General features: G+C 36.8%; 17 protein-coding genes, 1 long non-coding RNA gene and 1 other non-coding gene across 31 annotated transcripts; 14 read left to right on the top strand and 5 right to left on the bottom strand.

The window, feature by feature from the left end:
* The first annotated feature begins 19,026 nt into the window (after positions 1–19,026).
* On the top strand, positions 19,027–33,613 carry LOC133819730 (protein transport protein SEC24 C). 2 transcript variants are annotated; one of them, XM_062253043.1, is made up of 25 exons: positions 19,027–19,182; positions 19,527–20,474; positions 21,517–21,747; positions 21,869–21,943; positions 22,061–22,159; positions 22,454–22,565; positions 22,735–22,862; positions 23,828–23,947; positions 24,925–25,005; positions 26,029–26,106; positions 26,238–26,330; positions 27,213–27,267; positions 27,793–27,869; positions 28,785–28,856; positions 29,005–29,088; positions 29,971–30,090; positions 30,195–30,263; positions 30,439–30,516; positions 30,634–30,772; positions 31,067–31,231; positions 31,544–31,689; positions 31,797–31,976; positions 32,420–32,508; positions 32,621–32,652; positions 33,021–33,613. In XM_062253043.1, exons 2-25 carry the CDS (start codon positions 19,623–19,625, stop codon positions 33,131–33,133), a joined length of 3,288 nt encoding a protein of 1,095 aa, XP_062109027.1. In that variant the 5' UTR covers positions 19,027–19,182; positions 19,527–19,622; the 3' UTR covers positions 33,134–33,613. The 2 variants fall into 2 exon arrangements, with proteins under 2 accessions (XP_062109027.1, XP_062109028.1); XM_062253044.1 differs by having other exon boundaries at positions 19,044–19,177.
* Positions 33,614–51,565: 17,952 nt separating this feature from the next.
* LOC133819729 (PHD finger protein ING1) lies at positions 51,566–54,771 on the top strand. Its single transcript, XM_062253042.1, has 7 exons — positions 51,566–51,829; positions 52,366–52,437; positions 52,827–53,014; positions 53,676–53,739; positions 53,901–54,000; positions 54,206–54,365; positions 54,453–54,771. The coding sequence occupies exons 1-7, from the start codon at positions 51,802–51,804 to the stop codon at positions 54,561–54,563; spliced, it is 723 nt and encodes a 240-aa protein (XP_062109026.1). The 5' UTR covers positions 51,566–51,801; the 3' UTR covers positions 54,564–54,771.
* A 3,884-nt stretch (positions 54,772–58,655) lies between these two features.
* Positions 58,656–63,100, bottom strand: LOC133819728 (chaperonin CPN60-2, mitochondrial). The gene is made up of 18 exons (XM_062253041.1): positions 62,917–63,100; positions 62,552–62,576; positions 62,322–62,453; positions 62,055–62,214; positions 61,747–61,922; positions 61,566–61,661; positions 61,130–61,234; positions 60,907–60,993; positions 60,696–60,785; positions 60,511–60,591; positions 60,340–60,408; positions 60,103–60,180; positions 59,902–59,997; positions 59,692–59,791; positions 59,504–59,607; positions 59,301–59,406; positions 59,134–59,212; positions 58,656–59,035 (listed from the first exon to the last, which is right to left on the bottom strand). The coding sequence occupies exons 1-18, from the start codon at positions 62,952–62,954 to the stop codon at positions 58,918–58,920; spliced, it is 1,740 nt and encodes a 579-aa protein (XP_062109025.1). The 5' UTR covers positions 62,955–63,100; the 3' UTR covers positions 58,656–58,917.
* Positions 63,101–122,933: 59,833 nt separating this feature from the next.
* On the top strand, positions 122,934–135,858 carry LOC133819727 (uncharacterized). Of its 3 annotated transcripts, none has more exons than XR_009886438.1 (4): positions 122,934–123,061; positions 128,752–133,544; positions 134,379–134,442; positions 135,603–135,858. It is a non-coding gene; the product is annotated as an uncharacterized LOC133819727 (long non-coding RNA). The 3 variants fall into 3 exon arrangements; XR_009886437.1 differs by having other exon boundaries at positions 123,047–123,061; positions 128,752–130,283; positions 132,100–133,544; positions 134,379–135,847; XR_009886436.1 differs by having other exon boundaries at positions 122,935–123,061; positions 134,379–135,853.
* Positions 135,859–160,255: 24,397 nt separating this feature from the next.
* LOC133819726 (NADH dehydrogenase [ubiquinone] 1 alpha subcomplex subunit 13-B) lies at positions 160,256–163,307 on the top strand. The gene is made up of 3 exons (XM_062253040.1): positions 160,256–160,615; positions 162,674–162,745; positions 162,852–163,307. The coding sequence occupies exons 1-3, from the start codon at positions 160,401–160,403 to the stop codon at positions 162,994–162,996; spliced, it is 432 nt and encodes a 143-aa protein (XP_062109024.1). The 5' UTR covers positions 160,256–160,400; the 3' UTR covers positions 162,997–163,307.
* Positions 163,308–163,492: 185 nt separating this feature from the next.
* Positions 163,493–168,556, bottom strand: LOC133819724 (uncharacterized). 5 transcript variants are annotated; one of them, XM_062253039.1, is made up of 6 exons: positions 167,998–168,556; positions 167,772–167,804; positions 165,462–165,543; positions 164,584–164,688; positions 164,156–164,212; positions 163,493–164,031 (listed from the first exon to the last, which is right to left on the bottom strand). In XM_062253039.1, exons 3-6 carry the CDS (start codon positions 165,513–165,515, stop codon positions 163,702–163,704), a joined length of 546 nt encoding a protein of 181 aa, XP_062109023.1. In that variant the 5' UTR covers positions 165,516–165,543; positions 167,772–167,804; positions 167,998–168,556; the 3' UTR covers positions 163,493–163,701. The 5 variants fall into 5 exon arrangements, with proteins under 5 accessions (XP_062109023.1, XP_062109022.1, XP_062109021.1 ...); XM_062253038.1 differs by having other exon boundaries at positions 165,462–165,538; XM_062253037.1 differs by lacking the exon at positions 167,772–167,804 and having other exon boundaries at positions 165,462–165,538; positions 167,998–168,554.
* Positions 168,557–169,754: 1,198 nt separating this feature from the next.
* LOC133815653 (probable glutathione S-transferase) lies at positions 169,755–171,053 on the top strand. The gene is made up of 2 exons (XM_062248466.1): positions 169,755–170,075; positions 170,676–171,053. The coding sequence occupies exons 1-2, from the start codon at positions 169,755–169,757 to the stop codon at positions 171,051–171,053; spliced, it is 699 nt and encodes a 232-aa protein (XP_062104450.1).
* A 4,281-nt stretch (positions 171,054–175,334) lies between these two features.
* Positions 175,335–177,779, bottom strand: LOC133816776 (uncharacterized). Its single transcript, XM_062249094.1, has 3 exons — positions 176,815–177,779; positions 175,644–176,155; positions 175,335–175,559 (listed from the first exon to the last, which is right to left on the bottom strand). Exons 1-3 carry the CDS (start codon positions 177,697–177,699, stop codon positions 175,418–175,420), a joined length of 1,539 nt encoding a protein of 512 aa, XP_062105078.1. The 5' UTR covers positions 177,700–177,779; the 3' UTR covers positions 175,335–175,417.
* Positions 177,780–192,206: 14,427 nt separating this feature from the next.
* LOC133819723 (probable glutathione S-transferase) lies at positions 192,207–193,854 on the top strand. Its single transcript, XM_062253034.1, has 2 exons — positions 192,207–192,556; positions 193,241–193,854. Exons 1-2 carry the CDS (start codon positions 192,239–192,241, stop codon positions 193,616–193,618), a joined length of 696 nt encoding a protein of 231 aa, XP_062109018.1. The 5' UTR covers positions 192,207–192,238; the 3' UTR covers positions 193,619–193,854.
* Positions 193,855–194,975: 1,121 nt separating this feature from the next.
* LOC133819722 (probable glutathione S-transferase) lies at positions 194,976–196,563 on the top strand. The gene is made up of 2 exons (XM_062253033.1): positions 194,976–195,302; positions 196,051–196,563. Exons 1-2 carry the CDS (start codon positions 194,991–194,993, stop codon positions 196,408–196,410), a joined length of 672 nt encoding a protein of 223 aa, XP_062109017.1. The 5' UTR covers positions 194,976–194,990; the 3' UTR covers positions 196,411–196,563.
* An 8,419-nt stretch (positions 196,564–204,982) lies between these two features.
* LOC133819721 (glutathione transferase GST 23-like) lies at positions 204,983–206,575 on the top strand. Its single transcript, XM_062253031.1, has 2 exons — positions 204,983–205,344; positions 205,897–206,575. Exons 1-2 carry the CDS (start codon positions 205,033–205,035, stop codon positions 206,254–206,256), a joined length of 672 nt encoding a protein of 223 aa, XP_062109015.1. The 5' UTR covers positions 204,983–205,032; the 3' UTR covers positions 206,257–206,575.
* Positions 206,576–212,680: 6,105 nt separating this feature from the next.
* On the top strand, positions 212,681–219,015 carry LOC133819720 (glutathione transferase GST 23-like). The gene is made up of 2 exons (XM_062253030.1): positions 212,681–213,024; positions 218,353–219,015. Exons 1-2 carry the CDS (start codon positions 212,713–212,715, stop codon positions 218,710–218,712), a joined length of 672 nt encoding a protein of 223 aa, XP_062109014.1. The 5' UTR covers positions 212,681–212,712; the 3' UTR covers positions 218,713–219,015.
* A 3,760-nt stretch (positions 219,016–222,775) lies between these two features.
* On the top strand, positions 222,776–224,879 carry LOC133819715 (peptide-N4-(N-acetyl-beta-glucosaminyl)asparagine amidase A-like). The gene has a single exon (XM_062253020.1). The coding sequence runs from the start codon at positions 222,871–222,873 to the stop codon at positions 224,707–224,709; it is 1,839 nt and encodes a 612-aa protein (XP_062109004.1). The 5' UTR covers positions 222,776–222,870; the 3' UTR covers positions 224,710–224,879.
* Positions 224,880–224,905: 26 nt separating this feature from the next.
* On the top strand, positions 224,906–225,024 carry LOC133820043 (5S ribosomal RNA). The gene has a single exon (XR_009886477.1). It is a non-coding gene; the product is annotated as a 5S ribosomal RNA (ribosomal RNA).
* Positions 225,025–225,363: 339 nt separating this feature from the next.
* LOC133819714 (peptide-N4-(N-acetyl-beta-glucosaminyl)asparagine amidase A-like) lies at positions 225,364–227,621 on the bottom strand. The gene has a single exon (XM_062253019.1). The coding sequence runs from the start codon at positions 227,574–227,576 to the stop codon at positions 225,690–225,692; it is 1,887 nt and encodes a 628-aa protein (XP_062109003.1). The 5' UTR covers positions 227,577–227,621; the 3' UTR covers positions 225,364–225,689.
* A 1,169-nt stretch (positions 227,622–228,790) lies between these two features.
* Positions 228,791–230,426, top strand: LOC133819713 (glutathione transferase GST 23-like). The gene is made up of 2 exons (XM_062253018.1): positions 228,791–229,269; positions 229,799–230,426. Exons 1-2 carry the CDS (start codon positions 228,958–228,960, stop codon positions 230,156–230,158), a joined length of 672 nt encoding a protein of 223 aa, XP_062109002.1. The 5' UTR covers positions 228,791–228,957; the 3' UTR covers positions 230,159–230,426.
* A 6,116-nt stretch (positions 230,427–236,542) lies between these two features.
* On the top strand, positions 236,543–238,095 carry LOC133819719 (probable glutathione S-transferase). The gene is made up of 2 exons (XM_062253029.1): positions 236,543–236,993; positions 237,448–238,095. The coding sequence occupies exons 1-2, from the start codon at positions 236,682–236,684 to the stop codon at positions 237,802–237,804; spliced, it is 669 nt and encodes a 222-aa protein (XP_062109013.1). The 5' UTR covers positions 236,543–236,681; the 3' UTR covers positions 237,805–238,095.
* A 10,352-nt stretch (positions 238,096–248,447) lies between these two features.
* Positions 248,448–249,922, top strand: LOC133819718 (glutathione transferase GST 23-like). Its single transcript, XM_062253027.1, has 2 exons — positions 248,448–248,841; positions 249,303–249,922. The coding sequence occupies exons 1-2, from the start codon at positions 248,530–248,532 to the stop codon at positions 249,660–249,662; spliced, it is 672 nt and encodes a 223-aa protein (XP_062109011.1). The 5' UTR covers positions 248,448–248,529; the 3' UTR covers positions 249,663–249,922.
* A 458-nt stretch (positions 249,923–250,380) lies between these two features.
* On the bottom strand, positions 250,381–254,455 carry LOC133819716 (uncharacterized). 6 transcript variants are annotated; one of them, XM_062253025.1, is made up of 13 exons: positions 254,305–254,429; positions 254,126–254,189; positions 253,353–253,417; positions 253,135–253,233; positions 252,451–252,608; positions 252,250–252,350; positions 252,027–252,110; positions 251,854–251,934; positions 251,625–251,764; positions 251,414–251,525; positions 251,238–251,307; positions 250,834–250,896; positions 250,381–250,733 (listed from the first exon to the last, which is right to left on the bottom strand). In XM_062253025.1, the coding sequence occupies exons 6-13, from the start codon at positions 252,309–252,311 to the stop codon at positions 250,656–250,658; spliced, it is 690 nt and encodes a 229-aa protein (XP_062109009.1). In that variant the 5' UTR covers positions 252,312–252,350; positions 252,451–252,608; positions 253,135–253,233; positions 253,353–253,417; positions 254,126–254,189; positions 254,305–254,429; the 3' UTR covers positions 250,381–250,655. The 6 variants fall into 6 exon arrangements, with proteins under 6 accessions (XP_062109009.1, XP_062109006.1, XP_062109005.1 ...); XM_062253022.1 differs by lacking the exon at positions 254,126–254,189 and having other exon boundaries at positions 252,250–252,314; positions 254,305–254,455; XM_062253021.1 differs by lacking the exon at positions 254,126–254,189 and having other exon boundaries at positions 254,305–254,454.
* Positions 254,456–288,358: the final 33,903 nt, after the last annotated feature.

The raw sequence follows: 288,358 nt of genomic DNA, 5'->3' as shown, positions 1-288,358 counted from the left end.
GTCGTTGCTGGCAATCCCTTACTCGCCAAAAACCCCGAGCCCGGAGTCGCTGTTTGCTCGGAATCAACGTCTGATTCGCGAGTATGATCTCGCGTGCGAACAGGAGGAGATTCGAGCTCATTATCGCCGCCAAATTGACGAGGTTATAGAGAGGAAAAGGAGGACCCTACGGGAGGCTCTTTATCCTTAACCTGATCCTGGACCCAGGCCGATTCCCCTTGACCCTAAATTAAAAGTGACCGTTGCTTATAGCCCGGGAGAGCTCCAATTCTCGCTCATGGGGGAGCCTTCTACCTCGCAACCAAGGAGGGAGTTCTTCGAAGCCGAGCACTACTGGAGCTCGATTACATCACTAGGCCAGATAACTGATATCCTGGCTTTTCATGGTCTTAGGCTGTCAAGCACCCTAAGGTGTCGAGCTCCTACTCCCAGTGAGCGAAGCTGCCGCGCCCCGGGAGATGGAAATCCCAAGCTGAGATATGCTGCCTAGAGCCAAGAGCATATGAAGGCAGGAGCGTTACTGCCTTTGAAGTCATTTTTCAAGGACTTCATAGACTTTGTTTGTAACGCCCTGGCTACCCCAGAACAGTTACGGTGAACGGTGGACCGGAAATTTGACTCATTGCCTGAGTCCTTTGATCAAAAACGTGCTCTAAGTATGATTAACAGGTTAAGGTACAAAACCAATAAAAAGGAAATGGAGATTTTATTACAAACTGCTCTGCAGAGCTAAACAAAACATTTACAAGAGGTTCTCAGTACAAAATGGTCACTAGTGTTTGAAATTTACAATCCCGCCGACCTAAGCGGCAAAAATAGGGTAAACCCCCTAGTTCCTCTGAGAACGCCTTGGCCGTGGTGGTCAAGCGGCCGCATATGTACACAATACCACATCAGCTCTCCACTCAAGGCTAGGTGAGCTTTTCTTTCCCTTTACCTGCACCACATAGCACCCATGAACCAAAGCCCAGCAAGAAAACATAACATTTCTCATAAACATTATCAAATGATTATCATTATAATCATACTGAACATAAAGCTTTCAAACAAGCAAATGAACATCACATGATTTTAGCGGGAGAGTGGCTGTTGAGTAAGCCACTAGCCTCCAAGCTCTCTTTTCTAGCGGGAGAGTGGCTGCTAGGTAAGCCACTAGCCTTCAGGCTCTGTTTGCTCATCGACCCTCAGGGTCGGTCAGGCATTAATGCTCCTTGAGTCATTCAATGCTAAAGGTCGATTAGATCTAATCCCTGATGGCTTGCGTGATTCACGCTAAGGCCGTTCTGACAAGTAAGTCAGCGCTTCCTGACCTGTGTCCAGTAACACTGCCGAGCCTGACAAGTAAGTCACAGCCTCACAGCTGATACTAACACTTTTGTCGATTCTGTATTCAATCCATGTCCATATTTATACAATCAACATGCCTCACAAATATCCATGCATGTCACACTTTGGGTGCAGTTTTCTTACCTTTGATTCGAGCTAGAATGAGCAAAAGAACAACCTCTGAGAACAGTTTAGCTTTTAGTCCTTTAGCGGTTACCTAATCACAACACATTTGGGATACCATTAATAATCAAGATAATCAAGGGTCTCAAACCATTATCTAACCTCCAAGAGATCAATCCAAGCTAATCCAAGTAGCAAGGACACTCCCAAGGCCTAAAACTAGGTTTCCGGGGTCAAAACGAGCAAACGGGGCGAAAACAGGGCAAGGGCTGCGGCCCTAGCACCTTGGGCCGCGACCCCCAGGGTTCCCAGAGGCTAGGGCCGCGGCGCCCTTCATCAAGGGCCGCGGCGCCCAGCAGGCACAAAGCCTCCACCTGCTTCTTCAAAGAAGGGCCGCGGCGCCTCAAGAACAGGGCCGCGGCACTCCACCCTGGGCCATTCCCAACCGCGTTTCTAACACTCCAAAGCCTCCAAAATCATCCCTAAACATTCCCCAATCATCAAGACAAAGTTCCCAAGTTTCCCCATGCATCAAAACCCTCAAAACCCAAGGCTCGAACGAACCGAAAACTCAACAATTCACAAAATCAATTCAAAGCTTAGAAACTCGGAAAAACTCAAAACTTAAACTTCGATTACCTTCAATTGGGTTGTTTTCCGTCGAATCCTTCGATTAAGAAGCTTCTAATCTTCCCTAGGATCGCTATGCCTCGATCCTCACTCGATTCCGACTCCTAGAACTCAAGATTTCGTCAAAAAGGCTCAAACGGTAAAACGAACTTTGAAAAGGGAGAACGGAAGGTTTTCTATCGTATGTTCTATCTGATAAGCTACTTCAACCTTAAGTAACCTCAAATAAAACCTAATGCTCGGGGTCCCGAAAACACCCCCGGGGACATTATAGTCAAAACCTCCAAAATTTCACCCTGATCTCAAATATTCCCAATTTATCATCAAATGAACATTTCTATTACCCCAAAATTGACCCCATTATGGTAAAACCGCTAATCCACTAAAAATAATCGTCTCATGTTGCTTAGCTCGAATATATCTCTATAATAATGGAATCTCATTCACAAATCACATCATGCACCCAAATACACAAATTACCCTCAACGGGCCAAATTATCATCATACCCCTGTAATTGTAAATATGGACTCATATGCATGCATTTGACATCATATCATAATATAATCAACATATACATGCATTTAATCGATTAATAACATAATTAAGCAAGTATGGCCCTCCCGGCCTACTATTCATGCCGCTAAACTCATCGGAGAATTCGGGGTATTACATTGTTGGGCTGGCTCCATTCCAGCTCAACACCAATTCTTATAGGGTTCTGTCTGCCCTGAGGACGCTATACCACGAGCTGAAGTGGGAAGGACCTTCTCCAAAAGAGATTTTATACCTCTTCTGTCTGAAAAGCAACCCCTCCCGAGCTCAGGGAGGAGACGACTTTTACTATCTTTCGAGCTACCCCAAAGAGAAAAAGGTGTTTGAGGACCTTCCTAATCATCCGCCTGACTTCAAAAAAGCCTTCTTCTGGACAGATGGCTTGTCCCCATCTCGATGCTACTCATTCAGACGGATTCGTAAGTACTCCAACCTTCTTTACCTCTGTGCTCGGGCTTTTATTTGTAGGTTCGTACTTAGTTGCAATGTGTCTTATTTTCCAGCCAATTTTCACCGCCCTATACCCGACGACGCCATGAAGGAGCATAAAGAGACTCTGCTCCAACTCCCTTACGGCCGGAGGTCTCTTTCGTACCTCTTACATGAGAGTAAGCTCTGAGCTTGCGGGCTTTTGGGAGATGGCCAGTCCACCTCAGACTGGTCCAATAACAAGTATGATCATTGGGAGCAGGTGCCTTTGCCCACAGGCATCCTCCCTCCGAGGAGAGAGGTGAGGCCTCCACCTCCAACTCGCCGAAGGAGTCCGCCATCGGGGAATAAGGCTAACGATGAAGCCTCGAGCTCAGACTCGAATGAAGAAGGTAAAGTCATCCTTAGCTCGAGAATGTGGTCCCCCACCTATTAAAACATAAACCCGATAGGTTAGTTTTATGCCCGGATGATAGAGACCACTTCTACATATGGACTTGGGTAGACGACCGAGTTCATAGGTTTGATAGTTGGCTTGGGAAGTATGACACCATGTACAATCTAAACGAGGTGTGGGATAGGATAGTCGTCCAATATGGGACCAATGATTACAGGGACCTTTCGAGGTTGACGTCCACCTATAGGGAAGGTACTCCCCCCGCCTCTTCTGAAGATGGGGGAATTTCATGGTCCCCGAGCTCGAGCTCAGGGGAGAGTTCCAGTTAGGTTTCTTCTATCACTACTTTGTATATCTATGCAATACTGAATCACCTTATATACTATTCCCTCTTTTTGTTATGATTCACATTGTGGCGTGACTGTGCAGGCAAGATGGACTCCGACCTCGACAACATCATCGAGAGTGGCAGCGCCAAAAGGAGCAAGCGTCCCAGGGCGGGGTCGCGAAAGGCTGACCGGCCCACCAAGGTCCCCAGGAGGTCCGAGAAAACTCCTCCCCCGGCTCCGCCTGTTACAAGCTCCGTCGCGGCGACGACTTCATGGCTAGGTGCTTCCACCGTGGCGCTGACTTCGCAGGTCGATGCATCCACCGTGGCGCCGACTTCACAGGTCGGTGTCTCCACTATGGCCGAGCCCCAACTTCCTGTAGTGGTCCAGCCATCACTTGGTCCACCTCCCAGAAAGCCTTCTGCTTCTCGAGCTCAGAAGCTGTCAGTTTCTACTCACGTCGAGGAGTATGTAATTGACAACGCGGCTGGATCCCATGGGTCTATGCTGTGTTCAGATGTCATGTCCCGAGTCGGCCAGAGCTTCAGCAGTCTCGAAGCTCCTCAATGGCAATACTTGAACAATGCTCGAGATTGCACTGCCCTCTATGAGAAGAGTATCGAGCTTGCTGCCGCGGTAGGTTTTCTTCTACTTTTCAGTTATATTTACACAGTCCTGGCGTTAATGGCGATTTTTTCTTTTCAGTCTCTTGCCTTTACTGCCCAGCTCAACTATAGGTTGAATAACGAGATCCACTCGAGCAAGTCTTATGCTCAGGAGGCAAAGGATCTTCAACTCAAGGCGAGTGACGACCTGAAGGCAGCAAATGAAAAGCTCAAGGCAGGAGCCGAGGAGCTTAAGGCCAAAGCGTCCGAGCTTGAGAAGCTGAATACTAGGCTCGCGGAGCTCGAGAAAGAAAATGCCAGGCTCGTGGAGCATGAGAAGGAGAATGCTCGGCTCCAAGAGGCTAACAAAAAGCTTGAAGAAGATCAGGCCGCTACCTTTGACATAATTGAGGGCGAGAAGGCTCGTCTCCTTGCTGAGTATAAGGAGAAGAAGGACCAGGCGGTTGATTCGGCCATGTACAGAATGTGGGCCAACAACGAAGACCTGGATACCAGCTTCTTAGGTCCTCATGAGGCGAAGCTTCTGGATAAGTGGAATGCTCGGCTCGAGGCGGAAGAGGCTGCTCGGGAGGCCGCCTCGGAAAGTGCTCAGGAGGATACATGCTATTCGTCCTGAGGGGTCCAGTGCTACGGATGCTGAAAAGGCCAAGGAGACTCCTCCTTCTTGAATCTGATCTCGGGGAAATCTTATCTCGGGGCTGCGTCCCCTTATTTTTGTAATTGTTTTAATTTATGCCCGTAGGGCTGATACAATTTTTTATATTAATACATATGCTTTACATTTCTTGGTTCGAAATATTTTGCATATTTTATATTAATGAATCGTTTATGTTTATTTATTCATACAAACATAGTTTGGATTTAGGCTCGAAACTCAACGCATTCGTGGGTCGTTTACTCGAATTATCCGCTTCCGATCTCGTTATTTATCAAGGTCGGATATTACTTTAACCATGAACCCAAAAGTATTTGTATGGCACGTAATGTGAATGGTTTAGTTATATCTTATTGCTTAGTTACTTTTTCCTGTCCTCGGTTATTTCTCCGAGGTTATGAGTTTGAAACTATTTTTCTTTAAGATATTCCAGCCTCGATCTCGACTTATCTCGAAGTAGGTTTAAGTTCCCACTTCTCGTCGGTTAGTTTTAGCTGGTTTGCTCCAAACCTATTAAGTTCGAGTTTGGTATGTAATTCACTTACATTTTTAACCTAGTTCGCACATTTGGTTATATCCAAACATTTTGATCTTTTGATAATTCGGTTACGTCCAAACTATCTAAGCTCGCGCATCTGGTTATATCCAGGCACTTGTATGTTTTTGATGATTCAGTTACGTCCAAACTATCTAAGCTCGCGCATTTGGTTGTATCCAAACACTTGTATGTATTTCGTGTATGTTATTTTATTTTTTAAGCTGATGGTATATATACCAATGATGTATTTTTCTTTAAGATATTCCAGCCTCGATCTCGACTTATCTCGAAGTAGGTTTAAGTTCCCACTTCTCGTCGATTAGTTTTGGTTGGTTTGCTCCAAACCTATTAAGTTCGAGTTTGGTATGTAATTCACTTACATTTTTAACCTAGTTCGCACATTTGGTTATATCCAAACATTTTGATCTTTTGATAATTCGGTTACGTCCAAACTATCTAAGCTCGCGCATTTAGTTATATCCAGGCACTTGTATGTTTTTGATGATTCGGTTACGTCCAAACTATCTAAGCTCGCGCATTTGGTTGTATCCAAACACTTGTATGTATTTCATGTATGTTATTTTATTTTTTAAGCTGATGGTATACATACCAATGATGCCCCCTTAATATCCTATGAGTTTGACCATAGGTTATTAAATTAAGAGAGATTGCAAAAAAAAAAAAAAAAAAGACATAACATATTGAACGAAATAGATCTTTATTTGATGGAACTTAAAAGCAGACAAATTAATACAGATAGAAAATCATGGTTACAAGCAACACTTTTCCTATACTATTGGTAGTAAGGTCTTAGGTGTTCGCCATTCCATGCTCGCGGTACTAGGCTCCCAGCCAATCTCGCTAGCTTGTAAACATCGGGCCGGATGATTGACTCTATTTGGTATGGTTCTTCCCAATTCGGCCCGAGCACACCAGCTGCTGGATCTCTTGTTGCCAAAAATACGCGTCTCAACACCAGATCTCCCACACCGAACTTTCGATCTCGAACCTGCTTGTTGAAATACCTGGTAGCTCGTTGCTGGTAGGCAGCGTTCCTCAGCTGAGCTTCATTTCTCTTTTCTTCAATCAGGTCTAAGGTTTCTTCGAGCTGAGAGTGGTTTGAGTTTTGGTCGTAAATATGAGTTTGGATTGTTGGAATGTCGACCTCAATAGGCAACATTGCCTCGCAACCGTACGCTAAAGAGAATGGGGTATGCCCCGTCGATGTTCGAGCTGTGGTCCTATATCCCTGTAATGACCCGAATTTGCTAATCGGGCTTAGGGCCTTGATTAGTGTGCCTGGAGGGCAATAAATGATTTATTATGCTTTAATGTGTTAATGGGTGAATTAATGTGGATATATGATAGTGATGCATGTGTTAATGAGTTAAACGTGCATGTGGGCCCCGTCTGGATATTAGGGGCATGAATGTGATATATGTTATATATATGTGAAATGTCTGTGCAACACGATCTGAGACAGTCCTGGGGAGCGGTTAGCCAGAGAGTCACAACGGGGTTGAGATTCTGACTCGGGGCGAGTCGAGGGGTAATTTGGGTACTAGGTGTTATGGGATTATTGGGGCATGAAAATAAATATTTGGAGATATATTTGAGGATAGAATGTCTAGGCGGGAATATTGGGGAATTTTACCATTTTGCCCTCAGGGACATTTTGGTACCCCGAGCCTTGAGGTAACCCTTTAGACTTAAGTTAAATAAAACAAAAAGAGGAATTATTTAGAAACTCTAGGAACCGACTTATACTTCTCTTCTCAGCCAAAGATAGCTTTATTTCCTCCCTTCTCATTCACTCTCTAAGATAAACACAAGGAAAATAATGGGAATCGACTTGAAGGTCTAAGGAGTTCAGCTGGGTTTTAGGAAGCTAGGAGCTTGGGGGAATTAAGGTTCACCTTCAGGGGTTTAACTCAGCAAGAGGTAAGCTTTTTCATGGTAGTTATGCTTAAGTTTCAGCTGTGTTTTCAAGCTTTGCATGTGGGTAGAATTTAACTTGTTCTTGGGGTTCTAGTTGGATTTTTGTAGTAGACTTTGATGGATTTTGATGTTGTTACTGAGTTATTATTGAGCTGGAGTATAAGTGTTTAATATCTAGGTTAGATAGGTGAGTTTTGGTAAGGATTGGCTTGAAGAAAAGGTAGGAAATTGATGAGAATTCTGGGTTCGGTGAGGAGCGCCGCGGCCCGTGTGCGCGCACGGCCATGGGAGGCCGAGAAGGTTCATGCGTGCCGCGGTGCCTGGTGGGCGCGCCGTGGCTTGTATGGGGGTCAGTGTGGTGCTAGCCTCTGTTTTGAGGCTAGCCGCGGCTCTTGAGGGTGGGGCTGCGGCCCCTTGTGCCAGTTTGAGTTTTAAGGGTATTTTAGGCTTGGGAATTCAATGGTTAAGGCTCGGGATGGATTATATCACCCGGATTGATAGAATTCAAGGACCCAGAGGTTAGGGTTATGGCTCTAAGTTATTTGTTGGATTAGAATTTGATGGATGGACATTGTTAATGTGTTGTGACTAGGGTCTCGGCGAGGCTCAAGTTGGAGGACTGTGCTTGGGGCATCGGTGCTCAGAAAGCTCGGAACTCAAGTAAGAGAACCCTTGTTCCCATAGAGCTTATGTGCAGGGCTGAGCCCAATGTGTTTGAATGAACTGATATGCAGGGCTGAGCCCAGTGTGATTGAATGGATTAATATGCAGGGCCAAGCCCAATATGTTAAAACTGCGAGGCGTAGCCCTTTATCTGATTATGCTAGAATTCTATACTTGCTTGTTATGCTATGTATATTTTGACGTGAATGGTTGGCTTGAGCCGGGAACGGTGTAGACCGAGAACGGCGTTGGGCACGATGAGTGCAAGGCCGAGAACGGCAAGGGGCCAGGAGCAGTGCTAAGCACGTGGAGTGCGAGTTGCCAGGGCGAGTCCCCAGAAGGATACCTGGGATATCCTCACGGCATGGTCCGCGAACCCAGGGCTTGGTAAATGCCTGGGATGGCTAGGCCGTACGTGTTTAGCCATTGGTGGCGTGTTTATATGTTTGATGTATGTGTTGCATATGTTATCTGTTTGTGGGTTCTCTTGCTGGGCTTCGGCTCACAGATGCTCTGTGGTGCAGGTAAAGTGTACAGAGGTGATCAACCAACCATGAGTATAACAGGCGTGAGGTGGCGTGTACATGTTTGGCCAGCCTGGCCGCCACGGCCAAAGGATTTTGGGAGATGCTTGTAAATAAACTCTGATTTTGTCGTCTAGTCGACTTGGTTTAACTAATATGTTGTAAACATTTCTAAACTGTATTTTGGGATCCCAAGTGTAAACCTTTTATGATTCTCTATGGAAATTAATATTTCTAAGGTTTTTCCTCTATTTATAGCTTAATTACACTGTTTGATCTAAAACCTCGATTAGCGAGATGTGAACACGTTTTTAAACTCACTTAGTAATGGCTCTAAGGAAGTAGGGCGTTACAATCCCCATAGGACTTGGGGCAACTCTTCGGGCCATCGTCCCTTTGCTTCTTCCAACTTTTTCTTTAGTGAACTCTTGAGAGTTTTGTTTACAGCCTCGACCTGGCCATTCACCTGTGGATGAGCTACTGATGAAAAACTCTTTATTATTCCGTTCTTCTCACAAAAGTTGGTAAACAAGTCGCAATCGAACTGGGTTCCGTTGTCGGATACAATCTTCCTCGGCATCCCATATCGGCATACAATGTTTTTTACCATGAAGTCAAGGATCTTTTTGGAAGTTATTGTTGCCAATGGTTCAGCCTTCGTCCACTTCGTGAAGTAATCCACCGCGACTACGACATATTTTACTCCGCCCTTGCCAATTGGGAGAGAGCCGATGAGATCGATTCCCCATACCGCGAATGGCCATGGGGAAGTCAACATGGTCAGATCGGATGGTGGAGCTCAGAGAATCGTGCCGAATCTCTGGCACTTGTCGCATTTCTTCACGTACTCGAAAGAATCCATTTTAATGGTAGGCCTGAAGTATCCTTGGCGTATGATCTTCTTGGATAAGCTATGCCCCCTAGTGTGATCTCCGCAGAACCCTTCATGAATTTCTTCAATGATCTTCTTAGCTTTGGGTGGAGTTACATATCGAAGTAATGGCATGGAATACCCTCTTCTGTATAGTTTTCCGTCCAAAATGGTGTAACGGGGAAGTTGATACATTAACTTTCAAGCTTGGTTCCGATCTTTTGGAAGGACTCCGGTCTCAAGGTATTCGACTATCGGGGTCATCCAGGTAGGCTCGGATTCAATCATACACACATCTTCCTCCTCTGGCTCGTTGATGCTGGGTGCCGAGAGGTGTTCTATGGGCACAACGTTCAGTTCTTCATTTTCGGCGGAGGTGGCGAGTCGAGCCAAGGCATCAGCATTTGAGTTCCGTTCTCGGGGAACCTGTTCGATCGCATAAAATTCGAAACACTCCAATGCGGATTTTGCCTTCTCCAAATAAGCTGCCATTTTCGTGCCACGAGCCTGGTATTCTCCCAGGATTTGATTAACCACGAGCTGGGAGTCGCTGTAGCAATGTATTGCTTTAGCTTTGAGCTCCTTGGATATACGAAGCCCTGCCAGTAAAGCCTCGTACTCGGCCTCATTGTTCGACGCTTTGAAGTTAAATCTTAAGGCATAATGAAATCTGCTCCCTGCAGGGGTAATCAAAATGACTCCTGCCCCCGATCCATTTTCGTTGGATGAACCATCGACGTAAAGTTTCCACAGCTCGTGGGCCGGGGTTATAACTTCATCGTTGGTCATGCTAGTACATTCTACTATAAAGTCTGCCAATGCCTGTGCCCTAATGGTCGTCCTCAGGTGGTAGGTGATCTCGAATTTCCCGAGCTCAACCACCCATTTAAGAAGTCGACCTGAAGCCTCTGGTTTAGACAAGACTTGCCTAAGTGGTTAATCAGTCAACACATGGATGGGATGCGCCTAAAAGTAAGGGCGGAGTTTACGAGATGAATGAATTAAACTAAGCGCCAGCTTCTCCTCAGGGGGTATCTTGACTCTGCCCCCAGTAACCTTTTACTGATGTAGTAAACGGGTCTTTGTACTTTCTCTTCTTCTCGTACGAGTACCGCACTTATCGCGTGTTCGGTGGTGGAGAGGTATAGGTACAGTACTTCTCCCGTTTCAGGTTTTGATAAGATGGGGGGTTCGGCGAGGTGCTTTTTAAGCTCCTGAAATGCCAGCTCGCATTCCTCTGTCCATTCAAACTTCTTACCTCCTCTCAAAAGGTTGAAAAACGGGAGACAACGGTTCGTAGATTTTGAAATGAACCTACTTAGGACCGCCATCCCACCGGTCAAACTTTGGACATCCTTGTGTCTTCGAGGTGAGGGCATGTCAATCAGGGCCTGGATCTTGTCAGGGTTGGCTTCTATTCCACGAGCGTTCACAATAAAGCCAAAAATTTCCCTGAAGATACTCCGAAAGTGCACTTTTGAGGATTCAGTTTCATGTTATACTTTCGGAGCACGCCAAAGCACTCTTCGAGGTCATCAACATGGTTATTGTTAAGCTGAGACTTGACAAGCATGTCGTCAACATAAACTTCCATGTTGTTGCCTATCTGTTCTGAAAACATCATGTTCACGAGCCGCTGATATGTGGCCCCAGCATTTTTGAGCCCGAATGGCATGACATTATAGCAATATAGCCCCTTATCCGTTATGAAGCTAGTGTGTTCCTTTCAGGCAAGCTTTGTTGAGGTATGAATAGTCAATACAAGTTCGCCACGTCCCATTGGGCTTTGGGACCAACACCGGATTGGCTACCCAATCAGGGTAAAAGGCATCCCTAATGAATCGGTTTGCCTTTAACCTGTCAACCTCCTCCTTCAGTGCTTTCTTTCTGTCATCGTCCAGCTGTCTTCGCTTTTGTTGCTTCAGAGGGAAGCTTTTGTCTATATTTAGCGCGTGGCTTGCTATATTTGGACTTATTCCCACCATATCCGAATGTGACCATGCGAAGACATCCTGGTTCTTCTTTAAAAAGCAAATTAGTTTCTATTTTGTCTCATCCTGGAGGTGTTTTCCAACCTTCACCTTTTTCGAGGGATCGGTTTCCTCGAGCTGAATTTCTTCGAGCTCTTCTAAGAGTTCGAGGTCAGCTTTCTCCTCCACCCTTGGATCGATCTCTTCATCAATTTCTAAGACCGTCCCATCTTTACTTTGAATAATGACGAGTGCCTGCGCGCTCGTCTGTTTCTTTCCTCTCAAGGAAATGCTGTAGCATTCCCTCCCAGCTAATTGATCTCCCTTTAATGTTCCGATGCCGCTAGGGGTCGAGAACTTAAGGGCCAAATGCCTTACTGATGAGACTGCCCCCAGCCCAACCAGGGCGGGTCTCCCGAGCAGCACATTGTAGGTTGAAGGTAGATCCACTACCACGAACTCCATCATCTTGGTTGCCGAGACTGGGTAGTCTCCCAAGGTTACGGGGAGCTCAATGGATCCCATGCAGGCGGTCCCTTCTCCTGAAAAGCCGTATAAAGTAGTTGCACACGCTTTCAGGTCGCGAAGGGAGAGTCCCATCTTCTCAAGGGTTGCTTTATAGAGAATGTTAACTGAGCTCCCATTGTCTATGAGAACTTTATGGACCCTTTTATTTGCCAGCTGGAGAGTGATGACCAGTGGATCATGGTGAGGAAACTGGACATAGGACGCGTCTTCCTCAGTGAAGGTTATTGGTTGGGATTCAATCCTCTGACTTTTTGGGGCTCTAGGTTTGGGTTCATAGGGAGACCCGTCCCTAGTCTTCAGCTCGTTAACGTATCTCTTTTGGGCATTTCTGCCCATTCCTGCGGGATGAGGCCCTCCCAAGATGGTTATTACATCTTCTCCATCTATCGGAGGGGGCCTATCCTCTTCCCGAGCTCGAGAATTATTGTTTTGCGTGGGTTGCGGCGTGTCACGGGCTGACATTTTGACAGCGGAAATGCCCGTGCGGCACCTTGACTCCTCTGAGCCAAGGCAGCCTTCCAACCATTCGAATAACAATGGGCACATTTTTCACGCGACCGTGTGCCTCTGCACACTTCCGTCTCTCGAATAACTCTCGCTGAGTCATGCTCTCAAGCATCTATGAGTGCAATCATGCATCAAGGCTATCTAGCCAAGACACTCACACTGTCCATAGGTTCTCACTATGGCAAGGCAAATCCCAACACCGATGCTCACCTAGACATTCGCAAGTCAAGGTAGCATGTGTGGCTAAGAGCCAACACCAAGCTGACGTGCCAACACCTCCCATCATGTCCCATTCGATACTATCCGATTAGTTCACGTCATAGACCAAGGACTCCCATACGTCCATGGTCCAATCCTCAAGGCACCATACCATCGTGCATGTTGGCAGGCCCTCGAGACTGGCTGCCAGACTAGTAGCACACACTGGACCTCTGTCCTACTCAAGCATAGTGCACCCTCCAATGCTTGCATGCTAACAAGTCCCACGAATGACTTCCCGTGCCATCTCGTGTCAAGATTCGTGGCCATGGCGAACCACGACATCTCTCGAAGGTTTGGGCCACGTTCCATGCAAGCGGCATCCCGGCAAGCCAAAGGAACCGTACCCTTAAACCTCTGACAGCACACTTCGACGCACTACCGGGGCGGCCCGGTAATGTCTATGAGTACTCCTACTCATGGAGACCTATGAGTCCCCTCGTGGTCCTCATATGCCCGCCCTACTAGTCCTACCAACTAGTAGTAGCTCACTTGACGCACCTGCGCCAGGGGGTGGTGGAGAGCTGACACCAGATGCTCCCCCTACAAAGAGCATTCTGAGCTTTTAGCCTTCTACCAGGAACATATATGATTTTTTCTTGGGAGACATATTTGGCTTCCAGCTCGCCAATTCTTCGAATCTCCCAAATCCGATCATACCATTGCGTTCACTGACCCTTCAATATGGAACCTACCAAGTCCCGTCTATTTCCGGGCAATATTGAAGATATTTATGAAAATGCCACTGCCGTACAAACTAGGCATCAGCATGCTCACCAGCCTGCACCCTTGCGTGCGCATCTGACCGAGCGCCATCCTAGCTTGTAACATGCCATCAAGGCCGGCATGTTACACGGCGCGGCTGCTTTCTGGCTCGCGGTCGCCTGATTAGTACTCTGGTTCTTGACATATTGTCTGAAGTAGCCTCTTGAGATCAATCCTTCGATCTCGTCTTTCAGCTGTCGACATTCATCGGTAGTATGCCCGGTGTTTCTGTGAAATCGGCAATACTTGCTGGAGTCCCTCTTGGACTTTTGATTTCTCATCGGGTCCGGACACCTAAAACAGACCTGGTTTTCATTGGCCGGGTATATGTTCTCCCGAGACTCGTTGTGCTCGGTGTACACTTTGTACACGGAGAAATATCTCTCCCCTTTCTTTTTCTTTCCTCCTTCGGCCTTGGGGTTACTCCCTTCGTTCTTTTTTCTTTTGGTAGGGTTTTCCGCAGCAGGCGTTGAGGCTGGTGGATCCACAGAGGTTGGGGCCGAGTTTATGTTTATCATTGTAGTTGCAGGCTGGGAAGTCATATTAAGTGTCGACCTTGCTTCCTCTACATTGACAAACCTCTGTGCCCGCTTGTTAAACTCGGTTATGGACCTCACAGGTTTTCTTTGCATGTCGTCCCAAAGAGCATTCCCTGGCATGACTCCAGCTTGGACAGCCATTAGGTGACCGCTGTCATCCACGTTCTGAGCTCGAGCTACTTCCAAGTTGAACCTCGTAAGGTAACTTTTCAAAGTTTCTCCTGGCTGCTGCCGAACATTAGTTAGGGTTGACGCCTCAGGCCTAACCCCCGTCATGGTTCTAAACTGCTTCTTGAAGTCTCTAGACAGCTGCTCCCATGAAGTTATTGAGTGTCTTTTATATTTTTCGAACCAGCTTTTGGCTGGTCCTGTTAAAGATGCTGGAAATAACATGCATCAGAGCTCGTAACCCACGTTGCTTACTCTCATTATGGTGTTGAACGAACTCAAATGACTGCATGGGTCGGACTTCCCCTCAAATGTTGGGACGTGAGGGATCCGAAATCCTTGGGGAAATGGAGTGTTCGAAATATGGGGAGCAAACGGTTCAAGCTCCTCGTCAGAATCTTCATATCGATCCCGACCTTGCTCGCTTTTCAAAAGCCTAAAGGCTTTTTCCAACTATTCAATTCTTTCCTGGACCGGGTCCGCGAGGGGTACCGTCTGGAATCGGTTGTCGCTGATCACAATTCCAGGCTCGCGCCTCCGTAGGGGGTCCTGACGCCTATTCAAGCGATCCCTCAGGTCCGGGTTTATCGGGTTATCGTTACCCCGACTTTGATTCAGGTGTTCTCGCAGGTCAGAGTGATTCCTGCGGCTTCCAGTATTCTTATGACCTCGATCATGCTTGCTGACCGATCTGGTATCCCTAGAGTCGTCACTAGTAAAACTTGTCGCATATTTATTTCGAGATGGATCTTTTCCGTGTCGCCTCGTTTCCGCCGTGCGAGACCGAGATGTTTGACTTCTTTCTGATGGGGCACCTCTCCGCTCCTGGAAAGCCTCCCCGTTTCCTTGTCTCCTCCCCGCACGCCTCTCGTCCTGATCTCGAACTGGTTGAGCATTCCTGCGGGGGGTGAAGGATATCTTATAGGTGACGGAGGGAACCGTATGGGTGACGGTGGCTGCCACCCATTCCGAGGCCTGGATGGTCCGGAGTTTTCCCGAGACGGGTTGGTTGCATTCGGTGCGTTCCCAGGGACTTGAGTTCGAGCCTCTACAGGGGCTCGGTTGTTCTCAGTTCCCGCAGGTACTTCCAATGGGTGGATTAACCGGGGCCCTAGCCCGAGTACTTCTCTGGGGCCTAGGGGGAGCGGTTGGCTCTGCTGGTGCTAGAGGTTGTGCCGGGGCCCTAGCCCGAGTACTTCCTGTGGCAGCATTCTTCCGTGGACACCCACGGGGCCTGCGAGGAGGAATGTGCACGTCCCTTGGAGGAAGGGCTTGGTTTTCACGCGGAGGCGGGGGCTGAGCCACCTGCGCCTCTGCGGCTATCCTTGCCAACTCCTCATTCCGCTTATTGGCCTCTGCCAACTGCTGTTTCAGTTGCCGATTCTCAAGTTCCACAATGGGAACATACCGCTCAGGATTGTAATACATATCCTCATCTCGTGGCGGAGCGGGTGGTCTGCGAGAATCGGAGGATCCGCTTCTTTCCTCAACATCTGGGTTTTCCATCGGCTGTTTCCCAGGACGTCTTGGGTAATTCTCTTCAGGAGTATTCTGATTATTAGTGGCCATGATTTATTCAGGGACTGAATGCTTAAGGCTCTCAATGAAAGCACAAAACTGTTGATGCCGTTTTTCGTCAACAGTGAAAGAAGAGCACGAAAACAATAATCAGTAATGGCCAATAAAAATACGACAATACAAACGAGATTTTTACGTGGTTCAGCAGTTAAATCTGCCTAGTCCACGAGTCTTTGTTATTAAACTCGAGATGGTCTCTGAAAATTCTCCAAGGATGAATTCTCCAGAGTTTTCCCTCAAGATCACAAAAAATTTGTCCTTTACAATGGTGCATGACCTCTCTATTTATAGAGAAGATTTCATAATACTATCCCACATAATTCAGGAAGTTATTTTGTATATGCAAATAAATTAAATGGCATTAAAGGCATGTAATCCGATATACAAGGAAACGTTCCCTGAAGATCAGGGGGCGTATAACTGAACAAATAATATCCCTTGATTATAGGGGTTCTATAGTAATAAATGTAGACCGCGTCTCTTATTGATGATTCACTAGGATATTCAAAGTTATTATCCTATATCACCAAGCCCCCATTCACCCAGGTTTCTTATTGACTTTCGAGCTAGAGCATCTTCCCAAGGCTATATGACTTCGAGCTCATACGCGCGTTAGGCTCGGAGCCCTGATACGAGGCCATCCCGAGAACATATGTGCTTCGGGGTCTATCTTTCGAGCTTGTGAGGATTTCGAGGCTATCATCTTCGAAGTCGTCTCTGCTCCGCAGGCTCGATGCTTAGATTTCAGACATATTCCAGACTTTACGAGTTCATTCATTATGAATCCATCTTTCGAGGTCACAATTCTCATGGCTCGAAATCTGGGTGTAACACTAGACGGTGGTCGTATTAGTGCAGATGACTAGATCTTGGATAGGAGGAAGATAGATAAGTTTTGAGAGGATTGAGAAATTTTAGCGTTATGTTTAATCTTAAATAATCTAGTTTTATTATTTATTTAAGTTTTAATTTAATTTATTTTTTAAGTTTTTTATTTATTTTGTGTTTTTATTTTATTATAATAAGTTTGATGAATCAGATCAAGCCACACATGCACGTCGTTAATTCTACTACCAACGACTGCACTAATATAGTGACAAAATGTCTTAGACCATCTCCAATAGGAGAAGTAAATATTGTGCTATCTTTGGTACAAAAATCAATATGTGGTATATTTGACACAATTTTTAGCACTATGCTCCAATGGACAATTACAAATGCTGATGCAAAAATTAATATTTCATTAATGCTCATTTGATATTTATTGAAAATACACAAAAAGTAATAATTTTCCTATATATATTTAATTTTTTTTTATATTTTATTGTTGATAGTTAGAGATAATAATAAATAATAAGGTAAAAAGTCTAGCATTTAATGAAGATTATTAAAAATAGGCTTATTTGCGTCCCATGTCCTTAAACTATACATGTTTTGGGAAATTGGTCCCTCAACTTTTTTTTTTAGCAAATTGGTCCTCAAACTTTGATTTTCTTGGCATTGTTAGTCCCCCACTGTCAAGTTAGTGTTTTTCTGTTAGTTTAGGGACCAATTCACAACAACAAAAAAGTTTGGGGACCAACTTGCCAAAATAAGTCATGACCTAATTTTTTACATGACATATTTCGTTGTAGTTACGGTAACCCTCTAGTATCTTTTCTGAAAATTCTAGATAAATTAGTGTGATAAAAACATGGTTGATTTTTTCTTTATTTTTTTGCTCTTACGGTGGTTTGGAATATCAGGTTATCTATTTTCGACATTCTAAATTATTTATAATTTCCCAAAAAGAACAAGGAGGGTTTCTGTAAGTATATCGAACACCGTCATGTAAAAAAATTTGGGTCCTGACTTATCCAATTTTTGTTGTACTGGTATGACACACTCCTGTTTCACATATGTGATAAGCCATGACCCAATTTTTTTACATGATGAGTTTTGTTGTAATCACAACAACCCTCTATATGTTTTTTTTTTTTTAAATTCTTGATAATTTAGTATGCTAAAATTAGGATTGATTTTTTTTTTTGCTTGTGTGGTGGTTCGAAGTATTAGGAACTTTGATTTTGATACACTAAATTATTCATAATTTTTCCAAAAACATCCAAGAGAGTTGTCATATGTACAACGAACACCATCTTGTAAAAATATTTGATCATAATTTATCTATGTGTGGATCATAATTTATCTATGTGTAAAAACTATAATGTGCCATAGTGATAGGATTATAAGTTTTTTGTTGTACCGCTATGGCACGCTTCAGTTTCACTTTCACACACTTGGATAAGTCATGACTTGATTTTTTAAATGACAATGTTTGATGGACATTTTCAGGAAATTATGGATAATTTGGTATGCCGAAACAGAGTGCGTGATATTCCGAATTGTCACATGAGCAAAAAATAAAATAAAAAATCAACCATGTTTTTCAATGCAATAAATTATCTAGAATTTCCCAAAAACGTATAGGAGGGTTGCCGTAATTACAACGAATACTGTCATGTAAAAAAATTGGGTCATGAATTATTTTAGCAAGTTGGTCCCTAAAATTTTTTGTTGCAAATTAGTCTCTAAACTAAGAGAAAAATGGTGACTTAACGGTGGGGGACTAATGGTGCCAATAAAATCAAAGTTTGAGGACCAATTTGCCAAAAAAAATTGAGGGACAAATTTGCCAAAACGTGTATAATTTAAGGAGCTGCGCCACAAATAAGCCTTAAAAATAATAATAATGACACAAAAATAAATAAAAAAAGTAACATTTATAGTGATAGAAAATATGAATCATATTATATTAAGTGCCAAATTTGACATAAATTTGGTACACCAATGGAGATTTTCTTGTTATCATAAAAAACAAAAAATTGAGTATTAAAATGCTACCATTTAAAATATTTGGTATTGTCACTGAAAAAAAAAATGTAGAAACGACATGTCGTTCTTGTTGGAAGTTACTGAACGGCTCCCGGTCAGCCTCTGCCGGTGAGGTGACGTAAAAACACTACGTGGCAATGTGTAATTGGCTGTTCGCTGTCACCGATAAACAATTCTTTCACCTAAAGATCAGACAGAGAAAAAGTATGAGAAAAAAATATTAAAATTCATTTATATATAAATAATAATTACAAAATAAAAATAAAAAAGCTCCTCCGTAGTGTGGTCGTATTTTCGGCTCGTCATTTCAGTGGGTATTTTCGTTGTCACGACTCGCGCGAACGAGGAAGAGGAAGCTATCAGCGCGACCAGGCGATCCACCATTTTTGTCTGGTTCATCTTCAACTCTTTCTGTCTTTAATCTAAACTCATAATTCAGTTTTCAATGAAAATCTTTATAGATCTCTTTATAATGTTAAAGTATTCTTATGCAATTTGATCACCGAGTTAGTGTTTGTGCGATAATGCACGAATCTATGCAGTTTTGATTGGGATTTGAGGTTGAGTGAGAAGGAGGAATATGAGTGATCTTGCTTGATATGAATTTTTTTTTTTTGGATTTGGATAAAATTATTACTTTGCGAATTTATGGAATCAATGCTCAATTTTCTGAAATTGATTTATTTATGGTGATTTTCGTTTGTGTTTCTGAAATGGATTCGTTTTGTTTTGTTTAGTTCGCTGTCGTGTGATTGGATCGTGGATTGTTGAAATTGGAGTTTTGGTATATAGAAGGAGACAAAGGGGATCTGGGTGTTTTATTTGATTGATCAATGGCAGCTAATGTGCCTCCTCCAGGGGCACCTAGGCCCGGCTACAATAGCATGCCGCCACCACCTAATTACATTCCTAATGCCCAAAGAGCTCCCGATTCCCTGGCCGATAATTTGCAGAATATGAATCTCAACCGCCCACCTTCTATGCTCAATTCTGGCCCTAGACCATCCCCATTTGGCCAGCCACCACCTTTTTCTTCGCCAGCCACTTCTCAGGGCATGCCTGGTGCACCACCGCCTTTTTCTCGCCCTGGACCTCCTCCAGGTGCACTTGGAAGACCTTCAATGCCACCATCAGGACTCCCACAAGCCATGTTACAGTCTGGTGGGGCGCCTGCAAGACCTACTGGGCCACCTGTAGGTCAACCTTCACCATTTGCATCAAGACCACCTCCCAGTTCGTTGCCCTCTTCGATGGGTAGTTATGGTGCACCTGGTTCTGGGCCATTTCCTTCTGGTCCAGTAGCACCACAGTCATTCCCACCAGGTGCTCAGCCCACTCCCGGTTCTTCACCATTTGCTACTGGTCAGTTTGCGCAGCCATCTAGAGCACCTGGTGGCTTGATGAGCAATGGTCCACCAAGCTTTGGTCAAGGTGCCATGCCAGGTGGTCCCCGATATCCGCCAATTGGAAATGCTCCACAACCACCTCTCGGGCCTCCACAGACAATGGGAGCTGTGCCCCCTCGGGCTTCAACTATGAGCAATGATTTTGGTGGTATGGCAGCCAGTGGTCTACCAGCTCCTCCCATGCAACCATCTTCACCATATTCAGGTGTAGCTCAGGGCACACTACCACCAGCAGGATCACCTTTTGGCTCACCGACATGGCCAATGCAACCTGGACAGGTATGCAGTGTGTTTCTTTGTTTTACATTGTATTGCTGCTGAAATACTGCCTTAGTATGCATCACATTATTGTTTACATGACTTACCTGGGAAAGATATTATTTTCTTTTAAGAATTTTTTTGGCATGTGTACTCAATGATGCAAAAACAAAGAAAATGGCTTTGCTCTATGTCATTTTCTTCCTTGTTTATTTTAATCTGTAGACCTTCTTTATTTGCATTGAGTTCCACTTGTTTGAATTTTGTTTTGCTAGGGTTTGGAATATGTCGATAGGACATACCATTTGGTTAACACTGCCTTCTTTTCAATACATCCAATTGTTCCATGCTACATCTATCTAATGATGGTAGTAGTAAAATTATAGATACAAATTAAAGACATGCATTCTAGAGTAGTTTGTTTATGCAGCACTAAAGACAAAGTATGCACACAAAATCACTATGCAGAGCTTTTGACAATTATTATGCATCTTTAATATTAATGTATCTTAATGATTACTTACTTACACATGCTCCTCACAAATAGTTTCAATGCATAAAAGGAAAAAGATTCATATATTTGTAAAGCATCCAAAATATGTCAGATGGTTTACCTCCCAAAATTAAAAGAAAGATAATATATTCCAGTTCCAGAGAGTGGGTTCTTTATGTACTTTTGGTTTTTATGTTTTTAGGAATGATAGAGATTTTTAAGGAAATTTAAATGACAATGCTGAAGGCACGTTTGCAGCTTTGGCTATTGAATGGTCCAATAGGATTGTTATCCTGTCTACTCTTTCTTTCTGATTTCATAGTGAAAAAGGTTTTATCAAATACATAAGTATTATATATGATGTTCTACAGTCCACTGCATGCATGTGTTCATGATAAGTCATATAAACAAGTTGTCATTTTGTTATTATTTAGAAAAGTATTTAATTGTGCCTATTCCATGATGAAATAATATATACTAATAATTGTGGAGGAAGATATGTTGGATGCAACCTTCAAAGCTCATCACGTTTCTCTGAGTTATTTTGTCTCATATCTTTTATTTCTTCAGTTGGCACCTCCACCAGTTCCTGGTTCTGCCCAGCCGCCCAGAATGTATGGAATGCCACCACAACCACTTCCAAATCAATCCATGACTACGATACAATCTGCAATCGGTCAAACAGGAGCTCCTGTTGCTGGGTCAACTAAAATTGACCCTAATCAAATTCCAAGGCCCTTACCAAGCTCTTCAATTATCCATCATGTAACTCGTCAAGGCAATCAGGCCAATTGTCCACCGGTGATTACTAATTCATGAGCTTTACAATATTACTTTTGTTTTTTGAAATCTGGTATCTAGTTGTATGCAATCTTTCTTATTGCTATTTGTGCTCTTCTGATTGCTTTTAATTTTCTTAAAGCCTGCTACAAGTGATTACGTTGTTAATGACACTGGAAATTGTAGTCCACGTTACATGAGGTGCACCATCAATCAGGTTAGATTTTGATTTGTATTGTATTGAAGTTAGTTTTGCCAGTCTCAATGTTCAACCTTGACTGGTTCATTTATTCATTTACTTTTTTGTAATTCTTGTTTTCCAAAAAATTGACAGATTCCATGCACTGCTGACCTTTTGACAACGTCAGGGATGCCTTTAGCTTTGCTGGTCCAACCTCTCGCGCTTCCTCATCCATCAGAGGAGCCGATACATGTAAAACTTTTGCCTTTGAAGTGTTTTACTAGTTACTATTGCAGATACAACAATTTGTAATATATTATCAGTTTCTTATTTGAAGAAAATTGATTTGTTAATTAACTATCGATCATCGTGGAACCTGTATGGAATTAAAAGCTGAGTGCAACACTAGCATCGAGAGACTTTCTTTTTGGTTTGGAACTATATAATCTGACCTGTAATTGATATTACAGCCCCATTGTCCAACATAAAATTGATACAATTGAATTTTGACTAAACTGTAAATGTGCTGATTATGTTGTGTTATAGGTTGTGGATTTTGGTGAAAGTGGTCCTGTTCGATGTTCTCGTTGCAAAGGCTACATAAATCCTTTCATGAAATTTATTGATCAGGGAAAGCAATTCATCTGTAACTTGTGTGGTTAGTATTAGTGTATTTTCATTTTTTTTTTCAAATAACATATGTAGCCTGTAATGTGACACTAAAGGCATTATTTCTTCACCTTTATTTTGTGCAATGGGAGGAACATGGTATTAATATATTCATATGGCTAGTCTCTAATCAACATTCACCCCATTGCCTGTTGCAGGATTTACTGATGAGACTCCTCGCGACTACCACTGTAATCTTGGGCCAGATGGTAGGCGTCGAGATGCAGATGAAAGACCTGAGCTATGTAGAGGAACAGTTGAATTTGTTGCTACAAAAGAGTACATGGTTAGTGATATACAAAATCTTACAAAACTCAATAGTTTTTTTTCCCTCTCACTACATCTAGTGTAGATTTTATGCTAAATATCAATCAAATGCTTGTTTTCTTTATGTAATCTTTGTTTCTTTCTCCTCAATCTGATTTATGCTTCGTACAAAAGATTGTTTGGCTAATTAATTAATACAAGAGCAAATAAATATGTTTTTATATATTTTTTAAATTTGAAAAGAAACGAGAATATTAATAGTAATCATAAAAATACCTTATGGAAGAGAAAATAACGGAAAGATCACCCAACTGCAAGAAAGAGAAATATATCAAAAACTAAACCAGTAATACAAAACATAATAAATATCCTGACTATATAGCCATTCCCTATTCCTCAATAGATTGAGAGGTCAGGCTCTCCATTTTTTAATTTTGAGACTGTGACTTTGTCCTAACCAACTTCAAACCTTTTATCATCTTAGATTTGACTGCCCTTTCTATCAATCTATTCAATCTGTCCACTACTAGAGAATAAAAATAATGAGAACAGCAATCACTTATTACTCCTATGATGTCTATAGTTTTCCACAACATCATTGGCAACCAGTGCCACATCTAACTTCTTACTGCCAGCAACAGATGCCCCCTGATTCTCCAAAATCATATTACCTTAACATGCCCGCAATCTTATGGAAAGTACTCATACATACTTTTTATAAACCTATCAAAAGACTAATATGGACAGAAATCTCTACGACAAGTCTCCAACTTTTTAGCTGTAAGATATATGTTTGTCAATCCATTTGTAAAATTGCTGTCATAAAATTGTTTAGCTACTTCAGTGCTTTTCATCAATGAAGCTTTATTGAATTTCAATTAAATTTTGAAGTAAAGACTTTTTGCAAAAGGCTCATACTTGGTCTTACCAATAGCTGTAATTTCTGAGTGACTACATTTTAAGCTGTGATTTATTTGATTCTAGGTGCGTGATCCCATGCCAGCTGTATACTTTTTCCTCGTTGATGTATCCATGAATGCAATACAAACTGGTGCAACTGCTGCAGCTTGCAGTGCAATTAATCAAGTCATTTCTGATCTCCCTGTAAGTTTTTTATTTTTTTGTTTTTGTATGACAAATTTAGAGCTTTTAATTATGCTGCTTAGGAAGTGTGTGAGCTTTGGGGTTCATTGATTTTCCATGTCTAAGTGTTTGTAACCCGTAAACATAGGAAACTGTGTAAAGGTCAACAGTTTCTTTTGTTGGGACAAATACTGTTTCATCAACCATTTCGCTAATTTGTATTTAGGCAATGTATTTCTATCATGACTAAATAATTTTACTTGATTTATACTATTTGCTTTGTTTTTACGTTTATTGACTCTTTATATGGAAATTTGTTTCTCTGTAATTATTGAACCATGAAACCTACTTCTCTAACATTTTAATATTTTTGAAGGAAATTACCATTTTGGTTTTAGAAAATTTCAATGATCTGTCCTACAAAACTTACCAAAATTAACTCTTTACTTGATTTTGGTAAAAAACAAATTTCAATTAGATAAGTTTTCCTTGTTTTATTACAATTACACCTTTTTTATAATTTTTATAATTATTTCACTTTTAGCCAAATAAAAGATGTATCCTAAATTAATTAAAATTAGATTAATTGTATTAACATAAGGGTAAGAGAGTCTTATTAACAAAAGTGACCAAAATCAAGTGCAAGGTTAATTTTCTTATGTTTTGTAAAATAGAAGGTTATTGTTAGAATTTTTGAAAATAGAAGGTGAAGTCTGGTATTTCGCTAAAACGTTGGGAGTTTAAAATAGTATTTTTTTTTTCTTTTATAAATGTAGTTCATATTTTGTATTGACTAGCTTGCAGTTGTGAATAGAATCGTAAATGAATTCTCCTTGTTTATAATTACATATGCTTCAAGGCTTGTCATATTTTTAACAACTTTTTGTTTACCCTTGGTCTTTTATTGGGATAATTTTCACTGTGTTTCTATAAAGAGAAACAAGTGAAAAGAAAAATATGTTTTATTTACTGAGATCTTGGTGCTTTCATTGGTGCAGGAAGGTCCTCGGACAATTGTGGGAATTGCAACCTTTGACTCAACAATCCATTTTTACAATTTGAAACGTGCATTACAGCAGGTCAAATTTAAGTCATATTTATCTTGTCTCATCATATGATTTCAGTTAGTAAAGTGGAGAATTATCTTTACATTTCCTGCTATATTAAAAAAATTCTTAGATTTTGTATAAACTATATACAACATTCTTGAGATGGATTGGGATAATGTGTTCACAAAGTAGAATCCATCTGAGTGTGATTTGTCTGAACTTTGGGATGTTGCAGTCTTCTGCAATTAGGATTTATGATTAATACCATATTAAGGTGAAGGGCCGCACAAGAATAAATTATCTAGTGCTGAAATTGTATTCGGATAAAGTTTATACATGCATAGTCTCTTGGACCTGCTTTGCGAACTTGTACTTGATTGTGTTTTAGTGATTACTTTATGAGCTTGAAGATGAGAAAGATTGGTCTGATACACTGTATCATTGTAGAAAAGTATAGTTGTGTTGCTACTACAGCTAAATCTTACTGGAAGAGAGCATTCTACATTTTTGAATTTATCCTTTAGAAGGGACGGGTGGAAAGACATTATCTAAGTTGCATACAAATATTTATGAAGTTGGTAGCAAAGATGAGTCATCAGCATTGTGAGATGGATATTGGGAAGAAAAGAACAATTACTAGATTTGCTTGAAGAATATAGCATGCTAGAAAATATATTAATTTAGGATCTTGGAGTAAAATATGATTTCTATTGTATCTGTACTTCAATGACACTCAGTAGGCAGTTTAAACTGGAGTTTCATATAATTCAAATTCAACGAGTTCTTCATTAAATTCAAATTCAACGAGTTGCTAAAGAACAAAGTTCGTCTTGCAATGACTTTGCACACAGGGCACAGGATCTCTGCCTCTAATTTTTATAATTTCAGTTGTGGATGTACGGAATTTCCTTTTAATTGCTATTATAGAACAATATTTTGTATAATTACTTATATGTTTCTCTATTTATGTAGTTAGTTTAGTTGGGTATTCTCGACCTATAATTTTCTCAACAGTTATTTACATTGATTCTGACATCCAATAATTTTTTACAGCCACTAATGCTAATAGTTCCTGATGTACAAGATGTCTATACTCCCTTACAGACAGATGTTCTCGTTCCTCTATCCGAGGTTAATATCCAAGGCTATTGTTTTCTGGACATTTTTTTCTTCGTTAATTTTGTACTATACTATAATGTTGTGTTTGAGGCAATATTTAATTGCCAATAATAGTTGATCTTTTGTTTTCTTTGTTGATATAGTGCCGTCAGCATTTAGAGTTATTGCTGGAAAGCATTCCAACCATGTTTCAGAATAGTAAAACTGCTGAATCAGCGTTTGGCGCTGCAATTAAGGTTTGCCATTTTTATTAAGACAGTTTACGGTCCTTGGTGTTTTAATTATGTTGTTACAACTGGAAACACATCACTAGTTTTTTGGGCTGACAACATTTTCTTACTTGATACATTTTTTGAGTTGATGTCATTGGTTTGGGGAATTTATTTGTTCCCTTTGCTTTCTAAGATTCTAATATCATTAGCAATATTAGCGTTTTATTTATTTATTTAAAAAGAGGCCAAAATTTGGCTCTCTTGTACAATCTCAAACATAACTGGGGGAATGAAGAAGCTTATCTCAACTTCAATAAATTGTTCCAGTATGTCCTTGTCAAAATAAAAAAGGACAAAAAGAAGGACAAAATCGATCCATGATGTTATTTGCATAACTGTAGTAAATTGTAAATATTTGAAAGTTCTGGTTTAGTATATTTGAATGCCCACTAATAATCAATTGAAAATGAAGGTGATGTAACATTTTGATGAATGCTTTCAAGTTGTGCAACAGATTTTTTTTTACTTAAATTTGACATATTATTTTCTTAAAGAGTTATTGTTTTAGGAGGGGTAGGCAAAGTTGGAATCAACTTTGACTTTTCAGTGCTGGTGTTTTCTATAAAATTGATGCAGTTAGACTTGGTTGTATCATTGGGGAAATATTAACACATGCATTTGCTCATTTGACTTGAAAACAACACAGATCTTAGGTGTCTTATGTTACAAACAGTATTTTCTGGTTTAATTTAAAATATTTAACCAAATTGAGACTAATTATGTGAGTTACTTTGTGCTAGCTACAAGAATCTGGAATACTGCATGCTTCACGTGATGATATAACATCAATTAATATTTGTATATCAAAACATGCATTTTAATATTACTTCTGCTCACTGTTTTTAGGCTGCCTTCCTAGCTATGAAGAGTACTGGAGGGAAACTTATGGTATTTCAGTCAGGCAAGTTTAGAAAATGAATACATGTTTGTATTTAAATGTGTACGCATGTATAATTGAACTGTTTTTACATAAATTGTTTCTGTTGGTAGATACCACCAATTATGTTAAGTCTTTTTAGGTCTTGATGATTAGAAGTAGAGAATGTGAGACACTGACTTTCAGGCGGATCTCTGCATGGTGAAGATGCACCATTTTTTAACGTAGTTATATTTTGTATTTCTAAATACATGAAAACTGTACTTTTTTCTACAATTCATTATATATTGTGTAAGTTGCAGAATTTTTTTGTACGAAGTGCTTGCCAATGTAGGTGCAAAAAGGATTTTGTTACTTTCATGAATGCAATTTCAGAAACAATTGTATGGATTAAGTCTTGTATTAGCTTTAGCAGTATCCGTGAAATTTATTTGAGAAACCAATTTCATATATGAATCCCTAGTTGGGCTTAGCATCTATCTTTTTCTCTCATAGGGAATTTTGGTTCTCTCATAGCATGCATGATATTGATGATTTATTTATTTACAGTTTTGCCATCAACTGGCATTGGAGCTCTTTCTGCCAGAGAAGCTGAAGGAAGAGCTAATGTATCTGCGGGAGAGAAGGTATGAAAATAATGTCTGTTTGCACCTTCCATCCGACTGTTTCCAGACAATGTAAATGATATTATTTTGTTTTGCTGCTCCTGCAACTTGTTTTCTTTGGGGGTAATGTATATAATTTTCTTAAATTGGTGGAGTTGAACATCTCTATTGGGCTGTCTCAGTGAAGTTTTCCAACTTTTAAGAAAATCTAATTGACCCTGAACTTCATGACATTTTCCCTAGATCCTCTTTCTGCATATTAGGAATTTGATGGAAGTTGTTGGGAGAATTCGATGGTTTTATTGATTTAACTGGGATGCCTGTTGCATTAGTAGTAGTATTTAAGATAATCAACATTTTTTTTTTGTTGACGTATGCTAATAGGAAAAAAAATAAAAGAATCCTCATAGGACTGGTTCATTTGTACATATTTCCAATTTGATACACCTATATGCTCCCTAAGAGAATGAGATGGTGATAATTGTAATATATTCGGGCACCACATTGACATATCTAATACTTGGGTGCTAAATTTTATCATTTGGTTTGCTTGGGGTTTGAGCAATTTTCTTTCTATGTTTAAATTACAAAATTGCCATTTTCTAATTTGGTTACTAATTGGACGTGAAATTTTAATAGAGTGTAGATGCATTAAACTGCAACATCCAAAAAATGTGCCAAATATAGCATTCACAAACTCCTAGTATTGATAGCAAATTGATTGCAGCAGTACTAAAAGCAATAATAATTACAAGAAGAAGAATGGGAGATTGAATAAAAGTTTCTAGGAATGAAAATGTCAATGTTAATCAATAAGTCAAGCATAAGAATCTATTGCTCTGTAGAGTTTCTATAAAGTAATGCTATTACTTTTCTTTTTTAATCATAACTTTCTCTTTCTCTTTAGATTATGATTCTCATTTAACATCTTTGCAGGAGGCCCATAAATTACTCCAGCCAGTTGACAAAACTTTTAAGACGATGGCTATTGAATTTGCCGAGTATCAGGTAAACTTCCAGTAAATTCATTTCACTTAATAATTTAGATATGACTTGGTTCTACCTGCAATTGCTGGTGGAGATGTTTTGCGCTCACAGCACTATACCTGATGAGTGTAATTTAGTATGGTAACTTATCCATCATGACATGTTTCAGGTTTGCGTGGATATATTTGTCACTACCCACACATATGTGGATATTGCGTCTATTTCTGTCATCCCGAGAACAACCGGAGGGCAGGTACTAGAGAATGCTGTTGTTCATCTATGGCGTTTTTGTTCTATAGTCCACATAATAAGGAAGCTTTCCCTCCATTTGCCAATTCTCTCTTTTTTTTTAATGCTAATGAAGCATCACTTTTGTTGCATATCTGAATTTGTCCGGGGTTTTATGAAATCCTCACTTATGTTGCATATCTTAATTTGTTTAGGGTTCTATGAAAGCATCACTTTTGGCTGATTATTCTTTGTTCTTTTTAACTTGATAACTATGTCACTTAACACTGGTTTAATTAATATTCTTAGTTCTTTTATCTTGATAACGGTTTGTCATAACTTATGTAAAAATTATATCAACTCTTCTCTTTAAGCATGTTTGTATAGTTTTTCGTGCTGACAGTCTTAAAATACCAAACATGCTTGGATTCACTCATATGTTCAGGGTTTCACACACTTGTTCTTTAAGGGACTTTCTAAGGTGCAGGATTCCTTTTTTTATCATTTCTTTCTTCTGGAATTAATTATGACTATCTGATGCAATAAGTTGCATGCTTTTATATTGCTCCTTTAAAGTGTGTTAATTTGGTAGTTTGATATTTTTCTTTCTACATCCCTTAACTTTGTGTTTACAATCTATATGTAAAATTTATTAGTAAATTAAAGAAATCTGACCTTGAATTAATGATATATTATGCATTTAGAAGTACAGGTACATAAACTCCAGTATTTCTTCTCTTGAAATTGTTTATATTGTGGTTTTAAGTTTGTGTACATTGTTTTATTTTTGAAGTTTAATGAGTGTTATTGTTAATATGCACTCTTTTATTTCTTCGTTTATCAATAGTACAAGTAGTGGTGATTTATTTTTATTTTTTTTGAATTTACGCTGGTTTCCATCTTTCAGGTTTATTATTATTACCCGTTCTCAGTCGTATCTGATCCTGCAAAGATCTACAATGATCTTAGATGGAATATTACAAGGCCCCAAGGTTTTGAGGCAGTGATGCGTGTTAGATGCAGCCAGGTAGTCTAACGTAGCAGTGAAAATTTGTTGATTTAAATTTTTTTTTTCTCAATATGTTGATAAGATCAAATAACAAATATGACTTTTTTTTCTCTCATGTATAGGGCATTCAAGTTCAAGAGTACTCTGGTAACTTCTGCAAACGGATCCCAACGGATGTTGATCTACCTGGGGTTTGTATATCTTGTTCAATCAATTTTTAAGTTTTATTTTTCTAATTTTAGTACCTCTGTTTCATTGCGTTCTCTTACTATCCTCTTGCATTACTGCTTCATTTTCACTTGGTTTGTTGTGCTCTGTATACTGTTTGGTGGAAATATATATTTTTTATCTTCCTTTATTTTGCAGATTGACTGTGACAAAAGTATTTTGGTGACCTTAAAACACGATGATAAACTACAGGATGGGTCAGAATGTGCTTTTCAGGTAAAAGCTAATGTGTACTCTATTGCAGGTTTTCAATCTGTACTATCTATTTTTCTCCCATCTGAAGCAAATTATTTTGTGCTAAGAAGCGGAATGATCCTTCTATTTATTGTGCAGTGTGCCCTTCTTTACACAACTATATATGGTCAACGGAGAATTCGAGTTACAACCTTGTCACTGCCATGCACAAATATGCTAAGCTATTTGTTTCGTGCAGCTGACTTGGACACTCAATTCACATGTTTCTTGAAGCAAGGTATGTGATTTTATTTTGAATATCTTGTGTCCTTGTTTCTTACCTTCCTGGTTTTAGCCACCTTTTTAATGTGATATTATTTTTCAATTCTAAGTCATTTTTCTCATCTACTTTGTGTAATAGGAAATCCTCATTTAAACATGAAATTATAAATGGACAATTGTATTTTTTACGGGCCTCATCATGGTCAATGTCAGTTACAATGCAGAATTTAGGAGATATTTGTAAACTATTTTTTAAAAGTTTCATTTGTAAGAAACATTACAATTAATGTGTTTTTCCTGTCCTCTGTAGCGGCAAATGAAATTTCTTTCAATCCACTCTCACGCGTTCGGGAACAAGTGACAAATCTTTGCATCAATAGTCTGCTTGCATACCGTAAATTCTGTGCTACACCATCATCATCTGGCCAGCTTATTCTTCCAGAGGCACTGAAGCTTCTGCCTTTGTACACCCTTGGTATGCTCCCTTTTGCTGCATGAGTATATAGTACTTTTCATGCTCTGGTTAAGCTGTTTTTCAAAGTTAATAAGATGTTCCTTTAGAACCAACAACATCCCACCCACACACAGAAAGTAGTATTAAATAGCTAAGGTATTTGATTTCATTACTTTATATTTTCTGATATCCAATGATCCATCTGCGTGTTTAAGGAATTACTTTTTGGGCAACAGTGGATACCATCATAGTTCTTGTCTATTATTCTGAAGTTGCACGTGGATTCACATAATTTCCATTTAGCTTTACATTGGTGGATATTTTTTTTCGCAGCATTAATCAAAAGTATTGGTTTGCGGAATGATGGGAGGATGGATGACCGCTCCTATTGGATCAATTATGTGTCCTCCATCTCTACTCCTCTGGCAATTCCACTAGTATACCCAAGGATGATAGCTATTCATGATCTTGATTTGAAGGTATGAATAATGTCTTGTAACTTTTTCCTTTTTATTCTTTTAGTGTGGGTTATTGCACATAATATATAAATATGCTATATTTACGTTATACTATTTTCTGCTAACAGGAGAATGATGATTCTGTTCTTCCTCCATTTGTTGCACTTTCTAGTGAACATATTAATGACAATGGAATCTATCTTCTTGAGAATGGTCAAGATTGTTTAATTTACATTGGTAACACAGCAGACCCAGCATTATTGAAACAACTTTTTGGTATTTCTTCTGTTGATGAAGTCCCCACTCAGGTAGAGATGGTTTAAATATTATTTTTATACACTCTTATAAATTGAAGGGTGAAGGGATTTGAACATCTTACCTTAAATTTGGATTTCTTTTCCGATTTGATTTACACTATTGGGGCCCAATAGACCTATTTTATGATGTCTATACAATTCAATTTGTCAGAACTGACACGACAACTAATTAATATCTATTTTCCCTTTAAATCTGAATCCCGAGTTGGGTGCTAGATCCTTTTATTTATTCCTCTTGAAAACTATTATTAATAGAAAAACATTACATCAAGAGGACAAGTACAATATCTGTACTTTTTACCTGATGGATTTACAATATAATTTGTTGAAATTATTGTGAATTAATCTTTCTGTAGTACTTTGTGACAAGTGAATTATTGCTCTCTGCTATTAAACTTGGGAGTTTGTGTAACCTGTAAATTTTTGTTGTGTAGTTTGTGTTGCAGCAGTATGACAATCCACTATCAAAGAGGCTGAACGAAGTGGTGAATGAAATACGGCGCCAAAGATGTTCCTACCTACGGTATGACTGGCAGATCTATATAGTTTGATTTCTAGGAATATTTCACTTTTGACATTGTAATGGGTCCTTTCTTACCATATTATCTTCTTAATCTTGTCTCATTTATTTGCAGCTTGAGATTGTGCAAGAAAGGAGATCCATCAGGTCAGTACTTTCTAATCATAAAAAGTTTATTAAGTAAACATTAGCAATAGATGATATCTTATTGTATGAATCCCACTTCCCAAATTTTCTGTGAATTCTTGAAGATCTAATATGGTTCTCGCATTTCATTACATTAGAGTTTCTGACCGCCAATTATTGTATAAATATAACCTTCTTCGGGTCAAGTGATATCTTATTCATCGATTCATCAAAATCCTTCTATTGGATTATATGGAAGTAACCTAGACCGTGGTGGCATGCTAATATTTTTGGAAAGATAATATAAACACACTAAAAGAGCTGTGTTCTGTAACTGTTATGGATTTCTGATAATGATTGTGCAATACTGTGCAAATTTGTGGTTGCAGGAATGTTGTTCTTTTCTTATATTGTAGAGGACCAACAACATCCAACCGGCCCGTCCTATGTCGACTTCCTAGTACATGTTCATCGGCAAATCCAAATAAAAATGACTTCGTGAATGCACATGCTTTTCCAAGTTAAGTTAACAAGTTTTGATAAACTTCCAGCTAGGGCACTCGTTGAATTGAAATCAAGGAAGAGGTTGATACTTGATAGTGGAGCAATCTGGGGTCGCCCCCATCCATTTTTTTCTTTTTATGTTTCAAGTATAGTGAACAAAATTTTGCTATTAGAGAGGCTTGTCACTGTAGCTGACATAGTAAAAATAAATCTTAATTTATAATCATCTATTGTGTTGTGTATGTAGATTGTTGTTTCTTGCCCCTCTTCTGCTTTATAGCTTTTATCCATTACTAGTTTTTCTATGTGAGAACTGAGAGCACCCAAACAAAAAAAGCACAATTTGTATCGATTGGTTTGGTGGGTTCTCTTCTGATAAACTTAGGGTGTGGTAGTGGTGGTTCAAAGAATAAGTATACATCTAATTTTGTGACATTTTTCTTTTTTATCATAATTTGCAAGTACCTGTGTTCTGCTATTTTGTTTTAATGAAATATTTGGGCTGGGTCTTCTTATTTTGGGTTGGGAGAAAAATATTGTGTTAAATCTGGCTGTTTGCATTTTATTGATGCTTGTGGTAATAAAACCCTTTTGATAATGTTTTTTTTTTCTTTTCTTTTCAGTACATACATGTGTGTACTATCTATAAAGTTAAATTTTTCAAAAAAAAAATTAACATTTTAATCATACAATATTAAAATAATTATTTGATTAAATTCTGATTATATTATGATATATACAATATGTTTTCATCATTTGAAATGGCTTTATTTTTTTTGTTGATGTTATCAATAAAAGTAATTTTTGGATAACTTTTTATAAAATGACCTTAAAGATAGGTTGTCAAGAATTTTCAACAAGCAATCAAATTTTTTAACAATATGTTGAGTATGTCCAGAGTGTTATTTTGCAAAAAATACCAAAATAGACATCTAATGATAACCAATAATTTATGAATAAATTAAATTAATATACACATGTATGTATGTATAGAAAGATTGAGTTAATTAATTTCTCACAAGTAATAAAAACTAGTAGACCAAATCAAATATCAATTACTACAAATAAATTAAACTTTAAGTATGCAAATTTGCAAAAGAAAAACGTAGAAAGTAGAAGCAAAAAGTTCTGAATAAATAAGAACCTTTTATTTTTCTCTTTTGATATATACAATATGGGCCTTTCTAAAGTCCATCAGTTGTATTTGAAGGTTTTAGTTCTTCATCTAATGTGAGTTGTTAGATTATTGGCGAACGGTAAGATTGAGGCTAATATTGACAATGTGTTAAAATACAGGTATACCCTTTCGTACCCCTTAGTAAATGGCTACCTGTTGCTTACTCTTTGTTCATTACGTGGACAAACATGTGGAGACCATGCCGCAGGCCCTACTCCAGTCACTGTCACTTGATCAATTTATTTGACACGACAAACTTAAAAATTAAAAAATAAAATAATGGAAAGCACACTCACCCACTTGGGATTACAGTAGAATGTTTTGCTTTTGTTATATAAACTATTTTCTTAAAACAAATGTAGGTGGGCCCATACATTGTATGCGGACAAGTTTCATAATGATTAATTTACTCCATTTTCATGTTAATATGTAAATAGCCAAAGGAAAGTCATCATGGAAAACCTTGTATAAAGGGTTACGTGTTTCAGCGTCTAAGATGCTACATAATAAAAGTAGCTTGCGAAAAGAACAAATCGCAAGTCGTACGTAACAAATTAGTGCATAAACATAAATTATGATCTTCCTGTAATAACGTAACACATATCTTTCTGCATAAATGGTGTACTAAGTGGTTGATTAATAATATTTGAATACCAACTACGTCTTCGCACAAGTTACCACATTTCTAGTTTTACTTGATGATCTTATTTGTCATTTATATAAATATATACATAAATTCTATGGTTCTCCTCACCCCATCACATAATCAACCACTTTCTTCACTTGTGTCTTCATTTTCTATTTATGATGGAGTACACACCCTCTGGAAAGAAGTATGTGTTTGGCTGCCCACACTTTGCTGAACTACGGCTTGAGCAAATGAAGTACATCAACTATCTCATAGAAGAGAACTTGAGGTTGGCTACCGACCAGAATGCATTAGAGACCATGTACAATGCTTCAACCTATGACTTCTCTTTTCTTACCTCGTAGCTGGCTTCCATGAAAATGACTTACGAAGAGTTCATGAAGAAGACAAAACTGATGCAAATGGAGTGGACCAAAGACATGGACGATTTGCGCAGTGCATATATGAACTTGTACACCCTCCATGTCCAAAGGGAAAAGCCACCAAATTAGTAGTTTGTTAAATGTTGTTACATATAATATTATGGTCGTAGTAGTGTCCTATGTAATCTTTACGGTTAGCTTCCCTTCCCTGAACATGTGTCAAAACTCTTTTTTTTTTTTGGGTTGTCTATCACCTTTGAAACCATTGCGCACGGTTAAATTTGAAGGGTCTGTTTATGTAAGCAGTCCTCATGTAATGTCTCCGTTCCAAATTATGCAAGTCATGTATGCAACAAGTCTCTGGTTTTTTTGATGGTCAATTACTAAAAAAAATTATATTTAAGAAAACTATTCTTATATATCATATAGCATACCAATATTCAAGTATGTGCCCAATTACATTGCTGCCCTCACTTCTGTAATTTGTTATGGCCTGATAAGGCTAGAGACACCCTCTTCTCCCCTCTCAATTATTTGGACAACCCGCCATTTATCCCTTAACAAAGTAAACATTAAAAACTTGTGAACACATATGCACGTACAATTACAGTCGTCATTGTTAACAATTACTTGTGAGATATCATTTCAATCTCTCTCTCAACTATACCCAGAAAACTCCCATTTCTTGATAACCAAAAATGAGGTTCAAAACTTGCACTAACCGCCGATCTCTAATGACGCCCGAAAAGGCTGACGACCACTCATCGCCTGGAGAAACAATTGCTCAAACTTCAAACGTGAAGAAATATCAAAGGCGAGGGAAACAACTACTGGATGGACAAAGTCGTGAGGGCCACCATGCCAAAGAATCTCATTCGGAGAGTACACCATGGAGGAAACCAGGTGATCTAAACATCTCGTCAAAATTAATGATAACTTTATTCTAATTACTTTGAATAATACAGTAGAATAACAACCTATTTAAACTTTAAGGAAAGCTATTGTTTGATTATAATTTTTTCATGATCAAGGGTCGATTGGCAAGAAAAATGATGATGAAGGTCCTTCTGTGCGACAGAACAAAAATATTGATGAACCAATCTCATTATCGGACTCCGAGTCTGACTCCGACTCCGACATATCCAAATCGGAGATGTACATGGGACGTAACACCTTCCGGAATGTGGCTCTTAGCATCTTGTTCAATCTTCGAACTGATGTGGAAGAAATTAAGAACAAAGGATGTTGTTATTGTCGTAAAGTTGAGGAAGAAGTTTATCCATCTCCCCCGTCCCAAGTAAAAAAAAAGGAAGGAATGTATGGGTTGGGCTTATTTTGTGTGTCCTGCAGTCTCCAAATAGTATGGTTATGTAATTTTCTTATTTTGTTTTTTAGAGTAGGAGAAGTGTCTAGTTCACTACTACTTGTGATCATGTATTACCTTAAACCTTCATTTTGGATAATATGTATTTCATTAGTATCCTATTTTCTGCTATTCATGCATTGTCTTACATGGTTAAAGTATTTGGTTGTACATAATTTTTTCTTATAAAATAAGTAAGCTGTAATATAATGTTAATTGAATTTATAATATTTGCATAGGCAATCACTGCGACCATAATAGTGTTCATCTAAATTAGGCTATAATAGTGTTCCACCATTGAAACACTTAATAAACACATTGATATAATAATACTTCATAAGTATCAATGTTTGTTACGTTCGACTATAATAGTGTTCCACAAATTGAATTATCAATTACTTATTAGCGTCCAATCCATTACATAGCCAATCTCGTAAATAACCACAACTTCTTACCAAAATTATTTTAATATCCTCACCTATACAATAAAATGCACATTCAATTACTTTAATGCCTTTATTTTTCACTGCCACCTACTCACACATTTTTCGCCTGGTTAACATCACTAGCTACTATAGGTGAAAAATAATATTTGACGCTTGCAAAATTAGTGGGACCCACAAGTGGACTAAGTCCTCTGATTTTCCTTCAAAATAATTTTTTTAAGAATAAAACCAACATGATAGGTGAATATAAGAAAAACATACAATATTTTCCAGACTTTCACAAATCAAAACCACAAAAATATAAAAGAATATATTTTTGACCGGTAATGAACAAACTAAAACAAGAGAGTTACCTATGTCTAGATTTCTTCAAAAAATTATATAAAAATGAATAATTTAATCTATGCAGTCTCACTGCATTTTCTAATTTTTTTTCTTTACAACATTAAACATGTTTGATTTTCTGTTTTTTGTTTTTTGTTTTCAAAATTGTGTTTTCAGAAATGATAACCTGTACGCCCTGATTTTCCCACGGGCTGATTAGCAAGCTGAGCTGCGGCCTAATCATGATTATCTCGTGTTTCCCCCCAAGACCGGAGCTTCCGTCATAAGGTCATACCTCCTTAGCTCGAGGCAACCCAAGGGTTCGCCAAGAGTGTCTAAAACTTGAGCCTGGACTCTGAAGGCCGAAGGTCGAGTTAAGTATCCAGCTCGTGGTACGGGCAGAGTATGGAGGCTATGACCCTTTATAAAGTCAACACACGCAAGGTAAACGTGCATATATCAGACATCACGTGTTTGATATGCCCCTGACTTCTCGGACACGCAGCAGGAACGTGCGTGTTCAGACACCCATGACTGGGTTGGGCCGTGCGACCCACTATCTCCTTACCTATTGATTTGACCACACTTATGTGTCAGGTTTAGGAATTAATCATGAAATGTCACAGAGTTGACATGATAGGTAAGAAGGTCACGGGATGACTTTCTTACCAACTCCCAGGTGCCTTCTCCTATAAAAATGGGGACCCTGGGAGTTGATAGGGGTTGGATGATCTCTTGTAAGAAATATCCTGTAATCATATACCCAGAATATAGCAATAATATCGACTAGTGGAGTAGAAGGATTTTAACCTTCGAACCACTTAAAAAACGTGGCTCGAGTAGCCATTTCATTTTCCTAAGATCATATATCTGTTTCGGTTCAACCTTAGCACTAATCCCCTTTCTCTTCTTTTCTTAATTTCCTGTTGGCGAAGAACCGCGTCAACAGTTTGGTGCTTTCATTGAGAGCAAGTCCGATTAGTGCTGTTGCAAACATCCAACTATGGTGACTACTCGGTCCAGGCATGGTAACGAGACAGAACAACATGATGGGCAGGAGGCTCATCATACTACCATCCCTGGTGAACAAGTTCCTGAAACCTAACAGCGGCCAGGAAAGCAGCCGGCGGGCCAAGATGATACTGGTAGTTCGGCGCCCCGGCCGCCTAATCCGAACCCATGTTATTATACTGCGGTGGAGATGGAGAACGCTCAGCTAAGGAGCCAGTTAGCAACAGCTAGTCAGCAAATCCAGGATGTGCTGGCCCGACTACCCCCTTTCACAACCGGCATTAACGTCGGAGAGAGGCAAGGCAAGGCTCCTAAGTCTCGCCGGGGTAACCGGTCCAGGCATAGCCTGTAATATCCAACATTTTCATTATACATTTTTTATATTATAAATCAGAGTTTTAATACATAAAATGGACAAGTTTACAAATTTAAGAAATAGTAATGGAAAAATAGTGTTTAAAATATCATTTTATGTTTTAATGAGATTAAAGAGAGAGAAACTTGAGTAGTCAAGTATTGGACCCAAATGTCATATAATTTTAATTGGGGATTTTTATAAAATTAAGAAAGTTTTGCTAAAGGGCTTATTTGAAAAGAATTTTAGTATTTTGGGTCCAAGTGTAATTAAAAAAAAAAAAAGGCTTCAGCCTTTCTTTTTACCCGAGCCCCTCTCTCTCTCTCTCCTCAGAAACTCTCTCTCTCTCTCTCTCTCTCTCTCTCTCTCTCTCTCTCTCTCTCTCTTTCTCTCTCTCTGCGTGCTACTGTTGCCGACGACGCAGGAGTACTTGCCGGCCACCACTTTTAGCCTCGCGCCGGACCGTTGGATTCAGAGGCCTCCGAACTATCGTCCTACGCGGGAATCTAGAGCTCACTCGCCGATTAAACGCCTCAACCACTCGATTTAAGTTCGGCCACCCCGCGACTTCAAAGTTGCGATTCGGCCACCTCGGGCATCCGTTTGCCGATCCGTCACCACCATCGTGCTCCTCGTGTTGTGGGCTTCAAAACCCAATAACTTGTTCCTACATCTACCATAGTTGGGTGGTGGGTCCACCACGAGCCACCGCGATCCACCATAGACCGACGGTCGAAACTTAGTGTTCGAGGTTCCGAAGTACGTTTTGAGTTTCAGAAAATCACCGTTTGACTTGTTGTGGAACCCGATCATTGTGGTATAATTTCTTTGACATATATTGTGATTTAATTGTGATTGATTAGAGTAATTGTTATTATGTGTATTTATAGTATATAATTATATATTATTGATATATGTAATATTTTCTGTAATTTACTGGCTGTCTGGAATTATATGTATTTTTTATACAGGTTTTGATTTTGGGATTGTCCACTTTATAGCCGTTGTGCTGTCCAATTTTCTAGAAAATATTAGATATTAAATAAAGTATAAAAATACATATTTAATTGATTTTATATTAATATGAAAATTTTTATGATTAAGTAATTTGAATTATTATTGTTATTATTTTGTTAAGTAAATCAAGAATATAGTTTCATATATATATATATATATATGAAAAGTGTGATTTATAGTAAACCTATTATTTAACGATTATTCTTATATATTAATATTTTGTTAATATTTGAATATCAAAATAATATCAGTATTAGTTTCTTACAGTTATTGATATTTGTAAGACCAGTAAATTTTGGATAAAGTATATTTATTATATCATTGGAATTGATATTATGACTAATTAATAATAATATAAATATTTATATTTATATTATTATCATTATATCGATTATTACAACTTTATGTTAAAAATATGATTTCTTTTATAAAATGACTATTTGAATATATACATTCATATATGTATTGTTATTGAAGTATTTTTTTGTTATTAATATTGAAGTAAGTTTATTTATAGACGATAATTATTATTCTTGTTATTATTATCATAAGAGTACATTATCTTATGAGCAAGGTTTAAAGCATGGTTTTATATGAAGAGTTATTTGTATTACGTTGATAATAATTATTATTATCATTCATATAGTTTATGGTATTGTTAATATACACTATCAATAGTGTATATTTACGATTTTGATAGAATTTAATAAATGATGTGCCTTGAATAGGATTTGTATGGATTTGATTGATTGACTCTTGCTGAGCAATTTTAAAATAAGCTAAGGACCTAAGGTAAGTAAATCTCACATTTTGTGCTTAAGTGTAAGATGCAGGACTACATTGATTGTGTACATCTGATGAGTTAAGTATGGTATGATGATGATGCATATGATAAGTATGTGAATAATGGTTATATGAACACCATAAGGGTGTTGTGTGATATGTAATTGATGAATTTCGTGATATGTGAAAGATGTCTTACTTGGTTAAGAATGATATGAATTATGTGCAAGTATGTGTTCTTATGTTGATGGATATGTGGATTACTTTATGTTCATGATTTGTTATATGTTATGATATATGAAGCGTTTAAGTTTTTAGGCTGGAAACCTTAGACCTGAGTCATAGCTCTACGTTAAGGTATAACAACGCCACCAACCCAAAGCTTCATGTATTATGACTAAAGATGTTTTGAGTTATATGAGATGTGATACAATGCCTTGATTGAATACCATCAACATGAATCATGAACATGAACATTGGCATTTCAGCATCAGCATGTATGCATGGCATGTACAGTTATGTGATACATTATTATGTGATATAAGACCATGCATATGAATATGAGAAAAGTTATGAAATGCCTTGAAAAGTCTTATGTAAAATTTAACATTTTAATGACACAAGACTTAAGCAAAGTGATAATAATATGTTTAAAAAGGGTGCCACTGTTTTGATGAAGCAATTAAGTAAGTTCAGCAAAGAAGATGGAGGTCTATAAGACTAATAGTGGCTGCCCACTAGTATGGGCTAGGTCAGAGTTGACCATTCAGACATGCTTGCCATGTTCCCGTCTTTCTCCTCCATATGTGTAATAAGTATGGCAGCTATGGTGACGATGAAATGAGTGTTATGATGAGCCTAGCTGAGATGATGGCTAGCCGGAGGAGAACCCATGGGATTCTATATGATATGTGTAACAATCCCTGCAGGCATTGGCCGAATCAAACAGTGTGCACAAGTGATTTGGGGCCCATAAAAATGTGAAACTAAAAGAAAGAGCATAAAAATAAAGTTTGAAAGTGCATGAGCAATAAATGAAATGCATAAGTATATAAGTCAGCATATTAGTATATGTGCACTACAAACTCACGACATTCATGTGTATGTGTATGCATGAGATTTGCTTACTGAGCGTTAGCTCATTATGTTATTTCCCAACATTTTTCCAGGTGTGGCTTTAGTTGTTGAGCAACTAGTGGAGCACGGACTCAGTAGCAATGCAATAATGGTTTAGAGTTTTCATATGGCTGCCTTAAATTTAAAGTATTCATACGTGTAATAATTTCTTCTAATAAGTTTATATAAAAGTTTTAAATTTTTCTGTATTTCTTCGTATCATTTTATTTAATTCTTTTGGTCAAGTGCCTTACATACTCGTAAACCCTAGAATTACGAGTATGTGGCAGACGTACCCTACCTTATGGACGTTATATAGCCGTTCGGATAGACTTCCAGCAGCCAACTCCACCCCTTCATTACACCATCGGGAGGCAGACTTCAGAGGAAGGCCCAGAGCCGAACAACAACAATACAGCCGTTCAGTCAGAACGTCGACTCCTAGCTCCCAACCATCCTCGAGCGCGCCCAGGAGAGCTCGAGGAAATTCCCGAAGGAGATCCGGGGAGGGCTCACAGCATCAGCCCGTCCCCAACGACCGTCCTGCGCCCCATCCAGGTCGCCAGGCGCGGGAACAGCGGGTTGGCACGGCCGAAAGGCCCCCACCGAATTTAATCTGATCTGACGGAACCAGGATCGCCTCTCCAATCAGACATCCTCCCTTTCCGATCAGATATCCGTCTCCTCCTCAGCCCGTCCGAGATATCCCAGCCTATGGGAGTAATAGGAGAAACCCGCAATCAGCTGAACCTTCCCGGCGTAGAAGGGGCCAAGGGAAAGAGCGGATCATCACCACCGAGGGCGGACTCCAGGCCTGTCTAGTGGGAGCCACGGGACCGACGGTCGCCGAAGTGATCTTTCAGGAGGAGACCTGCGTCAGCGTTTGGGTTCGGCACAAAGTCACCAAACCACCCAGGGAGGCGACCTTCGAGATCGCCTTAACTCTCATAGGGGAGAACCGGCAGGAGGAGATAGCCACGCTCGCTCAAGGGGGGCCCTGTCCGAAGTACGTAACGGAGGGAATGTCTCAAATAACCTATCTCAAGATAGGAGGGGCAATAACCCACCAAATATGTACAATGGGACCGGAGCTGTTGACCAGCCCCGGAATAACCACGGACATCAAGACCAAACCCTCAAGCGCCTGACTCAGATGGAGGAGCTGATGAGGAAACTCCTGTCAGAAAAAGAGAAAGATGAATATGATTCAGGGGACGAAATGGAACTCTTCGCCCCTAGCATAGCAGCAACGGCGTACCCATCTTGTTTTCGTATGCCACACTTGTCAAAATTCAACGGGGACGGAGACCCCTCGGACCATCTGGGGATGTTCAACACCTTAATGATGGCCCACAACATCGGCCCCGAGCTGAGATGTCTAATCTTCCCTTCCACCCTGACTGGGCCTGCCAGGCAGTGGTTCAAGCAAAGTAAAAGACAGTCAATCAGCTCCTGGAAGACTTTCTCAGCAGACTTCAAAAGGGCATTCCGAGCGTCTCAGGCCGCCCGTGTTCAGGCCGACTCCCTGGCTAACGTAAGGCAGCAGCCCGGCGAGACTCTAAAGGCCTACTTGAGCAGATTTGCGAACGTCGCTGCTCATGCCAGAGACGCGGATGATAGCTCCAAGCTCATGGCCATGAGAACTGGAATACTCGTCGGAGGAGATCTCTGGAAGGATATACAAAGGAAGGGAGTCAGCTCGGATAACGAATTCCTTAACAGGGCCCAAGAGTGGATAAACTTGGAGGAAGCCGAAACCGAAGCTGCGGGAACCAGCCAGGTCCCCGAATAGCCCGCTGGAGTAGGGACGGAGGTCGTGGCAGCGACCCAAAACGTCACACAGAACAACCAGCCCGGTGGAGGCAAAAGAAAGGGTAATGGTGAGGGCAGCCAGCACGGCCAAAAGAAGAATAAGTCTGTGGACAAAGTCAAGCCCATCTTCGCGACTTATACGGAGCTCACCCAGTCTATGGAGAATATCTTCCTAGCCAACTCTACTCGCCTTCCCTGGAAGAGGCCCGAGCCGTTGAAGCACCAAAAGGGGAAGAGAGACACCTCCAAGTTTTGCCGCTTTCACAACGATGTTGGCCATAACATCGACGATTGTAGGCATTTAAAGGATGAGATCGAGACTCTCATCCGAGCCGGTCCTTTGGCTCAATATGTGCGAAACAGGGTTCCAGCCGCTCGACCTGCTCCAGAAGTACCGGCTAGTCAGCCCAGGTCTCGGATCGATCAGGACGTCCCCCCTCCCTTAGTTGGAGGAGAGATATCCACCATATCTGGGGGGCCGCATGTGGCTGGTACGAGCAGGGGTGCCCAGAAGAGGTACGTGAACGAACTTAAGGAACACAATAGAGAAGAGTTCGTTCCGGAGCAGCGCCTGCCAAAGCAGCAGCGATTGGAGAAGCAGCCGATCATTTTTACAGAAGATGATGCGGACCGTGTCCAGTTCCCGCACAATGACCCCCTGGTCGTGGCAGTTCAACTCGCCAATCGGAGGGTTAGGAGGGTGTTGATCGACAATGGAAGTTCGGTGAACCTCTTATTCCGATCCACCTTAGAAAAAATGGGTTTGACCGTCGCTGAGCTGAAGGCGACCTCCATGATGCTGTACGGTTTTTCGGGAGAAGGATCCGCAGCAATAGGGACGATCGAGCTGGTGATCACCCTGGGGGAAGGATCTCGGACAGTCTCCAAGCTCCTCGAGTTCGTGGTCATTGACTGCTCTGCTGGGTACAACGCAATTTTAGGACGACCTACACTCATGGCTTTCGAGGCCGTCACGTCCATTCGCCACCTCGCGATGAAGTTCCCCACTTCGACGGGAATCTGCACTATCCATGGCGATCAGCTCGCTGCAAGGGAATGCTACAGCATTTCCATGAAGGGAAAATCTAAACCCGGGCAGCTGGCAATGGCCATTCAAGGTGGAGAGGAATCTTAGGGACCCTCAGTGGAATCTGAGATTGAAAAACCTCAAAGCGCCAAGGGCGAAGATGACGTCTTAAGTGAGGATATTGACCCTCGGATAGGCGAGGACAGATCCGAGATCCAAGCAATTGAGGAGCTCGAGGTGGTGAACATTGATCCGCAGAATCCATCACGTACGGTCAGGCTCGGGAAAACCCTCTGTAGCAAGAGGAAGGCGGAGCTGACCAAGTTTCTGCGGGACAGCCTGGACGTGTTTGCTTGGTCCCATGAAGACATGGTGGGGATTATCCCTAGTGTCATCATGCATACGCTTCATCTAGATAAAAGCGTTCCCACCAAGTCCCAGAAGCAAAGGCGTTTAGGAACGTCTCGAGCTGAAGCCCTAGAGGAAGAGGTGGCCCGGCTCAAAAAATGCAGCTTTATCCGTGAAGCCAAGTTTCCAATATGGGTTGCCAACCCCGTGCTGGTGCCAAAGCCTAATGGGAAATGGCGGACCTGCATCGACTTCTCCGACCTGAATAAAGCTTGCCCTAAGAATTGCTTTCCATTGCCCAGGATCGATCAGTTGGTAGATGCCACGGCAGGGCACGAGCTCATGTCCTTTATGGACGCGTACTCAGGCTATAATCAGATTGTGATGAATCCGGCAAACCAGGAACACACTAGCTTCATGACCCCGAAAAACTTCTACTGTTACAAGGTCATGCCTTTTGGTCTGAAGAACGCCGGAGCTACCTACCAAAGACTGGTAAATAGAATGTTCGCAAATCAGATCGGAAAAAACATGGAAGTGTACGTTGATGACATGCTAGTCAAGTCAAAGACTGCAGATAACCATGTTTCCGACCTGAAAGAATGTTTTAAGATATTACGGGAATATGGTATGAGGCTCAATCCACAGAAATGCACTTTTGGGGTCGCGTTGAGGAAATTCCTGGGGTTCATAGTCAATACCCGAGGAATCGAGGCAAACCTCGACAAGATCAGATCACTGCTTCAACTTCCTTCGCCCAGGTCGCGAAAAGATGTCCAAGGTCTGACCGGAAGGGGAGCAGCCCTCAACCGGTTTATTTCAAAGTCCACCGATAAGTGTTTTCCCTTCTACAACCTGCTCCGAGGAAACAAGAAGTTTGAATGGACAGTAGAATGCGAAAGCGCGTTCCTCGACCTGAAGGCACATCTTGCCGAGCTGCCCGTACTGTCCAAGCCCAAAGCAGGAGAGCCTCTTTTTCTCTACATGGCAGTCACCGAGGACGCAACAAGTGCCGTTCTGGTACGAGAAGAGGACCAGGTTCAGAAGCCAGTCTACTACATTAGCAAAAGACTTCTCGGAGCTGAGTCCCGATACCCATTGATGGAGAAATTTTCGTTCTGCCTCATCACGGCCTCTCGAAAGCTCAGGCCATACTTCCAGTCCCACTCGATTCACGTCATGACCGATCAACCTTTAAGGCAGGTTTTGCAAAAACCTGAAGCATCGGGACGTTTGTTAAAGTGGGCCATCGAGCTTAGTCAGTTCGAGATTCTATACACTCCGCGAACTGCTATAAAAAGTCAGGCCCTGGCCGATTTTATGGCAGAATGCGCAGGATTCCAGGAGAATCCCGCAGAGAACTCACCCCAAATCAGCTCGCCTCTGGCTTCGTGGAGGATCTTTGTAGATGGTTCATCCAACGAGAACGGCTTCGGAGCTAGAATCATCTTGATATCCCCCGAGGGACATAGATTCCACTCGGCACTGAGATTCGGGTTCAAGGCCTCCAACAATGAGGCCGAATACGAAGCATTACTGGCTGGGCTGAGGATAGCCCGGGAATTGAAGGCGGGCTCCATACAGTGCTTCAGTGACTCCCAGCTCGTGGTAAACCAGGTTCTGGGCGAATATCAAGCACGGGGACCCAAGATGGCCGCTTACCTGGCAAAGGTAAAGGCTGAGCTGTCTGCATTTGAGCGAGGCTCGATCGAACAGATACCTCGAGAGCAGAATGCTAACGCAGATGCTCTTGCCAAGCTCGCCACCTCCGGAGAGACGGAGACCTTGGGGTTGGTACCAATAGAATTCTTGGAGAAACCAAGTATAGAAGGAGACAGGACAGAGGACGGGATAATCGATGCCAGGACAACCTGGATGACGCCCATCCTTGAATATCTCGTCGAGGGCAAGCTGCCTGAAGGACGTAACGACGCACGGCGAGTCCTGTATCAAGCTCCGAGATATACGATAGTCGATGGTGTGTTGTACCGACGCGGGCACTCCCTACCCCTCCTCCGGTGTGTTCTTCCAGATGAGGCAAAGGCCATCCTGCAAGAGGTGCACGAGGGTTTTTGCGGAGACCACGTTGGGGGGCAAAGCCTGGCCTTAAGAGTCCTTAGGCAGGGATATTATTGGCCAACTCTGTCCAAGGACTCGATCTCATACGTGATGAAATGCGACAAGTGCCAGCGGTTCTCTGCAGTTGCCCGAGCTCCTCCGGTCGAGCTGAAGATGATCTCATCCCAATGGCCGTTCGCAGTTTGGGGAATCGATTTGGTGGGCGCCCTCCCTACTGGAAAAGGCGGGGTCCGTTACGCCGTGGTAGCCATCGACTATTTCACGAAGTGGGCTGAGGCAGAACCTCTGGCAATGATAACGTCCAAAAAGGTGCTTGACTTCGTGGTTAAAAGCATTATCTGTCGATTCGGCCTGCCCAAGAAAATTGTCTCCGATAATGGTACTCAGTTCGACAGCGACCTGTTCACCGAGTTCTGTGAAAGATACGAAATTGTCAAAAGTTTCTCCTCCGTGGCGTATCCTCAGGCGAATGGCCAGGTCGAAGCTGTCAACAAGACTCTAAAGGCAAGCCTCAAGAAGAGATTAGACGAGGCAAAGGGAGTCTGGACAGAACAGCTCCCCCAGGTCTTATGGGCATACCGGACCTCGCATCGGACTCCTATGGGTCATACTCCTTTTTCCCTAACCTTTGGGAGTGAGGCAGTCCTCCCCGTGGAGGTTAAAGTGCTTTCGCATAGGGTCCAGTCTTACGACCAGGACCGCAACCACGAGCTCCTGTGTAATTCCCTTGACCTGGTTGACGAAAGGCGAGAAGATTCGCAACTCCAGCTCGCCCATTATCAGCAGAAAATCACTCGCTACTTCAACACCAAAGTCAAAAAGCGCCTTTAGCATTGGTGACTTGGTCCTAAGGAGAGTTTTCCTGGCCGGGAAAGATCCCAAAGATGGAGTCATGGGACCAAACTGGGAAGGACCGTACCAGGTCATCGAAATCATCAAGGAAGGAACTTATAAGTTAGCTCGGCTTGATGGAGGGGTAGTCCCGCGGACTTGGAACGCCGTCCATTTAAAGAAATATTATCAATGATTCACTTGTAAGGCCTGGAAGGCCATGTTTTGTGTATGAATGAGAATCAACTTTTTGTACGTATTTGCAAGTGTAATCTAAAGTAACCACGAAAGACCCTTTCCTAGTTACTTGGGGGGGCATATGGTACCTGGATATAACCAGGTCTCCTTAATGACTTAGAAGTTGGTTCATATCAATTGACCGCTGTTTTTCTTAAAAAACGCGAGATATTGACAAGGATTAACGATAACTAAGTCCTATAATGGATATAACCAAGTCATAAAACTTAGAAGTTGATTTAAATCTATTGCTCATTGTTCTTCTTAAAGAGCTCGAGATATGGATAAAAGTTAACGCAAACTAAGTTTTCAAATTAAGTTCTTGGTTTTAACCGGGTCATAAAACTTAGAAGTTGATTTAAATCTATTGCTCGTTGTTCTTCTTAAAGAGCTCGAGATATGGATAAAAGTTAACGCGAACTAAGTTTTCAAATTAAGTTCTTGGTTTTAACCGGGTCATAAAACTTAGAAGTTGATTTAAATCTATTGCTCGTTGTTCTTCTTAAAGAGCTCGAGATATAGATAAAAGTTAACGCGAACTAAGTTTTCAAATTAAGTTCCTGGTTTTAACCGGATCATAAAACTTAGAAGTTGATTTAAATCTATTGATCGTTGTTCTTCCTAAAGAGCTCGAGATATGGATGACAGTTAATGCGAACTAAGTTTCAAAAAAAATTTGTAACCAAAGTGCGCAAAGGCAAGAAGATCAATTAAAAGCTTAAAACCAAATTGTCTCGAGGTGGAAGCACCTCATGCAAAGGTTACACAAAAATCATAAAAAATAGTGAAGGGCACAAGAGAGGAAAAGGCGACCTAAGCATGTGGAAAAAAAAATTGTTATTTACACGAGCTGACCACGCGGTTCAATGAACACGCGCCTGTGCTCCCAACATATCCCTGATTACTCGGAATTCGTGTGTCAGGAGGGTCAGGTTAAAATTTTTCCTTGGAGGGAAAGTTCTAATAGGCATGAAAGGGCAAAACCGCCTGTGAAGCGTATCCCCTAAGCTACCCGGTTTTGCCCCCAAAATATGTCAAGATTCCTACCCAGAAACTGTCCCTAGAAAAGGCATCCTGCAAACCATACTCTTGAGTGATTTCCTACGGCAAAAATACCCTAACCTAAAAGGCTTTCACCCTTCATTCCCACAAAAACCAGTAAATCCATGCATGTGACTATAGTAAATATTTACCTAAGCTACAGTGAAAAATATTTTCAAAACACGCATGGTCAGGGAACTTACAGGATATTTGATTGGAGGGTGGATGAAGGTGTCGCCTAGGTGGGGGCTTCGCCGGAATACTTGTCCAAAGCTTTGGAGGAGTCCTCATGCCTGAGCTTCTTGGATGCTGAAAATGGCGGTCACAAAGAAGAGGGTTTCCTTTTTTTGTCTTTCTTCTGAGATGAGGAGAGAAGAAGAAGAGAGTTTCTGAGAAATTTCGAGTAAAAGGGTGGCCCATGCATAGGGTGGCCACCCCTTTTATATATACGCGAAAGGTCACGTTAGAAGGGCCGTTGGATGGCCCTGATGTGGGATCCAAGGCCCTCCACTCGAAATATGAAACGACGGCTGGGCGTAGGCTAGGCCATTAAATGCGGTTCTCGGAAGATGTACCGTCGCCAACCACGATGTTCCACGTATTAGATGCCTGCGTAAAGAGTGGAAGGTGAAGAGTTCGTGGGGAAGCCTAAAAGCCCCTACTGTGGCCTTATCCGACGTCGTGTGCCACGAGCAGGTGCTTGGGGGGCAGATGTACGCCCTGATTTTCCCACGGGCTGATTAGCAAGCTGAGCTGCGGCCTAATCATGATTATCTCGTGTTTCCCCCCAAGACCGGAGCTTCCGTCATAAGGTCATACCTCCTTAGCTCGAGGCAACCCAAGGGTTCGCCAAGAGTGTCTAAAACTTGAGCTTGGACTCTGAAGGCCGAAGGTCGAGTTAAGTATCCAGCTCGTGGTACGGGCAGAGTATGGAGGCTATGACCCTTTATAAAGTCAACACACGCAAGGTAAACGTGCATATATCAGACATCACGTGTTTGATATGCCCCTGACTTCTCGGACATGCAGCAGGAACGTGCGTGTTCAGACACCCACGACTGGGTTGGGCCGTGCGGCCCACTATCTCCTTACCTATTGATTTGACCACACTTATGTGTCAGATTTAGGAATTAATCATGAAATGTCACAAAGTTGACATGATAGGTAAGAAGGTCACGGGATGACCTTCTTACCAACTCCCAGGTGCATTTTCCTATAAAAATGGGGACCCTGGGAGTTGATAGGGATTGGATGATCTCTTGTAAGAAATATCCTGTAATCATATACCCAGAATATAGCAATAATATCGACTAGTGGAGTAGAATGATTTTAACCTTCGAACCACTTAAAAAACGTGTCTCGAGTAGCCATTTCATTTTCCTAAGATCATATATCTGTTTCGGTTCAACCTTAGCACTAATCCCCTTTCTCTTCTTTTCTTAATTTCCTGTTGGCGAAGAACCGCGTCAACATAACAGAAAATAGTTTTTGTAATTTAAAAAAAAAACAACAGGTGTTTAGTTAATGTTTTATAAAAATAATTTTTTAGTTTTATTTTTATAAAAAAAGTCTTAAATAAAAAATTAATAAATATATTTACAAAGAGAAAAATCTTTTAAAAGTTTGTAATAAATAATGAGATAAAATAATGTGAAAGAAAAAGTGATGGAAAATAAAGAGAGAGAAAGTAAGGAGAGAAATTTTGAGAAAGAAAAATTGAGAAGAGAGAAATTGATGCAAGAAAAAAAAATGGGAGAGAGAAAATGACAAGATAGAAAAAAAGAGGAGAGAGAAAATGAGAATATAAGAAATTATGAGAGAGAAAATAATAAGATAATAACGGATAAAAGAGAAAATAAGGAGATAAAAAGTGATGAGAGACAAAGTGATGTTAAAAAAAGTGATAAGAGAAAAAATGATGAGATATATTAATGAAAGAGAAAGTGATGTGAGATAATAATAATAATTAAAAAGATTATGTGAGAAAAAAATTAAAAAAAAAAAAAAAGAGCAACTAAAAATATTATTTTTTTGTTATCAAAATTTTGTTTTTAAAAATTGTTTTATGGAAACAATGACAAACACCATACTTGTTTGCACAAAATAATTTTTAGGTTTTAAAAATAAAAAATAATTTTTTAGTTAAAGAGTCAAACAACTAAGAATGATTCTAATTATTCCATATTAAATTCTCATTTATTTTTATATTAATTTAGTATGATTCTAATTATAGTGTAGTAAACATGATATTATTCTATCAACTCACTTATCTAAAATAATAATGCATGACACGTGTCCCCATTAACTTTTTAATTATAATTTGTAATCAATCTAAAAGTCCACAATTAACTAATTAAAAATTATTAATAAAAGTAAAATTTTAGATAATTAATTTTATGTGGTGTTGTTGCCTTATTTACAATTCAAGTTCCAAACAAGTGAGTCCCTTTCCAAAAAAAAAAACAAACAAACAAGCGAGTATGAGAATAAGAATAGAGAGAATGAGATCCTTATTTAAAGTCAAGGAAAAGCATGTGACCTGCACGTGATTGTTTGTCCCTGCAAAATATTTCACCGGAGAACACATCTCTTCCTCGCCGGAAACCCTAACCCTAACCCTAACAAAATTCCCCTCCCTCCAATCCCTAACGTAGCTCTCAATTTTGCTGGCTTCTACGCTGGACCCAAATGTCTTTCATGGAGGAGTTTCAAGCCAGTATGCTCCTCTTTCTTTTCATTTTCTTGGAACCCTAATTCCCATTTTCAAGAAAGTAACTGTATTTTTCATTTGGGGTTAATTTATTCGGAAATTAAACTCGCAGTACGACCATTTATGTACATATAGTCACTTTCTTTGATGCAAGAAGATGAATTTATTTTCCATTTGGGTTAATTTAACGGGGAATTGCATTCATATTACTGCAACTTACACATATTTTCACTTTGATGGTATAAAGATAGCATTTTTTTTTTCTGTTTTCTTTCTGGTAACTTCTGAGTTTTTCTATGAGTCTATGAAACATACTAATTATACTCTGTATATGTCAAATTGTTTGCTGACTTTATCATTTTTGTTATTCTTTTTTTTTTTTTTTGCTTTAGCTTAGTAAATTGGGAGAAAATAAGGACTGAGTTAGAGCAGTCAGTAATAATTGTTGATTAATTTTGCTTGTTATTTAATGTAATTGCTCTGATGAACCTTATGTGTTGATATTAAACATTCTTATTCTTTTTGTTTGTGCTTTTATGCAGACTTGGAGGCACTGCCTAATATTTTACAAAAGAAGTATGCGTTACTACGGGATCTAGATAAAAGTTTACAAGGTATGCCTTGAATATCACCATTAAGTGTTGTAATGAGTAGGGAAACTTAGACAAAATTTGTCTAAGTTCAAGATACTTTTTTGAGTCACATGTATTGACATAAAGGAGTGATTCATTTGAACTTTGAACAAAACTAGTATACCATGAAAGAGAAAGTGATCTTTTATTTGATTGAGAGTGTATGCATCACCAAATATAATCATCATTAGCTTCGCATATGTGAGAAATTAGAATCTGGATTTTACTGTAATATATTTACAACAACATTTTGATATTTGATTCTATTTATTATGTGAAGTTGACAGATTTGTTAGTTTTGAGCATATGTATTCTCAGATTGTTCTCTTTTGCTTTGGCCAATAAAACTTACTTCTTATGTTGTTGAGCAGATATCCAAAGACAAAATGAGCAACGCTGTGAACAAGAGATAGATAGTTTTAAACGAGGGGTTAGGTCGGGAAATATTACGCCCGATACTTCAGTTGCTAGATTCTCGGATGAGACACTTGATGAGCAAAAGCACAGCATCAGGATTGCAGATGAGAAAGTGGCCTTGGCTGAGCAGGCTTATGAATTGGTACGAAATTTCCATCCTTAAATCTGTAGTGGTTTATTTATTCGTATGGCTCTTTCCTCTTGAGTGAGATCCCAGGAAGCAATGCCCTTTTAGACTATATTACAGCACAGTTGTAGGAACATATCTGTTTACAGATGTTTTTAGGCAAGTAGTACTTTTTAAAACATCTGAAGGGTGGTTTCCAGTATGTATCACTCGAATCTTGAAGATATATGCTGATTGGTTTTCATTTCAAAAAACAATAATTTTTAAATATTACTTTGAAATTTTATGATTTGAAAATGTTTGGAAACTAATGTTATTTGTTTTCAAAATTTTCATTGGTTGGTTGTTTTGTATATAAAATAGAGAGAACATAGAGAAAACAACAAAATATTATTCTCAACCTCTACGAAGGATTGAGCGAGTGTTTTCAACAAAATGAGTTTTAACATTTTCCAAAATATATAACCAATTAAGTTTTTTAGTGGGTCCCGCCTGTTTAATGAATTTGGATTTCAAGTTACTGTGTTGATGTTTGCTTCAACTTTATGCATATAATCTTCTAAACATAGATGATAATTCTTATCACAAGGAATGGAAGAAACTCTGGAATCTTATTTATATTATTGGTGTTTTTCTTTACCTTTTCTGACTCTGCCTATGCATAACTGTGCTTCAGGTTGATACTCACATACGGCAGCTGGATCAGATTTTGAAAAAACTTGATGAAGATATTCGACGTGGTATTTAATTTGTTTTTTCTTGAAATTCTTTTAAGCTTGGCAATACATCCAATTGATCAAATTAATTTATGCTAAGTTCTCCTATTTATTTGTGGATACTTGAGTATCTACCTTCATTGTCTAATATATATGTACTTTTTTTATTGAAATGGATATGACAGAAAAAGAAAGTGCTCTTGCTAGTGGCTCCCCTGCTGCAAGTTTGGATGGTGGCAGAAAATCTGGAAAGGGTGGTGAAGGTGGTAGAGGAGGTCGCAAAAAGTATAGATCTTTTCTCGATCATAGATTTTCTTTTTCTTTTTCTTTTTCACTTCCCAGATTTTAGATTTAGACTGTTATTCTTTTTAATGTTTATCTCATGGAGTGGAAAAATTACTCTAAATATATGCATTAGAAGGAATTAGGTTTGCCAAATTCTTGATAAGTTTAAATTTTAAGAGCCTGATTAGAATTTTTTTCTCTGCAGAACACGCCAGTCAACCACAGCTGCATCAACAGAGGCAGCTACAGCACTGTCAAATCTTACTGGTATGGATCTAGATATACCGGTGGATCCAAATGAACCGACGTACTGTTCGTGTAAACAAGTTAGCTATGGGGAGATGGTTGCATGTGATAACCCAAGTGTATGCAATGCTTCCTATTGCCATGTAATTTATTTTATATTTGTATGTGCAATTCACCATCTGACAAAACATTGTTCCACTTGACAGTGCAGTATAGAATGGTTCCATTTTGGCTGTGTTGGTTTGAAAGAACAACCGAAAGGAAAATGGTATTGTCCGGACTGCTCTACATTGAAAAGCCGTCGAAAAGGCAGATAAATGCCTGCTAAATTGTTCGGACTGTGCTAAATTGCAGTTTACCATCAATAAGATAAGTTGGCCTTTTGCTTTTTCTTTGCCCTGTTCTTTTCTTTGTTAGGCAATCTTGTGTAAATACTATGCTCTTATGCTTTGTGTGAGCAAATTGTATAAGATGTACCATTTGGTCTGATAGAAATAGTAAAAGAAGGTTCAGATATTGGATGAAGCCGGTTGCACTAATCAGCATTGCAAGAAGTCAAGTTTCTGAAATTATAGTTGTAATGATAATTAAAACGGTTTATACTTTTTTGGACCCTGTGTTTTGTTCCATTACCTGTTTGGACCCTGTTTTGTAAAATGGTTAAAATAGAACCCTAAACTCAATTTTGATGAAGAAAAAATTGAATATAACAACACAGTTTTTAAGCAGAATGAATTTATTTTTGTTCTGAATTGTTAGTTTGGTAAATTATTTGTGATTTTAGTTGAGAAAATATTGACCAAAATCGGGTTTAGGGTTCTATTTTAACTATTTTACAAAACATAGGGTTCAAAAAATAATTTGTTAAAACACAGGGTCCAAACAGTTAATGAGACAAAATATAGGGTCCAAAAAAGTATAAATTCTTATTTTGCATTTGATTTTGAAATCTACAAAGGTGTAAGAGAAGTTTGAGAGCTGTTAATAGGGGATCTTGTTTCATGGGTGGAAGTGGAACTGTTAACTCTCCTTGGATCCCTTGGTTTGGTATTAGATTTTTGACAAAATATAATCACTCTAGTTAGGCCCCACATATCAGTATGTATAATATTTAAATAGAGTCTATATTCTTTATTTTGTTAAATATTATGTTTTATTGAGTTTTTTTTTCTTCCAAAATATTCTTGAGATAAAAGATAATAATTTAATTACTTTACTAAAAAATTCATTTTAATGATATTTCTATTCCCAATTTAATATATAATATAAAAAATTATCTACTTGAAAATAATGTAGAGTTTTTTTTCATCGGTATAATTTATTATTAGTTTGAGACTTTATTTTAAAATATATAATATCAAAATTATAATATTTGTATAATACAAATTAATATAATTAAAACAGTTTAAAATATTGATTTGACAAAAAATATTAAAGTGATTTGACAGATTTGACAAAAAAAAAAAACATGTTGGTACAAAATTGCATCTATATAGGGAGAAAAAAAAAACATCCGTATACATTGTATAGTTGGGAGTAGCACCATAATTTTGTAATTTTTTTAATTTGCTGCATAAAACAATTTTTTTTTTTTTTAAATTACGATGTAACATGTAATTTTTCCTAGTATAAAAGTCCATACATGAAGAGTATTAAAGTAGGCCTAAACAGTCGCGTCTAAAAGCCCAATTTGAGTTGGGGAATGAAATGTTAAAGATTGAAAGAATGGATGAAGTTTGGTTATATTGAAGGTTTGTTTATATATATATAATATAAATTAATTTAAAAAATACCTTAAAAAAGACTTATTAACACCTGTACCATGCTACGTCATAATGGTACTAGAATTAAAAAAAAAAAAAAAGGAAATCTCGCTTCCCAAATTTTTTTGTGTTTTTTTAAGTTGTATAATTTGGTTGCTTACTATACCAATTGGTTAATTTTTATAAAAAAAAATTATTTTTATATCATATTATTTCAAATAACTTTTGGTTACCTTCAAACTTATTTGTGCACATCTTAATATACCAATTAATTATATTTATGTTATATTATGGTATCTTATTATTTAAAATACATTTTGGTAACCTTCAAGTTTATTTCAGATACATTTTAGTTACCTCTAAAACTTATTTGTAAACATCTTAATACACCAATTAGTTATTTTTAGGTTATATTATAGTATCTTATTATTTAAGATACATTTTTGTAACATTCAATCTTATTTAAAAAACTAATGAGTTATCATATAGCAAAATTAGTATAGTTAATGTTTTTTTTTTTTTTTTTTTTTTTTTTGCAATGTATTTGATTTTATGATGTTAAAGATATCATCTGGTTTCTTATAAGTTTATTTAGAAACCTATCAAAATTAAACTGTAAAATAGGCTAATTTAGAATACTATATGATAAATTTTTAATATGAAATAACAAAATACTTTTTAATAATGCATGAAGTTGGTTGGTTTATTGATTTTTGTTAAAATTTAAAGTTTGGTTACTTTTTTGTTTAACCAAATATAAAAGAAACTAAAATGTTACTTTTAATTTCGGTCATCTTCTCTGGTGACGACAAAAAAACATATGTTTCTCACATATCAAAATGACCATCTTGAGCCTAAACGACCGGTAGTGTGGCCAGAAAAAGCTTCTAAAGTCGTGGAATACCCAAAAACGTGCTAAAAAATCTAGAACATATAGGCGGAGTGGATGGCTGGGTTGTGTTCCTCTCGAAGAACTCGTTCTAACGATACCACCCCTGAGCCTCGGGGTGGCCGGAGTTGGTCGAAAAATACAATCAAGGTCGAACCTCCGGCAATTTCGACAATTGTGTGTGGTTTTCTCCGACGTAGGATGGCAGCGAGCTTTGGAACATGAGATCATCGAGAAATTATCTTCCTTCCCATATGGCACATGTAGCAGTAGGGTGGCTTGAATATGACGACTTATTTTGATAGTTTGAAGAGAGAATTTTCAGAGTTATTAAAAAATGGTAGAGGATAACGTTATTTTTGTAAATAAAATTATGTACGTCATTTTTTAAATTAAAATAATAAAAAATAAATTTCTATCAATATGTAAATTTTCTTATATTGAACTGATGAACAATATTGAAGAAGTCGAGATAAGAAGATTGATAGCAACCTTATTAAAAAGTTTGACCTCGTCACCCATAGTTTGAACTCCATCCAACTAAATGTGACAAAATTATACTGCCAAACAAGTGAAGAAGTATCATAATAATGGAAGATATGGTTTCATCATTTCCTATATGCTAGTAAGATAAAGAGCAGTGATAAGTGCACTCAAAATTTGTACAAAAATATTACACACACAGTGACGTATTATTTAAAACAGTAAATTTTAATTTTAATAAATATGATTAGTTGAGTCATATTGCCCCATTTAAATTATAATTTTATCTTTTTAATACAAATATTTTAAAAAATATATAATATAATAATTTATATAACAAATATATTTCTTAATGGTATAAGTTCATTTATTATTATTATTATTTTATAGGGTAAATACTCATTTAGTACTTTGTGTTTTATTGAAATACATACTTAGTACCTTACGTTTTCAATAATACTCATCTGGTACTCTATAATTTGAAATTATATATATTTAGTACCCTTAAATTAAAAATATGTAAAATTATAGTTGAAGCTAGATGTGGAGTTGTACAATTGTATGTAAAAGTATATTTAAAATGTACTCAAATCTGCTGTCAAATTTAGTGTCCTAATATGGTGTCTCTAAACAATCATGCACTTGTAATCTCAGTTATATAATTATCTTTAATTTTTTTTAGGCAAATGTCAAAGATAATTTATGTGGAGAAGCTCCTTTGAATTTGTTTACGAGGGGAAGCTTTTTTTTAATTTATTTTTAATTTTAACTGTTGTGAATGAAATTAATAAAAAAACTGTATAAATATAAATATATATATAATTATGAGGAGAATAAAAGAAACTAAAAATCTCATTATTGTTATGTAAAAATTTTAATATGATTTTTTCAAAAAAATAATAATAATAATAGGATTAACGCTATAGTTTGTTCTTTAAATTAAAGATAATTATATAACTAAAATTACAAGTATCAATGCATGATTGTTTAGACACCGGACCAAATTTGCGGCAGATTTGAGTCCAACTAAAATACATCATCAATTGGAGGCCTCCTTTCCCTATTTTCAGCTAATTTTTTCAATTTGATGTAGTGTTCCTCACCCATTGGGTCTGCTTTAGTGGGCATATAATTCTAGTAGATAACTATAATGCCTTTAAAGATTGAGAACCATGTTTTCTTAGACACCAAATAAAAAAAAAAGGAAATGAAGTATGATAGCAAATGATTTGAAAATAAGGATCAGCTTTCAACTGCCATTTGGGCAGAGGAAGAAAGAAAAAAAAAAGTTTATTTCGAAAAAGAATAGTTCAATGATATACGCACACGCCCATTCTTCCTCCGATGACATTAGTGAGTTACAGAACTACCTAGATGAAGCTTTTTCTCGCCCTATGATTACATGGATGCCTCTCAAACCGGTACAATATCAAGAAAATTTAATAAAACCTCTTATCTCTGCTTCCCAAGATTTCATGAAAAATCAAAATGAGTTCAAGTATGTTGAACATGCGTATCGTCAGGGGGCTGGACTCCTCAGAAATCCATGCCGCCCATGCCTCCCATGCCACCGCCGCCCATTGCAGGACCGTCCTTGTCATCCTTGGGAAGTTCTACCACAACAGCTTCTGTTGTTGTCATCAGAGATGACACACTGCATGGAAATGAACCAAACATGAGTAAGTCAAATGGACAAACACCAAAAGCTGAAAGTAACCGAGTTGCACAGCCAATAAAAGTTGATGTAATTACCTTGCGGCATCAACCAAGGCTGTCCTAATTACTTTTAGGGGGTCTATGATTCCGGATTTAACCATATCTACATATTCACCTGTTTGACCAATAGATAAAAATGTATTAGAAGAAAAATACAGCAAGGGTAAAAGGGTAAAAAGTTAACTGTGAATGAATGTACTGACCTTTGGCTGCATCATATCCAAGATCAGGGTCATTTTGCTCCAAAAGCTTACCAACAACAACAGCTCCCTCAACTCCCGCATTAGAAGCAATTGTGTACACGGGTGTCTGCAAATAACACATTTTAGATTAAATCAGATTCAATACAATCAAAACAGGTACCACATTTAACTTGACAACAACTTGAAAGCCATGGTTGACTTACCCTTAGAGCATTCTGAATGATCTGAACACCAATCTTCTGATCGAAGTTGGCAGTTGGAAGTTTGTCCAACTCTTTCGATGCATAAAGGAGAGCAACACCTCCACCTGTTAAAAAGAAACGTTATAATATAATAACAATAGTCTATGACCAACTCTGAAAGTCCATGAAAAAGTAGTAAGATAAGTCACCTGGTACGATGCCTTCTTCCACTGCTGCTTTTGTGGCATTTAGAGCATCAGTCACTCTATCCTTCTTCTCACCGACTTCTGCTTCACTAGCTCCTCCAATCTGCAAAGAAAGTAAAATTTCCCGTTGTGTTATCATCAGGCTATGTCATATGATGCCATGAATATGTTGCCAGAAATAAGATTCTAGGAATCTAAGATTCGTTAGTCAACCTTCAAGACGGCAACACCACCAGAAAGCTTGGCTAATCTCTCCTGTAACTTCTCTCTGTCATAATCGGAAGTACTCAACTCAATTCCTGACCTTATCTGTTATAGACAAGGGGAACATAGTTCAATCGATGAATAAAAAAGCAATCATCATATCAGCAGATCAACATTAAAAATATATATATATGAAAAAGCAAAACAAACCTGTTCACATCTTTCCTCAATAGATTTCTTGTCACCGGCACCATCAAGAATAACAGTGTCATCCTTTGAAATTGTCACCTGAGACAACAACCATCATTAGACAAGGAAATCTTCAAAGACATGAACCATCTATAAAAAGGAAAAAATTTAAATGACGGTTCTTAACTAAAAAGAAAATTAATAAAAAAGAACCATGCAGAGAATTTAACTAATATACTTCCAAGGATATAAATTCACCTTTTTGCAAGTACCGAGCATATCCAAATCAACCTTTTCCAAATTTAGACCAAGCTCTTCAGTAATGACCTAAAATAACACAAGAGATGATAAAGCTAATCAGTCAACATGCAAAACACAGAAGGGCATCACCAAAGATAATACGGTAACAAGAATAAAAGATAAGCTCACATCTCCTCCTGTGAGAACAGCAAGATCCTGCAGCCCAGATTTTCGGTTTTCACCAAAACCAGGGGCTTTCACAGCACAGACCTACAAGCATGAAAATGATGACATTATGTATGCAGTAAAAAAAATGAATTACTAAATGCATACACAACTCAAAACGGGAAAAATTAAACAGGTTCTAGGAGAACCTTAATTCCAGCACGAATCTTATTTAAAATAAGAGTCGCTAGGGCATCACTTTCCACATCTTCTGCCACAATCAGCAAGGGCCTTTGCTTCTGAAAAATAAAAGTACAAACAGTATTCTGTTTTCTTAGAATCAATCATACCCTGACCTGAGTCTGAGCTAAATAAATGAACCAAAATGAAAGCAATATAATAGACTAGACAACATCACACCTTCAATGCCAACTCCAAGACCTTGACCACAGCATTAATGCTAGAGATTTTCTTCTCGTGAATGAGAATCAGAGGATCTTCCAATTCCTGCCAAAGTATAGAACCAATTCTACATGAGGATAATCAGACCAAAAACAAAGAAGCATAACATACAGGGTGACTCTAGCAACAGTCTTCTATACTGCACTGACAATTGGCTCACACTGAGATAATAACCACTTACACATTTTTGGTTTTTCTGGTTTGTTATGAAATAAGGAGATATGTAGCCCCGGTCTAACTTCATTCCTTCAACAACTTCTAATTCATTGTACAAAGTTTTTCCGTCCTGCACAAAATTAAGCAAAGTTTTGGTTGAATAAATGAACTAAAACACACTTCCTATATAACCCATACATGATTAGGCACAAAAGATTTCCATACGGTGGAAATTAAAGGAGAAATGGCTCGATATAATTAAACAAATCATGGATGTGTACCTACCTTTAAGTGATGACAATGAAAATTACAAAATGGGAAGTCCTTACGAACACAAACAGCCTAAGGACCCCAAACTAAAAATACCAAGATTACACATAATAAAACACAACTAGCAAGTTGAAAGCTTCAAAAATATAGAAGTTATACCATTATAGAAAAGGATATAGAAACGAACTTACCTGAATTGTGATAACTCCCTCTTTGCCGACCTTCTCCATTGCCTTTGCAATCAATTCACCAATTTCTCTCTCTCCATTTGCAGATATTGTCCCAACCTGTGAAACTTAAGTTATTATTACGAGACCCTAAATACTCCAATTGAGCAAAAGTTAAGTAAACATATTAGTTTAGAAAACAAACCTGTGCTATCTCTTCAGAAGTGCTGATCATTCGTGCTCTGCTCTTCAAGTTTGTCACGACAGCATCAACTGCCATGGTAATACCACGTCTTAGGTCCATGGCATTCATTCCAGCAGCAACTGACTTGCATCCTTCCGTAAAAATTGCACGGGTAAGAACTGTAGCACAAGTAGTCCCTGCAAAAAAAAAAAAAAAAAATCTCAGTGATTGCACAAACACAGACAGTCAAGACTTTCTCAAAAATGACATTAAGTTCATTGCGATCAGATGTAGCTGATTTATTACCAACGACAAGTTCTGAGGCTTACCATCACCAGCAACATCGTTTGTGGCATTTGCAACCTGTTTCACCAGGCTGGCACCAATATTCTTGATCTTATCCTTGAACTCAATACTCTTAGCGACTGTTACACCATCTTTGGTCACTTTAGGAGCACCAAAGCTTTGTTCAATCACCACAGTACGCCCCTTTTACAACCAATTAATTTGACATGAATGAGAATAAACGTAAAAGAACCCGTGAAAAAGAAGAGGACTAAGCAAAAATAGCACAAAAAATTGGATAGATCAAAAACCTTAGGACCCATGGTCACTTTAACTGCTTCAGCAAGATCTTCAACACCCTTAAGCATCAGGGCTCGAGCTTCCACACCAAATCTAATCTCCTTAGCCGCATAGTTTCTGGTCCAAGCCAACCTACTGCCAACCTGATCGGACAAAAATTCGAAAAATACAAATGATCAAAAAAGAGATGCATTTTCAGCTATAAGTCTATAAACCCATTAACAAAAGAATCGTCTCTCACCTGCTGGCTTGCATTTCTTGCGATCCTGCAAAACCCAAGAAAGAAAAAACCATGTTTTTTTAGTAAAACCATTCAACTATGTATTACCAATGAAGCTATAGAAAAAAGAACAAATTTATATACATATATATCCCATTCATTGAGTAGTTAACTCCAGTAGACTTACTGGGTTTAAATCACAGACCTTTATCATTTACATAAACTCCATTTCAGAAATTAAGGAACTAATGATCGAAATACCAACAAAATTTTACAGTCGTTGTAAATTGTTTTCATTGCCACATTTTCTCCATAACCAAACAGAACAATCAGTAGAAACGAAAACCCAGTGAAATCAAATTGTAAGAGAATGTATAGGAACCTACCTAGCTTTGTTAGCGAGGCTTGCAGCGTAGCGGTACATCTTGGAAAATTGCAGAGAGAGTAACGGAGACCAACAGAGAGTCGAGAAGAGTGGTAGAGAGGAGAATACTAGAATGAAGACGAGAAAGAAAAGAGGAGAAGGGTTTTTTTTTCTAGAGGAAGGAGAAGACTCTAGAACCAGCCCCTTCTAGGGTTTAGGGTTTTGTAAATAATATGTACTTTTTTTTTCTTTTCTAAAATATTAATATTGTATTTTTTTTGTCAAAGATGTGGTTTTATGAATAATGTGATGTACTTTTTTCCCCTTTTCTTTATGAATAATGTGATGTATTTTTTTTCCTTTTCCAAAATATTAATATTGTATTTTTTGTCCAAAAAAATTGTTAATATTGTATTTTTTTTGACCAAAAAAAATGTTAATATTGTATTTAATTAATGACTATTATCCCATTATTCTTAATTTAGGTTGTGTTTGGTAAAAAAAAAAATTTTGAATTTTTTAAACACAAAAATGGAAATATTATTTTTATTTTTGTTTATTTATTTTTTAAAAATAAAAATATGTTTGTTAACTATTTTTGTTTTTTGTTTTTAAAACAAAAAAATAATAAATGTGTTTGATAACTTTTATTTTTTGTTTAACAATCAAAATGAGATGTTGATTTGAAGAAGAGAAAAAAAACGAAAAGTAGAAAACGGTTTTAAAAAAAATTGAAAGTGAAAATTTTTTATTTTCAAAATTTAATGAATTTTAGTTAAATTTTTAAAAAATAACAAATAAATATAGAGGTACCAAACATTATTTTATGTTTAATTTTCATATTTTTTATTAATTAAATAAAAAAAACTATTTCCTTAGATTTCAATATACTTTTTTTCAATTCCTTTATCTCTTTTTTGGAATTGTTAAAGGTTAGAAAATTAGGACAACTTTGTAAGCAGGGAAAGATTGAATAAAATATGAGAGATAAAAATAAGATTGAATAAAAAAAATAAATATATATTTCTCTTTCTTTGTTGGGTAAGAATGGAGTTACATGTACCTCTCAACAAAATTTCAAGAAATTTTGAATGGTTTATATATTGAAGTCAGGATTTAAACCACATCTTGCACACACGTATAAATATCGCAGCAAGCATATGTACAACATGTTATTTGAATCTTGATTTCAGCATCCAAATTGTTTATAATTTTCCTAAATGTTGACTAGATTTTTTGTCAACTACCAAATTGAGAGAAAAGCTTGAGAAAGAACACACCAGATTTTATGTGGTTTAGGTTAATAGTTAACCCTAGTCCACGCGTCATTTGTAATGAAGATGAAAAACTTACAAAACTCAAGTTCTTTTGGTATTCATGCAGCGTTTTTGCTCACTCTAAAAGTTAGAATCCATTTACAAGTAATGTCCTAGCCCTATAAATAGGCGGCTAGGAGGATTAAGTTCATTAATTGGAGCTGATTACCATTATTCATCTCTTAATGAGGTTAGTTCTTACATAAATGAGAATTTATTGTATTTAATAGGCTGGTGGGTCCAAACGTATCTCAAAGGGGCCAATACAATGAGGTTCGACCCATTACTTTATTGGAAAAGTGTCCTTGACATCCTTTTTGCCACTTGTACGGAACTGACAGCACGATCTCTGTGGCCATTGGATGTCAGACAGCTGTTTGTGGTCCAGAGCACCTCTCTGGCTGACACTTGGCAATTATTCTTCTCCTTCGAATGAGGTTTTGTAACACTTGGGTGAACTGGTCACGGCTTGAGGGGCTTTTAGAGAGTTACTTCCAGATTAGTTTCTCAGGAGGTAATGACCTTTGATGATGTACTCCTCCCATGGTGATGATGATGACGGATTATAGACTTAAGCTCTCGTGGAGCCTTAAACTAGGGGTGTGCACGGTGTGGTTTGGGCGGTTTGAACACTTTTTAATACACCACGCCACAAGTGCGGTGTAGTAGCTAGAACACACCATGCGGTGTGATTTGGTTGCACCAAACTGACCAAACCAAACCATTTTTTGCGGTGTGGTTTGGGTGGTTTTCTACGGTGTAAGTGTGTTAAAAAATATGTCATAACAAATTTTAAAATTAAAAAAAAATACTAAATCCTTAGTTTAAAACAAATCATTAATAACTTTTAAACATCATCACAAGTTATCAATTAAGTTAAAAAAAAAAAAAAAAATACAAGTCTCCCATGAACTTCTTTTCAAAACCCTCATGGAACTTAAGTTCAAAACATCACAAGTTATAATAAACTTCTTTTCATTCCACTCAACTAACATCATGGAAGAAACCCTCTTGCTTCACTTCACCTAATCAAGGGAATCAACTTCATATTTGTAAGTATACGGTGCGGTGCGGTGCAAACCAAAATTTCACACCGCCAAACCGCGCACCGCGCGGTTTAGCTAAGATACAAGCCATACTGAACCATTATACTTTTGACACCGCGGTTTGCGGTGTAGTGTGGTGCGGTCGGTCATCGCAGTTTATCGGTTTAGATGCTCACCCCTACCTTAAACAACCTCTTAATTTATGTCACGTGTCGAATGGGAAAAACACGGACCACACTAAAAATTTGTCAGAAGCCCCCTGTAATTATATTATACAATATTAAAAACACTTAAAATACTGATTGGTGGGGAAAAAATAAGAGTTCCTATAAAAGTGTTTGTTGGGGTTTTATGCCCTAATTAAAACTCAAATTCTTTGTAATCTCATTTTATTATCAATAAAAGAATAGAAATCATTTTTTGACTTGGTCAATCACTTTGCTCACATGTTTTATTTTCATGATTATTTGTTTAATATAAACTTCTATTAAATACCGAGCATATAGCTAATCTTATTTATCATGACGTAATCACAGTGGAATATAAATATGATTATATGTTCAAAATAAGTTAGTCCTAAGATTAGTCAGTGCACCGGATTTACACTGACTTGCCAATCTACGATATGATCTACTTACACATTACAGTGTTATGTTCTTTCCAGAACATTAGCAAAGTAGATAAGATCAGATGTATTTGTTACATCGGACAGGACCGATATTGACAGTTGATAAGATAAGTAAACATACCGTTATTATCTATTCTATTCATATCATATAGTTTACCATAGGTCAATTCAATCTCAATTCTGAGTGGTTAGTATTCTAACTGATTGTATTATTTGAGTTCTTTGACTTGTTCGTTACCAGCTTACCCTACGGACTAGCCCATACTTACATCTTGGGAATTTGGTAGTATAATTAAGTGGGAGTGTTATTCATAGATATGAACATCTATAGCTTCTAATGAAGAAGTGAAACGTTAGTTTGGTTCAAGGTGATAAATGATAGAGATCTCATTTCAGTAATTAAATTAGTTTACTGAAATATCATTTACAAGGAACTAAGTGTTTTAAGGATAAAATACAATGAGGGGTAAAACTGTTGGAAAAAGCTTATACAAGATCTTTATTTATTTTCATGTATATCTAATATTAAACAAATTAATACGAGATAGCCTAAAACATGTTTCTAAAATTGAATTCAAAGAGAAACAAAAATAGAATACTTACAGTATACGCAGCGGAATTAAGAGTCCTTCCTTCAGTTTCTCTAACTCTTGTATCCTTTCTGTCGCAGAGTATTATCAAGAAACTGAACCGATCTTCTATTTTCTTCACGATCTTCCAATGTATCCTTAGAACCACCTAGACTAGTGTGGGCAATTCTCAACACATGAGACAGATATAGAGAGAAGAAGAGAAAATAACAAAGAGGTTTAGAAAAGGACTTGTGTTTAGAGAGAATATAAAACTATCAGAAAATCTGACTTATGACTTATCTGTCGTCTCTTAAATATTCTCTCTAAGCACTCCTTTTATAGACTCAATTAGGCCATTTAATTTAATCAAAAAATCAATAAAATAATAGCTATTTTGAAGCTCTAGGTCGAAATTATCATGGGCTATAGGCCCGTGAAATTTCCCATTTGATTATAAGCCCATTGGACTTAAAATCAAGGCCTCTATTATTTTCTATTGATTTAATTTATTAAATAATTATTTAAATCCTTTATCAAATTAATTATTTATAATTTGAACCTTGATTTAAACTTATTTATTAATTTAGATACCAATTTATCTTAATTAATAAATCTGCCATAATTTCTCTTTTCTTCTCAAAATTACACAACTCTGTGAAACTATCCAAAATTGACCTGGTCAACTTTGATAATTCTAATTGATGATTAAATCAATTAATTGAGACTATCTAGATGATTTTACCCAAGGTACAATGGGGACCATGGGCCTATGAAATCAAGCTCCAATAAGTTTTCATAAATCTAACAAATAAATTTACTAACTTATTAATTCCTCGTGACTCCACTATAGACTTGGAATTGCACTCTTGAATTCATAGAACGCTCTATAATAAATATAGATATGCTATTAATTATCCATTGTTACAACCATAATTGTCACTCAATCCTCTATAGACGGTCTACAATGAGACAGGACTAAAATACCGTTTTACCCCTCATTGTATTTTATCCTTAAAACACTTAGTTCATTGTAAATGATATTTCAGTAAACTAATTTAATTACTGAAATGAGATCTCTATCATTTAACACCTTGAACCAAACTAAAAGGAAACCATCGTTTCACTTCTTCATCAGAAGCTATAGATGTTCATATCTATGATTAACACTCCCACTCAATTATACTACCAAATTCCCAAGATGTAAGTATGGGTTAGTCCGTAGGGTAAGCTAGTAACGAACAAGTCAAAGAACTCAAATAATACAATCAGTTTGAATACTAACCACTCAGAATTGAGATTGAATTGACCTATGGTCAACTATATGATATGACTAGAATAGATAATAACTGTATGTTTACTTATCTTATCAACTGTCAATATCAGTCCTGTCCGATGTAACAAATACATCCGATCTTATCTACTTTGCTAATGTTCTGGAAAGAACATAACACTGTAATGTGTAAGTAGATCATATCGTAGATTGGCAAGTCAGTGTAAATCCGGTGCACTGACTAATCTTAGGACTAACTTATTTTTGAACATATAATCATATTTATATTCCACTGTGATTACGTCACTATAAATAAGATTAGCTATATGCTCGGTATTTAATAGAAGTTTATATTAAATAAATAATCATGAAAATAAAACATGTGAGCAAAGTGATTGACCAAGTCAAAAAATGATTTCTATTCTTTTATTGATAATAAAATGATATTACAAAGAATTTGAGTTTTAATTAGGGCATAAAACCCCAACAAAAACGATATTTTAGTCCTATCTCATTGTAGACCGTCTATAGAGGATTGAGTGACAATTATGGTTGTAACAATGGATAATTAATAGCGTATCTATATTTGTTATAGAGTGTTCTATGAATTCAATAGTGCAATTCCAAGTCTATAGTGGAGTCACGATGAATTAATAAGTTAGTAAATTTATTTGTTAAATTTATGATAACTTATTGGAGCTTGATTTCATAGGCCCATGGTCCTCATTGTACCTTGGATAAAATCATCTAGATAGTCTCAATTAATTGATTTAGTTATCAATTAGAATTATCAAAGTTGACCAGGTTAATTTTGGATAGTTTCATAGAGTTGTGTAATTTTGAGAAGAAAAAAGAATTTATGGCAGATTTATTAATTAAGATAAATTGATATCTAAATTAATAAATAAATTTAAATCAAGGTTCAAATTATAAATAATTAATTTGATAAAAGATTTAAATAATTATTTAATTAATTAAATCAATAGAAAATAATACAAGCATTAATTTTAAGTCCAATGAGCTTATAATCAAATGAGAAATTTCACGGGCCTATAGCCCATGATAATTTCGACCTAGGGCTTCAAAATGACTGTTATTTTATTGATTTTTTAATTAAATTTAATGGTATAATTTATTATATAAAATGAGTGCTTAGAGATAAGTCAAAAAAAAAATTTGAGAAGTCTCAAGTCAGATTTTCTGATAGTTTTAGATTATCTCTAAACACAAGTCCTTTTCTAAGCCACTTTGTTATTTTCTCTTCTTCTCTCTATATCTATCTCATGTGTTGAGAATTTCCCACACTAGTCTAGGTGGTTCTAAGGATACATTGGAAGATTGTGAAGAAAATAGAAGATCGGTTTAGTTTCTTGATAATACTCTGCGACAGAAATGATACAAGCGTTAGAGAAACTGAAGGAATGACTCTTAATTCCGCTGCATATACTGTAAGTATTATATTCTTTGTTTCTCTTTGAATTCAATTTTAGAAACATGTTTTAGGCTATCTCGTATTAATTTGTTTAATATCAGATATACATGAAAATAAATGAAGATCATGTATAAGCTAATCCAACAATTGGTATCAGAGCCTTTGGTAATATTTATTTTCATGCATGAACATGTTTAAAATTGGATTATTTGATATGTTTGAATAATTGGATGGTTTTCATGTTTTTATGAACATATTGATTTTATGTGAATTTTAGCAATTTTTATGTTATTTTGTTGTTTTTTCTATGCTATTAATTTTTATATATGCTTTATTTTGTGTAAAACATGGTAAAAATTAATTAGAAAATGGTTTTGGTTTGAAAAATTGCTCAAAAGATTTTTTTTGGAAAAATTTGGCCTGGCTCCCATGCGCGCGCGCGCACCACCCGCGCGCGCCCACGCACACCAGCACGATGAACAGTACCAGCGAATAGTACCTTGAGTACTATTCATCCAAATTTTTTTATTTTTTTTTCAACAAATTAATAATAAAATTTGTAAAAATAAATTATTTATAATCAAAACAAAAAAATATATCTTTTTTATTTTATCATTTAATTTTTTTTTAAAAATAAGATATTTTTGTTAGTTGAAATTTAAATAATTAGATATTTTCTACAAACATTCAAATTCAAATTTAAAAATATACTAACAACTTAATTTTAAATATTTTAATATATTAAAATATTAGAATTATGATATCAGATATTTAAGATATTTTCATTTAAATTCTTGATATTTTTATTAAATCTTTATTTGAAAATATAAATATCTTTTTATTCTATAGTTTTTAATATTTAAATTATTTGAAATTTGAACATTGTTAGTTATATATTTTTATGGATATTTGAATTTGTTTAACTATTTGAGATATTTTAGGATTGTTATAACTATTTGTATTTTATTATTTTTAAATGGTTACAATATTAGATAATAGTTATAACAACACAATATATTTTTGGAAAATAGTTTAGATATTGATTTTAAAATTTAAAATTGGTTAAATTTTGAAAAATATCATGTTTTTCAGCCAATTAATAAAATATTTTTTTTAATAAATGAGATTTAAATTAACTTTGGTTAATTGTTGATAAATCCTATTTAAATTAAATTAATATATATTTTTTCAAATTAACCTAAAACCAAGTTAATTGTTGATAAATTTCATTTAAATTGACTTATTTTTTGTAAAAATTTAATTAATTTGAATTTTTTTTGATAAATTCTAGATAATTAATTGTGGTATTTTTGCAAATGAAATAAATTGTGGTATTTTTGCATAAATTCATAGAATTGCTCATATAGTAACATGATTAGGCCCATCCAATTATAGCATGTCTGTTTGCGCTATATGTGGTATTTTTGCAATTGGGCTTAGATGTATATAGTGGCCCATATGTTTGTTAGATATATGGTATTTTGCCAAATAAAATATTCATAAAATGATAGGTTTTATTTGAGCCCATCAGAAAATGTAAAGTTTAAATTCCTCTCTTGTGGGTGATTCCACTTGTGAAGGCCCATTTTCTTTGCATGACTATAGTGGGCCTAATCAATTAATAGCAATTAATAAAATGAAGATTTAAATTCCTGTCTTTTGGACCTTGTATGGAAGATAGGGAGCCTTTGTAGTGGGAACGATATACTGGACCCAGCCCTCCTCCATACAAGCCTAATTGTTAAGGCCCATTTATCTGAGTTGGACTTAATTGTATGGGTTCATTATATTAGTTAAACCTAAATATTGATTAGCAACAAATTAATTGAATTTGTTTCAATGTGACACTTTAGAATTAATAAGAAATTATAGGACTTTGGTTTTAAAATTTTTTAATCTGTTTAATATTTTTTTGGGAAACCATAGTCATTAATTTTCTAAAATATAAATAATAAAAATACTATTTTAATTTTATAATGAGCTTATTTTAAGGATTTTATTCGATCTCCACCGTTGGTTTAACATAGTCAATAGCTTAATGGGGCCTCGAGGCACTTTGATTCGTTCCCCTACGGAAGGTGTTCATTAGTTATTTTGACAAGATTAGATTTCGAAAGATAGATAACTATAGGTCAAATTCTACTAGACTCATCCCTACGATGACTACTAGGATTAAATCTATGATTATTGAAACCGTGGGTCTAGCTCATAAAATAAGAGATTTTGTTTTCTTATTTTGATCGAATAGTAGGTTGTTAATAGTGGTGCCCATTATTAAATGAGTTTACAACTCTATTTAACTAGTGGTATTTTTGACTCTCGCCAACCGAGACAAGGATATCATAGATTAGTTAAAAACCTAAAGAAATAGAGATATGATTGTTTTTGGTATTTTTTCTCATATCTTACATATTTTTGGTATATGTTGGGTTATTTCTTGAAATTTGTGTGAATATAAGTTTTATTGGGCAAATGTGATTGATTTCTATTTAATTGATAATTTGTAGTTTTAAGCTAAGTAGTGTCTGTGTCTACTCCTATCCTTTCTCAACTTTCGATGGAGAAACTCACTAGATAAAACTTCCTTAATTGGAAGCAGAATTTCAACATAGAGTTGATTAGTGACAACTCTGAATTCGTCATGATTGAGGAATCCTCAGAACGAGCACCGTGTCCGCATGTTCGTGATGGCACCGTAAATTCTCGGATGGCACCGTGTCTACACGTTCGTGCTCAACTCAACTAAAGTCTGACGCAGCTTATGAACTAGCTTCAGATTATTGAACCTATCATGGGTGGACCTAGTAAAGGAGGAGAAAATAAAACTACTGTTGTTGCTGCTGATCTAGCTAAGGCTGAAGCTAACCAAGCTTCGTCTTTGAAGGTTGAAAACAAGAGGAAAGGTGGACAAGACAACAACCCCAAGCCTGCAAAGGCTGCAAAGACGAGTGCACAACCACGTGCACAGACTCCTAAGGGGAAAAACATGAAGAAAAAAAAAAAGGTAAAGATAAATGTTTTCACTACAAAGAAAAGGGGCATTGGAAACAAGATTGCCCCAAGTTTCTAGCAGATAAAAACAAAGGTAATGAATATAGTTCATTTATCTTAGAAACATGTGTTTTAGAGAATGATAAACCCGTTTGGATTATTGATTCTGGATCTACTCTTTACAGCTTCTTGAATCGTGGGAGGAAATGAATGAAGTCGGCTCAAAGCTTAGAGTTGGGAACAGAACGTTCGTTGCGGTCCAAGCTAGAGGAAGAGCTCATCTGAAGTTCGGAAATAAATTTATAATTTTAAAAGATGTATTTTTTATTCCGGATTTTAGTAGAAATTTAATTTCAGTTTCCATGTTGCAATTAGAACGATTTGTTATGACTTTCACAAGTTTTAATATATCTATTTCTTTCACTGGATCACAATTGTGTATTGCATGTTTGGAAAACGGGCTTTATATTCTGCGGCCTAATGAACCCTTCTCTCTTAACAATGATTTATTCAAAGTTGCTAAACCTAGGACCAATAAACGTCAAAAGACCGATAACTATAATATGACATATTTATGGCACTTGAGACTAGGTCACATTGGCTATGATAGGATTCAAAGACTTACAAAGGACAGACCTTTGAGGGAACTCACCTTAGGTGAATTACCTGTCTGTGAATCTTGTCTAGAAGGCAAACTGACCAAGCGTCCATTCTCTGCAAAGGGTGATAGGGCCAAAGAACCACTTGGTCTTGTGCATTCAGATGTTTGTGGACCTTTGAATGTACAAGCGAGGGGTGGTTTTCGTCATTTTCATTGATGATTACTCTAGATACTCATGTCTTTACCTAATGCATAGGAAATCAGAAACATTTTCAAAGTTTCAAGAATTCCTAGTAATGGCTGAGAACCAATTAGGTAAAAGGTTAAAGATCTTGGGATCTGATAGGGGTGGAGAATAATTGGATATGCAGTTCCAAGATCATTTAACTGAACTTGGGATTTTATCACAACTTACTGCCCCAGGTACTCCGCAACAAAATGGTGTAGCGGAACATCGAAACAAAACTTTATTGGAAATGGTTAGATGCATGCTTAGTTACTCAACTCTACCAACTTTGTTCTGGGGACATACAAGTGAAACCTCAAATGACATTCTCATTGTCGTGCCGTCAAAATCAATCCCCAAAACACCTTTAGATGCTGGAATGGTCGTGTGTTGGACCCAAAACAGGATGTTTTAATAATTAAGCTCGCAAGTGCACGAATCGTTTCGAAATATAATGTTCATGTAAGTATGAGGTCGAACCCATGGGAGTTGACTAACATCAAAAGAAACTATTTCAAACAAAGCAAGAATATTCTAACCTAGTTCCAAATATTTGATGAGATTTTGTTTTAGAAAAATAAAACAAGTAATAAAAAAAAATTAATGATTAAATAGAAAAATGGTTTTCAAATGAGATAAGTAAAATAAGATTATTAAGATGTTAGAATCCACAAAATGTAAGTTCAATAGTATTTATAAGTATATTGATTCCCAAGTTTTAATATAGTTGAAATAAATCACACTATATATTTTTTCAAAATATATTAATTCTATTCAAGCACAAGTTACTCTTTCAAAAAGATAGGATTTTTCTTCACTTATATAAGATATAATTTCTAAGCATTAGTTGTGTTACAACCTAATGAAACTACAAAAAAATCAAAGAGATTATGTTTAGGCAAAATATGATACTTATACTCTAAGAATTAGATGTGAACAATTTAATGAAAAACATTTAATCAAAGAGTATCATATTTTTGCATAATGAAGAACTAAGTGTAATATGCTTTAACAATCAATAGTAGATGAAAAATGCATATCATTGATAGAAAAATCCATAAACAATGTTACACAAATGGGAAATCAACATACACTAAAAAATACTATCTAGTTACATTTTGCTTCATCATCATCTTAATAACCTTTGAAAAAGATTAGAAGCTCATAACTAGATTGAAATAAAAATTACAAAATAACATACTTGACATGCTCTTCAAAAGATGAAAATGGTAGAGAGAAACTAGTGAAAAGAAGAGAGAAGAATGTGTAGAAGATATTGAAAAAAAGATGAAGAAGAAGAGCCCCCCAAATGGTCTTACAAGACTCTATTTATAGGCAAAATATGGATATTAAATTAATCAAATTAAAATAAATAAATTGATTAATTTAATTGTGTTGGGAAGTGGTAGGATAAATAGAGTAAGTGTAAGAGTATTGGAAAGATGAAATGTTTGGTTGGGTAAAAGATTAGTGAAAAGCTAGGGTAAAAAAATGAATTAGGAATGTTTATTTAGGTAAGAAAAATAGGGAAGAGTGAGTTGATATTTTAGTGAAAAATATTGGAACTAAAAATGTCACTTTTTGGACTTTTTGTGGCTGTGGCAGAGTGCAAATTGGGTCAGGCATTTGGGCCTTGCGGACTGGGCTGGCCCACGTTGGGGCTACTTTGATGCTGAAGGCTGGAACTTGGGCCTGATCGTGGGCTACGGCTGGGAGCAGCTGAGGAATTGATGGCTTGCTGAAATGGTTGAAGCTGGCGTTGGTGGCAAGTGCTGATTGCTGAGTTATTTGTTTATATGCATATATGCATATATGATGCAGTTGGGAGATGTGGAGTCAACGTGGGAGGCAGATGGAGAGAAGGAAACCTTGGGCCTTCGGCTGGGCTTGGCATTTGGGCCTGGGGAAGCTTGCTTCACAAAATTGTCATTTTCTTCATTTCTTTCTTGAAAATTGCCATAGTTCCTTCACCATAAAAAAAAAAATTAAATTAAATAACAATCAAATATTTTCAATTATAAATAAACCATATTAATTATTTGAAAATACTTAATTAAAACTTAATTTAATTTATCAATAAAGATCAACAAAATTGCACTTTTATTTTACTTCTAACTAAACTATATTAATTACACATAATTTAAACTTCAACATATTATAATAAAATATCTATAAAAATATATAAAAATCTAGAAAATTATAATAAGACTAATGAATGTAAAATTACTTAAAAACTTAATAAATCAATTAAGAACTCAAGAATTAAGCAACAATTAACACATAAAAAGTGGTAAAATAACTCTATTTTGTAGAGTTATCACACCCTCAAACTTAGAATTTTGCTAGTCCTCAAGCAAAAAAAAAAAAAAAATTAAAAACACATTTTTTTTTTATTTGGTGATATCAAAAATGTCCTCAAAGATTGTACATTGAAAATAATTTATAAAAAATATGAATAAAAATTAACCTTATGTAATTAATTCTATAGTCAATCTTGCTTTGAAAATATATTTTAAATTAGAAGTCCAAAACTATTTATCAAGTAATTATGTGAATTTTGGAAAAATTGTTGTAATAAACTATTTATTTCACATATTATGATGAATAATTATTTTTCAAAATTTCATTTTTTTTAAGCAAAATTGACCCAAGAATTAAACACAAAGCTTAAGAAAAATTCATATATTTTTTAAACTAAAATCGAACTCAATCAAGGGTATTATCATAGGAAAAACGGATATCACCAAAGGGGGTTTTTTTTTTTTAAATAATTTTTTTTAAATAGTTTTTGATGAAAATAAAATATAAAAGTACAAAACTCTATGTAAATAAATATTACTAGAAATATAATATTTTTTTTGTTTGTTTTGTTTTGTTTTTTTGTTTTTTAAAAGAAATTCTACCATTTTCAAACATATGAAAGAAGTAACCATATAAACCCACTACTCCCAAACTTAATTTATGCATTGTCCTCAATGTATCAAAATACAAATATAAATTGAAGCGTGAAAGAGTTTAGAGTTTAGAATGGTCGTACCTCATCATGGAGCATGTCAAGAGTGCAACAAAAAAGAAACAAAAATCAAAACAAGAAGTTAACCTAAAAACATAAATAAAACACACATTTACCAATAATTGATGAGAGCGGTCAAGGACCATGGTAAATAGGATCATCAAGAAGGGTTTCATCCACTTTAGCAAGTTTCAATTCTAAAAATGGTTTCAATTTTTGTCCATTCACTTTGAATACATTACCATTATTAGGATTTTCAATTTCAATGGCTCCATGTGGAAAAACAGTGCGAATAATGTATGGACCTACCCACCTAGAGCGTAACTTCCCCGGGAAGAGATGCAAACGAGAATTGTATAAAAGGACTTTTTGACCAGGAGAGAAATCTTTTCGCAAAATGTTTTTGTCATGGTAAATCTTCATTCGATCCTTATATTTTTTGGAATAATCATATGCATCATGCCTAAGCTCTTCTAACTCATTTAATTGAAGCTTTCTTCTCTCACCTGCTTTGTCTAATGAAAAATTCAATTGCTTAATTGCCCAATAGGCTCTATGTTCTAGCTCAACGGGTAAATGACATGCCTTTCCATACACAAGTCTATAGGGAGACATTCCAATGGGTGTTTTGTATGCAGTTCTATATGCCCATAATGCATCAACGAGTCTTAAGGACCAATATTTCCTAGATGGATTGACAGTTTTCTCTAAGATGTGCTTAATTTCCCTATTTGATATTTCGACTTGACCACTAGTTTGTGGGTGATAAGGTGTAGTGACTTTATGTGTAATACCATATTGTTTCATTAAATGCTCAAAAGATCTACTACAAAAGTGTGTACCGTTATCACTAATGATAGCACGTGGTGAGCCAAAACGGGAGAAAATATTTTCTTTCAAAAACTTAAGCACAACTTTATGGTCATTTGTGTGGCATGCAACAGCTTCAACCCATTTAGACACATAATCAACACCAACAAGAATGTACAAGTTACCAAAAGAGTTAGGAAAAGGACCCATAAAATCAATGCCCCAAACATCAAATATTTCAACAATAAGGATAGGATTCAAAGGCATCATGTTTCTTCTAGTTACACTTCCTAACATTTGACAACGCTCACAAGATTTGCAATAAACATAAGTGTCATGAAAAATAGTAGGCCAATAAAATCCACATTGTAAAATTTTCAGAGCAGTTTTCTTACCACTAAAATGTCCACCGCATGCATGATCATGACAAAAAGATATGATTTTATTTTGATCACAATTTGGAATGCATCTCCTTATTATTTGATCAGGGCAATATTTAAACAAACAAGGGTCATCCCACATGAAATTTTTCACTTCAGAATAAAATTTAGATTTGTCATGCTTAGACCAATGAGAAGGAATTTCACCAGTGACCAAATAATTCACAATGTCAGCATACCAAGGCAAAGAAGATATATGCATGAGTTGTTCATCAGGAAAAGTTTCAGTTATAGTGGTGGAGTCATTATTAGTCTCAACAACAATTCTAGACAAATGATCAGCAACAACATTTTCAAAACCTTTTTTATCTCGTATCTCTAAATCAAATTCTTGTAAAAGCAAGATCCAACGAATTAAGCGAGATTTAGCATCTTTTTTTGACAAGAGATATTTCAATGCAGCATGATCAGAATAGACAATTATTTTAGATCCTAACAAATAAGACCTAAATTTCTCCAATGCAAACACAACAGCAAGCAATTCTTTTTCAGTTGTAGAATAATTTAATTGAGCATCGTTCAAAGTTTTGCTAGCATAGTAGATTACATGAGGTAACTTGTTAATTCTTTGTCCTAGAACAGCACCGATAGCATAATCAGAAGCATCACACATTATTTCAAAAGGAATATTCCAATCAGGAGGGCGAATAATAGGTGCACTAGTCAAAAGGGATTTCAATCTTTCAAATGCAACATGACAATCATTATCAAAGACAAAAGCATTCTCTTTTCCTAGCAAATGACATAATGGGCGTGAAATTTTGCTAAAGTTTTTTATGAATCTTCTATAAAAACCGGCATGGCCTAAGAATGATCTAATTTCCTTTATTGTTTTAGGTGGGGGAAGTTTTGAAATAAGGTCAACTTTTGCTTTATCAACTTCTATTCCCTCAGATGAAATTACATGACCTAAAACAATTCCTTTTTTAACCATAAAATGAAATTTTTCCCAATTAAGAACTAAATTCTTTTCTTTGCAACGAATTAAAACAAGAGAAAGATGGTGCAAACAGTCATCAAAAGAATTTCCAAACACAGAAAAATCATCTATAAACACTTCAAGATTTCTTTCAACCATATCAGAAAATATTGCAATCATACATCTTTGAAAAGTGGCAGGAGCATTACAAAGACCAAAAGGCATGCGAAGATATGCAAAGGTTCCAAAAGGGCAAGTGAAGGTAGTCTTTTCTTGATATTCAGGGGCAATGGGGATTTGGTTATATCCCAAATAGCCATCAAGAAAACAATAATATGCATGGCCAGCTAAACGTTCAAGCATTTGATCAGTAAAGGGTAAAGGAAAGTGGTCTTTTCTAGTAACATTATTTAGCTTCCTATAGTCTATACACACTCTCCACCCCGTTTGTACTCGAGTAGGGATTAATTCATTTTTCTCATTTTCAATAACTGTGATCCCAGACTTTTTAGGCACTACTTGAACTGGACTAACCCATTGACTATCAGAAATAGGGTAAATGATACCTACATCTAACAGTTTAAGTACTTCTTCCCTAACGACCTCTTTCATATTTGGATTTAACCTTCTTTGACATTCCCGAGAGGTTTTAGCATTTTCTTCTAGATGGATTCTATGCATGCATATGGATGGGCTAATTCCCTTGATGTCTCCAATAGTCCAACCTATGGCTTCCTTATGTTTTCTAAGGACATCTAACAATTTATCTTCTTGTTCTTTATCTAAAGCAGATGCTATGATAACAGGCAAGGTTTCAGACTCTCCTAGAAAAGCATATTTTAAATTTTCTGGCAAAGGTTTAAGGTCTAACTTTGGAGACTCAGAAATTGATTGGACATGATCTAAGGGTGAAAATGGTTCAACTTTGGTTTCATTCAAGGGCATAGACTCTAACAAAGAATTCACTTCATCATTAAAATCATCAATATGCAAGTTCATACCAAAGTATTTTTCACAAAAATCAAGTAAGTCATTTCCATCATCTTCACACATACTCCCTATCATGTTAACTTCATGCACTTCCTCACACTCAACAGATTTAGCAACATTAAAAACATTTAATTCAACCGTCATGTTTCCAAAAGATAATTTCAATACACCATTACGACAGTTGATAATTGCATTAGATGTAGCTAAAAATGGTCTACCTAGAATGATGGGTATTTGAGCATGAGCATTTTCAACAAGTTGAGTGTCAAGAACAATAAAGTCCACAGGAAAATAGAATTTATCCACTTTAATTAAAACATCTTCTACAATACCTCTAGGGATTTTCACTGAACGATCGGCTAATTGAAGTGTTATAGAAGTTGGTTTTAATTCTCCTAGACCTAGTTGCTTATACACAGAATAAGGCAGTAAATTCACACTAGCTCCTAAATCAAGTAAAGCTTTGTTAATGAAATGATCGCCAATGATGTATGAAATTGTTGGACAACCGGGATCTTTATATTTCACAAGGCTTTTATATTGAATTATGGAGCTAACTTGTTCAGTTAAAAACACCTTTTTTGGAACATTTGTGTTTCTTTTAACAGTGCAAAGGTCTTTTAAGAATTTAGAATAGGCAGGAATTTGTTTAATGGCATCTAAGAACGGAATGTTGATGCTTACTTGTTTGAAAACTTCTAAGATGTCACTATATTGGTTGCCTTTCTTGAGTGGAATTAATCTTTGTGGAAAAGGAGTTTTTGGGATGGAAGGAAGGATTTGAGCATCATCTTTTGAAAGGTCATTTATGTTGGAACTTTGAGGTTGGCTTTGGTCTTTTTCAACTTGAGGTATGTAATCGGGTTTGACAATTTGTTTTCCGGACCTAAGAGTTGAAATAGACTTAGCTTCTTCTTTATGACTAGGGGCTCCTATTTCATATTGGCCTTTAGGATTTGGGATGGGTTGGCTAGGAAATCTTCCTTTTTCTCTCTCGGTTACAGCACTAGCAAGTTGACCCAATTGTGTCTCGAGTTTGGCAATGGATTGAGACTGATTTTGTAAGATTTGTTGGGTGGATTGCATGAATTGTTGTAAGGTGTCTTCTAAGGAAGGTTTTCTTTGTGGAGGGTAAGGTTGACTTGGTTGGGCATGATTTGGAATTGGCAGGTGGAATTGGTTTCCTTGATTCATTTGTGGTTGGTTTTGTCTCTAGGAAAAATTAGGGTGGTTTCTTCAATTTGGATTGTATGTGTTGGAAAATGGGCTATCAGAAGAAGGTTTTCCATATGAATGTAAAGCATTAGCCTCTTCAGAAAATGGTTCAATAAAAGAAGGACATGATTGAGCATTATGACATGAACTAGCACATGTGTGTAATTTTAAATTAAAAAATCTATAATCATATTAAAAATTAATGAATTAAACACCAAAAAATAGAATTAATAAATTAAACCATTTTTTATACATAAAAAAATAAAAACCATATTTAAAAACAATAAAATTACACACATGGCGCTGACATGGCCAAGACACATCAGCATGTAAAGAGCCATGTCAGCATTCTGTTAGCCACGTGTGTTGAAAGTTAATGGAAGTCCTTCTTTACATTACTGTGAATATTTCGGGGGGAATTTTTAACAGCCTGAAAAAATTAGGGGGCACGATACAGTAGTGGTAATAGTTCGGGGTGTAAAAATCCTAAAAAGCCTTTAATCTATTTTTGTTTGCATAAGCTTGTCTAAATGTTCACATGATGATTTGATGATAATTTTTGGTGTTTGCATGTTAAATATCTATTTTGAAAACAATTTTAATTTCTTAATTAATTACATAAGCTTTACTTTTATTTGTGATTTTCTTTGAACTATTTCCATTATGTAATTTTTGAGGTAAACATTTGACATCACTGTTTACCCAAAAATAGCTCCTGATGATGTGGCAAGAATTTCTTACACGTGGTTGGCACGTGGCAGTTCTGAAGTGAAGGGATGTTGTTTGCCTATCGACCAGATGATTATTGCTTCATCAGATATTGCGTTTAGATGCGACCAGTTTGGTCACATGCTTCTATTTACTTCCTTTGAGATACACAATATTGTAATAACACAATTTATTATATTTCTTTTTTATTGTCTTGATACGCTGATATTAAGGATAATTAAGGCCCATCGACCCATGTAACTTCCTTGAGCCTATAAATAAGAATGAGAAGGCTCAAGGAAGGGAATTTTGAATTCTTAGACTTTTAATCTTTGTATTTTGAGAGAAAAGCATAGTGTGATTATCCACCGAAAGTTGTAATTCTCCCAAGGCTTGTGAAACTCAAGAACCCTAGTTCTTTGATCACGACATTGAGATTCAATATCAATAAGAACACTAAGTGGAAGTAGTTTATTCCCACACAGTTGAGGCCAAACCACTATAAGTCACTTGTGTCACTTTCTTCCTGTTTGATTCTCTTCTTGATTTCTTTTTTGTTGTTTGTCATTATTTTGACTCCGTGTCGTTGGGTCAACAATCACCAATTTAAAAAAAAAATGTGTGTGTGCTTTTAATTTTTCTTTTGCTTGATGACTAGTAAAATATTAAGTTTGGGGGTGTGATAACTCTTCAAAATAGAGTTATTTTACTACTTTTTATGTGCTAATTGTTGATTAATTCTTGATTTTTAATTGATTTATTAAATTTTAAAGTAATTTTGAATTTATTGGGTTTATTTTGATTTTATATATTTTTGTGTGTTTTTATAGTTATTTTGTTGTAAAATATTGTAGTTAATTATTTGAATTATTGTTGTTTAATTTGAGGTAAAAAAATGTTGTATTATTGAACTTTAATGTTAAATATAAATTAAGTTATAATTAATATTTTCAAAGAATTAACTTGATTTATTTTATAGTGAAAATATTTTATTATGATTTATTTTATGTTTATTTTGTTAGGGAATTTGTTGTATTTTTGTGTTAGAAAAAATGAGAGAAAGCTAAAAAAGAAAGGAAAAAAAAGGTGGCATTTCCTTCACCCAGCCAGACCCATGGGCCCACCTGCCGAAGCCCACGACAGAGCTGCCTCCCAGGCCCAACCGCTTCATGCCAAGCCCAGCTGCACCCACAGGCCTGGCACTCCTTCGGCCCACACTTCCACCTGCTCCCTGCCTTCACCCAGCCCGCCTACCAGCTCAGCCTCCACCTCCTGGGTTGCCTGCTCCAACAGCCCACCAGGCCCATCACGCCATTCCCGCCTGCCACCCTTCGACCCAGCAGAAGCCAGCTGCACCCACGGGCCTGGTACTCCTTCGGCCCACACTTCCACTTGCCCTTTTCTCAGCCCAATGGCCTCCTAAGCTAACTGCCAACCCAGCAAACAAAAGAAGAAATGTGTCTTGAGCCCAACAATTGCATCTTGTCCCCTTTGCCCAAAAATGCCAACTTTTTACCCAAACTTCTCCACAAATTTTAACCCAAAACCATCATTACACCCTAAAATTTACCCATATTTTCCATATTATTATTAATTTAATTAATTTAATCAATTCAATTAATTTAAATTGATTATTTTAAAACTCTCATTTTGGCTATAAATAGGGAATTTTCAAGACCATTTGGGTGTGCTTATTTTAGGAGAGGTCATATCACAAAATTCCTACACGTGGAAGACCACTCCATTCTCTTCATCTTTTTCTTCTTTTTGGTCATTTTTTCTATGAGTTTTTAGAGGAAAAATTTGGAGGTTTCTCCTCCAAATTTTCCTATTTATGTTTGTAATTTTTTGGTTTGTAATTTCTATTCTAATTATAACTTTCTAATCTTTTTAAGATTATTAAGGTGATGATGAAACAATATGTAACTAAATGGTATTTATGTTGTATGTTGATTTCTCATTTTGTAAAGTTTATGGATTTTCTTCTTCAAATATTTTCTTTCATCTTAAATATCTTGTATTTTTTATTGTTAGAACATATTTACACTTTGTTATTCATTAGTGCAAAATCATAATATTCTTTTATTAAGGTGCACATTCCTCTGTATTGACCCTCTTCTTTCTCTGTATTGAGCTTCAGCAGAAACCCTCCTCTTTCTCTGTATTTAGCTTTAGCAAAAAAGCTTAATTCAATGTCGAAAATCTCTCTCATCCGCAACTTCGTCAAGCAACTGAAAATTTTTTGGAATGCTGCCCATCGTCGACAACGGCTCCCTAAGCCTCCTACTCCGCCCCAGCCCGAGCCCGTACCTTACCCTCCCCACTATCATTTGCTCAAAAAGCTCCAGGGACTCTACGAGAAGCAGGTTTTCCCGAAGACTGTTTTCCCTCCAGATTTGTCGGCAATGACTGCACAAGTACCAATGGGAAAATGTATGCTCTGTTATGAGGAAATTGAACTGGGACAGCTGATGGTGAAGTTTCCAGGTTGTGAGCATGTGTTGCCAAGCTCTGTATTTTGCCGAATGGGCAAAAAGCAATTAAGTACTAGTATATTTGAGGTATTACTTGTTAGGCAACTCTTTTTTTTGTGAATTTCAAATTAGTTATTAGATGTTAAATGGAAAAGAACAAATGCACCATAATCAGTATAGGAATGTGATACAATTCAAAGTATTTTGAATAGAAAGTTTACTCATATTCATAATGATAGATTTAAAAAGTATTTAAAAAAAATCCTTTGTTTTTTTCTTCATTTTGTTCAGCTTGTATCAAATAATAAATTCAAAAGTCGTCATTTTGTTCAGCTTGTATCAAATAATAGATTCAAAAGTGTTGAGCACCGAGTTCTGGCGACCCATGTTGGTCCTAGAATATCCATTGCAAGCTTCTTTTGCACATATGTAACTCCATCCTCTAAATCGTTTGGACCCATTGCTAACATTGAAATATACATTTAATTTAATTTGTAGAAATATATATTAATACTACAAAATAATTACCAAAAAATTATTATTATTTTATAAAAATAAACTTTAATTAAATAGATTAATATATATATTTCTTCCAAGTTCGTCATCCCCTACTCTCTCTCTTTGTTAACTCCTCTCTCTCTCTCTCTCTTTGTTAACTCCTCTCTCTCAGAATGAAAATATACTCGATTTCTTTTTGGGGAATCTTGCCCCTTACGGAAATAAACTTGTATATAAACCACCAACATTCCTCCCTCAAAAGAGCTTCCTCTTTCTTTGTATTTAGCTTCCTCTTTCTCTGTATTGAGCTTCAGCAGAATGTCAAAAATCTCTGCCATCCGCAGCTTCGTCAAGATACTGAAAAAAGTTTAGAATGCTGCCCGTCGACAACGGCTCCCTGAGCCTCCTACTCCGCCCAGCCCGTACCTCTCCCTCCCCCTCAGCCTCATCCTCACCCTCCCCATTATCATTTTCTCAGAAAGTTTTGGGGACTTTACGAGAAGCGGGTATTCCCAAAGAATATTTTTCTTCCAGATTTGTTGGCAATGACTGCACAAGTACTAGTGGGAAAATGTATGCTCTGTTATGAGGAAGTTGAACTGGGACAGCTGATGGTGAAGTTTTCAGGCTATGAGCACGTTTGCCATGCTTTGTGTTTTGCCGAATGGGCAAAAAGATGTCCTAGTTGCAGAGACCACCAAGAGCAGCTTGTTTGAGGGGAGGAGGAAGAGATATACATATATATATATATGAATACAAACCTGGTGTTATGTTTAGATCATTGTACTTCTGTATTTACTGATTTCTACTGAGCTATGTATTTTTTTTTTTTACTTTTTTATTTGATACAACTAAGGGAACAAGCAATTAAGCACTAGTATATTTGAGGTATTACTTTTAGGAAACTCTTTTTTTTTTGTGAATTTCAAATTAGTTATTAGATGTTAAATGGAAAAGAACAAATGCACCATAATCAGTACAGGAATGTGATACAATTCAAGGTATTTTGAATAGAAAGTTTACTCATATTCATAATGATAGATTTAAAAAGTATTTTGAATAAAAAGTATTTAAAAAAAAATCCTTTGTTTTTTTCTTCATTTCGTTCAGCTTGTATCAAATAATAGATTCAAAAGTGTTGAGCATCGAGTTCTGGCGACCCATATTAGTCCTAGAATATCTATTGCAAGCTTCTTTTGCACATATGTAACTCCAACCTCCAAATCGTTTGGACCCATTGCTAAATATGAAATATATATTTAATTTAATTTGTAGCAAAATATATATTAATACTACAAAATAATTACCAAAATATTATTATTATTTTATAAAAATAAACTTTAATAAAATAGATTAATATATATATCTTCCCAGTTCATCATCCCCTACTCTCTCTCTCTATCTCTTCTCCTCTCTCTCTCTCATAATGAAAATATACTCGATTTCTTTTTGGGGAATCATGCCCCTTACAGAAATAAACTTGTATATAAACCACCCACATTCCTCCCTCAAAAGAGCTTCATCTTTCTTTGTATTGAGCTTCATCTTTCTCTGCTTCCTTTTTCTCTGTATTGAGCTTCAGCAGAATGTCGAAAATCTCTCCCATCCGCAACTTCGTCAAGCTACTGAAAAAAGTTTGGAATGCTGCCTGTCAACAACGGCTCCCTGAGCCTCCTACTCCACCCAGCCCGTACTTCCCCCTCCCCATCCCCCTCAGCCTCAACCTCACCCTCTCCATTATCATTTTCTCAAAAAGCTTCGGGGACTCTACGAGAAGCAGGTTTTCCCGAAGAATGTTTTCCCTCCATATTTGTCGATAATGACTGCACAAGTACTAGTGGGAAAATGTATGCTCTGTTATGAGGAAGTTGAACTGGGACAGCTGATGGTGAAGTTTCCGGGCTGTGAGCACGTTTGCCATGCTTTGTGTTTTGCCGAATGGGCAAAAAAATGTCATAGTTGCAGAGACCACCAAGAGAAGTTCGTTTGAGGAGAGGAGGAAGAGATGTACAGGTATATATATATAAATATAAATAGGTTAGACCTATTGTTATGTTTAGATCATTGTACTTCTGTATTTACTGATTTCTACTGAGCCATGTATTTTTTTTAAGAAAAATTATTTGATACAACTAAGGGAACAAGCAATTAAGCACTAGTATATTTGAGGTATTACTTGCTAGGCAACTCTTTTTTTTGTGAATTTTAAATTAGTTATTAGATATTAAAAGGAAAAGAACAAATGCACTATAATCTGTACAGGAATGTGATACAATTCAAATTATTTTGAATAAAAAGTTTACTCATATTCATAATGATAGATTTAAAAAATATTTTGAATAAAAAGTATTTTAAAAAAAATCCTTTGTTTTTTCTTCATTTTGTTCAGCTTGTATCAAATAATAGAATGAAAAGTGTTAAGCACCAAGTTTTCGCGACCCTTGTTGGTCCTAAAATTTCCATTGCAAGCTTCTTTTGCACATATGTAACTCCAACCTCCAAATCGTTTGGACCCATTGCTAACATTGAAATATACATTTAATTTAATTTGTAGCAATATATATTAATACTACAAAATAATTATCAAAAAATTATTATTATTTTATAAAAATAAACTTTAATAAAATAGATTAATATATATATTTCCTCCCCATTCATCATCCTTTACTCTCTCTCTTTCTGTTTTCACCTCTCTCTCTCTCTCTCTCTCTCTTTCTCTCTCATAATGAAAATATACTCGATTTCTTTTTGGGGAATCTCTCCCCTTACAGAAATAAACTTGTATATAAATCACCCACATTCCTCCCTCAAAAGGGCTTCCTCTTTCTCCGTATTGAGCTTTAGCAGAATGTCAAACATCTCTCTCATCCGCAGCTTCATCAAGTTACTTAAAATATTTTGGAATGTTGCCCGTCGACAATGGATCCCTGAGCCTCCTACTCCGCCCCAGCCCGTACCTCCCCCTCCCCATTATCATTTTCTCAAAAAGCTCCGGGGACTCTACGAGAAGCAGGTTTTCCCGAAGAATGTTTTCCCTCCATATTTTTCGATAATGACTGCACAAGTACCAGTGGGAAACTGTATGCTCTGTTATGAGGAAGTTGAACTGGGACAGCTGATGGTGAAGTTTCCGGGCTGTGAGCACGTTTTCCATGCTTTGTGTTTTGCCGAATGGGCAAAAAGATGTCCTAGTTGCAGAGACCACCAAGAGGAGCTCGTTTAAGGAGAGGAGGAATAGATATACAGGTATATATATAAATATGAATATAAATAGGTTAGACCTGGTGTTATGTTTAGATCATTGTACTTCTGTATTTACTTATTTCTACTGAGCAATGTATTTTTTTTTTACTTTTTTATTTGATACAACTAAGGGAACAAGCAATTAAACACTAGTATATTTGAGGTATTACTTGTTGGGCAACTCTCTTTTTTTTGTTAATTTCAAATTAGTTATTATATGTTAAATGGAAAAGAACAAATGCGCCATAATCAGTACAGGAATGTGATACAATTCAAAGTATTTTGAATAGAAAGTTTACTCATATTCATAATGATAGATTTAAAAAGTATTTTAAGAAAAATTCTTTGTTTTTTTCTTCATTTTGTTCACATTGTATTAAATAATAGATTCAAAAGTGTTGAGCACCGAGTTCTAGCGACCCATGTTGGTCCTAGAATATCCATTGCAAGCTTCTTTTGCACATATGTAACTCCAACCTCCAATGTAATGCCCCAAATTTCCTAATAAGGATTAAGACCTTGATTAGGAGGTCGGGAGGGCCATAATTGATTTAATATGTTATAAAATGAATATATGCATGTTAATGTGAATTATATTATTATATGATGATAAATGCATGCATATGGGTGTATTTATAATGATAAGGGCATTATGGTAATTTGATCTATTGGGTGTGTATTGTAATTTGTGAATGAGATTTCATTATTATGGAGATATATTCAAGCTATGCAGCATGAGACGATCTTAGATTATGAGTTAGTGGTTTTATCATAACGGGGTCAAATTTGGGGTAATAGAAATGTTTATTTGGTGATAGATTGGGAATATTTGAGATCAGGGTGAAATTCTGGAAGTTTTGACTATAGTGTCCCCGGGGGGTGTTTTCGGGACCCCGAGCACTAGGTTTTATTTGAGGTTACTTAAGCTTGAAGTAGCTTGACAGATAAGAACGTACGTTAGAAGCTTCTCGTTCTCTCTCAAAATAGTCTGTTTTACCGTTCGAGCATTTTTGAGGAAATCTTGAGTTCTAGGAGTCGAAATCAAGCGAGGGTCGAGGCATAGCGATCCTAGGAAAGATTAGAAGCTTCTTAACCGAAGGATTTGACGAGAAACAACCCAATCAAAGGTAATCTAAGTTTTAAGTTTTTAAAGTTTTAAAGCTTAGAATTGAACTTTGTTAATTGTTGAGTTTTTTGGTTGGTTTGAGCTTTGGGTTTTGAGGGTTTTGGAGTATTAGGAAGCTTGGGAACTTTGATTTGATGATTGGGGAATGTTTTTGGAAGATTTGGAGTGTTTAAAACGCGTTTGGGAATGGCCCAGGGTTGGGGGCCGCGACCTTGTTCTTGAGCGCCGCGGCCCTTGTTCGAAGAAGCAGGTGTCAGGAAATTGGCCTTGCTGGGCGCCGCGGCTTGGGCCACAGCCCTAGCCTCAGAGAACCCTGGGGGCCGCGACCCAAGTTGCTAGGGCCGCAGCCCTTGCCCTGTTTTGACCCCGTTTGCTCGTTTTGACCCCGGGAACTTAGCTATGGGCCTCGAGAGTGTCCCTACTACTTGGATTAGTTTGGATTGATCTCTTGGGGGCTAGATATTGGTGTGGAACCTTTGATTATCATGTTGTTGATGGTGTTTCATATATGGTTATGATTTGGTGACCGCTAAGGGCTTAAAGGTTGATCGTTCTCAAGGATCGTTCTTATATTGGTACTAGCTCGAATCTGAGGTAAGAAAACTGCACCCTGTGTATATGAGACATGCATGGTTATCATTGAAGCATGTTGGTTGATTATTGAGTATGACATGCATGGTTATGATTGATGCATGATGGATGTTTAAATGTAAATGTTGATAGCATAATGAATGCTTGGCAATCTTGCCCATTTGCATATGACTATTGTTGAGGCATGCTGGATGATTAAGTGCGTTGCATGTAATGCACGAGAAACATGTGATTAGGGCATGCCATGAATGATGAATATGAGATTGGTCAGAGCTTGAGTCTCTGAGTTTGTGTATGATCATGACTATGCTAGAAACTGTTTAGTAAGCATGCTGAATGCCCTGTTCTTGGATAACTGGCATAAGATATATATTGATAGCATTGCTTACTTGTGTATGGTACTGACTAACTAGTCAGATCGACAAAAGTGTTAGTATTATCTGTGAAGCTGTGACTCACTAGTCAGGTTCGGCAGTGATACTGGACACAGGTCAGGTAGCGCTGACTTATTTGTCAGAACGGTCTTAGCGTGAATCACGCAAGCCAACAGAGATTAGATCTAATCGACTACTAGTATTGAATGACTCAAGGAGCATTAATGTCTGACCAACCCTGAGGGTCGATGAATGAAAAAAGAGCTTGGAGGCTAGTGGCTTACCTAACAGCCACTCTCCCGCTAGAAAAGAAAGCTTGGAGGCTGGTGGCTTACCTAACAGCCACTCTCCCGCTAAAAAAGAGAGCTCGGAGGCTAGTGGCTTACTTAACAGCCACTCTCCCGCTAGAATCATGTGATGTTCACCCATTGGTTTGAAAGCTTTATATTCAGTGTGATTATAATGATAATCATTTGATAATGTTTATGAAAAGTGTTATGTTTTCTTGCTGAGCTTCGGCTCACGGGTGCTATGTGGTGCAGGTAAAGGCAAGAGGAAGCTGGACCATCCTTGAGTTGAAGAGCTTAGGTGATGACGTGTACATATGCAGCTGCTCGACTGCCACGGCCGAGGTTTAAAGTGGAACTAGGGTTAAACCTTGTTTTGCCGCTTAGAACGGCTTGTAGTAAATATTTTCCTATAATAAACTCTTAAATTTATATTTTTGGGTTCCCAATGTATATATTAAACGTTCTAATGAAACGTTACATCATAACCAAAATGCTTAATCCCTAAACCGCTAATCATACTTAGATCATGTTTTGGCCAAATGACTCGATTATCGAGTTTAGCCCTGTTTACAAGGCACACCGTAATGGTCCCAGGAGTTGGGGCGTTACATCCAAATCGTTTGGACCCATTGCTAACATTGAAATATACATTTAATTTAACTTGTAGCATGTCACAGCCGCATTTATACAATGAAATCACATAATAATTTAAACATTGAAAATAAAATAATAAATATTGCCATTTTATTATAAACAATGCAATAGGGTACCCAGTTAAAAGGAAAATGTATTGTAGAATTTTTAATGCATAAAGTAATACAAAACGAAGCAACATTTATTAATATCTTATTTAAAATAATAAATGCAAAAAAAACACGAGTGCCCCTTTTGACCACCATCAGCTATATGATCCTCACTGATACACACATTGCTGCTTGGAATCAACTTGTACTCTAACATTCTACCTGGCTTTATCTGCATATATAAAACATAAGGAGTGAGCTTCTAAGCCCAGTAAGGAAATGCAAACAAATACATAGGCATAACAATCATATAACACATAGCAGAGAGTTTCTAAACAAGTTTTATATCATATTCATATTCCTGTTTAACATAGCCATACAAAATCATACATAACCTTACTAATATCATAGCTTAATCCAAACATGATTCTAGAAATACCAAGGATATCCCTTCATACATAATAACGAAACAGACAGTTTATGAGAGTAGAGATAACCGTAATAGGCAAACTAGAGCCACATTACCTCATGTAATAATTCCTCCTGTCCCTGTAACGTTAGCCATACATATTCCATACAAACATATCACACATGCATATTCTAACATAAATAACTACCTAATTTCCTTACCTCAAAGAAATCAAAAACTGGCGCAAGTGATTGCAAAGATCAACCCTCGTCTTAATGTGACCAAAATACCCACAATTATTCCTTGTTACTAATCTCTTGAACTCTAATGCAAAAATAGCACCATCAATAACTCTCTTGAAATATTTTTATAAATCACCAAAAATAACAAAATTGTACCTTGAATATTCTACTAAGCCAAATCTGAAGCACCAAAATGTCACTTACGTTCTCTTCATTTCTTATCACCTTGAAAGCTCATTTTATTATGAAAGCTCTATATATAAACCAAAGATGTATCAACCTTAGAAAAGTATCTATTTGAAATTCCCTAAAATATCTACCAACCTTGTTACTCTCGGCCAACAAAGAGAATCACCAATCAACTCTAACTATTTGACTATATAAATTTTAAATAACTTAAGTCTAAATACTTACCACCATTTAAGGAATACACGTATATCAATCCTTTAACCCAAATATCTCCTCAAACAGATTACTCTAAAAATCCTATAACATATATATAAATACTATCCCCATTATTTTCTTATTAAAATACTCACCTAATAAGTCTCTTGCTTTATCTCTTAAATACTAACTATATGACTACAACTTGATTTCCTACTTCCTTGTTATCCAAAACTTAAAAAAAACTAACATTCAAATCTTAGCCCACAAAAGTTGACCGAATCAAACATGCACTATCATACTCATCATCTTCATATAATCTAATATATAAAATAAAACAAGTTAATCTATTCAAAAAAATAAACACCACACACACGTGTGGCTACAATATACATTCTAGGCAATTATCACTATTATTAACAATCTATACACCCACCAAGAAAAATAATAAAAAAAATAAATAAACTATAGACTAAGATAAATACTAATTTATCTAATAAACTAACTTTATACAACTCTATGCAATCATCTTATTTTTCTAACATTACTCAAAATAATACCACAACTAAAAGTATTGCTACCGAAATTCCTGAACAGAACATAATCAAATAATAGACAAGTAATTAGTTAGCTAGGCTACTTGGGTTCTACATAATAAAATAAAAAAACTTGGTTATTACATAGCAATATATATTAATACTACAAAATAATTACCAAAAGATTAGTACTTTTTTTTATAAAAATAAACTTTAATAAAATAGATTAATATATATATATCTTCCCCGTTCATCATCCTTTACTCTCTCTCTCTCTTAGAATGAAAATATACTCGATTTCTTTTTGGGGAATCTTGCCCCTTACGGAAATAAACTTGTATATAAACCACCCACATTCCTTCCTCAAAAGAGCTTCCTCTTTCTCTGTATTTAGCTTCCTCTTTCTCTGTATTGAGCTTCAGCAGAATGTTGAAAATCTCTCCGATCCGCAGCTTCGTCAAGCTACTGAAAAAAGTTTGGAATGCTGCCTGTCGACAACGACTGCCTGAGTCTCCTACTCCACCCAGCCCCTACCTCCCCCTCCCCCTCCCCCTCCCCCTCAGCCTCACCCTCCCCATTATCATTTTCTCAAAAAGCTCCGAGGACTCTACGAGAAGCGGGTTTTCCCGAAGAATGTTTTCCCTCTAGATTTTTCGGCAATGACTGCACAAGTACCAGTGGGAAAATGTATGCTCTGTTATGAGGAAGTTGAACTGGGACAGTTGATGGTGAAGTTTCCGGGCTGTGAGCACGTTTTCCATGCTTTGTGTTTTGCTGAATGGGCAAAAAAATGTCCTAGTTGCAGAGACCACCAAGAGCAGCTCTTTTGAGGAGACGAGGAAGAGATATACAGGTATATATAAATATAAATATAAATAGGTTAGACCTGGTGTTATGTTTAGATCATTGTACTTCTGTATTTACTGATTTCTACTAAGCCATGTATTTTTTTTTTTTTACTTTTTTATTTGATACAGCTAAGGGAACAAGCAATTATGCACTAGTATATTTGAGGTATTACTTGCTGGGCAACTCTTTTTTTTTTGTGAATTTCAAATTAGTTATTAGATATTAAAAGGAAAAGAACAAATGCACCATAATCAGTACAGGAATGTGATACAATTCAAATTATTTTGAATAAAAAGTTTACTCATATTCATAATGATAGATTTAAAAAGTATTTTGAATAAAAAGTATTTTAAAAAAAATTCTTTGTTTTTTTCTTCATTTGAGAAAATGAAAAGTGTTGAGCACCGAGTTCTGGCGACCTATGTTGGTCCTAGAATATCCATTGCAAGCTTATTTTGCACATATGTAACTCCAACCTCCAAATCGTTTGGACCCATTACTAACATTGAAATATACATTTAATTTAATTTATAGCAATATATATTAATACTACAAAATAATTACCAAAAAATTATTATTTTATAAAAATAAACTTTAATAAAATAGATTAATATATATATTTCTTCCCCGTTCATCATCCCCTACTCTCTCTCTCCGTTTTCTCCTCTTTCTTTCTCTCTCATAATGAAAATATACTCGTTTTGTTTTTGGGGAATCTTGCCCCTTATGGAAATAAACTTGTATATAAACCACCCACATTCCTCCCTCAAAATAGCTTCCTCTTTCTTCGTATTGAGCTTCAGCAGAATGTTTAAAATCTCTCCCATCCGCAGCTTCGTCAAGCTACTGAAAAAACTTTGGAATGCTACCCGTCGACAACGAATCCCTTAGCCTCCTACTCCGCCCTAGCCCATACCTCCCCCTCCCCCTCAACCTCAGCCTCACCCTCCCCATTATCATTTTCTCAAATAGCTCCGAGGACTCTAAGATAAGCGGGTTTTCCCGAAGAATGTTTTCCTTCCAGATTTGTCGACAATGACTGCATAAGTACCAGTGGAAAAATGTTTGCTCTGTTATGAGGAAGTTGAGCTGAGACAGCTGATGGTGAAGTTTCTAGGCTGTGAGCATGTTTGTCATGCTTTGTGTTTTTCCGAATGGGAAAAAAGATATCCTAGTTGCAGAGACCGCCATGAGTAGCTCGTTTGAGGAAAGGAGGAAGAGATATACATGTAAATATATATAAATATAAATAGGTTAGACCTAGTGTTATGTTTAAATCATTGTACTTCTGTATTTACTTATTTCTACTGAGCCATGTAATTATTTTGTTTACTTTTTTGTTTGATACAACTAAGGGAACAAGCAATTAAGCACTAGTATATTTAAGGTATTACTTGGTGGGCAACTCCTTTTTTTTGTGAATTTCAAATTAGTTATTAGATATTAAAAGGAAAAGACCAAATGCACCATAAGCATTACATGAATGTGATACAATTCAAAGTATTTTGAATAGAAAGTTCACTCATATTCATTAAGATAGATTTAAAAGGTATTTTGAATAAAAAGTATTTTCCAAAAAAATCCTTTGTTTTTTTTCTTTATTTTAAAGGACATGTTAGTTTGAATTTGTGTCATTATACAAATATATTGTTAAAGATAGTCTAATTTGTTTTTACATTATTAAATTTTTTAAATATATTAATTTAATTTAATTCATTTATTTATTTATACTTCAAAACATTATAATGTAATATTAATAAATATAATTTTCTTACATTTATTTCATACACTAATAACTTACATGTATATTTATAGTTTAAATAAATTTATTTATTTTAAAATTATTATAATGTGACATGATAAGTTGGTTCACATAGTAGCGACCTACCATGTCCCCAAGGTAGGACATGGTAGGTCGGTCCACATGGAACTGACCTACCATGACAACATGGTATGTCGGTTTTGCATGAACCGACCTATTATGTCTTCTACAAGCATGGGAGGTCGATTCTCGCGCAACCGACGTCCCATGCTTACCTTTGACATACATGATAAGTCGGTTTTGTATAAACCGACTTATGAATGTGTGTTAAGTCGGTTTAAGCGGAACTAACCTTTCATGACCGATGGCTGATGTCCAAATTGTAGTAGTGGTGTGCCATTAAATTGTGCACATCAAATGCTTAGTACAAAAATATTATGTTTTGCCTTATAAATAATATTCATTAATTTATCTATTATTTCATTAGATTGATTTACATTAAATACTTTGAAATTATAATTTCAAAAGTGAAGGTAAATCCTACAATTATATAATAATTTGTGCTCAAATAGAATATCTAATTTGAATAAGTGATAGTGATTAATTTCTACTATTAATGAAACTTGGGAATCAATATATTTATAAATATTATTGAACTTATATTTTGTGGATTCTAATACCTTAATAATCTTCTTTTACCATCTTGATTTGTACTATTAATTTATGTTTATATATTGTCTTTAATTTCTTTATTATTGTCTCTTATTTGATTTTCTTGTCACAAATTCTCATCAATCTTTAGAGCTAGGTTAAAATTTATTAATTTTGGTTTAAAATAGTTTTCTTTTTAATTTTAAACAACTCCTTTGGGTTCGATCTTGTGCTTACACGAACACTATATTTCATATACTATTCGTGCGCTTGCGAGTTATAAATATTTAAAACATACCCGTTTTGGGTCCATCACTAAGCATATGACCATATGCCTAGTGAGTGTGTACAACACTCCACAGTGGTCCCGCGCCATCACGACCTACAATCCACAAGTATTGCTTAATAGGGCATGTGTCGGCCAATCACAATCACACATAATGCAGACAATGCACTTAAACGGACTTAGCTCGCATACTTTCTTAAAATGGTTCCACAAATGACTAGTCCCATGTTTTCTAGTGTCACACAAGAAGTCATACCCACTATAATTACACATACACTTGGGGGAAGGAGGCTGTAATGCCCCGAATTTCTTAATAAGGGTTAGGACCTTGATTAGGAGGCCGGGAGGGCCATAATTGATTTATCATGGCATTAAATGATCATATGCGTGTTAATGTGTATTATATTATTATATGATGATAAATGCATGCATATGGGGGTATTTATAACGATAAGGGCATTTTGGTAATTTGGCCTGTTGAGGGCATATTTGTAAATTGGGTGCATATTGTAATTTGTGAATGAGATTTTATTATTATGGAGATATATTTGAGCTATTCGGCATGAGACGATCATAGATTATGAGTTAGCAGTTTTGTCATAACGGGGTCAATTTTGGGGTAATAGAAATGTTTATTTGATGATAAAATTGGAGTATTTGAGATCAGGATGGAATTCTGGAAGTTTTGACTATAATGTCCCCGGGGGTGTTTTCGGGACCCCGAGCATTAGGTTTTATTTGAGGTTACTTAAGCTTGAAGTAGCTTGTCAGATAAGAACGTACGTTAGAAAATCTCTCTCTCCCTTCCCGATAGCCTATTTTATCGTTCGAAGCTTTCTTAAAGGAATTTCGAGTTCTAGGAGTCAGAATCAAGCGAGGGTCGAGGCATAGCGATCCTAAGAAAGATTAAAATCTTCTTAACCGAAGGATTTGACGGAAAACAACCAAATCAATGGTAATCTAAGTTTGAAGTTTTGAGTTTCTAAAGTTTTTAAGCTTAGAATTGGACTTTGTGAATTGTTGAGTTTTTGGTTGGTTTGAACCTTGGGTTTTGAGGGTTTTGGAGTATTGGGAAGCTTGGGAACTTTGATTTGATGATTGGGGAATGTTTAGGTATGCTTTTGGAGGCTTTGGAGTGTTAAAATCGAGTTTGGGAATAGCCCAGGGTTGGGGGTCGCGGTCTTGTTCTTGGGGTGCCGCGGCCCTTGCATGAAGAAGCAGGTGGAGGAAGTGAACCTGCTGGGCATCGCGGCCCTTAATGAAGGGCGCCGTGGCACTTGGCTCAGAAATTCTGGGGGCCGCAGCCCTTGCCCTGTTTTCACCCCGTTTGGTCATTTTGACCCCGGAAACTTAGCTATAGGCCTCGGGAGTGTTCCTACTACTTGGATTAGTTTGGGTTATGTCCCGGAGGCTAGATTTTGGTTTGGTAACCTATGTTGATCATTTTATTGATGGTGTCCCATATTTGGTTATGATTAGGTGACCGCTAAGGGCTTAAAGGTTGATCGTTCTCAAGGGTCGTTCTTATATTGGTTCTAGCTCGAATCTGAGGTAAGAAAACTACACCCTGTGTATATATGACATGCATGATTTTACTTGATGCATGTTGGATGTTTATATGCGATCAATGTAATGCACGAGAAACATGTGATTAGGACATGCTTTACATATTGAGTATGATATTATTCAGAGCTTGAGCCTTTATGTTCGTGCATAGTCCTAATTGTACTAGTACATGTTAAGTAAGCATGTTGAATACCTTGTTTATGGATATTGGATATGTGATATATGTTTGGTGGCATGGCTTACTTATGCGTGGCACTGACTTATTAGCCAGAATTGGCAATGGTGTTAGATCCATGTGTGAAGCTGTGATTTACTAGTCAAGTTCACAATGGGTTGAACACTGGTCGTATTTTACTTACCTAAGAGTCAGAAATGACATAGCGTCATGAACGCCGAGCCAAATGAAGATAAGATCGAATCGATATCAGCAATGAATGACTCATATGGGGTATTAACGCTGGACCGACCCTAAGGTCGATGAACTTATAAGCGCTTGGCTAGTCTAAGACTAGTTATTCAGAGCCAGGGCATATGGCCCGGTGACTGTTTGTCACATGGCTAGGGAACGTTGTTCCAAGGTTATGACTCTATGGTCATGGGGAGGGTTATGTTGGTGACTATTCACCATACACCTATCCTGTTCAGACTTATGAAAGGTTCACTTATCTGTTAAGCCCTGGTGACCCTATCATCACATGGCTAGAGAGGGGGTTGTACCCACTTTTGTGACTTTTGCGACTGTCACCTATTTGTTTGGACTGAAAGTCCTGAATGTTTATTATGATCATTGGTTGATGTGTTATACTCAACGTTATGTGGATTGATAACTCTACAAAATAGAGTTATTTTACCACTTTTTATGTGCTAATTGTTGCTTAATTCTTGAGTTTTTAATTGATTTATTAAGTTTTTAAGTAATTTTGAATTTATTAGTCTTATTTTGATTTGATATATTTTTGTGTGTTTTTATAGTTATTTTGTTGTAAAATGTTGTAGTTAATTATTTAAAATTAATATTGTTAAGTTATGAGTAAAAATATGCAATTTTGAGCTTAAATGTTTAAGTAAATTAAATTTTAATTAATATTTTCATGGAATTTTTGTTGTATATTTTATTATTGAAAATATTTAGTTTTAATTTAATTTATGTTTATTTTGTAGGGAATTTATGCTCTTGAAAAGGAAAGAAAAATAAAGGAAATGTGGCATTTTTAAAGTAAAGTAAAGAAAGAAAAAATGGCATTCTTGAAATACAATAACCAAGCCCCACGGATCAGGCCCATTATGCTCCCAGCCGTAGCCCATTTTAGCTGCTCATGCCCATTGCTGCCTTCAGTCATTTAGGCCTCCTAAATCAACTCCCAGCCAAAATGCCTCCTGCGCAAGCTTCCACGTGCCAACAAGACTCCAAGCATCAATCCCTTCTTCAACAATTCACTCGCCTGACTCCAACCATGCACCAACAAATGCCACTGCCAGCATTCGGCCAGCCCCCATTCGGCCCAGCACAATACAGTTGCACCCCAAGTGCCACAAAGCAGCCACTTTTCCTTGAGCCCAACAAAAAATGATTTTGTACCATTTGTCTCCTATGACAAAAATGCCAATTTTTTACCACACTTTCTACATATTTTACCCCAAAACATCATAATTATACCCTATATTTTACCCCTATTTACCACATTATAATTAATTAAATTAATTTAATCAATTTAATTAATTTGAATTGATTATTTTAATACCTCATTTTTTGCTATAAATAGGGAGTTTTGAAGACCATTTAGGGTGTTCATATTTTAGAGGAGGTTACTATACCATAATTTCTACACATTCAAAACCTTTCAATTGTCTTCATCTTCTTCTTCTTTTTGGTTACTTTCTATGTATTTTTAGAGGAAAAATTTGGGAGTTTCTCCTCCAAATTTTCCTATTTATGTTTGTAATTTTTAGTGTGTATTTGCTATTCTAGTTATGAGTTTCTAATCTTTTTAAGATTATTAAGGTGATGATGAAACAATTTGTAACTAGATAGTGTTTATTTTGTATGTTGAAGTTTATGGAATTTTCTTCTTCAAATATTTTTTTCATCTTAAATATCATGTATTTTGGATTGTTAGCACATATTTACACTTTGTTCTTCATTAGTGCAAAACATAATTGTAGAGTCCAAGAACTTTACTTAGCTAATTGTTTAGTAGTATTATAGTATGTTTAGTATTATCTTTGTTACTGTGGATTTTTGGTTCAGACCGGGAATTATTTGGACACTCATAGTAGTACTTATAGATTTTATAAGTTTAACCTATAGTTTAAGAATATTAAGTATAACCTAAGGTTTGATTATACGACTGATAATTAAGGATTATATTTATTATACCATAAGGTTTAGATATCAACCAATAGGATTTTAAGCACATGTTATGAATGGTGATTAAGGATTAAGTATTTTTGAGGATTTAATTTAATAAGGAGTAAAGTTTGAATGTTATAGGGTCAGTCAGCAGCTTTGAATACGTTGAGGGCTTAGTCAAGGCTGTTTACTCCATTCAAACTTAGCTAAAAATGTGTAATTTCGTGTTTAAATATTCAGCGTGTGCCGATATATCGCAGCTATAGGGGGCGATATATCGCAGCATGTAGATACGGAAAACACGAGACGATGCACGGTCACCTCGGGCATACTGGCCCAGGCGATATATCGCCTACAGGGGGCAATATATCGCCTCCTCCAACATGAATTCAAACTCTTTTGAATTCTTTTCCTTTCAGCCATTCAAACTTCTTCAAAAGTCCAGTATCTTTTGAACGAGTCTTCAGCCTCTGCTGAACGATTATTCAAATGATTTTCACCTAAAAAGCCATTATTTTTATTCAAGTAAAATCAAGATACTTTCATTCCCAAACTCTATAAATAGGACCTAGTACCCAGCCATTATTCACCTTTTGCTCTAAGTTCAGAAGTTGCTAGTGCTAAGTGAGTGTGAGAGTGTAAACACCTGGTTTGGGAAATCATAAGCTTAAACATCATAAGCTTATCAAACACTTTGGGAAGTGAGGTTCTATAGTATTTCGGTTGTGGGGTAATTTGATCTTACAAGTCTTTGAGGTAACCAAAACTCTAGTTCATTTGTTTTAAGTTATTTTCCCTTCTCTTAATCTTCTACTCAGTCTCCTAACCCCATTTTATTTTGGTTAGGAAATCTAAGCTCTTGAGCACATAAGTTTTGGTAAGTGTAACTTTCAATGGTTTAGTCTTTCCATCCCTTTCATTTCATATCTTTTCTTTTTTAGACTCACTCTTTTTAATGGTTATTAGGAGTGTTCCAAAAAGTCCCAACTCAGTCCACATATCCCGGTAACTTGGTAAGGAAAATAGGCTAGAATCAATATGTTATATGCTTATGTTATCTTATGTTTTATGTTATTAAATGTGTTATGAATATGTATGTTTGTAGGCTTGGGCTTATGCCTTATTTGACTAACAAGACCCCAAAAAGATTATGGGCATATGCCTACTTAGCTAGTAGGACCCCACTAATCTCATGGGCATAAGCTTGTTTAGTCTATGGGACCCCAAGTAATAATGGCCATTATAATAAGTGTATGTATTAAGTGTTATGATATGTCTTTACGTTTATTATGAGATTTATGTGTATGACTATGTGTTAGATTTTTCCTTGCTGGGCATTAGGCTCATTCCTTTTTGTTTTATGTGCAGGAAAATAGCTTTAGAGGCGGTAAGATTCGTGACGCTTAGAGGATGTGTATCGATGATGAATGGAGTCAAGGGGCCGAGCGTTATTCGATTCGAGGATGTAGTCTTATTTATGTTTTTATGGTTTTAAATGTATTTTCCGCATTTTCTATGTAACTCTTTTTAGTTTTTAAGTTATTTTTGTTTTAAAGACAATGGGTACCCATATCCTACTTATTTTTAAAGTAACCTTTGTTTCTACAAGTTTATAATAAATTATGGTATTTTCGCAAATGTATGTTTTAGTAAGAATTTGTATGTATAGTTCGATAATGGTCCAAGAGTCTAGATTAGTGGGTCATTACAGTTGGTATCAGAGCAACGGTTCCTTCGCATGAAGTTCTCCTCGATACACACGCTCGAAGCTCCGAATCTGACCGCCAAGTAAGTGTTTAAGTTACAATTTACTTTGCCTATGTGTATAGCTAACAACTTTAGTGTTTATGTTTCAGTTAAGAATGAACGGAGCTTTAACCTACCAAGATATCCGAGCCATTAAGGCCTTAAAAAGAATAAGGGAGCCAAGAAACACCGTAGGAGCCCTAGAAAGGATCACTCGAAGGTTGCTTTTGTTTCACCAAGAGATAGGTGGCCTTCAAGAGGCTAAACAAATAATGCTAAGATCAACGGAACAATATGTATTAGTAATTAGGTTGTTTAAAGATTTCCATCCTGTAATAGCAGCTTTAGAAGAAATATGGGAAGAAATGCATGAGGAGGATGAATTACCATTAGCGATGAGATACTATTTCCTCTTAGTTAGGTTCACCGCAAAATTTGAGTTTCAGTTCACAAATGAGCAAAAACATAGGATTCTCACCAACCTTCCTATAGGACATTTTGATGCTCATGACAATGATGATTATGAACAAATAGATGATGATATGCTAGATGATGGATCAGATGTAGAAGATCCCGATTTTTAGATTAGTAGTTTTTACTTGTTTTATTTACTTTTGATTGTAATAAGTGAAATTGTTTTTTTTTCCAAATGAATAACATGCTATTTGAATATCATGTGTGAGTTTGATTTTATTTTTGCAATCATAATAAATACTAAATAAAATGAATAATGACTGAGTTCGGTGAGGGTGGATACAAATCAATGAACCTGGTTTCCTTATTGAGAGTTAGGGGGCCATAGTAGTGGGAACGATTTTACTGATCCCAGCCCTCCCTCAATATGGTGAACTTTGAAACAAAGATAAGTTTCGAGCCTGAGAATTAAGTCATATAGGATGATTAGAAACACACTTAGAAAATAAATATGACTTGTTTTCTAAGTATAGAAACCCACTCTAACTAATAAAGACTTATATAACTTTTCATAAAAAGTCATAATAAATAGGTCTGAGATATGTTTGTTTTAGAATAAGTTTTTGCCTTAGAGCCTATTAGGTCAAGTTCTAACATGTTTCTTTCAACTGTTAGAACTCTGCTATGATGTCTCTTCAAAGATCTGCATGCACCAACGGAAACGCCTCCAACGATGTTCCAGCGACCAATGCGGTCCCTACAGTTCGCCGAAGGGGAGTGCGTGCTACTGCTCGCCGCAACGCGCCGGCACAGCCAACTGACAACACTGCAGAGATTGCCAGACTACGACAGCAAGTCGAGGAACTTCTACAGCAACAACGCCAACAGGCTCAATCTCAGCCTCAGCCTCTGCCACAGCCGCAGCCGCAGTCGCAGCCACAGCCAATGGCCCCAACACCCCAACAAGTTGGTCTGTATGGGGGATGGCCTATGACGAATTACGCACCGTACCCGGTACAGCACATGGAGCCAGTGTACGAGAGGTTCCGCAAGCAGCACGCTCCGAACTTCGAAGGGACTACGGACCCCTTTGAAGCAGAAGAATGGCTAAGGAATGTGGAGCCGATCCTAGCCCACATGAATCTCAGTAATGCGGATCGCATATCCTGCGTCTCGTCCTTGCTCAAGAAGGATGCCAGGATATGGTGGGACTTGGTCCAACAATTCCACGATGCTGCCACCATGATGTGGACCCGATTTGTGGAGCTCTTCCACAAGAAGTACTACAATTCAGCGGTACTTGCTACAAGAGTTGAAGAGTTCACCAATCTGAAGCAAGGGAATTTAACAGTGGCGGAATATGCTCGTCAGTTTGACCGCTTAGCCAAGTTCGCACCAGAGTTAGTCCCAACCGATTATCTGAGGGTGAACAAATTCGTGAGAGGACTCCGACCAAAGATCGAGATGGGGGTGAAGCTAGCAAACTCGGGAAACACTTCATATGCCGACGTTCTTGAGACGGCAATCGAAGTAGAAAGGTTGCAGGCCAACGTAAGCAAAGAAGAAGCCAGTAAGCCTGAACCCAGACAGCAGAGCCAACCTCAGGCCAATCGGAACAACAATCAGTCTAGCAATAGCGGCAACAATCAGTCCAACAACAACGGTAACGGACAGAAGAGAAGGCATCCTGACAACAAGCAAGCCGACAGTAATAAAAAGGCACGACCAAATAATGGGGGAAATAGGTCGGGCTACGTTGAATACCCGCCATGTGCCAAATGTCAGAAGAAGCACCCCGGAGAATGCCGCGCCAACACCAAGGGGTGTTTCAATTGTGGCCAAGAGGGGCATCGTAAGAAAGAGTGTCCTCAGCAAAAGCCAGAAGGAAAGAAGGATGAAAAGATGGTTCCTGCTCCGGTTTTTGCTTTAACCCAAGGAGAGGCGGATGCTAGCAACAAGGTGGTCACAGGTCAGGTTTCCATCCTCAATAATTTATGTCATGTATTATTTGATTCGGGAGCCACTCATTCGTATATTTCGTTAGGAATGATAGATAAACTAGACAAACCTAGTGAAAGATTTAGAACTAGGTTTGTAACCGAGTTGCCTTCGGGCAAAGTAGTTCTATCATCACGAATTGTACGAGGCGTACCAATCAAGATTGAGGACAAGGAACTAGAAGGAGACCTGATAGAACTGGTGATCAAAGACTTCGACGTCATACTAGGCATGGATTGGCTAGCACGGCATGGCGCAACGATCGACTGCAGACGCAAGAAGGTGATGTTCGAGACTCTTGACGGCCAGAAACTGTGCTTCATGGGACAAGCTTCAGGATTGCGCACCCCATTAGTGTCATCTCTCAAAGCTCAAAGAATGATGGAGAAAGGATGCCAAGCATTCTTAGCCAGCATCACGAATGTGGAGAATGAGACGCCGCTTAAGGTTGGAGATGTTCGGGTTATTCAAGAATTTCCAGAAATTTTCCCCGATGACTTGCCAGGACTGCCGCCAACTCGAGAAATAGACTTCACAATAGAATTAGTACCAGGCATCGAGCCTATCTCTAAGGCACCATATCGGATGGCACCTACGGAACTCAAGGAGTTAAAGACGCAGCTACAAGAACTCCTAGACTTGGGTTTCATTAGGCCAAGCCATTCACCATGGGGAGCTCCGGTACTATTCGTGAAGAAGAAGGACGGGAGTATGCGGATGTGCATAGACTATCGTGAGCTGAATAAAGTAACAATTAAGAACAAATACCCGCTACCTCGAATTGATGATTTGTTTGATCAACTCCGAGGCGCGACTGTATTTTCTAAGATCGATTTACGGTCCGGGTATCATCAGCTCAAGGTAAAGGGAGAAGATATCCCTAAGACAGTCTTTAGGACTCGTTATGGACATTACGAGTTCTTGGTTATGTCTTTTGGTCTTACTAATGCGCCAGCCGCATTTATGGACTTAATGAATAGGGTATTCAAAGACTACTTGGATAAATTCGTCATCGTGTTCATAGACGACATTTTAATTTACTCCAAGGATGAAGTAGAGCACGAGGAACACCTGAGGCTGATTTTGACGCGATTAAAGGAGCATCAACTCTACGCCAAGTTCAAGAAATGCGAATTTTGGCTTTAGCAAGTGGCGTTCCTCGGGCACATCATATCAAAAGACGGAGTTGCAGTAGATCCATTGAAGGTAGAGGCCGTGAAGGATTGGCCTAGGCCAAAGAACGCGTCAGAAGTAAGAAGCTTCTTAGGGCTAGCAGGTTATTATAGAAAGTTTGTAGAGGGCTTTTCTAAGATAGCCACTCCACTTACCAACCTGACCCGGAAGCAACAAAAGTTTAACTGGAATGATAAGTGTGAGGAAAGCTTCCAGTTGCTTAAGGATAAGCTTTGCTCAACACCAGTACTTAGTGTCCCAACACCCAACGACAAGTTCGTTGTCTACTGTGATGCATCAAAGCTAGGATTGGGATGCGTACTGATGCAAAACGACAAGGTGATAGCCTATGCCTCACGTCAGTTGAAGGAGTATGAGCAATGCTATCCAACTCACGATATGGAGTTGGCAGCAGTGGTCTTTGCATTAAAAATCTGGCGCCATTATCTTTACGGAGAATGGTGCGAGATTTACACGGACCACAAAAGTTTAAAATACTTCTTTACGCAGAAGGAGCTCAACATGAGGCAGCGCAGGTGGTTAGAGTTAGTAAAGGACTACGACTGCGAAATCCTATACCACCCGGGAAAGGCAAATGTAGTTGCCGATGCACTCAGCCGGAAAAGCTATGGGAATTTAGCAGCCTTATCCGGAATTGAAAAGCCACTACAGCAGGAGCTTATCAGTGCTGGAATAGAAGTGATTGTAGGCAAGCTGGCTAACTTGTCTATCCAATCGAATCTGCTAGAGGACATACGAATTGGTCAAGGACATGACGACACACTAGCAGCACACCTGGATGCAGTCAAAGAAGACAAGACTACAGATTTCTCAATATCCAGTCAAGGTTTATTGAGATATAAGGAACGGGTATGCGTGCCAGACGATCAAAGTATTAAGAAGACGATCCTAGAAGAAGCGCACAGCACCCCATACTCAGTTCATCTAGGGTCTACCAAGATGACTCATGACATCAAGGTAATCTATTGGTGGCCAGGGATGAAGAAGGACATAGCGGAGTATGTATCGAAGTGTCTGGTATGCCAGCAAGTGAAAGCGGAGCATCAGCGGCCTGCAGGATTATTGCAACCGCTTAGCATATCGGAATGGAAGTGGGACGATATAGCCATGGACTTCGTAACGGGTCTGCCAAAGACGAATAAGCAGCATGATTCCGCTTGGATAGTCATAGATAGACTAACCAAGTCGGCTCATTTTCTGCCTGTTAAGACTTCATATACTGCAGACCAATATGCAGACATCTACATTCAAGAGATTGTATGATTGCATGGAATTCCCAAAACGATAGTGTCAGATAGAGGATCAGTTTTTACGTCCAGATTCTGGAGAAGCTTACAGCAAGCCATGGGTACTAAGTTAAGTCTTAGTACAGCTTTCCATCCTCAGACAGATGGGCAATTCGAGCGTACAATTCAGATCTTAGAGGATATGCTACGCGCGTGTATACTTGATTTCGGAGGATCGTGGAACAAGTACTTACCGCTGATCGAGTTCTCGTACAACAACAGCTACCAGTCAACAATCGGAATGGCACCTTATGAGTTGCTATATGGAAGAAGGTGCCGATCACTGTTGCACTGGGATGAGGTAGGAGAAAGGCAGCTTTTAGGGCCCGAAGCTGTTAGACAAGCTCAAGAAGCAGTAGCGCTTATTAGACAGCGTATGCTTGCTGCTCAAAGCCGACAGAAAAGCTATGCGGATACCAAGCGACGCGATGTGGAGTTCCAAGTTGGAGATCAAGTCTTCCTGAAGATATCTCCTATGAAAGGTGTCAAGCGGTTCGGGAAGAAAGGCAAGCTTAGTCCCCGATTCTTAGGTCCTTTTGAGATATTGGACAAAGTGGGACCAGTAGCTTATAGACTAGCCCTACCGCCAGCACTAGCCGATAGTCACAACGTCTTCCACATCTCGATGTTACGCAAGTATGTGTCAGACCCATCTCATGTCCTCAAGTACGATACCATAGCGCTCCAGAAAGACTTAAGTTATGAGGAACGACCGATTAGCATCCTAGATAGAGGGATGAAGCAGTTGCGGTCCAAGAGCTTTCCTATAGTCAAAGTCTTATGGAGTAATAGTTCTAAACGCGAGGCAACGTGGGAGTTGGAGGAGGACATGCAAGGCCGGTATCCGGAGTTATTTGGTAAGTAAATTTCGAGGACGAAATTCTTTTTAGTAGGGGAGAATTGTAGAGTCCAAGAACTTTACTTAGCTAATTGTTTAGTAGTATTATAGTATGTTTAGTATTATCTTTGTTACTGTGGATTTTTGGTTCAGACCGGGAATTATTTGGACACTCATAGTAGTACTTATAGATTTTATAAGTTTAACCTATAGTTTAAGAATATTAAGTATAACCTAAGGTTTGATTATATGACTGATAATTAAGGATTATATTTATTATACCATAAGGTTTAGATATCAACCAATAGGATTTTAAGCACATGATATGAATGGTGATTAAGGATTAAGTATTTTTGAGGATTTAATTTAATAAGGAGTAAAGTTTGAATGTTATAGGGTCAGTCAGCAGCTTTGAATACGTTGAGGGCTTAGTCAAGGCTGTTTACTCCATTCAAACTTAGCTAAAAATGTGTAATTTCGTGTTTAAATATTCAGCGTGTGCCGATATATCGCAGCTATAGGGGGCGATATATCGCAGCACGTAGATACGGAAAACACGAGACGATGCACGGTCACCTCGGGCATACTGGCCCAGGCGATATATCGCCTACAGGGGGCGATATATCGCCTCCTCCAACATGAATTTAAACTCTTTTGAATTCTTTTCCTTTCAGCCATTCAAACTTCTTCAAAAGTCCAGCATCTTTTGAACGAGTCTTCAGCCTCTGCTGAACGATTATTCAAATGATTTTCACCTAAAAAGCCATTATTTTTATTCAAGTAAAATCAAGATACTTTCATTCCCAAACTCTATAAATAGGACCTAGTACCCAGCCATTATTCACCTTTTGCTCTAAGTTCAGAAGCTGCTAGTGCTAAGTGAGTGTGAGAGTGTAAACACCTGGTTTGGGAAATCATAAGCTTAAACATCATAAGCTTATCAAACACTTTGGGAAATGAAACTTAGTGTTCGAGCCACCGCGATCCACCGTAGACCGATGGTCGAAACTTAGTGTTCGAGGTTTTGAAGTACGTTTTGAGTCTCAGTAAATCATCGTTTGACTTGTTGTGGAACCCGATCACTTTGGTATAATTTCTTTGACCTATATATTGTGATTTAATTGTGATTGATTAGAATAATTGTTATTATGTGTATTTATAGTATATAATTATATATTCTTGATATATGGAATATTTTTCTGTAATTATACTGGCTGTCTGAGATTATATGTATTTTTTATACAGATTTTGATTTTGGAATTGTCCACTTTATAGCTGTTGTGCTGTCCAATTTTCTAGAAAATATTAAATATTAAATAAATTATAAAAATACATATTTAATTGATTTTCCATTAATATGGAAATTATTATGATTAATTAATTTTAATTATTATTGTTGTTGTTTTGTTAAGTAAATCAAGAATACAGATTCATATATATATATGAAAAATGTGATTTATAGTAAACCTATTATTTAACCATTATTATTGTATATTAATATTTTTATTAATATTTGAATATTGAAATAATATCAAATATTAGTTTCTTATAGTTATTGATATTTGTAAGACCAGTGAATTTTGGAGAAAGTATATTTATTATATTACTGGAATTGATATTATGACTAATTAATAATAATATAAATATTTATATTTATATTATTATCATTATATTGATTATTACAATTTTATGTTAAAAATATGATTTCTTTTATAAAATGACTATTTGAATATATATACATTCATATATGTATTGTTATTGAGGTATGTTGTTATTATTATTGAAATAAGTTTATTTATAGATGATAATTATTTTTGTTGTTGTTGTTATTATTATTATTATTATTATCATGAGAGTACATTATTAAATGAGCAATGTTTTATATGAAGAGTTATTTGTATTACGTTGATAATAATTATTATTATCATTCATATAGTTTATGGTATTGTTAATATACACTATCAATAGTGTATATTTACGATTTTGAGAGAATTTAATAAACAATGTGCCTTGAATAGGATTTGTATGGATTTGATTGATTGACTCTTGCTGAGAAATTTTAAAATAAGCTAAGGACCTAAGGTAAGTAAATCTCACATTTTGTGCTTAAGTGTAAGATGCATGACTACATTGATTGTGTACATTTGATGAGTTAAGTATGGTATGATGATGATGCATATGATAAGTATGTGAAGAATGGTTATATGAACACCATAAGGGTGTTGTGTGATATGTAATTGATGAATTCCGTGATATGTGAAAGATGTCTTACTTGGTTAAGAATGATATGAATTATGTGCAAGTATGTGTTCTTATGTTGATGGATATGTGGATTACTTTATGTTCATGATTTGTTATATGTTATGATATATGAAGCGTTTAAGTTTTTAGGCTGAGAACCTTAGACCTGAGCCATAGCTCTACGTTAAGGTATAACAACGCCACCAACCCAAAGCTTCATGTATTATGACTAAAGATGTTTTGAGTTATATGAGATGTGATACAATGCCTTGATTGAATAGCATCAAACATGAATCATGAACATGAACATTGACATTTCAGCATCAGCATGTATGCATGGCATGTACAGTTATGTGATACATTATTATGTGATATAAGACCATGCATATAAATATGAGGAAAATTGTGAAATGCATTGAAATGTCTTATGTGAAGTGAACATTTTAATGACACAAAGCTTAAGCAAAGTGATAATAAGATGTTTAAAAAGGGTGCCACTGTTTTGATGAAGCAATCAAGTAAGTTCAGTAAAGAAGACGGAAGTCTATAAGACTTATAGTGGCTGCCCACTAGTGTGGGCTAGGTCAGAGTTGACCATTCAGATATGTTTGCCATGTTTCCGTCTTTCTCCTCCATATGTGTAATAAGTATGGCAGCTATGGCAACGATGAAATGAGTGTTATGATAAGCCTAGCTGTGATGATGGTGTAGAGTCCAAGAACTTTACTTAGCTAAGATAGATAATAGTATGATAGTATTTATAGCATTATCTTTGTTACTATGGATTTTTGGTTCAGACCGGGAATTATTTGGACACTCATAGTAGTACTTATAGATTTTCTAAGTTTAATATATAGTTTAAGAATATTAAGTATAACCTAAGGTTTGATTAAAGTGACTGATATTAAGGATTATATTTATTATATTATAAGGTTTAGACATCAACCAATAGGATTTTAAACACATGTTATGAATGGTGATTAAGGATTAAGTATTTTTGGGGATTAAATCTAATAAGGAGTAAAGTTTGAATGTTATAGGGTCAGTCAGCAGCTTTGAGTACGTTGAGGGCTTAGTCAAGGCTGTTTACTCCATTCAAACTTAGCTAAAAATGTGTAATTTCGTGTTTAAATATTCAGCGTGTGCCGATATATCGCAGCTATAGGGGGCGATATATCGCAGCACGTAGATACGGAAAATACGAAACGATGCACGGTCGCCTCGGGCATACTGGCCCAGGCGATATATCGCCTACAGGGGGCGATATATCGCCTCCTTCAGCATATGTTCAATTGTTTTTGAATTCTTTTCCTTTCAGCCATTCAAACTCCTCCATAAGTCCAGCATCTTTTGAACGAGTCTTCAGCCTCTGCTGAACGATTATTCAAATGATTTTCACTTAAAAAGCCATTATTTTTATTCAAGTAAAATCAAGATACTTTCATTCCAAAACTCTATAAATAGGACCTAGTACCCAGCCATTATTCACCATTTGCTCTAAGTTCAGAAGCTGCTAGTGTTAAGTGAGTGTGAGAGTGTAAACACTTGGTTTGGGGAAAAACTATAAGCTTAAACATCATAAGCTTATCAAACACTTTGGGAAGTGAGTTCTATAGTATTTCGGTTGAGGTGTAGATTGGTCTTTCAAGTCTTTGAGGTAACCAAAACTCTAGTTCCTTTCTGTATTATGTTATTTTCTTCCTCATAGTCTTCTACTCAATCCCTAACCTTAATCTTTATTTTGGTTAGGGAATCCAAGTTCTTAAGCACATAAGTTGTGGTAAGCATATTTTCTCAATGGTTTAGTCTTCCTATTCATTTTCATTTCTTCTTCTTCATAAGACTCACTCTTTCTCATTATGGTTTTAGGAGTGTTCCAAAAGTCCCAACTCAGTCCATTATATCCCGGTAACTTTGGTAAGGAAAATAGGCTAGAATCTATATGTTTATGTTTATGTTATCTTATGTGTTATGTTTTCATATGTTATGAATATGTTATTGATGTGTATGTTGTAGGCTTGGGCATATGCCCTATTTGACTAACAAGACCCAAAAAAGATTGTGGGCATAAGCCTATTTAGCTGGTAGGACCCCACTAATCTCATGGGCATAAGCTTGTTTAGTCTATGGGACCCCAAGTAATAATGGCCATTATAATAAGTGTATTATGTGTTATGATATGTCTTTACGTTATTATGAAATTGATGTGTATGGCTATGTGTTAGATTTTTCCTTGCTGGGCATTAGGCTCACTCCTTTATGTTTATGTGCAGGAAAATAAGCTTAGAGGCGGTAAGATTCGTGACGCTTAGAGCATGTGTATCGATGGTGAATGGAGTCAAGGGGCCGAGCGTTATTCGACTCGAGGATGTAGTCTTGTTTATGTTTTTTATGGTTTCAAATGTATTTTCCGCATTTTCTATGTAACCCTTTTTACTTTAAGTTATTTTTGTTTTAAAGACAATGGGTACCCATATCCTACTTATTTTTATGAAAGTAACCTTTGTTTCTACAAGTTTATAATAAATTATGGTATTTTTGCAAATGTATGTTTTAGTAAGAATTTGTATGTATAGTTCGATAATGGTCCAAGAGTTTAGATTAGTGGGTCATTACAGTTGGTATCTGTAATGACCCACTAATCTAGACTATTTGGACCATTAACGAAACTATACATAAATCTTACATTTTTACGAAAATACCATAATTTATTGAGTAACTTGCAAAATAAGAGTTATTTACAAATAAACTGAATGCTAAGAAGGATTTGGGATCCCATTGTCTTTAAAAACAAAACATGATTAAAAATAAAAGACATTACATAATAGTGCGGAAAATACATGTAAAACCATAAAAAGAATATAAAATGAGACTACATCCTCGAATCGAATAACGCTCGGCCCCTTGACTCCATTCACCATCGATACACATCCTCCAAGCGTCACAAATCTTTCCACCTCTAAAGCTTATTTCCTGCACATAAACAGAAAGGAATGAGCCTAATGCCCAGCAAGGAAAAATCTAACACATAGTCATAAACATAAACATAATTTCATAATAACGTAAAGACATATCATAACACATAATACACTTATTATAATGGCCATTATTACTTGGGGTCCCATAGACTAAACAAGCTTATGCCCATGAGATTAGTGGGGTCCTACCAGCTAAATAGGCATATGCCCACAATCTTTTTGGGGTCTTGTTAGTCAAATAGGGCATAAGCCCAAGCCTACAACATACACATCAATAACATATAACATATGAAAACATAACACATAAAATAGCATAATCATAAACATATAGATTCTAGCCTATTTTCCTTACCAAAGTTACCGGGATTATGGACTGAGTTGGGACTTTTGGAACACTCCTAAAACCATAAGAAAGAGTGAGTCTAAGAAAGGAGATGAAATGAAAGAGATGGAAAGACTAAACCATAAAAAAAAACATACTTACCGACTTATATGCTTAAGAGCTTGGATTCCCTAACCAAAATAAGAATAAGGTTAGGGGACTGAGTAGAAGGTTTTGAGAAAGGAAAATAACATAAAATACAGAAAGGAACTAGAGTTTTGGGTTTACCTCAAAGATTGCAAGATCAATCTAACATTCACCGAAATACTATAGAACTCACTTCCCTTAGTGTTTGATAAGCTTATGATGTTTAAGCTTATAGTTTTTCCCCCAAACCAAGTGTTTACACTCTCACACTCACTTAACACTAGCAGCTTCTGAACTTAGAGCAAATGGTGAATAATGGCTGGGTACTAGGTCCTATTTATAGAGTTTGGGAATGAAAGTATCTTGATTTTACTTGAATAAAAATAATGGCTTTTTAGGTGAAAATCATTTGAATAATCGTTCAGTAGAGGCTGAAGACTCGTTCAGAAGATGCTGGACTGTTGAAGGAGTTTGAATGGCTGAAAGGAAAAGAATTCAAAAGTATTTGAAAACATGCTGGTGGAGGCGATATATCGCCCCCTATAGGCGATATATCGCCTGGACCTTTGTTCCCGAGGCGACCGTGCATCGATTCGTGTTTTCCGTATCTACGTGCTGCGATATATCGCCCCCTATAGCTGCGATATATCGGCATACGCTGAATATTTAAACACGAATTTACACATTTTTAGCTAAGTTTGAATGGAGTAAACAGCCTTGACTAAGCCCCCAACGTACTCAAAGCTGCTGACTGACCCTATAACATTCAAACTTTACCCTTATTTAATTTAATCCTCAAAAATACTTAATCCTTAATTACCATTCATAACATGTGCTTAAAATCCTATTGGTTGATGTCTAAACCTTATAATATAATAATATAATCCTTAATATCAGTCACATTAATCAAACCTTAGGTTATACTTAATATTCTTAAACTATAGGTTAAACTTAGAAAATCTATAAGTACTACTATGAGTGTCCAAATAATTCCCGATCTGAACCAAAAAGCCATAGTAACAAAGATAACACTAAACATACTATAATACTACTAAACAATTAGCTAAGTAAAGTTCTTGGACTCTACAGTATCAGAGAAACGGTTCTTTTGCATGAAGTTCTCCTCGATACACACGCTCAAAGCTCCGAATCGGACCGCCAAGTAAGTGTTTAAGTTACTAGTTATGTTACTTATGTGTATAGCTAACACCTTTAGTGTTTATGTTTTCAGTTAAGAATGAACGGAGCTTTAAGCAATGAGGATATCCGAGCCATTAAGGCTTTAAAAAAAATAAGGGAGCCAAGGAACACCGTAGGAGCACTAGAAAGGATCACTCAAAGATTGATCTTGTTCCACAAAGAGATAGGTCACCTTCAAGAGTCTAAGCAAATCATGATGAGAGCTGCAGAACAATATGTCCTAGTAATTAGGCTTTTAAAATATTTTCCTTCAGCAATTTTAACTTTAGAAGAAATATGGGAGAATATAAATAATGACGATGACTTACAAGCAGCCCTAAGATATTATTCTCTCATACTTAAGTTCACCTATGATTTAGAGTTTCAATTCACTAATGAGCAACAACATAGAATCTTCTTGAATCTTCCCCGAGGAAATTTTGAGGCTCAAGACAACGATGATTATCAGGAGATAGATGATAATATGCTAGATGAAGGATCGGATGTAGAAGATCCTGATTTTTAGAATAATAGTTTTCATTATTTGTTTTATTTCTTTCTTTATTTATGATTGTAATAAGTGAAAATTATTTTTCCAAATTAATTTCATGTTATTTTATCATCATGTATGAGTTTGATTTTATTTTCGCAATCATAATAAGTAATAAATAAAATGAATAATGACTAAGTTCAGTGAGGGTGGATACAAGTCAATGAACCAAGTTTCCTTATTGAGAGTTAGGGGGGCCTTAGTAGTGGGAACGATTTTACTGATCCCAGCCCTCCCTCAATATGGTTAACTTTGGAACAAAGATAAGTTTCGAGCCTGAGAATTAAGTCATATAAGATGATTAGAAACACACTTAGAAAATAAAGATGACTTGTTTTTCTAAGTATAGAAACCCACTCTAATAATAAATAAAGACCTATATAATTTTTCATAAGAAGTCATAATAAATAGGTCCGAGATATGTTTGTTTTAGAATAAGTTTTTGCCTTAGAGCCTATTAGGGTAAGTTCTAACAAGTTCTCGACTGTTAGAACTTTTGGTGAAGATGTCGCTCCGAAGATCTGCACGCACCAACGGAAACGCCCCCAACATTGTTCCAACGACCAATGATGCCCTCCAGTTCGCAGAAGAGGAGTGCGTGCTACTACTAGCCGCAACGCGCTGACACCGTCAGTTGACAACATCGCGGAAATCGCTAGACGGCGACAACAAGTCGAGGAACTCTTGCAGCAACAACGTCAACAGGCGCAGACTCAGCCTCAGCCTCCGCCGCAACCGCAGCCGCAGCTACAACAAATGGCCCTAGCACCCCAACAAGTTGGTCCATATGGGGGATGGCCAGTGAAGAACCACGCGCCACATCCAGTACCGAATATGGCGTCAGTGTATGAAAGGTTCCGCAAGCAGCACGCTCCAAACTTCGAAGGGACTATAGACCCCTTTGAGGCAGAAGAGTGGCTAAGGAATGTGAAGCCAATTCTTACGCACATGAATCTCAGTAATGCGGACCGCATATCCTACGTCTCGTCATTACCCAAGAAGGATGCCAAAATTGGTGGTACTTAGTTCACCAGACTAACGATGTCACCACCATGATATGGACAAGATTTGTGGAGTCGTTCCACAAGAAATATTACACCTCAGCAGTCATCGCTAATGATAGAAGAATATGCTCGTCAGTTCAACAGATTAGTCAAGTTTGCACCAGAGTTGGTCCCAACCGACTTTACGAGGTTGACCAAGTTCGTCAGAAGACTTAGACCAAAGATGGAATTAGGGGTTAAGTTAGCAAACCTGGGAACCACTACCTATGCCAATGATCTAGAAACGGCAATCGAAGTAGAAAGGATTCTGATAAATGTTAGTAAGGAGAAGAAGGATTAAACGATGGTTCCAGACTAAAGTCTTTGCATTGACCCAAGGAGGAACCCATGCTAGTAACAAGGATTTACAGGTCAGATCCTATCCTCGATAGTATATGTTCTAGTATCACTTGATTGGTAGCTATATACTCGTAGATCTCGTTAGGAATGATAGAAAAGCTAGACAAACCTAGTGAAAGATTTAGAACTAGGTTTGTAACCGATTTGCCTTCAGGCAAAGTAGTTCTATCATCACGAATAGTACGAGGCGTACCGATCAAGATTTAGGACATAGAACTAGAAGGAGACCTGATAGAGCTAGTGATCAAGGACTTCGACGTAATACTAGGCATGGATCGGCTAGCACGGCATGGCGCAATGATCGACTGCAAACGCAAGAAGGTGATGTTCGAGACTCCTGACGGCCAAAGACGATGCTTCATGGGACAAGCTTCAGGATTACGCACCCCGTTAGTGTCATCTCTCAAAGCTCAACAAAGGATAAAGAAAGGATGCCAAGCGTTCTTAGCCAGCATCACGAATGTGGAGAAGGAGGCATCACTCAAAGTTGGAGATGTTCGGATTATACAAGATTTTCCAGAAGTTTTCCCCGATGACTTGCCAGGGTTGCCGCCAAATCGAGAAATAGACTTCACAATAGAATTAGTACCGGGCACCGAGCCTATCTCTAAGTCACCATACCGGATGGCACCTACGGAACTCAAGGAGTTAGAGACGCAGCTACAAGAACTCCTAGACTTGGGTTTCATTAGGCCAAGCCATTCACCATGGGGAGCACCGGTACTATTCGTGAAGAAGAAGGACGGAAGTATGCGCATGTGCATAGACTACCGTGAGCTGAATAAAGTAACAATTAAGAACAAATACCCACTACCTCGGATTGATGATTTGATTGATCAACTCCGAGGCGCGACTGTATTTTCTAAGATCGATTTACGGTCCGGGTATCATCAGCTCAAGGTAAAGGGAGAAGATATTCCTGAGACAACCTTTAGGACTCGTTATGGACATTACGAGTTCTTGGTTATGTCTTTTGGTCTTACTAACGCACCAGCCGCGTTTATGGACTTAATGAATAGGGTCTTCAAGGATTACTTAGATAAATTCGTCGTTGTATTCATCGACGATATCTTAGTATACTCCAAGGATGAAGTAGGGCACGAGGAACATTTGAGGATGATTTTGACGCGATTGAAGGAGCATCAACTCTACGCCAAGTTCAAGAAATGCGAATTTTGGCTTTCGCAAATGGCGTTCCTCGAGCACATCATATCGAAAGACGGAGTTGCAGTAGACCCATCAAAAGTAGAGGCCGTGAAGGATTGGCCTAGACCAAAGAACGCGTCTGAGGTAAGAAGCTTCTTAGGGCTAGCAGGTTATTATAGAAAGTTTGTAGAGGGCTTTTCTAAGATAGCCACTCCACTCACCAACCTGACCCAAAAGCAACAAAAGTTTAACTGGAACGATAAGTGTGAAGAAAGCTTCCAGTTGCTTAAAGATAATCCTTGCTCAACACCAGTACTTAGTGTACCGACACCCGACGATAAGTTCGTTGTCTAATGCAATGCATCAAAGCTAGGATTGGGATGCGTGTTGATGCAAAATGACAAGGTGATAGCCTACGCCTCACATCAGTTGAAAGAGTATGAACAACGCTATCCAACTCACGATATGGAGTTGGCAGCGGTGGTCCTTGCGTTGAAAATCTGGCGCCATTTTCTTTACGGAGAACGGTGCGAGATTTATACGGACCACAAGAATTTAAAATACTTCTTTACACAGAAGGAGCTTAACATGAGGCAGCGCCGGTGGTTGGAGTTAGTAAAGGATTACAACTGCGAAATCCTATACCATCCAGGAAAGGCGAACGTAGTTGCCGATGCGCTTAGTAGGAAAAGCTATGGGAACTTAGCAACCTTATCCGGAATTGAAAAGCCGCTACAGCAGGAGCTTATCAGTGCCGGAATAGAAGTGGTTGTAGGCAAGCTGGCTAACTTGTCTATCCAATCGAATCTGCTATAAGACATACCGAATGGTCAGAGACGTGATGAATCGCTAGCAGCACACATGGATGCAGTCAGAGAAGGCAAGACTACAGATTTCTCAATATCCAGTTAAGGTTTATTGAGATATAAGGATCGGGTATGCGTACCAGATGATCAGAGTATTAAGAAGACGATCCTAGAAGAAGCGCACAATACCCCATACTCAGTTCATCTAGGGTCTACCAAGATGACTCATCAAGGCAGTCTATTGGTGGCCAGGGATAAAGAAGGACATAGCGGAGTATGTATCTAAGTGTCTGGTATGCCAACAAGTGAAAGCGGAGCATCAGCGGCCTGCAGGTTTAATGCAACCGCTTAGCATACCCGAATGGAAGTGGTACGATATAGCCATGGACTTCGTGACGGGTCTGCCAAAGACGAATAAGCAGCATGATTCCGCTTGGATAGTCATAGATAGACTGACCAAGTCGGCTCATTTCCTGCCTGTTAAGACTTCATATACGGCAGACCAATATGCAGACATCTACATCCAAGAGATTGTACGATTGCATGGAATCCCCAAGACGATAGTGTCAGATAGAGGTTCAGTATTTACGTCAAGATTTTGGAGAAGCTTACAGCAAGCTATGGGTACTAAATTAAGCCTTAGTACAGCTTTCCATCCTCAGACAAATGGGCAGTCCGAGCGTACGATTCAGATTTTAGAGAATATGCTACGCACGTGTATACTTGATTTAGGAAATTGTGGAACAAGTACTTACCACTAATCGAGTTCTCGTACAAACAACTGCTACCAGTCAACGATCGGAATGGCACCTTATGAGTTGCTATATGGATGAAGGTACCGATCACCGTTGCACTAGGACGAGGTAGGAGAAAGGCAGCTTCTAAGGCCCGAAGCTGTTAGACGAGCTTAAGAAGCAATAACGCTTATTAGACAGCATATGCTGGCTGCTCAAAGCCGTCAGAAAAGCTATGCGGATACCAAGCGACGCGATGAGGAATTCCAAGTTGGAGATCAAGTCTTCTTGAAGATATCTCCTATGAAAGGTGTCAAGCGGTTCGGGAAGAAAGGCAAGCTTAGTCCCCGATTCATAGGTCCTTTTAGATATTGGACAAAGTGGGAACAGTTGCGTATAGACTAGCCCTACCGCCAGCACTAGCCGATAGTCACAACGTCTTCCACATCTCGATGTTACGCAAGTATGTGTCAGACCCATCTCACGTCCTCAAGTACGATACCATAGCGCTCCAGAAAGACTTAAGTTACGAGGAACGACCGGTTAGCATCCTAGACAGAGGGATGAAGTAGTTACGGTCTAAGAGCCTTCCTATAGTCAAAGTCCTATGGAGCAATAGTTCTGAACGTGAGGTAACGTGGGAGTTAGAGGAGGACATGCAAGGCTGGTATCCGGAGTTATGTGATAAGTAAATTTCGAGGACGGAATTCTTTTTAGTAGGGGAGAATTGTAGAGTCCAAGAACTTTACTTAGCTAAGATAGATAATAGTATGATAGTATTTATAGCATTATCTTTGTTACTATGGATTTTTGGTTCAGACCGGGAATTATTTGGACACTCATAGTAGTACTTATAGATTTTCTAAGTTTAATATATAGTTTAAGAATATTAAGTATAACCTAAGGTTTGATTAAAGTGACTGATATTAAGGATTATATTTATTATATTATAAGGTTTAGACATCAACCAATAGGATTTTAAACACATGTTATGAATGGTGATTAAGGATTAAGTATTTTTGGGGATTAAATCTAATAAGGAGTAAAGTTTGAATGTTATAGGGTCAGTCAGCAGCTTTGAGTACGTTGAGGGCTTAGTCAAGGCTGTTTACTCCATTCAAACTTAGCTAAAAATGTGTAATTTCGTGTTTAAATATTCAGCGTGTGCCGATATATCGCAGCTATAGGGGGCGATATATCGCAGCACGTAGATACGGAAAATACGAAACGATGCACGGTCGCCTCGGGCATACTGGCCCAGGCGATATATCGCCTACAGGGGGCGATATATCGCCTCCTTCAGCATATGTTCAATTGTTTTTGAATTCTTTTCCTTTCAGCCATTCAAACTCCTCCATAAGTCCAGCATCTTTTGAACGAGTCTTCAGCCTCTGCTGAACGATTATTCAAATGATTTTCACTTAAAAAGCCATTATTTTTATTCAAGTAAAATCAAGATACTTTCATTCCAAAACTCTATAAATAGGACCTAGTACCCAGCCATTATTCACCATTTGCTCTAAGTTCAGAAGCTGCTAGTGTTAAGTGAGTGTGAGAGTGTAAACACTTGGTTTGGGGAAAAACTATAAGCTTAAACATCATAAGCTTATCAAACACTTTGGGAAGTGAGTTCTATAGTATTTCGGTTGAGGTGTAGATTGGTCTTTCAAGTCTTTGAGGTGAACAAAACTCTAGTTCCTTTCTGTATTTTATGTTATTTCCTTTCTCAAAACCTTCTACTCAGTCCCCTAACCTTATTCTTACTTTGGTTAGGGAATCCAAGCTCTTAAGCATATAAGTCGGTAAGTATGTTTTTTTTTATGGTTTAGTCTTTCCATCTCTTTCATTTCATCTCCTTTCTTTAGACTCACTCTTTCTTATGGTTTTAGGAGTGTTCCAAAAGTCCCAACTCAGTCCATAATCCCGGTAACTTTGGTAAGGAAAATAGGCTAGAATTAATATGTTATATGTTTATGTTATCTTATGTTTTATGTTATTAAATGTGTTATGATATGTATGTATATATGTTTGTAGGCTTGGGCATATGACCCATATGGCTAACAAGACCCCAAATGGGTTATGGGCATATGACCTACTTAGCTAGTAGGACCCCACTAATCCCATGGGCATATGCTTGTTTAGTCTATGGGACCCCAAGTAATAATGGCCATTATAATAAGTGTATGTTATATGTATTATGTTAAGTCTTTATGTTTTCTTATGAAATTATGTATATGACTTTGTGTTAGATTTTCCTTGCTGGGCATTAGGCTCACTCCTTTCTGTTTATGTGCAGGAAAATAAGTTAGAGGCGGTAAGATTCGTGACGCTTGGAGGATGTGTATCGATGGTGAATGGAGTCAAGGGGCCAAGCGTTATTCGATTCGAGGATGTAGTCTCCTTTTAAATTTTTATGATTTTATGTGTATTTTCCGCACCAAATATGTAATGTCTTTTATTTTTAAATCATCTTTTGTTTTAAAAACAATGGGATCCCATAATCCTTCTTAGTATTCTGTTTGTTTGTAAATAACTCTCATTTTGCAAGTTACTCAATAAATTATGGTATTTTCGTAAAAATGTAAGTTTTATGTATAGTTTCGTTAATGGTCCAAATAGTCTAGAATAGTGGGTCATTACAACATCCTCCAAGCATCACGAATCTTACCGCCTCTAAGCTTATTTTCCTGCACAAAAACAGAAAGGAGTGAGCCTAATGCCCAGCAAGGAAAATCTAACACAAAATCATATACATAATCTCATAAGAAAAACATAAAGACTTAACATAATACATATAACATACACTTATTATAATGGCCATTATTCTTGGGGTCCCATAGACTAAACAAGCATATGCCCATGGAGTTAGTGGGGTCCTACTAGCTAAGTAGGTCATATGCCCATAACCCATTTGGGGTCTTGTTAGCCATATGGGTCATATGCCCAAGCCTACAAACATACATACATATCATAACACATTTAATAACATAAAACATATAGATAACATAAGCACATAACATATTAATTCTAGCCTAATTTTCCTTACCAAAGTTACTGGGATAAAATGGACTGAGTTGGGACTTTTTGGAACACTCCTAAAACCATAGTGAACAAGAGTGAGTCTAAAGAAAGGAGATGAAATGAAAGAGAATAGGAAGACTAAACCATTAAAAGAAAATATGCTTACCACAACTTAAGTGCTTAAGAACTTGGATTCCCTAACCAAAATAAGAATGAGGTTAGGAAATTGAGTAGAAGACTAAGAGAAAGGAAACATAATACAGAAAGGAACTAGAGTTTTGGTTACCTCAATGATTTGCAAGATCAATCTAACCTCCACCGAAATACTATAGAACTCACTTCCCAAAGTGTTTGATAAGCTTATGATGTTTAAGCTTATAGTTTTTCCCCAAACCAGGTGTTTACACTCTCACACTCACTTAACACTAGCAACTTCTGAACTTAGAGCAAATGGTGAATAATGGCTGGGTACTAGGTCCTATTTATAGAGTTTGGGAATGAAAGTATCTTGATTTTACTTGAATAAAAATAATGGCTTTTTAGATGAAAATCATTTGAATAATCGTTCAGCAGAGGCTGAAGACTCGTTCAAAAGATGCTGGACTGTTGAAGGAGTTTGAATGGCTGAAAGGAAATGAATTCAAAAGAGTTTGAATCCATGCTGAAGGAGGCGATATATCGCCCCCTGTAGGCGATATATCGCCTGGGCCAGTATGCCCGAGACGACCGTGCATCGTTTCGTGTTTTCCGTATCTACGTGCTGCGACATATCGCCCCCTATAGCTGCGATATATCGGCACACGCTGAATATTTAAACACGAAATTACACATTTTTAGCTAAGTTTGAATGGAGTAAACAGCCTTGACTAAGCCCTCAACGTACTCAAAGCTGCTGACTGACCCTATAACATTCAAACTTTACTCCTTATTATATTTAATCCTCAAAAATCTTTAATCCTTAATCATCATTCATAACATGTGCTTAAAATCTTATTGGTTGATGTCTAAACCTTATAATATAGTAAATATAATCCTTAATATCAGTCACATTAATTAAACCTTAGGTTATACTTAATATTCTTAAACTATAGGTTAAACTTAGAAAATCTATAAGTACTACTATGAGTGTCCAAATAATTCCCGGTCTGAACCAAAAATCCATAGTAACAAAGATAACATTAAACATACTATAATACTACTAAACAATTAGCTAAGTAAAGTTCTTGGACTCTACACCATATCCTACTTATTTTTATGAAAGTAACCTTTGTTCCTACAAGTTTATAATAAATTATGGTATTTTTGCAAATGTATGTTTTAGTAAGAATTTGTATGTATAGTTCGATAATGGTCCAAGAGTCTAGATTAGTGGGTCATTACAGATGGCTAGCCGGAGGAGAACCCATGGGATTCTATATGATATGTGTAACAAGCCCTGCAGGCATTGGCCGAATCAAACAGTGTGCACAAGTGATATTGGGCCCATAAAAATGTGAAACTAAAAGAAAGAGCATAAAAGTAAAGTTTGAAAGTGCATGAGCAATAAATGAAATGCATAAGTATATAAGTCAGCATATTAGTATATGTGCACTACAAACTCACGACATTCATGTGTATGTGTATGCATGAGATTTGCTTACTGAGCGTTAGCTCATTATGTTATTTTCCAACATTTTTCCAGGTGTGGCTTTAGCTGTTGAGCAATTTGTGGAGCACGGACTCAGTAGCAATGCAATAATGGTTTAGAGTTTTCATATGGCTGCCTTAAATTTAAAATATTCATACTTGTAATAATTTATACTAATAAGTTTATATAAGAGTTTTAAATTTTTCTGTATTTCTTCGTATCATTTTATTTAATTCTTTTGGTCAAGTGCCTAACATACTCGTAAACTCTAGAATTACGAGTATGTGGCGAACGTACCCTACCTTAGGGATGTTACATATGTGGTGCAGGTAAAGGCAAAAGAAAGCTGGACCATCCTTGAGTTGGAGAGCTTAGGTGATGAGGTGTACATATGCAGCTGCTCGTCCACCACAGCCGAGGTTGAGAAGGAACTAGGGTTAAACCATGTTTTGCCGCATAGAACGACCTTTTGTAAATATTTTCTTGTAATAAACTCTGAAATTATAATTTTGGGATCCCAACATATATATTAAATGTTCTAATGAAACGTTACATCTTAACCAAAAATTTTAATCCCTAAACCGCTAATCATACTTTGTACACGATTTTGGCCAAATGACTCGATTAGCGAGTTTAGCACTGTTTACAAGGCACACCGTAACGGTCCCTGGAGTTTAGGGCGTTACAACTTGGTATCAGAGCGAGCCAAGGTTTATGGTTCCTGAAGACAAGCTGGGCATGTACACTCATTACTAAAGATAGCTCTACTCATGGGATGGTAACTATTTCTATAGTTATGTGCATAGCTGCTTAAATAGAATGTAAATGCTTTACCTGCACATTGTATTAGGGAGCATGAGATTCTGATAGAGCTTGGCTCTTGACTATATGATTATATGCTCCGTGAATATATATATATATGATTGTGATCATATGATTGCCTGCTCCATAAATATATAATTGTGATATTTGCATGCTGGAGTTGGAGGCATGGTATGAGTAATGGAAGAGCAGGGATTATGAATAATGTATGAATGCCATGGGCATGTTTTTAGCACTGCAAGGGGTTAATGATGGTGGTGTGGCAAGATTTATCCCATGGGGGAAAGCTCTTGATATGCTTATTGTGATTAATGGGTCAAGTTATTGACTGCAGATTTAATCAGCAGGTTTATATTCAAGGCAGATAATGAGGCCTGGTGGTAGCTATACATGGGCTGGGAGTTACAGCCAGGGTATCAGTTCTTCATCTACACCAATGAATTTTTAGCATATGCTTATAGATTTGCAATTAAGATTGCAGAGGCATGAGGAAGAGATTAGATATTTGAAGAAACAACGGAGTCTATTGGGGAGCACCTCTTCCTCTGCTATGCCAGGAGTGGCATCAGCTTTAGCTCAGCCTAAGGTTGATGTAATGACCCACTAATCTAGACTCTTGGACCATTATCGAACTATACATACAAATTCATACTAAAACATACATTTTGCGAAAATACCATAATTTATTACAAACTTGTAGAACAAAGGTTACTTTCATAAAAATAAGTAGGATATGGGTACCCATTGTCTTTAAAACAAAAATAACTTAAAATGAAAAGAGTTACATAGAAAATGCAGAAAATACATGTAAACCATAAAAAAAAAAAAATGAGACTACATCCTCGAATCGAATAACGCTCGGCCCCTTGACTCCATTCATCATCGATACACATCCTCTAAGCGTCACGAATCTTACCGCCTCTAAAGCTATTTTCCTGCACATAAAACAAAAAGGAATGAGCCTAATGCCCAGCAAGGAAAATCTAACACATGGTCATAAACATAAATTTCGTAATAAACATAAAGACATATCATAACACTTAATACATACACTTATTATAATGGCCATTATTACTTGGGGTCCCATAGACTAAACAAGCTTATGCCCATGAGATTAGTGGGGTCCTACTAGCTAAGTAGGCATATGCCCATAATCTTTTTGGGGTCTTGTTAGTCAAATAGGGCATAAGCCCAAGCCTACAAACATACATATTCATAACACATTTAATAACATAAAGCATAAGATAACATAAGCATATAACATATTGATTCTAGCCTATTTTCCTTACCAAAGTTAGCGGGATATGTGGACTGAGTTGGGACTTTTTGGAACACTCCTAATAACCATTAAAAGAGTGAGTCTAAAGAAGAAAAGAGATGAAATGAAAGGGATGGAAAGACTAAACCATTGAAAGTTACACTTACCAAAACTTATGTGCTCAAGAGCTTAGATTTCCTAACCAAAATAAAATGGGGTTAGGAGACTGAGTAGAAGATTAAGAGAAGGGAAAATAACTTAAAACAAATGAACTAGAGTTTGGTTACCTCAAAGACTTGTAAGATCAAATTACACCACAACCGAAATACTATAGAACCTCACTTCCCAAAGTGTTTGATAAGCTTATGATGTTTAAGCTTATGATTTTCCCAAACCAGGTGTTTACACTCTCACACTCACTGAACACTAGTAGCTTCTGAACTTAGAGCAAAAGGTGAATAATGGCTGGGTACTAGGTCCTATTTATAGAGTTTGGGAATGAAAGTATCTTGATTTTACTTGAATAAAAATAATGGCTTTTTAGGTGAAAAATATTTGAATAATCGTTCAGCAGAGGCTGAAGACTCATTCAAAAGATGCTGGACTTTTGAAGAAGTTTGAATGGCTGAAAGGAAAAAAATTCAAAAATGTTTGAATTCATGCTGGAGGAGGCAATATATCGCCCCCTGTAGGCGATATATCGCCTGGGCCAGTATGCCCGAGGTGACCGTGCATCGTCTCGTGTTTTCCGTATCTACGTGCTGCGATATATCGCCCCCTATAGCTGCGATATATCGGCATACGCTGAATATTTAAACATGAAATTACACATTTTTAGCTAAGTTTGAATGGAGTAAACAGCCTTGACTAAGCCTTCAACGTATTCAAAGCTGCTGACTGACCCTATAACATTCAAACTTTACCCTTATTTAATTAAATCCTCAAAAATACTTAATCCTTAATCACCATTCATAACATGTGCTTAAAATCCTATTGGTTGATATCTAAACCTTATGGTATAATAAATATAATCCTTAATTATCAGTCATATAATCAAACCTTAGGTTATACTTAATATTCTTAAACTATAGGTTAAACTTATAAAATCTATAAGTACTACTATGAGTGTCCAAATAATTCCCGGTCTGAACAAAAAATCCACAGTAACAAAGATAATACTAAACATACTATAATACTACTAAACAATTAGCTAAGTAAAGTTCTTGGACTCTACAGTTGAGAGTGGATGGGAATTCCTTTGTGGAAGATTCCTGGAATATCATCCTTCAGTCTTCGAGGGAGGCCAATATCCATTTGGAGCTGAGCAATGGATAGGCATAATCAGTTCCATTTTAGACAGTATGGGGCTGGTAGGTCACGATAGAGTGTTCTGTGCGACATATGTATTACGGGATGATGCCCGGACGTGGTGGGAGGTGGTATCCCAGACACGAGATACAGTTGTGATGGATTGGAAAGAATTTAGGCAGCTGTTTAATGAGAAATATTACTGTGATGCAGCTAAGACTACTAAGATGAATGCAAATCTGAATCTTGTTCTAGGAAAGGCATCAGTGACCGAGTATGTTACTAAATTTGATGGGTTGGCCAAGTTTGCCTTTGGCATGGTACCCATAGATATAGCTCGGAAGGAAAAGTTTATTCAGGGGTTGAATCCTGGAATAGCTCAGAGCATTAGAGTTGCCTCAGTGCATGAAGTCTCTACCTATGCTCAGGTGGTAGAGAATGCTCTTATTGTTGAAAGCATAATAGTTGAGAAGAAGAGTGCCAAAGAGCATGGAGCTCAGATAGTGGTATATCCCCTCATTGAAGCAAGTAAGAATGAAAGTTGGAAGTGTAATATCCAACATTTTCATAATACATTTATTTATTATAAATCAAAGTTTTAATACATAAAATGTACAACTTTACAAATTTAAGAAATAGTAATGGAAAAATAGTGTTTAAAATATGATTTTATGTTTTTAATGAGATTAAAGAAAGAGAAACTTGAGTAGTCAAGTATTGGACCCAAATGTCATATAATTTTAATTGGGGATTTTTATAAAATTAAGAAAGTTTGGCTAAAGGGCTTATTTGAAAAGAATTTTAGTATTTTGGGTCCAAGTATAATTTTTAAAAATAAATAAATAAATAAATAAATAAAATAAAAATAAAATAAAAGGCTTCAGCCTTTCATTTTACCCGAGCCCCTCTCTCTCTCTCCTCAGAAACTCTCTCCCTCTCTCTCTCTCTCTCTCTCTCTCTCTCTCTCCTCTGCGTATTACTGTTGCCGACGACGCAGGAGTACTTTCCGGCCACCATTTTTAGCCACGCGCCGGACCGTTGGATTCAGAGGCCTCCGAACTATCGACCCACGCGGGAATCTAGAGCTCACTCGCCGATTAAACGCCTCAACCACTCGATTTAAGTTCGGCCACCCCGCGACTTCAAAGTTGCGATTCGGCCACCTCGGGCATCCGTTTGCCGATCCGTCACCACCATCGTGTTCCTCGTGTTGTGGGCTTCAAAACCCAATAACTTGTTCCTACATCTACCATAGTTGGGTGGTGGGCCCACCACGAGCCACCGCGATCCACCGTAGACCGACGGTCGAAACTTAGTGTTCGAGGTTCCGAAGTACGTTTTGAGTCTCAGAAAATCATCGTTTGACTTATTGTGGAACCCGATCATTTTGGTATAATTTCTTTAACCTATATATTGTGATTTAATTGTAATTGATTAGAGTAATTGTTATTATGTGTATTTATGGTATATAATTATATATTATTGATATATGGAATATTTTCTGTAATTTACTGGCTGTCTGGGATTATATATATTTTTTATACAGGTTTTGATTTTGGAATTGTCCACTTTATAGCCGTTGTGCTGTCTAATTTTCTAGAAAATATTAGATATTAAATCAAGTATAAAAATACATATTTAATTGATTTTATATTAATATGGAAATTATTATGATTAAGTAATTTTAATTATTATTGTTATTATTTTGTTAAGTAAATCAAGAATACAGATTCATATATATATATATGAAAAGTATGATTTATAGTAAACCTATTATCTAACCATTATTATTGTATATTAATATTTGAATATTAAAATAATATCAAATATTAGTTTCCTACAGTTATTGATATTTGTAAGACCGGTGAAGTTTGGAGAAAGTATATTTATTATATCACTGGAATTGATATTATGACTAACTAATAATAATATAAATATTTATATTTATATTATTATCATTATATTGATTATTACAACTTTATGTTACAAATATGATTTCTTTTATAAAATGACTATTTGAATATATACATCCATATACGTATTGCTATTGAAGTATTTTGTTATTAATATCGAAATAAGTTTAATTATAGACGATAATTATTATTGTTGTTAGGATTATAATTATTATTATCATTTATATAGTTTCTGGTATGATTAATATACACTATCAATAGTGTATATTTACGGATTAGATAGAATTTAATAAATTATGTGCCTTGAATAGGATTTGTATGGATTTGATTGATTGACTCTTGGTGAGCCGTTTTAAAATAAGCTAAGGACCTAAGGTAAGTAAATCTCACCTTTTGTGCTTAAGTGTAAGATGCATGACTACATTGATTGTGTACATCTGATGAGTTAAGTATGGTATGATGATGATGCATATGATAAGTATGTGAAGAATGGTTATATGAACACCATAAGGGTGTTGTGTGATATGTAATTGATGAATTCTGTGATATGTGAAAGATGTCTTACTTGGTTAAGAATGATATGAATTATGTGCAAGTATGTGTTCTTATGTTGATGGATATGTGGATTACTCTATGTTCATGATTTGTTATATGTTATGATATATGAAGCGTTTAAGTTTTTAGGCTGGAAACCTTAGACCTGAGCCATAGCTCTACGTTAAGGTATAACAACGCCACCAACCCAAAGCTTCATGTATTATGACTAAAGATGTTTTGAGTTATATGAGATGTGATACAATGCCTTGATTGAATACCATCAACATCAGTCATGAACACGAACATTGGCATTTCAGCATCAGCATGTATGCATGGCATGTACATTTATGTGATACATTATTATGTGATATAAGACCATGCATATGGATATGAGAAAAGTTATGAAATGTCTTGAAAAGTCTTATGTAAAGTTAAACATTTTAATGACACAAGGCTTAAGCAAAGTGATAATAAGATGTTTAAAAAGGGTGCCACTGTTTTGATGAAGCAATCAAGTAAGTTCAGTAAAGAAGACGGAAGTCTATAAGACTTATAGTGGCTGCCCACTAGTGTGGGCTAGGTCAGAGTTGACCATTCAGATATGTTTGCCATGTTTCCGTCTTTCTCCTCCATATGTGTAATAAGTATGGCAGCTATGGCAACGATGAAATGAGTGTTATGATGAGCCTAGCTGAGATGATGGCTAGCCGGAGGAGAACCCATGGGATTCTATATGATATGTGTAACAAGCCCTGCAGGCATTGGCTGAATCAAACAGTGTGCACAAGTGATATTGGGCCCATAAAAATGTGAAACTAAAAGAAAGAGCATAAAAGTAAAGTTTGAAAGTGCATGAGCAATAAATGGAATGCATAAGTATATAAGTCAGCATATTAATATATGTGCACTACAAACTCACGACATTCATGTGTATGTGTATGCATGAGATTTGCTTACTGAGCGTTAGCTCATTATGTTATTTTCCAACATTTTTCCAGGTGTGGCTTTAGCTGTTGAGCAACTTGTGGAGCACGGACTCAGTAGCAATGCAATAATGGTTTAGAGTTTTCATATGGCTGCCTTAAATTTAAAGTATTCATACGTGTAATAATTTCTTCTAATAAGTTTATATAAAAGTTTTAAATTTTTCTGTATTTCTTCGTATCATTTTATTTAATTCTTTTGGTCAAGTGCCTTACATACTCGTAAACCCTAGAATTACGAGTATGTGGCAGACGTACCCTACCTTAGGGACGTTACAAATGGTATCAGAGCTTTGAGTTTGTAGATGTCGTATACTCGTTATGTTATTAGATTTTGGGATCTGAAATGCTACTGAGTTCCGCCACAAGACAAGCCACACGTTAATGGTTAGTATAATTTATCCATATTTTAGTTAATGTATGTTAATGATGTTGTATAATTGTATTAGAAACTCATTGTGTGTTTGAGTTTCCATGATATAAGTATGAGTTTGGATTAAATGAATATTCTCATGCACGGTAGAGAAATTGAAGTTTGTTATTTATCTGAATGCATGCCTTTATTATTGATGTGATAAATAATTGATGATTTATCGATGTCGATGTTTGGATTGTTAATTGATATTCTCAAGCTTTGAAAGTGATCTATCAGTTCAGTTAGTGTGTTAAGGGTTAATATGTCAGGTTAGTGTTTTGGAGAGCAGAGTTTTAGGTTGTTGCTGAGAGCACACACAATAAGAGACTTTAGTGAAACAGTAGTAATATATAGAAAAAAAAAAAATACATAATACATTAAGGATTGGGGTTTTGGACACGTTCTACCTCGTCAATCAACTTTTGTTGTTCAACTCTAAGGGTCTCCCCAGTAGTTTGCAGTGTCTGAAATTTTTCCTTCATATCGACTGAGTAGTTAGCAAGAAGTGTAGTTAAAGTCCCATTCTCCTTAGCCAACTTCTCCTTCTCTCGAGTCAATGCCTTGTTGGCATTTCTAATGGTTATCATCTCTTGTTTTTGTGTTTCTATATACCTTTTCAAGTGGTCAACCTCTTGTTCTCTTGCAAGAACCCGTTGGCCTAGGTTTGAGACCGATGCTGCCGCCTGAGTGGTAAGAACTAAGGAATCTTTTACAGCTTGTAGGTCTGACCTATGGGATAAAATTATTTGGTCTTTAGGGGTGAGTATGCTTTGACCTATACTAATGGCCACCTTTTTATCGAGCATAGCTGAATCCTCCACCGTGACAAGGCCAGTATCAGAATAAAATTTGGGAAGCCAAACTCTGGGAAATTGAGTATTTCGTTCTGGGATGTGTACCGTAGGATACACCATTAGCTGTGGTAGGGGTGCAGAAATTTGTGGTGAAGATTCGATAGTGGGAAGATTTGGCTCAGGTAAAGCTAAAGTTAGGTCTAAGTTCAGCTGAGATGATGAGGATGCCATGGATTGCTTAGCTTGAGTAATGGACGGAAGTAATAATGATTTGGTTTTCAAAAGCTTGAGATTGATTGTGTTTTAGTGTGTATGTGATGAATTTTATTTATAGAAAAATGTGTTGAACTGTTGGGTCATTGGATCCTTGAATTTGTTTGTTTTCAAGATAGATATCACAGATTTTATCTTGTTCAATGTGTTACGCTATCCTCTCTGATGATGAAAGTCAAACTTATTAGATGTTGTCGACATGGAAATCACTTCTATTGATTTTGCGATCCTGATTTGAACATGGAAACAATTTGTAAATTGTTGAATGAATCGAGGTGATAAATGTTATTTACTGAATTACTCTGTAGTGTGAATTACTTTCGGCGATTAAATTATAGTATATTAGCTGTTTTATCCCGAAAGTAAGATAATGTATTACTTGTGTGAAGTGATGACTGAGTATTATTGGTATAGGTGTTGAAATGAGACATGTCTAACTTATTAGACATGTGAGAATTATTCGTTTTCGTAGATGAAGTGGTGGATTGGTCAGTCAAGACTTATCCCATGTTTTATTCAATGAAGGGATACTAAGCCAAGTGTGTGAATTTCCGAGTGGCCACGGTTATTTGCATTCTAGCATAGTATCAATATGCCCTTTATTATTTTATACATTTGGAAACAATTTTGATTTTTAAATGTTTTCTTAGAGAAAGAATGAGAGTCAGGCTTTTCTGAACTGGTACCTAATGAATGGCCTATCTCACTATTTCTCATTCAGGGCAAGAAGTCGGTTTTGACAACGAAAGGGTTTCACAGAGACTTGGTTTTAAAGAATAATCTTCATCGGCTATATAATTGTTTTCTAGTTATCCAATTTTTTTTATGCCGAAAAACTTTCTATTGAACAAACTTGTTGCTCAATTTAGCATCTATTATCAAGGTATAACCAGTCATTTGCATCTGCTTAAAAAAAAAAAAAAAAAAAAATTGACTGTAAAACATGAAGATCAAGGATGTTTTCATGATGATGGTCATTTTCTCTTCTTACGTTATGTGGTTTGTGTTCAAAAGTATGGATGATGAGGATTCGTTTGTATTTTCGTATACATTCATTGTAATTTATACTATTGTTATAGCTTATTTCCTTTCTATCTATATTGTAGTCCTCATGTGAGGTGTTTACACATCCTCGCCTTTTTATATATGATAAGGATTACAAGAAGTCAGGAATAAGTTTTGTTTTCGGGGTGAAAGTAAGTGTTGTGTATAAAATCTTATGCTGTGAAATGTTGTTCTGTTTATTTGTAATGGTAGTTCTTGTCTCCGATTATCAAATTTTAGTTTGAAATTTCGAGGACGAAATTATTTTAACGGGGGAAGGATTGTAATATCCAACATTTTCATAATACATTTATTTATTATAAATCAAAGTTTTAATACATAAAATGTACAACTTTACAAATTTAAGAAATAGTAATGGAAAAATAGTGTTTAAAATATGATTTTATGTTTTTAATGAGATTAAAGAAAGAGAAACTTGAGTAGTCAAGTATTGGACCCAAATGTCATATAATTTTAATTGGGGATTTTTATAAAATTAAGAAAGTTTGGCTAAAGGGCTTATTTGAAAAGAATTTTAGTATTTTGGGTCCAAGTATAATTTTTAAAAATAAATAAATAAATAAATAAATAAAATAAAAATAAAATAAAAGGCTTCAGCCTTTCATTTTACCCGAGCCCCTCTCTCTCTCTCCTCAGAAACTCTCTCCCTCTCTCTCTCTCTCTCTCTCTCTCTCTCTCCTCTGCGTATTACTGTTGCCGACGACGCAGGAGTACTTTCCGGCCACCATTTTTAGCCACGCGCCGGACCGTTGGATTCAGAGGCCTCCGAACTATCGACCCACGCGGGAATCTAGAGCTCACTCGCCGATTAAACGCCTCAACCACTCGATTTAAGTTCGGCCACCCCGCGACTTCAAAGTTGCGATTCGGCCACCTCGGGCATCCGTTTGCCGATCCGTCACCACCATCGTGTTCCTCGTGTTGTGGGCTTCAAAACCCAATAACTTGTTCCTACATCTACCATAGTTGGGTGGTGGGCCCACCACGAGCCACCGCGATCCACCGTAGACCGACGGTCGAAACTTAGTGTTCGAGGTTCCGAAGTACGTTTTGAGTCTCAGAAAATCATCGTTTGACTTATTGTGGAACCCGATCATTTTGGTATAATTTCTTTAACCTATATATTGTGATTTAATTGTGATTGATTAGAGTAATTGTTATTATGTGTATTTATGGTATATAATTATATATTATTGATATATGGAATATTTTCTGTAATTTACTGGCTGTCTGGGATTATATATATTTTTTATACAGGTTTTGATTTTGGAATTGTCCACTTTATAGCCGTTGTGCTGTCTAATTTTCTAGAAAATATTAGATATTAAATCAAGTATAAAAATACATATTTAATTGATTTTATATTAATATGGAAATTATTATGATTAAGTAATTTTAATTATTATTGTTATTATTTTGTTAAGTAAATCAAGAATACAGATTCATATATATATATATGAAAAGTATGATTTATAGTAAACCTATTATCTAACCATTATTATTGTATATTAATATTTGAATATTAAAATAATATCAAATATTAGTTTCCTACAGTTATTGATATTTGTAAGACCGGTGAAGTTTGGAGAAAGTATATTTATTATATCACTGGAATTGATATTATGACTAACTAATAATAATATAAATATTTATATTTATATTATTATCATTATATTGATTATTACAACTTTATGTTACAAATATGATTTCTTTTATAAAATGACTATTTGAATATATACATCCATATACGTATTGCTATTGAAGTATTTTGTTATTAATATCGAAATAAGTTTAATTATAGACGATAATTATTATTGTTGTTAGGATTATAATTATTATTATCATTTATATAGTTTCTGGTATGATTAATATACACTATCAATAGTGTATATTTACGGATTAGATAGAATTTAATAAATTATGTGCCTTGAATAGGATTTGTATGGATTTGATTGATTGACTCTTGGTGAGCCGTTTTAAAATAAGCTAAGGACCTAAGGTAAGTAAATCTCACCTTTTGTGCTTAAGTGTAAGATGCATGACTACATTGATTGTGTACATCTGATGAGTTAAGTATGGTATGATGATGATGCATATGATAAGTATGTGAAGAATGGTTATATGAACACCATAAGGGTGTTGTGTGATATGTAATTGATGAATTCTGTGATATGTGAAAGATGTCTTACTTGGTTAAGAATGATATGAATTATGTGCAAGTATGTGTTCTTATGTTGATGGATATGTGGATTACTCTATGTTCATGATTTGTTATATGTTATGATATATGAAGCGTTTAAGTTTTTAGGCTGGAAACCTTAGACCTGAGCCATAGCTCTACGTTAAGGTATAACAACGCCACCAACCCAAAGCTTCATGTATTATGACTAAAGATGTTTTGAGTTATATGAGATGTGATACAATGCCTTGATTGAATACCATCAACATCAGTCATGAACACGAACATTGGCATTTCAGCATCAGCATGTATGCATGGCATGTACATTTATGTGATACATTATTATGTGATATAAGACCATGCATATGGATATGAGAAAAGTTATGAAATGTCTTGAAAAGTCTTATGTAAAGTTAAACATTTTAATGACACAAGGCTTAAGCAAAGTGATAATAAGATGTTTAAAAAGGGTGCCACTGTTTTGATGAAGCAATCAAGTAAGTTCAGTAAAGAAGACGGAAGTCTATAAGACTTATAGTGGCTGCCCACTAGTGTGGGCTAGGTCAGAGTTGACCATTCAGATATGTTTGCCATGTTTCCGTCTTTCTCCTCCATATGTGTAATAAGTATGGCAGCTATGGCAACGATGAAATGAGTGTTATGATGAGCCTAGCTGAGATGATGGCTAGCCGGAGGAGAACCCATGGGATTCTATATGATATGTGTAACAAGCCCTGCAGGCATTGGCTGAATCAAACAGTGTGCACAAGTGATATTGGGCCCATAAAAATGTGAAACTAAAAGAAAGAGCATAAAAGTAAAGTTTGAAAGTGCATGAGCAATAAATGGAATGCATAAGTATATAAGTCAGCATATTAATATATGTGCACTACAAACTCACGACATTCATGTGTATGTGTATGCATGAGATTTGCTTACTGAGCGTTAGCTCATTATGTTATTTTCCAACATTTTTCCAGGTGTGGCTTTAGCTGTTGAGCAACTTGTGGAGCACGGACTCAGTAGCAATGCAATAATGGTTTAGAGTTTTCATATGGCTGCCTTAAATTTAAAGTATTCATACGTGTAATAATTTCTTCTAATAAGTTTATATAAAAGTTTTAAATTTTTCTGTATTTCTTCGTATCATTTTATTTAATTCTTTTGGTCAAGTGCCTTACATACTCGTAAACCCTAGAATTACGAGTATGTGGCAGACGTACCCTACCTTAGGGACGTTACAGGAAGACTCGTCCAATATGCACGCGGTGCAAGAGGCATCATTTGGGAGAATGTCGAGCAAGGTCATGCTTTGCTTGTGGCATGGTTGGGAATTTCAAGAAGAATTGCCCAAGGCTAAGGGAGCTTGAGCAAAAGAGGATAGACAACTCGATTCCAACTCGAGTATTTATTCCAGGACAGTCAGAGTTTGAGACTGAGACTAGTTCCTCAGGGGTGGCAGGATAGTTTTCTAGTTTTGATTTCAAAGTTATACCGATTGGTTTTGGTGCCATGCTGTCTTTTTGTTGTTGCATATATGGAAGCATAAGGATGATACGATGATTACATGGTTATGTTGTGATGGAAATGCAATATGGTATTGGCAACATAAGAGATGAGTTGGGTTATGGAAAGGACTCATCAGTGATTTTGGTAAAACTAGTTATGATTGGCTTTGGTTTGATCCAGGGTATGGATTGGTTAAGTAATTATGGAGTAATCCTAAGCGACAAGGAAAGTATAGTAACTCTTGGGCTTGAGAGTGGAAAGCCTTGTGATAGTTGGCATGGTGTATGGTTCTTTATGCTTATGATACCTGTAGTGAGAGCTAGAGTTTTGTTGCAGGGAGGTGCATGGAACTCTTAGCTAGTGTGGTGGATACCACCTAGATTGTGCTAGTGAGATCAGGATAGACTGGATTAGTCTGTGGATTTTGAATGTGTTTCCAGGTGGTCTGACAGGGCTTCTTTTTATGAAAAGAGACTTGAATGGTGATTAGATTAGTGCCAGAAATGGAATTAGATGTAAACACTGTTTTGAGTGGCTCAGTGGAGTTATAAGAATTAAAAGTTTAGTTGCCGAGTAAGATGGGATTCTTTAGGGTGGATCTTGGATCTGGTTAGGACCAGTTAGAGATCAGAGAGAGGAAATTATGTAAAGGATTATGTTGATATTAGATTAGAGCACTGCGAGTGCTGAATATGTCTTGAGAATTGGTTTAATGCTAAGTGTTTGTGAATCAGATGAATGGTGCATTCAAAGGTTTATTTGAATGGGATTTGTGATTGTTTTGGAAAATAGTATTGTGGTATCTTCTTTGCGGAGATTTTCCAAGGTTGAAGAGTGCCTTAGGGACAGGAGTATCCATGGGTGGTAAAGATGTTTCAGGTGCCTTGGGAAAGTGTTCTGGGTCTTTTATGGACTAGGATCAGTTAGTGGATTGTTATGACATCCCAGTAATAGAGAAAAGTGATCGCCTATGCAATATGTTCATTAAAGGATCTGACCGAAACTAGAGTAGAGTTCCTGGTGGGCCAAGTGGCCAGCTAATTGTTTGAGGTTATCATCTCAGGGAAGATAAAAAGGAAATATGGTTAAATGAGCCATAGATAGGAAAGATTGAATGGAAAGCTTTAGTTGGATTAGCTAAGAGTTGTACACTGAAAGATATGAATTTATTATGGTATAGAGATCAGACTTGGAATTCGATGAACATTGAGATTAGCTGGGAGATTATGGATGAATCTCATGTTATTCTTTTCATTCAGGCATCATGGAAATGTAACAGGATATGAAATCTTCATAGTGGTGGCCTGAGATGGAGAGGGATGTAATGGGATGTGTGATAAAGTTCTTAACCTGTTAGTAGGTCAAGACAAAGTATCAGGAATCAGTAAGGCCATTATAACCTTTGAGTATTTTATAATGGGAATAAGATAGCATCACGATGGGTTTCATGGTGGGATTTCCAGGTTAGTGGGTCAGTATGAGTTGGCATTGAGTCATTGTGGACCAGTAGTCCAAGTGAGTGTATTTTTGTCAGCAAGGATGAATAGTATGTCTGATCAGTATTCATATCTCTTTGTGAAAGAGATAGAGCACCTTCATGAAACTCAAGGTCTATCTTATCAGATGAAGACTCTAGTGTGGCTTCCAGGTTTTGGATGGGTTAAGAAGGCGATGACTATATGGATAGAATTCAGTACAGCTTATTACTCTTAGACTGGTGATAAATTAGAGAGAGAGGGTTATCCAATTATAATTGGAAGAACATCTTATAAGATGAATGAGTTAATATATATATATATATCTAGAGCCTCAGGTGGTTCAGGGGACTATTGAGATAACCAGAGATTGAAGTTTAGATGCTCACTTCTCAGAATGAATGGAAAAGTTTTACTGAATTAAAAAGTAGGAATGTGGAATTCCAGGTAAAAGAATGTGTCTTCTTTAGAGTGTCACCATGGAAAGGGGTGAGGAGTTAAGGCAAGCTAAGCCCTAGTTCATCTTGGCAGTTGAATCCTGGATTGGGTCTGGATAGGTTGATTCTGGATCAGTTATATCTTAGCACTGGCAGTTGTATACAGTGTGTTATGTACTTCCATGCAGTGGACATGGGTTAAAGGAACTTATGATTTGAGTTATAAGAATCTGAAGGTTGAGGTTAAGTATTCCGGTTAGGAACAGCCAGTTTAGATTGTGACAGAAGTAAAAATGTTCGGTTGAACAAAGCGTATTTTGGGTAACGCTATAGAGATAGTGAGGTCAAGGAAATGATCTGAGGAATTTGAATCAATTGTACGAAATTGTTGTCCGAGCTGTTTCAGTAAATTTAGAGGACGAAATTTCTGTAAGGAGGGGATAGTTGTAATGCCCCGAATTTCCTAATAAGGGTTAGGACCTTGATTAGGAGGCCAGGAGGGCCATAATTGATTTATCATGGCATTAAATGATCATATGCGTGTTAAGGTGAATTATATTATTATATGATGATAAATGCATGCATATGGGGGTATTTATAATGATAAGGGCATTTTGGTAATTTGGCATGTTGAGGGCATATTTGTAAATTGGGTGCATATTGTAATTTGTGAATGAGATTTTATTATTATGGAGATATATTCGAGCTATTCGGCATGGGACGGTCATAGATTATGAGTTAGCGGTTTTGTCATAACGGGGTCAATTTTGAGGTAATAGAAATGTTTATTTGATGATAAATTGGGAGTATTTGAGATCAGGATGGAATTCTGGAAGTTTTGACTATAATGTCCCCGGGGGTGTTTTCGGGACCCCGAGCATTAGGTTTTATTTGAGGTTACTTAAGCTTGAAGTAACTTGTCAGATAAGAACGTACGTTAGAAAATCTCTCTCTCCCTTCCCGATAGCCTATTTTATCGTTCGAAGCTTTCTTAAAGGAATTTTGAGTTCTAGGAGTCAGAATCAAGTGAGGGTCGAGGCATAGCGATCCTAGGAAAGATTAAAATCTTCTTAACCAAAGGATTTGACGGAAAACAACCCAATCAAAGGTAATCTAAGTTTGAAGTTTTGAGTTTCTAAAGTTTTTAAGCTTAGAATTGGACTTTGTGAATTGTTGAGTTTTTGGTTGGTTTGAACCTTGGGTTTTGAGGGTTTTGGAGTATTGGGAAGCTTGGGAACTTTGATTTGATGATTGAGGAATGTTTAGGTATGATTTTGGAGGCTTTGGAGTGTTAAAATCGAGTTTGGAAATAGACCAGGGTTGGGGGCCGCGGTCTTGTTCTTGGGGTGCCGCGGCCCTTGCATGAAGAAGCAGGTGGAGGAAGTGAACCTGCTGGGCGCCGCGGCCCTTGGCTCAGAAAATTCTGGGGGTCGTGGCCCAAGGTGCCAGGGCCGCAGCCCTTGCCTTTTTTTCACCCCATTTGGTCGTTTTGACCCCGGGAACTTAGCTATAGGCCTCGGGAGTGTTCCTACTACTTGTATTAGTTTGGGTTATGTCCCGGAGGCTAGATTTTGGTTTGGTAACCTATGTTGATCATTTTATTGATGGTGTCCCATACTTGGTTATGATTAGGTGACCGCTAAGGGCTTTAAGGTTGATCGTTCTCAAGGGTCGTTCTTATATTGGTTCTAGCTTTAAGGTTAATCTGAGGTAAGAAAACTGCACCCTGTGTATATATGACATGCATGATTGTACTTAATGCATGTTGGATGTTTATATGCGATGCATGTAATGTACGAGAAACATGTGATTAGGACATGCTTTACATATTGAATATGATATTATTCAGAGCTTGAGCCTTTATGTTCGTGCATAGTCCTAATTGTACTAGTACATGTTAAGTAAGCATGCTGAATACCTTGTTTATGGATATTGGATATGTGATATATGTTTGGTGGCATGGCTTACTTGTGTGTGGCACTAACTTATTAGCCAGAATCAGCAATGGTGTTAGATCCATGTGTGAAGCTGTGATTTACTAGTCAAGTTCACAATGGGTTGAACACTGGTCGTGTTTTACTGACCTAAGAGTCAGAAATGGCATAGCGTCATGAACGCCGAGCCAAATGAAGATTAGATCTAATCGATATCAGCAATGAATGACTCATATGGGGTATTAACACTGGACCGACCCTAAGGTCGATGAACTTATAAGCGCTTGGCTAGTCTATGACTAGTTATTCAGAGCCAGGGCATATGGCCCGGTGACTGTTTGTCACATGGCTAGGGAACACTGTTCCAAGGTTATGACTCTATGGTCATGGGGAGGGTTATGTTGGTGATTATTCACCATACACCTATCCTGTTCAGACTTATGAAAGGTTTACTTATCTGTTAAGCCATGGTGACCCTATCGTCACATGGCTAGAGAGGGGGTTGTACCCACTTTTGTGACTTTTGCGACTGTCACCTATTTGTTTGGACTGAAAGTCCTAAATGATTATTATGATCATTGGTTGATGTGTAATACTCAACATTATGTGGATCTGTTGCCTGTTGGAGTAGGGCGTGTGCCCTATGATCTGATGACATGTTAAAACTGTTCATGAGCATATTAAGTTTTCTTGCTGGGCTTCGGCTCACGGGTGCTATGTGGTGCAGGTAAAGGCAAAAGAAAGCTGGATTATCCTTGAGTTGGAGAGCTTAGGTGATGAGTGTACATATGCAGCTGCTCGTCCACCACGGCCGAGATTGAGAAGGAACTATGGCTAAACCCTGTTTTGCTGCATAGAACGACCTGTTGTAAATATTTTCTTGTAATAGACTCTGAAATTATAATTTTGGGATCCCAACATATGTATTAAACATTCTAATGAAATGTTACATCTTAACCAAAAATTTTAATCCCTAAATCGCTAATCATACTTAGTACACGATTTTGGCCAAATGACTCGATTAGCGAGTTTAGCACTGTTTACAAGGCACACCGTAATGGTCCCTGTAGTTTACGGCGTTACAGAGGCTCTTCGTTAGGATTTGTCGGGGGAGGAAGATCTTCCTTTGTAAAATGATCCCGAACAAATACCATTTTCCCTTCTTCTTTTTTTCAGGAGGGATGAGGAGTTTACCTCTCTTTCTAGCCCTAGTTTTTCTACCATTATCAGTAGGGTTTTCAGTCTATGTGAGAGGTGGTTGATCATCTATCAGAGGAGGAGTGTTGTCTACCTCATCAATATCCATCGCCCAATACAACATATTTAAGAAAAAACTAATCAACAGAGCATCACACAACATGCTTCATATCTACTACAATAGGACAACACACAACAAGCCTAATATCCACTACAACAATACAACACATGATTAATGCTCAAAAATGCCAACTTATTAGTTTTAAAGTGTAAAATAAATTAAGTTTTAATTAATATTTTCATGGAGTTATTGTAATATATTTTATAATTGAAAATATTAATTATAATTTAATTTGTGTTTAATTTTCAGGAATTAATTTCATTTGTGCATTAATAAAAAGCAAGAAAGAAAGAATTAGAACTGAAAATATAGTAGAAAGTGTGGCATTTTTGAAGAAAATTGACCCACAATTCAGCCCAAATACCTCAGGCTTGCCTGGTTTTCCTTTCATCCCAGCGTGCCACTTGCCGCGCCCCTGAAGCGCCGCCTGTTCGCGTTTTCCCCAGCCAGCCGCCTAGAGCCCCGCGTGACCCGTGTCCGACTCGCACTTGCCCGCTCGCGTGACCCGCGCCCCACCCAGCCGACCCAGCCCGCTGCTGCCTCCTTTTCTCTTGCCCAGTTGCGCCACATGGCTCGCTCCCACTGGCTGCGACTGGGTCAAAGTTTCAGCCTACCACCAGCCCATTCTCTTATGCATTTTGGGCCTTGAACCTTCCATTTTGAGCTTTAAAGCTCTCATTTTGTGTTGTTTTAGAAAAATGGGTAAAATGACCATTCAATAAAATAGCTAGGCTAATATTAATAATAAGATTTGATTTTCCAAAATCATTATTAATGTTTCAGATTTATTTTGAAAATCTCATTTGTAGTTTAATTTCTTTTTAGTCATTTTCTTCTTTTATAAATAAGGAAAATTATTTCACATTTGGTATGTAATTTTAGAGTAAAAAAACTATAGCAAAATTTCTACTTACTTTCTTCTTAGAATTTTGTGAGAATCATGAGCATAATGACCTAATGTTCGTAGGAAGGTTAGAGATGATTCCATATGCTAATGATGTTATTTTGCTACTTTTATTTACTATGTTCTTAATATAATGTATTTGAGTTGTTTATGTTCCTTCTGTTAGGAACGAGTTTCCTAATACGCAGCGGAAAGGTGGTGTGGTTGGCCCAGTGTACAACAAAAAATTTTGTAACATATTTAAACTACCTTTAAATATGCGGATCCATTAATATACATACATTAATCATAAACAAGATACTAATAGAAATCATACCTCTTGAAGCCTATCAAGTGTCCTTGCTATCTTTTCGTATATAGAACGATCTTCCTATCCAAGCTGCTCCCACGTACTCACACCAAGATCTTCCAAAGCGTTCTCTACACCTCAAGAAATGTGTGGGCACTTAGAGAATGAAGGATAGTTTATTTGTGATTCTTCTTGATGTACTCAACTCATGAGATCAAGAGAATAGGCCTGAGAATTGGTTCTTTATTTTCAGGGAGAGAGAAAACTATCGTTCTATTTTTTACAGAGCGAATTATCTGAGTTGTCTCACACTCACTTATCTTATTTTTGAATAATAATCTGATCAGTCTTACTTAACAGAAAATATTCAAAATTTTAAAAAATAAATCTGTAACCATTTTACAATTTACTTTTTAATTAATTAATTATTCCATTAATGAAAAAATCCAAAAACCAATTTTTTGAATTATCCATTAGTTAATTAATTAAATAAATAAAATTGAAAACCCCATCCCTGAAAATACTGTCCTACACGCCACACACAGTCCTGGACTGTGTGTGAACGTGTAGCTTCCTAATTTCTAGGGATATTAGTTTTTCAAATTTTATTTAATTATTTATTCAAATTTCTTTGTCAGATAAGATCTAACAACCTGATAGCTAATTCAAATTTGAATTCAAATTAACTATCTTTTTAATTAATTATCAAATATAATTAATTATTTGAATAAATATCAATCTTTTAAATTCAAATCCAATTTGAATTTATCAGATTATTTTCTCCCACTCAAATAAAGATATTTAATTAATTCTACAAATTAATTAAACCCAAATTTTTGAAAATAAATATTTAATTAATCATAATTTCGAAAATTACAATTAATTAAATTTCGAAATTTAATTTAATTATTTAATATAATTTCGAAAATTATATAATAATTAAATATTAATTAATTTTGTTAACTACAACTAATTTGTAATTAATTAATTAATCACTATTATCATATAATTGCATATTTGGCCTGAAGAACAAATTTCTTCTTAAATATGTCTTTAAACTATTTTTCCCTTCATATCAACTCTTACCTTGAACAGTGTTGATAGAGCCGCTATGGGGACCTATGGACCTATAATTCCAAGCTCCAATAAATTTGAGATTATTAATTAAACTCTTTAATTAAATAATCTTAATTTATTAATCTCATGATTATTCCACTATAAATATGAGACTGCACTCTTGTAATTATAGACATTTCATTTACTAAGTACTTTATAATCATAAAGCATCCATTGATATAATCATTGCATACAACTTGACCCTCTAATAATGGTTCATAATTAATCGGGGATAAAATTACCGTTTTACCCTTTTAATTATCTCTTGTTTCCTTAAGTACCATTGACTCTACTAGTGAAGGTTAATTCATAACTAAATTATGAATTTGAGCTCAATAACCTTTCAGTCCCAAAAGTCAACCCTTAAGAGAACCATCATTCAATCTCTTGCGAGAAGGTATAGATTCCATATCTGTATACTATGTCCCCAGCCATCTATATTAATGAGTTCCCAAAACAAAAGTTTTTAGCCTGATCATTCTGACAGACCCTAACAAGTGAATCAAAGAACTCATATAACATAAACAGGAGTTCATAGTAACTTCAGGATTAAGATCTATTTGTATATGATCATTAGTTGATATATTTAATTAATACTTCGAAACGGTATTTAACTAAGTATTAATAAACATATCTGGTCCTGTTCTATATATTCTCTAATATATAAAGCACCTCCACTAAAGTGTCCTTCCACACTAGTGATCCGGATCTAGATCACATGTATTCATAATACTAGTGGACCGTACTTGCAGTAATTAATCTAAAGATTCCATAACTTTATTTTACTGCGAACTATTCAAGTTCATTTATCTCAAACACAATCCTCTCGTACTAATACGTGTTTGTGATTACATTCATGAACTTAGGAATTTTTCTGATATTTACATAATATTATCATAGAATAATATAGTCCATAAAATATATGCATAACAAATTCAATTTATTTATTTATTTCAAAAAACAATGTCTACTACATATGCTTTCAGGGCACATTTCCAACACCTTCATCCTCATCTTTATTTTGCTATCTTTATTTACTTATGCTAATAGTATATATGATTAGTCATGCTATTTCTATGTGCTTCTAATTAGTAAAAGTATTATTGATACATAATGTTATGTATAATCTTCTATTGCATTATTGCCCTTGGGTATTTTGTCAATTTTAGATTTTTCATAAGATTAACATTGTGCTCATAAAGTAAGGAACTTTATAACTCAAATAGACTTTTGTTAGAAAAAGAATATGGACTTTAAAGTTAGATTTTCCAAGTAAATGTTGGGAAGTGAACTATTTACTTGTGTAGTTTTGTAAATCAAGTAACTTAGTAACTAAACAATCATATAGATGATTCTTGAAACTTTTTTACTTTTTAACTCTTGATTACATCTTATTTTTATTTCACTTGACTTGTCCCATTTTATCATTTCATTAAAAAGACAACAAAAAAATCTCAAATCTATTTTCATTTTCATTTCTACTTATTTCATGTTACTAACTTTTTGTGTTAGTTTTCTACTAATATTTTGGTTTTAGGTTAATTCTTTGTGGATCGACCGCCCAACTTTTACTATAACTACCGCTTAGCGGTTGTCACAATTTGGGCGTTAAACAACACACAAGCCTAATATCCACTACAACAGGGTAACACACATTCACATAAGCCTATATATTATAATCTAGTATAACAAAGACAATAGATTTACATCAAGCTTCAAAGTAGAAGCAATTAATTTAGACTAGTACGCTTCCACTCCAATCTGTAAATCCACAAAAATAAGTCATTGTCACTAAAATTTCAGCATATGACCATGACAATTAGCATTAAACATATATATACAGATCACATAGGTAGATCACAAACTTTGCAAATCAATTAACGTTTCTTTTATAAAATAAAATAAAATTAGATCATGGTTTATTAACAAGAAAAAACAACATTAAATATGAAACCTAATTCAAGATTCAACACACACACATAGGCAAATTTTGACAAATTCACACACACCACACACACAATACACATACTTTAACTTTTCAAATCACATGGGCATACTTTAACTTTGCAAATCACATAGGCATACTTTTTAACTTTGCAAATCAATGAAAGTTTCTTTTATAAAAAAAATCAAAGATTACAAACAAACCTAATTCAAGATTCAACACACACATATGCATATTTGACAAATTCACACACACAACATTGAACATAGGCAGATTTTGTTCTATAATTTAAATTCATATTGAGTATATTTACATTATACATATCCATACATAATTACATATACATACACATACACATACACATACACATACACATATACATATATACACATAAAAACATATTATACAAATTACAAAGACAAAATGAGAGATTAAAAAAAAACAAAGAAAGATCAAAACAAATAAATACTTGCTCACTGCTTGGGTTGGGTTTGTTGGGGCTCTTTTACCTCGCCTGTGGCCGGCAACGAAGAGGGTTGGGTCCGTGAGGTGAGCCACCAAGTGAGAGAGAAAGAAAGAGGTGAAGGAGAGAAATGGTGAGGGCCGACCATGTGAGACTGAGAGGTGAGGGAGGGAGATAAATGGTGGTGCCGTGGTGGTGACTGGTTGGATGCGGCCGCCGGCCGGCCGACCTACGTGCAGCGTGCTTGAGAGGAGAAGAGGATAGCCGAGAGGAGAAATGGGAGGCCGTGAGGGCTAGGGAGAGAGAAAGAGAGCACTGCATTTTTTTAGAGTGTTTCATTTCAGATTTCAATTTTGATTAAAATGATTTTTTTTAAATCTATTTGGGTTCGGGTTACACCTGCATCTGTGATTATACATTTTCAAAACCCGAACCTGACCCGACCACTCTCGGGTTCAGTTTGGATTAGACTCGAAATCGACGGGTTTGGCCAAAAAATGGTTTTTTGGGCTGCGTAATAGGCATGTTTTCAGGTTTTGTGGGTCAAATGTGTTGGAAAACTTATACATGATCTTTACTTATTTTTATGTAGATCTAATATTAAACAAGTTAAAATGAGACAACCTAGAACATGTCTCTAAAATTGAATTCAAAGAGAAATAATGATAAGAATACTTACATTATACGCAGCGGATTGAATTAGTCATTTCTTCAGTTTATCAAACCCTTATATCCTTTCTGTCGCAGAGTAATACCAATAAACTAAATCGATCTTCAATTTTCTTCACATATCTTCCAAAGTATCCTTAGAATCACCTAGACTAGAGTGGGTAATTCTCAACACATGAGATAGATACAAAGAGAAGAACAGAAAAGAATAATGAGGCTTAGAAAATGACTTATGCAGTAGAGAGAATCTAAAACCTATCAGAAACTTGTGTTTCAGAAATCTGAACTTCTTACTCTCTCTTATCACTCCTTTTATAGACTTAATTATGTCATTTATTTAATTAAAAAATTAATAAAATAATAGTCAATTAACAGCCCTAGGTCGAATTCTTATGGGTTTTAGGCCTGTGAAATTTCTCATTTAATTATAAGCCTATTGGACTTAAAATCAAGGTTTGTATTATTTTCTATTGATTTAATTAATTAAATAATTATTTAAATCATTTATCAAATTAATTATTTATTTTGAACATTGATTTAAACTTATTTATTAATTTAAATGTCAATTTATCTTAATTAATAAATCTGCCATAATTTCTCTTTTCTTCTGTAAATTACATAACTCTGTGAAACTATCCAAAATTGACCTGGTCAACTTTGATAATTATAATTGATAATTAAATCAATTAATTGAGACTATCTACATGATTTTATCCAAGGTACAATGGGGACCATGTGTAATGCCCTGAATTTTCCTAATAAGGGTTAGGACCTTGTTTAGGAGCTCGAGAGGGCCATAATTGATTTATGATGTTATTTAGTGATCATATGCATGTTTATGTGAATTATATTATTATATGATGATAAATGCTGCATATGGGTGTATTTATAACTATAAGGGCATTTTGGTAATTTGGCCCGTTGAGGGCGTGATTGTGTATTTTCATGCATGTGGGTGAGTTATGAATGGTACCACATTATATGTGGATTTGTTCGAGCCTTTCGGCATGAGACGATCATGAAATGCAAGTGTTCGGTCTGATCATAACGGGATTAAGTTCGAGGCTCGGGGTGAGTCTCGAGGTGATTTTAATGATTAGAGCATTACTGGGAATTAAAGGGTAATGGGACATAAATTTATTGGTGTTGGAGAATATTGTGAATAGCGGGAATTTGATGGTGCTAATTATGATTAACGAAATAGGTGCGAAAGGTCGGTTTTGCCCTTGGTGGCTGTTAAGGTTTTATTTTAGACCTAAGGGCATTTAGGTCTTTTCACCCTTAAAGATTGATATAAGTCATTAAGGCTGTATAAAGAAGTAGAAAAATAGAGCACAAGCTCAAAGCTTCTCCTGTACCTTTTTCCTCCTTCATTTTCCTTTGGATTTTCAACCCCTTTTTGAGGAACCAAGCTAGGGAACCAACCTTTGCCAAGTAAGGGTTGTGTTCTACCATTGAATAAGGTGTGTTGCTGAGATTAAGGTGACCGCTAAAGGATTAAGGATCGATCGTTCTCAAGGGTCGTTCTTGTTCTAATTCTCGCTCGAACCGGAGGTAAAGGCAAAAGAAAGCTGGACCATCCTTGAGTTGAAGAGCTTAGGTGATGATGTGTACATATGTAGCTGCTCGTCCACCACAGCCGAGGTTTGAAGAGGAACTAGGGTTGAACCCTGTTTTACCGCTTAAATCGGCTTATTGTAAATATTTTCTCGTAGTAAACTCTGAAATTATAATTTTGGGATCCCAATATATATATTAAACGTTCTAATGAAACGTTATATCTTATCCAAAAATTTTAATCCCTAAACTGCTAATCATACTTAGTTACACGATTTTGGTCAAATGACTCGATTAGCAAGTTTAGCACTATTTAGAAGGCACACCGTAACGGTCCCTGGAGTTTAGAGCGTTACAACTTGGTATCAGAGCGAGCCAAGGTTTATGGCTCCTGAAGACAAGCTAGGCATGTACACTCGTCATTGAAGATAGCTTCACTCAGGGAATGGTAACTATTTTTGTAGTTATGTGCTTAACTGCTTAAATAGAATGTAAATGTTTTACCTGCACATTGTATTAGGGAGCATGAGATTCTGATAGAGCTTGGCTCTTGATTATATGATTATATGCTCCATGAATATATATATGATTGTGATCATATGATTACCTGCTCTGTGAATATAAATTGTGTTATTTTCATGCTGGAGTTTGAGGCATGGTATGAATGTTGGAAGAGCAGGGATTATAATTGATATGTGAATGTCGTGGGTATGTTCTTAGCACTGCAAGTGGTTTGTGATTGTGGTGTGGTAAGATTTATCCCGTGGGGAAAAGTTCTTAATATGCACATCATGATTAATGGGTCAAGTTATTGACTGCAGATTCAATCAGCAGGTTTATATTCAAGGCAGATAATGAGGCCTGGTGGTGGTTATAATGAGGCTGGGGGTTACAGCCAAGCTATCAGTTCTTCATCTGCTTCTATGAGTTTTCAGCAGATGATTACAGATTTGCAATCAAGATTGCAAAGGCATGAGGTTGAGATTAGGTGTCTTAAGCAACAACGGAATCTGTTAGGACGCACTTCTTCCTTTGTTGTGCCAGGAGTGGCACCACTTTTGGCTCAGCCTAGGGTTGAGAATAGACAGGAATTCCTCTGTGGAAGATTCCAAAAGTATTACCCTCCAGTCTTCGAGGGAGGCCTAGATCCATTCAGAGCTGAGCAATGGATGGGCATGATCAGTTCCATTCTTGATAGTATGGGACTGATGGGTCATGATAGGGTGGTCTGTGCTACATGTGTACTGCGGGATGATGCCCGGACATGGTGGGAGGTGGTATCCCAGACACGAGACACAACTGTGATGAACTGGAAAGAATTCAGGCAACTGTTTAACGAGAAGTATTATTGTGATGTAGCCAAGACCGTTAAGATGAATGAGTTTCTAAATCTTGTTCAGGGCACTGCATCAGTGACCAAGTATGTTACCAAATTTGATGGGTTGGCGAAGTTTGTTTTTGACATGGTACCCACAGATGTAGCTCGGAAGGAAATGTTTATTCAGGGATTGAATCCCAAAATAGTTCAGGGCATTAGAGTTGCCCCAATGCATGAAGTCTCTACCTATGCTCAGGTGGTGGGGAAGGCCCTTGCTGTTGAGAGCGCAGGATATCAGATTGGGCAGCAGAGTGCCAGGGTGCACGAAGCTCAAATAGTGGTACCTCCACTTATTGGAACAAGTAAGAATAAAAGCTGGAAGACTCTTCCAATATGCACGCGGTGCAAGAGGCGTCATTTGGGAGAATGTCGAGCAAGGGCATGTGTACTCATGTAATATGTTTGGACATCGTAAGAGGAATTGCCCAATGCGAAGGAAGGATGAGCAAAAGGGGATGGGTAGCTCGCCCCAGCTCGAGTGTTCATTTCGATGCAGTTGAAATCAGAGACTGAGACTAGTTCCTCAGGGGTGGCAGGTCAGTTTTTTAGTTCTGAGTTTTGAGTTATGTTGTTTGGCTTTGGTGCCATGTTGTTTCTTTATTAATGTATTGATAACTCTACAAAATAGAGTTATTTTACCATGTTTTACATGCTAATTGTTGCTTAGTTCATGAGTTTTTAATTAACTTATTAAGTTTTTATGTAATTTTTAATTTATTAGTCTTATTGTAGTTTTCTAGATTTTTATATGTTTTTATAGATATGTTATTATAATATGTTGTAGTTTAATTATTTAAAATTAGTATTATTAGTTTGAATGCTAAAAATATGATTTTATTGAAATTAAATGTTATGTAAATTAAATTTTAATTAATGTTTTCATGGGAGTTATATGATATATTTTATTAATGAAAATATTTAATTTTAATTTAGTTTATAATTTATTGTGTAGGAAAATTATTGCCCTTGAAAAGCAAGAAAATCAAAGGAAAGATGGTAATTTTGAAAGAAAGTAACAAGAAAAATGGTGTTTCTCCAAAAGCCCAACCACGTGAGGCCCACTCTAGGCCCAACCCGTGGCCCCCCCTCCAACACCCAACCACCACATTGCTGCCATTTCCCTTATTGAGCCCAACAAAAATGCATTTTGTCCCTTTGTCCCCTATGACAAAAATGCCAACTTTTTACCCTTTTTCCTACACATTTTCACCACAACATCATCATTACACCCTATAATTTACCTCTACATACCATATTTATTTTATTTAATTAATCTAATCAATTTAATTAATTTAAATTGATTATTTTAATAAACTCACTTTGGCTATAAATATGGACTTTCAAGACCATTTTTGGTGTGCTTAATGTTTTGGTTACCATCTTTTTCTCCCATTTTCTCTCTACCATTCTCTCTTCCATTTGGGTTTTTCAAGAGCATTTTGCAAGTATGTATGTCTTTTATTTTGTAATTTCTACTCAAGTTATGTGCTTCTAATCTTTTTCATAAGATTATTAAGATCATGATGAAGCAACTTGTAACTAGGTAATATTTATGTTGTATGTTGATTTCCATTGTAATACAACAAAGTTTATGGATTTTTCTTCTACATATATTTCTTTCATCTTAAATATCTTGTATTTTAGATTGTTAGAACATATTTACACTTTGTTCTTCATTAGTGCATAAACATAATATTCTTTGTGTAAGATGTGTCATTAAATTGTACACATCCATGCTTAGAACAAAAATATTATGTTTTGCCTTATAAATAATGTTCATTGATTTATTTGTTATTTCATTAGATTGATTTACACTAAATGCTTTGAAATTATAATTTTGAAAAGTGAAGAAAAATCCTATCTTTTTATAAGAAATTTGTGCTTAAAATTATAAATCTTTTTGGAAAATGATAGTTTAAAATATTTTAACTATAACTAAAACTTGGGAATCAATATACTAATAAATATTATTAAACTTACATTTTGTGGATTCTAGTATCTTAATAATCTTTTCTTTTAACACTTATTTTCTACTCATTATTGCTTTATTTTTATTCTCTTAAATAGCTTTATTTTTCAATCTTTTATTTTATGTTCATAATATTAAAACTCATCAATCTTTGGAGCTAGGTTAGAATTTATTATTTTTGATTTAAAATAGTTTCATTTTCGATTTTAGACAACTCCCTTGGGTTCGACATCCTTGCTTACACGATCACTATTCTTTATGGACGATTCGTGCGCTTGCGATATATAAATTTTTAAACATACCCGTTTTGGGTCCATCATGTATATAGAGAAGGGCATAAAGATGATATATATAGATCACATGGTTATGTTGTGATGGGAAGGTAATATTGTATTGGTAACTTAAAATATGAATTGGGTTAAAAAAAGACTTATCGGTGATTTTGGTGAAGCTAGTTATGACTGGCTTTGGTTTAATCAAGGATATGGACTGGTTAAGTAATTATGGGGCAATGTTAATGGCAAGGAAGGGATAGTAACTCTTGGGCTTGAGAGTGAGAAGCCTGGTGGTAGTTGGCATAGTGCATGGTTCTGTATGCTTATGACATCTGTAGTGAGAGCTAAAGTTTTGTTGCAAGGAAATGCATAGAACTCTTAGCTAGTGTGGTGGATACCACTTAGATCATGCTAGCGAGATCAGGATAGATTGGATTAGTCTGTGAGTTTCTGGATGTGTCCACAGGACTTGCCAAGGTTTATTTTATACAAAATGAGACTAGAATAGTGATCGGATTAGTGCCAGGGATGGAATCAGATGCAAGCACTATTTTGGGAAGCTCATCAGTGTTGTAAGAATTAAAGGCTCAGTTAGTAAGTAAAATAGAATTCTTTAAGGTGGATCTTGGATCTGGTTGGGACCAATTAGAGATCAGAGAGAGAAAGTTATATAAAAGATAGTGTTTGTATCAGATAAGAGCACTGCGAGTGCTGAATATGTCTTGAGAATTGGTTTAGTGCCAAGTGATTGTGAATCAGATGAATAGAGCATTCAAAGGTTTATTTGAATGGAATTTGTGATCGTCTTGGATGATGGTATTATGGTGTTTTCTCTGCGGAGATTTGCCAAGGTCAAGAAACACCTTAGGGGCAGGAGTGTCCTTGGGTGGTAAAGATATTTCAGGTGCCTTGGGAGTTTATTATGAATCTTCTTATAGATTAGAATTAGTTTGGAGGTTGTTATGACATCTCAGTAACAGAGGAAAGTGGTTGCCTATGCAACGTGTTAATTAAAAGATTTGACCATAACTAGGGTAAAGTTTCTGGTGGGCCAAGTGGCCAGATTTATGTTTGAGATTATTATTCTAGGGAAGGTTAAAAGGAAAGATGGTTAAGTGAACCACAGATAGGACAGATTGAGGAGAATTTCTTAGCTGGATTAGCTAAGAATTGTGCAGCTGCAGGTATAGATTTATTGAGGCATAAGGATTGGAATTGAATCTGATGGACACTGAGATTAAAATGGGAGATTCTGGATGAATCTTGTGTTATTCTTCCATTCTCCTCATTCAGGCATCGTGGAAAGGTAACAAGATATGAAAGCTTTATAGTGGTGGCCTGAGATGAAGAGGGATGTAATGGGATGCGTGTAAAGTTCTTAACCAATTAGCAGGTCAAGATAGAGTATCAGAAATCAGCAAGGCCATTGCAGCCTTTGAGTATTTCATAATGGGAATAAGAGAGCATCGCGATGAGTTTCGCCGTGGGATTTCTAGGCTAGTGGATCAGCGTGAGTTGGCATTGAGTCATTGTGGACTAGTAGTCCAAGTGAGTTCATTTTATCAGTAAGGATAAGTAAATGATACAGCTGATCAGTATTCAAATCTCTTTGTGAGAGGGATAGAGCGCCTTCATGAGATTCAACGTCTATCTTATCAGATGAAGACTCTATTGCGACTTCCAGGTTTTGGAAGGGTTAAGAAGGCGATGACTATATAGATGGAATTTAGTACAGTTTATTACTCTCCGACTGGTGGTAAATCAGAGTGAGAGGGTTATCCAATTATTATTGGAGGAACCTCTTATAAGATGAATGAGTTAATGTATATCTGGATCCTGAGGTGGTTCAGGGGGCTAATGAGATTGCTTTACTGAATTGAAAAGCAGGAATGTGAAATTCCAAGTAGGAGAATGTATCTTTCTAATTAGAAAGGGGTGAGGAGTTAAGGGCGAGCTAAGCCCTAGATTATCTCAGTAGTTGAATCCTGGATAGGTCTGCTCAGGTTGATTTTGGATCAGCCCTTTTCATTGGCACTGTCAGTTGTATACAACGTATTATGTATTTCCATGCATTGGACATAGGTTAAAGGAACTTATGAGTTAAGTCATAAGAATCTGAAGGTTGAGGTTAAGTATTCCGGTAAGGAATAGTCAGTTCAGACTGTAATAGAAGTAATAAGGTTCTGTTGATCAGAGGGTACCTTGAGTTAAGGTAATGCTATAGAAACAGTGAGGTCGAGGAAGTGACCTGATGTAGAGTCCAAGAACCTTACTTAGCTAAGATAGATAATAGTATGATAATATTTATAGCATTATCTTTGTTACTATGGATTTTTGGTTCAGACCGGGAATTATTTGGACACTCATAGTAGTACTTATAGATTTTCCAAGATTAATCTATAGTTTAAGAATATTAAGTATAACCTAAGGTTTGATTAAAGTGACTGATATTAAGGATTATAATTATTATATTATAAGGTTTAGACATCAACCAATAGGATTTTAAACACATGTTATGAATGGTGATTAAGGATTAAGTATTTTTGGGGATTAAATCTAATAAGGAGTAAAGTTTGAATGTTATAGGGTCAGTCAGCAGCTTTGAGTACGTTGAGGGCTTAGTCAAGGCTGTTTACTCCATTCATACTTAGCTAAAAATGTGTAATTTCGTGTTTAAATATTCAGCGTGTGCCGATATATCGCAGCTATAGGGGGCGATATATCGCAACACGTAGATACGGAAAACACGAAACGATGCACGGTCGCCTCGGGCATACTGGCCCAGGCGATATATCGCCTATAGGGGGCGATATATCGCCTCCACCAGCATGTTTTCAAACACTTTTGAATTCTTTTCCTTTCAGCCATTCAAACTCCTTCAACAGTCCAGCATCTTTTGAACGAGTCTTCAGCCTCTGCTGAACGATTATTCAAATGATTTTCACCTAAAAAGCCATTATTTTTATTCAAGTAAAATCAAGATACTTTCATTCCCAAACTCTATAAATAGGACCTAGTACCCAGCCATTATTCACCATTTGCTCTAAGTTCAGAAGCTGCTAGTGTTAAGTGAGTGTGAGAGTGTAAACACTTGGTTTGGGGAAAAACTATAAGCTTAAAAGCTTATCAAACACTTTGGGAAGTGAGTTCTATAGTATTTCGGTGGAGGTTAGATTGATCTTGCAAATCTTTGAGGTAAACCCGAAACTCTATTTCATGTTATTTCCTTTCTCAAAACCTTCTACTCAGTCCCCTAACCTCATTCTTATTTTGGTTAGGGAATCCAAGTTCTTAAGCTTATAAGTCGGTAAGTATGTTTTTATGGTTTAGTCTTTCCATCTCTTTCATTTCATCTCCTTTCTTTAGACTCACTCTTTCTTATGGTTTTAGGAGTGTTCCAAAAAGTCCCAACTCAGTCCACATAATCCCGGTAACTTTGGTAAGGAAAATAGGCTAGAATTAATATGTTATGTGCTTATGTTATCTATATGTTTTATGTTATTAAATGTGTTATGATATGTATGTATGTTTGTAGGCTTGGGCATATGACCCATATGGCTAACAAGACCCCAAATGGGTTATGGGCATATGACCTACTTAGCTAGTAGGACCCCACTAACTCCATGGGCATATGCTTGTTTAGTCTATGGGACCCCAAGAATAATGGCCATTATAATAAGTGAATTATGTGTTATGATATGTCTTTACGTTATTATGAAATTATGTTTATGTTTATGACTATGTGTTAGATTTTTCCTTGCTGGGCATTAGGCTCATTCCTTTCTGTTTATGTGCAGGAAATAAGCTTTAGAGGTGGAAAGATTCGTGACGCTTAGGGGATGTGTATCGATGGTGAATGGAGTCAAGGGACCGAGCGTTATTCGATTCGAGGATGTAGTCTTATTTATGTTTTTATGGTTTTAAATGTATTTTCCGCATTTTCTATGTAACTCTTTTTAGTTTTTAAGTTATTTTTGTTTTAAAGACAATGGGTACCCATATCCTACTTATTTTTAAAGTAACCTTTGTTTCTACAAGTTTATAATAAATTATGGTATTTTCGCAAATGTATGTTTTAGTAAGAATTTGTATGTATAGTTCGATAATGGTCCAAGAGTCTAGATTAGTGGGTCATTACACCTGAGAAACTGGAGTCAATTGTGCGGAATTTTTACTCGGGTTGTTTAGGTAAATTTCGATGATGAAATTTCTATAAGGAGGGGATATTTGTAATGCCTCGAATTTTCCTAATAAGGATTAGGAGGCCGAGAGGGCCATAATTGATTTATGATGTTATTTAGTGATCATATGCATGTTTATGTGAATTATATTATTATATGATGATAAATGTTGCATATGGGTGTATTTATAACTATAAGGGCATTTTGGTAATTTGGCCCGTTGAGGGCGTGATTGTGTATTTTCGTGCATGTGGGTGAGTTATGAATGGTACCGCATTATATGTGGATTTGTTCGAGCCTTTCGGCATGAGACGATCATGAAATGCAAGTGTTCGGTCTGGTCATAACGGGATTAAGTTCGGGGCTCGGGGTGATTTTAATGATTAGAGCATTAACAAGAATTAAAGGGTAATGAGACATAATTTTATTAGTGTTGGAGAATATTGTGAATAGCGTGAATTTGAGGGTGTTAATTATGATTAACGAAATAGGTGCGAAAGGTCGGTTTTGCCCTTGGTGGCTGTTAAGGTTTTATTTTATACCTAAGGGCATTTAGGTCTTTTCACCCTTAAAGATTGATATAAGCTATTACGGCTGTAGAAAGAAGTAGAAAAATAGAGCATAAGCTCAAAGCTTCTCCCGTACCTTTTTCCTCCTTCATTTACCTTTGGATTTTCAACCCCTTTTTGAGGAACCAAGCTTTGCCAAGTTAGGGTTGTGTTCTACCATTGAATAAGATGTGTTCCTGAGATTAAGGTGACCGCTAAAGGATTAAGGATCGATCGTTCTCAAGGGTCGTTCTTGTTCTAATTCTTGCTCGAACCGGAGGTAAAGGCAAAAGAAAGCTGGACCATCCTTGAGTTGGAGAGCTTAGGTGATGATGTGTACATATGCAGCTGCTCGTCCACCATAGCCGAGGTTTAAAGAGAAACTAGGGTTGAACCCTGTTTTGCCGCTTAGATCGGCCTGTTGTAAATATTTTCTCATAGTAGACTCTGAAATTATAATTTTGGGATCCCAATATATAATATTAAACGTTCTAATGAAATGTTATATCTTATCCAAATTTTTTAATCCCTAAACCGCTAATCATACTTAGTTCACGATTTTGGCCAAATGACTCGATTAGCGAGTTTAGCACTATTTAGAAGGCACACCGTAACGGTCCCTGGAGTTTAGGGCGTTACACCATGGGCCTATGAAATCAACCTCCAATATGTTATCATAAATCTAACAAATAAATTTACCAACTTATTAATTTCCCGTGACTCCACTAAAGACTCGGAATTGTACTATTGAATTCATAAAACGCTATATAAACAATATAGATACGTTATTAATTATTCATTGTTACAACCATAATTGTCACTCAATCCTCTATAGATGGTCTACAATAAGATGAGACTAAAATATCGTTTTACCCCTCATTGTATTTTATCATTAAAACACTTAGTTCATTGTAAATGATATTTCAGTAAACTAATATCAATTACTGAAACGAGATCTCTATCATTTAACACCTTGAACCAAACTAAAAGGAAACCATCGTTTCACTTCTTCATTAGAAGCTATAGATATTCATATCTATGATTAATACTCACACTCAATTATACTATTGACTTCCCAAGATGTAAGTATGGGCTAGTCCGTAGGGTAAGCTGGTAACGAACAAGTCAAATAACTCAAATAATACAATTAGTTAGAATACTAATCACTCATAATTGAGATTGAATTGACCTATGATCAACTATATGATATGACTAGAATAGATAATAATGGTATGTTTACTTATCCTATCTACTGTCAATATCTGTCCAGTTCGATGTAACAAGTACATCCGATCTTATCTACTTTGCTAATGTTCTGGAAAGAACATAACACTGCGATGTGTAAGTAGATCACATTGTAGATTGGCAAGTCAGTGTAAATTTTGTGCACTGACTAATCTTAGGACTAACTTATTTTTGAACATATAATCATATTTATATTCCACTGTGAATACGACACTATAAATATGATTAGCTATATGCTCGAGATTTAATAGAAGTTTATATTAAACAAATAATCATGAAAATAAAATATGTGAGCAAAGTGATTGACCAAGTCAAAAAATGATTTTTATTCATTTATTGATAATAAAATGAGATTACAAAGAATTTGAGTTTTAATTAGGGCATAAAACCCCAACAAAATGTTCATCGATACCTCTACCTCTTTGTGTCACCACACTTAACAGTCTGGATAAACTGCTCCATCTTAAATAGAAGATAGACCGTACTCATAATCTTTATTAAATAAAGCTTTCACTTTATTTAGTGATTATGAACAATTTTTATATTATTATCTTGAATTAAATCCTCTTGTATATATATCATTATACATATACTTAATTCAAGACTACATCAATAATATTGGATCTTCACGATAAATTACATATATAATTAAATATAAATACGAGTGCAAAGTATAATTTTATTTAAATAACAACAATCGTTCATACAGAAATATGCTTTAAGGGCACAAATCCCAACACTCGTATCTTTCGGGTTACTTGAGTTTTTCGGGTTAAATGCTCACTCATATAACCTATCCCATACTTTCCCAATAGCTATGCAGGTCGTCCAGGTGCCACTTTTGAGGACCAATTTGGTGGTTATAATACCCAAAATTTTTTATAAGTTACACTTTAATACCCCACTACTACAAAAAAGACTTTTTAGGACTCGCATTGCGAGTCCTGAAAAGTTTTATTTTTTATTTTTAAAAAATTAATTTGTGGGTTTTGAATCCGGCGACGGGGCTCCAGCGACGGTGGTGGCGCCACCATTAAAAGGTGGTGGTTCGAAAAACAAACTATTGGGTTTTAAAGCCCAAGAAGCAAGGAGTATGGTGGTGGTGGTGGTTTAGCTCGTGGTGGCTTGAGGTGGCCGGAATATGCTCAGAAAGTTTGGGAGAAACCCATGAACGACCGAACTTCAAGTGCTCCGTTGAGGGCCTTAGGCCGCGCGTGAGGTCGCCATCTCCGGGGGTCGGGGGTTTCGGGGGACGGCGCTTCCATTGGACTGGCGCGTGGCGGTGGCCGGAGGTGGGACGGCGGCGTTCGGTGGTGGCACTTCGAGAGAGAGGGAACCGAGGAGAGAGAGTGAAAATGTGGGGTGTGTGATTTTTTTGGTTTTTTTTTAATATATAATAATAAAACTTTTGTTAAAAAAAATTGGAGGGAATTCGAAATTTTTCAAAATTCAAAATTTTATGATATACATAAGTTTTTAGGACTTGCGAAAAATGTTTTTAGGACTCGCAATGCGAGTCCTAAAAGAATACGCGAGTCCTAAAAAACTCCTGTTTTTTTAAATTCAAAATTTTATGATACACATAAGTTTTTAAGAGCGAGTCCTAAAAAGTCCAGGAGATGTTTGTTTAAAAAAAAAACTCAAACTTTTAAGACACACATAGTTTTTAAGACTCGCTCCACGAGTCCTAAAACAAATTCTTTTAGGACTCGCATTTATGTGAGTGTCCTAAAAATGTGTCCTAAAAAGATGTTTTTGTAGTAGTGCCCAAATCTTTTTTTTTGGCAGTAATACTACCTAAATCTATAATTTTGGTACAACTGTTAGTACTCACTCTTAACTGTTTGTTAAGTATCCGCGTGACACATTTTTATACTCATAAATTTAGGTATTAAAGTATAACTTTTAAATGATTTGTGTATTACCGCCGCCAAAACCCCTAAATTCTTTAAATATTAATAAAATCATTTTAATTTTTAAAAAATCTAAGAGATTATTAAAAACTAATTAATAATATGAATTTTGGATTGATTTTGACTTTCAATTTTAATTTGGGTTGTTTCAAATTTGCATATTTTAGTAATATGCATATTATTAATTATTTTTTAATAATCTTTTAGATTTTTTAAAATTTAAAATGATTTTTATAGTATTTAAAAAATTTTAATAATTTAGTCTAAAATCATCCCAAAATTCATATGCGTACTAATAGTTGCACTAAAATTTTAGATTTAAGTATTACCGAAAAAAAATGAATATTAAAGTATAATTTTTATTTTTAGTATTATCGCTACCCATATAATTGTGTAAAATATTAAATAGCTTTGACTAATATTACATGGAGGTGACCTAAACCCTAAAACGAATCATCTTACATGTCCACGTGTCATAATCTAATTGAGCAAGAAATTGTTGTATATTCCAGTACCACCAGCCCCACCGCTACTACCGCATAGCCTCTCTGTTGATCAAGCTCACGCTTAGCTCCTCCTCCTCCTCAAACCTCCGTTAAAGTTTGAGTCTCCGATTCGAAAGACAGCGACAGAGAAAGAAAAAAAGGTTGAAGATGACTGAGGCTATGATTCGGAACAAGCCCGGCATGGCCAGCGTCAAGGACATGCCGGTCCTCCAAGACGGGCCTCCTCCGGGTGGGTTCGCCCCGGTCCGATACGCTCGCCGGATCCCCAACAAGGGTCCCAGCGCCATCGCCCTTTTCCTCACTACCTTTGGAGCATTCTCTTGGGGTATGTACCAGGTTGGCCAGGGAAACAAGATCCGAAGGTCAGTCTCTTGCTCTTAAATTTCATCTCTTTACGGTTTTTTTTCTCCTTCCTTTTATATGGGTTTTGGGTTGTGTATGGAATTGAGTATTGAGGATTAGTGGGTCTTGTGTTTGATTTGTTCTGCGTTAGGGTTTTGTTAGTTTATTAGTGGTGATTAGGATTTTGAAAGGAGCTATGGGAATGCGGAGTTTATTTAGGGTTAAATTTTGCTTCGAGTTGAAACCCTTGTAAATGTTTGATCTTTTCCATTGTTTTCTTTTCAGAAATCATTGGAACTGGATTGTTTTTAAAAATGTTGATAAAGATTGATTTTTTCTTTCGAGTTATATGTAATTTGTTAGGTTGGTTATGAGAGTCAAATTGCGAATGTGGATGAGTTGTAGTAACAAGTGACATCCAGGATGATTGTAAGAGAACTTGGAATCATAACCATAAACTAGAAATATAGTGAATACATTACGAGCAGTAGGCCTAGGAAAGAATTCGGCTTTGGAAAGGAATTTTTTTGGAGAGTTTGAGTCATTTTGACGCTTAGAATGTTGGGAGAATGCTCGTGGAACAAGTTTGGGTACTTGTAATCATTGATGGAGGGAGACATGTATGATTGTAACTGAAATGATCATCTCTTATTGAAGAAAGTTCTTGGAAATACCTTTATCAATCAACAAAAAAGATCTTGAAGTTGAAGAAGAGTTGTAATATGAAATACAAGTGAGTTTCATTTGTCTAGTTGTCTCTTTATTATTTATTTTAAGATGGGAATTCAACCATTGAGCATATTATGGAAATAAAACAAGTTAGAATGCATTATGAAGGGTTTTGTTGAATAGGGAAACCACGGAATTTGAGAACTCTGCTATGCTGAAATTACTATGTTGTGATATGTGTTCGGACTTCGGAGTTCATTTGCTAAAAATATCACAGCAATATCTAGTTAGTATTTATTGATTTATTTTGCTCTATGTACCCAAGTGGCATATATTTTTGTCGTTGTTTATCATCTTTCCCTCAAATATCTGTTCATGTCTAGACTCCTTGGAAGGTTTTAGAAATCTTTATATGAAGTCAAAGCTTCATCTTAACTCTCTAGGAAGGTTATACGTGCATAAACTTGTCAAAAGAAGGCAGTAGAAAACAATCAAGCATTGGGCGCCAAACCTACCAGAAATCATGAGAAAGAAGCATGATTAGCTATATGATTTTGAGCCTTCCTAGCTCAAATCAAATGCATTGGTTGCTAGCCCCTATGAGTAGGCTGAGTGTTTAGATATATGGTTTGCTTCGGTGATGTTTGAAGTTGCTTACTAGGTCTAGGTATATTGCATTGTTAGTCCCTAACATTTTTTTTAACCAATTTTGTTTGCTGGTCTCCACCTTTATTTTTTGGCATTATAATCCTTTGCTTTTTTCTCATCCAAAAATTTGTTAAGAGCTATTAGAATGGGAAGAATTTTGCTTGTTGTTTTCCCTTCCCAAATTTAAGCCTCAATGAACTAATTTGCATTAGTCAATATATTTTGAAAAATTCCTTAAAAAATTCAAATGTTCTTTAGAGGCCATGTCAAATTTAAGAATTTGTTTCAGGGCAATTGTTGTAGCCAAAGATAACATTTGCTGTTACACTCTTGGATCTCTAATTTATAAATATCTTTTATTCAACAAGAATCAATCAATGCGTGTGCATAAATATTTCCTATTTGAAGAAAGAAACTAATGACAATTTTTTTACTCGTATCTTTAGTTAGGGTTCAACATGAGGACTAGTAACCAAAACATTGATAAGTCAATATGTGTATTTGGTACAGATAGCATTTGGCCATTTCTTAAATCTGTGATCACTCGATTTGGAACAATGGTCATGCCGTAGTCGTACAGTTTTTGGAACATAACATGGCTATAGCTATAGCCTAGTAACGAATATGATTATCAGTATAACAGTGATAACCAATAATATATGGCTCTTGTTTTGGACATAAATGGTATGCTTATTCTTCTATGACTGAGACAATGTATTTGTAGAAAAGGTTCAAAAAGGGTCTTTTATGATGTTCTGCAGGGCGCTTAAAGAAGAAAAGTATGCTGCTCGCTCAGCCATACTGCCAGTGCTGCAAGCTGAGGAAGATGAAAGGTGAACGAGTTATTATTAGTTTTTTCTTCTTCTAGTAATTGTCTTCTTACTACACTGAGCATTGTGATTAAACGTACTGATAAGTGTTCCTTTAAATATTCATTAGATTTGTCCATGAGTGGAAGAAGTATCTTGAATACGAGGCCGACGTGATGAAGGATGTTCCGGGCTGGAAAGTTGGTGAGAATGTTTACAACTCCGGGAGATGGATGCCCCCAGCAACAGGCGAGCTCCGTCCCGAAGTCTGGTGATGACTCGTATTGATTGCAGTTGTTTTTGTCAATGATGTTTGATAAAGGAGTTTCTATTTCCCTTCAGGCATGTTTCAGTGTTGCCATGTCTGTGGCTCTGTTCTTTAGAAATAAAAGTGCAGCAACATACCCTTTTACATGTTTTCAAAAGTAAAACAGAGCTTATCTTATTTCAAGTTCCTTGTTAACGAGTATTTTTGGATTTATCACTGAAGGTAAATGTTTGATTCACCACCCAAAATCCACAACGGTTTATTGAAGAAACGCAAATATGTATGTATTTGTAGTAAGTAGTGATGAGAGTTTGATCATATCTTTTGTTGCATTTCTAATAGACCCCACATGCAAATAACTCTAGTTTAACAATGGTACAATTTTAAATCTCAAGACAGATTAGAAATTCTGATTGTAAAACGGTCTTTGGATTAGATTATACGACACATGGCATGTTCTTAATAGAAAGACAGGATTGGATCGCATTTCCTACCAAGAAATGTGATAAAAAAAACCACCATCAAAGAGGGGAGCCCTCATTGAACCTTAGCAAAAATGACAAAAGGTTGGTTAACATCCCAGCTTTTACAAAAAGAAAAAAGAAAAAAGAAAAAAAAAACACTAAGTTCTAATAGTGATGCATTTGATTTATCAGCAAATCCTTTTAGTGATGGCAGATATGCCTAAGCATACTTGGAGCAAAACGTATACTTACACAACTGAAAATGGTGGTCCAGTTCCACCTTGTTTATGAGGGTCAGGAATGCTTGAGTAGCAATAGAGGTGGTTGGACATCTTCCAGCTCCAGTCCTGCTTTCTATATACATTCATTCTTGGCCATCTGTTTATTCTTACATAGTGATCCCTGATCTGTTCCTCCCCAAGGTAACTTGTAACAGTACAATAGCAGCTTTCGTGGCCGCCCCATGTTGGGTCACCGGGATCTGCTGTTTGGCTCCCATCGAGATGGAAGTACCGGCGGAGGAGAGGCCCACCACCCTTCCAGTAAGGATCGAGATTACGCCAGTATTCTGGAGCTGCCTGAGTGGAAGGAAACAAGATAAATGATTTCATATTGAGATAAACTACTATCAATTAACAATGAAGAAACTAGGCTAAGTACAAGTTAAATCATTTTCATACTATTGACAAAGGTTGCATATACCTTGTTGAAATGCACCTCCCAAACATGGTCGCACAGATCATACTTCGTAATGCGTGCCTGCCAATAAAAAAATTAATCCCATCAGCAAGTTCATGAGTTGAGTAGATGATTTGGGTGTGTACTTGAAAAACTGATCTATTCAATCCCAAACAAAAGAAACTCAAAACTCTGAATGTTCTCATAGTTACCAACATTGTTAACACTTGGAAAAAACAAAAACATCCCAAAATGGCATTTCAAATGTCAGCTGCACCAACTGAATTGAATTTGTTTTGGTGTTAACAACTTTACTAACTACTGAGTCACAGTTTTCTCTCGATCAGGAGTAACAGTTTTCTCATAGTTGGTAGTGATTGTGTGCAAGTGCAACTACTACTACTGCTACTAGAGTTCTTGTATCTAAAATGGAGGGAGGAAAGAAGAGTTACTCGCTTGCCATCCATGAAAGATAAGGAGTAAGCGGCCAACTTCGTTAGTCCCGGGGTTTGAGACAAGCAAGGTATGTGCGCTTTGTGAAGCCACAATTCCTCGCACTAAAAAACACAATGAACTTTCAATTTAGTCAGTATCTTCACACTTTGATCTACAATGACAGTGATGATTAGCTTTAATCATTTAAGGGAGGGAACAAAAACAAAACTTGCTAGGCATTGAACAAGATAACTTGCATGAAAATATTCCAAAGAAAAAAAAACAGCTTAGACATGAATAAGAGGGTTGTTTAGAAATCAATAATTGAAGTTATACTCTAGACAATTCAAATGTGATTTTTCTAATCATAATGAGTGTTTAGTTTTTTCCTTTGCAATTTTCCAACACTGTCTTTTTTTACTATTAAAATGTAAAACCCCTTCTCTTTTTGCAATTCCAGGAAGCCAAATCATCTCCTTGGATTGAGAATAAGTGAGAGAAGGTGAGAAAGAGATAATGGGAAGAGCCATGGGATATTATGCACAATAAAGTTTTAAGAAGAGGCTAAGAAAACTCACTTTCTCACTGTCATTTGCACTATCCCATTCTATTATTTAACATATTTATTGGTTATTTATAAAATTTTAAAAATAGAAAATATTTAAACAATATCATATGTCAATTCACATAAAAGAGTGCAAAAAATTCACATATAAGAGTGCAAAAAAAAAAAAGAGTAAGAAAGAAAATTTCCTTACTACTCCTCAATTCCTCAATTTTTAAATATGATTTTTTCTTAAGTTTTCCCTAACCTTTTAATAGCACATTGAATTCTGATGTATTAAAAAAAAAAAGACCTGATTGCCATTGTTATTGGCAAGGAACATCAAAGTACCTCACATGAAGACCCCCATGAAAGAAAGTATTGAAAGCCTGTGAAGACTCCCATGAAAGAAAGTATATATCCTCTCTCTGTACTAAACATCCAAGTTAATCATTAGCAAACGTTACATATCCAATTAGAATCTAATTGAATGTAATGTTTTCATGAAAAAATAAATAAACATACATATGTGCTTATTTTATGGGATGTTAATATTTATCTTGATAAACCTTAGCATACTTTAATAAAAAAAAATCAATGTCTCTTATCTCTTCTATATAATAAGTGTGTAGATAATGGAAATTCTTGGTTTTAACGGTTTTTTATTTTTTTTAACATTAATTTTAACGGAATATTCCTATATTTAACTGAATATTTTTATATTTAACTGTAGTTTGTAAACACTTAAACTTAAATAAAATAAAATAAAATAAATAATTAAAAAAAATTTAAATATGATATTTTTGAGATATTTTACAATCATAATTATTTAAAAATAATTAAACAACTTAAAATAAGATATTTTACCATGATAATTATTTTAAAATAATAAATAGTTAAACAAATTAAAATATGATATTTTTGAGATATTTTATAATGATAATTATTTAAAAATAATAAAATCATACGTTTTATAACTTAAATAAAATTTAATTAAACTTAAACTAGAATAATATCATATTAAACATATAATATAATCTACTGTAAATTAGTAACAAATTGTTTTTTTTTAATTTAGCAAAAAACTTAAATTTAAAATCTAAGTATAATATTTAATATTACATTAAATATATAATATATAATCTCTTGTTGTCACTCCTAAGTTGAAAAACTAGAACAAACATAAACTTAAATAAAAATAAATAAATTATTTAATTAAAATATGATATTTATTTCAAAATTTATATGATATTAATATAAATTTAATAAAAATAATTAATAAATTTTATAAATAAAACTAAACAAACGTGCACGTGCATATTGCACGTTGATTGTATCTAGCATATAAAAAAATATGTAGAGAACGTAAATTCTTGGTTTTAACGGTTTATTTTATTAACTTTAATGGAATATTCTAAATATTTAACAGAATGTTATTTTAAAACTAACTAACTAAAAATAGATATTTATTAACTATATTAATATAAATTCAAATATCATTATTATAATATTTAATATAAAACTACATATATAATAATTATATTAATATAAATTTAAATGTTATAAACATTATATAATCTTAATTTTTTACTAATTAAGAGAATATGAATTCAAATATTATAAAATATTATTAATACAAGATATTTAATACTTATATTAATATAAATTTATATATTATAAAATATCATTATAATAATATATAATACATAATCTTTATTTTTATTAAAAAATTTATCATAGATTATTATATTTAAAAAAATTATATTTTGATTTATTTTTTTAATATATAATATTATTTATTTTTTTAAAATTTATATGATAATAATATAAATTTAATAAAAATAATTAATAAATTCTATAAATAAAATTAAACAAATTTACCAACGTTGTTGTTTGTATCTCGTGTATATATATATATTTTTTTGGAGGTTGAACATCTATATTATTAGAGATTAAACTTAAATAATTATATATAAAAAATTCAATCATTATCGAATACTACATATTTTATTTTATATATTTTAAAATAAAATATGTGAGAGTAGATATTGAAATTACAAACCACAAAACAATATTCTTATTTTAAAAATAGGACCGATGCTTAGTATATTCGCTTCATAGAAGTTCATAGAGATAGCATCCGAATTGACTATTCATCATTTTTTTTTTAAATTAATCAAAAAAATTGAACATAAATAATTAATCATAACAAATCCATTATAATTCAAAAATATTAAAAGTATACCCATAATAAAGTAACAACAATGAGTACAAACACAGAAATTCCAAAATCATGCTCAAAAGTTTGTCCAAAAATATATCAAAAACATATCTAAATATTTTTCAAAATGGAAAATATATTCTTAAATATGGGGTCTATACATACTCTAGTTTTCTTATCTTAATAAGCTAGTTATATGGATCTATTAGTCCTAAATTGTATTATTTATTTTCATTTAGTTCTAATTTTAGTAATTAAAATTTTATTTTTCGAATAATTAAGTCTTGTGCTAATATAAATTAAAATCTTCAATTTTTTTTTTCAGAAATGTCACTCAGAAAAATTAAAAAAATAATTAATTGCAAATATATATAAAAAAAATTGGATTACATAATTGCAAAAAATTAAAATTTAAAATGACAAAGACAATACAATAGTACCTCTAGCATAATTTGAAGTCAAACTGAAATATACTGCATATACAACCATATGCCAAAAATGAAAAATAAGAAAATTAAAAAAAAAAAAAAATACAAAAATCAACTTAAGTTCAGAGACTAATAAATATTCCATGAAAATTGAAACTCCAACCTAATTTTGATCATAAAACAAAAATTTCGAAGTTAAAAAAAAAGAAAGAAAAGATAAGTTGAGGAGAGAGAGAACCTTCGAGGCCCAGAGGCGATCGGAGGAAGCGACGCCGTTCCAGGCACGAGAGACGAGAAGAGAGGGTGCCAAGCTGTGTGCGTCGAGATAACTGAGTACCGTCGACATTATGTCCGTACCAAAAACCTCCAATGGATCCTTCCTTTGAACAACTTCTTCTTCGTGCTTCTTCTGGTTCTCTCTCTCTCGCTTCCTCTTCTTTCCCTGCGATTCTCGCCCTCCGGTTCGCGCCATTGAGGAGAGAGAGATAGGTTTCTTTTGGCTGGGTTTAGAGAGAGAGAGACGTAGATTGCGAAAAAAGGCAAAATTGGGAGTGACAAGTGACAACACAGCTGGTGAAGCTTGGGCACGTGGCATTTTCCTGCTTTGCGTGAGTAGGAGTCTGTTCCAATCACCAATAGATACGTGCCACGTTTCACTTGGCTTTTCCACGTGGCAATATGGCGGTTCTACAGTAACTGCTTGCTTTTGCATGTTGCTTGCATCATGGGGATTGCACTTTGTTGCGGTGACTTGTGGCCACGGATTTATTTATTTATTTATATCAGTGAAACGGTGCCGTTTATTAAAAATTTATATTGGGGGCTCCCTTGGTAGGTACCACACTATATTGTTTTTACAACAACCAAAAAAAAAGTTATTATTTTATTTTAGGATATTTACGGCACAAATATAATGTTTGACCGACATAAATATAATGTTTGATCGCTTTGCAAAAATAAATGTATAAAAAATGTTAAAAGATAAATATCTAAAATAATTTTTAAATCATCTGTTAGAGTTGTTAAGTTGACTGAGCAGTGATACGTCATTTCATAATTTGTCTATTTTATACTTTATTTTAAAAGAATATTTTAAATTAAATAAATAATTAAAAATATATTTTAAATTAATACAAAATTTAAAAAATATATTTTTGACGACATTATTGAGATGTGAGGGGTAATTTTGTTCTAAATTAGTTTTGATGCATATATTTCCCCTCTTTAGGTTATGGGACATTAGGATTTTTTTTAGAACATAAAAATTAATTAGGAGTGTTTTAATGGATGCTTAATTATGAGTTTGTTTTACTCTTTATTTTCGGATTAGAGAAATAAAGACGATTTATGTGTGTGTGAGAGAGAAGAGTTTGTGGCCATAGAGAAGTGGTGATGGTTGTGGGGAAGGGCTGCCATGGTAAATAGATACTTTGAACGCGAGAAAGAGAGAGAGGAGAGTTTAAAAAATAAGCACTAATGTCAAAATTTTACAAAATAACATATATTTAGGATGCTTATTAAATTTGTTATGAGTAATGATATTTGTACTTAAAATATACACACAATGATGTGGTAGTTTAATTTAGCCAATCACATTTATTAAAATTGGGACTCACTATTTTAAAAAATAGTTACACATCACTGTGTGTAATATTTGTGTGTACATATTATTACTCATTTGTTATATAAATGATATATGGCACACTGCTAAGCATACACTAAGAAATTTACCTAATAAAATAATGATTTTTTTCCAAATAAATTAACATTAAAAACCTTTGAATTCAAACTCTCATAAATATATAGAAATATGTAGATATTTTTTAGGGGAAACTTTAGTTTTTTAATATAAATACGAAGCTGGAAAGAACCGAGTGAGTGACCAAAAGAAATGGATATATATATATATATATATATATAATATAATCTGTTCTGATTAGTTACATAAATTTGAGTTGATATAATTATAGGCCAGTTCTGAAAGATTATTATACCATGGGTGATGATGAGGTGGTGAAGTTACATGGACACTGGGCGAGTCCCTTCAGTGCTAGGGTTTTATGGGCACTCAATCTCAAAGGCATACCCTTTGAGTTCATAACAGAAGACCTTCCCAACAAGAGTGAGTTGCTCTTACAGTACAACCCAGTTCACAAGAAGATCCCAGTGCTCGTTCATGGCGGAAAACCTATCTGTGAATCCATGGTGATCATCGAGTACATTGAAGACACATGGCCTCACACCCCTACCTTGCTCCCTAAAGACCCTTACGACAGAGCCTTAGCTCGCTTTTGGGTTCAGTTTGCTGAACTTAAGGTACATAAATCTTCTTTTGCCAATCAATTAATTGTAGACAACTTTACATAGACAAAAAAAAAAAACATTTTTGTTTATGGTTTTTGTGAAAAAAATATAGTTTTATTTTATTATCTCTTTTTTACATTTATTTTTAGTATTTATACAACACGAGTAGCCATATGTATGCATCAAGTTTTTATACGTAGTAATATGATATGTGTTTTCTTCCCAAGAAATTATAGTTCTGTTTGACATGACTTTTTAAAAGAGATTTTGGATCTCAGAGTAACTTTCAAGTATGTTTGGATAATACATGAAAATAACTATTTTAATTTAGAAGAGTTTTACAGAGAAGTAATAATTTCGTATTTTAATTTTAAAAAAACTTATTATATTATTATGTAAAAAAGCTAATATGTATTTTACAATAGTGACTCTAATAGAATATACTTATAAATATGGTACGATCTTAAATATTTAGGATCACACAGTTCTATATTGATAAAAATATATATGATCATTGATGAATGATTAGAATAATATCTTATTATATTCGCTTTTCATGTTATATATATATATATATCAAAAAAATTATTTTTTATATTGCGTTGTTTATAGGGCCCATCAATATGGATGGTATTTCGAAGCTTGGGAGAAGAACAAGAGAAAGCAAAGAAAGAGAGTGTTGAAATGCTGAGAAGAATTGAAGAGTTATGTAGTGAAAAGATTAAAGGAGACAATGATGATAACAAGTTCTTTGGTGGAGAAGAGATTGGAATTTTGGACATAGCTTTTGGAGGTATGATTGTTGAGTGGTATGATGTAATTGAAGAGATTGTAGGTGTGAAGTTGTTTGAGCCCCAACAATTCCCTCATCTTCATCAATGGGTTAAACACTTCAAACAAGTCCCTGTTGTTAAACAAAACCTTCCTTCTCATCATGATTTGTTGCTCTTTTTTAAGGCTATTAGACAAAATTTAATCCCATCTACTTAGATGATGAATTAATTATATGTAACAGTAAGATATATTGGGAAGAGTGTTGCTATTTGACACTTTAAGGTATCCAACACTATATGAGGTGACATCTCATGATTGGTTAATGATATCTCATAATATTTATTAAAATCAAATAAATGAGACCCGATATTAAATTGTACTAACAACAGTAGGCCACTTTCTTGTAGTGTTAGATTCTCTGTTGGGAATGGTTTGAATTGTTGGCCTTTTCTTTTAAGTTTACGTGTTTATTTTTTGTTTAATAAAAGAAAGATTTTAGATCATCTTTAACTCAATTTATTTACTTGATTTTTCATATTCAACCTATTATATCAAATATTATACAAAATAATACTCCAAAAAATAGTTTTTTTTTTAATTTTCTTCCATTAATTTATTTATAAAAATATATTTTAAGTTTAGTGTTTTCTAATTAATGCTAATTTATCATAGTATTTTGCATTTCATAATATTATTTGGATTTTTTTATGTCATTTAATTATATATTAATTTATTGTAAATATTTTATAATAATAATACAAAACAAAAAGAAAATAAAAGAATTAAAATTATAAAAAATAAATATTATTATCATTTATGTTAAAATTTTGAATGTATAATTAATGTGGATTATATATGTAGCGTATATTACTCATAAATTTATTAAGAAAAAAAGAAAGAGAAAATGTGTCCATAGGTTTCTATGGATATGTTAATAGGGAAATTTCACTTTTTATCTCTAATAATACTTAATATTACCAAAAAATTCCAACATTAATAATATTTTCAAATTAATGCTAAACTTTCCTCCCATACCCAAAATACCCCTCCCATTATATCAAAAAATCACAAAACCTTCTCTTCCACTCTCCTCCCTCTCTCTCTCTCATTCTCACGAAATCATACACAAAACCTACAATTTTGTATAATTTTCTTGTCAAAATCATTGTTAGCCATCTCCATTGTCTATGTGAAGTCGTTAATATCAAAGACAACATCTATTTTGAGAGTTTTTTGAGGAGAAAAACTATGGGTAATAAGATTTTATATTTTATGTATTGGGTATTATTTGTTTACATTTTTTTGGCCATTTTGAACAGATTTGAGCCTATATTGGTGTATTTTTCGGGATTTTTTGAGAGATTCCGCGATCTGTGTTTTTCTGAGTTTTCTGCAACTTTTTTGCTCGATATCAGCTCGATAACAGTTCGATATGAGCTCGATGGTATGTAGAAGAAGGTCTTGTAAGAGCTCGATGTGAGCTCGATTATAGCTCGATAGGGTTGGGTAGTAGTACTCGATTGTGCTCGATGGAAACTCGATAATGGTTCGATAAGGGTTCGATGGGACCCTACAATATTTGAGCTCGATAGGTTTAGGTTTCTCGATATGAGCTCGATAGGGTTCGATGAAGGGTTTATGTTCGGTTTTGAGAAATTGTAGCTCGATAGTGTTCGATAAGAGCTCGATGCTAACTCGATAAAGCTCGATGTTAGCTCGATAAAGTTCTTTTTTAATGTATTTCTGAAAAAATGACAGTTTTCCTGACAATTTTAATGTTTTTTTTTCCAACACAGGCTCTATTGTCTACGTTTTTGTATCCTACAATGGTGTTTGGGAATTACAAGGGAACAAGTGGATTTTCAAGGACCCTCAATGCATGGTGATACCGATGGAGGATACTGTAACGTACTTGCAACTTCTTGACATATTGCACAAGGAACTTAAAGTTGATAAACATATTTATGAGTTGAAATTGGAGGTTCCTTACACTTGTGGCGACCAACCGTTTACACCAGTTCATGTTGAAAGTGATCTTGGTGTCCGTGCATTCTTAGGAGTAACATCTAAAGAAAGGTTGGCCTTGTGTGTCACTCCTGTTAAAAAGATTGTCATTGCAGACCCATATTCCACTCCCGGACCTGAGGGAGCAGCCAGTACTTTAGGATTTCCTATTACTGACCTGAGGGGCAATCAGTATGAGTACAACCCCTATGCGAATGATGATCCGGTAGCTGAACACAATGAGGACTTAGGAGACAATTCAGTGCATGATGATCTATTAGCTTAACATTTGCAAGTAGAAGAAGTACAAGAACAACCAATACGTCATATTGCACGGACGAACCCACCAAGTCAAGGACGTCGAACACATGGCACCAACTCTAGTCGTCCTGGTGGAACAGAATATAACTATACAGGGAACATTTCAATAAATTCAACAGAAGATCACAGAAAATGGAGTGCTCCCATGTTTACAAAAGAAGATATCATAGCTTGTAGTCGTTCTGAATCACCCTCATCTGGTGTAGCATTGGGGGAATTACATCTTGGGAAGACATTTTAGAACAAGATGGAATTGAAAACCAAAGCGGCTCTCTTTGCAATGAAGAATAATTTTGAGTTTATGGTAAAGAAGTCTAGTACTGATGTGTTGTATATCACCTGCAAGGATCCTGATTGTGGTTGGAGAATAAGAGGGAAAAAAGTAGCGCGATCGGAGATGTTTGAGATCACTGTTTATAATAGTGTACATACTTGCTCACTAGAATTGCGACAAAAAGACCACCGTCAAGCAGCACCTTCTGTCATTGGGCACCTTATCAAGAACAAATATGCTACTGATGGCACTAACTATCCACCAAACAGCATAAAGGAGGATATGAAGAATAATTTTGGGATCGATATGAGTTATATGAAGGCTTGGAGATGCAGAGAGAAGGCACTCGGTTATGTCAGGGGGACACCTGAAGAATCGTACACCAAGTTACCTTCTTACCTGTACATGCTGCAGCAAAAGAATCCAGGTACGATTACTGATTTTGTCACAGATGACGGTCGCTTTCTTTACTGTTTCTTCTCACTCGGAGTTTGTAGAAGGGGATTTACATCATGTCGTCCTGTTATATGTGTGGACGGCACTTTCTTGAAGTCAAGGTACGGTGGCCACATGTTGTGTGCTGTCGCATTGGATGCGAATAACCACATTTATCCAATTGCATTCGCGATTGTTGACAGTGAGAATCATGCTTCTTGGAAGTATTTCATGATGAAATTGAAGGAAGCCATTGGAGTTGTTGATAATCTGTCTTTTGTTTCAGACAGGCATGCTAGCATTATTCATGCTCTTGAGTTGGTCTTCCCTGATGCCTACCACGACGCATGCTACCATCACATAAGTATGAATGTAATCGCTAAGTACAAGACCGATCACTGTCACAAGGAGATGTATAATGCGGCATATGCATTTCGGAAGTCAAAATTTCACAGGTTCTTCAATAATATAAAGCAAATGGATCCTGCCATAGCTCAATATCTCGAGGGTATTGGCTTTGATAAGTGGACTCGTGCATACTTTCCTGGGAATCGATACAATGTAATGACAAGCAACTACGCTGAAAGTTTCAACAACAAAACCAGAGACGCACGAACCTTCCCAGTCACTACTTTTGTGGAATTCATTCGTTTCACAATTCAGTCATGGTTTTCCGCGCGTCGTGAGGAGGTAGAGAAGTGCACATCCAAATTAGCAACAATATATGAGAAAGATGTCTCAGGCATTGCGGATGATGCAAGGTACTTGAAAGTCCATCCTCTTGGACAGTTTGAATTTCATGTGGTAGACCCAGAAGGTGATGGTGAGGTGAATTTGATGACCAAATCATGCTCTTATGGTCAGTTTCAAATAATGGGTTACCCTTGTGTTCATGGTGTGGCTGCAGCCATGTTGCGCAATGTCAACATTTACTCACTGTGTTCACCATATTACACTACTGAGATGTGGAGAGAGTCTTACAAAGAAACAATTTACCCAACTGGCAACAAGGATGATTGGGAAGTTCCTGAGAACATAGAGAAAATGCAAGTTGGGGTTCCCGTTGAAAAACAACCAGTTGGTCGACCGAAGAAGAGTAAGGTGGGAAGAAGGAAGACAAACCGCACTCCATCGAATGGAGAAATCATTCGCAAAGAGCGCAAGTGTAGCATGTGTGGTGGTCTTGGCCACAACAGGGCTACATGCAAAGCTAGGCTTTAAACTCTTTTTTCCCATTTGAACTTGTTGTATTAATAAACTCTTTTTATTTGATTTTTCTTAAAAGTTATGTTAATGGTTCGATATGAAAATGATATTGCTTGATATTAGCTCGATAACAACCCATGAAAGTTATAAAAAAAATGATAACAGTTAGAAACTGGAGATGTAAAGACCCCGTATACAAGATTATCATGAAGGTAACAAATTTTGATAATTCAATAACAGTTCGATATAGCTTGATATTAGCTCGATAACAGCCCATGAAAGTTATAAAAAAATGTGAACAACAAACTGTACATGTAAAGACCCTGTATATATACAATCATCAAGGTAACAAATTTTGATACCACAAGTCTGTGGTCCACTTGTTCCTGAACACCTCCATATTTTCATCGCAGATAGTTTCCAATGGAAGACCGACCATTAGATGCTCAATATACTTGATAGCATACACACCACAATCCCCGCTGTAAAGAAAAAAGTAAATATTAAGTGCACATTACTATAAATTTAGTTAGAAACAAAATTAGTATGAAGATGATGTTTGTTACCTTCTCTTTGACTGAGGGAGCTCTTGTTTCTGTTTGCGACGCAATGTGAACTGATGCGGCCTATTTCCTGCTGATGGAATCTTCAACATCAAGCTATCAGTAAACAGTTTACTCTGCATTAACAGAGAAGGTAGCATAAAGCACCATGGACTCATAATATCCTCAAGCTTTGCGTCACTAATCACCGAGTTGTCTGAATCGTAAACAGTCAGAGTCCAACTAGAAATGGAAGCCTCAATGGCAAACCATTGTTGTTGTCCATAGTTCTGGCACCAATATACATCCTCAACTCCTCCCCAAGATGCCAGAAACTGCTGCTCGATGCCGGTCAACATGGACATAATGTCAGCATCCCAATAATACTTTGTTTTGTCGGCTGTTTTCTTGAACTGATCATATCGGGCAGGTATCACTTGTGAGAAATAACTGTTCATCACAACTGCATTCTGTCGATATATATTGGGAAAATACTTGCGACGCATACGAAGCATGTGTTCTGCCGCATCAATATGCTGCAAAAGAGAGTACGATAAAAAAATTAGCAAAAACCATCATAAATTGCTGCTGTCGAGCTCCATCGAGCTCACATCGAACTCGTATCGAGCTCACATCGAGCCAGTCTAAAACAGTAAAAAAACAACCTACTTTAACATCCCTATCGAACTACCATCGAACTACTATCGAACTCATATCGAGCTCACATCGAGCAAGCATGAAACAGTAAAGACAACCTATTTTAACGTCCCTATCGAACTCCCTATCGAGCTCCATCGAGCTCACATCGAGCCACTTTGTTAAGGGAATTTTCACTATCGAACTCATATCGAACTCACATCGAGCCCACATCGAGCTACCCTATTTTTAAGGGAAATTTCACTATCGAACTCACATCGAGCTTTTACCATTCCTATCGAACTACTATCGAACTCATATCGAGCTCACATCGAGCCAGTCTAAAACAGTAAAAAAAACCTATTTTAACATACATATCGAACTACTATCAAACTCATATCGATCTCACATCGAGCCAGTATAAAACAGTAAAAAAAAAACAACCTATTTTAACATCCCTATCGAACTACCTATCGAGCTCCATCGAGCTCACATCGAGTCAGTAAAAACAAAACATGTAAAATTGAAAACAGTCCATAACTAGGTATAAATGGCTTACCCCATCATTGAGCCAGGATTGGGGTGTCTTCAACATCAGAAACCACGCTGGACCATGACTCCCAGTCTTTACATCCCGCGGGGTCTTGTTGGGCATGTCTCCAAGAAGCCACTTGCACATTGTCCTATACTGTTTGGGATCTGGCTTCTTGAGAGGGTCCAGCACATGTGTAGCCTCGTCTGCTGGTGCAGCTGCAGCAGTGCGAGGTCTTTTCCTCGTGGGATCCGTATAGTCCTCAAACCAATCTGGCTTGCGTCTTTGGCGTCTAGCCCTCTGAAACTGAACCCCAGCAACATCCTCAGGGTTGACAATAACGACTCCCGGAGTCTCAGCATCAGGTGTCACAATGATGGTAGGAGGCGTCGTTGGATCATCAACATAGTCTAACGGAGTATCCAATGACTCTGACTCTGAATCTTCATTGGAGCCCCTCGGTTTCTCCTTAACAAATGTCAGGATCTGACTGAGTACGTCCAAGATCACTGACTGGTTCTTCAAGAGGGTCTCCTGTCGACCCTCGACTCTGTCCAACCGCTCAATCAAGTCGGCCAGCTCAGGGGCTGAGGTTGAGGCTGAGGCTGGTGTTGGGGTTGGTGTTGGGGCTGACGCTGAGGCTGGGGCTGATGTTGGGGCACAGGTTGAGGCTGGGGCTGAGGTTGGGGCAATAGGAGGGGTGGGACCTGCAACATCCTCCCCCGGGGCAGCATCAACAAATATCTTGGCTGCCTCAACAACCTGAGAAACTTTCTCTGCCATTTTCTCAAAAGTCGCATCCTCCTCCTCATCAGTCTCCGAGGGATCCTGGCCAAGCCCAGGATAAAGGGGAAGATCTCCCTCAGTCAAAGACAAGTAATAGTCTTTTTCTGCTGGCCGAGGCTTCAACATCGGAAGAACAATTAACTGCAAACAACATAAAACATTTGGTTAACTCAAATAATGATAAAAGATAAGCATATAGATAAAAAAAAACATAACTTACATTCTTCTTCAATAATATCGGTGCGATGACGGACTTGGTGAAATCCTTGTTCCTCTGATGCGACCAACTAAGCATCCTCGGGAACATGTTTCCCGAGCTCACAACAAGCTCCACCGCAAGCTGTTGGATAGCCTCATATGCCCAGTACTGTAAGGCGGGGGCATAACCATACATACTGTATTTGGACTCTTGCTGCACCTTGGCATCCTTCTTGGCATCATAATTGGCCTTTTGCTTCACCATGTCCTTCTTACAAGAATGCAATAGCCTCCTATAAGAGTACTTCCCCCATGGATAGCTAAAGAAGTACTCTACATTCTCAACAATTTTTATAATATCTCGCCAAATGTGCAGCTTGCCCTCAATGGCATTCAGAACCCCCTCAACAAACAGACATAGACCAAGCTTGTACACATCTTCCACAACCGTACAAGTCTTGAAAGCATGGTCCACCTGTGACAGCTTTACTTTCTCAGCATCGTTGAAATACTCCTTTATCAACCGGTCGCTGAGATTACGCCCTTCCAACTCTTCTGGTGACGGGAAGGCACTGAAATCCAACCCCGTCACCAGGGCAAACTCTCCCATGCCGAATCTACAAGACTTCGACCCCAAGAAAAAATGCACCTCATCTTCGTTGTTGCTGGCGATTTTCCTCAGCAACAGTTGATGCACCAAGACTCTGGAGAAATTAAACTCCGAAGCCAAAAAGAATTGCTTGAAAGGGGATTCCTTAGCCCTTTCAAGCAGCCCGAGCTCCAAAAACCTGGTCTTAATGTGATTTAAAGTACTACTACCCCGATATGTCACTCGACCAGGAAAGTGATCACTGAACGGAACAAGCAACTTAGGCATCTGTAACAACACATGAAAAAAAAATTGGTAAGAAAATAGAATAAATTTTTTTTCATAAAAACACTGAAATAAGTTGTCATCGAGCTCTATCGATCTCTATTGAGCTATAATCGAGCTGCAACATATCCTATCGAGCAACTATCGAGAAACTATCGAGTTCCATTGAGCAATATCAACAACCTAAATTTATCGAGCCTATCGAGCTAAGAAAAATCTGTCTACATAAATAACCATCGAGCTACAGTATAGTCTAATATCGAACCATTATCGAACCTATCGAGCCCTTGTAATATATACCACATATCCATCGAGCTTATATCGAGCTCCTATCGAGCTTCTATCGAGCCTACTATCGAACCATAATCGATCCTATCGAGTTAGTTTCATAAATTGCCATAGATCTATCGAGCTCCTATCGATCCATCATCAAACTGTTCAAACTACCCCTATCGAGCCTACTATCGAACCATAATCGAACCTATCGAGCCATTGGTTCAAACCCAGAAAAAATTTCCCACAAAATCGGACAACCCATTCCACAAATCACAGATTCAACAACAATACAAAGCAAATATGGACTTAGGTTCAAGATTTTACCTTTGTTTTTTAAACTTTGAAGGAAATATGCTCCGTGGGTCACGGGTTTGACAGAAAAATGGGAGTTTGCAGTGGGTCTCGAGATCGACGGAGAAATGGGAGAAGGTGGGGGCTCGACGGAGATGCGGGCTCGACGGAGATGGGGGCTCGACGGCTCGACGGAGGTGGGGGTTCGATGGTTTTTGGGGGATTTTTGTGAGACTGAGAGAGAGAGAAACCGAGACTGAGAGAGAGAAGGCTGAGGTTGAATGGGAAGGGTATTTTGGGTATGAGATAAAAATTTAGCATTAATTTGAAAATATTATTAGTGTTGGGATTTTTTGATAATATTAGGTATTATTAGACATAAATAATGAAATTTCCCATGTTAATATAAAAAAACTTGACCCCGAAAATCATTTAAAAAATAATTAACTTATTTACTTTTGTCATCGATTAGAAGTTAACATCATGCATGACGTCAATTACATTGTCAGGGAAATAAATTATACTAATGTTTTACCTAATCCGTGATTAATCACAACTCTTTAATTCTTTATAATAATAATAAATAATTAATTGTAAAAATATATGACACATTTCAGTGTCAGTACTCATGGTCAACAATATACAAACATAAAAAATAAATAAATAAGAAATTCTGATGAGAAAGAATAATTTAACAATTTTCTAGATCCAATGACATTCTCACACCATAACCAAAAATTAATGATAATTTTCTTTCAACTATATTCTTTCAGTATAGGGTTGTTACTCGTTTGATATCTTGTTTTGACTGAGTATAATAATTATCATATGGTGTCTTATAATTTAGTTAAGTTTGGACAAATTTGTCATTTAAAAATTATTGACTAAATTTGTGTCTAAATACTATTTTTTACTAATTTTATAATTATTCACAACGAAAAGTATTGTACTTGATCAAAATACAATATTCTAAATACGCATGTTATTGTGTTTTATTTTTTTCTTCCTAATAATTATTCATAACGAAAAGTACCGAACTCGATTAAAATACAATATACTAAATACGCATGTTATTGTGTTTTATTTTTTTCTTCCTAATAATTATTCATAACAAAAAGTACCGTACTCGGTCAAAATACAATATACTAAATACGCATGTTATTGTGTTTTACTTTTTTCTTCCCATCTTACATTCTTCATTTTTTGCTAAAGTGAGCCTTGCATGAACCAAGAGCACACAAATTCATACCAATAAAAAAGACTAATACAACTAAAAAAACACTTCCAAAGAAGAAGTCCACCAAAACAAAACTACGATAATAAACAACTAAAAGGTGAAGACAAAGGGTACACCCGTTAACACACCCTAAGAAATCCAAATATGAAATACAACTAAACAAAAGTTCGAACTAAATCAAAACAACACAACAAGAAACAGATCGTTAAGAGAAACGATTAAACCGACTAAAGAGCTAGGACCTCACGACAAAAGACTACCCTTTGGTGAAAGAAAAAACTGGCCATCAAAAGATAACCTAATTGACCAAGGAAGCTGCCCGAACTCAATCACAATGGAGATCCTTAAGATGGAAACCGTGCCTTGTAGTCATTGAGAATATCATCTCCACATTTGCTCACATCAATCTTGCCGACCAAACTGTAGTAGTGAGCAAATTTTGCAGTATTATGAGTCATATAATTTACTCATCTATCTATCTTTGAACACTCTCAATGACATAATTTGGCACAACACTCCTGGAATTTGTTTTTAATATCACTTAGATTTGGAGCTTCGAACATGGAATTCTTCCTTTGCAACTCATAGGTCTAGGAATCAATAAAAATTATTTATGCTTATAATATGTTTGTTACAAATTTAAGACTATATCAAATTATTTATCCCCACCAAGTGTAAGATAATTTATCCTATACTAAAAAATCGTGGGTTCCACTTTTTAATAGTTTCATCTTTGATCTACGTAACCATTTTTTCGATTAAGATGTCAAATAAATTTTAGTTTTATCGTATTACAATTGCACATTTTTTATTTTATTTTTTGAGGAAACAATTACACATTTCAATAATGGACTTGATATATATATTTTTTAATTAAGTTAATTGATAAGTAAATTAAAATACTAATATTTAAATGATTGTATACTTTAAAATTAATATGATATTTATGTAATCCAATACTATACTAAACATATGTTAGTAATTTATCTCAATTCTAATCCAATGCATTCATATATACTATCCAATCCTATGCACCAAGTGGACTCATCATGGAATACTAAGCCCTGGAGAATTAATGCTAGTTTCTTTTTCGTTTTATTTTTAAATAAATGTTATTAAACAATTAAACTATACATTATTATATCATCAAATGATCCATATTTAAACTAAATCTAATACATCCAATGTAAATAAACGATCAAGATCAATTGCTTTAATCAAGTAATAATAAAGTAATAATAGTTCAAAATTTGACTTGTTCAATGTTTTAGTTTGATTTGAATACCTCGAAGGCGGTCACCTAATAAATAAAAAACTAAGATAATTAATAGATAATTTTCCAGCTATATACATATATAAATTGGCATTTTTTACATATAAAATAAAGCACTAAAAACAACTTAGTTAGTTTGAAGAGAAGATGGAAGATGAGGTGCAATTACATGGAGCATGGGACATCCCTTTCACTACAAGGGTAATATGGGCATACCCTACAAATACATAGAAGAAAATCTCTCTATATAATTGTTAGGCCCAAAATATTCTGTCCAAATATATTTCTTTTTGTAGATTAGTGAAATGGTGTGTTTCACCGGGTAAGAGACAGAAGTATTCAGAAACCACAGAACAGAGGCAAACCCTATGTCTGGCCTCTGCGGATTGAGTTTGTAAGAAGGCATTTTTGGCGGAAATTCTGTTATGTGGATGGCCAATCAGGGAGTCCTTCTCATGTTGGTGCGTCTTATCCTTTTCTATAAATAGCATAAATTGAGATTCATTTGGGGATATTGACTTATAAGCGTCAGAGTGTCTTTCTTGCAAGGTCCTCCAGACGAATCAACGATTATTGGAGATCCTAGTTTGATTGGAGAATCGACGAGATGTCAAAGAATACTTTTAGAAATAGAAAGATCAAAATTGTTGCACTAACAATAATAATAGTCATTTGCTCTTAAAATACAACCCGAGTTCACAAGAAGGTCCAGGTCCCTGTCCTTGTTCATGCTCATAAACCCATTTGTGAGTCCATGATCATTGTCCAACACCTTGATGCCACGTGGCCACATAACTATCCTTTGATTCCTAATGACCTTTATCAAAGAACCATGGCTCTACTTTTGGGTTAAATTTGCTGAAGATAAGGCATATTTGTTTATTTTATACAACTACGCACTCCTTTGAACTACTCTATATATGTTTATTGCATCAACAAAATTAACAACTTCAAACAAGTGTCTCTCATCAAGGAAAATCTTCATGATTGTGATAAACTCTTGTTCTTTTTAAAGGGCATTGTCGGACAAAATTTACTAGCATCTAATTAATTTTAAGTAATAAATGAATTCATTGGTATAAGAGAAATTTGTGAAAGTAGCTTTTTTTGTTTTTTTTAGTGATTTTGCATTCTGTCCTACTTTTGATAATTTTTTGTAAAATAATATTTGTTTAATATTCGACTAGTTATCTAAATTTTTCAACCAACTATCTAAAATTTTCGACTACTTATCTAAATTTTTAACTAGCTGTCTAAATTATGAGAAGTCATTTTGCAAAGAATTATTAAAATTAAGCTAAAATACCAAATAACTTTACAAATAAGTAATTTTACCAAGGGATCCATCATGTAAATACTTATATATATAGTTTTGTATTTTGTCTACCATTAAGGTGTTCCTGCTATAAGTTAGTTAGACAAACTAACGAATCAATAAACCCAGCAATTTCTCACACCAATCTGCACGACTTACATACTCAGAATTGCGTGACTTACGATCATACAGGATAGATTGCTAGATATATTAACTCGAAGGTTAATCTAAAAACTTATAACAGTAGTTGCCTTTAGATATGATCCATATTGCATGCTATCTCTACTTCGGAAATCTCTGAAGGAAGGATTTAGAAGAACATTTTTGATAATAAACACTCTAGTATTTTATTGCTTCGAAATTCTCTGATTTTTACAAGGGGGAATGGTGGCCTTATATAGCCACATCCTTCAGCAAACAAACAAACTTAACCAAACCACAAACTTAACCCATCCTAGTCAAAACCAACCATGGTTGGGATAGGATAAGGGATAAGATAGGATTCCCCGACAAAGACAAAAGCATAGGTAAGGGATAAGATTCCCCGACAAAGACAAAAGGCTAAACAACAAAGGGATAAGATTCCCCGACAAAGACAAAAGGCTAAACAACAAAACCTTATGGCTGAAATAGTTATTTAAATATTGTCTCATGACTAATTTCATAGTCAGAGTCATATGCTGGGTCTTCATGAAGTGGGTTCCATCCTGTCGATTCTTCATCCTCGTCACTGCCAGCTGGAGGACAGGCGTCGTATTCTGTGTACATCACGTTCCATTCGTCCCCTGTGTAATGGAAGAGATAGGGGTCTTGCAAATCTGCAGATTCAGCATATGGGTTTTGTGAATCTTCAAAGTAGTCATTTCTCCGCAAAACTACCCCTTCAGTATCGGTCAATTTGTACAGAGACGGATATTTTTGTTCTAGTGTTTCTTCGAGTTTGGTGACCTGATCTGCTTCATTTTTTGACAGATGGAAGGCTTCAAGGGCCCTTGTTATTTTGCGAGTATAATCGGATGGGAATGTCTCCCAAGGAGCATCGTCTTCTGGTTTGGGCCACAGTTCCGGAGGTATAATCTGGTTTTTCTCAAACAGACTCTTTTGGATGTCCATGTACTCTTGGCCTCCAAGACCACATAATGGTTCTTCTTTTGACCCGTAGACTTCGAATATTGGATTGGTAACTATATTCTGTTCTGCATCGAGCTTGGCATTGATGCTAAGGAAGAGAACAGTATAACAGTTCATTAGGCTGGCAACATTTGGGCCTGGTGGATAGATGAAAGTGGGCTTGTTATTTTGGACCTTTTTCCATTCTGCTGATAAGACCTTTTTCCATTCTTCCAGTGGGGCAAACCAGGACAAAATATCCATTTGGACTTGGTAGGCTGGCTTGAACCTTTCTTGGTCCAAGAATGATTTTATGGACGTGTGTAAGGCCATAGTTTGTACTTCGACAGCTATGGTGAAGACACTAGCTAGGTACCAGAAAATGTGGGCTATCGGGTTTGGTGTGAAGATAGCATCTCGGAGAGGTAGGATTTGGGCAAATGGATACTTTGGATGGATTCCAAAGTCATTTTGTATGGAAGGTCCAAGCTTGGAGATCATGAGATTCTGGATGAAGATTGCTCTGTGGGTTGCTCTTTCTCTGGCTGATTTTTTGGATTTTTTTGAAAGGATCTTCTTTGCATCCCGGGGAAAAGATTGGGTGTGTGTGATAGAAGAGGAAGAGGCCATCATGAATATGATTGGGATTATAAGTGGTGATTTTTGGATGGCAATGGGGATAGTTTTTGGTGAGTATCCTGAGGCTAGATTTATAGCGGGGGGTGACCTGGATAAGAAATCAGCTATAGTATTGTTTTTGCCTTGAATGTGCTTAATGTCAAAAGAGTAGTTGTCAAACCAAACTGCTAATCTCAACAGTTGGCCATTTGTCGTTTTGCTCTTTTTTAGGCTAAGCATTCCTTTTGACGCGGCAAAGTCTGTTTCTACCAAGAAATGGTGCCCTATCAGATGGAATTCAAATTTTGTGATGCCCATCTTTATCGCCAATAATTCTTTCAGGGTAGAGTGATAATGGAGCTGAGAATCTTTGAAGTAGCCGCTCTTGTATCCACATATTTTTCTTTTCCCTGTCTTGTCTTGTTCAAGTAGGACCGCTCCCCAATACCGATCACTAGCATCTGTCTGTAGGATTCTTTTCCCGTCAGAAGGAATCTGCAGAGGTGGTAGTGTTTGCATTATCTCTTTTAGCTTTTTGACTGCTACAGTTTGCTCCTGTGACCATGGTGGAGTCTGCTTTTTAAGCATGTCGCTGAGAGGTCTTGTCAGTTCCGAGAGTCGCGGGACAAAATCACGTAAATAGTTTACAATCCCTAGGAACTGTTGAATTTGCACCTTTGTGAAGTCCTTTTCGGGAAATTTTAGCAACTCTTGGGCTATATGTGGTTGAGCTTCATATTGGCCTTTGACTAGCTTCATCCCCAGAAAGTCAATTTGGGCTTGTCCGATGATCATCTTCTTTTCAGATAGCATGACCCCATGGGCTTCTGTGAGAGATATGAACTGGGCCAGAAGATTTTGATGGGCTTGCTCATCTTGTGAGAAGAGCAATATGTCATCAATGTATATTAGGGCCTGATCTAGAATAGGGCCATAGATTTTAGTCATGGCCTTTTGGAACAGTGATGGAGCTGTTTTGAGTCCGAAGGGAAGAACAGTCCATTGATAATGGTGGTTCGGTATGCAGAAGGCCGTTTTGGGCCTATCTTCTTCTTTAATACCTAACTGCCAAAACCCTGCCTTGAGGTCAAATTTAGAAAATATTTGGGCCTTCGACAAGCTCGCAAATAGAGAATTTTTATTTGGTAGGGGGAATTTGTCGTCTGCCAAAAATTCATTCAAAGGCTTATAATTGATGACCAACCTCTGTTTTCCTCGAGCCTGTTCTGATCTCTTGTTGACGTAGAAAGCATGGCATGCCCATGGAGAGGTTGTTGGTTCGACCAGTCCTTGTTGTTGTAGTTCTTTGCATTCTTCAGTTGCCATTTTCTGATGCTCTGGGTTCATACCCCGGTGGCTTGCCTTGGTAGGGTTAATGTCTTCGTTGAGCTTAAATGGTAAACTGATAAAGAACTGATGATTTTTCCAAAGAGGGTGGTCACATTTCTGGAGGAATTCAGCATGATTTGTGGCACACGAGTTTTCTATGAGTCTTTGTTTGACTTTAGAGAATGGGTCAGGAGGCATGAGAAAATAGTTTGGGATGGATTCCCATGGAGAAAAATGTTGTTTGTAACCAAGGCCACCAGGAAGAATTCTCAAACCCCTTTTCTTAGTGTAGACATCAAACCCAATGATTAAATCTTTTCCTGGTAATTTTGAACCAATTACTCTATGAATAATAGAGCATCCTGGGAAGAACTGTAATTTGATCGGTTTACTGATGAGCTCTGTGCAGAAGATGTTTCCGTTTGCAGCGTGGAAGTATTGCTTCTCTTTCCTCCAATATTCTGGAGGGAGAACATCAGGGTTCATCATGGTGTATGATGCTCCTGTGTCGAAGAAGGCTGCTACTTTGACTGGCCGAGCATACTTTGTAGGGAGGATCTGCATAGAGATGATTGGTGATGGTTGTATTGTATTGATTGCTGCCATGTGGTAGAACTCATCTGGGATCTTCTGCTGTTCGAACGCACATAGGGATTCTGAATTGATCTCGTCATCAGTAGAGAAGATAGATTCCAGATCATTTTCTTCGAGCGATATGCCCGTTTTTTGTTGAATGTGGGTGATCAGTTTGGCGGTTTTCCCTTTGGGGCATTGCTTGGCATAATGTCCCTTCTCACCACAGATAAAACATCTGTCAGACTTTTTCCTGAAAGAGCGTTTCCTCCTTAGAAACTTGAAGGAGCGGCGTTCTTTTCCCCTTGAGGACTTAAAGGTCCTAAAGGTTTTAAACCTTTTGCTGTGTTTCCTTTTTTCTGGACGACAGGAACATGCTGATTCTGACTGGCATTTGATTCGTAGTCCCTTTTGGCTGCAAACCTTTCCAAGCTTCTTGGATTGTTTCATAAATTCTTGGATAAATTTATGCTGAGAGCACATCTTCTCCAACGCCTTTAGAGCTAGTTGATAAATTTCTCCAATCGTGGCATCAGCTAAGGTTCTTCCTGTTCCCGAGAGAAGTCTGAAGGTTTCTTCTCCTAGTGGTTCTGGTATAGAAGAGAGGAATGCCTGTTTTAGATTTGGGTCATCAATTCCACCTATTTGGTAGAATCGTTGAGTCATCTTTTTGTAATGCTTTTCCAAATCTCTCTTATCCATTGAACAACACTTTAGTTTAAAGAATTCTGCGCGAAGTCTTTCAGTGACTTAAGCATCTTGTCCGTAGAACTCAACATACAGGTAGGTCAGGGCATTTGTGACAGATGGAAGTTGCAAGAACGTCATTTGCCTGTAATCGCCCAGACTTGTCCACCAATCTTGTAGGGTGCCTGTAAAACGGGAAACAAAGCTGAGGAGAATTGTTCCTGTCTGTGCTTCCGGTCTTTGTGATTCTAGGCTGAGCCATGCTTGAAACTCCTGGAACCTTTCGTGCCATCTTGATGGAGGGAGATCATCTAAAGTAAAAGTTTGAAAATTTGAACCTTTACTTTTCCGTTTTGGGGGAACATGTGGTGTTGTTGATTCATTTCCACTTTCGTCTTCGCCTGTGATAATTGGTTCAGTCTGTGAGTTTGATTCAGCTGGTTGCACCATCAGATGTGGAAATGTTTCATCATCATCGCTAGACAAAGTTTTACTGGATAAGCTTCCGGAGTCACTCAGTATGGAATCCTCAGAAGTTGAGCTTATTTCTTCAGACCAGTCACCCGAAGAATTGTCCGAACTAGTCGAAGAACTTTGTCCCTCTGAGTCCGCTGAGTCCGTTTCACTATCTGCGATGTGGAGAGTGCTTGTATGGCGAATCATTCGTGACAAAGGGTTTACGGCTGGATGAACCATAAGTTGTTCGGGTTCCTCTGTCATTTGGCTTGGTGATTCTTTTTTCTTTCCCTTTTTTAACTTCTGTTGTTGGTTTTCATCAAGCATGCGCCTCAATCTTACAACCGAGTCTTCTTGTACAGATCCGGTAATAGGAAAAGGCTGAGAGGTTTTTGGTATTGTAGCAAACTTCCAAGGGACTGGCGTCGTAGCCATCCCGAACGGGGACGAAGTTCCCAAGTAGCTGGTTGAAGGTGCCGTTGTTGGTCCTTGTTGGCAGAACCTGTTCTTGAGGGATTCATATTGGGTTTTGAGGCTCTTCATCTCAGCTTCTTTTGCTAGAAATACTGGCATCGGAACTGAGTTTGCTTTGATGATAGCTAGAAGTTCTTCATGAGTTTGTTGGATCTTTGCAGTGAGTTTGTCAATGACAGTATTTTGGGATTGTTTTACTGCCGTTTCTATTCTGGTGTTTTGTAACTCAACTTGTTTCAAGACCTTATTTTGGACAATCATGTTTTCTGATTGCCAATTGAGAACTTCTTCGGCCGGAGATATCCTTTTAAGGGTCCCGTCTGCATTTCTGGTTGTAGGGTTTTGAACTTTTGGTTGGTGAGAGACTGTTCCTTGGTCATCTTGCTTGTCAAACTTCTTAAGTGGAGGGAAATTTGACTCATAATCAGCGGTAGTCATCATACATACTTGTGGAATTTGTTGGAACTGATTTTGAGTAGGAAAAGCTTCGCCATGATGTTGCATCCATTTTGCCGCCTTTTTATAGCATGGCAAAATGTTCTTTTGGGGAGCCGAAAGTGGAGGCTCTTGGGAGCCCGTGGGCGGAAGCTCAATGTTCCATCCGGTTGGTTCTGGAGGAGAGTCAGGTAAGCCTTTGGGAGTAGAATACTTGACTATATAGTCAAACTTTCTAGAGGGTTGGCCTAACAATCCTATTTCCTTGTCTCCTTGAATTAGCTGCTGCTTAAGTCGTTCTCAGACGTTGTTTTGGCTTTGGAAGGTCTTCTTCTGATCTTAGGCAACTTTTGCAGTCGCAAACATCCCAATACTTATGTCCATCTGAAGATTCAAAAGCATAAATAGGACTGCCTTGAGAATCGAAAGACTGGATTTCCACATCAGCTGGTGTGACAGATGTCATCATATACTGGGTGGTAAAGCAACTGGGAGCCTTGGTCTGAGTTCTGTCAAAAATTATTTCGACAGAGCCATCTTCTCGTTTATGATAAGATGGTTCAGTAAGAGTCTGGACCGCTTTTTGAGGTTGATGGAGCATCTCATAATTTGTTATCCATGAACTAGGCAAAATCTTCATAAGATCATCTGTAGAGATTTGCCTTGGAATATGAGTGCATGTTGGAACTTGGGTAGAGTCCACTGTGACCAGTAATGCTTCGTCAGCTGTTGGCAAGGAAAGATCTAGAGCGTGATCTTGGAGTCTGTACGCCATCTGGTAGTGAAGGGTAGCTCCAATAGAGGTGAGATCTTGGTCAATCCCAGAGAGTTGGACCTCTACTTTAAAAGCATCAGTTAAGCGGTTGTCCTTGAGAGACATATTAAAGTTAGTTTGATAAGTGTTTTAAGTTTGCTTTTATATACTTATGCTTAGATTAATTGAAAAGCAATCAAAATTTCATTAAATATATATTTAAGTACTTGAAACAAAACACAAAATACATAATACCCCAAACAAAACCAAATTCAATATTTATCTGATGATCAGGTAATAGAATTTTCTGCTCAAAGATGCCTTGACCTTTTACATAATTATATATTTAATTGTTAATTAAAGGGTACATTTGGCAATCATGTTACATTGATTATTATAGTAGCTAATTAAAACTAAACACACATAAATTTCTTACTTATAAAAAAAAAAGGTACACACTGTAGAAGAGTGGATTTTGAAGAGCCTAGTGTGAATGCCCTGAGACTAGTATTTTTATGAGTAATTTCAAAGTACTATTAGATAAGATCAAGTTATTAATATATAGTTATAGGACATTTTTTCTATAGGGGCTTCACTTTAAGTCCTACTGGTAGGGCTCTCAGTGTTTTTTGATCCGTGAACAGTTTTCGGTGTGACTTTTTTTTATGACCATGTATATTGTAGTTATTTAGAACATCCTGCAAACTTTCAGAAATTTCCGAATAGTTTACAGTATCGAAAACTAGGTTCAAACATGTTATTTTCCACGTGCATAAAAAAAATTAGTCACGCGTGCAACAACATGTTTGAATCTAGTTTTTAGTACTGTAAACTATTCAGAATTTTCTGAAAATTTGCAGGATGCTCTAAATAGCTACAATATACATGGTCATAAAAAAAAGTCGCGCCGAAAACTGTTCACGGGTTGAGAACACTGAGAACCCTACCGGTAGGGCTTAAACTGAAGCCCCTATAAGAGAATTCCCCTATAATTATATATCACATAGTATTTTAATATATATATATATATATGTATATATAAACAGGGGAATTCTCCTATAGGGGCTTCACTTTAAGCCCTACCGGTAGGGTTCTCAGTGTTTACAACTCGTGAACAGTTTTAGGCGCGATTTTTTTTATGACCGTGTATATTGCAGCTATTTAGAGTATCCTGCAAATTTTCAGAAAATTCCGAATAGTTTACAGTACCGAAAACTAGGTTCAAACATGTTGTTGCACTCGTGACTAATTTTTTTTATGCGCGTGGAAAATAACATGTTTGAACCTAGTTTTCGGTACTGTAAACTATTCAGAATTTTCTAAAAATTTGCAGGATGCTCTAAATAGCTACAATATACACAGTCATAAAAAAAATTCGCGCCGAAAACTGTTTACGGGTCGAGAAACACTGAGAGCCCTACCGATAGGGCTTAAAGTGAAACATCTATATAAGAATTGTCCTATATAAATATATATATATATATCTTTGTGTAAAAAATATGTGTTTAATTAGCATATCCAAAAGAAAGTCAACACTACATCTGGTGTATTTGCCATCAAACATGCTAAGGGGCATAATTAGTGTCTAACACCATAAAAATTTGACATATTTTGATTGATGTAATCAAATATCGGGTCCCATATATTTGAATTTAATATGTATTATGAGGTATCGCTAACCAACCACAGAGTGTCACCTCATGTGGTGTTGAACACCTTAAGATGCCAAATAACAGCACTCCAATAATAAATATATGGTTTAATTTCTCTTGTTATCAATTGTTGGGATACTGTCGGCGATAATACCCAATTTTTTTTCAAAAGTTACATTTTAATACCCAATTCTTATTTTTTGGGGTAATAATACCTAAAACTATAATTTTGGTGCATTCGTTAGTACTCACCATTGACTGCCTGTTAAGTACTCACGAGACACATTTTTATTAGTCTGATTGGCGGCGATAATACCCAAATCTTTTCAAAAGTTACACTTTAATACCTATTTTTTTTTTGCAGTAATACATAAATCTACAATTTTTGTGTAACCGTTAGTACTCACCGTTAATTGCCTGTTAAATATCAACATGACACATGAATTTTGAGATGATTGTAGACCAAATTATTTAAAATTTTAAAATATTATAAAAATTATTTAAAATTTTAAAATATCTAAAAGATTATTAAAAACTAATTAATAATATTGATTTTTAATAATCGTGTAGATATTTTAAAATTTAAAATAATTTTTATAATATTTAAAAAATTTAAGGATATTGGCGGCGATAATACCTAAATTTACGAGTATAAAATGTGTCACGTAAATACTTAATGAATAATTAATAATGAGTACTAACAGTTACACCAAAATTATAAATTTATGTATTATTACCGATAAAAATAAGTATTAGAGTATAACTTTTAAATATTTATTTTAGTATTATCGCCCGTTATATCCTCCATTGTTTTCATAGGGGTCCCTTGCCATTAATTTCTCGCCTTTGATCGAGGTGTCATGCCACATTAATTAATTGTAGTAGCTAAGACCAAGGAGTTAAATAAAGAATCAATTGTTTTAATAATAGTATTATTATTAAGCTTATAAAAATCTTAAATTCAAACTTTGACTCGTTCAACCACAATCAATATTGTAATGTTATCCAATTAATTAATTATAAGTCACTTTCCCAATGAACACAATTATTGTATATAAATATCTTGAAGTTCATACAAGTATTTCTAAGACATAATTTGAGTGTTTTTGAGATATGGATAATGAAGATGTGAAGTTACATGGGTTTTGGGATAGTCCCTTTAGCAGCAGGGTGATATGGGCTCTGAAACTAAAGGGCATACCCTACGAATACATTGAAGAAAATCTTCAAACCAAGAGTGAGTTGCTTTTGAAGTACAACCCAGTTCACAAGAAGGTACCAGTGCTTGTTCATGGTGGCAAAATCATCTGTGAGTCGATGATCATCGTCCAATACATCGACGACATGTGGCCACATATCCACCCTTTGCTTCCTAAGGACCCTTATCGAAGAGCCCAAGCTCGTTTTTGGCTCACTTATTGTGAAGACAAGGTAAATATTCAATGAACTCAATTATTGAAATTGTTTATGATATTATTCTTTTAGATTTTAAAATTTATTTCTTAGTTTAAAATTAGTAGATTTGTTCCCCCCAAAAAAGAAGATTATATCAATAAAGGTCTCCAAATTTTATGAAAAATATCACTTAAGTCACTAAATTTTATTTTGTATCATCGAAATCCCAAAATTGATTAAATATGTATCACATAGGCCATTTTTGTTGGAAAACAATACCTAAATTGTACATCGAAAAGTGATTTATGGCCTAATTAATTATAAAAAAATTAATTAGGTCATAAATCACTTCTATTGCTCATTGTTCATTATAAGTATTGTATATCAATAAAAATAAATTATATATGTGATATACAATTAGTAAGTCTAAAGACTTAAGTGATACAAAATAAAATTTGAGGAACCTAAGTAATACTTTTTTATAAAGATCGGGGGCTATGCCTATACAAACTCCAAAAAAAAAGAATAACATCAAGGACGGAGGTAGATTCTAATTTCAAGGCGGGGCCAAAAGATAATAATTTTTAAGAAACTATCATAAAAAAAATCTATACAATATTATTAATTTCTTATTGTCCTCTTGTGAATATTATTGGTTATTATACTACAACTTATCATTATTATTATCTTTATGGTTTTTATTATTATTATCATATATAGGTCGATTTGATTTGGAAAGTGTTCACAACAATCGGTGAAGAACAAGAGAAATATAAGGAGTGGTCAGAGATGATGAGAACTATAGAAAATGAGGCTTTGGTGATGATGAATGTGGAGGCTAATAAGAAGTATTTCTTGGGAGAAGAAGAGATTGGAATAGTGGACATTAGCTTTGGATTTATGGCTGATTGGCTTGAAGTGACTGAAGAAGTGCTTGGAGAGAGGTTGCTTGAGGCTCAAGCATTCCCTAGGTTGCACTCATGGATTCAAAATTTCAAACAACATCCTTGCATCAGCCAAAATTTTCCTCCTCGTCACGAAATGTTTCTCCATTTTAAGGCTATAAGGGAAAAGGTCCTCCTAGGTGCTACTTATTAAGATGTATTCTAAATTGCAAAATCACACTTATAAATATGTTGATGAACTTAAATTATGCCTTTTGTTGTATTTTATGATCTTTCGATGCAAGTTTTATCGGTCGCGTCAATTGAGTCATTAGGCAAAAAAGACGCAACTCAATATTGATATATGAAACTATATGGTATCCAATATCGAGATTTATGTATTTTATTTTAAATTTGAATAAGTGAGATCTGATTTTAAATTACTTCGATTACATTTGTTGTATCATGTGATATTGAACACCTTAGAATATAAAATACCATATAATTATATTTATACATAATCGATCGTGTGATTTAGAATATGATCAAATTAAATATATGCTACGTAAGTATATAAGAATATTTGCAATATAAATAATTAATTTTTTTTGTTTGTTAAGTGCTACACTTAATACCCAATTATTATTATTATTATTAACTTTTTACGGAAAAAAATATTTACAAAGTGTCGTTCCTACCTACTTCATTAATTAGAATATTTGCAATAACATTGGTGTCACACATCACAACTTTCGTTGGGGTGAAATCAAAATAAATAATTTTTGTACATTTTGTTGTAAAATCTTGGGTATTTTATGGAATTTGGTAGTTCTCACAATTTTTTTTTTCCTCTAATGGAGTTCTCTCACAAATATCTAAAACCATACATAAGTGGGCAAAACCTTCATTAAATCCAATGCATATAACTTTGAAGAATGAACCATAATATATGTTGGACGAATATTTTCCAAGGCCTTCACTATAAGTTTTACTGGTAGAGCCTTTAGTGTTCTCAACCCATGAAGATTTTTTGGTACGATTTTTTTATGACCGTGTATACTGTAGCTATTTAGAGCATCCTGCAAATTTTCAGAAAATTCTGAATAGATTACATTGCCGAAAATTAAGTTCAAACATGTTGTTGCACACGTGACTAATTTTTTTTACGCACTTGGTAAGCAACATGTTTGAACCTAGTTTTCAATATTGTAAACTATTCGGAATTTTCTGAAAATTTACAAATGCTCTAAACAACTACAATATACACGTATATAAAAAAAAATTGCACCAAAAACTGTTTACGAATCGATAACACCAAAAAACCCTACCAATAAAACTTAAAGTGAAACTACTATATAAAAATTATCCAATATATGTCAAATAGTACATATTTTATTTATTTATTTTCCAAAAAGAAAGAGAGACTTTAAAACGAATAATTAAGTAAAAAGAAGAAGACAAAGTTGTGATATGTTGGGATTTGTAGGCAGATAAGTCAAAGTCAATGGTTATGGTCATCACAATAATTGATATTTATTTGTATTTGTATTTGGGATTCAAAACTCCTAATAATAATCAAAATAACAATGGAAGAAGAAATAAAGGTGCTAGGATTTTGGCCAAGCCCATATAGTCTGAGAGTGATATGGGCACTAAAACTAAAGGGAATAGAGTATGATTACATAGAAGAAGATATTTTTAACAAGAGTCAATTGCTTCTTCAATACAACCCAATTCACAAGACGGTTCCTGTGCTTGTTCATGGCGGCAAACCCATTTCTGAGTCTCTGATCATCCTTGAGTACATCGAAGAAACTTGGCCCCAAACTCCTCTCTTGCCCAAGGACCCTTATCAAAGAGCTTTGGCTCGCTTTTGGACACAATTTGTAGATGAAAAGGTTAGTTTTTTTTTTTCTTTTCCTTTTTCATATATATATATATATTTAATTTTATCCTAATTATAAGAAAGAAATTATAGTTAGCATTGAGAAAGGAAAAGAAAGAGACTATGTGTATGCATTTTCTTCATTTCCAAGAGCTATAAATGAGTAAACTATACTCAATATAACAAAGTAAATTTAGGGGTGTTTTTAAGAGGTTTGTGTTTGTGGGAGTAGAATTAGAGATAGTTTAGATTAAGAAAATGTGAAACTTAACGAGTTAAGAATGAATCTAAAAAAATGAGATACACTTATAAACACAAATTCAAAGTCATTAAAAATAAATTTAACAAATGACCCCTTAAATTATTAAGTAATGTGTTTAACAAGCCATTAAAGTGAAAAAATATATCTTTCATTAGAAACATTGAAAAAAGTCTCAGATTCTATTATTTCAAACAAATTTACTTCTAGCATAATCTTTTCTCTCTCAAAATCCCTCTCAAACCGCACACTATTTCATTTACCATCAAACATTCTTTCCAGGAAGTTCTATTCAAAAAGTCTTTTGATGTTCTAGTTAAGCAGCTTTGTATCTATTTCTATTGTTTGGTTTTGTTATTTTTTTGCCACTTGATTGAAATATGAATTTTGACCTATTTTTGTATGAGAGAATTCATTTGGTATCTCAAGACCATCATCATGAGTAGAGTTTTCTTTCTTTCTTCATTTATTTTTTCATTTGATATCATTAGTAAAATCGCAGCGTCCCACTTTTATTTCGTTCTTAACAAGCCCTAGTGGTGGGGAGAAGGGAGAAAAGGCAGCAAAAGAAGTAGCAGAAGTCCTTAAAATCATGGAAGAAAGGCTTGGAAATGACAAGTTCTTTGGGGGAGAGACTATAAACATGGTGGACATAGCACATGGATGGCTAGCTTATTGGTTTGAATGTATAGAAAAAGTTGTGGGGCTCAAACTCTTGGACCCCAACACTTTGCCAAGGCTGCATACTTGGGTTCAAGATTTCAAGCAACTTCCCATTATCAAGGACACCTTTCCTGATCACAATAGACTATTAGTCTATGTGAAATCAGTTAGGGAAAGGTTCTTGGTCTCTACCGAGTGAATAAAACTGTCATAATTTCATATTTCAACTTTGATCATTATGTATGTTGTTTCATTCAGTGTCATGTTTTGGACCCTATGTGATGTAGTACTTTATTGGTTATAACAAGTGTTTGAGAATAAGAAAATAAAAAGATTGAATGTGTGGTTTTAATATTAGTGCCACAAGAGTAAACAACAATGGTGGCATGGCAATAGTTCCAGTGCCAGTTTTGGTTTGGTTGTGAGCCTAGTGTACTTGTTTTTTCAAATAATGAACCGTGATCCCCTCTCTTTGATGGGCTCACTTGTAGTAAAAAAAAAAAGTAGCAATAGGACATCACTAGTGGTGGTGACACTATGACAAGAGATGAACCTGTTATGCTCTTTTATTGGCCATCTAAGGATCAAGCTTCAACAGCAGCTATGAGATTGAAATATTACCTCTCTAGGTGACCCTCCCTTCTAAGGTTTGTTTTCTCACTAAGTTTAAAGAAAGAAAATAGTGCAATCATAATTGTTGTCTATTTCATTACTTCTCTGCCCTTATCTTTAGTATCTGTTTCAACATTCTATTACAACTTTTTGATATAATTTAGTGAAAGAAAAAGAAAGGGTAAACATAAAACACTAACTTTTTATTTCATTGGTATTGTAATTAGTCTTTCTTCTATGTGAATTATGAAGAGATAAGTTTTATGAATAATTGTCTGACATTGTTAATGAATATTTTGTCTTAGGAGAAAAGTTGTATAATTCTGTTTTGGTTAAGAAAATTGTTAGATTTCTTCTTAACATGTTTCAATCCAAGATCACAACCATTGAGGAGGTAAAAAAATATTGACACCTTGAAAATTGAGGAATTGATGGAATCTCTTCGGACTTTTGAACTTAACCAAAAGATTCGCCGGCAAGAGAAACCAAGTGTTGTGAAGGAGAAGGAAAAAATCAATTTCCTTGAAATCTTTCAAAGAAAAAATGACATGCTCGGATAAGGAAGAGGATGATGAAATGATCTTGTTATACTTTTAAAAAAATAGACTTGAAAAAGATTCGTAACAAGAACAATAGGTCTAAATCCTCCAAAGGGAACAATTTTTCCAAATATTTTGAATCTACTAATAAAAAAAGTATTCAATATAGGGAGTGCGAATGTTTTGGACATATTCAATTCGAAACTGTCAATACCTTGAAGAAAAATAAGAAGGTCATGACAACTACTTCAAGTGATCAGGACTCCGAAAGTAATGATGAGGAAGAAAATTGTAATATTGCTTTAACTTTTATTTTTTTTGGCTTACCCAGGTGAATGAGAATCATATTTGTTTAAATAATACTATTTCAACATATGAGAGTTTCAATGGTGATTTGGATGAATACGATTTGGATGAGGATTTCTTGAAAGAATCATACAAAAACAAGTATGATCAGCGGTTGAAAGTGTGTTCAAATCATCGTTTGATGGCAAACAATAAAAAAGTTCTCAAGAAGAGAAATGAATAAGTTGACTCTCTTGTTAAAAAATATGAAATTGATATTGTTACTAAAGATTATGAAATCAAATGTTTGTCTAATGAAGTTGATCATATGGTGAATGGTGTCAAAATGCTTAATCTTATATCTATGGTTTCAAATGATGTTCTGCTTGCATGTAAAAAAGCTGGTGCTTTTCTAGGCTAGGATCAAATGGATATAATGTTGGTATTAATTTGAATAAAATCAGGGACATAGTGGAAGGTGGGGTGGTAAAATTTTAAAAATTATTAGTACCGAGTCAAGATTAATACATATATCTATACATTAAATCTACACACAAAAAGAGAAGAAGATTACCTATTGTAGCCTATCAAGAGTCCTTAGTCTTTTTGTAAAATCAAACGATCTTCCTATCCAGTGAAGACTCACATTTTAGTCTTCCAAACTGTTCATCAAATATATAAGGACATGTGTAGGCACATAAGATTCATTAGTTTGATATTTAGGCTCTCTAGATGTTCTTAATACATGAGATCTAGAGAGTTTGGAGAAGAGACAAGGATGTGGAGAGTTTTTAGAAATTTTTAGGCTTGGAAAAATTTCTATCGATAGGACTGATACGTCTGATTCAACTTACTTAAAAATGATCGCATCTTTTTAGACTTAATAAAACAATTTTATTTGGTTTTAATTTAATTAATTCAAAACTAGTCTATTCTATCTTGATTTTAATTAAATTAAAACAATAATTAAATAAATAAATAATATTTAAAATTCAAATCCAGGACACGTGGCATTTTAAGTGGCGCCACTCACTCTGCAAGCAAAGTGAATGGCATGAGCCACTTAACTATGTCTCTAGTTTTTCTCATTTGTTTGTTTAATTAACTTTAAGACAATATATTTATTCCCATAATTAATATAAATATTATTTTAAAATAAATATCAGTTAATTCAAAATCAACCTTATCTTAATTTATCATTTTTTAAATAATTATCTTATACTATAATAATATTTAACTCTCTTTGATATTAATCCAAACACGGATTAACATTAATTTTGACTAATATAAAGTTTTTCATATAAAAACTTATTAGTTAAATAACTAATTAATTAATTGTATATTATTATCAATTAGCCTTGGAAAATTAATTCATTTGCATTTTAGTCATTTTCTCCATTAATCTTGCCTATGACATCTTTTCCCTTGACAGAGTAGGACAGAGGTGACTCGAGGATCATGAACCTATAACACTAAGCTCCAATAAACCAGATTATTAATTAAACTCTTTAATTAAATAATCTTATCTATTAATCTCATTATTACTCCTGTAAAATCCTTTTTTGGCTAAACTTTAATTTAGACAAAATATTTTAATTGTTTAAAGAAAAATCAGTAGCAAATCTCCTTGTTGATATTCGGTTTTATTAGCAATATTCTCAGCTGATTTTGTAATGTGAAAATATCTCTAAATGTGAATATATTTGTTACCTTATTTATCTAAAATAATCAATTTTTGGTAAAAATATATTGTGCAAATATCTTGAGAATATTTTCAGGGATTATATAGGATTATGGTTATCCTGGAAATAAAGAAGGAGTCGAAAATGAACTTGGTCAAGAAAAATGACCATGTTCGTTCTGCCAGATCAAACGGATCACGATGCTGACTCATCAGTTTCCTTTTCTGTCATCACAGAATCCATCTGGCTGGCTGTTTTCCTAAATCAAAGGAATTCGCAAATTGATTTCAAAGATTCCAGAAAATCATGGCCTTGGACGTTTTCCCTTCCTATAAATACCTTGCCAAGGCCTTTGGATTTTTCATCTCTTCCATTTTAAATATTTGTAATCAATATGCTATTTTGAAGAGTGTGTTTATTTGTAGAGATTAAGTTTGTTCATCTTAATCTTTGTGAGAGTGCTGAGTGTACTTGTGGATATCTATCTAGTCCATTGTAAACAGATAGTGTCTATTGTGAACGTGTTCATAAGGATCTTCGGGAGAGGATTCGATCTAAGTGTCACTTCGGGAGGAAGTGTGCACTCGCTGTTCTTTGAAGGGAGTTCAAGAGAATCAGCGTTTCATCAAACCAGATTCGTAGAGAAGAGTACAACAAGATTGCGGCAATAGTTTAAGAGGGAGTCTTACATTGTTTAAGTCAATGCTTTTGTACACTTTGTTTCTTTACTAATTGGTTTATTCTCTGGGCGTGGCCCCAAGGAGTAGGATATCCGAAAGGGTTTCTGAACTTTGTAAAAATTCGTTGTGTTCTTTAATTTTTGCACTGTTTTATTTTTGTGTTCAGTTCTGTCGTGACAAGTTCGGATTCTGTCCCGACTGAATTTCTTTCAGTGTAAACATCTAATTACCATTCCGCATTTTAATTAATACATTGTTTAATTAATCTGGTAATTATTAAAAATGGAATTTCAACTCCACTATGGAATTACACTCTTAGTGATTATAAAATTATATTTACAGAGTATTCTCTTGTAGTCCATTGATATAATCAATATATATGTAGTTTTATCCTCCATTTATTGGTTCGCTAACTAGAGTTGGTAAATAACTACTATTTTATCTTTCTAAATACCTCTTGTTCCTTAAGTACCATTAATTCACCAATGAATAATTATTTTATAATCATATTATAGATTTGAGCTCAATAACTATTCAATCCCAGAATTAACCTTAATGGAACCAATATTCGTTCCGTTAGGAAAGCATGGATTCCAATATTGTAAAATCATGTTCCCAATCATTCATGATATTTAATCTCCAAAACAAAAGTCACTAGCCTCATTATATTAAGAGACATTAACGAATGAATCAAAAGATTCAAAAAACATGAACAAGAGTTTATGACAACTCAGGATTCAGATTGATCTACAAATGATCATCATTAAAGAAATGTGTGCGCCCTAAACATCCGCGCACTATTGGCGAGCTGGAAAATGGCCTAATTCGATCCGCCACGTGTAAATCATCCACCCGGAGCTGTTGTTACGGGCTTCCATCTGTCCAGCCCGAGCTGATTAGAGAGTTAAATGCTACTCGAAGGCAGCAGGTCAGCAGTATGGATGTCACGAGCTGGCGCTACGTTGAGCTCGTGATGCAGCAGAGATATAACACCCGAATCCTTGTAAAGTCAATCACGCAAACACAAACGTGCATATATCAAACATCATGTGTCTATTCCATTCCTGAATTCTCAGACGCGCAGTATAAACGTGCGTGTTCAGGCACCCCATGCCTGATTTGGGCCATGCGGCCCATTATCCCTCCTTACCTATTGATTAGACTACACTTCATTGTAAGGTTTTAGGAATTAATCATCAGTGTCACAGAGATGACGTGAAGTGTAAAGAGATCACAAGATGACCCCATTGCCAACCTAGGTATTCTCTTCCTATAAATACCAAGATCCTGGGCAGTGCAAGAGGTTTGCATACTTTTGTAAAGAAATACTCTGTAAGAAATAGCCAAGAGATATCAATAATATTGACTGGTGGACTAGAGGGATTTTAACCTTCGAACCACCCAAAAAGAAATGAGTGATCACCTTCCCATGATATTAATTTCTCAAGTCTATAATTTAGCTATTTTCATATTACAGTTCACCAATTAGCACTAATCCATCCTACTTATTCGCATAATTACCTGTTGGCGAAGAACCGCGTCAACAGTTTGGTGCTTTCATTGAGAGGATTTAGATTGTGCGTTTGGTACTGTCATACTTTTTTAAGGCTTAATTATGACTGCCGCCCTGTTTTATTAAAAAATGAGAAGTACATCCCTCGTATATCGTTGTATGTTTCCGTGTGCGTGTAGTGTTAGAAGAGTGTGTTCCAAGTAACCAAGAAGGTTCCATTTCTGGTTACTTGGGGGGCATATATGTCCTAGATACAACCAGGTCCCGAAACTTAGAAGTTAATTCAAATTGGTTAATCGACGTTTTTTCTTAAAAAGCACGAGATATCAATAAAAAATTAACGCAAATTGAGTTTTTAAAACCAATGTCCTGGATACAACCAGGTCTGAAAACTTAGAAGTTAATTCAAATTGGTTAATCGATGTTATTCTTAAAAAGCACGAGGTATCAATAAAAAATTAACGTGAACTAAGTTTTTAAAATCAATGTCCTGGATACAACCAGGTCCCGAAACTTAGAAGTTGGTTTAAATTGACTAGCCAGTGTTTTTTTTTTAAAAAAGCGCGAGGTGTCGATAAAATTAACACGAACTAAGTTTTTAAAATCAATGTCCGGGATACAACTAGGTTTGAAAACTTAGAAGTTAATTCAAATTGGTTAATCGATGTTTTTCTTAAAAAGCACGAGGTATTAATAAAAAAATTAACGCGAACTAAGTTTATAAAATCAATGTCCTGAATACAACCAGGTCCTAAAACTTAGAAGTTAATTCAAATTGGTTAATCGACGTTTTTTCTTAAAAAGCATGAGATATCAATAAAAAATTAATGCGAACTGAGTTTTTAAAACCAATGTCCTGGATACAACCAGGTCTGAAAACTTATAAGTTAATTCAAATTGGTTAATCGATGTTTTTCTTAAAAATCACGAGGTTTCAATAAAAAATTAACGTGAACTAAGTTTTTAAAATTAATGTCCTGGATACAACCAGGTCCTAAAAACTTAGAAGTTATTTAAAATTGACTGGCAATGCTTTGTGGTTTCGAAGAAAAAGTCAATAAACTAACGCAAACTAAGTTTTTACCAAAACATGCAACAGGCAGAGGACTTACAGTATTTTTTCCGTGTGAAAGTCGCAAAAAACATAGGAATCGGAGTCCTGGTGGAGCCTTTAAAGCTGGACTGACGAAGAGACTCTTGTGGCAGGAGCGTAAGGATCTCTAGGATGATAACCGGAAGAAGAAAAACTTCTGAGACTAAAAATGAGAGAAAATGAGGAAAAAATTTCAAATAAAGGGTGGCTAATATGGAAGATGGCCAACCTTATATATACGTAAGAGACACAGGAACGAGGACCCTTCGATCAAATTAATGCGAGATACGAGGGTCATACCTCGAGAGGTGAAACGACGGCAGAAGGCAGGCTAGGCCATTTAATGCAATTCTCGGAAGCCGAACAGTCGCCAACCATGGCACTCTACGTGTCTGATACCCGCGCAGTGGGCGAGACATGAGGAGTCGAAAGGGAAACTTAAAAGCCCCCGCTGTGAAGGTCACAGATGACGTCTTGGGTCACGAACAGGGGCTTGGGGGGCAAATGTACGCCCTAAACATCCGCGCACTATTGGCGAGCTGGAAGAGGGCCTAATTCGATTCGCCACGTGTAAATCGTCCACCCGGAGCTGTTGTTACGGGCTTCCATCTGTCCAGACCGAGCTGATTAGAGAGTTAACTGCTACTCAAAGGCAGCGGGTCAGCAGTATCGATGTCACGAGCTGGCGCTACGTTGAGCTCGTGATGCGGCAGAGATCTGACACCCGAATCCTTGTAAAGTCAATCACGCAAACACAAACGTGCATATATCAGACATCACGTGTCTATTCCATTCCTGAATTCTCGGACACGCAGTATAAACGTGCGTGTTCAGGCACCCCACGCCTGATTTGGGCCATGCGGCCCATTATCCCTCCTTACCTATTTATTAGACCACACTTCATTGTAAGGTTTTAGGAATTAATCATCAGTGTCACAAAGATGACGTGAAGGGTATAGAGATCACGGGATGACCCCATTGCCAACCCAAGTATCATCTTCCTATAAATACCAAGATCCTGGGCAGTGCAAGAGGTTGGCATATTTTTGTAAAGAAATACTCTGTAAGAAATAACCAAGAGATATCAATAATATCGATTAGTGGACTAGAGAGATTTTAACCTTCGAACCGCCCATAAAGAAAGGAGTGATCACCTTCCCATGATATCAATTTCTCAAGTCTATAATTTAGCTATTTTCATATTACGGTTCACCAATTAGCACTAATTCATCCTACTTATTCATATAATTACCTGTTGGCGAAGAACTGCGTCAACAATATGAATTAAAAAAATCTTATAGCAAATGGTAAGTTTATAAAGAAATTTATTCACATCGGTCATCTCATATATAATTACAATTATATAAAGTACATTTATCAAGATGTCTATCCACATCAGTAATCTGAATCTAAATTACTTGCATCACATATGCTAAGTAAACCGTACTAGCAACCATTTATTAAAGATTTTGTACTTTAATAAGTTGCTGACTATTTAATTCATTATATATAATCTTAATTCTCTCGTACCCATACAAGATTATATTCTCATAAATAAATATAAAATTTTCTAAGATTTATATATAAATTATTCAAACAATAATTTCAATAATCAAATATAATAAAATTATACTTTTATTTAAATCAATAATAAAAAATATATATTTTTACATGCTTTTAGGCACCAATCCTAACATATAAATCTAAAGGAAAACTAATTTTCCAATGGAGAAAGAAAATCCAATGGATAGCTTTGGTGTCGCACATCATGACTTTGGTAGTTCTCACAATTTTTTTTTTGATGGAGTTCTCACAAATATCTAAAGGCATGCATATAATTTTGAAGAATGAACCATAATATATGTTTATCTTCTCAAATTTTATTTATTAAGGGTTTATACATTTTTAGACCCTGTGTTTTGTCTTATTATCTGTTTAGATACTGTATTTTGACAAATTACTTTTTGGACCTTATATTTTATAAAATGATTAAAATAGAACCTTATACTCAATTTTGATGAAAAAAAAAATTAAATATAACAACACAGTTTTTAAGCAGAATGATTTTATTTTTATTCTGAATTATTAGTTTGGTAAATTATTTGTGATTTTAGTTGAAAAAACATTGACCAAAATGAGGTTTAGGGTTCTATTTTAACTATTTTACAAAACACGGGGTCCAATAAATAATTTGTCAAAATACAGGGTCCAAACAGGTAATAGAAAAAAACACAAGGTCCAAAAAAATATATCTACTTTATTTAATAATAAAGTAAAAAGTAGAAGACAAAATTGTGATATGTGGTATTTGTAGGCAGATAAGTCAAAGTCAATGGTTATGGTTATGGTCATCACAGTAATTGATATTTATTTGTATTTGTATTTGTGATTCAAAACTCCTAATAATCAAAATAACAATGGAAGAAGAAATAAAGGTGCTAGGATTTTGGCCAAGCCCATATAGTCTGAGAGTGATATGGGCACTGAAACTAAAGGGAATTGAGTATGATTACATAGAAGAAGATATTTTCAACAAGAGTGAATTGCTTATTCAATACAACCCAACTCACAAGAAGATTCCTGTGCTTGTTCATGGCGGCAAACCCATTTCTGAGTCTCTGGTCATCCTTGAGTACATCGAAGAAACTTGGCCCCAAACTCCTCTCTTGCCCAAGGACCCTTATCAAAGAGCTTTGGCTCGCTTTTGGACACAGTTTGCAGATGAAAAGGTTGGTTTTCTTTTTTGTTTCTTTTTCAAATATATACTTAATTTTCTCATAATGAAAAAATGATACTAATTATGAGAAATTATGGGGAGAAAAAAAAACAAAAGGAGATTATCTGTATGCACTTTCTTCATTTCCAAGAGCTATAAATGAGTAAACTATATAGTACTCAATAACACAGCACCTAATAGATTAGGAAAGTTTGAGAGAATTTGTTTGACAAGCCATTAAACCACACACTTTCATGTAACATTTTTTTATTTTCTTTCAAGTCAAACAACACAAATCTTGGCTTCTAAACTTTCCTAGAAGATGAATTTTGATGTTCTAGTTATTGGTGTAGATTTAAAATATAACTTAACCAGTTTTGCATCAATTTTCATTGTTTTTTTTTTTGACTTGATTGAAATATGAATTTTGACCATATGAAATTAATCTAAATTTCAATTAATACTTTTGTATGAGAATTCATTTGGTATTTCAAGACCAACACATCATGAGTAGAGTTTTCTTTCTTTATTTATTTTTCATTTGATATCATTAGTAAAATTGCAGCGCCCCATTTTTAGTGCGTTCTTTATAAGCCCTAGTGGTGGAGAGAAGGGAGAAAAGGCAGCAAAAGAAGTATCAGAAGTGCTTAAAATCTTGGAAGAAAGGCTTGGAAATGACAAGTTCTTTGGGGGAGAGACTATAAACATGGTGGACATAGCACATGGATGGCTAGCTTATTGGTTTGAATGTGTAGAAAAAGCTGTGGGGCTCAAACTCTTGGACCCCAACACTTTGCCTAGGCTTCATACTTGGGTTCAAGATTTCAAGCAACTTCCCATTATCAAGGACACCTTTCCTGATCATAATAGACTATTAGTCTATGTGAAATCAATTAGGGAAAGGTTCTTGGTCTCAACCGAGTGAGTAAAATTTTCACATTTTCATATTTCAGCTTTGATCAATATGTGTATGTTGTTTGAGAATAAGAAAGTTAAAAGATTGATTGGTGGTTTTAATAAGGGTGGCAATGGTTCTGTTTATTTTAAGTTCTCCTGTTGTTGTTTAGTTCATGTGACTCTTGTGGTTGTTGTTTTCTATGGTTCGGCTGTGAATCTAGTTTGTTTGTTATATTTTCTCAACTTTGTATCTTTCTTTTTAAATAATGAACTGTGATCCCTGCTTTATATGGCTATTCTATTAGCCATCTAAGAATTAAGCTTCACCAGCTAAGTTTTATGAATAATTGTCTAACATTGTTAATGAATATTTTGATTTAGTAGAAAAGTTGTATAATTCTGTTTTGGTTAAGAAAATTTTTGGATCTCTTCCTAACATGTTTCAATCCAAGATCACAACCATTGAGGAGGTAAAAAAATATTGAGACCTTGAAAATTGAGGAATTGATGGAATCTCTTCGGACTTTTGAACTTAACCAAAAGATTCGTCGTCAAGAGAAACCAAGTGTTGTGAAGGAGAAGGAAAAATCAATTTTCTTTCAAAGAAAAAATGACATGCTCGGATAAGGAAGAGGATGATGAAATGATCTTGTTATACTTTTAAAAAAATAGACTTGAAAAAGATTCGTAACAAGAACAATAGGTCTAAATCCTCCAAAGGGAACAATTTTTCCAAATATTTTGAATCTACTAATAAAAAAAGTATTCAATACAGGGAGTGCAAATATTTTGGACATATTCAATCTGAAACTGTCAATACCTTGAAGAAAAATAAGAAGGTCATGACAGCTACTTCAAGTAGTGATGAGGAAGAAAATTGTAATATTGCCTTAACTTTTATTTTTTCTGGCTTACCCAGGTGAATGAGAATCATATTTGTTTACATAATACTATTTCAACATATGAGAGTTTCAATGGTGATTTGGATGAATACGATTTGGATAAGGATTTCTTGAAAGAATACAGGTATGATCAGTGGTTGAAAGTGTGTTCAGATCATCGTTTGATGGCAAACAATAAAAAAGTTCTCAAGAAGAAAAATGAATAAGTCGACTCTCTTGTTAAAAAAATATGAAATTGATGTTGTTACTAAAGATTATGAAATCAAATGTTTGTCTAATGAAGTTGATCATATGGTGAAAGGTGTCAAAATGCTTAATCTTATATCTATGGTTTCGAATGATGTTCTGCTTGCATGTCAAAAAGCTGGTGATTTTTCTAGGTTAGGATCAAATGGATATAATGTTGGTATTAATTTGAATAAAATCAGGGACACAACGAAAGGTGGGGAGGTAAAATTTTAAAAATTATTAATACTGAGTCAGGATTAATACATATATCTATACATTAAATCTACACACAAAAAGAGAAGAAAATTACCTATTGTAGTTGTTGACGCGGTTCTTCGCCAACAGGAAATTAAGAGAAGAAGAGAAAGGGATTAGTGCTAAATGTGAACCGTAACAGATATAAGATCTTAGAGAGTGAAATAGGTGACTCAAGACACGTTTTTAAGTGGTTCGAAGGTTAAAATCCTTCTACTCCACTAGTCAATATTATTGATATATTCTGGGTATTTGGTTACAAAGTATATCTCTCCAGAGACCCTTTTTTCCAACCCTTATCAACTCCCAGGGTCTCCATATTTATAGGAGAGGGCACCTGGAAGTTGGTAAGGAGGTCATCCCGTGACCTTCTTATTTGTCATATCAACTCTGTGACATTCATGATTATTTCCTAAACCTGACACATAAGTATGGTCAAATCGATAGATAAGGAGATAATGGGCCGCACGGCCCAACACAGCCGTGGGTGTCTGAACACGCACGTTCCTGCAGCGTGTCCGAGAAGTCAGGGAGATATCGGACACGTGATGTCAGATATATGCACGTTTATCTTGCGTGTGTTGACTTTACAAGAGGTCATGGCCTCCATATCTAGCTCGTACCACGAGCTGTGCATCTGACCCGACCTTCGGCCTTTCGATTCCTTGCTCCAGTATTGGGAGTCTTGGCGAGTCCTTGAGGATTCCTCGAGCTAAGGGGGGGGGGGGGGGGGGGCGACCTCAAGACAGGAGCTCCGACCTGGGGGAAGTTTATGGACTAACCATGATTAGTCCGAAGCTCGGCCTGCTAATCAGCCCGTGGGAAAACCAGGGCGGACAGTAGCCTATCAAGAGTCCTTAGTCTTTTTGTAAAATCAAACGATCTTCCTATCCAGTGAAGACTCACACCTTAGTCTTCCAAACTGTTCATCAAACACATAAGGACGTGTGTAGGCACATAAGATTCATTAGTTTGATTATTTAGGCTCTCTAGATGTTCTCAACACATGAGATCTAGAGAGTTTGGAGAAGAGAGAAGGATGTGGAGAGTTTTTAGAAATTTTTAGGCTTGGAAAAATTTCTATCGATAGGACTGATACGTCTGATTCAACTTACTTAAAAATAATCGCATCTTTTTAGACTTAATAAAACAATTTTATTTGGTTTTAATTTAATTAATTCAAAACTGGTATGTTCTATCTTTATTTTAATAAAATTAAAACAATAATTAAATAAACAAATAATATTTAAAATTCAAAATTAAAATCCAGGACACGTGTCATTGTAAGTGGTGCCACTCACTGTGCAAGCAGAGTGAGTGGCATGTGTAATGCCCCGAAATCCCTAATGTGATTTAGTGGCTGGATTAGTAGGCCGGGATGGCCATAATTATTTTTTTACGCCAATAAATGATTATATGCATGTTTATGTGAATTATATTATAATATGATGTTAAATGCATGCATGTGGGTCCACATTTGATTACAGGGGTATTTTAGTAATTTGGCCTGTTGATGGCATATTTGTATATTTTGGTGCATGCTTGTGATTAATTGTTGAGGCCACATTATAATGTGGATTTGTTCGAGCTATTCGGCATGAGACGATATCTAAATATAAATTATCGGTTTGGTCATAACAGGTTTAAGCTCGAGGCTCGGGGTGAGTCTCGGGGTGTTTCGGCGATTAGAGTGTTACCGGGAATTAAAGGGTAACGAGATAAGAATAATTGGTATTTGAGAATATTGAGAATTGCTCTATTTTTCTTATGGTTTTTAGTCAAGAGATTTTGATGTGGTTAGTTGGGAATTCATGGAGGTTTTTGAGAAAATTTGCTTGGGTTTTGTTGTTGGTATGTTGATTGTGTTGTGGTAATACTTGGTTTTGGATTTGGAGATGTTTGAGTAAGTTTTTGGAAGGATTGAAAGAGGAAAAATATGAGGTTTTAATGGGAGAAAACAGGGGTTTTGGCTGCTAGGAGGCAATGCTGTGGTGCTTGGGAGGCAATGCCGCGGCATTGGGTACAGGAGCTTGAGGTTGTTGCTTCTGTTTTTTTGGGAAGGGCCGCGGCGCTTGAGGGCCATCTTGGCCAAAAGTGTGTTTTTGACTTAGGGATTCAAACCTTAGGCCTCGGGATCGATCTTACTACCCGGTTTAGTAGGATTCGATGTCTCGGAGGCTTGGTCTTGGTCCGAAAATATTTTATTATTCATTTTATTGATGGAATCCCATAATTGGTCATGACCAAGTAACCGCTAAGGGACAAAAAGACAGATCGTTCTCAAGGGTCGTTCTTATATTAATTCTCACTTGAACCAGAGGTAAGAAAACGGCACCCTGTGTATATGACATGCATGACTGTTGTTAAGATATGTTGGTTGATAGATGTGGACATTGATTGCATATTAAATTCTTAGCAGAGCTTGCTTACTTGTGTATGACACTGATTAGTCAGGGACGGCACTGGTCGCGTATTATTGACCTGAGAGTCAGAAACGACATAAGCATTATGAACGCAGGGCCAATAAAAGATTAGATCTAATCAATATCAGCGTTGAATGACTCTAGGAGCATTAATGATGGACCGACTCTAAGGTCGATGAAACTTATAAGCGCTTGACTAGTCTAGGACTAGTTACTCAGAGCCAGGGCCAAAGGCCTAGGTGACAGCTTGTCACATGGCTAGGGAGCGGAATCTCATGGTTATGACTCTATGGTCATGAGGTAGGTTATGTTGGTGACTAGTCATCAAGCACCTATCCTGTTTAAGCTAGTGAAATGATCACTTATTTGTAAAGCCCCAGTGACCCTATCGTCACATGGCTAGAGGGAACGGAACCCACCTTAGTGACTTTTGCGCCTGTCACTCATCTGTTTTGGACTGAAAGTCCTGAATGATTATTATGATCATTGTTGATATTATATTCATGCTATATTGTATTTTCTTGCTGGGCTTTGGCTCATGGGTGCTATGTGGTGCAGGTAAAGGGAAAGAGAAGCTCACCTAGCCTTGAGTGGAGAGCTTAGGTGGTGCTGTGTACATATGCGGCCGCTTGACCACCACGACCAAGGAGTTCTCAGAGGAACTAGGGGTTTACCCTATTTTTGCCGCTTAGGTCGGCGGGTTGTAAAATTTAAACAGTAATGACCATTTTGAGTTGTAAATAACTTGTAAACGTTTTTTTTATGGGCCCATGAACAGCTTTATGTTTTAAATAAAATATATCATTTTTCCTTTTGATTGGTTTTCTACCTCAGCCTGTTAATAATACCTAGAAGCACATTTTTAACCAAAGAACATGCGTAGCAGGTTAAATTTCCGGTTCACTGTTCACCGTAACTGTTCTGGGTAACCAGGGCGTTACAACATGAGCCACTTAACTGTGTCACTAGTTTTTCTCATTTGTTTGTTTAATTAACTTTAAGACAATATATTTATTCCCAAAAATAATATAAATATTATTTTAAAAATAAATACCAATTAATTCAAAATCAACCTTATCTTAATTTATCATTTTTTAAATAATTATCTTATACTATAATAATATTTAACTCTCTTTGATATCAATCAAAACACGGATTAACATTAATTTTGACTAATATAAAGTTTTTCAAATAAAAACTTATTAGTTAAATTCATAATTAATTAATTGTACATTATTATCACTTAGCCTTGGAAAATTAATTCATTTGTATTTTAGTCATTTTCTCCATTAATCTTGCCTATGACATCTTTTCTCTTGACAGTGTAGGACAGAGGTGACTCGAGGATCATGGACCTATAACACTAAGCTCCAATAAACCAGATTATTAATTAAACTCTTTAATTAAATAATCTTATCTATTAATCTCATTATTACTCCACTATGGAATTACACTCTTAGTGATTATAGAATTATATTTACATAGTATTCTCTTGTAGTTCATTGATATAATCAATATATATGTAGTTTTGTCCTCCATTTATTGGTTCCCTAATTAGAGCTGGTAAATAATTACTGTTTTATCTTTCTAATTACCTCTTGTTCCTTAAGTACCATTAATTCACCAATGAATAATTATTTTATAATCATATTATAGATTTGAGCTCAATAACTATTCAATCCTAGAATTAACCTTAATGAAACCAATATTCGTTCCGTTAGGAAAACATGGATTCCAATATTGTAAAATCATGTTCCCAGTCATTCATGATATTTAATCTCCAAAACAAAAGTCACTAGCATCATTATATTAAGAGACATTAACGAATGAATCAAAAGATTCAATAAACATGAACAAGAGTTTATGACAACTCAAGATTCAGATTGATCTACAAATGATCATCATTTAAGATATAAATTAAATCTTTATAACAAATGGTAAGTTTATAAAGAAATCTATTCACATCGGTCATCTCATATATAATTACAATTATATAAAGTACATTTATCAAGATGTCTATCCACATCAGTAATCTGAATCTAAATTACTTGCATCACATATGCTCAATAAACTGTACTAGCAACCATTTATTAAATATTTTATACTTTAATAAGTTGCTAACTATTTAATTCATTATATATAATCTTAATTCTCTCGTACGCATACAAAATTATATTATCATAAATGAATATAAAATTTTCTAATATTTATATATAAATTGTTCAAATAATAATTTTAATAATTAAATATAATAAAATTATACTTTTATTTAAATTAATAATAAAAAATTATATTTTTACATATAAATCCAACCCTAACATATAAATCTAAAGGAAAACTACTTTTCCAATGGAGAAAGAAAATCCAATGGATAACTTTGGTGTCGCACATCATGACTTTGGTAGTTCTCACAATTTTTTTTTGATGGAGTTCTCACAAATATCTAAAGGCATGCATATAATTTTGAAGAATTAACCATAATATGTGTTTATCTTCTCAAATAGTACATATTTTATTTATTTAATAATAAAGTAAAAAGAAGAAGACAAAATTGATATTGGAATTCGTAGGAAGATGGGTCAAAGTCAATGGTTATGGTCATCACAGTAATTGATATTTATTTGTATTTGTAATTGTATTTGTGATTCAAAACTCCTAATAATAATCAAAATAACAATGGAAGAAGAAATAAAGGTGCTAGGATTTTGGGCAAGCCCATATAGCCTGAGAGTGATATGGGCACTGAAACTAAAGGGAATCGAGTATGAATACATAGAAGAAGATATTTTCAACAAGAGCGAATTGCTTCTTCAATACAACCCAACTCACAAGAAGATTCCTGTGCTTGTTCATGGCGGCAAACCCATTTCTGAGTCTCTGGTTATTCTTGAGTACATCGGAGAAACTTGGCCCCAAACTCCTCTCTTGCCCAAGGACCCTTATCAAAGAGCTTTGGCTCGCTTTTGGACACAGTTTGCAGATGAAAAGGTTAGTTTTCTTTTTCAAATATTTACTTAATTTTCTCATAATGAAAAATGACACTAATTATGAGAAATTATGGGGAGAAAAAAAAACAAAAGGAGATTATCTGTATGCACTCTCTTCATTTCCAAGAGCTATAAATGAGTAAACTATAGTACTCAATACCACAGCACCTAATAGATTAGGAAAAGTCAGAAGTTAACTGAAAGTGGTTGCAAGGAAATGATGGAGAGTGTTTGGAGAGAATGATTGTAACACAATGAGGAAAATGTGAAAATGAGGAGCTCAACCAACTCGGTGAGATACTCCTGAGTATATATATAAAAGAGTGTAAGAGAGTTAGTTACAGCAGAACAAATTAGCCAAGCTCATACAGAGCTGTTAGAAATCTGTTACAACGGCTTAACTAACTTGAGAATATTCTAACAGCTTATTTCTAACATCCCCCCTCAAGTTGCACGGGGAGCTCCTAAGTGACAACTTGTTACACAGAAAGGTAAAGGAGGAGATTGGAAGAGCTTTGGTCAGAATGTCTGCAGTTTGATTCGAAGAGTCCACGTATCGAATATCTAGCTGCTTGGCTATGACGCGATCACGAACGAAGTGAATATCAATCTCGATATGCTTCGTACGGGCATGGAAGACTGGGTTCGATGCAAGAGAGGCAGCGCCTAAGTTGTCGCACCAAAGAATCGGACAATGAGCAACAGGAAGCTTGAGCTCAGTAAGAAGTGATTCGATCCACATTAGTTCAGCAGTAGCCAAGGCCAAAGCGCGATACTCAGACTCGGTACTCGACCGAGCAATGACTTGTTGCTTCTTGGAGCTCCAGCTAATGAGGTTGCCTCCCAGAAAAATGCAATAGCCGGACGTAGATCGACGATCATCAACATTGCTTGCCCAGTCCGCATCAGTGAAACCGTGAAGATCCAACTGAGATGAAGCCTTGAAATGAAGTCCAAGCGTAGGTGTGCCAAGGAGATAACGAAGGATACGTTTGCAAGCCATCCAATGCGTCGTGGTAGGAGCCTGAAGATATTGACTGAGACGGTTCACGGCAAAGGAGATATCAGGCCTTGTCATCGTCAAGTACTGCAAAGCACCAATTATTTGACGATAGATTGTTGGATCAGCCAGAGGAGACCCCGTGGATGAGCTAAGTTTGATATCAGGAGACAGGGGCGTAGGCTGAGGTTTGGCCGTTGACATGTTGGTTTTGAGAAGTAGATCCCGAACGTACTTCTTTTGATCCAAGTAGATGCCAGAGGAATCCCGATATACCTCGAAGCCAAGAAAATATTTGACCGACCCCATTACCTTCAGGGCAAACTGGAGGTTTAAATCAACAATGAGGCGATGAATCAGAGCAGAGTCGTCTCCTGTAATTAAGATATCATCGACGTATATGAGTAAGAAGATACGTTTGCCATGCTTGTTAGAGAAAAATAAACTCGAATCAGACTTCGAGTGAGAGAAACCCCAGTGAATAAGAGACTGTTTCAACTTCTCGAACCAAGCCCGTGGAGCCTGACGAAGACCATACAATGCCTTATGCAGCTTACACACATGAGTAGGGCAACCTTGATCAACGAATCCAGGCGGTTGATGCATGTACACCACTTCTTGAAGGTCTCCGTTCAAAAACGCATTGTTGACATCAACTTGTTGGATGTCCCAATGAAAGGTAGCTGCAATGGCAAATATGATACGAATTGTGCAAGGCTTCACTACTGGACTAAACGTCTCATAGAAATCCAACCCAGGTACTTGCTGGAACCCCTTGGCCACTAAACGGGCCTTGTACTTGTCGACGGTGCCATCAGGGTGATGCTTAACTCGAAATACCCATTTGCACTGAACAAGTTTCATGTCAGGTGAGTAAGGCACTAGAGACCACGTGTGGTTCTTTTGAAGTGCATGAAACTCGGCTTGCATTGCACTGTGCCACTCGGGATGGGATAAGGCTGACTTCACAGAGAGTGGCTCAACAGCTGAAGTTGTTTGAGATAACAACAGTCGAGGTTTAAAAATTCCTATTTTTGACCGCGTAAGCATAGGGTGATTATTTTGGACTCGGGGTGGTATGGGCAGATCCATGACAAGATCATCAATGGGAATCATAGACTGTGGTGAAGAAGTGGGGTTTGAGGCGATAGACTCAGATGAGTTCGAGTGAGACAGTACTGGGGTAGGTGATGTAGACAAGTCATTTTGATGAATAGGTGTAGTAGGTGGAGAGGGTGAGGGTGGTGGTAAGGTGACTGGTGTAGGTATTTGATGACTCTGTATATAGATGGGTTGAGTAGGTATAGAAGTTGTATTACGCAAATCAAAAAGACTGGAATATGGATATTCTTCCTCATTAAAAACGACACTACGAGCTGTATACACACGGCCAGAAGGGTGCAAGCATCTATATCCTTTTTGTGTTAGGCTATACCCAATAAACACACATTTTGAAGACCAAAAACTAACCTTATTAGATTGATATGGTCGAAGTGAAGGGAAGCAGGCACACCCAAATATCTTCAAGAGATTGTAGTCTGGTTGCTGAGAAAATAACTTATCATAAGGTGATATGAAATTCAACGTTGGAGTAGGCAATCTATTGATGAGGAATGAAGCAGAGACAAATGCTTCCCACCAAAAAGTTAGGGGCATGTTTGCTTGAGCCAACAATGTTAAGCCGAGGTCCACCACATGACGATGCTTTCTCTCCACCCTTCCTTGCTGTTGATGGGTGTGGGGACATGAATTCCGACGTTCAATGCCAAGATCTTGAAAGAGTTTGTATAGTGGTTTGTATTCTGTGCCAAGATCCAATTGAATGCTCTTGATTTTAGACTCAAATACACGCTCCACATATGTATTGAATTGTTTAAAGATCGAAGGAACTTGGCTTTTAGTCTGCATAGGAAAAATCCAACAAAACCTAGTATAGTCATCAACAAAACTACAATAATATTTGAAACCTTCACTTGAGGTATAGATGGAAGGCCCCCAGACATCAGAGTGTATCAACTGAAAAGCATGAGTAGTTTTATTTGTAGAGTTCTTGAACGTAAATTGGTGCATTTTGCCCAACTGACATGCATCACAGAACGGTACATTAGTTGCCTTTATTGAAGGACTTATTACATTCATGACTTTAGTAAAAACAGAGGAGGAAGGGTGGCCTAAACGGGAATGCCACGTTGAGAGCAACTTAGACTTGTCTCGGACTGGATTCGAAGTGGTGGTGCAATTGAACGCCATTGCATTATTGGAGGGAGTAGGCCGCGTAAAAATGAAAGGCTGGCCATCATGAAGTGCTGAGGAAACATCAATTTTGTACAGTCCATCACTGAGTGAACCCCGAAGAAGAACACGCCTCGTTAACTTGTCCTTAACAAGGCAGCAAGAGGAATCAAACTCCAACACAACGTTATTATCATTAGTAAACTGTGAAATGCTAAGCAAGTTCGTAGTTAAGTGAGGCACATGAAGGATATCTTTAAGTAATAGTGAATGATTGGAGTGCATGGAATCAAGAGAATTTGAGCCAACATGCAAAATAGGAATGGATGCACCATTACCTACAATGACCTTCGATTTTCCTTTGTAATCTGTCTTGTTGTGTAGGAGTTGAGAGTTGTTTGTCATGTGATTTGTGGCTCCAGAGTCAAGGAACCAGGCATCAGATGACTCGTCATTGGTGTTCAACTCAAATAAATTGGCATGAGGAGATCCGGGGTTGGAAGGGGCCGAAGGAGGTGCTGGTGGAGCTGAGAGACCAGAGAAGTGGACATCAAAACGGTGGAAACACTTTTGGACAATGTGACCAGATCTACCACATAATTGACATATCACCCTAGGGCCACGTCCTTGCGATCGTTGACCGTAGCCGTGATTACGCATGCCTCTCGACTGATTGCCCCGATTTCCACGAAATGAACCACGAGGAGCACCTCTCATTGAGAGTCCAGCAAAGTTGGCTTGAATCGAGTCCACTGTGGGAGAGGAGATCTGTTGCAACCTCATTTCTTGGTTGTGCAGACTAAAATGTAGATCGGGAAGGGTAAGAGTCTCAGATCTGTTCGTCAAATTGATCACAGTTGCCTCATATTCTGGACCGAGGCCTCCAAGAATGTACAGACAAAGGCTCTCATCGGATAATTGTTCACCTGCATGAGCAAGAGACTCTGCATACTGCTTCATCTTCAGTATATATTCATCAACAGATAAGGCTCCTTTACGTGTGGACTGTAGTAATCCTTTCACTTGAAGAATCCGTGCTTTGGATTGAGTGGCGAACAACTGATTAAGAGTCCTCCAGATCTCAGCAGAGTTTTGACAGCGAATGATGTGTCCAAGCATCGTCTCCGTCATAGAGTTCATAAGCCAATGCATCAGAAATTGATCGAGACGGATCCAATTGTAATGAGCAGGATTAGGATCGTTACCTGCAAGAATTGGTGGTGGAGTCGGTATAGTGCCAAGGATGTAGCCTTCGAGGTTGTACGCGCGCACAGCAGCAAGAACCAAGGCTCTCCAGTAAGAAAAGTTCGTCCGATCTAGACGGAGGTTGAGCGGAAGCAATGTATTGTTTGGAATGCCAACAGGATCGATCGCCGGTGGAGGAGCAGCAGGCGCCGGTGGAGGAGCAGCTGCTCGTTGTGGATTTGAATGGATCGCAGAGTCGTGAGATCCGTCGGACGCCATGGCGGAACTTTGATACCAAGTCAGAAGTTAACTGAAAGTGGTTGCAAGGAAATGATGGAGAGTGTTTGGAGAGAATGATTGTAACACAATGAGGAAAATGTGAAAATGAGGAGCTCAACCAACTCGGTGAGATACTCCTGAGTATATATATAAAAGAGTGTAAGAGAGTTAGTTACAGCAGAACAAATTAGCCAAGCTCATACAGAGCTGTTAGAAATCTGTTACAACGGCTTAACTAACTTGAGAATATTCTAACAGCTTATTTCTAACAGGAAAGTTTGAGAGAATTTGTTTGACAAGCCATTAAACCACACACTTTCATGTAACATTTTTTTATTTTCTTTCAAGTCAAACAACACAAATCTTGGCTTCTAAACTTTCCTAGAAGATGAATTTTGATGTTCTAGTTATTGGTGTAGATTTAAAATATAACTTAACCAGTTTTGCATCAATTTTCATCGTTTTTTTTTTACTTGATTGAAATATGAATTTTGACCATATGAAATTAATTTAAATTTCAATTAATATTTTTGTATGAGAATTCATTTGGTATCTCAAGACCAACACATCATGAGTAGAGTTATCTTTCTTTCTTTATTTATTTTTCATTTGATATCATTAGTAAAATTGCAGCGCCCCATTTTTGGTGCATTCCATAGAAGCCCTAGTGGTGGAGAGAAGGGAGAAAAGGCAGCAAAAGAAGTAGCAGAAGTGCTTAAAATCTTGGAAGAAAGGCTTGGAACTGACAAGTTCTTTGGGGGAGAGACTATAAACATGGTGGACATAGCACATGGATGGCTAGCTTATTGGTTTGAATGTGTAGAAAAAGCTGTGGGGCTCAAACTCTTGGACCCCAACACTTTGCCTAGGCTGCATACTTGGGTTCAAGATTTCAAGCAACTTCCCATTATCAAGGAAAGCCTTCCTGATTACGACAGACTTTTAATCCATATGAAATCAGTTAGGGAAAGGTTCTTGGTCTCAACCGAGTGAGTAAAATTTTCACATTTCATATTTCAGCTTTGATCATTATGTGTATGTTGTTTGAGAATAAGAAAGTTAAAAGATTGATTGGTGGTTTTAATAAGGGTGGCAATGGTTCTGTTTATTTTAAGTTCTCCTGTTGTTGTTTAGTCATGTGACTCTTGTGGTTGTTGTTTTCTATGGTTCGGTTGTGAATCTAGTTTGTTTGTTATATTTTCTCAACTTTGTATCTTGTTTTTTAAGTAATGAATTGTGATCCCTGCTATGGCTATTCTATTAGCCATCTAAGAAAGAATCAAGCTTCACCAAGTATTTTAAGATTGAAATATTACCTCTCCAAGTGGACTTAGAACGAGTTATCTTTCATCCCACCACATGTTGTTTGGTGTAGTGGTAGGGATGCCTTTGCTGGCATCCTTCCTTGCTTGGGTCAAGGGTTCGAATCCAACCATATCCCTCTCGAGAGGGATATGTACTTTGGTCCTTGAGGCCAGGTTATGTTGTGGCGGTCTGTCCTTAATGGGATGAGAACCCTTGAGGCACAACTACCAATGATCCAATTAATGGAGGATGAGGTATGTGTCCACTATAGCTAGCATGTGGTCCCCGAGATTGCTAATATAGCCAAAAGGGTGGGGAAATGATTTGCACCATAAGATTCTCTTTTTCTTAGCAAAAAAAAGTTATCTTTCATCCCACTTATAAGGGTTTATATATTTTTGGACCCTATACTTTTTTCTATAACCTGTTTGGACCCTGTGTTTTAACAAAATATTTTTTGGACCTTATGTTTTGTAAAATAGTTAAAATAGAACCCTAAACTCAATTTTGATGAAGACAAAATTGAATATAACAACACAATTTTTAAGCAGAATGATTTTATTTTTGTTCTGAATTGTTAGTTTGGTAAATTATTTGTAATTTTAGTTGAAAAAATATTGACCAAAATCGGGTTTAGGGTTCTATTTTAACCATTTTACAAAACATAGGGTCCAAAAAGTAATTTGTCAAAACACAGGGTCAAAACAGGTAATGAGAAAAAACACAGGATCCAAAAAAATATAAACCTCACTTATAATACTAATAGGTTTCTGAAATGACACCACTGATCCTTTTTTATTTCTCCCCAAATTTTTTTTAAAAAAAGTGTAAACATAATTGTATTTATTTCGGTACCTATCTTTATATTGCAACTTTCTATAACAACTTTTTGATATAATTTAATAAAAGAAAAATAAAGTGTAAACATAAAACACAACTTTGTAGTCTATTTTCTATGTAAATTATCTGATAGTTCACCGTGCATTCTTTTTTCATAGTACTTAACCAATTTCAAACACACCACAAAACTGTAAGTAAAGAGTAAGGAGTTTCAAGTGTGTAAGGTAAAATTGTCACTTTGTTATCTCTAATCAAAGAATTTGATTCACATTCAATTCAAGTATTGAAAAAATAAAAGTTTCATTTTAATGGATATGATCGATTTCGATGTAAAGGGTCACTACTTGATTGAATCTACAATCACAACAACAAAAAAATAGTTTAGTACATCAGACACTATTTATGAGGATTCTTTTCAAGTTTTGACAGAGCTTTTGACTACTTGTGAAAATGGAAGTGAGATTTTTTTTTTTTAATATTATTATTGGGTAAATAACAAGAGAGGGGAACATATATGAGTGATATTTTGAGTAGAGATTGTAATTATTAAGTTAAGGGCCATCGTTAGATGAGGTCTCGATGTCTTTTGAGGATCAAAACCAATGACGCTGATAATATATATGCCTTAGGAGATTTCTCAAGTGCACCCCAAAAAATGACATATCACCCTTTAGTGTTTTTGGTTTGGAAAGTATTTAAGATAAATTTTTTTTTATGATGGTGTACATTGTAGTTATTTATAACACTCTGCAATTTTTTAGAAAATTTCAAATAATTTACCAATGCCTAAAATAAGGTTCAAACAGGTTACCTTCCACACGCATAAAAAAAATATTCACGCATATAACAAACTATTTAAACTTTGTTTTCTACATTATAAATTATTCAGAATTTCTCGAAAATTTGTAGGATGCTCTAAATAACTACAATATATACGGTCATAAAAAAAATTGTGCAAAAAATACTCCTCAAGCTAAAAACTAAAAGGGGTGCACCAGTGAGCCCATTTTTGGGGTGTACTGGAGAACTACCCTATGCTTTATATTCAGTAGCTAAAAATGTTGGTATATATATTATCAACATGTTATGAATGAATTAATTTGGTGTAGTATGTATGAACATTTTGATCTGCAGTGTTGTGTTTATTTTATCTACTTCTTTATCTCTCACACTCATCCTATTGCTTAGCGTAAATAGTGGTACCACCACATCAATTCTCAATATGAAAACTGGTTACCTATATTTGCAGAAATGAGGTAACCAGTTACCATTTTTTTTAATTTTAGATTACATTGTAACCGCTATTCATATTTAATGGTTAACAAGTTATTTTGATGGTAATTAGTTGCTCATAATATAGGTAATCGAATATCACTATCAAGTTACCTTGACAGAAACATTCAGATTTAAAAGAAAAAAAAAACAAATATGAAAACGTGAATGTATCATATTAAGTAACCAATTACTAACACAGTCATTAAAAAAAACCATAATCTAAATAAAAAATGTAAAGGAAAAAACAAGAATAAGAAATTGATTTAATTTTTTTTAACATGTAAAAAAAATAAGTACAATAAATAAAAGATGATAATAAATAATAAAATTATTATGTAATTTAAAAATATATGTGAAATATACATTTATTCTTTATTAAAAGCATTACAACAACAAATTTCTTTTAAAAAATGAATGAAATTACAAAATTACCCACAAAATCAAAGAAAACAAAATTATTATTAGAAATATGGCATAATTAAATTTTTTTTGTAAATTTATAGAAAGAAATATCCATAAACATCAACTTCAAAGTCAAAAATGCCATAAAAATGGGAAAAGTTCAACTCCTATAAAAATGTAAAAAAAATGCAACAACAAAAAAAAGTCATATTTCGTATAATTACCATAAACTTATATATAAAAAAATACAAAATCACTATGACAAGAATCATAAGATTCTATCTAAAAATAAATTGGTGATTAGTGGAGTTACTCATGTTCTTATTAATGGCTCAATATTGTTACACTTCTTTCATGTGAGACACCATACTCCAATATCCCCTCAAGATGGTGACGATTTTTCGTTCACCAATCTTGAATCATCTAATCACAAGTGTTCATTTGTCAGCCCGCTTATTTTATTAGATCTCAAGCGTCTTTTTGCACTATGTAAATCTCGTGCGACTTAGGTTACTATTTGAATTTCAAGTATCTTGTTGCACTATGCAGATCTCAAGTTTTTTTTTCAAGTTGGCTCACTCTTTTGATCGATATGGATCGAATGTTCGCTAGCGAATTGACTCATGATACTATAACAAGAATCATGAGATTTTATCTAAAAATCAATTGATAATTAGTTGAGTTATCTATATTCTTATTAATGATTTAGTATTATTACACTTATTACATGTGACACCATACTCCAATACACCTAAAACTATATAAATCTTTTTTTTTTTTTCATTTGTTAAAAAAAACAACCAAAAAAGAGAGAGACTTTGAGATGAATAAAGTTAAAAAAGAAAGACAAGACAAACTAGTGCTCTACTTTGTCACGCTTCATATGTTGGAACTTAGAATTCGTAGGCAGACGACAATAGACAGTAGTAACTCCTTGCTACAAAAAAATATATTTATGAAAGTTATGACTCCCTTAAAAAGACAAAAGAACTAACTCCTTGCTATTCTCAATTAATGACTGTCATATTGATTTTTGTACTTGGATTTTTCATAAATATATATAAAAAAAATGTTTGTAGGTTTACAACTAATTTGGGCAAAATTATAACATTATAAATTGCATTTATAGTAGCATTTAAAGTTTAATGTTTTGTTTATCAATCCAAACTTAAAAGTTACTAATAATGTTTAATTATAGTAATATTATGCCAATTTCCAACTCAATTCTTTTCTTCAAAGCATTTTCTACTCTTATCTCCATCATTCTCACTCCACCCAAATGACATTATAACAACAAACCGAACCCTTCTCACTAACAAATCTCCATTAATGGCTTCTTCACTCATTTTCTTCTCCCTCCTAATTCTCTCTCCTCTTCTTCTACACCAGCCCCACTTCTCCTCAGCCAACGTACACAGAACCAGCCATCTCAAATCTCAGCTCCTTCCCCAAATCTCACTCTTCCAAGTCACCCCTCCAACTCAGTTCTTCGAAGTGACCAAACCCGTTGACTTGCCCAGTACCAGACCTTGCTCTCACTTGGTCCTCCGCCATGATTTTGGCTACACATACGGGAAGCCTCCAGTTTTTGCTGACTATACCCCACCTTCGAATTGCCCATCAAACGATTTTGGAAAAATTGTTCTTGAGTGGAAAGCTACTTGCATAGGAAGGCAGTTCGATCGGATTTTTGGGGTATGGCTTGGTGGGGTTGAGCTTCTAAGGAGCTGTACGGCTGAGCCAACGGCTTCTGGGATTGTTTGGAGTGTTGAGAAGGACATTACAAGGTATTATTCTCTGCTCATGACCAATCAAACGCTTGCTGTTTTTCTTGGAAATGTTGTGGATAGTACTTATACTGGGGTTTATCATGTGAATTTGACTATACATTTTTACCCTGTTGAAAAAAAATCTGATGATGTTCATGGTTCAAAGTTTGAGAATTTAGTTTCTGGACACCATACTTGGGCGGATTTGATCTTGCCCATTTCGAGAAATTTGCCTTTGAATGATGGCTTGTGGTTTGATATCAAGAATTCTATGGAGACTCAGTTGAAAGAGTTTAAAATTCCTCAGAATACATATAGGGCTGTGCTGGAAGTTTATGTTTCATTTCATGAAAATGATGAATTTTGGTATTCAAATCTTCCAAATGATTACATTGCTGAAAATGGTCTTAGTGATACTCCTGGAAATGGCCCTTTTAGGGAGATTGTGGTTAGTCTTGATGGTATGGTTGTTGGTGCCATATGGCCTTTTACTGTGATTTATACTGGAGGCATCAACCCTCTATTGTGGAGACCAATCTCTGGAATTGGTTCATTCAATCTTCCTTCTTATGAGATTGAAATTACTCCATTTCTAGGTGAGATTTTAGATGGAAAGATCCACACGATCGGGTTCAATGTTACAAATGCCTTGAATGTTTGGTTCGTAGATGCGAATTTGCATCTTTGGTTGGACAAACATAGCTCGAAAACTGAAGGGGAGCTTCTGAAACACATTAGCTTGCCTCTTGTTCTTTCCCAAGTTTCAGATTTTGAAGGTCTAGATGGGACATTCTTGACTACTGCTAGTAGAAATGTATTGTCCATTGGCAAGGTTAAGTCCTCTTTTGGGACTATTCTAACTCATTCCATTCAGAATATCTATTACTCCAATTCTATTGTGATGCAGAACGATGGCAACACACAAATAGTGAATCAAACCATTCATTTCAATGATACAGTTCTTGTCAAGATGCCATTGGCTGATGTTTACTCGATCAAATCAGAGAAAAAGTTCCCACTTTTCTTATACTCTGGATACCTTGATCAAGGAAATGGAGATTATGTGCTTAGTACAGATTTTACTTTGGGTTTTGAAGAGAAGAAGTCTTCTAAAGTTGTTGGCTTTGAATTATCAAAAAGTCATCTAAATAATCTGCAGAATGGTGAGGGTAAAATGATCGTAGAGAACGGCTTGATTGTTCATGCAACTGGGAGTACACAACAAGTTTACAACTATGAAGATGGAAATGTCTGTTACTTCAGAAATGTAAGCAGCTTAAACTACAAGATAGTTTACGATGAAGTGAGGAAGAAGTGCAGCAAATTAGAACAAATGCCTTTGGATTTTGGCTCAAGTGATAGTGTCTTTTTCAAGTCAAAGAGCTTTTCCAGTATCTGATCTGCCCAGAGAAATTTCAGGTTTTCTGGGCACTTCAACTTCAAATGTTGAGACAAAAAGAGAAGATAACTCTTTTGTGCTGTCATTTGGAGTACTTGTACATGTGAATAAAATACACCAAATTTTATGTGTTTTTGTATGTAAATAATATGTTATGGGATTTGAGTTTACTGCAGATTAATTTCATGCTACATGTGGGTGCGATCATACCAGCACTAATGCACCGGATCCCATCAGAACTCCGCAGTTAAGCGTGCTTGGGTGAGAGTAGTACTAGAATGGGTGACCTCCTGGGAAGTCCTCGTGTTGCACCCCTAAAATCATCATTTTTAAAAAAAATTCATGCTACATGTGAACATTTATTATCTTTGAATTTTTAAGTTGTTTTTTTTTTCTTTTTCACATTTCTTTATAAATCCCAAACAAGCACATACATATATGAAATAAATATTTAAAAGCCAAATGTTTTGCCAGCATATATTTATTAAATAAAGAATAACCAAAACACAATGAACACAAGACTGTTAATGTAGAGTTTGCTCCAAAGAAATGACCTAGGCCTACTATTAATATGTATATTAGCTTGAAAAATCAGAGTAACATTAGAATTATTTGTATGTTTCCAATATGAGGTGAAAAACTCATGAAAAAACGTGATGATCACTTCACTACTAATATTGTTCTTTTACAAAAAAAAAAATTCCTTAAGATTTTAAGCTCACGGGTCACTTAAACTCCAACCTAAAACAAATCAAGAGTATCACATTTCACCTCTAGTTGAAATATAAAATATAACCGTTAATGGTGTGAGACAACTTAGTTAAATCCAACAATAATTCCCATATATAATATTTTCTATGTACTCACTTTTATTTGGAGAACCCATTTGTAGAGTCCTCAAGAAGATCTTAAAAAAGAAACTTAGAAGAAGAAGATAAAAGGGATTTATCCAAGATACTAAACATTCTAATTAATCTCCCTTAGGCTTTAGAGTTGTCAAGTAAACCAGACCCCAGAGAAACCCTTCTAGAATGAATAGGCCATAGTCTATGAAACCCAAGACCCCTGTGACTATGAAGCTGTGTCGTTTTGCTGCATTTGCCTCCCACATTATCATAAAGAATAGTATAGTTTGAGCTGCTTATATTTCTGAAATAACACATATCAGCTCCATTGTACTTGTAAACCTGCTGTGTACTCCCCAATCCACTTACTACCAAGTTCTTCTTAACAAGCATATTTCCTTGGCCACTCTGGTGATTCTTAAGACTACTGTTTGTGAATCCCAAACCAGCAGAGCCCTTAGATTTCTTCTCATTATACCCCAAACTAACATTCGAAATTGATAAATAAGTCTTATTACCTTGATCTAAGGTGTCAGAATACAAGAAAAGGGAGAACTTTTTAAGTGATTCCAACGAGTGAACTTGCGAAGATTGAGAATCGGCTTGAACAGAATCATTGAAATGTATCCTTTGTCTCACAATCTGCATATTTGCACTGTTTCTCATCACCATTGAGTTGTGGTACGAGAAGTCTTGAATGGAATCGGTAGTGATATTCCCATAAGAGGACTTAACCCATCCAGTTGACTTGATGGACCGGCTTGCGCTTGTCAGAAAGGTTCCATCCAGACCAGAAAAATTAGAAACCAAGCTAACAACAAGAGGGAAGCTAACATGCTTCAAAAGCTGCCCCTCAGTTTTCTCACTCTGTTTATCCAACCAAAGATGCAAATTTGCATCAATGTACCATACATTCAAGGCATTATTGACATTAAAACCAATCTTATGAGTCTTTCCATCCAAAATCTCTCCAAGAAAAGGTGTGATTTCAATGTTGTAAGAAGGTAAATCGAATGAACCAATGGCAGTAATAGGTCTCCACAATAGGGGGTTAACTCCACCAGTAAAAATCACAGTAAATGGCCAAATGGAACCAACAACCACACCATCAAGACTAACTAAAACCTCCCTAAAAGGCCCATTTCCAGGAGTACCAGTAAGATTATTTGCCTCTATATACTCATCTGGAAGATTTGAGTACCAAAACTCATCATTTTCATGAAAAGAAACATAAACTTCAAGCACAGCCCTGTACGCATTTTGAGGAATTTTCAACTCCTTGAATGCAAAATCAGTAGAATTCTCGATTTCAAACCACAACCCATTATTCAATGGCAGATTTCTCGAAATGGGAAGTACCAAATCTGCCCAGGAATCATACCCAGGTTCCAAATTTCCACCATTTCTTTCAAAATTCTCCTCGGTCGGATAAAAATGAAAGGTCACATTCACGTGATATACCCCAGTATATGTAGTATCTATAAGATTACCAAGATAAACAGCAAGCGTTTGATTCTTCAATAGCAAGGAATAGTACCTCGTCACATCTTTCTCGACGCTCCATACAATCCCAGTAGCTCTGGGCTCGGCCGTACAGCTCCGCAGAAGCTCGACCCCACCAAGCCAAACCCCGAAAATCCGATCGAATTGCCTGCCTTTACATGTGGCACTCCATTGGAGAACGATCTTCGAGAAGTTGGGTTGGGAATGACAGTCGGAAGGAGGCGTGTAAGTGGCCAAGACAGGAGATCTTCCATAGGTGTAGGCGAAGTCATGGCGGAGAACGACATGGGAACAGGGTTTCGTTTGGGGAAGCTTAATGGGTTTTGTTACTTGGAAGTAACGAGTGGGTGGAGCAGTGTCGTCTGATGAAAGAGTGGAGAGCTCAGAGATCAAGTTGGGTGGTCTGAGGGAGTTGAGTTTGTGGTGGTTGGCAGCGGTGGATAACAGAGGTTGGTGGAGAAGGAGGAGGAGGAGAGAGAGAGTGAGGAAGAGGAGAGAGAACGGAGAAGAAGAAGCCATGAAAATGAAAATGAATTGTTCTGCTTTGATATTCTCACTGTTAAAATGTATTTATTTATTTAAAGAGTAATATTATATACATCCATAATATGCCCTCAATACTCACGCGTCACCCATTTTTAACATCGACTACTAATTGTGTTTGTAGTTTTATTTGGGAACCATATTGTGTTGTTTGTTATGGATTAAAGTATTGTTTCTAATTGTTATTTCTTGGGAGCTATTTAGGACTTATTGGTATCTATTTCAATACAATGTTTTGTTTTGGAATATTAAAAATATATGGAGCCATTTTAATCTTTGATTGGTTGACTGTTTTTTAAAATAAAATTCAAAACTCTATCCTAATATTATGAAAGAAAGCTGAAAATGAAAAAAATCATGTTTTCTCAATTTTTAAATTTCTTTTTCAAAAGGTCTAAAACCGATTATGAGTATTTTGTTATTTTGTTGTTGCTTTTTCAAAAAATAAAAATGATTTACATTAGTCTGTACTCGTTGCATACATATATATATATATGCATTTGAAAAGTAAAATTAGTCACATGCAACTTAAATTCATATAACTATATAATATATTATCTGAAACTTTTGTATTCAATAATAAGGACATTTGTATTAAATAAAGTTGTTTAAGAATATATATTTATATGTTTAGTTAATTAAAAAAAATGTAACTTTAATTTTTTTTAAATCCACAATATAGTATTGTTATGAATTTAATTAATATATTATTATTAAATTTTAATTTATCAATATTATTAAATTTTACTTAATTAAATTTATTGATAAATCAATATTTAATGTCATACAACTTGTGTATATAAAATATATAAAATTAAAATAATATTCAGATTTAACTAAACCAATCACATATTCAGTTTCTGTTATATTTTCAAATTTAATACCAATTATAAATTCAATTTTTTAAAACTAAAAAACAGTTTACAGAAATTGAACCAATCACATTTTCAGAAACATGTTTTTAGTCACTAAATTCAGATTTTCATTTCAGAATCTACTTTTCGAAAATACAGTTTTCTAATCGCGCACCAATCAGTTATTATTTTTTTTTTTGGTTTGGTATTTTGTTGTTTTGGATTGGTAAACTTATTATTATTTTTATTTTTCATTTTGGTAGTGATCTTAAATATTATGGTTGTATGGCGTTATGTTCCTCTTTGATATGGTTGCAAGCGATAGTCACTAATGACAAGTAAACAAAGACCATTGATCCCAAACTTAAATGTAGTGAATAGAAAACTCTAAAAGATCATCATCTTCTTGGTCAAACAAGAAATTCTCACCTCCCATTTATAATTGATATATTTGCATATATGCAAGTAATTTGGTGATTCAAAGCTCCACCTGCTCAATAACAATGGAAGAAGAAGTAAAGCTGCTAGGATTTTGGGCAAGCCCATTTGTTCAGAGAGTGATATGGGCTCTGAAACTGAAGGGAGTTGAGTATGATTACATAGAAGAAGATATTTCAAACAAGAGTCAATTGCTTCTTCAAAGCAACCCAACTCACAAGAAGGTTCCTGTGCTTGTTCATGGCGGCAAACCCATTTCTGAGTCTCTGGTCATCCTTGAGTACATCGAAGAAACTTGGCCCCAGCCTCCTCTCTTGCCTAAGGACCCTTATGAAAGAGCTTCGGCTCGCTTTTGGATGCAATTTGCAGCTGGAAAGGTTAGTTTCTTTTCTTTATTGTAGCAGAAGCAACAGTCTTCATTGACTTGGTTTAGAGAAATTTCTGAATATGTTTATTTTGTTGTTGATGGGCTGCTTGTATTGTATTCTTTTCCTTTGATTTGAACAACTTTTCTGATTGATTTTGATCAACTTTTCACTATGTGATCTCATGTTCACTAGTAATATACAAAAGTTCAAAGGAAATCAATTAGGATTTCATGTTAAAATACCCTTCCCAGAAATCTATCTCATTAAAATCAGAGAAGGGTATGTCAAGGCCATCATCACGAGTAAATTATGAAACAAAACATTACAACAACTGACGTGGCCCGAGTCAATAAAAACTGAGAAGATTGACTCAAGATCAAATTTCAAAACATTACACCAATTACAGTGATTGACGTGGCAGATTCATTAAACTAATTAAATTTATTTCAGACGGGCCCACTGTTTGATGTGGTGTAATGTTTTGGTGCTCGTGTCATTATTCTTTTATCTATTGTAATTTTCATTAGTTAAATGGCAGGGTCCCAGTTTTGGTGCACTCTTTACAAGCCCCACTGGTGGGGAGAAGGGAGAAAAGGCAGCAAAAGAAGTAGCAGAAGTGCTTAAAATCTTGGAAGAAAGTCTTGGAAATAACAAGTTCTTTGGGGGAGAGACTATAAACATGGTGGACATAGCACATGGATGGCTGCCTCAATGGTTCGAATGTCAAGAACAACTTGTGGGACTCAAACTCTTGGACCCCAAAACTTTGCCTAGGCTGCATACTTGGGTTCAAGATTTCAAGCAACTCCCCATCATCAAGGAAAGCCTTCCTGATTACGACAGACTATTAATCCATATGAAATCAGTTAGGGAAAAGCTCTTGGCCAAGACCGACTGAATGAACTTGTCACTATTTCATAGTTCAGCTTTGATCATTATGTGTATGTTGTTTTGTTCATTGTCATCTTTGGACTAGAACTTTATTAGTTATGAGTGGTTTAGAATCAAGAAAATAAAATAATAGGACACCCTATTTGTTTTCTCACTAAGTTTAAAGAAAGAAAAGAGTGTAAACATAATTGTTGTGTCTATCTATTTCATTCTATTACAACTGTTTGTTATAATTTAAAGAAAGTGCAAACATAAAACACAACACTTTATTTCAATTTGTATTGTAATTAGTCTTTCTTCTGTGTGAATAATGGGCCAATAGTTCTGGTTTATATGTAAAAGCATATGCATAACCAATTTCAAACACACCATAAAACCTTAAGTATGAGGAGTTTCAACTGTAAAGCAAAATTGTCACTTTGCTATCTCCAATTGAAGAATTTCATTCACAATCAAGTATTGAAAACTAAAAGTTACACGTTTTAATGGAAATGATCACTAGTTAAGGTGAGGTAATACTAACAAAACTGATGTGATATAGAGTTTTGCACAAAAAACTTCTAAGCTTAATCATATACCTTTTTTCTTCTTCAAATTCTTCTCCTATTGGCACCCTTGTTGGGATTTCTAGATGGGATTAGTCTAGATGGGATTTCTTAGAGACCCATGTTGTAAAGGGTCATCACTTGATTGAATCTACAACAACAACAAAGTAGTTTATTACATCAAACACAAACTTGTGGGATTAATTATCCAAACCAGCCCCATCACTTAAGACTAGGGTCAAAGGCTTGCCATGTGTACAATAAAAGTCACCTTAGCTATCTCAGAGCCAGGTTGGCAGGGCTTCTAAAAGTCACTTTTTGGCTTTTGAAGTTCTAAAATTTTAGAACTGGTTGGGTTTCCAATACATTTTGGCTTTTAGCTCTAAAAATATATTTTAGAAAAAGCTATTCCTATCAAATTTTTGAAGAAGAGTTTATTGAGAAGCTAAAATCTAAATCAAAAGCCCAACCAAACAAGCTCTCAACTTACTAAGACCGACTTTCCCAAAACCAAAAGTCTTTGTATATATATGTCTCTATTATCAGTTTAGGACTAATCAAGCTTTTAGAATTACACAGAGTTGTAAAGAAAATCAGAGAGAGAGAGAGAAAGGGTTGTGAGTTGAGTGCATGGGTGTAATCAGAGTCTTGAGTAAGAGTATTTGAGAGAGACCAATCTGGTTCTTGATCATAGTGGAAAGGACTCGATTTTGTGCTCAAACTGGATGTAGGCAAAAATTTCTTTGCTGGATCAGTATAAAATGTTATGTGTCACTTTTCTTTTATGCTTTTATTGTTTTGGTTCATTTTTTTTTATTATTATTATTGTTCATTTTTTTTCAGAATTATTGCATTTGTGAATCTTAGTGTTGAATCTTACAACAAAACTCCCAGAAAGAAAGTTAAGAAACCAAGTTGTAATAATTCATCACCTTATTAAGCTTGTCGCTCACAAACCTGACAGATTGATTCACTGATTGGGATGAGAATTACCCCTTCGGTCAACTAGAACAGAGTCATGTGTTAGTTTATGTTGATTCATCCCTTATCCACAAAAGAACTAGATACATGGAAACCAAAGTTAAAAAGACTTTATTTTCTATGAGAATATGACTTAATTATCTACATGCATATACACACTATTTATTATACCAACATTATGTAAGTTAAGTATTCAACAATATGTAGAGTACTTACATATTACATGGGGTCCTTAGAGGTTGATGTTAAGCGACTATTTTTAGTCCTTTCTCACTGAAATTTGTATCCAAATGTTTGGCCAAGTCTAGAGACAGCTCTAAATTTAGTACTTTTAAGTTATGAAACGAGATTAGACATCTATATAATGTACTCCCTTCTATTTCATTATTCTTTATCTTTTATATGATTTACTTGACTCTTTCCTTTCATTCTTTGTAGAATGCATTTTTATTTCTGAAGGAACTTCTTAGCATTTTCTCAATAGACATATCGATTCTAAATGTCTCTAGAATGCTGCCCTTCATGATCACCATCACAGGATAGGTGCAAGGGTCATCACAAAATAGGTACAGGGGTTCACACTCGCCTCAGTTCCTCCCGCCTAGGACGGCTGGGCTCCGACAAGAGCAACGTTGTACCCGATCGGTGTGACTCCGTATTTGAAAAAAGGGGTGGACTAGGTCGGGGCATCCCCGAAGAGGCAGGGCCATATACTGTGGGTGTGGCGAAGGTCATCCCAGGCGCGGCTGTCGATCCTGGTGCAAGCGGGGGAGTGACCTATTGTTGTGCCGGAAATTGCACCCCGTATCTCGGAAATGCTTGGGCATTGCACTAAGGTGCCGGCTGCCATCCAAATGCCTGGATTTGGGCCTCTTGCCAGTTAATAAATCCTTGGACCCTCCTTATAAACTTTTCTAGGGTAGCCGCCTTGCTACGCTGCATATCGTCCCAGAGGGGGGATCTGGCCCGGATCCCGGATTGCAGCGCCACCAGGCATTGCCCATCGTCCACCTTGGTCTTGGAGGCCTCTTCGGTGAAACACTGGATGTAGGCTCTTAATGTCTCCGTGGGGAGCTGTTTAATATTGGCGAGGGCACTGATTTGCATGTCCATGCTCATGAAGGCCACAAATTGTTTGCGAAACACCGACTGTAGTCCTGACCAGGATTGGATGGATCCTGGCTTGAGTCTCTTCCACCATTCTTTTGCAGTCCCGCCTAGAGTGATTGAAAAATAAAGGCATTTGCCATCGTCGCTGACATTGGCCACGGTCATTAATCGGTTATACCAAGACAGATGATCCCTGGGGTCGGTGTTCCCGGTGTAGGTGGTTAGACTCGGTATCTTGAATCCCTTGGGGAGCACGGCGCCCAGAATGTGCCTCGCGCAGGGTTCCTTATCCTCCTCGTCAGAATCAGTGTCTGCTTCTTCCTGTTTTCGGACCAGGCGGTCCGTAACCTTTTTCAAGGTGGCTAACTGCTCCATGAGCTTCCTGGCCACACCATCTTCTAAGGGAACCCTCTCGTTCCTCCTGCCGTTGAGGTCATTTCTAAGGTCGCCATCTCGGGGGCGGATCTTTTCCTTGCGGGCCCGCTCCTTTCGAGCATTCAGCCTATCGAGCAGGTCTACCCGGGACGTATCGTCCCCAGAGCTGAGGGTGTGATGCTCGTCGTTACGTGGGCGCTCCCCACGGCTTTTTTTCACTGAAGCGCTGGGATGTAAAGACCGTTCCCGTCCAGCCTGGTACCCTGTGGCCGCGTCCCTTGCGGATTGGTCGGGTGGCCCTGTCTTGGGACGGGGCACACCTTCTCTTTCCTAGGGAGCGGCCAGGGACGGGTCCCGACTTTCTGGACATGAGGGTTTTTCCTCTGGGGGATTGCCCCGGTCTTCCTCTTCTCTCGGTCCGGGTTTCCCGGACCTTGCTCGAGAACTTGTCCCTGAGGAGGGGTCGGGCTCGCGTCCTCAGGGGCGCCATTTCTGGCCTGCGGAGCTGGCGATTGCGCTCCCAGAGGCGAGACAACTGGGGGATTAGCCGCCGAACCCTGGGCGGCTATGAAAGCTTGTAAGGCTTGGAGGGACTCTTGTATCTGCCGAGTGGCCTCCTTCTGCTCAGCAATCCTGGCTTCTTGGTCCAGAACTTGCTGCCTCAGTTTAGTCACCTCCGGTTCCTCCTGGTTGGGGTCCACTCCTTCTGGGATCTCGGGATCCTCAAGCTCTAGGTCGTGGTATTCCCCCCCATTTCCCTCTTCCTCATAGTAGTCCTCTTCATATTCCGCTCCACCTTCATAGTTCTACGACTCGTCGGGCTAGGACATCTGATGGGGAGTGTCCTCAGGTGGACTCCGGGGAAGAGGCTAGCTGGGTAGTGGCTCTCCATTACCCGGCTCTTGGTTAGTAGGATCGAAAGTGGTGTGTCTTGTGTTCACCATTGTTGCAGATGTTCGAGGTCAACTCTAGCTTTCTCAGGCTCTCAATGAAAGCACCAAAATGTTTACCGAGTTTTTCGGAAACTAGAATAATAAAATATTAGAGAGATTAGAAGAAATGATTTATGGAATAAAGACAAGGTTTTTACGTGGTTAGGGCGTTAATGAGCCTTAGTCCACGAGACAATTGTATTAGAGCTTAGAGAATCTATTAGAATGGATTTTTCTACAAGTTTCAGCAGAGTAACTGCTTACAAGCCAGGGATTCCCCTTCCTCAATGCCCCACTACCTGTATTTATAGGTTTACGGGTGCACTGGGCTTGGGCCGGGCTGACCCGGGCCCAATAAGGGTATAAATACTGCTGGCTTTTCTAATGGAAGCGCAGTACAAAGGATTAAAACATAGAAAAAACACTAATATGAGCCCATTGGGCCAGCCCAAACCACATCTGTCATCCGACAAATTGGGGCTTTGGTCTAGGCATCTCAGGTTATGAGGCAGATTCAGGGGTCAAGATCAGTCAGAGTAGTGGTGGCGCAGGTCTGAACCAACGGCGTACAATCCCAAGGTATCATTTTCTGCAAGTGAAGCGTGGGGACAACCCCCACGCTTCATGGGACGAAGTTAAGGTCACGGACGCTTTACCTTGCCAACCTCGGACAACCGACCCGGGTTCGTTTACCCACGTCCCCCTCCGTTCGTCAAGGTCCCGTATCGTTTACCAGGGGCCCGAATCATTTACCAGGAGCCCGGACCGTTTACCAGGAGCACGGAACGTTTACTAGGTGCTCAAATTATTCCACCAGGATCATGGACTGTTTACCAGGCTCCGGGATCATCCAATGTGATCCCGGCTGTTATTACCGGAAGCCACGCTCATACCATCTCTCGTATGACCGTCCCAGATGACACTCCCCGGATGCCCTTTGGGCCTCATCTAGACTTGGGCTGCCAACGTCTATTTTACTCTTTGCCGAACGGGCCTGGTCTAGGCCCAAACTCATTCGGGCGGCCTGCGGGCTTGAAGCGTGGACCCAGGCGCCCGAAAGGAAACGGGGATAACAATAGTATATCTTTTATATTATTATTATTTAAGAGAGAGACTTTGAGATGAGTAAAGTAAAAAAAAAGAGTCACTAATCACAAGTAGACAAAGACTTTTGACCCCAAACTTAAATGCAGTGAATAGAAAACTCAAAGGTTATCATCTACTTGGCCAAAGAAGGAATTCTCAACTCCCATTTATAATTAATGTATTTTCATTTGCAAGTAATTTGGTGATTCAAAACTCCTTGCTGTTCAATAATAATGGAAGAAGAAGTAAAGCTTCTAGGATTTTGGGCAAGCAATTTTGTTCAGAGAGTGATATGGGCTCTGAAACTTAAGGGAGTTGAGTATGATTACAAAGAAGAAAATATTTTAAACAAGAGTGTAAGTGTAACCAATTACTTAATTAACAGTCATTAAAAAAACCATAATCTAAATAAAAATGTAAAGGAAAAAACAAGAATAAAAAATTGATTAAATTTTTTTAACATGTAAAAAAAATAAGTACAATAAATAAAAGATGATAATAAATAATAAAATAATTATATAATTTAAAAATATATGTGAAAATATACATTTATCCTTGATTAAAAATATTAAAACAATATATTTCTTTTAAAAAAAATGAATGAAATCACAAAATATTTTTGTATAATTACTATAAACTTGTGTAAAAAAAAAATACAAAATCACATTGACAAGAATAATGGGTCTTATCTAAAATCTCATTGATGATTAGTAGAATTACACATGTTCTTATTAATGACTCGATATTGTTACATTTATTCTATGTGAAACACCATACTCCAATATCCCCTCAAGATGGAGACAATTTTTCGTTTACCAATCTTGAATCATCTAATCACAAGTGGTCATTTGTCAGCTCACTTATTTTATGGATCACAAGTGTCTTTTTGCACTATGCGGATCTGTTGCGGCTTAGCTCAATATTTGGATCTCAAGTGTTTTACTGCACTATGTGGATCTCAAGTTTTTTTTTTCAAGTTGGCTTACTCTTTGGATCGGTATGGATCGAATGTCCGCTAACGAATTGACTCATAATAACATGACAAAAATCATGGGGTTCCATCTAAAAACAAATTAGTTATTAGTAGAGTTACAAATATTCTTATTAATGACTCAATATTCTTACACTTGAGGTGTGACACCGAACTCCAATATACTTAAAATTATATAAATCTTTTTTTTTCCTTTGTTAAAAAAAACAACCAAAAAAGAGAGACTTTGAGATGAATAAAGTAAAAAAAAGAAAGACGAGACAAACTAGTATTCTACTTTGTCACGCTTCAAATGTTGGAACTTAGAATTCGTAGGCAGGCGGCAATAGACAGTAGTAAGCGATAGTCACTTATGACAAGTAAACAAAGACCATTGACTGTAGTGAATAGAAATCTCTAAGATCACCATCTTCTTGGTCAAATAAGAAATTCTCTCCTCCCATTTATAATTGATAAATTTGCATTTTTGCAAGTAATTTGGTGATTCAAAGCTCCACCTGCTCAATAACAATGGAAGAAGAAGTAAAGCTGCTAGGATTTTGGGCAAGTCCATTTGTTCAGAGAGTGATATGGGCTCTGAAACTTAAGGGAGTTGAGCATGATTACATAGAAGAAGATATTTCAAACAAGAGTCAATTGCTTCTTCAAAGCAACCCAACTCACAAGAAGGTTCCTGTGCTTGTTCATGGCGGCAAACCCATTTCTGAGTCTCTGGTCATCCTTGAGTACATTGAAGAAACTTGGCCCCAAACTCCTCTCTTGCCTAAGGACCCTTACGAAAGAGCCTTGGCTCGCTTTTGGACACAATTTGCAGATGAAAAGGTTAGGCTTTTTTTTTGTTGTTTCTTTTTCAAATATATATTTAATTTTCTCCTAATAATAATAAAAAAAAATTAATTATCATTGACAGAAAAAAAAACAAAAAGAAGGTTGTGTATGCACTTTCTTCTTTACTACATTTTATTAAAAACTTTGAAAAATGTCTTAAATTCCATTTTAAGCAAAATTACCCTCAAACTTCCTTCTCATCACACTCAAAATCCGTCTCAAACCTCACACTATTTTTTACACAAATTTTGGCTCTTTAAACTTTCCAAGAAGATGAACCAAGCATGGTTTTAACCAAGATCTATTCAACAAGTAAGAGAAAATTTATTCTGTTGTGTTCTATTTATGGTTTTTGTATGAGAATTCGTTTGGTATCTCAATACCAACATCATGAGTAGAGTTTTCCTTCTTTACTTATTTTTCATTTGATATCATTGCAAAATCGCAGCTCCCAACTTTTGGTTCATTCTTTGCAAGCACTGGTGGGGAGAAGGGAGAAAAGGCAGCAAAAGAAGTAGCAGAAGTGCTTAAAATCTTGGAAGAAAGGCTTGGAAATGACAACTTCTTTGGGGGAGAGACTATAAACATGGTGGACATAGCACATGGATGGCTGCCTCAATGGTTTGAATGTCAAGAACAACTTGTGGGACTCAAACTCTTGGACCCCAAAACTTTGCCAAGGCTCCATACTTGGGCTCAAGATTTCAAGCAACTTCCCATTATCAAGGAAAGCCTTCCTGATTACGACAGACTCTTAATCCTTATGAAATCAGTTAGGGAAAAGCTCTTGGCCAAGACCGAGTGAATGAAGTCGTCACTATTTCATATTTCAGCTTTGATCATTATGAGTATGTTGCTTTGTTCAATGTCATCTTTGGACTAGTACTTTATTAGTTATGAGTGGTTTAGAATCAAGAAAATAAAATGAACGAGTGGTTTTAATATGAGTGCCATGAGAATAAATAAACAACAAGGGTGGCAATAGGACACCTTATTTGTTTTCTCACTAAGTTTAAATAAAGAAAATGAAAGTGTAAACATTAAACACCAACTTTTTATTTCATTGGTATTGTAATTAGTCTTTCTTTTATGTGAACTATCGCCTAATAATTCATAGTTGTTTGTGTATGTCAATCATTAAATCATTCTACATAACCAATTTTAAACACACCACAAAACTTTTAAGTATAAGGAGTTTCAAATGTAGATCCCAGCCCAAGCTTTTAGAATTAATTAAGTTTAAAATTAAAATTAATTAAGTTTATATCATTTTATTAGTCTTAAAGTTTAAAATTAATTAAGTTTTAATTAATATTTTGATGGATTTATTGTCATATATTTTATATTTGAAAATATTAATTTTAATTTAATTTGTGTTTAATTTTCAAGAAATAAAATGTATTTTGACAAAAAGAAAAAAAAAATCATGAAAAAATAGTATTTTTGAAGTTAACTTAGGCCCAAAAAGGAGCCCAGCCCAAGCTTTTAGAAGCTGCCACGTGGCAGAAAGCCTCCAGTCGAGCCACCTGATGAGCCGCCTGCCACACCTGACAGCTGCCTGCCGCGCCTGCCATGCGGATCCCACACCTCCTGACACGTGCCCACGTTGTCCCACCAGCAGCCAACGGCGCTTGACGCATGCTGCCAGCCTGCCACGCATGCCTGCTGAGCCAACCAGAGAGCGACACGCGTCCCATTGCCTGGCAGATGTCCACCATGCTCCTGCCGTGCCAGCTGCCAAGCCAATCAGCTTCTGCCACGTGCCCCAGATGTCCCCCACGACCCAGCACCACTTGCCCCACTTCCATCAGTTTTTATGCCACTTTCCCACTATTTTGTACACGATTTTACACATTTTTGGGTCCTATTTCCACTATAAATAGAGAGTCAAATGAAGGAAAAAATGATCAAATTGGAGAGTAGAAAAAGACACTTTGTATTTTGTTCCTTTTCTTATTTCTAGTTTAATTTTGCTTGTTTTAGGTGACAAAAATGAGTGAATTATTTTAGAAATATTTGTGAGGTTAGAGTGTAGTTGTTGTACTTTTCATTCTCAATATTTATTGATTCTTCTTATGCTTCATTTTCATATCTTATTAATTATTTTGTTTCTCATCTTCTAATTTCTTCTAAAATTATTTAGCATCTTTTACATAAGTTCAGTCATGTTTTTCTTATGTAACTTAGATTGTTTTTATTTTAGTATATTTGTTATACTGTATGTCTTTTACTGCATTCTTCCAATGGTATTTTATCACTCTTGAAAATATAATATGATATGCTATGAAATTAGGAGTTAGTTCAATTTAATCTAGATTATTTAATTTGTGCTTTTAACATATACATCTTCCAGTTGCAATTAATAGTGTAGAATTGCAACTGTGTTTTGAATTAATATCTGTTAGAATATATTAGCTGTATTAGCTGCAGAAATTAAAGTTAATTGTATTTAGTTAGTTTCCTATTTAGTCTCTAATTTTGTATATAAATACATACTATTCTATTGAATAAAAATAACAATTCATTCACCATATTTTACATGGTATCAGAGCTGATTTTGGGATTGGAAATTAGAAATTCGAAATTAGGGTTCATTACAAATTTGGGTTTTTCAATTAGGGTTCTTTTTTTTCGGAAACCATCTTTAGAGTGATCATTTGTTCTCACCGCCCACTCAGAAAGATTGCCCAGCCGCCGATCTGCCAAACCCCAAAGTCCGGTCGCCAGATTCCTCGCGCGTGTGGCTCACGCACCATTTGTTCCTTCTGCCAGCTACCCCACACGTTGGCGCGTGGAGGCACGTGTGACGGGGATTTCGACGGGGAATCATCTCCGGTTCGTTTCTCGGCTCCTCTTGAGTCTACTCGCATCTGTCTCAGGTTGTAGTTTGGTATTTCTCTCTTCTTCGTATATGGGTGTTCTTTACTTTTTCTTCGATGTTCGATTCTGTCTTGTCTCTTCCGATATTTGTTTTTGAGGTTATGGCAGAGATGAAATCAGATCCAAAACCACTAGTTATTTCTGATGTGGTTCCCGTGATGTCTAAAATCACGGACCATAAATTGATTGGTTCGAATTATTTGGAATGGAGTAAGATGATTCGACTTTATCTAAGGAGTATTGACAAAGATGATCACTTGACTGATGATCCTCCCAAAGAAAATTGCGATTCAAGAAAAGTGTGGCTACGTGAGGATGTTCGCTCGTTTCTTCAAATTCAAAATTCTATTGATAACGAGATAATTAGTTTAATTAATTATTGTGAATTGGTTAAAGAACTAATGGATTACTTGGAGTTTTTGTATTCTGGAAAAAATAATCTATCGCGTATGTATGATGTTTGCAAAGCCATTTATCGCGCGGAAAAACAAGATCAGTCTCTTATGAACTACTTTATGGCATATAAGAGGACATACGAAGAGCTTAATGTGTTATTGCCATTTAGTCCTGATGTGAAGGTTCAACAGCGCCAGCGAGAGCAGATGGCTATCATGAGCTTTCTAGCAGAACTCTCATCTGACTTTGACTCTGCAAAGTCACAGGTTCTTTCTGGGTCTGATGTATCCTCTTTACAAGATGTTTTTAGCCGTGTTCTTCGTACAGAAACTACTCCATATGTTTCTCTTAATAGTGCTTTGGTTGGTCATAATAATCATGCACCATGGAGAAACTCTACTCCAAATGGTTCCAAAGGAGGCAATTCACAAAGGCCTGACAATCGAACACCGGAATCCGGGAGCATTATGTAACGTCCTGGATAGCCAAGACCGCTACACTGTGTGTTTATAAAGGTGCAAGACTCGCTAATAAAGTCATCTTAATCAAACGTGTCATTAATTGAGGTGTTCTAGGGTTAAAAGATATTTTGGCCTCAAAAGATCATTTTATAAAGCATAAACCATTTACAGCAGGGATCCCCAAAACTTTTTAGTGTTTACAAGCTGATTTACAAAAATTCAAAAGTCAAAGACAACATTGGCCCTACTAAGGCAAAACAGGTGATTCTGGTCCTCCCGTCCCTGTAACTTCCTCAACCGTGGCGGTTGAGCGGCTTGACATGTACATTCACCCTGCAGAGCTCTCCAATCAGGGCTTATCGATCTTGCCTTTGCCTTTACCTGCACCACGCAGCACCCGTGAGCCAAGGCCCAGCAAGAAAACAACATACACAGCATATACAATATTATCAAACAAATATTCTAATAAGCATGTTCATATATTCAATCCATAGCATATAAGCATACTTCAAGGTACAAATAACCTCATCTATACTTAGATTATTCATCAATCTCATTAATCACATTCATAGCCAAATATAATAATCAATTAACACAAATACTAGGGCTGACACCTTAGATCGCACCCCCTGTTTAACCCACTGACTCCGGCCCGCTTAAACCGAGCTCAGTGCATAATAAGCTGTCCTTGGATACCAGTGTCCGAGCCGTGCCAATTGCACAAGTTAACCGTGGCACTCTTAGGCCATTGGTTTAAAATTTACATGGCATAATACCATTCTTTCAATCATATATATCAGGGAGCCCTTAGTCCCATTCAAATATTCAATCGGGCGTAGTTTTCTTACCTTTGGCTTCTAGATGAACTAGTTACGGGCGATGCTCCTTGAGCGCGATCCGATCCCCGAGCCCTAGCTTAGCACCTAGTCACAACCATGATGAAGGATACCATTAACAATCTTAAATGAGTTTCTAAACCAAGTTCTAGTCCCCGGAACATTGAACTTCACCAAATATGGTAAAAGATTCAATCCCGAGCACCCTAGGTTAAATTCCCAAGCCTAAAATCCCAAAATCCTTTAAGGGCCCTGGCATAGGCCATCCATGCCGCGGCATGGCCCTAAACAGAGCCCTCCTAAGGCACAAAAATAGGTAAGGGCCGCGGCCCTACATGGACCATGCCGCAGCCCGCCCCCCTTCCTCAGCACATCTCAGCTTCCAAGGGTCGCGACTCACCAAGAGCTATGCCGCGACCCGACCCTTCGAACCCAGAAAAACCCAAAATTTTCAACATCTAAACCTCACTTTAGGCCATCCCAAATCTCCCAACTCAAAACCAATTAATAACAACATCTTTATAATGATTTAAACAACACAATTCAACCAAAAATCCTGCCTAACACTCACCAAAATCCCAACTCCAATTTCTGAGATTTCAAACCTAAAAACTCAAAACCAACCATGGAAATTCTAAAATTAAACCATCAAACTTTGAATTGAAACTTACCTCAGCTGTAGAATCGTTCCTCCAAAAATCCCCTGACCTATCTTCACAGTTTCAAGCCTCAAACTCCACCTTGAATATCAAAATCACAACTATTAAAAACTTAGCCATTTTTCTTAAAGTTCCTAACCACATAACGAAAATCAATGCTTACCTTGGCTCTAATTCAGTCCTTAATTAGTTTTTGAGTTAATCCTCTAGCTTATCCCCTTCAATTCCCAGAAATTCTACTGGTTTCTCTTGAAATTTCAGAGTTGTTCTTCTTCCTTAAGAGAGAGAAGAGAGAGAAGGAGAGAAAGGTCGGTTTAATTTCTATGTATAGTATTTTCTAAATCTTTCCAAGTATATCCTTAGGTGATTAAACTAATCCCAAAGCTCGGGGTACCGAAAATGTCCCCGAGGGCAAAATAGTAAAATTCCCCAGTATTCATGCTTAATCATCCTAACCTCAAATATATCTCCAATTATTTATTTTCATCACCCGATAGTCTAAATCACTACCTGATACCTAAAATACCCCTGACTTGTCCGAAGTCAATTATAATGCCCTGTTGTGACTTTTCCCGCTATCTAGCCCTAGGATCGCCTCAAGTCGCCGGCTACAGAATTAACCACTTAATAATGTGGTTCTCACATATATAACATATTTATTTCATATTATCACATAATATCATCAATTATCATATTGTTAACCGAGATTTTCGGCAACTCTATTAATAAGTGATATTTACTGATAATAATAATGAAAGCAGAAAAGCAACACGGGATTTTTACGTGGTTGGGGCGTTAACTAGCCTTAGTCCACGAGTCTATGTTATTAGAGCTTGAAGATGCTTTTACAATGGAGTTTTTTCTATATATTTTGACAGAGTTCCTCCCTTTTTTCTGAGAAGAGACCCCGTTTACGGTGCTCTGTAGCTTATATTTATAAGCTGATGGGAATGTCGGGTCTGGACCGGATCCGATCTGGGCCCATCAAAGAAATGGATACAAGGGGCCTTTCTAGTGAAGGCCCAATACAAAAAGGTACAAAATTCATAAATCCAAAACCAGCTAAGGCTCAACAAGATGACCTTAGAGCTATATCTCGCCCGACAAAACGACGCTTTTGGCCTGGCCACTTCGAGTCACGAGGCAGATTCAGGAGACAAGACCAGTCAGAGTACTTGGCTGCGCAGTCTTGACACATTGGCGTGCAATCCCGAGATGACCTTTTCTGCAGGTGAAAAGTGGGGGACAATGCCCACGTGGAGCGAGGCGGCGTCAGGGTCCTGGATGCCTGGCCCCTTCAACCAGGGGTGAGACGATCTGGGTCCATTTACCTTTGTCCCGCTTCTTTTACCATCGGCCCGGACCGCGTCAGTAGTCCGGGATAGGGATCCGTAGGACGCAGCAATTGGAATGCTCTGCATGCCGCCCGAACGATCCTTATTGAGAATGGACCCGGAGGGACATCCCGGACACCTCCAATGGGCCTAGTCCTGAGTCCCCGGTCCATACCCTTCCCCTTGGGCATTCTCCATACCAAGGGACCTTGGGCCGGGCCCGCGTGCAGAGCTGGACCCCTGAAAGTGGGCCAAGACGAAGGTCCCGAGCCCATGCAGGAAATAGGGATAACACATATAATACCATTTAAGCACTATTAATCACATAATATCACATTTAAATAAATACTAATCACTCTAATCCCATTTATGCCCTCCTGGCACACTAATCAAAGCTCTTAAGCCTTATTAGCGAATTTGGGGTCGTTACACATTATGTGCAACTATTGTAAAAAACCAGGCCATACCAAGTTCGAGTGTAAGAAGCTACAGTTTAAAAATCAGCAAAAATACTATGCTAATGTTACAAGCACTAGTGATGCATCTGACAAATCGGTCATTATTTCTGCGGATGAATTTGCCAAGTTCTCAAGGTACCAGGAATCACTCAAGTCTTCATCTCCTTCTATCACTGCAATTGTTGATTCAGGTAAATCTAATGCATGCCTTCTTTCCACATCCTCAAAATGGGTCATTGATTCTGGTGCCACAGATCACATGACAGGTAATTCCAGTCTCTTTTCCACTCTTCAGTCTTATAGTCTCACTTTTTCTGTTACCTTAGCTGATGGATCACCATCTTCTGTTCTTGAATCTGGCACTGTTACTCCTACACCTTTGCTTACTTTGTCATCAGTCTTACATTTACCTAATTTATCCTTCAATTTGCTTTTTGTTAGTCAACTCACTCGTAATTTGAATTGTTGCATCTCTTTCTTTCCCGATCATTGTTTATTTCAGGATCTTATGACGAAGAAGATTATTGGTAAAGGACATGAATCTGGCGGCCTGTATGTTCTTGATCCACTGTCCTCAACCCCTATTGCTTGTCCGAGTGTCGCTTCCGCTTTTGAGGCTCATTGCCGTTTGGGCCATCCATCTCTTCCTTTGCTCAAGAAGTTTTGTCCCCAATATAGTAAGGTGTCTTCATTAGATTGTGAGTCATGTCAGTTTGCCAAACATCATCGTGTTAGTTTGAGTCCTCTAGTCAATAAACGTGCTAGTGTTCCTTTTGAATTAGTTCATTCTGATGTTTGGGGTCCTCCTATTTTGTCTAAACCTGGATTCAGGTATTTTGTAACTTTTGTGGATGATTATTCTTGTGTAACTTGGTTATATTTAATGAAAAATTGTTCTGAGTTGTTTTCTATATTTTGTGCTTTTTGTGCTGAGATTCAAATCAATTTAATGTGTCTGTTCGTACTTTGCGAGGTGATAATGCCAAGGAATACACATCTGCTCAATTTCAATCTTATATGATCTCTAATGGCATGCTTCATGAAACTTCTTGCGTTGATACTGCACCCCAAAATGGTGTAGCAGAACGTAAAAACAGACATCATCTTGAAACTACACGTGCCCTCTTGTTTCAAATGAAAGTTCCTAAACCTTTTTAGACCGATGCAGTTTCCACAGCATGCTTTCTTATTAATCACATGCCATCCTCAGTACTTAATGGTGAGATCCCATTTAAAATTCTTTTTCCTGGTAAGTCATTGTTTCCAGTTGCTCCTCGGGTATTTGGCAGTGTTTGTTTTGCTCGAGATGTCCGTCCACATGTCACCAAATTAGATCCTAAGTCATTAAAGTGTGTATTTCTTGGTTATTCTCGTCTTCAGAAAGGGTATAGGTGTTATTGTCCTGATCTTAACAAATATCTTGTGTCTATTGATGTTACTTTTGTGGAAACTACACCTTATTTTTCATCTTCACCTACTCCTACTTGTCAGGGGGAAAATGATGATTTGTTGGTATATTCTGTCACATCCTCTGCGCCTGATACATGTTCTGACGAGTCTCTTGTTCCTTCACCTGCCTCAGTCATAGCTCCAGCAATGCCTACACCTCCACCACCTCCTAAGCCTCCTATTATAGTGTACTCCAGGCGTCCACCTCCTCCACCCCCCATTTCATGTCCTGCACCTGCATCTTCGTCATCAGATTTGGAACTCAACGATGATCTTCCCATTGCACTACGTAAAGGTAAACGCCAATGTACATATCTTATTTCTTCTTTTGTTTCTTATAATCATCTGCCCTCTTCTTCTTGCTCTTTTATTGCTTCTCTTGATTCCATCGCTATTCCTAAAACTGTTCGTGAAGCCATGTCTCATCCTGGTTGGCTTGCTGCAATGATAGAAGAGATGAATGCTTTAGTTGCGAATGGTACTTGGTTAATTTACCTTCAGGAAAACGAGCCATAGGGTGCAAATGGGTGTTTACGGTTAAAGTCAATCTAGATGGAACAATTGCTCGCTTAAAGGCCCGTCTTGTTGCCAAGGGTTATGCTCAAACCTATGGAGTGGGCTATTGTGATACTTTTTCTTCTGTTGCTAAACTCACATCTGTTCGACTGTTCATTTCCATGGCAGCTACTCATCATTGGTCTTTGCATCAGCTTGATATTAAAAATGTTTTTCTTTGTGGGGATCTTGAGAAAGAAGTGTATATGGAGCAACCTCTTGGGTTTGTTGCTCAGGGGGAGTTAGGGCGAGTTTTTTGTCTTCACAAATATTTATATGGGTTGAAACAAAGTCCTCGTGCTTGGTTTGGTAAATTTAGTCAGGCTGTTGAGAAATTTGGTTTGTTGAAAAGTAAGTCAGATCATTCTGTGTTCTATAAAAGATCAATTGTTGGTATCATTTTGTTAGTTGTGTATGTGGATGACATCGTTATTAGTGGAAATGATACTGGAGGCATCTCATCCCTTAAATCTTTCATTCATACCCAGTTTCACACGAAGGATTTAGGGGTGCTCAAGTATTTCTTGGGAGTTGAAGTTACTCGGAGTAAACAAGGTATTTTTTTGTCTCAAAGGAAGTATGTACTTGATTTGTTAACTGAGACAGGAAAATTGGAAGCAAAACCTTGTAGTACTCCAATGAATCTAGCTGTGCATCTTATACGTGATGGGGAACCATTTGAAGATCCTGAGAAATATCGCAGATTGGTTGGAAAGTTGAATTATCTAATTGTGACTCGTCCAGATATTGCATTCTCAGTTAGTGTTGTTAGTCAGTTTATGTCTTCTCCAACAATTCATCATTGGGCAGCATTAGAGCAAATTTTGTGTTACTTGAACGGAACACCAGGACGAGGTATTGTTTACAAGGATCATAGAGACACCCAGATTGAGTGTTTCTCTGATGCAGATTGGGCAGGCTCCAAGGTAGATAGACGATCCACTTCAGGTTATTGTGTCTTTGTTGGGGGCAATCTAATCTCTTGGAATAGTAAGAAGCAAAACGTTGTGTCTAGATCCAGTGCAGAATCAGAATATAGAGCTATGGCACAGTCTGTGTGTGAGATAGTATGGATTTATCAGCTTTTGACTGAATTCGGGTTTAAGACTTCAGTTCCAGCAAAATTGTGGTGTGATAATCAAGCTGCTCTTCATATTGCCTCAAATCCTGTGTTCTACGAGCGAACTAAGCACATCGAGATTGATTATCATTTTGTTCGTGAGAAAATTCAACAAGGCCTGATCTCCACAGGATATGTGAAAACTGGAGAACAATTAGGAGATATTTTTACAAAGGCTTTGAATGGGGTGCACGTTGATTATCTTTGTAACAAGCTGGGCATGATTAACATTTATGCTCCAGCTTGAGGGGGAGTGTTAGAATATATTAGCTCTATATTAGTTGTAGAAATTAGAGTTAATTGTATTTAGTTAGTTTCCTATTTAGTCTCTAATTTTGTATATAAATACATATTATTCTATTGAATAAAAATAACAATTCATTCACCATATTTTACAATATCAATATTAGAATATGTTTTACAACACTGCATCTCTACCTTGCCATGCACTTTATTTGATCATTTTCCCTATTCTATCATTTTTCTTTCACAAAATACATTTATTCGATTCTACTTTATTTTTATCTTTGATTTACTAATCAAATATTTAGTTGTGTTTACCTCTCTGTGGATACGACATAGTCTGATTACTACTGCGATCGCTTAGGAGTTTATTGGGTGATATCAAATATCAATTTCATCGATACCATTGATTTCGTAAGTATTATACCAAATCTCATTAATCGAACACATTATTTGTAACTATTTAAAGCGAGGATCTAAACTTATATTATAATAATATAGGGTCTATTGGTAATGAATCTAAATTCAATTTTATGATTTTTAAAACTAAAAAAATTGTAGGGCCCACATGAATATTTGTTTTCAAATTCTCAATCCAAATACTGATTCTAACTTTAAGCTACAAAATAGAAAACGTTATTTTCACATTTTCTCCCAAATCAAATCATTATATCCTAAAATCTTACAAATCTATCACTTTTTTATATTTTCGGATTCTCTATTAATCACATATTTAGTTTTTTAAAATTTAAAAACAATTTACAGATTCTGAATTAATCACATTCTCAAAAAACATGTTTTAAGACTATAAATCTATATTTTTATTTTAAAATCATATTTTTTAAAAATACAATTTTGTAATCACGAAACAAAAAACTATCAAATCACCTCAAATTGTATTATATCTTTTTATTATTATTATTATTATTATTTAAGAGAGACTTTGAGATGAGTAAAGTAAAAAAAAAAAAGTCATAAGTAAACAAAGACTTTTGACCCCAAACTTAAATGTAGTGAATAGAAAACTCAAAGGTTATCATCTACTTAGTCAAACAAGCAGTTCTCACCTCCCACTTATAATTGATGTATTTTCATTTGCAAGTACTTTGGAGATTCAAAGCTCCACCTGTTCAATAATAATGGAAGAAGAAGTAAAGCTGCTAGGATTTTGGGCAAGCAATTTTGTTCAGAGAGTGATATGGGCTCTGAAACTTAAGGGAGTTGAGTATGATTACATAGAAGAAGATATTTCAAACAAGAGTGAATTGCTTCTTCAATACAACCCAACTCACAAGAAGGTTCCTGTGCTTGTTCATGGCGGCAAACCCATTTCTGAGTCTCTGATCATCCTTGAGTACATCGAAGAAACTTGGCCCCAAACTCCTCTCTTGCCTAAGGACCCTTACGAAAGAGCTTTGGCTCGCTTTTGGATACAATTTGCAGATGAAAAGGTTAGTTTTTTTTTTTTTCTGTTTGTTTCTTTCTCAAATATATATTTAATTTTCTCCTAATAATAATAATAACAAATTAATTATCATTGACAAAGAAAAAAAAAACAAAAAGAAGGTTGTGTATGCACTTTCTTCTTTACCTTTTATTAAAAACTTTGAAAAATATGTCTTAAATTCCATTTTAAACAAAATTACCCTCAAACTTCCTTCTCATCACACTCAAAATCCGTCTCAAACCTCACAATATTTTTTACACAAATTTTGGCTCTTTAAACTTTCCAAGAAGATGAACCAAACATGGTTTTAACCAAGATCTATTCAAAAAGTAAGAGAACATTTATTCTGTTATGTTCTATTTATGGTTTTTGTATGAGAATTCGTTTGGTATCTCAATACCAACATCATGAGTAGAGATTTCCTTCTTTATTTATTTTTCATTTGATATCATTGCGAAATCGCAGATCCGAACTCTTGGTTTATTCTTTGCAAGCCCCACTGGTGGGGAGAAGGGAGAAAAGGCAGCAAAAGAAGCAGCAGAAGTGCTTAAAATCTTGGAAGAAAGGCTTGGAAATGACAAGTTCTTTGGGGGAGAGACTATAAACATGGTGGACTTAGCACATGGATGGCTAGCTTATTGGTTTGAATGTATAGAAATAGCTGTGGGGCTCAAACTCTTGGAACCCAACACTTTGCCTAGGCTGCATACTTGGGTTCAAGATTTCAAGCAACTTCCCATTATCAAGGAAAGCCTTCCTGATTACGACAGACTCTTAATCCATATGAAATCAGTTAGGGAAAAGCTCTTGGCCATGAACTTGTGAATGAAGTTGTCACTGTTTCATATTTCAGCTTTGATCATTATGTGTGTGTTGTTTTGTTCAATGTCATCTTTGGACAGCATGTGATGTAGTACTTTTTTAGTTATGAGTGGATTGGAATCAAGAAAATAAAATGAACGAGTGGTTTTAATATGAGTGCCGTGAGAGTAAACAACAAGGGTGCCAATAGTACTCCTTATGCAAGGGATTTTGTTTTGAATAATAGAATTGCTTTGAAAAGTATAAAATAAGTGTTTGTTTGAGTTGAATTGTCTTGAAAAATGTAGATTGCCTTAACATGAAAGTATTATTAAACTCTGTACAAAATAATTCACTTTAATCTTAAAATTCATGTAGCCAAACATAAGAAGAGATTCAAATTTTTATTCTCTTTTACTTTACCCCATACCAAATACTCCGAATAAAAATAATATTAGATTATTATGTTCAAAAGAGTTCACTTTACCTTACTTTACCTTTAAAATGTATATGAGGTTCACAAAAATTATTAACTCTACTTTATTAAAATTTAAACCAAACATAAAATAAAATTTAAATTCTTATTCCCACATTTTACCCCATACCAAAGACTTCCTAAGTTTAAAGAAAGTGTAAACATAAAACACCAACTTTTTATTTCATTGGTATTGTAATTAGTTTTTCTTTTATGTGAATTAACGCCTAATAATTCATAGTTGTTTGTGTAAAAGCATATCAAATATAGAGTGATGCTATTGTGGCAGCTTTCCAACCACGGTTATCAATATTGCCACGAAAATTGGGTATGTCAAGCATCAAGTCATACTACATAACCAATTTTAAACACACCACAAAACTTTTAAGTATAAGGAGTTTCAAATGTACAGCAAAATTATCAACTTGTTACACATTTTACTGAAAATAATCACTAGTTAAGGTGAGGTAATACTAACAAAACTGATGTGATATAAAGTTTTGCACAAAATTCTAAGCTTAATCGTATGTCTTTTTTCTTTTTCAAATTCTTCTCCTTTTGTCCAGACGGGGTTTCTTGGAGACAAACCCATGTTGTAATGGGTCACCACTTGATTGAATCTACAACAACAACAACAAAAAAGTAGTTTATTACATCAAACACCAATTGTGAAACTCCATGAAAGAAATGTTAAAAAACCAAGCTGTAATGGTTCATTACCTTGTTGAGTTTGTCCCTCACGGACATGACAGTTTGATTCATTGATTGGGACTGGAAATAATCCTTCAGTCAATTAGAACAGAGTCATATGTTAGATTTCACATAAAAAAACAAATGCAACTGCCTGAGATTTTGATGCGACTAGTTTATGAATCACTTATGTTGATTCATGGAAACAACAGTTAAAACAGTCTTTAACGTTTATTTTCAATTGAGAATATGACTTAATTATCTACATGCATGTACACAATACACATTATTTATTATACCAACATAATGTAATTTTTTTGGGGCATCAGGTTGAAAGTTCTCAAATACAACAAGACTCACTGGAATTGGGTTGTTTTGAGTATGACTGGAAAAAACAAATAACTCAAGATATTTCTTTGAAAGAAGAAACAAACCTTGTCAGAGGAAACCCTTGCGATTGGAGAATTATTAACATGAGAAATAAGTTCTCGTTTTCCATTGTTCCTTTAGGAAGGGGAAAAAAAACAGTCCATCACATACAACATAACAAAAGTAGCTTCAATTAGATTTGCCGTTGTTGTTGAAATGTCAAAACTCAATTGTATATTACCTTTGACCAATGTTTACCCCTTGGGGAAGGCTGGCCTGGGAAGGACTTGCTTCCAAAGATTCCTCATTCCAAGAACTCCAATTTCTAACTGCAGAACCTTTGGATCTTCCAGCTAATATCAGAAAAAGTACACAACATGATCAAGAAAGTTCAAAAGAAGATGCTTTTCCTGTTAAATGCCAACACACACACACACACGCATACAACTTACAATTCAGTCTTGCTAAAACTTCATTCCTCCTACATTCTAGTTTTTCCTTGGTATCGGAGAGCGTTTCAAAATGAGGAGCATAAGAAACCTTCAATGGGTTCCCAATAAAAACATACTCATCCAATTTTCTTTTTGCAAACCTGAAATGTACGGTTGTTTAGCCACAATATTTGGCCAGTAGTAAAGCAACCATAGAACAAAAATCACAACAAACACACACACTAGTCACCTAGCATTGCTTACTAAACGAAATTTGATCCAGTAAACATCAGTGAAAGCTTCACATTCTTCAGCATCCATGGGTTTGCACCTGAATTACAATTACAGTAGCACTAAGAAAACAACAATCAAAGGAAATGTTCCAAAATATTAAAAAACAAAATCAAATCAAACGGAAGTTACTCTTCTATGTCTCCATAGGTTGAAAATAGTTTCAGCAACTCCTCCCCGCATCCTAACGCTGGAACATTCCTCACAATTAAATATCTATACAGCAACAAAGAGTGAAAATACTTAAAACCCATATCAATTCGATCAATTTGTGAATAGATATTCGGAATTTAGGGTTAACCATATCAGAATTGTTCATGAAAAATTTGTAAAGTAAAAGGACTAAGTGACAAACCTAGATTCATCGCAGACTGTATAAACACGAATAGCTGGAGGGTCATCTCTATATCTCGGCATTATCTTCCACAAAAATCCAAACCAGAGCACATTTAGGCTCTAAATGAAAGAAACAGTTAAAGGTGCCATGGAAAACCAGTTGGTAAAATTATAAAACCCAATTAGTACTGAACCCAAACAAAAGATGATGAAATTTCACCTCTTTTGAACGAGAATGTGACTTTAAACAACAAGAAGACACAAAATATCTTGAGGCAGTTTGCGTTGCAGATGTATTAGGGCTTGAACTCAAGAGTTTGAAGGAATTAGGGATTTGAAGAATTTTGTCTCGAGTGGATTATGATTGTTGAGAGAGAACTACAAGTGAAGATACTTGCGTATGAGTATTGTGTTATTAGAGAATGAGACTGCAAGAAAGGGACACCATACCACAAACATAGCTACATTTATCGCACTTTTTCATTCATCAATAATTAGTATACAATATGTAGTTTATTGGCTCGCAATTATTTTTTTTATATATAGACATGTGCTTTGTATCATAGACATAAGCTCAAATATATTTTTAGTTCTACATAATTCAAATCTCATTTAAGTTTATCATGTTCAATATATCCTAGATTTTTTAGAAATAAATAAATATTCCTAATGAATTATATTTTTGGTAATTTGGCTTAGGAACCTTAAAATGTCATATTTTTTTATTCAAAATCTAAGTAAATTTTTATTTAAGTTATTCTTTAATACTACAATAAGTTAACCTCAAACATAATCACGGATGCTCTACTCATTTGTTCAAAAACTTTTCATGATATTTCTTCATTATTGTTCTTATTATGGCAGATATACTTTCAAACATAAAGCATTAGTTGATTGTGTTTACCAGCAGCAGATTCGAAGCCTTTTGTCCAGAAGCAAGCTCTCGAACTTTTCCGCAATCTTATAGATGGTAGTAGTGTGAACTATATTGAGTTTGTATTTGCTGAAGAGAAAGTATTATATTACAGAATGTTGGAAGGAAATTGCAGAGTATTAACTAATCCTAACCACTGATTATGAAAATGAGATAATAAGGAACCAGGAACAAGGATAAGAAAATACATGTGATTTCCAGTCTTTTATTTTCCCCTCAGAAGAGGAGCTACTTTCTTCTTCTTCTTCTTTTCCTGCATCATAAAATCCACAAATTAATCAAATAAAAAGATATCACAACACAGAATACTAAGCAAAAGAAAAGAAAGCAACCAAATATAATTGACTCTTACTCAATATGCCCTTTCCTCTAATTACATATGCATTACTAATGGAGATATGTCATATGCAAGTGGTTCTAAATAATAAATAACTATATTTGAAAATGCTTACATTTAAGATTAAAGATGGCTTAAAAATAACTATATCTGAAACTTCGAGCTTTTATAAGAATTTAAAAGAAAAAAAAACAATTGGTCTTAAAAATTTACAAGCAATTCTTGAACCAATTCATTCATGTCTTGTAGATTCACCATAGGTAGCAATTTTATAGATACATCATACTGGTTTATAGTTAAGATACGTATTCCCATTGAGATCAAATTTCCACAAATGTACAGAAGTTAAACAAGTGTTTCTTCCTTAGTTAAGGTTAAACATAACAAAAGGGCATAGTTTGGCTCCATGTCTGTCTTCATGCAACACAACAACTATGTGACTTCATTATATACATATATAATTTTAAAGTGAATTCATTACTTTTAACACAAACCCATTACAGAACAAGCTTAAACAGTAAGGCCCATCTCAGGTGCAGAATTGAAAGGTTCAATAAGGAGACAAACATACAAATTCCCAAAATTATTCGAAAAATATATCATAAAAATTGGAAGATAATTTACGAATAAGAAGACCCGAATGTGCTCAGAAGCCTGGAATGGCCGTGAATGACTGAAGAATCCAACACTAAATTAAGCAACAGAGAGGGGTGGAGATTATGATATAGTTACGGTAGAATTAGGGCTCGGTAGAGAATCATACAAGATTGAATGAAGAAGATCATGTTGACTACAATCGTTACCTTGTTGGGGTTTTGTTTGGGCGCTTCGTCTAGCTCCTCTCTTCCACAGCACCACCAATTGAGACTCGCACAGCTCTCATCTCAGGCCCAGGCTCGCTGTACTGTGCATATACACCTCACGGCTCACGGCTCACGGCTCACGGTGCCTTCCTAAAGATTTTTTTTATTTTTTTTACTTTTTTATACTTTTTTTTTTACCTATATTTTTTTATTTTATATTTTGACAAATTATTTTTTAGACCTATATTTTATAAAATAGTTAAAATAGAACTCTAAACTTAATTTTAATGAAGAAAAAATTAAATATAAAAACACAATTTTTAAACAGAATAATTTTATTTTTGTTCTGAATTGTTAGTTTAGTAAATTATTTGTGGTTTTAGTTAAGAAAATATTGACCAAAATTAAGTTTAGGACTCTATTTTAATCATTTTACAAAACATAAAATCCAAAATATAATTTATCAAAACATATAATCAAAATAAGTAATTAGACAAAACACATAATCTAAAAATATATAAACTATTTTTCTTTCTAATAAAAATATTTATTGATTTTGGTTGAGAAAAACTCTATTAAATTTTCAATTTTATCACACTTTTCATATTTTGTTTATGTACACACGTCTTGCGTATGTTTTTCTTTTTCTTACTTTTATATAATTGAGTTTTCTGAAAATTCATGCACTTAAAATATACATTTATACAGCAATATAACACTTTTTTTTTAAAATAATATATATAATTGGTTAAAATTCGTGCTCACTATTTTTAAAAACAATGTTACTTCATTGTTAGTTTTGTTTGAATACACATATCACTGATTCACTGTTCTATTCTGTAATAGCTTTTCATTATATTAAAAGTAAAGAAGACAATGGCATTATGCTCATGGCAGACACCACTTTGCAGGCATGGTCCCAAGCTCAAGATCGGGATGTTGCTCCCTTACCAAATTTGTTAACACCTGCTGATGGTCGTGCTATTTGGTGTAAGCCTCCCTTGGGGTCGTTGAAGCTTAATGTAGACGCAGCATTTTTTTCAGAGGCAGCAACCCATAGCTTTGCTGGTATTGTTCGGGACCACACTAGTGCTTTTGTGGAGGCGTTTTCTTGCTGTCGAATGGGGGCTGTGGCTCCAGAATTAGGTGAAGCAATGGGAGTACGGGAGGCGCTGAGTTGGATCAAGAGAAGAAAATTGGTGCAAGTTGTTGTTGAGACTGATAGCTTGATGGTTGTTCAAGCTTTACGGAGTCGCATATCCATGGCATCTTACTTTGGATGTGTGATAGATGAGTGTAAACAGCTTTGGAAGGATTTAAGTTCAGTTTCTATTAATTTTGTAAAGCGTTCTGCAAATGAAGCTGCCCATGCGTTGGCAAAGGCTTCTTTCACTATAGCTGAGCGCACTTATTTGAGGGAGAATTTTCCCCCTACTGTGTTGGATGTAATCTTTGCAGATCGTTATCAATAAAGTCCTCACCTTTTTTTCAAAAAAAAAAAGCAAAGAAGACAAAATTGATTTTTTTTCTATAATTTATTGGAGAAATTTCATAATTTAGAGGGTGCCGATATTTTTTTAGACATGAAATTCTCTCTACTAATTTTTAGTCGACTTTATCATCGATGTATGAAAGAAAATCGATATAGGGTATTGTCGATGCAAAATAGAGCTAATTTTCATTAAAAAAAAACTCTGAAATATTAGGATATATCAAATAGGATATCGATTATTTTCAGTTTTTTTACTTTTTAATTTTAGAAAAAAAATAATAACTTAGAATTTATTTGTTAATAAAACATCATATATCTCTTTATATAAAAAATATGTACATGGAAATTTTTAATTTTAACGATTTTTTTATTAACTTTAATGGAACATTCTAAATAGTAAATAAAATATCATTTTAAAACTAATTAAAAATATATATTTGTTAATTATATTAATATAAATTCAAATATTATAAAATATTATTATTATAATAATATTTAATATAATACTACATATTTATTAAATATATTAATATAAATTTAAATTTAAATTTGAATTCAAATATTATAAAATATATGTAATATTTGTTAATTATATTAATATAAATTAATATATTTTCATGTTTATAAAAAATTTAATTAATTTGTTTTAATTACAAATAATTTATTAATTTTTTTATATTTTAAAAATTATAATATATATAATATTAATAAGTATATTGTTTTATACTTTTCATGAAATAATTATATATATGTATTGTTTAAATAAATTAATATATTTAAAATTAAAATAATGTAAAATTTATATTTGTTAATATTATATTATAATTATATTTTATAAATAAAAAACATTTTAATTTAATAACATTTACAATTTAAAATAAATAAATAATAATAATTTGATAAAAGAGTAGCGTCTTAAATAATTTTTTAAATGACGTGTTAGTTCGATTCTGTGTCATTATACAAATATATTGTTAAAGATACTCTAATTTGTTTTTACATTATTAAAATTTTAAAATATATTAATTTAATTTAATTCATTTATTTATTTATACTTCAAAACATTATAATGTAATATTAATAAATTTAAATTTCTTACATTTATTTCATACACTAATAGCTTACATATATATTTATAGTTTAAATAAATTAATACATTTTAAAATTCTTATAATGTGACATGATAAGTCGGTTCACATAGTAGCGACCTATCATGTTAGCAAGGTAGGACATGGTAGGTCGGTCCACACAGAACTGACCTACCATGACAACATGGTAGGTCGGTTTTGCATGAACCGACCTATTATGTCTTCTACAAGCATGGGAGGTCGGTTCTCGCGCAACCGACGTTCCATGCTTACCTTAGTCATACATGATAAGTCGGTTCTGTATAAACCGACTTATGAACATGTGTTAAGTCGGTTTAATCGGAACTGACCTCTCATTGCCGATGGCTGATGTCCAAATTGTAGTAGTGAAGGGAAAACTAATACCAACGTTTCTAACGAGAGTTGGCAGTTTGAAGCAATGCTTTTGTTTGTGGCCCATGATACTGCATTTATAACAAATCTGTGGGAGTTTGACATACTTATATTGGAACCATGCCGATTGGAGTCCTTTCTACCGTAAAGGGCAACCCGAAAATAGGGGCTTGTCAATCTGGACATTTGCACAGAAACATAATGTTCTATTTCCATAGGCTAGGGCCCTCTCTGGGATGTTATACGACTCAGCTGCTTTGGAAGCGAGCTTATGGAGATTTGATGGAGCCCAATATCCAACAGGGATATGGGGAATATGGATCCAGATCGGTGTTGTTGCAAACCCCACTTCCGTGTATCGTAGTTCAATCAGCCATGGTTCAATGGCGAATAAGGCCCTTCCTACAGACCATGGTCTTCTATCCAATACTTGTTGGGCATCTTCATCACTATTGAATCGAAATTGATACATATCGTTTTGTATCTCTGACCATTTCCAGCCCTTAAGGTTAGCCCATGCCATGTTGAGATACATTTGGATAACAATTTTTGAAAATCTCGTCTTGGAAAAAAGTTTTCCAAGTAACATGAATATGTAAACATAGGTATGCCCAAGTTCCATCTCGATTTCGTCCATGTCGATATGGAGAGCATCTTCCAGCCATACTAAAAGTTTCGACACATCTATGGCTTCATTATCCATATTCACCATTTGAAATTGAACCTTAAGTTCTGACTCTTGAAACAAACATCAAGATAGATCCTGTAGAGCACTCAACTACAACTTCCTAATTCAGCGTGTACTAAGAGTTTTACCACGGTGACAGTGGCGGTGTGGGTGAGGTGAAGCGAAGCTACTTGCAAGGAAGGGAAGGGGAGAGAGAGGAAGTATTTATTGACTCACCTTAGTCCAATGGTCACAAGTTGCAGTTACACCGTAGTTTGGATAACTTTTAAACCATACCACAATCTTATACTATAGTTTTAACCGCAGTTTGAACAACTTTTAATATCAAATTGAATGTTTTAGTGTAAAATTCAAAGATTAAAAAAAATTTAAGTAAATTACCATGTTTATACCCAAAGTCCACAGACTTTGAATCTTACATATTATTTTACTTTATATTTTATAATAATTCATAAGCAATGTAATCATATAAATAACATATAACAAAAAACACAAATAAAAAGTTTTAAATGATAAAATTATCAAACAAATACAAAAAATTTAATACATCATTTGGTACTTTATATTTTAAATAAATACAAGTTTGACTTCTCTGATATGAATAATACTCACGTGTATCCTAAAATTATAAAATTGATATAAAATAGTACATTCGACTCAAATTTAATTAACAAATTTTATAATATGACCAAATTTAAGCGCCAAATGATGTTCTTTTTTTTAATCAACAAATTTTGTAATATGACCAAGCAATGTTAATAGGTGCGAAAATTCAATTTTTATATGATTGTGGTATGGTTTGGTTATGAATTTTCCAAAAACCACAATAAAAGTTTGGTTTAAAAAATAATAAAATCAATATCAAATTGCACTACATATACCCTTATATTTAAATACAAAAAAAATATTCTATAAATAAATAATGCCTAGATCATAAAAAATTATTATTTGTTTAAAATAATTCATTAATTTATCCAGTAGATAATAAAATATTAAGTTGTCAATGTATTAATTATGAAAATACATTAAGTGCATATATGTAAAATTGATTAATACATACACATGCTTAGGGTAATAAGTGAGATAGAAAATTTTATTTAAAGATTTTTAATTTGTAATAAACATAGTTATCTGAATTTGAATATTTGTTGTATAATAAAATCTTTTTTTTTTTTAAAGAAACTTCATTAAACACAAAATATAAGCTACATCTGGGGAGGCAAATCAACCATATACAACGCTAAAGCACACTGAGGCAAAGCCCCATCCCAAATCAAAGTGATACAATTATCTAAACTAAATTTAGCTAGACAGTTAACCACTAAATTTGGCTATGTTCTAGAGTGAAAAACAAAACTACAATATTCAAAGACCTGCATCTTTTTAATTTCTTCTATAATAGAACCCTAATCCAACAGACAAGGACTTTTACAATTTAAGGACTAAATAACTGCAACACATAGAGAAATTATGCATTTGAAATTGCATAGCCAACCGCACCCCAAGTCTCACTTCTAAGGCCTCAGCTACCTCTAGTGTAACAAAACCAGGCACAAACTTTGTAGCTGTAGCAATAACACTTCCATTATGATCTCTGATTATAGCTCCCAAACCACAACTATAACGCCCCACGTCACTATGACTGCTTCCTGGAATGAAGACTGGTCCTGCAAACCAACACGAGTCTTTCGAGTGTGCTTTGTCCTCACTCGCACGCTTCTTGGGAAAATTTCCCAGGAGGTCACCCATCATGAGACTACTCCGCGTCAAGCATACTTAACTTTGGAGTTCTCAAGTGATGGGCTACCGAAAAGAAGATGCATCTTGTTGGCATAGTTAGTACCCATCAATCCATTTAAGTCTTTTTCAACTGTGTAGTCTCATACCTACATAGTCTTAGAATCATCACACTTGACCTTCCCCAGGCGATGTGGGATTGCACAACTTTTTACCCGATCTTTCCCCCTACGGATCACGGGATTCTGACTGTCACAATCACCCCCCTTAGGGGTCCAACGTCCCCGTCGGCCACACTACCGGCTGGGTTAAGGCTCTGATACCATTTGTAACACCCCACCTCACTATGGATGCTTCCTAGAATGACAAGTTTTTCCAGCGTGCTTTGTCCTCACTCGCACGCTTCTTGGGAAAACTTCCTAGGAGGTCACCCATCATGAGACTACTCCAGGTCAAGCATGTTTAAATTTGGAGTTCTTGATTGATGGGCTACCGAAAACAAGATGCCCAAAAATAATTTATAAATACAATAATTTTTTTTTGGTTAAAAAATTAATCCTTAACTGAAAGTACCATTTTAAATATTAATTCTATTTATAAAAAAAATTAGACTTAGTTAGTGCACTCATTTTAAATAATTTTTTTCATTTTAATTGAGTATTTCTAATTTCTAAAAATGCTATGATTTTTTATTGTACTTTATAATTAATTTTTAATAAATTTATATTTGAGATTTATTAAATTTTTATATAATTATTTATTTTATTGAAAAAAATTATTAATTAAATTATAAATTTAGTAATGTACGCCTTGAATATCCGCACACACTTGGACGAGCTAGAAAATGGCGTAAATCGATCTGCCACATGTCAACCGTCCACCTGGAGCTGTTTGTTACGGACCCTTAAACAACCAGCCCGAGCTGATGGATCATTTAGCTGTTCCGTGCGTGGAGCCGTTGTGTCGACATAATAGAAGCCACGAGCTAGCGCCACATTAAGCTCGTGGTGCATCAGAGGTCTGACACCCCCGAATCCTTATAAAGTCAACCACGCAATATAAACGTGCATATACCAGACATCACGTGTTTGTTCTATTCCTGAATTCTCAGATACGCAGTATAAACGTGCGTGTTAAGACATCCCACGCCTGATTTGGGCAATGCGGCCCATTACCCATCTTTACCTATTAATTAGACCACACTTCACTGTAAGGTTTAGAAATTAATCATCGGTGTCACATAAATGACATGATGGATGATTAGATCACGAGATGACCCCAATACCTACTCAGGGATCAATCTCCTATAAATACCGACACCCTGGGTAGTTCAAGGGGTTGGCTTCTTCTTGTAAAGAAAACACTTTGTAAGAAATAGTAAGGAGAGATTAATAATATCGACTGGTGGACTAGGGGGGATTTTCACCTCCGAACCACCTAAAAAAGGAGTGACCATCTTTTCTTTGCAATTATTTTCCACATTCTCAATTAATATCATTGTCATATTACGGTTTATCAATCAGTACTAATTCATCCTATTTATTCGTATAATTATCTGTTGGCAAAAAACCGCGTCAACAGTTTGGTGCTTTCATTGAGAGCATTTAGATTAATGCTATCGCAAACACTTGATCATGGTGGTTACTCGTTCGAGGCATGGTAACGAGGCGGATCAGCATGGCGGGCAGGAGGCTCACCATGCCGCCATATCCAACGAACCAAACCCAGAGGTCCAGCAGCGATCGGGAAAGCAGCTGATGGGCCATGACGACATTGGAAGTTTGGCGCCCCTACCACCAAATCCAAACCCGGGTTACCTGACGGCGATAGAAATGGAGAACATGTAGTTGAGGAGTCATCTATCCAAAGCGAATAAGAAAATCGAGGAGGTCTTGGCCCGACTACCCCCTCTTGCAACAGATGTTAACATCGAAAAGAGGCAGAGCAGGACTCACAAGTCCCGCAGGGATAGTCGGCCCAGACCCAGTTGGTCAGTTAGAGCCTCAACCCCGAGTTTCGCGCCCATGTCGCACCATAACCAGGAAACTATGTTTGAAGAGTTTCCCAGGGCCAATCAGCAAGTCATCCGATCAGTCAGAACTTCAACTCCAAGTTCGGCTCCATCGTCGAACGCACCCAGAAGGGCTCGTGGCAGTTCGCAGAGGAGGTCCGGGGAAAGCTCGCGCAGACAACCTGCTTCAGCCAGCCCTCCCGTGCCACAGTCAGGCCGTCGGGCATAGGAAGTTGGAGGCAGTTGTTAGGTTCATTTTAGTTTTGTTTTACAGATTGTTTTATGTTATGTTTTTAGTTATTTAGGATTGTTTAGCGCAGATTTATGCTTGTTTTTTTCTTGTTTCAGGTTTTAATGGTCAAGTACATAATATGGAGTGAAATGAGAAGAAACATGTTAAATATGATTAATAAGATGGATTTCGTGTTGATTGTGGAGTTTCAAGACATTATGTGTGGAAAATACTACATTGAAGATGCTCAACACACGTCGTTTATGCTCTATAACGCAAGTCTGAGACTTCAAGCCGCATTTTGACCATGATTTATTCACTTTCTGGAAACACTTCTAGAAATAGCAGTTGTAGATATTTCTCTTAGCTTTCCATAGCTTTTTTAATCATTCAATTCGAAGTTATATCGAAGGAGTTATGATCAATATACGAAGAGAATTCCTGCGACCGCAGGAAGTGTGTCTTGCAGCCGCAGCTTCAGAGGAGTTTCACATTCTAGAGCATTCCTGCGACCGCAGGAATGGCATCATGCGACCGCAGGATGTGTTTAGAAATGAGAAAAACGCAGATTTTAATTACGGGGTTTTTAGTCATTTGAGGGGAACAAAACAGGGTTTGGGTTAAAAATGGCGAGCAATTAGACAGAGAGGTGCGTTTTTGGAGTGCTGAATAGAGGGAGACGACAATAGAGAGTGGAGGACACCATTGGAGGATCCATTCTTGAGTTTTCATCATCCCTCTTTAATATTTTCATGTTTGTAATTGAATTCTATGATTGCTAGAATGAATATTATGGGCTAATTTCTCCTTTAGGGCTATTATGTGAATCTTTTGGAAACCCTTTTTATGGATTAATGCAGAATTCATGTTCTTCTTCATCTCTTTCAATTCCTTACAATCTGTGTTACTTGTGCAATTATTGATTGATCACCTCTAATTGTTATTTCATGAATCAAATTGAAATCTGAAAAGTGAAATTGATATGCTTTGATTGTTTGGATGCAAACTCAATTTAGAACGAAAGTATCTAAATTGTTTGCCTATTTTTCTGAGTTGCGTGTTTAATACCTTCTTTATGATTCAACTTTGCCATAGAAATATAGGAAGTTGTCATTTAGATTGAATTTTGAAAATCTTAACCAGATTATGAATTATTTTTGCAACTTGTTCTTGAATAGGGAGAAGGGGATATAATTCTTGCATTAGGAAATTAAAGGGTGGAAAATAGAGGATCATAATTGTCCTAATTTCATTTTCTCTGTTATTTTGTTTAAATTCTCATTGTACTTCGTTAGTATTTTTCTTTGTTTGAAATCTCTGAAATTGTTTAATCAAATAGAATTAAAAAGTTTGGTTGATTGGTAATTGATAAATTAGTCCTTGAGGACGATACTTGGTTTTTACCATTTTATTACAAATTGCGACTGTGTGCACTTGCATAGCAAAAATATCGCAACAGCAGTAGGATAGAACGACCGCAAGCCAGTTTGATCCGGCCAGACGGGACTAGGATCGCTTCACCAGTTAGGCATCCCCCTTCGCCGATAAGATACCCATCCCCTCCTCGTCCTGCTCGAGATATTCCTACGCACGGGAGCAGCAGAAGGAATCCTCCTCCTGCCATTCCTACACATCGCCTGCGAGCGCGCGAAAATGTTCCGAATCCTCACCCCCGGCAGCAAGCTCTAAGCTTTTCCAATGGGAGCTATTGGACCAAGAGCCACCGAAGTGGCAGATCCGGTGGAGACATGCGTAATCATCTAACTTTGGCGCAAAGCCCTCGAGCCACCTCAAGGACTGACCTTTTCGAGATCGCCTCAACTCGCAGAGGGGGGATCCGAACAAAAATGAAAGTCATACTCGCGCGAGAGGATGGTCCTTCCGAAATACGTGACAATGGGAATTTCCCACCGAACCAAGCTCAAGCTTGGAGGGACAATAACCCGCCTAACGCGTACAATGGAATGGGAGCTGTCGAACAGCTCCAGAACAACCAGGGGATCAAGGACCAGACCCTCGAAAGGTTAGCTCAGATGGAGGAGCCAATGAAGAAACTCTTGTCAGAAAAGGGCAAAGACGACTATGACTCGGGAGACGAGCTCGAGCTTTTTGCCCCCAACATAACAGCCACGACATACCCGCCGGGTTTCCGGATGCCCCATCTATCCAAATTCGATGGGGACGGGGACCCGTCGAATCACTTATACCCTGATGATGGCCCATAATATCGATCCCGAGCTAAGATGCTTGATATTCCCTTCGATTTTGATCGGGCTAGCTAGACAGTGGTTCAAGCAGTGTAAGAAACAGTCGATCAGCTCGTGGAAGAATTTCTCTGCCGATTTCAAGAGGGCATTTCGAGCCTCTCAAGCAATCCGCGTCAAAGCGGACACCCTGGTGAACGTGAAGCAACAGCCTGGGGAACCCTTAAAAGTTTATCTGAGCAGGTTCACAAACGTTGTAGCCTGAGCTAGGGACGCAGACGATAGTTCCAAACTCATGGATATGAGAACTGGAATCCTTGTTGGGAGCGGGCTGTGGAAAGAAATCCAGAGGAGGGGTGTCAGCACTGTGGATGAATTCTTGAACAAGGCCCAGGAATGGATAAACTTGGAAGAAGCGTGAGCATCGATCGTGGGAACCAGCCAAATCCCTGACCAACCCGTTGGAGCGGAAACGGATGTCGTGAAAATGATTCAGACCGTTGCCTAGAATAACCAAGGAGGTGGAGGCAAGAGAAAGGGGAACGACGAGGGCGGCCAACACGGTCCAAAGAAGAACAAGCTCGTGGAAAAGTTCAAGCCAGTCTACGCGGTTTATACCGAGCTCACAAACACTAGGGAGCACATTTTCCTAGCAAATTCTACCCGCCTTCCCTTGAAAAAGCCAGAGCCCTTGAAAAATCAGAAGGCCAAGAAAGACCCTTCCAAATTCTGTCGATTCCACAACGACATCGACCACAACACAGATGATTGTAGGCATTTGAAGGACGAGATCGAGACACTCATCAAAGCCGGACCTTTGGCTCAGTATGCGCGAAATCGAGTCCCTACCAGTCAGCAAGCCCCGGAAGCTCCGATAAATCAGCCCAGGGCCCGGGTGAACCAGGATACCCCTCCTCCTATAATAGGAGGAGAGATAACCACCATCTCCGAAGGCCCTCATCTGGAAGGCATGAGTAGAGGTGCCCAGAAGAGATACGTCAATGAGTTGAGGTCCCATAACAAAGTTGAGTTTATCCCGAAGCAGCATCTACCCAAACAGCAGTGATTGGAGAGGCAATCAATCAGTTTTACCGAAGAGGACGCTAGTCATGTCCAGTTCCCACATAACGATCCTCTAGTCATAACTGCCCAACTTTCCAATCGGAGAGTTAGGAGGATACTAGTTGATAATGGGAGTTCGGTGAACCTACTATTCCGGTCCACGCTAGAGAAAATAGGGTTGTCTGCAGCCGAGCTGAAGGGCACCTCCATGATGTTTTATGGGTTTTCCGGCGAAGGGTCGGCAGCGATAGGAACGATCGAGTTAGTAATAACCTTGGGAGAGGGACCCTGAACTGTCTCCAAACTCCTTAAGTTCGTGGTTTTCGACTGTCCCACCGCGTACAACGCAATTCTGGGTCGGCCTACGTTGATGGCATTTGAAGCCATAACTTCTATCCGCCACCTCACAGTCAAATTCCCCTCCTCTACGGGGGTATGTACGGTCCGAGGTGATCAGCTCGCTGCCAAGGAATGCTATAGCATTTCCATGAAGGGAAAATCACAACCCGGGCAACAAGCGATGACCATTCAAGGCAGAAGCGAGGAATCTCAAGAAGTAAGATCTGATCCTGGGATAGAAAAACCTCAGAAAGCCGATGGCGTAGGTACCACCTTGAGTGATGATATCGACCCAAGAATAGGCGAAGACAGATCCGAGCTCTAGGCCATCGAAGAGCTCGAAGAGGTGAACATCGATCCTAGAGACCTTACGAGGGTGGTTAGGCTCGGGAAAAACCTTAGTAATGAGAGAAAGGCGGAGCTGCTGAAATTTCTACAAGAAAATCTAGACGTATTCGCCTGGTCTCATGAAGACATGATAGGAATCAGCCCAAGCGTCATCATGCATACCCTTAACTTAGACAAAAACATGCCTGCAAAGTCCCAGAAACAGAGGCGCCTGGGCACGACCAGAGCTGAGGCCCTAGAAGAAGAAGAAGTAGCTCGACTTTTAAAATGCAGCTTTATTCGCGAGGCAAAATACCCGATCTGGGTCGCCAATCCTGTTTTGGTTCTGAAGCCCAACGGGAAGTGGTGGACCTACATCAACTTTTTTTTATATGAATAAAGCATGCCCCAAAGATTGCTTCCCATTGCCGAGAATTGACCAATTGGTGGATGCCACTGCGGAGCACAAGCTCATGTCTTTCATGGATGCATACTCGGGTTATAACCAGATTGCTATGAATCCTGCAGACCAGGAACATACTTGTAATGCCCCGAATTCTCCGATGTGGTTTAATGGCAAGATTAGTAGGCCGGGAGGGCCATACTTGTTTAATTATGCTATTAAATGATTATGTGCATGTTTATGTGAATTATATCATAATATAATGTTATATTCATGCATGTGGGTCCACATTTGTTAATTGAACTGTTTTGGCAATTTGTCCCGTTTAGGGCATAATTGTGTATTTGGGTGCAAATTATGAATTATGAATGAGATTCCATCATTATGGAGATATATTTGAGCTAGTTGACATGAGATGGTCATATATAATGGATTAGCGGTTTTGTCATAACGGGGTCAATTATGGGGTAATAAGAATATTTATTTAATGATAAATTGGGAGTATTTGAGATCAGGAGGAAATTTCGGAGGTTTTGACTATAATGTCCCCGGGGGTGTTTTTGGAGTCCTGAGCACTAGGTTTTATTTGAGGTTACTTAAGTATGAAGTAGCTTGTCAGATAGAACGTACGTTAGAAAACCTCTCGTTCTCCTTCGTTAGTTCATTTTTGCCATCCGAAGCCTTTTCGAAGAAATCTCGAGTTCTAGGAGTCAGAATCGAGCGAGGATCGAGGCTTAGCGATCCTAGGAAATATTAGAAGCTTCTTAACCGAAGGATTTGACAAAAAACAACCCAATCGAAGGTAATCGAAGTTTAAAGTTTTGAGTTTTTAGAGTTTCTAAGCTTTGAATTAGACTATGTGAATCGTTGAGTTTTCGGTTCGATTGAACCTTGGGTTTTGAGGGTTTTGGACCATTGGGAAGCTTGGGAACTTTGATTTTATGATTGGGGAATGTTTAGGTATGATTTTGGAGGCTTTGGTGTGATAAAAACATGTTTGGGAATGGCCCAGGGTTGGGGGCCGCGGCCCTGTTCTTGGGGTGCCGCGGCCCTTGCTTAAAGAAGCAGGTGGGGCTCTTTGTGCCTGCTGGGCGCCGCGACCCTTGCTTCAAGGAGTGCTGGGGGCCGTGGCCCAAGGTGCTAAGGCCGCAGTCCTTGGTCAGTTTTCACCCCGTTTGCGTGTTTTGACCCCGGAAACATAGCTTTAGGCCTCGGGATTGTTCCTACTACTTGGATTAGTTTGGATTGATCTCCCGGAGGCTAGATATTGGTTTGGAAACCTAGGATGTTCATTTTATTGATGGTATTCCTTATTTGGTTGTGATTAGGTGACCGCTAAAGGACTTAAAGTCAGATCGTTCTCAAGGGTCATTCTTTTACTCATTCTAGCTCGAATCTGAGGTAAGAAAACAGTGTAAGAAACTGCACCCCCAAATGAGACATGCATGGTTATATTTTGATGCATATTAGATGGTTGAATGTGGACATTGATAGCATATTGAATGCTTTGCAAGCTTGCTCATTTGTACAAAGATATCATTAAGGCATGCCATGAATATTGACTATGGAATTGTTCAGAGCTTGAGTCTCTGTGTTTGTGCATGATCACTATTATGCTAGCAATTGTTAAGTAAGCATGATGAATGCCCATGTTTATATATTTGATCTATGATATATGCCTGGTAGCATTGCTTACTTGTGAATGGCACTGACTCGTTAGTCAGGGCATTGACTCATAAGTCAAGGATGGTTTTTGCATGCTTAATGCAAGCCAACAAAGATTAGATCTAATCGATATCTGCATTGAATGACTCAAATGAGCATTAATGCCAAACCGACCTCAAGTTAGATGAATATTAATAAGCACTTGTCTAGCCCAAGGCTAGATCTAGAGCCAGAGCCAGAAAAGGCTAAGGTGACCCACAGGTCACATGGCTAGGAGGGTATGGGACCTCCAGAGCGTGGCTCATTAGTCACCTATCCAGAGCGTGGCTCATTAGTCACCTGCCCAAGGTGTGTGGCTCATCAGTCACCTGTTCAAAGTGTGACTCATTAGTCACCTGTTCATCTGATGACTAGAGACTTACCCAACAGTCACTCATTAGCTTAGAGTTGTATGCTCAGTGTGATGTAATTGCATCATATGATATTGTTTACTTACAATATGTGTTTTCTTGCTGGGCTTTGGCTCATGGGTGCTATGTGGTGCAGGTAAAGGGAAAGAAAAGCTCACCCAGCCTTGAGTGGAGAGCTGAGGCGACGTTGTGTACATATGCGGCCGCTTGACCACCACGGCCAAGAAGTTCTCAGAGGAACTAGGGGGTTTACCCTAATTTTGCCGCTTAGGACGACGGGCTGTAAATTTTAGATAGTAATGGGCATTTTGGGATGTAAATAACTTGTAAATGTTCTGGTGGGCCCATGAACAATTTTTAATAAAATATATCATTTCCTTTTTATTGATTTTCACCTTAACCTAATAATGACACTAGAAGCACGTTTTTAACCAAAGGACTCAGGCAATGAGTCAAATTTTTGGTTCACCGATCACCGTCGTGTGTCCCGGGGCAGCCGGGGCGTGACAATACTAGCTTCATGACCCCAATCAATGTTTATTGTTACAAGGTCACGCCCTTCAGGTTGAAGAATGCGGGAGCTACATATCAGAGATTGGTCAACAGAATGTTCGCTAATCAGATCGGGAAAAACATGGAAGTGTATGATGACATGTTGTTCAAGTCAAAAAATGATGATAGCCATGTTCCCGATCTGAAGGAATGTTTTAAGATCTTGAGGAAGTATGGTATGAGGCTAAATCCCCAAAAATGTACCTTTGGGGTTGCGTCAGGAAAATTTATGGGTTTCATAGTCAACACTAGAGGAATAGAGGCGAACCCCGATAAAATCATATCGCTACTCGAAATGCCATCACCGCGGTCGCGAAAAGACGTCCAAAGTCTGACAGGAAGGGTGGCGGCCATTAATTGGTTCATTTCCAAATCAACCAATAAGTGTTTGCCATCCTATAACCTGCTCTGGGGAAATAAAAAGTTCGAGTGGACCGATGAGTGCGAGCGTGCCTTCCTCGACCTAAAAGCACATTTAGCTGAGCCGTCCGTGTTGTCTAAACCAACAGCAGGAGAGCCTCTTTTTCTTTACCTAGCTGTCATGGAAGATGCAGCTAGCGCCGTGCTAGTCTGGGAAAAGGACCGGTCTCGAAAGCCAGTCTATTACATTAGCAAAAGGCTCCTCGGAGCCGAATCTCCGTATCCGTTGATGGAAAAAATGGCGTTCTGCCTTATCACGACCTCCAGAAAGCTTAGGCCATATTTCCAGTCCCATTTAATCCACGTCATAACCGATCAACCTTTAAGGCAGATACTGCAGAAACCTGAGGCATCGGGACATCTTTTGAAGTGGGCTATCGAGCTCAGCCAATTCGAGATACTATACGTACCACGAACTGCGATTAAAGGCCAAGCTCTGGCTAATTTCGTGGAAAAGTGCAATGGATTCCAAGAGGAATCGGTGGAAGAATCGGTGCAGGCCTTGTGGAAAGTTTTTGCGGACGGTTCGTCTAATGAGAATGGGTCAGGAGCTGAAATCATTTTGATATCCCCAAAGGGACATCGTTTCCACTCTGCGTTATGGTTCGGATTCTAAGCTTCCAACAAGGAGGCCGAGTACGAAGCTTTATTGGTTGTGCTAAGGGTGGCCCGGGAGCTGAAGGCCAGGGCCATCCAATGCTATAGCGATTCCCAGCTCGTGGTAAATCAGGTGTCAAGGGAATACCAGGCGCGGGGAACCAAGATGGCGGCCTACCTGGCCAAGGTAAAGAATGAGCTGTCCGCATTTGAGTACAGCCTAGTCGAACAGATCCATCGAGAGCAAAACGCCAATGTTGATGCCTTAGCAAAGCTCGCCTCCTCCAGGGAGGCTGAAACCTTGAGCCTGATACCGGTTGAATTCTTGGAAAGGCCAGGCGTAGGGGAGATTGCAAAAGAGGTCGAGATGATCGACGCCAGGCCAACCTGGATGACTCCCATAGTCGAATACCTTACAACAGGAAAGTTACCTGAAGAGCGAAGCGACGCGAGGAGGATACTTTACCAAGCTTCGAGGTATACAATCGTAGATGAGACGTTGTACTGACGTGGTCTTTCTTTGCCTTTTTTGCGATGTATTCTGCCAGATGAGGCCAAGCCTATTCTGCAAGAGGTGCATGAAGGCTTTTGTGGAGATCACGCTGGGGGGCAAAGCCTGGCCTTGAAAATATTGAGGCAAGGATATTATTGGCCCACTTTATCAAAGGACTTGATTTCTTACGTCCAAAGGTGTGACAAGTGCCAGCAGTTCGCCACGATCGCCCGAGCTCCACCAGTGGAACTGAAGATGATCTCGTCCCCGTGGCCGTTTGTTGTCTGGGGGATTGACTTAGTTAGTACCCTCCCACAGGAAAAAGAGGAGTTCGCTATGCGGTGGTAGCTATTGACTACTTCATGAAGTGGGCAGAAGCGAAGCCCCTGCCGACAATAACATCAAAGAGCGTCCTCGATTTTGTGGTTAAGAATATTGTCTGCCGGTTCAGGCTGCCGAAGAAGATCGTGTCGGATAGCGAAACTGTAATGCCCCGAATTTCCTAATAGGGGTTAGGACCTTGATTAGGAGGCCGGGAGGGCCATAAATGAATTATGATGCTATTTAATGATCATATGCATGTTCATGTGAATTATGTTATTATATGGTGGTAAATGCATGCATACGGGAGTATTTATTATTACAAGGGTAATTTGGTAATTTGGCCGCTGTGGGCCTAATTGTGTATTTTGGGTGCATGGTTGTGATTAATTAATTGTTGACGCCATTTTTCTCCAAACAGTGAAAGAAGAGCACATAAACAATAAATGATAATGGCCAAATAAAATGAAACAAATCAAACACGCGATTTTTACATGGTTCAGCAGTTAAATCTGCCTAGTCCACGAGTCTCTGTTATTAAACTCAAGATTATCTCTGAAAATTCTTAAGCATGAATTCTTCAGAGTTTTCTCCCAAGGTTCAGAACTTCGGTCCTTTACAATGGTGCATGGCCTCTCTATTTATAGAGAAGGCCGCATAGTACTATCCCACATATTTTGGGTAGTTACTCTTTTTGTGAATAAAATAAATAGCTATAATCAGTATAAAAGGAAACGTCCCTTGAAGACCAGGAGATGTATAACTGATCAAATAATATCCCACGATTCCAGGGGATTTACAATAATAAATGAGGATTACATCTCATATTTATAACACTTGTAGATATTCAAGGTGGTTATCACGTATCTCTAAGGCTTTAGCCTCCCAGGTTTCCTGTCACCTTCCGAGCTGGAGATATTTCCGAGGTCGCATGGCCTTTCGAGATCGTATGTGCGTCGAGCTCAGGAACCCTGATCCGAAGTTATCCCCGAAGATGAATGTGTTCCCAGAGCTATCTTTCGAGATCATGAACTCTTCGAGGTCACCATACTCGAGATCGTATATATCCTGCAAGCTCGGCATATGATCCTGGAGCTTGTTTCCAACCTTATGAGTCCACTTATTTGCGAACCCAACTTTCGAGGTCATAATTAACATGGCTCGAAATCTGGGTATAACATCTTGCCCCCTCAAAAGTATTTGTTCGAATCTTAAGAGAAGGAAACTTTTGAACTACTTTCTTTGAGAACTGTACCGTCACACTTTTGAAAATGGACACACGTCAACCAGGTATTGCTCATTTTTGGTACTTGAGTGCCTTGGAAACACGCCCATGATCGCTCCTCTGACACCTTTTCGGCGCCATCATGTCATTGATCCCTAACCGTTGGATCTTGCAAGGATTTTGTTCAACGTTCCAGATTAATGCCTTTTTCCCACCTATATATACAAGACTCCACTCTTCACCTTCACTTTTACTTTCGTTCATCAGAAGCAAGAAAAGAAAGAAAAACGAAACCAGACCTCTCCATACAACTTTCGTTCTGTATATGTTCTCTCGGCCGAAAAAGCAAAGAAATCCTGGTCTGTTCAAGTCAGTGAGTTCTTACTTGCAACCTATTCTTCAATCAACAATCTCTCTGCAGTCGCCATTATTGTGTAAGTAAGCGATTTTTGTTTTCCATTTTGCCAGTTTTTATTTAAACTGTTCTTGCTGTGTATATGTATATACTGGTTTGCATCCCTAGCCTAATACGATAGGAAGTTTTAACCCGATAGGTTTTCATGCTTTTTAGACTTTCATTCTGGATTTTCGTCTCTAGTTTATACCCAGTTTTGACGTTTGAGTGTGGTTCCCATTTTCTTGGTTTTGAAATTTTTAGGCAACGTTTCTTGTACACTAAGTTTTCGGATAAAAACATGGGCCTTGACAAATGCACGAAACCCAAAGACGCCTTTCATGGTTAATCGCCACTCTTCTTTCCCTTGAATTTCGGGATTTTCAAAAAATTATCCACGCTCCTTTTCTTTTTCGTGGAATACACGCCCCTGACCCTTCAATAAGGGTCTTAGTATTTAGTCTCGTTCCTAAATTTCCGAGCTCATTCCATCGAGCTCGTGATTCTTGCATGCATGGCCCTCACCATTTTTTCTTTCTCGTTAGATGTCTCAGAATCTGGAAAGACGGTGGGGGTCATCGCAGGCAATCCCTTACGAGCCGAAATCTCCGAGCCCAGAATCGTTGTTCGCCCGGAACCAACGTCGGATAAGAGAATACGAGGCTGCGCGCGAGCAAGAGGACATCGAGCTCATTACCGCCGTCAGATAGACGAAGTCATCGAGGGGAAGAGGAGAGTTCTTCGGGAAGCCATCTACCCGGAATCTAATTCAGGCCCTAGGCCGATTCCTCTTGATCCTGCTTTAAAGGTTACTGTCGCATACTCCCCCGGAGAGCTCAAATTTTCATTAATGGGGGAACCTTCCTCCTCACAGCTGAGGAGAGAGATGTTCGAGGCCGAGCTCTACTGGAGCCTGGTTACCACAACCAGTCAAATATCTGAAATCCTGGCCTTCCATGGCCTTCATTTGTCAGGCACCTTGAAGTGTCGAGCTCCGACTGGTCAAGAACGGAGCTGCTTCGCTCCTGGTGGCCGTGACGCCAAAGTGAAATATGTGGCATGGAGCCAAGAACATATGAGGGCAGGAGCACTGTTGCCCTTGAAGTCTTTTTCCAAAGACTTTACTGATTTCGTTGGGTTGGCTCCGTTCCAACTCAACACCAATTCGTACAGGGTGCTGTCTGCCCTGAGGTCCTTGTACCACGAGCTGGGGTGGGAAGGACCTTCACCTCAAGAGATTTTATATCTCTTTTGTTTAAAAAGTAACCCCTCCCGAGCTCGGGGAGGGGATGGCTTTTACTACCTCTCGAGCTACCCCAAGGAGACGAAGGTTTTTGGGGACCTTCCCAACCACCCGCCTGATTTCAAAAGAGCCTTCTTTTGGACAGATGGTCTATCCCCGTCTCGACATTACTCGTTCAGGCGGATTCGTAAGTATTCTCGCTACCTTTATTTCTGTGCTCGAGACTTTAGTTCTTAAATCCATATTTAGATGAAACGTGTTTCGCTTTTCAGCTAATTTTCAGCGTCCCACCCCTAATGAAGTGATGAAGAGGCACAGAGAGGCCTTGCTCCAACTCCCTTATGGCAGGAGGTCTCTCTCGTACCTATTACATGAGGGCAAGCTTCGAGCTTGTGGGCTGTTGGGAGAGGGCCAGCCAACCTCTGACTGGTCCAGTAAAAAATATGAACACTGGGAGGAGGTGCCACTGCCCACAGGCGCCCTTCCTCCGAGGAGAGAAAGGAGGCCGCCACCTCTAGTTCGCCCAAGGAGCCCGCTGTCTGGGAATGAGGCTAATGATGAAGCCTCGAACTCGGATTCGGATGAAGGTAAAGTCCTTCCTACCTCGAGAATGTGGTCCTCGACCTTACTGAAACACAGGCCCAATAGGTTAGTCTCGTGCCCACAGGATAGATACCACTTCTACATATGGAGTTGGGTAGACGACTGCGTCCATAGGTTTGATAGTGGGCTCGAGAAATACGACACCATGTACACCACAGACGAGATGTGGAACGGGATAGCCGTTCAGTATGGGACCAACAATTATAGGGACCTCTCGAGGTTATCACCCACATATAGGGAAGGCACTCCCCCCGCCTCCTCTAAAGACGGGGGAATTTCATGGTCCCCAAGTTCGAGCTCGGGGGAGAGTTCCAGTTAGGTTTTTTTTTTTCTTTACCTGGTTTCCCTGTCTTTTCAAACTTATTATTATTATCTAACTCATTTTAACTGTGCAGGCGCCATGAATCCCGACCTCGACGCTGTGCTCTTTAGCGAGGGGGGGGCTGGCGCCCAGAGGAGTAAGCGTCCGAGAATACCAGGGAGGTCCGACCGACCGTCCAAGGTACCCAGACGCCGCGAGACGACTCCCACGGCCCAAACTACTGCGAGCACAGCCAAGGAACCGACTGTTCAGGTTGATGCGTCTGGCTCGACCGCGCCTATCTCGCTGCCTCCCACCGAAACCCAATTAGCAGTTGTTCGGCCCCCGAAGAAACCTTCTACCTCTAAGGTCCAGCTGCCAACGGCCCGAACTCATATTGAGGAGTACGTGCTTGATGGCGCCGCTGGGACAGGAGGGGCTGTGCTCAGCTCGGATGTCCTTTCTCGAGTGGGTCAGAGCTTTGCTGGCTTCGGCGCCGACCACTGGGATCTCGTGCACAAGGCCTCGGACTGCAATACTCTTTATGATAAGAGTATCGAACTCACCGCCGCGGTAGCCTTCACAACTCTATTTTAAGTATTTATGTTTCAGTTCGCAATTCTGATTCGTTCTTTGTGTTTCAGGCCCTTGTCGTTTCAGCACAGCTCAACTATAAGCTGACCAACGAGGTGCAAACGAGCATGTCTCTGGCCCAAAAGTCGAGGGATCTCGAGCTCAAGATGGCTGACGAGCTCAAGCATTTGAAGTCTGAACTTGAAAAAATGAAGACCCGTCTCGACGAGCTGGAAAAGTCGAATGCCGAGCTCGAAGAGGCCAATGCCAAGCTCGAAGAGGAGAAATCTATCACCTTCGACTTCATGGAGAGCGAGAAGGCCCGCCTCCTGGACGAGTATAAGGAGCAGAAGGAGAAAGCGGTCGACCAAGCCATGTACAAACTTTGGGCTGATAATGCCAACCTCGATACCAGCTTCCTGGGCCTTCTCGAGGCCACATATGTTGAGCGGTGGAATGCCCGTCTTGAGGCAAGTGTGGCCGTTCGAGAGGCGGCTCAGAAGGATAGTCATGCTATTCGTCCTGGAGGGTCCGGTGATTCTGATGCTGAGAAGGCCAAGGATACTCCTCTTCCTTAAATCTGACCTCGGGGGAGTCATTTATTGGGGCTGCGTCCCCCTATTTTGTAATTATTTTTAATTTATGCCCACGGGGCTGTTACAGTTTAAATATTCTTTTACATGCTTTACATTTCTTGGCTCGAAATATTTTGCACATTTTATGTTGGTGAATCAGTTATGTTTATTTATTTGTACAAACATAGTTTGGATTTTAAGCTCGAAACTCGATGCATTCATGCATAGTTTGTTCGAATTATCCGCTTTCGATCTCGTTATTTATCAAGGTCGGATGTTACTTTAACCATGAACCCGGAAGTACTTATGGTATGTAACGTAGATGATTTGGTTATATCTTTTTTGTTTAGTCACTTTTACTCATCCTCAGCTTTTGCTCCGAGGTTAAGAGTTTGAAACTATTTTTCTCTTAAGATATTCCAGCCTCGATCCCGACTTATCTCGAAATAGGTTTAGGTTCCTACTTATCATCGATTAGTTTTTTGGCTGGTTTGTTCCAAACCTGTTAAGTTTGCACATCTGGTTAACTCCAAATGTTTTAGGTTTTTGGTAGTTCGGTTTTGTCCGAACTATCTAAGCTCGCGTATTTGGTTATATCCAAATACTTTATATGTTTTAGATAACTCGGTCATCTAGGCTCGTGTACTTGGTTATCTCCAAATACTTTATGTTTTTGATAAGTCGGTTATGTCCGAACTATCTAAGCTCGCGTACTTGGTTATATCCAAATACTTTATATATATATTTTATTTTTTAATTTTCAAGCTAATGGTATGTATACCAATGATGCCCCCTTAATATCCTATGAGTTTGACCATAGGTTATTAAATTAAGAGATATTGCAAAAAAAAAAAGAGATTACATATTGAACAAAATAGATCTTTTATTTGATGGAATTCAAAAACAGACAAGCTAACACAGATAGAAAATCATGGTTACAGGCAACACACTTCCTACACTACTGATAGTAAGGTCTAAGGTGTTCGCCATTCCATGCTCGGGGTACTAGGCTTCCGTCCAATCTCGCAAGTTTGTATACGCCAGGTCGGATGACTGACTCTATCTGGTATGGTCCTTCCCAGTTCGGCCCGAGCACTCCAGCTGCTGGATCTCGGGTTGCCAAGAATACGCGTCTCAAGACCAGATCTCCCATTCCGAACTTTCGATCTCGAACCCTCTTATTGAAATATCTTGTAGTTCGTTGCTGGTAAGTAGCATTTCTCAGCTGAGCCTCTTCTCTTTTTTCTTCAATCAAGTCTAGGGTTTCTTCGAGCTGAGTGTGATTGGAACTTTGGTCGTAAATCTGAGTTCGAATCGTTGGGATTTCGACCTCGATGGGCAACATTGCCTCGCAGCCGTATGCTAGAGAGAACGGGGTATGCCATGTTGAGGTCCGAGCTGTGGTCCTATACCCCCAAAGGACTTGAGGTAATTCCTTAGGCCATCGTCCCTTTGCTTCTTCCAACTTTTTCTTCAGAGAACTCTTGAGAGTTTTGTTAACGGCCTCGACCTGACCATTCGCCTGAGGGTGAGCCACAGATGAAAAACTCTTTATTATGCCGTTCTCTTCGCAAAAGCTGGTGAACAAGTCGCAATCGAACTGGGTTCCGTTATCGGATACGATTTTTCTCGGCACTCCGTATCGGCATACGATGTTCTTTACCACGAAATCAAGGATCTTTTTCGAAGTTATGGTTGCCAATGGTTCAGCCTCCGTCCATTTCGTGAAGTAATCAACGGCGACTACAACATATTTTACTCCGCCTTTGCCAGTCGGGAGAGAGCCTATGAGGTCGATGCCCCATACTGCGAAAGGCCATGGGGATGTCAACATGGTCAGTTCGGATGGTGGAGCTCGGGGTATCGTGGCGAATCTCTGGCATTTGTCGCACTTCTTCACATACTCGAAAGAATCTGTTTTAATGGTTGGCCAGAAATATCCTCGTCGTATGATCTTCTTGGACAGGCTATGCCCCCCGGTGTGGTCTCCGCAGAACCCTTCATGAATTTCTTCAATGATCTTCTTTGCTTCGGGAGGGGTTATACACCTGAGCAGCGGCATGGAATATCCTCTTCTGTATAGCTTTCCGTCCAAAATGGTGTCACTGTAGCAATGTATGGCTTTAGCCTTGAGCTCCTTTGCTATTCGTAGTCCCGCGAGTAAAGCCTCGTACTCCGCCTCATTATTCGATGCTTTAAAGCCGAATCTCAAAGCGGAGTGAAATTTGCTCCCTGCGGGGGTGATCAGAATAACCCCTGCCCCTGCTCCATTTTCATTTGACGAGCCATCGACGTAAAGTTTCCACAGCTCGTGGGCCGTGGTTATTACCTCGCCGTCGGCTATACCAGCACATTCCACTATAAAGTCCGCCAATGCCTGTGCCTTAATGGTCGTTCTTGGATGGTAGGTGATCTCGAACTGTCCGAGCTCAACAACCCATTTAAGAAGTCAACCTGAAGCCTCTGGTTTAGACAGGACCTGCCTAAGTGGTTGATCTGTCCGTACATGGATGGGATGTGCCTGAAAATAGGGGCGGAGCTTACGAGATGAATGGATTAGACTGAGGGCGAGTTTCTCCATCAATGGATACCTTGACTCTGCCCCCAGTAATCTTTTACTGATGTAGTAGACGGGTTTTTGCACTTTTTCTTCTTATCGAACGAGCATCACGCTTATCGCGTGTTCGGTGGTTGAGAGGTATAGGTACAATACTTCTCCCGTCTCAGGTTTTGACAGGATGGGTGGTTCAGCTAGGTGCTTTTTGAGCTCCTGAAAGGCCAGCTCGCACTCCTCTGTCCATTCAAACTTCTTACTTCCTCTCAATAAGTTGAAGAATGGAAGGCCACGATCCGTTGACCTTGAGATGAATCTGCTTAGGGCTGCCATCCTGCCGGTCAAGCTTTGAACATCTTTGTGCTTCCGAGGTGAAGGCATGTCAATCAGGGCCTTGATCTTGTCGGGGTTAGCCTCTATTCCACGAGAGTTTACAATGAACCCCAGAAATTTTCCCGAAGATACCCCAAAAGTGCACTTCTGAGGATTTAGTTTCATGTTGTATTTCCTGAGCACGCCAAAGCACTCTTTGAGGTCATCAACATGGTTCTTGTTAAGTTGAGACTTGACAAGCATGTCATCAACATAAACCTCCATGTTGTTCCCTATCTGCTTTGAAAACATCATGTTTACGAGCCGCTGGTACGTGGCTCCAGCATTCTTGAGTCCGAATGGCATGACATTATAGCAGTAATGTAACGACCCAGATTTTCAAGACTCGATAATGCGGAAATATAAATGTTTTCATTTAACAAAATGCCTCAAAAACCCATAGAAAAAAAAACTTTTTAAAAAGTCGTATGGCCATACTTAACATTTAGTTACAAACATGTTTTATAAAGATTAGAGTGAGCCTAGTTTAGGAAAATTACACAACATTTCCAAAAATAAAAAGGCTTCCCAAAAGGTCGGTCCACATGTACATTTGCAAGGAAGACTCCAGCGCTCACTGCTCTGCCTTGCCCTTGCTCTTACCTACAACATGAAACTACTAGGTAAGCGAAAACGCTTAGTAAGATCAACTTTCAAACAAAGCATGTAGAGAATTAGGGTTCCGGACCCATCCGGACCCTAAACAATCAATTTCAAGAACGCTAAAGCGTCCTGGCAAACTTATGGTCATGCCTGATAACCAATGATAAATTAATTCGTAACTAGATAAAAAATCCTGCACTCAGAAAATCCCAGAACAAGCAGATATATAATATCACAACTATATCTTACCAACAATTATATCCCTGCACTCAGAAAATCCCAGAGCAAGCAGATATATTATATCACAACTACATCTTATCAACAATTATATCCCTGCACTCAGAAAATCCCAGAGCAAGCAGATATATTATATCACCACATAATTCGAGACCAACGCTCGACAATTTCCAACAATTCATGCGTAACGCACCCTCCAACATAATTGCTAATCTGTAAAAGAGAACTGAGTCCCCACACTAAGATCTAGCCAATAAATATTCTCATCAATGGTAACTATCGTGTTACCTAGGGCATCGCTACATATTCAAGAGTGTAATCCAATTTACACGATTTTTCGGAGACTTCTATGTTAATCAGTGGTGCTGGTGAGCAGCTGCCCCTAGGGTGTTCAACCTCACTCAATCTTGGCAACCCCTAGTATCTCTAGGCACTCTCACGGAATGGCCAATATTCACGGCTGCTATCCGGGAATAACTTATCAGAGCACTTGCTCGGATTCTAACCGTCCAATGATTAAGTAAGCATGAGGGCCCCTAGGTCCCATTTATCTTGGCGCCCCTAGGTTTAACCAGCTTATCCTCATCTCATGGCCACTCGTCGCGGTAATGAACCGGACATAAATAAAATCAAGCAGTGTGACGGGGATCAACCGTCTAGGATATGACGGACTTCTACCGTTCATATTTTCTAAATCAGGACTCACTAGACTAACGTCTCTAAGCAACTTTCTATGACAGCCTATATATATATGCATGTATCCCTATACTAACATACAAGACAATAATCATTTCATGTTGCAGCCATACAATATAAGTTGACTTACTTGGAGTCCTTAGCGCTCAGCAGGTTTTCACCCTCCAACGTTCAGTCCAGTTACGCTTAGCCAATACTGTAGTTATCCATACAGTATACTCGGATTAATTATGGCACTAATAATTCATTATTATTATTTTGGTCATTTTAATAAAAGTCATTTGTAAGGATTTATAATCCTTATTTGGTTTTAAACCTATTAAGGAAAGTTATACAAAATATTCGAGACTAAGCCCTAAGTCTCGGGGAGACCTATCCTAAGGTCTCGATACCTAGGCTCGGGTATCACAATGGTATTTCCCCACAACCCGCTAAAAATCTTACTCTTTCAAGGTATCACTATTAACCCGCACTTTCGACTAGTCGGTTAAAATATGTAAGATTTTAGCCGGTATTATATCCAGAAAATACACATAAATTCCTTAATTATTTTTAAAGAAAATAAACTCTTTAAATTTTCCTTTTATTTTTCTTAAGGTTTTAATATCTAAAAATCGTTTTAAGAAAATTGCCTAATTTGTCTTAATTAGGAAAACCGTTATAAATTTCTCATCTTGACTAATTAATTTTCCCAAAAGCAATTAATCAATTTTACTTACTAGAAAAATAATTCATTTAAACTCAAAGGGATAATTTTAGTGAAAATATGATTTCAAGACTTACCAATTTATATCTTGAAATAAACAAAATTTTACTTTTTACCTTATGTTCCAAAATCTCATTTTTACACTAAGTGTGAAAAACCTATTTTTCACATTTTTAACTACATACTTCGTTAGTTCATAACTTGAAATTTACTTACCCAATTGTTACCAAAATTTCCCAATTCCATTTTTGTTATGCCATTTAGGTCTTTGTAAAATCTTAGGTCAAAATGAGCATTTTTTATTGGTGAAATCATTTTCCAACAATGAGGTAAAAATGACCTTATTTTCAAGTCCTTATTTTTTCCAAACTTTGACAGTTAATAACTTTCAAACCGTTTAATATTTTCTTACCAAATTTTACAGTGGACTAATAGGTTATTCCAGAAATATGTCCACAAAATTTTAGAAAAAACTGGGTTCATTTTCCCTATACAGTGGCTGTCCAAACTTGGTTCCGAAAATAAGAATACGAAAAAACAGTTTTTTACCTAATCTTTGAAATAGCATAACTTACTCATTTCTAAACATTTTTTAGTGTTTCAAAAGCTCAATTTTATGTACTCAATCTCAACAACATCACAGTACAATTTAATTTTACAAAAACAATATACAGTGGCTGCTTGACCCCTTGGAAGTCACAGCTTAAAACATGTTTTGTTTTAGGGTATCCTACAAAACCCTTGGGGGTTTTGGTTCCCATTTTAAAAAAAATCAATACACATGCATCATAAAAATTATTAAAAAACTACCATAACCTTATTACATCATCAACAAGAAACTCTAAGCATTAGATATACAAAATAATGCTTAAAACTAAAAACCCTACAACAAACTCATCAAAAGTAAACTTTTTACCTCTTTGGTGTTCTTGCTTAAGGTTTGGACCTTCCTATAAGCTTTGACTCCTTCAAAACCTTTCAAAAACCCTAACAAACTTCCCCCAACAACATAGTCAATTAGCTATTTGAAACTCTATGCTTAAAACTTTACAAAAACCTAGATTAGTGAAAGTTTACCTTAGGGAAAATACTTCCTAGACCAAGACTTAGCCTCCAAGTTTTCCTTGGTGTTCTTGAGGTTGAATATTGAGAGAACACTTTGAATGGTCTTAAAAAATCAGATGAGAGTGAATGAGAGAGGGAGAGTGGTCGGATTTGGGGGTTAGAATGGCTCACACAACTCTTCAAAATATCACAAAACACTTGAGTGCTTTTCTACCCACTTGCCTACTTGACTTCTTAATTAAAATGGGAGTTAAACTTTATAAAATTGGGTTCACACCACTCTAAAACACCACATGGCCGGCCACCCTTTGCCATATATGATCATTTCATTATTTTTAATTTTTTTTTTTTTATTAAAGGTTAATAAAGGTTTCATAAGAAGAAAAGTCCAAATTGGCTTTTGACACCTTTTTTTTTTCCACTCTTATTAAGTTTTAATCACCAAACTTAACATTAATTAATTAAATTAAATGTCTCTCACATTTAATTTAATTAATCACATAGTAAAATTTAACCTAAGGTCCATTCATGGAATAAAATTCCCCATTTCGGTAAAATTAGGCATTTAACACAAAATGCCCTAAAATTTCCATTTTCTTTTAGGTTTTTATTATTTTTGACCAAACTTTAACTTTTATGAATGTATTTTATGCCCAAAATATAATTGCCATGATTTTTCATTTTATTTTCCGAGATTTTTACCCGATCAGGGTTTTTGTGTCGGTCCAGGACCGAAAGTCTAATCTTGACTTTTAAAATCACAAAATTCATATTTTGGCTAGCAATAACTCATGGAATACTTACAAACAAAATATAATATTATTTAAAATAATATTCTTAACTCGGGGGAAAAATCCCGACCCGAGTCGTTTAAAGGTACCCGAAAATGCAGGACGTTACAAGTAAAGCCCTTTATCTGTGATGAAGCTCGTATGTTCTTGGTCGGGGGCATGCATGGAAATCTGGTTATATCCAGAATAGGCATCCATGAATGACATCAGGCCATGCCCCGCCGTGGCATCCACGAGCTAGTAAATCCTTGGCAGCGGAAAACAATCTTTTGGGCAAGCTTTGTTGAGATTTGAGTAGTCAATACAGGTTCTCCACGTCCCATTGGGCTTTGGGACCAACATTGGATTGGCTACCCAATCAGGGTAAAAGGCATCCCTAATGAAATGGTTTGCTTTTAACCTGTCAACTTCCTCCTTTAATGCTTTCTTTCTGTCTTCGTCCAGCTGTCTTCGCTTTTGTTGCTTCGGGGGAAAGCTTTTGTCTATCTTCAATGTGTGGCTCGCTACATTCGGGCTTATCCCCACCATGTCTGAGTGTGACCATGCGAAGACATCCTGGTTTTTCTTCAGAAAGCAAATTAATTGCTATTTTGCCTCGTCTTGGAGGTGTTTTCCGACCTTCACCTTCTTCGAGGGATCAACTTCCTCGAGCTGAATTTCTTCGAGCTCCTCTAAAGGTTCGAGGTCAATTTTCTCCTCAATCCTCGGATCGATCTCCTCGTCAATTTCTAAGACTGTTACGTCTTTATTTTGTATGATAACGAGTGTTTGAGCGCTCGTTTGTTTCTTTCCCCTCAAAGAAATGCTATAGCACTCCCTTCCTGCCAATTAATCTCCTTTTAATGTCCCGACCCTGCTTGGAGTTGGGAACTTAAGGGCCAGATGCCTCACAGATGAAACTGCCCCCAGCCCGACCAAGGCGGGTCTCCCGAGCAGTACATTGTAGGCAGATGGTAACTCTACTACCACGAACTCCATTATCTTGGTCACCGAGACTGGATAGTCTCCCAAGGTCACAGGGAGTTCAATGGATCCCATACAGGCAGTTCCTTCTCTTGAAAAGCCGTACAAAGTAGTTGCACACGCCTTCAGGTCGCGAAGGGAGAATCCCATTTTCTCGAGGGTCGCTTTATAATGAATGTTGACTGAGCTCCCATTATCTATGAGAACTCGACGCACTCTTTTGTTGGCAAGCTGAAGGGTAATAACCAATGGATCATGATGAGGGAACTGAACATGGGAGGCGTCCTCCTCAGTGAAGGTTATTGGTTGTGTTTCAATCCTCTGGCTTTTCGGTGCCCTAGGTTCGGGTTCGTAAGGAGACCCGTCCCCTGTTTTCAACTCGTTAACATATCTCTTCTGAGCATTTCTGCTTCCTCCTGCGAGATGAGGCCCTCCCGAGATGGTTATTACGTCCTCTCCATCTATCGGTGGGGGTCTATCTTCTTCCCGTGATCGGGAATTATTATTTTGTGCCGTCGAAGGCGCGGCTACTCTCTGGCTCGCAGTAGTTTGTCCAGTACTCTGGTTTTTGACATACTGCCGGAAGTAACCTCTCAAAATCAACCCTTCGATCTCGTCCTTCAGCTGTCGACATTCATCAGTTGTGTGTCCGGTGTCCCTGTGGAACCAGCAATACTTACTGGAATCCCTCTTGGATTTTTGATTTCTCATTGGGTCCGGACGCCTGAAGGGGACTTGGTTTTCATTAGCCAGGTATATGTTTTCCCGAGACTCGTTGAGCTCGGTGTGCACTTTATACACGGAGAAATACCTCTCTCCTTTCTTTTTCTTTCCTCCCTCATCTTTGGGGTTATTTCCCTCGCTCTTTTTCTTCTTGGAGGGATTCTCCGAGGTAGGCTGTGGAGCTGCTGGGTCAGCCGAGGTTGAGGCAGAGTTAATGTTTATCGTTGTAGTTTCGGTCTGCGAGGTCGCCTTGAGCGTTGACCTCGCCTCCTCTACATTGACAAACCTCTGCGCTCATCTGTTAAACTCGGTTATTGACCTCACCGGTTTCCCTTGCATGTCATCCCAAAGGGCACTTCCGGGTAAAACACCAGCTCGGATAGCCATAAGGTGCCCACTGTCATCCACATCTCGAGCTCGGGCGACCTCCAGATTAAATCTTGTCAGGTAGCTTTTCAGTGTTTCGCCTGGCTGTTGTCGGACGTTAGTCAAAGTGGATGCCTCTGGCCTGACTCCCACCATAGCTCGGAACTGCTTCTTGAAGTCTCTAGACAACTGTTCCCATGAAGTTATTGAGTGTTTCTTGTACTTTTCGAACCAACTTTTGGCAGGTCCTGCCAATGATGTTGGCAACAACATGCATCTGAGCTCGTAACCCACGTTACTAGCTCTCATAATAGTGTTGAATGTACTCAGGTGACTACATGGGTCGGTTTTTCCTTCAAACACTGGGACGTGAAGAATCCGGAATCCTTGAGGAAATTGAGTGTTGGAAATATGTGGAGCAAACGGCTCGAGCTCCTCATCAGAGTCCTCATATCGACCATTTCCTCGTTCATTCTTTAAAAGCCTAAAGGCTTTTTCGAGCTGATCGATCCTTTCTTGGACTGGGTCAGTAGGAGGTGTTGTTTGGAATTAACTGTCATTATTCATGATTCCAGGCTCGCGTCTCCGTGAGGGATCTCTACGCCTATTCAAGCGATCCCTCAGGTCCGAATTTGTCTGATCTCCCTTCCCCCTACTCTGATTCAGATGACTTCGCAAGTCAGGACGATTCTTGCGACTTCCAGTATTTTTACGACCTCGGTCGTGCTTACTGACGGACCTGGTCTCTCCGGACTCGTCACTGGTGAAACTCATTGATCGGTCATTTCGTGATGGATTCTTCCCATGTCGTCTCGTCTCCGCAGTGCAAGACCGAGACGTCTGACTTTTCTCAGATGGTGCGCCTCTCCGCTCCTGGAATGTCTCCCTATTTCCTCGTCTTTCCCCTGTACGCCCTTGATCCTGATCTCGAACAGGTTGAGTGGGTCACGCGGGGAGGTGAAGGATATCTTATGGGCGACGGAGGGAACCATATAGGCGACGGTGGCTGCCGCCCTTGTCGCGGCCTAGAGGGGCCAGAATTTGCCCGAGATGGGTCAGTTGCATTCGGTGCACTCCCAGGTACCTGAGTCCGAGCCTCTGCAGGGGTTCGTTTATTCTCAATTCCTGCAGGCACTTCCACAGGTGGGTTAGGCGGGACCCGAGCTCGGGTACTCCTCTGTGGCCTAGAAGGAGCAGATGGCTCTGCTGGTGCCGGAGGTCGAGTCAGCCTCCTTGTGGCAGCATTTTTTCGTGGACGTCCACGGGGCCTCCGGGGAGGAACATGCACGTCCCTTGGAGGAGGGACTTGGTTTTCGCGCGGAGGCGGGGGCTGAGCCACCTGCGCCTCTGCGGCCATCCTGGTCAACTCCTCATTCCGTTTGTTGGCCTCTGCCAACAGCTGTTTCAATTGCCGGTTTTCCAATTCTACAATAGGAACGTAACGCTCAGGATTGTAGTACATATCCTCATCCCTTGGTGGAGGCGGTGGTCCCCGGGAATCAGAGGAACCACTTCTCTCCTCAGCATCCGGGTTCTCCATTGGTTGTTTTCCAGGACGCCTTGGGTAGCTTTCATCAGGGTTATTCTGATTGTTTGTGGCCATGGCTTTTTCAGGGATGAATGCTTAAGGCTCTCAATGAAAGCACCAAACTGTTGACGCCGTTTTTCGCCAAACAGTGAAAGAAGAGCACATAAACAATAAATGATAATGGCCAAATAAAATGAAACAAATCAAACACACGATTTTTACATGGTTCAGCAGTTAAATCTGCCTAGTCCACGAGTCTCTGTTATTAAACTCAAGATTATCTCTGAAAATTCTTAAGCATGAATTCTTCAGAGTTTTCTCTCAAGGTTCAGAACTTCGGTCCTTTACAATGGTGCATGGCCTCTCTATTTATAGAGAAGGCCGCAGAATACTATCCCACATATTTTGGGTAGTTACTCTTTTTGTGAATAAAATAAATGGCTATAATCAGATATAAAAGGAAACGTCCCCTGAAGACCAGGAGATGTATAACTGATCAAATAATATCCCACGATTCCAGGGGATTTACAATAATAAATGAGGATTATGTTGGGGTTTTATGCCCTAATTAAAACCCAAATTCTTTGTAATCTCATTTTATTATCAATAAAAGAATAGAAATCATTTTTTGACTTGGTCAATCACTTTGCTCACATGTTTTATTTTCATGATTATTTGTTTAATATAAACTTCTATTAAATCCCGAGCATATAGCTAATCTTATTTATAGTGACGTAATCACAGTGGAATATAAATATGATTATATGTTCAAAAATAAGTTAGTCCTAAGATTAGTCAGTGCACCGAATTTTCATTGACTTGCCAATCTACGATATGATCTACTTACACATTACAGTGTTATGTTCTTTCCAGAACATTAGCAAAGTAGATAAGATCGGATGTATTTGTTACATCGGACAGGACCGATATTGACAGTTGATAAGATAAGTAAACATACCGTTATTATCTATTCTAGTCATATCATATAGTTGACCATAGGTCAATTCAATCTCAATTCTGAGTGGTTAGTATTCTAACTGATTGTATTATTTGAGTTCTTTGACTTGTTCGTTACCAGCTTACCCTACGGACTAGCCCATACTTACATCTTGGGAACTCGGTAGTATAATTGAGTGGGAGTGTTAATCATAGATATGAACATCTATAGCTTCTGATGAAGAAGTGAAACGATGGTTTCCTTTTAGTTTGGTTCAAGGTGTTAAATGATAGAGATCTCATTTCAGTAATTAAATTAGTTTACTGAAACATCATTTACAAGGAACTAAGTGTTTTAAGGATAAAATACAATGAGGGGTAAAACGGTATTTTAGTCCTATCTCATTGTAGACCGTCTATAGAGGATTGAGTGACAATTATGGTTGTAACAATGGATAATTAATAGCGTATCTATATTTGTTATAGAGCGTTCTATGAATTCAAGAGTGCAATTCCAAGTCTATAGTGGAGTCACGAGGAATTAATAAGTTAGTAAATTTATTTGTTAGATTTATGAAAACTTATTGGAGCTTGATTTCATAGGCCCATGGTCCCCATTGTACCTTGGATAAAATCATCTAGATAGTCTCAATTAATTGATTTAATCATCAATTAGAATTATCAAAGTTGACCAGGTCAATTTTGGATAGTTTCATAGAGTTGTGTAATTTTGAGAAGAAAAGAGAAATTATGGCAGGTTTATTAATTAAGATAAATTGGTATCTAAATTAATAAATAAATTTAAATCAAGGTTCAAATTATAAATAATTAATTTGATAAAGGATTTAAATAATTATTTAATTAATTAAATCAATAGAAAATAATACAGGCCTTGATTTTAAGTCCAATGGGCTTATAATCAAATGGGAAATTTCACGGGCCTATAGCCCATGATAATTTCGACCTAGGGCTTCAAAATGGCTGTTATTTTATTGATTTTTTAATTAAATTAAATGACCTAATTGAGTCTATAAAAGGAGTGCTTATAGAGAAGTTAAAACAATGGTTTTTGATAAGTCAGATTTTCTGATAGTTTTATATTCTCTCTAAACACAAGTCCTTTTCTAAGCCTCTTTGTATTTTCTCTTCTTCTCTCTATATCTATC

Source organism: Humulus lupulus, chromosome 2 (genome assembly GCF_963169125.1).
Source record: "Humulus lupulus chromosome 2, drHumLupu1.1, whole genome shotgun sequence".
Taxonomy (NCBI): domain Eukaryota; kingdom Viridiplantae; phylum Streptophyta; class Magnoliopsida; order Rosales; family Cannabaceae; genus Humulus; species Humulus lupulus.
This window is presented reverse-complemented; position numbering and strand designations above follow the sequence as displayed.

Excerpts from the sequence above, each read along its gene's own strand:
- LOC133819715 (XM_062253020.1), top strand. The coding sequence starts at position 222,871 with ATGGCTTCTTCACTCATTTTCTTCTCCCTCCTAATTCTCTCTCCTCTT.
- LOC133819720 (XM_062253030.1), top strand. The coding sequence starts at position 212,713 with ATGGAAGAAGAAATAAAGGTGCTAGGATTTTGGGCAAGCCCATATAGC. Across the intron at positions 213,025-218,352 it reads CACAGTTTGCAGATGAAAAG|CGCCCCATTTTTGGTGCATT; the intron begins GTTAGTTTTCTT and ends GTAAAATTGCAG.
- LOC133819713 (XM_062253018.1), top strand. The coding sequence starts at position 228,958 with ATGGAAGAAGAAGTAAAGCTGCTAGGATTTTGGGCAAGCCCATTTGTT. Across the intron at positions 229,270-229,798 it reads TGCAATTTGCAGCTGGAAAG|GGTCCCAGTTTTGGTGCACT; the intron begins GTTAGTTTCTTT and ends GTTAAATGGCAG.
- LOC133819716 (XM_062253022.1), bottom strand. The coding sequence starts at position 252,311 with ATGCCGAGATATAGAGATGACCCTCCAGCTATTCGTGTTTATACAGTC. Across the intron at positions 251,935-252,026 it reads ACCTATGGAGACATAGAAGA|GTGCAAACCCATGGATGCTG; the intron begins GTAACTTCCGTT and ends ATTGTAATTCAG. Across the intron at positions 251,308-251,413 it reads GGGGTAAACATTGGTCAAAG|GAACAATGGAAAACGAGAAC; the intron begins GTAATATACAAT and ends CCCTTCCTAAAG.
- LOC133819714 (XM_062253019.1), bottom strand. The coding sequence starts at position 227,576 with ATGGCTTCTTCTTCTCCGTTCTCTCTCCTCTTCCTCACTCTCTCTCTC.
- LOC133819722 (XM_062253033.1), top strand. The coding sequence starts at position 194,991 with ATGGAAGAAGAAATAAAGGTGCTAGGATTTTGGCCAAGCCCATATAGT. Across the intron at positions 195,303-196,050 it reads CACAATTTGTAGATGAAAAG|CGTCCCACTTTTATTTCGTT; the intron begins GTTAGTTTTTTT and ends GTAAAATCGCAG.
- LOC133819730 (XM_062253043.1), top strand. The coding sequence starts at position 19,623 with ATGGCAGCTAATGTGCCTCCTCCAGGGGCACCTAGGCCCGGCTACAAT. Across the intron at positions 29,089-29,970 it reads CGAGAACAACCGGAGGGCAG|GTTTATTATTATTACCCGTT; the intron begins GTACTAGAGAAT and ends TCCATCTTTCAG. Across the intron at positions 31,232-31,543 it reads TCTGCCTTTGTACACCCTTG|CATTAATCAAAAGTATTGGT; the intron begins GTATGCTCCCTT and ends TTTTTTTCGCAG.
- LOC133819728 (XM_062253041.1), bottom strand. The coding sequence starts at position 62,954 with ATGTACCGCTACGCTGCAAGCCTCGCTAACAAAGCTAG. Across the intron at positions 62,577-62,916 it reads AGCCTCGCTAACAAAGCTAG|GATCGCAAGAAATGCAAGCC; the intron begins GTAGGTTCCTAT and ends TGGGTTTTGCAG. Across the intron at positions 59,792-59,901 it reads GTGGTGTTGCCGTCTTGAAG|ATTGGAGGAGCTAGTGAAGC; the intron begins GTTGACTAACGA and ends CTTTCTTTGCAG.
- LOC133819723 (XM_062253034.1), top strand. The coding sequence starts at position 192,239 with ATGGATAATGAAGATGTGAAGTTACATGGGTTTTGGGATAGTCCCTTT. Across the intron at positions 192,557-193,240 it reads TCACTTATTGTGAAGACAAG|GTCGATTTGATTTGGAAAGT; the intron begins GTAAATATTCAA and ends TATCATATATAG.
- LOC133819721 (XM_062253031.1), top strand. The coding sequence starts at position 205,033 with ATGGAAGAAGAAATAAAGGTGCTAGGATTTTGGCCAAGCCCATATAGT. Across the intron at positions 205,345-205,896 it reads CACAGTTTGCAGATGAAAAG|CGCCCCATTTTTAGTGCGTT; the intron begins GTTGGTTTTCTT and ends GTAAAATTGCAG.
- LOC133819729 (XM_062253042.1), top strand. The coding sequence starts at position 51,802 with ATGTCTTTCATGGAGGAGTTTCAAGCCA. Across the intron at positions 54,001-54,205 it reads GGTAGAGGAGGTCGCAAAAA|AACACGCCAGTCAACCACAG; the intron begins GTATAGATCTTT and ends TTTTCTCTGCAG. Across the intron at positions 54,366-54,452 it reads TTGCATGTGATAACCCAAGT|TGCAGTATAGAATGGTTCCA; the intron begins GTATGCAATGCT and ends TCCACTTGACAG.
- LOC133819726 (XM_062253040.1), top strand. The coding sequence starts at position 160,401 with ATGACTGAGGCTATGATTCGGAACAAGCCCGGCATGGCCAGCGTCAAG. Across the intron at positions 160,616-162,673 it reads CAGGGAAACAAGATCCGAAG|GGCGCTTAAAGAAGAAAAGT; the intron begins GTCAGTCTCTTG and ends GATGTTCTGCAG. Across the intron at positions 162,746-162,851 it reads CAAGCTGAGGAAGATGAAAG|ATTTGTCCATGAGTGGAAGA; the intron begins GTGAACGAGTTA and ends AATATTCATTAG.
- LOC133819724 (XM_062253035.1), bottom strand. The coding sequence starts at position 168,471 with ATGCAAAAGCAAGCAGTTACTGTAGAACCGCCATATTGCCACGTGGAA. Across the intron at positions 164,689-167,997 it reads ATCGCCTCTGGGCCTCGAAG|TGCGAGGAATTGTGGCTTCA; the intron begins GTTCTCTCTCTC and ends TGTGTTTTTTAG. Across the intron at positions 164,213-164,583 it reads CTTTCATGGATGGCAAGCGA|GCACGCATTACGAAGTATGA; the intron begins GTAACTCTTCTT and ends TTTTATTGGCAG.
- LOC133815653 (XM_062248466.1), top strand. The coding sequence starts at position 169,755 with ATGGGTGATGATGAGGTGGTGAAGTTACATGGACACTGGGCGAGTCCC. Across the intron at positions 170,076-170,675 it reads TTCAGTTTGCTGAACTTAAG|GGCCCATCAATATGGATGGT; the intron begins GTACATAAATCT and ends CGTTGTTTATAG.
- LOC133819719 (XM_062253029.1), top strand. The coding sequence starts at position 236,682 with ATGGAAGAAGAAGTAAAGCTGCTAGGATTTTGGGCAAGTCCATTTGTT. Across the intron at positions 236,994-237,447 it reads CACAATTTGCAGATGAAAAG|CTCCCAACTTTTGGTTCATT; the intron begins GTTAGGCTTTTT and ends GCAAAATCGCAG.
- LOC133819718 (XM_062253027.1), top strand. The coding sequence starts at position 248,530 with ATGGAAGAAGAAGTAAAGCTGCTAGGATTTTGGGCAAGCAATTTTGTT. Across the intron at positions 248,842-249,302 it reads TACAATTTGCAGATGAAAAG|ATCCGAACTCTTGGTTTATT; the intron begins GTTAGTTTTTTT and ends GCGAAATCGCAG.
- LOC133816776 (XM_062249094.1), bottom strand. The coding sequence starts at position 177,699 with ATGTTGAAGCCTCGGCCAGCAGAAAAAGACTATTACTTGTCTTTGACT. Across the intron at positions 176,156-176,814 it reads AATCCTGGCTCAATGATGGG|CATATTGATGCGGCAGAACA; the intron begins GTAAGCCATTTA and ends TCTCTTTTGCAG. Across the intron at positions 175,560-175,643 it reads CTCCCTCAGTCAAAGAGAAG|CGGGGATTGTGGTGTGTATG; the intron begins GTAACAAACATC and ends TTTTCTTTACAG.